This window comes from Micrasema longulum, unplaced genomic scaffold (genome assembly GCF_059751315.1).
Source record: "Micrasema longulum isolate JH-2025_06_02 unplaced genomic scaffold, ASM5975131v1 h1tg001408l, whole genome shotgun sequence".
In the NCBI taxonomy this organism is placed as follows: Eukaryota; Metazoa; Arthropoda; class Insecta; order Trichoptera; family Brachycentridae; genus Micrasema; species Micrasema longulum.
Window position 1 is genome coordinate 501,915 of NW_028278594.1, and position 243,164 is coordinate 745,078.

At 32.5% G+C, this 243,164-nt stretch overlaps 6 protein-coding genes and 1 long non-coding RNA gene across 21 annotated transcripts; 4 read left to right on the plus strand and 3 right to left on the minus strand.

The window, feature by feature from the left end:
- Positions 1-14,671: 14,671 nt before the first annotated feature.
- LOC148275520 (trypsin 3A1-like) lies at positions 14,672-43,277 on the minus strand. 2 transcript variants are annotated; one of them, XR_015824007.1, is made up of 8 exons: positions 42,551-43,277; positions 30,703-30,868; positions 28,510-28,715; positions 22,875-22,963; positions 18,764-18,880; positions 17,717-17,774; positions 17,351-17,571; positions 14,672-15,099 (listed from the first exon to the last, which is right to left on the minus strand). XR_015824007.1 is itself a non-coding variant. In XM_088235593.1 (7 exons), the coding sequence occupies exons 1-7, from the start codon at positions 42,933-42,935 to the stop codon at positions 17,456-17,458; spliced, it is 1,137 nt and encodes a 378-aa protein (XP_088091719.1). In that variant the 5' UTR covers positions 42,936-43,275; the 3' UTR covers positions 16,650-17,455. The 2 variants fall into 2 exon arrangements, 1 of the variants encoding a protein (XP_088091719.1); XM_088235593.1 differs by lacking the exon at positions 14,672-15,099 and having other exon boundaries at positions 16,650-17,571; positions 42,551-43,275.
- Positions 43,278-76,010: 32,733 nt separating this feature from the next.
- LOC148275521 (trypsin-1-like) lies at positions 76,011-95,704 on the plus strand. 4 transcript variants are annotated; one of them, XM_088235579.1, is made up of 7 exons: positions 76,011-76,230; positions 86,303-86,456; positions 89,247-89,409; positions 90,481-90,643; positions 92,230-92,361; positions 93,474-93,651; positions 95,227-95,704. In XM_088235579.1, exons 1-7 carry the CDS (start codon positions 76,033-76,035, stop codon positions 95,370-95,372), a joined length of 1,134 nt encoding a protein of 377 aa, XP_088091705.1. In that variant the 5' UTR covers positions 76,011-76,032; the 3' UTR covers positions 95,373-95,704. The 4 variants fall into 4 exon arrangements, with proteins under 4 accessions (XP_088091705.1, XP_088091704.1, XP_088091707.1 ...); XM_088235578.1 differs by having other exon boundaries at positions 76,014-76,239; XM_088235581.1 differs by lacking the exon at positions 76,011-76,230 and adding an exon at positions 84,098-84,220.
- Positions 95,705-99,132: 3,428 nt separating this feature from the next.
- Positions 99,133-116,399, plus strand: EloA (transcription elongation factor elongin A). Its single transcript, XM_088235594.1, has 10 exons — positions 99,133-99,301; positions 104,586-104,790; positions 106,025-106,293; positions 107,017-108,472; positions 108,905-109,089; positions 110,039-110,223; positions 112,153-112,244; positions 112,776-112,975; positions 113,945-114,091; positions 115,730-116,399. The coding sequence occupies exons 1-10, from the start codon at positions 99,230-99,232 to the stop codon at positions 115,943-115,945; spliced, it is 3,027 nt and encodes a 1,008-aa protein (XP_088091720.1). The 5' UTR covers positions 99,133-99,229; the 3' UTR covers positions 115,946-116,399.
- Positions 116,400-127,981: 11,582 nt separating this feature from the next.
- Positions 127,982-129,954, minus strand: LOC148275523 (uncharacterized). The gene is made up of 2 exons (XM_088235607.1): positions 129,625-129,954; positions 127,982-129,462 (listed from the first exon to the last, which is right to left on the minus strand). The coding sequence occupies exon 2, from the start codon at positions 129,417-129,419 to the stop codon at positions 128,418-128,420; it is 1,002 nt and encodes a 333-aa protein (XP_088091733.1). The 5' UTR covers positions 129,420-129,462; positions 129,625-129,954; the 3' UTR covers positions 127,982-128,417.
- A 358-nt stretch (positions 129,955-130,312) lies between these two features.
- Positions 130,313-181,071, plus strand: Gdh (glutamate dehydrogenase, mitochondrial). The gene is made up of 9 exons (XM_088235606.1): positions 130,313-130,850; positions 166,889-167,089; positions 171,028-171,167; positions 174,771-174,864; positions 177,961-178,118; positions 178,616-178,777; positions 179,266-179,470; positions 180,161-180,315; positions 180,434-181,071. The coding sequence occupies exons 1-9, from the start codon at positions 130,421-130,423 to the stop codon at positions 180,548-180,550; spliced, it is 1,662 nt and encodes a 553-aa protein (XP_088091732.1). The 5' UTR covers positions 130,313-130,420; the 3' UTR covers positions 180,551-181,071.
- Positions 181,072-184,652: 3,581 nt separating this feature from the next.
- LOC148275525 (dual specificity protein kinase CLK2-like) lies at positions 184,653-222,716 on the minus strand. Of its 11 annotated transcripts, none has more exons than XM_088235596.1 (11): positions 220,359-222,716; positions 198,593-198,671; positions 197,661-197,727; positions 195,548-195,661; positions 194,472-194,562; positions 193,493-193,663; positions 191,991-192,120; positions 190,157-190,301; positions 189,371-189,476; positions 188,342-188,489; positions 184,653-185,942 (listed from the first exon to the last, which is right to left on the minus strand). In XM_088235596.1, exons 1-11 carry the CDS (start codon positions 222,120-222,122, stop codon positions 185,890-185,892), a joined length of 2,868 nt encoding a protein of 955 aa, XP_088091722.1. In that variant the 5' UTR covers positions 222,123-222,716; the 3' UTR covers positions 184,653-185,889. The 11 variants fall into 11 exon arrangements, with proteins under 11 accessions (XP_088091722.1, XP_088091724.1, XP_088091721.1 ...); XM_088235598.1 differs by having other exon boundaries at positions 184,653-185,960; XM_088235595.1 differs by having other exon boundaries at positions 189,371-189,488.
- LOC148275526 (uncharacterized) lies at positions 205,574-207,559 on the plus strand. The gene is made up of 2 exons (XR_015824008.1): positions 205,574-205,885; positions 206,267-207,559. It is a non-coding gene; the product is annotated as an uncharacterized LOC148275526 (long non-coding RNA).
- Positions 222,717-243,164: the final 20,448 nt, after the last annotated feature.

Below are 243,164 nucleotides of genomic sequence, written 5' to 3' on the forward strand. Positions count from 1 at the left end.
AGAGGTTTAAACCAAAAAAGGCACAATTTTGTCTCGAATTAAAATACGACACAATCGGGAGATTGCGTCATTCTATGAAATATCAAATAATCATGTTGCTCTCGGCGCAAACCAGCATCTAATAAGTCAAATAAATTAGTACACATAATATATTGTAATGATTTAGAAAAAATATAAATCAAATAATTAATTAAACTTCTTGGTTTGGTGCCACTTTTATTTAATTTTGACCAACGAGCGCTTTCGCCTAAGAAGGCATCTTCAGGACTGGTCTGCCTCCTTAGGCGAAAGCGCTCGTTAGTCAAAATCAAATAAACGTGAAACTATATAAAGAAGTTTTATTGATAATTTTATCTTAAACATCAACTATGGAGTTTTATCAAGAAATATCCACAAAAAAATAAATATAATTAATATATTATATAAAAATTGCACCATAAGACTATTAAGACTTTGGTAAATAATTCCTAATATTCTTCTCAAGCACTAACTCTCAAAACTCAGAAGTTCGGTGTTTTGAACTTTAGTAAGGTGCCAAGATTCGCACCCATATAGAAGTACTGGCATTATACAAGAATTGAATAATCGGCATTTCGTGTTGACCGAGCACAGACTAGAGTTCCAGACAACACGTGTCACGTTAAAGGCGAATTGCGAGCTCTTTGTGTATGCTTCCATCCCCAGTTATGTGGACCCCAAGTACTTAAAGCTGTCAACTTTCGCAATCCTCTGTCCATTATTTTAGAGAGAATGATCAGGGTCAGGACTGGATTTGTTTCACATAGTAAGGTGGTTCGATTCTATAACTAACATTGAAGTCCGAGAACGGACGCAGCAACCTCCTATAATGAGCGTCTTGAGGATGCGGTGGTGGACCTGGCTTGGACACGTGCTGCGCATGCCTCAGGAAAACCTTTTTTTTTTTTTTTTTTTATTTGAAAATTTATTTATAAACCCTTACGGATTATTACATTCATATTACATAAAATAATATATACATTTTTAATTTATACTCTGTTGTTCAAGATAATATTTTTTACGTCTTTTGAAAAGTTTGTCTGAGTCTTTTGTTTAGTTTTGTCTGGTAGTTTATTATATAATTTCAGTCCCTGGTTCATTAGTCTTGATTGTCCTTGTCTTGTTTTAGAAAGTTGTATGTGGTATTTGTCTGATATTCTCGTATTATGTCCATGTTGACTACAATTTTTTACTAGTTTTAGTTCTTCGTCTACCCAAAAACCCAAGTTGTCTCTTCTTTAAACCTGCGGACTCGCACTGTCGCGCTTAATCACAAATAACTATCGACGTGCTTAAAAACATGCTAAACATTTAAGCGATCACAATGAACAATAATGAACATGCTTAAGTTATTGCAGTCATAAGTCAACGCGTGTGTAATCTCTAAGTCAACGGTCGTGTCGGTTTTTTTTTGTTTCCTCGAAAATAAATACAGTTCATTGGCAAAAAATCGGCGTTTACTAAAAAAAAAAAACATTATATTGCCAAAATAGTAAGAGTATCTAATACAAAAAAGAATTATAATTACTATGGCGACTGCTTTTCTTGACATTTAGCTAGCTAACCGCCGGCTAAATGCAATAAATAGCATGATAAATAATAAATAAATAAACGAAAATAGCAGTTTTGAAGTATTTTCCATATTTACACCGGTGAAATTCAAATATGTGATTGCGCAGCAGAATTATACGTCACGAAACGTAAATATGTTGACATTTAATATAAGGTGTTCATGGATGTTCCATTGTGATCGTGAATACGATAAACAACCATGTTGAGAAATTATTATCATCTCGCTTACTAGCACGTCGATAGTTGTTTGTGATTGAGCTACTGCAAGGCTATCGATGACGATCTATGGACTTTATTCGGTGGAAGTAAAGGGCGCCGGATTGACGTAGGAGGAGGCGAGAGTGCTGGCTGGCGATAGGGTCTTCTGGATACAACTGGTGATGTCCACTTGCTATACTTAGGAGCGGATGTGGAAAAAAGAAGAAGAAATCATTAATTTTGCGCGGTAATGTTACCACGAGGAATAGACGCAATATTCTGAAATTCAAACATTTAAAAAAAAAATAGAGACCATAAATTTAAGAATAGTCCAGAAACCGCATACGCACATTCAACAGAAGGCGACTAAACTACTCATAAATGAGTAGGTTTACGTTTTGACCCATTAGTTGCTTTGTAGACGTCGCTCGGTATGCAACTCCTGATTTGAATTCAACTATGCCGTCTTGTGTCCTTTCAAAGTGTTGAAATACTGCTAGGATCTTAAAGAAACAGGATGGTATCACATTTCATGTGTAATTAGCAAACGAATGTTTAAGAAACAATTTTTTTTTTTTTTTTTTATATGGGAGTTGCTTTATTATTTACCTTGCTTATAATATACAAGGTTTATATTTCAAAAAGTGGATTTTTCTGCTATTAAATATCTTAAAATTTGTCTAAACTATTGGGATCAGGAGGGATATATTAATGTGGGCTAATCAGGAAAAAGAAACAAATGCATTACTTAAAAATTGAATTATTTTTCCATCAGTCAGATTGTCCAAGAAAACAAAATGGACATTTCGTTTGTGTTGCCAGGGTAGTATATTTTTTTATCCTACTTTGCTCATCTAATGAGAGAAGTAATGAAATTTGGAACTCGGATTAAACAACACCGTGGTGAACATTTGACCGACATTATGTTTAAAACATTTAATATTATTTAACATGATATAAAAATATGTAATATAAAATTTGTTTTATATTGTTCAAGTTCAAAGTTCATTAATTCAATTAAATGACCCTTTACTTTTCTACTCTGTTGTGTCAATTAATGTTTCCGCGTGCACAATAACATTTTAGAGAAATTAACAGATTGCTTTTTTTTACCTTACATTTGTGTTATGATTATTTTTTCTCATCGTGCAACATTACGCGGCGACATCACGAATGCGCGCGGCGAAAATAGGGCATAGTGGGGGGATTATTGGACACATTCCGATGTATTCAAATATGATTCTACGCTCCTTCTGGACTATTCTTAATTCTATGATAGAGACACACTGTTTATCAATCAGATACCATTTCTAAAAAAATAAGGTTGTAATCATTTTCGTCTCAATTTATGTATGTATGTATAATTTACAAAACATGATTTAACATACAGCATACACAATGCAAATGAATATTAATGCAGGAAAGATATATTGTTGTTTATTACTAAATCTACCACATTTACATAAATGCAAATACTTACGTCATTCAATGCACTTGATCTAAAATAATACAAGTCATCATTTCAAGTTCAACTTAAACATTCTACGAATACCGATAAAAATATATTAAATGGATTTAGAATAATTAATTTAATTTTCAAAATCCACATGGATATTTTTTTTTTTTCAGGACTCAGAACTCCTAAAAAACATATACAATAATGCCACCTCTATTGTACAGCTCCATGAACCAAGCGAAAAGTTCCGCATAAGAAGAGGAGTAAGACAGGGTGATACAATATCCCCAAAATTATTTACACTAGCTCTGGAAGATGTCTTCAAAACTCTTGACTGGAACGACAAGGGTATTAACATCAACGGCGAACTTATTAGCAATCTCAGATTCGCAGGTGATATAGTCCTATTTGCTAAAGATGAGAAAGAACTCGAAAACATGATAAACGAAGTTAAAACAGCATCCCTGAAAATAGGCTTGAATATGAATGCTTCAAAAACTAAAGTAATGAGTGATGCAAACCAATCATGTAACATCTTAGTAAATGGAGAAATAATTGAAAATATTGATAGTTATATATACTTAGGACATGAAATAAAGCTCGGCAAAGATAATCGAGAGGTAGAAATAGAAAGAAGGCGAGGTTTATTAGCATGGGCCACCTTTGGTAAGCTCTCATATATCCTAAAATCTCCGAAGTATTCACATTACTTAAAGAAGAAACTTTTTGATGCTTGTGTTCTCCCTGTACTGACATATGGCTGTGAAACTTTTGTGTTCACGAAAAAAATTTACACAAATTATCAGTGACACAGAGAGCCATGGAAAGGAGAATGTTGGGTATTTTGTTGAGAGACAGAAAAACCAATACATGGATTAGAGCGAAAACAAAGGTCACCGATGTGGTCCATTGGGCTGCCAACCAGAAATGGAACTGGGCTGGTCATATAGCCAGAATCACAGACTCTAGATGGACCAAAAAAGTCCTGGAATGGCGACCCAGAACGGGTAGAAGAAGTGTCGGCAGGCCTCAGACAAGGTGGTCTGATGACATAAGACGAGTTGCAGGAAGTGGTTGGATGCGGTTGGCTCAGGATAGGGAAATATGGAGACTAAAGGGGGAGGCCTATGTTCAACATTGGACAAGAGACGGCTGATGATGATGATGATGATGATAAGGATATTGTGGATAAATGTTTTCATACATAAATTTTAAAAAGAACTTCAAAAAAATACGTCGCTAGAAAAACGCAACATGTTTGGCCTTGACAGCTGTGACGTTGAAATTCGTGACAATGTTCTAAACAAATTTGAATGGTAGGAACAAATAAATATGAATCGTGACTTATTAGGAGCGTGGCTAATGGAATGACCGTTTTTGCGGGAATTGAAAATTGTAAATTTAATTATTTTTTTACACCACTAATAATTAGCAAAAAAATGTTTTTTTATTATTCAGTATTTCATAAGACTATTATTAGTTAAAAATATTTTTTAAAAACCTGATATTTTCCTAATTTTGATGGAATTCTATTATATTTTAACACAAGTGGTAAATTAAAAATACGTAATACACATCCACTTATTTATTAGCGCATTTACCTTCTAACTTACCTACCCAAACCGTTTAGTTTGAGAAAATCAGTGGTATAGTCTTAGAGTATTATATGTATTTACTCTAAGGGTATATTGTTGGTACATTATAACATTTTCACTACATAGCAGCCTCCGTGGTGTACTGGTCAAAACGCTTAATTCACGCACGGAAGGTTCCGGGTTCGATTCCCGGTAAGAACACAAAGTTTTTTTTAAGTGATTTTTTTCAAGCCTGGGTGTTCGTTTTGTGATGTAATTCACCACTGTAATTGGGCATCCTAGCCTGTTGTGGTACAAAAATAAAATAAAATAAAATAAAATAAAATAAAATAAAATAAAATAAAATAAAATAAAATAAAATAAAATAAAATAAAATAAAATAAAATAAAATAAAATAAAACAAAATAAAATAAAATAAAATAAAATAAAATAAAATAAAATAAAATAAAATAAAATAAAATAAAATAAAATAAAATAAAATAAAATAAAATAAAATAAAATAAAATAAAATAAAATAAAATAAAATAAAATAAAATAAAGTAAAATAAAGTAAAATAAAATAAAATAAAATAAAATAAAATAAAATACAATAAAATAAAATAAAATAAAATAAAATAAAATAAAATAAAATAAAATAAAATAAAATAAAATAAAATAAAATAAAATAAAATAAAATAAAATAAAATAAAGTAAATTAAAGTAAAATAAAATAAAATAAAATAAAATAAAATAAAATAAAGTAAAATAAAATAAAATAAAATAAAATAAAATAAAAAAATATAAATATATATTAAAAAATACTATTAAATTAAATAATAATAAAAAAAATGAAAAAAAAATAATCATAATAAAATAAAATAAAATAAAATAATATGTAAAAAAATAAAAATAATAATAAAAATAAAAAATATAAAAAAATTAAATTAAATAAAATTAAACAAAATAAAAAAATATATAAAAAAATTTAAAAATTAAATTAAACTAAATTAAAATAAAAAATAAAAACAAAATATTGATTAACATGTATAATTTTTAGGAGATAGAAATTTTCGAAATATCTACTCTATTCTAAAAAAAGAGGAGGAGGTATAGAGGAAAAAAAAAAAAAAGAGGGGGAGAAAGGAAAAACTCAAATATTCAGGAATTGACATTTCATACGTGATTTGAATATCAATAAAAAAGGAGCGTTTCTGAAATTATTTTATTTTAGACACCAGACACCTGCATTATAGCTAAGTACATGAAATAATAAAATGGCTAATCAGTTTAAAAGGTCAGCACATATCGATAGAAGACCTTAACAACTTTCGAACTTTTTGACTTCATAATTGTGTATTACTGTCCCTCAGCTTACCAGTGTCGAATTATGGAGAAAGCATTAAACTGCGAGTCATCAAATAAAGGCTAATATTGAAAGAAATCGTAAAAAGATGGACCTTTTGAATACGTGTCACCATTGGTACAGCGACATGGCTTTTAATGACAAGAATAATTGATTGATGATGAGCATTTACAACGGCAATATTTTATGGTGTGATATTAAAAAAAGACAATATTATGTAGTAATAATTAGACAGAAAAAAGTTATAAAAATATAGACAAAACCATTGGATGGTTACAGTTGAATTTGATTCAGTAATCGCATGAAAGGAGACAATTTTTTTATTAGAGAAATCAAGACTTTTGAGTCAGAACAGAACTTTGGGACAGAACTCAGAAATATAACATTACAGTTGCATTAATGAAATTTTTAAAAAAGATGACTACAGTTCAATTTGAGTTAGTGATCGCGTGAAAGAAGACATCTATTATAAATGAAATGGGACATTGGTTGGCAAACTTAAAAATTCCAGGCAAGGCGGAGTGAAAACCATTATTTGTTTATTTATTTATTTATTATCATTATATTACATACACAAAATTATAATTCATGTAAAGTTGCTTTGACGGTCTAACTAGGGCTATTTACCCCGTTCTAAAACAGTCAAACAAATATAAAAAACAGTAATCAATTTATAGAACAGTTATAAAGATACAGGACAAAGTGAAAAACAAAGTAAAAAATGGAGTAAAAACATGGTAAAAAATGTAGTAAAAACATAGTAAAATTGTAGTAAAAACATAGTAAAATTGTAGTAAAAACATAGTAAAAATGTAGTAAAAACATAGTAAAAAATGTAGTAAAAAAAACGTAGCAAAAAAAATAAATTATTAAAACAAAGTAATAAATGCAGTGAAAACATAAAAACAGAATACATAGTAAGAAACATATTTAAAGTCATAATAAAAAAATGAATGTATGTTGTATAGCAAAAAGCATATTTAAAGAAAGAAAAAAAAAAATTCATTCTATAGTTTTCAGTGTGAAAAAGTAAATTTTGTCTTGGGTTTCTTATGGAGATATTTCATTTTATGAAGGTTTGTATTTCAGAATTATAAGGCGTGAAGTTGACAAATTCAATTATCAACTGATGGGTTTTCCATCTTACCATTTATATTTTTGTTACTATTATGTGTTCAGTATTCATATCGTTGTCGTTTATTGATTAAACTGTATAAATTATAAACGTTCAGGTAGATTAAATAGCAAATGAAGAATAACTAAATAATATTGCTTAAATAAGCATGTTATTGGCCATGAATTTTAGAGGAGAAAGTATTCGAACAAAATTCATAATTCTGGTATAAGGCTCGTATAACATGTGTCATAAATTGATTTGTCACATTGATTCCGTTAATCTAATTGGAAGACTTACATTTTCTGTTTCACACAGGCAACGCGTCAACGAACTATTTAAAACAATCCGCAATACCTAGAATATGCGAGCATTAGGTTTACCGAGGCTTATATTTCTCATGACAATAAATGTAAATGTAAGTCAAAAGTCGTACTGCGAGAAGCAGATATTTATTTCATTGATTTTATTATTATATTTACCCTTTTCAGTTATTATCTTAAGTGTATACATATTTTTTGGTGTATACATGGGTTTCCTAAGCTAACATACAAAGAAATTGACAATATATTATGTACACGCTGTTTGTTTACCCAATAATATATGTTAATAAAATAGTACACTATATTGTGCAAGGTTTGACTCAATGAATATTTTGTCATGTTTATAATGAGAAAAAAGAATTTTACTTTGTAGATAAAATCAAACATAAATGTTAACTTCCCATTGTAATATGCGCCCCGGGGTGCAATTATGAATCTTCTCTATCCCTTGAAGAGGTTGGGTTTACAACCTTCCAGTTCTCATGGCGAAAAAAGAGTTGGATACACTTATAGCTAATTAAATGCTAATTACGAATCAATAAATAACTCAAAAACGACGAAATGCGAATGGCAGTGGTTTAGGCTCTGCGTGGCAGTATTACCTTATAAAACTTTCTACATACCTGATGTAATATGTTTATGGTAATTATTTTGGTCTGATTTACCTTTCTACAAAGTATTACGTTTAATTATTAAGATTAAAGTATGGAGTAAATGAATAAAAAAATAAAAATGTTATTTTAATGAGTATATATATATATACAAAGTTATTTGTTATGGCTCAATATTTAATACTTAAAAACGTGCTATACTGCGCTATAATTGCGTTCGGAATACCAGCCCAGGGGTACAATTATGAATCTTCTCTATCCTTCTTCAATATCTTATATCTTCTTTGTATTTGGGGATATTCGTTTTTTCCATGTGCTAAATTTTTGTTTCAAATATGGCCACATTGATGATTCAACTTTAAAAAATATGAACACGTGAAATCAAACATAATGATTTTCATTTAAAACATTATTGCGACCTTAAACATTACCCAAAACACTAAATTAGGTTTAATTGTCCAAACAGTATTAGTTTTATTTCCGGTTTGAAGCAGTTTTATACACCAGTTGACGTTTAATCATCAATGTGGCCATTATATGAAGCAAAGAGTCATCGCACTAAAAAAATCTTCAAATTAATCAATCTCTGGGGGGGGGGAGATCCAGAATACCACCACTGGGGTGATATTCCAAACGCTCTTCCGGCCATTGAAAAATCTTTAACTCAAGTATTTTGTACTTAAATACGCGAGATAAAAGTGTTTTTAACAATACAATTTGAATGCGAAAACATGTTAAAATAAAAAGTATTAAGAGTAAAATGAAGCCATTCTTTCTTATCTTCCTTTCAGTTACATAAAATATGTCGATATCCAAATAGATACGGTTGAGTAAAAACATTGCTCTTCTTATTGACATTACCATTGGCAGGCTGGTTTTGCAAGCAGGAAGATAAAACAGCTTAAGCCGTCGATGTCTAAGGTATTCATTACGTAAATACAAAAAAACCTACTCTTCATTACACTTAAGTTGATTATGATACCGCGTATCAGTCGAAAAAAATACATTCGCAGTTATCTCTATCATTGCACCGAAAACAGCTATGTACTGCGCATAAATTTGCACAATTAGATTTGCACAATTTTCAATCTCAGAAACTACTCCGAGTAAAACACCGAATTATTATGAATCTAGAAAAAAATGTCATAAAGTCGATGCTTACATAAATAATAAACGACAACTGAAATTGAACATGTTAAATACCTAAGACTAACAATAGACAGACAATTGACATGGACAATTCATATCAACAATTTAATTAGCAAAGTGGCGACATTTTCGAGTTTTTTTTTTAAAAATCAAAAACTTTGTTCCAAAAACAGAAAAAAATCTAATGTATGAAGCCTGTGTAAAAACTAAAATATGTTATACGTAACTACTATGGGGAACAGCATATCAAAATGATATAAACAGACTACAAAGACAACAAAATAAAATATTAAAGTTAGTATTCATATACTAACTTACTACTATACTACTATATACGAAGGTCATCCTTCCCTATCTAACTGCAACTAGAGAACTTTTTAAACAAACTAAGCAATTAAATATAACTGAACTTTTTCAACTAGAATCATTAAAATTTATCCATAAATTAGCCACTTATGTAATTGTAGACGAAGATCTATAACTTGTAAAAAATTGTAGTCAACATGGACATAATACGAGAATATCAGACAAATTTCATACGCAACTTTTTAAAACAAGACAAGGACAATCGAGACTAATAAACCAGGGACTGAAATTTTACAATAAAGTAACATACAAAACTAAACAAAAGTCACAAAAGATGTAAAAAATATTATTTTGAACAACAGAGTATGAATAAAAAATGTTAATATTATTTTTTATAAAATTAATGTAATAATCCGTAAGGGTTAATAAATAAATTTTCAAATATTTTTTTAAAAATTGCACAGGAATAATTATAGCACAAGGAACTGCACAAGATTTTGGACTATTTACTGACCCATGTAATTCGAGCTTAATGCGTATTCCCCTGACCGCAAACTTAGATCCACATTTCAATATTTATGTTGTCGCCACAAAATATTTGACTCCGGTTTCAGTCTGTTTTGAAATAATTGTCGCGTTTTACTTTCACTTATATTTGTGTAGAATATAATTATTATTATTATGGATCATTTTCGGAGTAAGCAAAGGGCGTCTTACGGCGGAATATTTAGGGAACGAAGACATAAATTCATAGGTAATATAAAATATTACGTATAGTTATTTTCAGCAATAGAAGCCAAGCTGTTGTTCTTGGTGGTTTTCGATCTGAGTTTGCTGATATTTCCTCCGGAGTACCCCAGGGTTCACATTTGGGACCATTGTTTTACAATGCGTATCTCTATGATATTTATGTTGTATTTATGAACGCAAGATTTTTGATGTACGCAGATGATAAAAAAATATACTTCAAAGTTAAGAATCCCCTTGACTGTCTTAAACTTCAAGATGATCTAAACCGTTTGACAGAATACTATTTGAAAAATCGTATTAACGTCAATGTATCAAAGTGTTTGCTTATTTCTTTTTCGCGAGGTCGACATCCAATCCCATATCATTATATATTATCAAACCAACCTGTTCAGAGAGTTGATACCGTACGCGATCTGGGTGTTATTCTTGATAGCAAACTTACATTTGAGAATCACTTCGATGACATACTGACCCGTGCACATAGAAACCTTGGTTTTGTACTTCGTACATGTCAGGTATTTAATGATATCGCATGTATTAAAATGGTCTACTTTGCTCATGTTCGCAGTTTGCTCGAGTATGCCTCTTCTGTTTGGTCTCCACAATATGTCACACATAAAGAAAAGTTTGAGAAAATTCAATGGACATTTCTTAGACATCTTAACTGGAGATGCAGGTATACCGATCTCAATTATATGTCTTCCTGCAAAAAACACCACTTGCTTACTTTAGAAGATCGCCGTCTACTGTTGGACATGGGGGTGCTTCATGACATACTCAGTGGACGCTTTGATAGTCCGGCTCTTTTGTCAGAGTTATCATTAAATGTCCCCGGCTACCGCACCCGCCACACGTCGAGCTCTCTATTTCATGTGCCAGCAGTTCGTACGAACTATGCCCAGAACTCTCCACTTATACGTTTTGCTAGTGAATATAATTTGAACTTTCCCCTTATTGATCCATTTGATTGTAAAAAAATAACATTTAAAATGCGCGTCTTAAAACATTCTTTTTTGTCTTATGCTTAGTTTCAATAATAAAGTCTTATTTTATTTTATTAAATTTTATCTCTATTTCTTAATATTTTATATATATTTATATTTTCGATACCTGACACCCTCTTTCCAATATAACACCCACACACCCACCCTCTCACTCACTTACACTCACACAAACACACTAGTATGTATTGTACGTGTATTTAATGTATTTCTGTGGATATCTGTCATTGGTTTTATTCTCTGTATATGTTATTTGTTATATTTGTATTACATGTATTACTGTTGATATCCCCAATAAATAAAATAAAATAAAAATAAAATAAACATATTACAACAGAGATGAAGAACATTTAAGATAAGGTGATATAAAAGTCAAGGGCTTATGACCTGTCATTGGCTGGTTTAAGTGGCCACTTTACACACTGTAACATTTACCATTCTGCCCATATTTGAACATCTACATTCCTTCAACTCTTTCATCTGTTGATGTTTGTAAAGTTAAAGTGTATGTCTTCTTGCTAATACTGATCATCGTGGTTTCGGATGTGACAGGGTTTAAAGAACACCCTGTATATACATGTATTTACGTCAGCATACAAAAGATATAAAAAATATATAATTAATAAACACCAGATCGTTAGCATAAGTAGCCTTTGCAAATAATTCGTTAATCGTTAATCCGAACATCCTAAATTATTTATAAAGAAATGATTTGAATTCACAGAGACTCGAGTTAAAAATGTCGAAAAGAGAGGAACATTCGTTTCCTAGTCTGCGTATACGCGGTATTGGTGAGTGACAAAGATAGTTGGTTTGAGAAGAATGAGGAAGTTCAGCGGTTTTTAAAAAAATATATATTTGTTAATAGACTGTTAAACTAAGTCGATTTTTTTTTTTTAATTTTTATATATCGTATTATCGGCGCTACGATTTTTCAAAGTTTTGTATTTGTGAAATAACTCCGCGTGTAACGTCAGAGGTTCATTTCCGCTTATTCTCATTCAGTTCTTCCCATTGGTCCAGAAGCGACAAGCAGACCGGAAATCTTCCATAGCTCTCAGATCATAGGTTGATTCACATGAACCAGTGACGTCATTTAAAGTAGTGCGTTTTTATCAAAATATTTTTTATTATTTTTTCTGTACATTTTCAAAAAACTTGCAGTACAATTTAATGCTTTAATTTTTACCCCACGTAATAAAACATTTTTTGTCTCGAATTTCCCGTAGGGCTGAAGTTCCTCATTATGTAAGCCTTTTTTACAATTTATGTTTCAGTTATTTTTATTTTTTGTATGTACATTTTCTATTTATTATCCTTGAAAAAACGTTTGAAAACATAAGTTTTCAAACGTTTTTTAATTTCACTAGAAAAAAGTGAAAAACCTACATTTCGTTCTTCCATTTTGTTTTCAGCGCCATCTTTTGATCGTCATTAGAACTTTTATGAAATAATGCCAACGAACACAATAATTATTATGATTCGTCAAATCATCTTCATAATGATAAATTATTCTTGACCTGTATAAAAATTGATGAGATAGTAATATTTATTTTACATCCACGTTTTTTTTATTATTTTTGACAAAGGTAACTAAAAATCATAAGGCACCATTTATAACAATAATTAACCTTTAACATAAACATTTCGGTTACTGGGTTTGGATTTTTTAAAAATAAAACATCGTAAAATTTTCTTTACTAATATACATCTTTATTTTGCGTAAAGCTTTTCTAAGAACTAAAAAGTACCCTAATTAACTAGTTTAATAAAATTGACTAGTGGTTTGTATTTCAACAAAATCTACTGGCAAAATTTTGGCATAATATTATACTGTATATTACAAAATTAAAAATATAACAAATTTTTATATACGTTTTTTAAAACGATGTATACCGTGCCCCGCCTTAGCATTTTCTTGAATTTTAAACTATTGAACTTCACAAGGAAACAAAAAAAAAACAAATTAATTAATAAAACAGTACTCAATAAAAAACCAATCAGCATAATATTGTATCACAGACACTCATATTTTTATCAAATAAATAAATAATATAGGAATAAATTGATAAACGATTTAAACAAAAATAATTATTTATAACATTTGTGTTCACAGTTTTATAATGTTTAAGAATACAGTCAACCATATTTTGAGTGTTTCCAAATATTTGTAGACAAGGCTGAATTTCCCTCCCTAGATTGAAATTAATTGTAACAGTGAGGGAAAACATTTGGAGACTATGTAATTCTAAGCACTTAAATCTAATTGGGTAGTTTAAGTGACATTCACCATTCTGCCTATATTTAAATATACACATCTCTTCATTTCTTCCGTATATTGACTTTTATGAAGTGAAAGAGCTAAAACCTTTATTTTTGTAGTTGATTATATTATTATATATAACACAGCAAAAAAACTGTACATTGATAATTTGACTCTGGATGTAAATAAACGAAAATTAAATGTGATCTTGAATATATTTTACAGGTATACAAGATTAAATGTGTTATTTATAATATTTTATTTTCAATATCTACACATATTTACAAATAATTTACCTACGAATATTTTAGAAGACTTCTTTTAAAAAACATTTTATATACATAAGACAATATATTTTTATGAATGGATCTAGTTATGTATTATAACGATAAAATATACGTCTGTATAGGGCACCTTTAGAATATTCTCTGAGATTATGCCAGACTATGTCTGAGTGCAGGAGGAGTAGATCTTCACTGATGGCAGTCTCTTGACCGATAAAGAAGGTGCAGCATTTGTACCTTTCGATGTCGTGAGAGAGTTGCCGTCGAGAAAGTTGAAACTCGACAGTTTCTGCTCTGTGTTTCAGGCGGAACTCTTTGCGATCAGAGAAGGTCTGATCTACGTTTTGAAGAAACTACCGATCGAGTGGAAAAAAATAACGATCTTGACAGACTGCAATTCAGGCGTCCATGCAATAACCGACTGAAATTTGTCTAAACCAATTGTAATGGACATTAAAACAGATATCCAGAAGCTACGATGTAGACAACAAGGCGTGGAGGCTAAAGCTAAGAAGACTGCTCCCGATTCTGCCGATTTCCTGCTCAGTTTTGCCAAAAGGAAAATAAGAAGTAGGACCCTTTAATTCTGGAATGACCGTCATTTGTATGAAACCAACGGACAAATTACCAAAATGTTTTTCCCGAAGATTTACCATGCCTTTGATTTCAGGAGAATACAGAAAGTCGGCTTTTTTTTTCAAACACTCATGGGTCACAGTGGGTTCATTAGCTACCTGCTTCGCTTCAAGATCTCCAAGATCGACAGCTGTCCATGTGATGATGCAACACCTCAAGATGTCCCTCACCTGTTGATGCGTTGCATCTTATCTAGCTTTCAGAGACATCTGCTAGAGGCGCGATGCAGAAGTATGGGTGATGATACTTCATAAAGAACTCACACGAGAGGTAGTATCTTACTTGGTCAAGGGACATTGGTAAAATAAACCAAAAAAGGACACAAAATGCTAAACACTCTTCTAGTGGAACGGAAGGCCTGTTGATGGTTGTCAACAGGCCGGCGTCTTCAGAAGAGTTTTAGGTGGTTTTTTACTTACAACAGCAAATGCTGATAAGTTCTTGATTGACCCACTATGGAATATTTCTTCTGATGCTAATTCTGAAAGAGAAAATACAAGCTTCTTAAAAGCAGCAAAAATCAAATTTAAGAAATATAAACGTTGTACAAAGGTAAATTAAAAATGGAACGATATAATCTACTATCGGTGGTTCGAGTACTAAAAAAATGTAGCATATTAACAAAAACAATTGGTACCAAAGTATTATATAAAACGGGAATACGTATAAAAATATTAATAAAAAAAAAATTATTTTTTTTTAAAGAAAATAAATATTTGCGTTTTTATGATTTACCCAAATATTTAATTTTGAGGGCCATTTTCAACGAGTTGTAAATAACTCACTATTAGAAAATGGAATCAAATTCGGGTAGAGTGGGATTCGAACCACGGACCTTTGGTCTGTGAGTCCGAGACACAAGCCACGGGACCACAACCCGATATATATATTTTATTTATTTATTTATTCACACTCTTTATCAAAATACAATTCTATATTCCCTTTGCCCAGCTAACAAGGGTACATACCCCGTTCCAAGCTAGGCAATTACATTTTTATATATTATAACAGTTAACAAATTAATATAGAGCACAGACAAACAAAATATAAACTTATTCGGATACACATTTTGATTCATATACATACAGACATACACATATATACACACATGTATATATAAATATACACATATATACACATGTACATACACACACACGTACATACACCCATGCGCATACACATACATACATTCATAAAAACATAGACAATTTATTAAGGCGAAACTTCATGGTTGTATATATCAATCAGTATTTTAATTTTATCAAAATTCTAAATTTATTTATTGAATTTATTTTTATTTTATTAATCTTTGTTTATTTTGGGAATTAATTATTTAATCAAACACTGAATTGAGTTCCATTCAATTAAAAAATGAGGAACTTCAACCCTACGGGAAATTGGATTCAATAAATGTTTTCTTGCGCGAGGTAAAAATTGGAGCATTAAATTACGGCAAAATTTCCTGAAAATATACGATAAAAATAAAAATGGACTACTTTGAATGACGTCACTGGTTCATATGAATCTACCCATGAGAGCTTTGGAAGATTTCCGGTTTGCTTGCCATGGATGGACCATGGGAAGAACTGAATGAAAATAAGCGAAAAAGAACCTTTGACGTCACACGCGGAGTCATTTCAGAAATACAAAACTTTAAAAATAATACCATATATAAAACTGAAAAAAAAAGTTTTGCTTAGTTTAATAGTCTATTTACAAATAAAAAATTTAAAAATCACTGAACTTCGGACATGTACTAGAGCAAAAGAATTCGTTTAAAAATGTCGTATAAAGAAGATAATCATTAAGAAATGCATGCATCATAAAAAGAGAGATTTACTATTCAAAATGTACATGCTTGTTCCTATTTAGCAGATTGTAGTTCCCGAAAAATCTGGTATTGTATAGTATTTATTAAAAATTTTATATACATAAAAGGGCCGGCATATTACCTTAAGGCAGTTTCTTCCTACCTACCCAATCCGTCCAGTTCAAGAAAATAAGAAGGAAATGGACATGTTCTAGATGTTATTTTTTAATTTTTTTTTATTTAACTTTTTGTACATAATGTTATTTGTACATTGGCGGGCTTATTGCCAAATGGCAATTTCTTCCAACCAACCAATAAAATAAAAGTTTTATTTTTATAATTCAAGTTACAGAACATATTCAATAGAAAAAAAATATATTTAAAAGTTAAAAATATATAAAAATAGAAATAAACGTATTTGTTTATAAATTACCTTAAATCAAAACTATTACTCAATGGGAAAAAGGAAAAAAGAGGAAAGAGGAAAAAGGAAAGGAGGTATTAATACAAAATTTGAGAAAAAATAAATTCAAAATCTACACTTTACTATGAAGAGAGGATCCCTCCTCTCGGATGGGAAGGAAAGAATAAGGAGAAAGGAAAAACTTTTACATTTAGGAAGTTACATTTAAATATTGATTGATGTTGTGATAGAGGTTGAAAAGCTCTCTCAGATAAACAGGCGAAGTAGAATTATTAAAAATATTATGAAGAATGGACATAATGTAAATGTTTTTCTATGCCTGATACTAATATATTATTTTTAAAATAACACATTTTGTGATCGACGCGACGCGGCCCCTTTCACATGCAGTATGAGAGTGGTAAGAGTATAAAACAATATTCTCGCCAGTGCACATAATATCGTACAAAAAATCAAAAATGCAGTCTATCAATAAATATATATACCATTATTAATTACCCAAATTAACTATATATCACTGTTCATCTAGGTGTTATGATACACCCTTATTTTAGTACGGACGTTTATCACTTTATCGTTAGCTGAGCGGGGTGGAGTTGGTCTTCATAAGGTGCATGAACTTGCTATAATGTTGTGGATGAAGGGAAGATAACTTGCTACCCTTGTATAAATTCCAGGAAGGTTTGGTCTGGCACATCCTCTACCCCACGAAACGACCCCTAAAATATGAAATAAGTAAAGTAAATATAAATGTCACAAAACACAATTTTTTTATTTTTATATCCTAATAATTCACCAAAAAAACTGTTTTTTCTTTGCAATGACGTTACCCAGAAAACCTAATATTTTAAATTAAACAATTACCTATAATTTCCATTGTTCCATGAGCTCCTTCCAATACCAGAGGTCCTCCACTGTCACCCTAAAAATTAATTGACATATTTTTAAAAATCAAAATAAATTAATCGCATAATTTACACAGACCTCGTCACGTTAAATCGTTGTTTCTTTTGACGAAAATATTTATTTAAGAAAGAAAATAAATTTGATTTTTAAAAAGCTGTTTTTAAGACATATATGAACGTAGTTATGCAGAAAGCAGCACTTTTATGAAAATAGAGAATAATCAAATCTGCACAACATAATGTTTTTAACTTTGATAAATTTATTTATTTATTTATACGCCAAATAAGAATTTTAAGGGGCATATTTATTAAAAATTATTATAAATGCTACAATGCTATAATGGACTTGCAGGGAGTGGAAGGGGGAGAGAGGTGTTTATAATTGAAATTGATTCAGCGATCGTATAAAAGAAGACAACTTGTTATAAAAGTTATCAAGACTGGTATGTTTGTTGGCAGACCTGAGAATTCTGGGCATAGGGGAATGAAAACCATAGTTAGTTCTATGGTTATTGGTATGAAAGAGTAAGTTTTGTCTGAGGTTTCTAGTTGGGATATTTAATTTAACTGAGCTCAGTGGTTCAGACGCATCGAAGAGTGAGTTGAGAATTTAAAATAGGACTAGACAAATGATAAACAATAAAAATATTTTTTTTTTTAAATATTACAAACAAAAATCTAATTATGTATTTGACCAGTTTTAATGATTTTGAAAGTACCGTAAGATTTTTCTAGTGTTGTGGGTGTTTTCCGCAAATTAAGAAATGCCGGTTTTTGTGATTGACACTATTTTCAGAAGGAGATAATTACATTTTTTTGTACGAAAGCTGTCCGGCTGTTTTTAGCAAAACATACATAGCATTGACCTTACTGCACCCGATAACACCAAAATATCATTTTTTCAAAATTGTGGACTGGCTGCTTTCTGCATAACCACGTTCATATAATATTAGGTTCAGACACGGAATAAATTGATTTGATAATACTTTTTAGGGGTTTTTTTTACCTGACAAGCATCGACACCCCCTTTTGTTAATCCAGCACAGATTATTTCACCTGAAACTTTTTTAGCGGGATAACCAGAATTTTTGCACTTGGATTTAGACCAAATCTGCACCAGGGCCTGAAAAATACACAAATTAAAAAAAAGTATTCTTGAAATTAATGTTTCCTGAAGTTATTCCAAACTAAAGAATTAGGAATTATCACATACTACGAATACCGATTAAATATATGTAATATGTAGGAAAAATAGTGATGATGGAAAAATGTTTTTTTCATTATTTTTAAATAAAATTGCTAAAAAATACGCCTCCACAAAAACGCGATAAGATTGGCCTAGACAATCGAGACGTCAAGATTCGTGAATTATTCGATGGTCTATTTGAACGGTCACAAACGACGCTAAACGATTCACTGAATCGTGGCCTATTAGGCTCGTGGTCAATGCAATGAAGCGTTTTCTCGGGAATTTACACTTGTAAATTTAAAAAAAATCATTATGCTACTTTTATAAGTACATTATGTACATTTTTTAAAAATTTACTTGACAGTATTTCAAAGGTCTTTACTAATTAATGACTTCAAAAAAACGTAAAATTCACATATTGTTAATACAAAAGATAATTAATACAAGGGAGAAGGTATAAAGTTATGCTGTGTATTCGATGGTATTCTTACTATTGTTATCGTGTAATAAGTTACATTTCTTCTTATTTACTATTTTTTTCATTATAATTATTATGGCTTGATACGGATAAAGCCTAAAAAGCGATAAAAGGTTAGTGAAAATAAATATTATTATTATTGTTATGGATAACTTCAATAGCGCCATTTTCGTAATATAATACCTCAAAGGCGCTTTACAAAGTGATTAGATAAAGAAATAAATTTAATTCTAACTTTTTAATTTAAAACCTCGAAAACCTTAATTTTATTGCAAAAGACCAACATGGATTTCAAAAAAGAAAGGGTACCTCCACAGCAATGACATCAGTTTGCAACTTTATACAAACCAAAATTGATAAAGGAAATACAGTGACTGCGCTCATACTTGACTTCAAGAAGGCATTTGACACAGTCCACATAGATACCCTTCTAGATAAACTACAACATACAGGAGTTAAGGGACAAGCTCTCAAAATATTTAAAAACTATCTACAAGGTAGAAAACAGTTTACGAACATTGAAGAACACAAAGTGAAATAACAACAATGCAATTCGGAGTACCTCAGGGATCAATATTAGGACCATTGTTTTATATAATATACATTAACGACATAATACACAGTGACATAACGGGAAAAAAAACAATCTATGCGGACGACTTATGAATTTTATATGAAAACAAAAATGACATTGAAACGACTAAAACCATCAACAATGACGTGCGAAAACTATTAGAATGGCCAAAAAAAACTTCTTAACACTAAATGCCAAGAAATGCGATATAATACATTTCGAAACACAAAAGAAGAACCATAACATGAACATAAAAATAAACAATGAAACTCTTAAAGAACTAGAACATGTGACTTACCTAGGACTCACAATGGACGGACAATTAAAATGGACAAAACACATAGACGGACTCACTAAAGTAATGGTATCACTACATAGCCTCTTCTACAAAATTAAAGATTTTATACCAAGAAAGGAAAAAATTATGATGTACGAAGCCTATGTCAAAAGTAAATTGAGTTACATGATCGCCTTCTGGGGAACTGGCAACAAGACAGACATAACAAGAATACAAAGTCAACAAAATAAAACTCTTAAACTAACATACAACCTACCCTACCTGACCTCTACGACTGAACTGTACAAAAGAACACACCAGTTTGACATAAACTACTTGACTAAAATTGTGCACAAAATAACACTGGGAAACATACAAGACGACGAAATAATATTAGTCGAAAATGCTGACATATACAAATATAACACCAGACAACAACAACACTATCATATTGAAAAAGCAAAGACAAACACAGGTCGGTCAAAAATACTACATAATGGACTTAAACACTACAACGACCTACCTTACTACTTGAAAACTTTTACTGGAGACAAATTTAAAATCAATCTGAAAAAGCACATGATGACTGAACTAACTAGACTAGATGAGACATAAAATGACTAGACAATATTAAATTTCTAATGTAACCCTAACGGGTTTTTTAAAATTGTAAATAAATAAATATATAAAAAAAAGAGATATAATGTACTTTGTCACCGCCATATGCTAAGAATTTATGATTTAGAGAACAAGTGGCTTTTAAGTTTCTTCCGAAACATCACTTCACTCTCGCAGTTTCGAACCTATGCAGGGAGAGCATTCTATGCCGTAGGGCCTGCGACCGCAAATGCGCGTTCGCCGAATTTAGTGCGCTGTTTCCGTAGAGGTATAATAACTTTTCCTTTCAACGTAGATGTAGCTGATCTAAGCGTAAGACGTTTGTCTGCTAGTTCATCTGGAATGCAGAGTTCCCTTAGATATTCTGGAGCAGGGTTGTGCAGTGACTTATACATAAGCCAACAGAGTTTGTATTCCAAACTGTGGAAAACGTAGCCAGAGCAATTCCCAAAGTAGTGGAGTGGTATAACTAAACTTAGATATTCCAAAAAAAGCCTCGCTGCGGCATTCAATACAGACTGTAGGCGAGTCATTTTATTCATAGGTAGACCTGCGTAGATACCATTGCAATAATCGACTCTAGACCCTACAAACGCATTTATTAATTGACGGGTGGCATCAACTGGCAAATCTTTGCGTGTGCATTTAATATGTCTCAGCTGGTAAAATCATGAACTTATCGTTCTACTAATTTGAGCGTCAAGAGAAATAGGTATACTGTACAAAATGAAACAAAATTCAAAATGAATATAAAAAAAATAAAATAAAATAGAGTTATACTCGTAGATGTACATGACAGGTAAAGACTTCAAATCTGTTTGCTCAAATAATTTATTTATTTAAATATACAAAATTTAATACAATCAACAATTGTGATATTACGATATAAATAAACGTAATTGTATGTCAGAGGTTTGAATCGCATATGATACATTTCAAAATAAACAATTATCTTTGGGGTGCGTAATAGGGTGGTTAAAAATTAAACAGTTATTCTCCCGAAACAACTGAAATAGTTTCAAAAAAAAATTTAACCATTTAATTTATTTAAACCGGTTTAATTTATTGATGAGAAACTATTGCAGCCGCTGTTTGTGCCAGATTTTTCAACCAACGCTTCTTTTAACTGTTTTTTTTTTTAAGAAATCGTTTTACGAAACAGTTAATACCTTTCTCCTGCTGTCTCAAAAACATCCGCGCGTTACAGTGTTGTTGTAGTCATTACACATGCAAAAAATTAGAGATTTTGAATAACTCGTAATACTTATAGGCAATTGCTTCAAATATTTATAGTTGAAGTCAGAAGTGATAATATTTTTCATCTAATTGGTAAAAACAGGAAAAACTCCATAAGCTCGCAGCGCGGTCGAAAGAACTGCCTCCGACAGAAGCCAAAGAGCTACTAACTGGCATGTGGGAGAAACACTAGAAACTTTACTATTCGCGCGTGTGACGTCTGAAATTGTCTCTCTTGCTCTTTAACTTTAATATCTCCATAATTTATTATATTTATGTAGATATTAAAGTTATTTTAATTTTTGATTTGACAGACCTTTGCAGTGCATTTTAACGACGGTAAAAACAATTTCTTATAATAAATACAGGCACTAATAAAATAAAAAAATAAAATACAACTAAACAAAATTAAACCTAAGACGAAAAAAATAATACTATCTCAAGACAAGATCCGGTCTATCTTAGTGAATTTTTAAATCTATAAAGACTTACACCAAAAAAGTCCAGATCTTGTCTCGAGTTTACAATACGACACAATCGGGACATTGGTGCATGCAAGCCATAGTTTGTGCTGTGTTGATCTGTGTTGATGATGTTTATAACAATTATTAGACGCAATGTGTACTAGCTACACGTCACTTTTGTGAAACGGTAACTACAAACGCCCATCTAGGGATTAATGGAACCCATTTAAGTTGTTTTTGTTTGATAAACTACTTTGCCACTCGTGATAAAGAATACCTACCTGTCGTGGAACATCGGAGGGAGGATCCCTTTCTGCAGTTTTGCCCCATCCCGCAACTATGGCTGTTCTACCGGTATATTCAGCGTCCCCTAAAACATAAATGCGACTTAATAAAAACCCATATATTTACACGGGGTAAAAAATAAACTTATTTAGAATAAAATAAAATGTAAAATATTTTTTTCTGGTCGTAAATGGTTCATATCGATACGTATACCTTAAGAGGATGAGCGGTCTGCCTTTTATTCACTAGTTCCTCAACACAAAGACAACTTAAACAAATACAAACTAACACCATTTTCGGACAAAAGGATTTTAAGTATTATTCAATTAAAATCTATAACCTACTTCCACTATCTATTTATTTTGTTCATAAACGCCCAAAAGGCATTTACAAAAAATATAAATGAAATACATGCTACCATACTAAATAATAAACGCAGAATATACAGAAAAAATACGAGAAATTAGTTAAAAAGGATTTAATAAAAAGTTTTACAATGTAAAAAAAAAACAATAAAAACAAAGATATGCAGGAGAAAACAGTAAGCATATAAACAAAAAATGCAAAGATATAAGCTTATGAAATAAATTATGTAAAGCAAACAATAAATAAAGTGTTACGGTAAGCAAGAAAGATATTTTAAAGTTAAATTAATAAACAAGCAAGCATATATTATCACAAAAAAATAAGAAATAAAATTATGTATATATGAAATGCGTATTTGCCAATACTACAATGCAATTTGATATAATAGTAAAAAATAAAAAACAAGGATAAGGTAATAAAAATAAAGTAAAGTAAGTATTTTTTTAATTTATGGAATTGAATTGTCAATAATAGTTTATATATATTAAAACAATAGTAAAACAATATTATTACAATTTCAATATTTAAACAATTAGTAACGAGAAAATGTTCAAAAAGGCTATAAAAAATGGAAAGTGGAGCTAGGTAGAAGTAAAATGAATTGTCTCATACGCCCAAACCAATATTGAATCAACTGCTCCACAGATGTATAGCGCATGTTATGTTTTTGTTCTTTCGTTGTGCGTTTTTAAATATAAATAACATAGATGTACATAAAAGAATTATAAACATAAATACGCAGTGCTTAAAATTGCCTGAGCATTTTGTTAATTGTCTCTGTTCATTTAGTTATTCTTTTTTTTTTATTCTCAAATGTAAAAATATGTTTAAAAAGTTTATTGTAACGTGTCTTCGGCACGGGTAACTCCAGTGAGGTCACATAATTTTTATTTTTAATTATAGTTTATAAAATAAATAATATGAATAAATAAATACTAAAGTATTCCCGTATTTTCGGTACAGCGATGATTTTTGTAGAAACCATATAAACGAGTAAATATCCACCCTTATTGTGGCCTTACAGTTCGTTTTTTTTTTGTGATAAATCGTCTTTTGTGGGAGCCAAGATCATCCAAAAGCCCTTTAAAACACCTAGATTTATCCATCGTCTTGGACGTACGGAATACAAATATGATTGAAGATATATATGAATGTCAATTTGTATCGACGAATATCTTCAAATCGTATGTTTTCTAGTGTGTATCTTTGTTGAATTACCTTATTTGATAAAATAAAATAATATGATAGCTTAATTGAAGTAAATTCAATTCACTTTCAAATTTATTTATTTATTTATTTAACTTTTTGTACATAATGTTATTTGTACATTGGCGGGCTTATTGCCAAATGGCAATTTCTTCCAACCAACCAATAAAATAAAAGTTTTATTTTTATAATTCAAGTTACAGAACATATTCAATAGAAAAAAATAAAAAATATTAAAAAGTGAAAAATATATAAAAATAGAAATAAACGTATTTGTTTATAAATTACCTTAAATCAAAACTATTACTCAATGGGGAAAAAGCGGAAAGAGGAAAAAGGAAAGGAGGAGAGGTTAAGGAAGAGAAAGGAGATGTTTCTTCAGACGTGATTTAAACAGAGATAATGTAGTAACATCTTTGATGGTGGATGGGAGATGATTCCACAGTCGAGCCGCATGGACACTATATGAGTTAGAGAAGAAAGAGGAATTGTGTATGGGTATTAAGAGAGTGCCTTGAGAATGAGAACGAAGAGGTAAACCATGAACTGATAAGCGTTGAAATTTTTCACACAGGTATATAGGAGCGTTAGGACTATGAAGTACATTGAACAGAAGTGAGAGGGAGTGATAGTCTCTCCGCTGTCTAATTTTGAGCCATTTCAGTTGCCTACGATAATCAGAAATGTGGTCATATTTCCTAAGACCAAAAATGTATCTTATGCATGTATTCTGAAGTCGTTCAAGTTTATCAAATCCAGTTTTAGAAAATCTATCAATTGATATCAAAACAAAAAACACATCACTATAAGTGCGCGAAAGCTTTACACAGTGATATTGACTATATGAAAGCAAATAATTCCAAATAAAACAATTCTTCACTATTAACCAACATTAATTTTAAAAATTGACTAAAAAGTTAACTTTGAACATAAACAAAGAAATGATAACTGTTTTTGAAAAAAAAAAACAAAGCATGCCGACAGTAAAAACATAATCTTACTTCAATATGCTAAAGGCGGCCTCCGTGGTGTAGTGGTCAAGACGCTTGACTCACGCACGGGAGGTTCCGGGTTCGATTCCCGGTGAGAACACAAAAATTAAAATGTGATTTTTATCAAGCCTGGGTGCTCTGTGATGTAATTCATTACTGTAATTAGGCCTCCTGCCTGTTGTGGTGCAAAAAAAAATGTAAAATGTAAATCAATAAGTAGGTACCTAAATTTTGTAAAAGAGGTCTATGACTTGAACCATCCAGGCACTCTGTAGCTGCAGGACCTGAGCCCCGATTATATACGCTATTTTCATCGGCACATATCGAGACAGTTATATAAAGTGTAATAATGACAGTTATTTTTTTTTAAATTTTTTTTTTATATTTTATTCAGAAAACATACAGTCATACAAAATAAGTACTAAAAACAACATTTTTTTAACATAAAAAGAGCAATTAAGTTTTCATAAATTAAAAAGATATAAACATTAAATGTGACAAAAAATAAAAAATAAATAAGAGTTTTAAGTGAGAAAATAATAATTGTTGACATTTGCGTTTTCCATGGAGGTAATAAATTAAAATAAATAAAAATACCGAATGTGCACTCCGAGCCATCCACGCACACACATGAACGCACATATAATTACAAACATATACATTACATGCGGCACATATACATAGCATAAACCACTCAAGATGTACATTCAGCAACTATCCCAAATAATCGACCCCATGAAGAAATTGTCTGTACAAATGCAACGTGCAGTTAAAAATGTCTACATCAATACTGAGTCCGTTATAATTTCTACAGGTACGTCTAATGAATGAATTCGAGGTATAATTGTTTTTACAAGTTGGTACATAAAAAAGGGAATTTAATCTAGTATAGCGAAGAGGACAACGGAAGCCAATATTTTGTAAAAGATACGGCGAATCAACTATGTTATTGAGAATTTTGAAAAGAAAAATTAAATCATATCTAAGGCGCCTTTTTTGTAGTGATTCTATATTAAAATTGATCAAAGATGCGCCGTAATCATTTTCAATGTTACCAAACCATACCATAAACATTATAAAATAAAATCGACGTTTATATACGAAAATAATTACATCTTCATCAGTGAACTGTAACTGAACATATTTAGAAAAAAAAGTGTAAATATTACATTTTTTGTTCAGAAAGCTTACTTTGTCGATAAAATTGCTGAGAAATATAAACTTCCTATTTAAATACGGGTCCTGTTGTAATCTAGCCCCTATTTCAGTGGACGAATTTTGTTTTCTAAAAAGTATTTCCAAAATAGTCTGATTTCTTTTATCTAACTTCTATCTGTTATTTAAATCGATTATACTTGGATACGAGGAACTAGAATGTCTGTCCATGAGCTCTGTAGCTGCAAGGCGTGTTAGGAATCTTATTGTACAGCGCCCTTGAGATGATTTTGATTTTCACTAACATAGCACTATATAAATTATCTAACTATACGGGGTGTTCTTTAAACCCTGTCACATCCGAAACCACGATGATCAGTATGGGCAAGAAGACATATTGGCATACTTTAAAAAATATTTAGAATGAAGAAAATTTGTAAAAATAAAATATTAAAAAGAACAAATGGTCGCTTACTTCTGCAAAGGAGAAGTGAGGGGAGCGCGGCCGCGCAGTTAACGGTGTGTCAGACTCCCCCCTCCCCCCTCCTCGTTTCTCCCCGTAAGAAGTTAGCAACCATTTGTTTTTTTTTTAAATATTTTATTTTGAAAATTTTTATTCGTTCTAAAATTATAATTTATTTTAATGTGCCAATATGTCTTCTTGCTCATACTGATCATCGTGGTTTTGGATGTGATAGGGTTTAAAGAACACCCTGTATAATATCACAACCCCAGAAATACCCTGTCATAAGTCTAAATTTTGCTGTTTTCAGATGTGAATGCGGTCTAACTTAATCTTTATTAGGAGAACACTTACGTATCTCTACGATTTTTTGAGAGAGATATGCCACAAACTTCAGTATTTAAAAAAAATAATTGAGTGTTATATCAAGAAGAACACAGCAGTAATTATTATGCGACATAAATTTAACAGTCAAATGAGCAAATCCTACAAAAAATATTATAATATCAATAGCTATGCATTCAGTTAAGCTAGGCTTTCCTAGGACAGCGGTGCCCGTATTTTAACGGCCGTTAAGAACGGTGATGCGGTGGATAGCCGTCGTAACGTCGACTAGAGAGTGGTTTCCTAGGAAAATGGTGTTAAATGGTGTTGATAACACCGTTTTCCTAGGAAACCACACTCTAGTCACCGTTACGACGGTTATCCACCGCATCACCGTTCACTACGGCCGTTAAAATACGGGCACCGCTGTCCTAGGAAACCCTAGCTTAAGGAGCATTATTAAAATTTAAAAATAATGTAATAAGTATATAACCACTTACTGACTTTTTATGTCTACCGGTTTCAAGACGTACCCGTCTCTTTGTCAGGGCACTCACTACACCAACATGCAAATACTAAAATACACATTTACCTTTACCATCACCGTAGTATATAAAGTATTTATGAAAAAACACTTCAATTATATGCAGAGTTAAAGGGGAAGTAAAAACCACCGGGTTCGAACATCCACTAAAATAGGTTCATTTTATTTAGTGGTGAGTTGGAGAACGGGCAAGGTAGGGGGTTGGGAAGGGGAAGCGCTAAGAGGTTGAAAGTTACACGATTAGTAAATTTTTAAATCAAAAAGTTGGCTTTATTGAAACGACATTTGATTATTTATTAGGGGAATATTATTTTTCAAATATTTTTTAATGTGAAAGACCTCCATCTTATTAATGTAAGTCCCTTTTTATTATTGGAATGTGAAATTTTGACTCTTGTATCCTGAGATAAAATTTTTCAAAAATGTTGTAATAATATTTTCTAACATTAGTAAAAATGTTTGACCGCAAAATTAATGGTTTAAAAATAAATAAAATTAACAAGATTGTCAGGTTTCTTGCAAAATGGCCAATTTAAACATACAACGGTGAACTTTTAAGAGTGCAATATATATAAACAAACCTCTAGCTGGCAGACATATGGGCTTGACGAGGCTGGAAAACTGGACCCCATGCTGGAACTCCAGGACTGCGATATCATTATGGAAGCCATCGATCTGGAAGTTCGGGTGAGGGAAAGCGTTGGAGAATCTCAGACCCTTTCCTGTGGCATGGGCCTCAGACATGGCGTGGACTCCCAACCACCCTCTGAGCTCGACAATATTGACGCTGAAAAATATTGCATTTTTATTTATTTTATTTGTTTATTTATATATACGGCCCATGGGCAATTTTAAGGACATATTTATGTATGGAAAATTATTGTAAAAGAAAATAGAAAGACACAATGGTATATAGTAGACTTGGTGGGAGTGGAAGCGGGAGAGAGGTGTTTATACTTTTTTTTTTTTATTAAATTGAAAACATACTATACATAATTATAAACAATATTCCCAAGGAGTTTTTTTAAAAAAAACTCATTTAGGGACATACAGATAACAAATTTATTTAAAGACGTTTTTATATTTTAAACTATAATATTATTTACAAAAGCAGAAAAATTAAAATTATGATATACTATAAATTAAAAAGGGTATGAAAAATACTTGAAAATAACAAAATAAACGGAAAACTAGGCATGGAAATAAATTCAAAATAATGTTTACATTATGCAATCTGGGAAAGAAAAATGGAAAAAGTTTTAAAAATGTATGTATATATACATACTGAACTAGTACAAAATAAAATCTTTTTTTTTAATTAACAAAATATGCGCACACCCAATACAGGTTATTTTTTTTTATATCAAAAACGTATTGAAATTATGTATACAAGCTAAAAAAAGTATAAAAAAAACACAAATAACATTTAAATAGTATTAAAAATTACATATACAAGCAAAAACGGTTAAATATTAAAAGATATATGTTCAAGATGCGCATTTTCTGGATAAACTAACATTATTTATTCAAAGTACTTCTGGAAAAAATAATTCTTCAATTCGCACGTCCTGTTTCTATATTTTGAAATTGGTACTTTAAATTTTTGTGGCAATTTATTTAATTCCTTGAAACCTATGTATTGTAAAGATCTTGTAGTCGATTCAGTGATCGTATAATATCAATATTAATATATAAGAAATATATATTCAAATGTAGAAAGAATGCGTAAAGAAATTGGCTTGCTCACAGTCAAGCAACAAATTAAATATAATGTAGCAATTTTTATGCATACAATAATTAAGGGGATGAATAAAATAAAAACAATATTAAAATTTAACCAACAATGTCAAACATAAGAAACAAGCGGTAAAAAAAGATAGGATTACCAATGAGGAGAAAAACAGAATCTTAAAACTCATTGTACAAGGGATTGAAGCTGTTCAATGAGTTACCTGAAGAAATAAAGGAAATAGAAAAAATTCAAATATTTCAAATTAATTTGAAAAAATATGTTATAGAGAAATTTAGATAAAAAAATTGTAATAGTATTAAAAGTTTATATTAGTTCTTAGAACTTACTTAATAAAGCATAGATAAGTCAATAAAATAAACAAAAGAAGAAAGCTTGTTATCAAAGAAATCAAGACTTGTATGTTTGTTGGCAGACCTAAGAACTTTGGGCATAGGGGAATGAAAACCATGGTTAGTTCTATGGTTATCGGTATGAAAGAGTTAGTTTTGTCTGAGGTTTCTAGTTAGGATATTTAATTTCATTGAAAATTATCAAATAACCATTGCTCTTTTTTTTATTAAAAATAATTGTGTTTACCTAATACTTATAACGCTAAAAATAATATACAATGTACATCGGAACAACAAATCAATTGAAATATTTACCTTTTATAAAAATAAACAATTGAGTACTACCTATATCCAAATATTTTAATTGTAGGGACTTTTTAAATAACTATCTATTAAAAAATGGAAAACAAATTGTGGTAGAACAGGAATCTTATATTTTAATTACGGTTTACTTATAAATAACTTTTACTTGTACCTATATAAGTTAAATATACTCGTAAAAGGCTGTTTTTTATGTGGGTCTGTGTGATACAACGTCATATCTCTCCTTCAACCAAAGACGTAATAGATACTTTTTTTTAATAAAACAATTACTTATAATCATTTTATTTAACTATGACTGAAACATTGGAAAAACAAATTAATATTATGAAACAAGTTACGAATTACAATATATATTTTATTTGTCGTACCCTTCTACGCAATGTGCAGCTGAAAGAATGTGCCTCGGAGAGATTAGAGTTGAGCCACAGTGCGAACGTCCATTTTTTGTTATAGCCACAAGCCAAGGGGCAGAGCCTCGAGACAATTCCGAGCCACCGACCACTCGAGCCCGCTTCGAGCCCCCACCACTGCAACCTGAAAAATATAAACGGATTAATTTTCAATTTCAATAATATTTATTAATATAATATATGAGGGTACTACTTGCAAACCCGGCAAAATCCAAAATCTGAAAAAAGTGAGATATTAATTGAAACTTATTCTGAATACAATTTTTTACAATAATCATAACATTGTCTTACATGTAGAAAGAAATTTGTTCATAGTCGTACATGTAGAAAGGAAAAAAAGGTCGGTAAATTTAGGTTGATATAAAAATAACACGAAGGTAAACATAATATCATGAGAATAATATGTTAAAAAAGAAAGAGAATTTTTTAACGAAAAAATCCCCCAGAGACGTGAATAATGACAATATTCAAAATAATATTGTTGACAAGGGCGCTGTACAATTAATAAATATCCCAGTACGTCTTGCAGCTACAGAGCGCATGGACGGTTGGGATTCTAGTTCCTCGTTTTCAATTAAGATCAATCAAAAATTATAACAGATAGGACCTAGATTACAGGACGTCTTTCAGCTACAGAGCGCATAGACAGTTAGAAATTTAGCCCCCATTTACACATTTTAAAAATTGACAAATAAATTTAGTGTAATAAAAAAAAATATATATATAAATAATAAAAAGGAGTAAGATTACAACACGCCTTGCAGCTACTAAGCGCATAGACGATTGGAATTCTAGACCCCGTTTACAAAATTTAGGTATTTTAAAATTGATATATTAAAGCTAGATAACCAATCATCGTGCAGCTACAAAGCGCATGGACGAGAGGAATTCCAGCAAAGTTAAAACAATATCAATAAATTTATAAAAAATAGAGTATAGTAGTAAATTGGTCAAGTGTTCATGCCAAGAAGTAAGCAATAAAAAACTAAATAAATCAAACACTGTTTCAACTCCATGGTTAACAAAGGGAGATAGATGTCCGAAGAGAAGCGTTTGTAGACAGTAGGTAGATACCGTCGCCATGTGGCCCGCTGGCTGGTAGATAGTTTCTGAAAACGCACGTGTGTAGTACTATTATGCCTTTTGTTACAATGACTTGGTGTCCATTTTGGTCTGTATTATTTCGTTTTATGAGACGCAACATTCCTGTTCAAAGTTCAACATAGAGATAGCCTTTCCCACAGGTATAACCATTAGCAGGTTGATCATGTATATTGGAATGTGTTGATGCTGTCTAAGGTAACTATCCGGAACATGAAAGGTAATGCGCCCCATAATTTCAGGGGTGTCAATAATACCACGCAACAATCGAAAAAAAACGCATAGTTAAATACACATTCATTGGGAAAGCTTAAAAACTGGCTCAGAGTAAATTTGCTAAATTCATGAGGCTGTGAAAGTGAAGTGATGTTTTGGAAAAAACTTAAAACCCACTTGTTCTCTAAATCATTTGAATAAATCCGTGGCATGTGACAACAAAATAAATTGTTTTAATTAAATTACAAATTAAAAAGCTTCAATTAAATTAATTTAACAATAGAATCACTATGTAAAGCGCCCCTGAGGTATTTTATCACGAAAATGGCGCTCTATAAGTTATCCATAATAATAATAATATTTTATTTTATTTTTACATTTAACGTAAACTGTACTTTTTTTTTCTCTTTTGGGCTATAACTGTTTTTTTATTTCTTCAATATTATTTTTATTTATGGGAAACATATTCGAAAACCATATTTGCCGCAACAAATCGGTTTCTTAGAACAGGCATTTGCCCATATGGGAACCGATTGCAACATTAGGCATACTAATATTTCTAGCTGGCCAACCCTTCATATACTGAGCCTACTCCTAGTACAAGCAGAATTTACCTCCCATCGACGGGTGATACAAATGTCGATGGGAGGAGTGCTCTCCCGAAACTGTAGTAGTGGTCTTGTAAAATAATAAAAATTGTGTAACACTAATAACAAAGTTTTATTTTCATAATAATTTATAATAAAGTGCTATGAAGTGAATGCCGATTCAATTAGCATAAAAACGTAAATATTAACTAATTCAAATAGGTAAAACGAATCTAAGAAATTTCAATCCATTATAATTTTACCGTGCTTTTTAGATTAAGATGATATGTGTGGCTATTCTCCGTCGGATATCACGCGGTTAATTTGTTTTTTTGGAAATTCTTGTAACAGACGGTAGAAAATGGTTATCATCATATATCGGCGGCCTCCGTGGTGTAGTGGTCAAGACGCTTGACTCACGCACGGAAGGTTCCGGGTTCGATTCCCGGTGAGAACACAAAAATTGAAATGTGATTTTTCTCAAGCCTGGGTGCTCTGTGATGTAATTAGGCCTCCTGGCCTGTTGTGGTGCAAAAAAAAAAAAAAAGTAAAATGTTGTGTCAATCAATATTTCTGCGTGCACAATCATTTTATAGAAGAGTGAGATTCGAACCTCGGACCTATGTCCACAACACTAACACAAAACTGCGAAGATCCATGTTTGACAGGCGCTTCGGCGCAGTTGGTTAAATGGCGAACTGTAAAACTGGTGTCGAGGGTTCGATTCCCGTCATACTAATAATAAATTCCTATAATACATTTTTTTAACGGTCACTCTTTCGTATAGAGTTGACTTCCTAATAAATAAAATTAATTTTCCAATAGTTTCATAAATAATTCAAAATCATCAATCAACTTAAAATAAGTAATATTGAATATTCAAATTACAATGACATGGTTTCTTATCATTAAAATAATACTTAAAAAACTTTTAGACGATTTTCTTTGTTTTAATAGCTAACCATGCTATGACTCTGCTGTTCTATAAATTTATTTATTTTATAAATGAATTTCTATAAATACGAAACACTTTTTTTTATAATTATATGAACGCCTCTCTGCACACAACTCGTGCCGAGGCACTGTATTTACATTTTTTTTTCACGTGTCAAGTAATATTAATACCTAAATAATATGAATAAATATTAAATGATTAATAAATACATCTTTCGAAAGAAAAACAACCAAAAACATAGCGGGAAAGTAAATAATATGAGTACACTACGTAGGTTAGTATTGTGCGACATCGAGATATTGTTTAAATAAAAAATCAGACAAATCTCAATATCCATGACAAATCTAAATATCCATGACAAATCAAAATATCCATGAAATATCTAAATATCCATTACAAATCTAAATATATTTATGACAACTCTAAATATCAAGGGTGAAAAAAAGGTCGAAAAAAAGTTTTGAAAAACATGGTTTAAACTGACTGTCCTATAAAAGTCCTCTGATAAGGCTCTTTACGGCAAATTTACTTATTTTTTTACTTGCTAAGATTAGTTGTTTTTAGGTCATATTTCTAATGTCAACTCCGAAAGTTTAAGTTAGTTTATTATTTGTATTTAATGCATAAACTTTTTGGTATTTTTTAACAATGTTTGATTATGTCCAAATGTTGCAGACTGGCTGGATTTCCTCCCTAGGGAGTTGTTCATATTTAAATTTATTTCAACAGAGAGGGAAATTTTTTGAGAAGGGGATATGGAAGTCTAGGCATTTACAGGGCTTATGACCTGTCATTGGCTCGTTTAAGTGGCCACTTTACACACTGTGTAACATTCACCATTCTGCCCATGTTTGAACATCCACATTTCCTCAAATCTTCCATCTGTTGACTTTTGTGAAGTAAAAGAGCTGAAACCTTTATCACGTGGGTGAGATATTTTATATTTTTTTTAGTATTTTTTAGCCTAATGTTAGTAAATACTATTATTATTATAGATGACTTATAAAGCAACATTTTCGTTATGTACCTAATATACCTCAAAACGGCTTTACAAAGTGAGTCTAGAAATTAATTTATGGTATTTTAACTTTTACAATTTGTAATTTAAGACAAACAATTTAATATTGGTGTATGACCATTTTCCAGCTTTTAGTCGTCTAACGAAATCTGGTCAAAACTTTACATTAATAACGGATTAAAATAAAATAACGCGCGGTATTTTGATATTCATAAACCCTTAAAAAGCCGTTGTCAAATAATTAATGAAAAATAATTTAAATATCGCCCACTTTTTATCATTTAAATCAATCAATCAGGTGCTTTTTAACATTCTTACCTTTACAACCCCTCTCTGATTATTAAAAATCATACACACGACTGTTCCTGTCATAGCGTTTAAGAAAATCATTGCGTACTTTCTCAGAGACTGTTTTTTTACATTTACCAGTTTTCGACAAAATGGCGGATCTGAATAAAATTTTGACAATTTTCGACAAAATATCGGTTTTGTCACGGGAATACACGACGTACGCGAATACGTGCCGATTCTCACGAAGATAATCAATAAATACTATATTGTGTACATTTGTATCCTAGGCACTGTGTTATATTATATAACGCAGTGATGTTTAAGAATTCAGTCACTATCGTTATTTGTTCATAATGCCGGGGTACACTGTGACCCTCGCGTCATTTGAAGGTTAGGTTACCCGCATTCGCCTTCGAATACGAAGGCGATTGAATACAAGACAAGTGTTAAAACAATACAAATCTAGGCTAAGTTTTGTTCCGATAGGACTTAAATCACTTTACAATCGAGTTCAGAACCACACCAAGTGTTACAAGGTTAACGCATGCGCACAGATTTATGGAAAACGTACGCGCACTGAACGCACCTACAAAGAAAATCATATTATTTACTTTAATTACAGAGTCCTTAGGCCTAAAAGGCATTTTGTGTAATCAAAATTTTTTTTGAGTTTGTCAAAATGTGTGTAGACTAGGACTGTATTTAAATTATTAAGATTAATATATCAACGCTGGAAAGGAAAAAATTATAAAGCGATACGTAGCCATATTTTTTTATTTCTTTATTTAACGTGTTAGACATAACTTATTTTATTTTATTTTATTAACCCCTAAGCGTTCTGTAGTTAGGGGTTGCAGAACATGAATCCTAGAGACTGTATGTAAACGTTTATTTTTCTTATAAAAACATTTTTTGTAATTTTTTGTAAAATGTAAATTGATGCTATATATCTAATTGTACACGCGCTCTGTAGTTGCAAGATGTTTGGTAATCTAGCTCCTATAATTGGAAACAGAGAACTAAAATCCTACCCGCTAATGCGCTCTGTAGCTGCAAAACGTGTTGAGATGTTAATTGTACTGCGCTTTTGAGGTAATTTTCTCAAAAACAGTGCTTTAAAAATTATGCACAGTAAATCAATTTAATCATTTATTTTATTTGTTTATTTATACAACATACAGATAAAAAAAATAACGTATCCCAAACTCTGTGAGGCCATGAGCCCTCTGTTGAGTTGAGATACAACATAATGGAAAGTGAAAGCATGTACATTATTAAATAATAGCAATAATAAAAGTTAATAAAAAAATATATAATTCAATAAACATCTGGAAAACACGATTAATAGTATGCAATATCTCTCAGCAGTCGCCTGCATTAGTCTCTTCCCTTGAACAAAATACAAACTTGTACACTCTTTCTGAAAATGGCTTTCATTTGGGAGAACTTAATATGTACATCCGGGACATTAAACAGTCTTGAGAAATTCCTCAGAGCAAAAGTCGTACGTGTTTTGGTATTAAATAATTCAAATTACAGGTAAACCTCGTACGAGCATTCTGCTGGGATCTACTTTTGTAACCGAATGACCAGAAATATGACTAACACTCTTTTTTTTTTAAAGTCTCATGTCCAGTACCTTCACGAATTGGAACATTGTCTCAGATAAATAATTCATTTTAGCGTATTGCTAATACCGCTTATGAATATGTGAATTTAGTCAAACGATTTCAGGATGATAAAGCTACCTCATTGCAAATAAAAAATAATTATTAACACCTACGTGTCTTAAATAATGAAAACAATATCTACAATATAAACAACCGCTAAATAATACATTCAATATCTCGCATAAGAAAAAACGACAATGTATCGGGTTTATGTAAACGTAGCATTGAAATATATTTATTTAAATAATGTTAGCATTCAAAATGTCATTTGGTATGGCCATTTTGACAACATTGGCATTAAAAAATGAGATAAACCCAGAGAAATGCAAATAATTTATTTGCGATTGAAGCAAGTAATATTGACACACTTTATAATATGATGTAATGGACGAACTTGAACTCAGCCTTGCCATTTTTAATTTTAAAGGTCAGGATAATGATTCTACTGTAATTTTAAGAAACGACTGATATATCCATCTTTTTTTTTTAAATTTTAAACTTGTTTATTTTTCCATACATATATTATTTACATAAAAATATAACAACAAAAATACATCTTAAAATTAAGCATGAATTGGAAAAAAATGCCCACAAAGACTACAGCGTCTGAGCGTAGAGAAGAAAAGAAAAGAAAAGAAAAGAAAAGAAAAGAAAAGAAAAGAAAAGAAAAGAAAAGAAAAGAAAAGAAAAGAAAAGAAAAGAAAAGAAAAGAAAAGAAAAGAAAAGAAAAGAAAAGAAAAGAAAAGAAAAGAAAAGAAAAGAAAAGAAAAGAAAAGAAAAGAAAAATAAAAGAAAAACCAAATTAACACATGCTGAAATTACGAAAATATTATTTATTATGCATTTATTTTTTATTATTATTTTTTTTTTAAAGAATTCGTCTATCTCTATCATATCTTATTTACTAGTATATTTTAAAGATTTACAAAATTGGAACTTTGATTTGTTTATTACTTTTGAAATGTACAAATTGAAATATATTTTGTGTACTCTGTACCTCTCTAGCTCATATGCTTGGAGAGAGACTTACACTGTTGTATTCTAAGGGGAATAATAAATCAGCGCGTTTGCCTACCATGCAAGAGGTCTCGAGTTCGATTCCCGACATGGTTGGTTTGAAATATTTATTTAAAAGGGTGTTTTCACACTGGAATATTTCATAGTCCATGGACTGGTACCTGAAGCGTAAGACTGATCATCTTACCTTCATGTTACAAAAAAATAATCAAGATACGCTGCGATTGGTTTACCAATGCACCATTAGGTGCCTAAAGGGATTGATGATGATGACGAATATTTATCTAGAGAAACCCTTTAGCGATCCAAATCCAATTTTTATTTGGTTTTTAGTTTAACAATAAAGTGTAACGGACTGTTTCGGTTTGCACTTGCAATTCTCGACCCGAGTACCTACAGCCCGTTATATTGATGTAAACTGTAGCTAACTTCGTGGTGAAAAATTATATGGTTTTATGAATGGTTTATTAAATGGTTTTTCTCTATTAGTCATTATTCCATGTCCGCTCCCTAGTTGGAGCATATGGTGTCCACAAAGATTCTCCAAGCATCTCTGTCCAGTACCTGTGCATCCTCCCAAGTCAGGTCGTAGTTCTGACGACATGAACAGTCATTTTATTATTTTTGTAATGTTTTATTTTTTTTACGAATGGAATAATACGGAGTGGCTTTTTGAAGGTACGCTTTTTTTCTTATGTTTTAGCATTGTATTTAGTAAGAGTATTGAAAACTATAATTATTTGCCTATTTGTAAATATTGTATTTTTTGTAATAACAGCTGTTGTTTTCTTTTTAAAATAAAAAATACAAACAGAATCCTAGACGAGTGTTTTTGACTCGATGGCTACTCTAATGTAAAAATCCTATAAAAGGAAATCAACGGCATGTTATTGTTTATAACATTTTAAATTACTAACGTTATTATTAATTACAGAGCCCAGTTTTATCTGCCATCTTCGTACGTACGGTATACAAATACGATACGTCATTTTGAAAAACAGAAAATACAATAACAATTCAGTTTTGGGGTGTGGAAAACGGGAAGACGAAACCTCGATTTTAATTAGGCATTATGCATTTCCTCTTAAGGATTTAAAATAGTGAATAAATTTGATGTTTTTTTAGTATTGCTACAACTACTACTATTTCTACCATTGCACTATTTCCCCGTAGGGGTAGGCAGAGAGGATGGATAGCACACGCGTCTATTCTGGCATACATTCCTAGCTCCTTCCGTATTCATACATCTTGTCATACATGCCCCTCGATTCGGTCTGCTTTTAACATGACCAGACTTAAGATTTCGGTTTATCTGATCATGCCACGTATTTCTTTGTCGTCCTCGTCTCACGTTACCGTTCATTCTCGGTATATTTACCTGTTTTACCATTCTCTTGTCATCATTTAGTTGTACATGACCGAACCATCTCGGAGACCTTTTCTTATCAATTATACCTGACTCACATTTACACTCTCGCCTAATTTCATCATTAATAACCCTGTCATACATTGATATCCCTCATATTCATCTAAGAAATCGCATTTCAACCGCGTTCACTCTGTTTTTATCGTTATTCTGCCAGATTCATATCATCCTTACACACATCGTCGTCCATCTTTCAAAAAGGCTCGTTTTTTGTCGAGATTGAGTTATGAATATTTTGATAAAAATTAAGTTACATTTATGGAATATTTTTTTTAAATTATTTATTGAAAAAAACAACAGCCATTACAACAAAAAAATAATATTTACAAATAAACTAAAATTATAGCCCAATTATAGTTTTCTAAATACAATGTCAAAAAAGAAGAAAAAAAGCGTACATTGAAATAGCCACTCCGCATTATTCCACACGTAAAAAATAAATAAAATATTACAATAATAAAAAAAATTAAAGAAAAAGTTTTTTGTTTTAGCTGGAAGGAGCTATCAGTTCTCTCTTCTTTCTTCTTTCGAAAAAGAGAAAATAATAACACCATTAAAGTGAACAAAAAATAAAATGTTAGGTAGGTACAGTTAGATTAAATTATAATTATTATTTTTAATTAAGGTTCTAGCATTTTCTTTAAATTTGTTTAAAGTGAGAAGAAGTATTGTCAAAAAAATGTTTTTTCTATGTGCGGTCCCAACTGAGTTTCTAATAACTCCTGGGAGTATAATATGTAATTTTTGTATTATATGTTTTATTAATAATAAAAATAAAAATTCTTGAAATATATTTGGAATATTGAGGAGACCAGACAATGGAACAATATTCAAGGATATTGCGTACATGTGCAAAATATAGTGTTTTTAATGTCTGTGGATTGTTAAAAGGCTTACAGACTCTTATTATAAAGCCCAATGTTTTGTAAGCTTTGCTTACTGTCTTCTTTATATGGTCTTCATATGTCAATTTTTTATCCAAATATAGTCCAAAGTCACGAATACAGTATATTTCAGTAATTTTGCATGCATTTATAAGGTAAAAGGATGGTATTATTATCTTATGTCTGGTAAAGGTCACTTTGTAGCATTTGGAGACATTTAAATAAAGGAAATTATCATTGCAATATTTAACGACCCCATCTAGGTCTCTTTGAAGGTTATTAATATCTTCTAAGGATTTAATTTTAGTAAAAATTTTCATATTGTCGGGCATTTTCATAAATGGGCATCATACCGTCTTAAAATAATTTAAATAACCCAGAAAAATACACCAAAAATATTCCAAACAAATTCCTTAAAGATCGTCTCATAAAGAAACAAATTCGAGATATGCCTTTTTGAAAGATGGACGACGACATAAGTATTGGGACTAAAACTTGGTATTGCCTTATACTTTAATTTCTCGTGTAATACGGAATATTATACTTAATTATTTACGGTCCAAAGAACCTTTTACAAAAATAATCACAGCAGTGAGCAAATTACTATATAATATGAAATATTATATTTGACATAATCATTAAAACTTTACAGCCCCTCTGTTTAACACGTGTAGGTATCAAGGTACACAAAGGGACCAAGGGAAAAACTGATATCTTTGGAAACTTTTTTTGTATTTTTAAGGGGAGGATTTTGCAATTATTCTTGCCCCAGATTTTTGAAAATCAATATTTGGGTTAGTAGGATTAACCCGAACATTTTACTTTTAGGGACATTTTTGACAAGTTATAAATTATTCACTACAAGAATATGTGAATCAAGTTGGGTTAGCGAGGGGTTTGAACCTCAGATCTCTGACATGATATTCCGCGACATAAGCCATGGTACCGCAACCCTATTTATTATATTATATAATTTAAATGATCATTTAAGCCTCTCTTCTTCAAATAATTCATTTATAAACTGGGTCAAAAATATAAATGTCAACGTTTTCTTTTCCAGGTAAACTTTTTATTTGCATTCGTATTTATTCTTAATTAAATTATCTAACTATAATTTAATAATTTTTGGTCTGCATCTTTTTTTTAAATTTTTATATTTTATATTTTCCACTTAAATAAACAGAATATAATTTTAAATTTTTATTCTGTGTTTTTAATGTATTCATAAATGCACCTACGCCATAAATTTCATAATGGATTCTAGATTTAGTATACCTACGCACGGGCCATGCCCATGTGGGATTATTTCGTTTTTTTTATAAATAAAGCGATACTCGTATATTATCTAATAAAAAATGTAACAAATATAAACAGCAAAATATGTAAGTAAATAAAATAAAATAATTAATATTTAAAAAAGAGTTTCCCGCACTCACAACACCGACGCCGCCGCCGAATTAAAATTTAAGGATCTCCTCGAAAGGACAAAAATTAAACGGTGTTATTCTATGATTATTCAATAATCTCCCGTAAGCCATTATAGCATGGAGATCATTACATGAAAAAAAAAAGAACTGAAAAAATACAAATTTGGAACATATGGTAAATATAAATTATTAAATGTATACGTCTCAAACCTAAGGGGACAGGCGTCACAGCTATTGAAACGCCATTTCGCTCTATTGCATAGAACAAAAGGGTAGTAAATTTTTGGTTTTTCAACAAACGTGAAACAGATGATTTCGATTGGCACTTATGATTCTCAACCTGAGTCTTACGGCTCAATGTTTTGCTGTAAAACTATAGCTAACTTTGTGATTGATAATCCTAAAATGATTTTTGTCCGTATGGGCGACTCTACAGCTGTGGTACATTATTACTCTGAGTCTAAAACAAACTTGTTTAAAAAAATCTTTCCTACCACAAAAATTAATACAACTCATTAAAAGGGGAAATTAAGAGGTCAAATAAATAAGTAGAAATGTACCAAGTATTAATAATATATAACTAATATAATTATAATTGTCGAAAGAGTCAAAATTATCAGTTCACAACGGAGTCCTGGTCCGGACCCTGATGTATGGGAGTGAAGTACGGACTTGGAAAAACAGGGGTGAAAGTAGGCTGAATGCTATCGAAATGCTATCTCTCAGGCAAATGTGTGGTAAAACTATGTACGATAGATGCACAAATGTTGAGATCCGTACATTATGTAAGGCTGAGACAAGCATTATCGACAAAATCAAGAAAAGAGCTCTGCGGTGGTTTGGACATGTAGAATGAATGGACAGCGAAAGAACGACTAAGAATATTTACAATGCAAATGTTGATGGATGCAGAAATAGAGGAAGACCGAAAAAGACATGGCATGACCAAATCCAACAAATACTTGAAGATGGACATGTCAAAAGTCGGAATAATCGGCGCGCGTGCACGAGAAGATGTATGAATGCAGAGGAAGCGAGATCTGTATGCAAAGATAGAGTGATATGGCGTTCTATCCTCTCTGCCTGCCCTTACAAGGAAACGCCGTGATGGTTGTTGTTGTTATTGTTGTTGTAATTATAATATGTAACTTTAAATACAACTAATAAACCCTGTTCTGCGGAACTAGAGCTAAAAAATATCAATTATGACTTACCACATTTAAGAGGATCAAAAGATCTTCTAGAATCGTCGAAAAACGACGGTGCAGCAATAACACTTCCAAAACTCGATAGCAACCAAACACAAATAACCACAATCCTGGATATTCCGCACGATTTTCCAAGAAATTTATCCGAACACTTTCCGGGTGAAAATTTTATAATCTCCTCAGCATTGTTGGGTGAATCATTGTTAAAAATCTGTGGCACATCCAGCCGATGACATTCGCCTAGTAACCTTGACACTTGATTGTCAACGCATGGTTGTTTGTTGACATTCAGGCAACATGATTTTTGACAGCCCGCTGAAACGCGTGCGTCGTTTTTATCTCCGCAAAACAAATGACGGCTAGTATTTTCAAATCCTTTAATCACACCCATTGCGAAACAGTCACTGTTAATTTTAATTTTAAAAATCACTTTTAATTTGGTTAAAACAATTTATTCTTAATGTTTCACTATTCACAATATGATATTGAATTTTTAAATGCCTCGCTTGTTCCCTTTTGAGCGTTTCTAGCTCTTTTTTTCGTTTGTAATTAGAACTGCAAGACTTTTTTGAACGGTTTTTGTTTTTGGCGCTAGAAGGCACGTTTTCCTTTTGTTTTAACAGTAAGAAAATGGCGTGTTTTCAGCCTTATCGTTTCCCGCCACTTGTGATGGATTGCCAACAAGACCGTCGCGATACGCCACGACAGGACCGCCGACAATCGACAAGTGGTTGGTCGCGTAATAAAGAAAAGCTTTTTTATATGTGACAAGAGATAAAGCCGAGGACGAGCGGGGGAAACTGATGCAACGAGACCACATCTGCAGCGTGCATCCCTTTCACACGCCCCCGTGGTCCTACGCCTCGCGGGAAAGAGAAACTCGCACAATGCACGCAGCGATTTCGGTTATGTAAATAGTGCAATAATTATACTTGAAAAGTGATGGACGTTCGTCCCATTTTCGAATTCGCGAGTTCTTGTGTTGATGAAATTTACATAATTGCAATATATTCCTTGCACTGCACTTGTCATTCGGCTGATTAATTACTTGCCATATATTTAAAAGTACCTACTCGTCGTTATTGACTAATAGTCATGTAAATATTTCGACAATATTATGAATCCAAATTATGAAATTGGGACTATGTAACTAAAAATAACATTTATTCCAAAAATAAATTCCCAGCTAAAGAGTAGCTTCTCAGAATCGGAAGAAGTCAGCTGGATGAGGTTCTAAGAATAAGAATTTAATGCTGCCTTCAATCTTCAATATTCAATGTCTATTATGCATTCATTTGATTTATACATTATTTTTATATCTGTAATTTTCTTAACTTAGGTTTTTAGTTTTTTTTATAGTTATTTAGTTTTTGGAATTCGAACTGTTAGTTGCCAATTTTTAAAAAATATTTGTTAAATTTCATTTTATTTTATTTACTTTTTTGTCATATATTCTTTTATATCTTAAATAATTTTCTTTATTTTATAATTTTTTTAAATTTTTAAACTTGTTCATAAATGTTTTTTGTACTTTATTTTTGTTATTTCTTTAATTTTATTACAATGTAGTACTATAATTGTTATTATAATATATTATAGTATATATGTACATATATTATAAATATAACTTTAGAACAGGTATTTTTGTATCTAGTAAAGCTGCTATGATTATTTGCTTGCAATTTAGTTCGATTTTTTATTATTTTGTTTTATTTTGTATTGCATGTATTTACTTTTATTTTTTTGCAAATAAACGCCGTATTTCGGCACTGAACTTCAAAGTATATTTTCATGATTCAAATCGAAACTTATTAATAATTGTTTGATAAATCGTTACAGATTTTCAAATTGCAACTTATTTACTGAACATAATATTTATTTATTTCGTACACTATCTGTGTCCAGGTGGGTGAAGAATACAGCATGCTTATTCCGTCAGAATTTTGTTTCGTAAGTTCGTTTGTTCGTTTGTCATATATCCATCTCACTCTAACGCAATCAAAATCGCATTTCGCTCTCGCTCCCTTTCATACGATGTGAATGAATTTACGAAACGAATTAGTAACAGAATTAGGCCACAATAGGTAAATATCACATACTACGATTACCGTTGAAAATATATGAAATAAATTTAGAATAGTTATTCCCACGTATCTAATATATTTAGTGTAGGGTATTGTTCCTATAGAACAAACCTTTTGAACTTTTTCAAAGATGGTGAATGGTAATTATATTTATTCATGCATTTCATATACAATTTTTTTATCACTTTGCCTAGCTGTGTGAAACAGTACTTATGATTTTCTTGTTGTTTTACTGTAGAATGTTTTATTATTTAAACTTTCTACTGAATATGCTGTATAATTTTTAGGTTATTTTTTAAAATTCAAATCTTGTATAATTTTTGGTGTGATTTTTTTTTTTTTTTTTTTAAATCTTGTTTTAAATATTCATGTTTTAAAAAAAAAAAATTTAAGCCAAATATGTTAATATTATAAATATTTGTAAAAGGCAGATTTGCCGTTTATGTTAATAAAATAAAATAAATAAGTATTTTTTTTTTCAAAATCAATATGGAGAAATATTTTCATAAATAAATTTAAAAAAGAACTTTAAAAAACATACGTTGCTAGAAAAACGCAACATGTTTGGCCTTGACAGTTGTGACGTCGAGATTCGTGATAATGTTCTAAACAAATTTAAATGGCAGGAACAAATAAACATGAATCGCGACTTATTAGGGGCGTGGCTAATGGAATGACTGTTTTTGCGGGAATTCAAAGTTAAACATTTAAAATAGCAAAAAATAATTAGCAAAAAAAAAAGTTTTTTTCTGGACAGTATTTCACAGACCTTTATTACTTTAAAAATGTAATAAAAAAACCTAATGTTTCCCTATTCTGCGTTTGAAATAGAAACAGAATTCTGGACGAGTGCTTTGGACTCGATGGCTGCTCTTAAGTGAAAATCCCGAAAAAGGAAATTGCGCGAAGAAAAGTCCGCCTCGTAGTGTACTGGGTGGCCGGTTCGCCAACCGTGCTTGAGGTCTCGGGTTCGTTCCTGGAAAGGTTGGTGTGAAATGTTGGTTTTTGAAGGTGATTTTATACTAAAGTATTTCATGTTGGAATAAATATGTTGATGACTTTTATAAAGGGCGTCCGGTGGAGTTGGGTTATCCTTCAAAACAAGTCAAAGTAAAAGTTATACTAAAATTAAATAATAAAACCGTCTCTAGATAGTAAAGTCTTCATAAACAAATTATAATTTATTAGAGATAATGTTTTTGGGGAAACATTGATTTTTCATTTGTTCTTTTTGGTTTATATTTTTATTCTTATATTAAAATATTTATTGTGTACGTGCTGTAACGTAAAACTAATAAAATCATGTAAAACCTCGCATAGTCTATGCCTATCTTTAATTTTATTATGTTTTATGTTATGTAACGTAAGAAAAAATTAATATTTTTTAAATTCAAAAATTAAAAACAATAATCTAATAACGGCAAAAAATTTTCGTTACAAGATCATGTAAATGATAATTTAATTTTTGCTACTGTTTACCCATTATTTACCCATTTGAGATTCATCCGATTTTTTTCGGCCAAGATACTTCAAATACCTAACAATGCTTTCAAGTTGTACGAGTATGTAGGGGACCCCGTCCAAAATGATCCCCGTCCAAAATGATCCCCCTGAGGAAAAATCTATATATAATATATAAAAATGACAATTCCGGATTCGATTCCCGATAACAACACAAAAAATAATAATGTGATTTTTCTCAAGCCTGGGTGTTCTATGCCGTAATTCACCACAGTAATTGGGCCTCCTGGCCTGTTGTGGCGCAAAAAAAAGTTATCGGACTAGATTTGAAAAATGCAATTATTTTGTCACCTACCACAATTTATCAAATAGGGTCATTATTTAACATATTACTTTTAAAACTATTTGTGCAAAACCCTACAAAATGATCATTTTGCCCAATTTTGTGTATAAAATGATCCTCAAAAATAACAACGTGTTACTATAAGTTTGTGTATTACTTTCGACAAGAAAATATGACTAAACAATAAGCAAAGCCGAGCGAATGATGTAAAGGATCCCTCTGAACAAATTTTACTAAGGGCTAGATAATTTTTAGATTCTAATTGTTGTTTCGTTGGCTCAGCGGCTCTAAAGGTTACATCTGTGAAAGCACCTGGATTAAAGGAAACTATTCCATATTTTTTTATTTCACTTAAGGCATTTTTTATTTATTATACTTTTACATTGTTTGTTTTCTATTTTTTATACAGAATAATGATCCCTCACTGGGGTGTCCCGTGCCGAGGGTAACATTTTACAAAATGTGAAACATGCCTTAAATTAGTTATTTAACAAAGTTAACATAATAATAATAATAAAAATACGTAATTAATCTAATAAACCGAATTATCATTAACATAATAAACAATATAAACTAAAATAATAATAACAAACATAACCATTTATACAGACCAATAGGACAAATTTCATAAACAGTACACTCATTTTACCTATTTGGCTTGATCCACTCATCGATCCGTGTGCAACCCACCTACACTATCCATTTCTTAATAGCAATTCTATGTTGTGAGAACTTACTAATTGTCCTTATAGATAATGGAAGTAGATTGTACACTTTAACCAAATAGTAGACCAAGCCTCTTTGACCGAAGGTTGTATTTAATTTTTTTTTTCACCATCAGGGTGGAGTATCTAGTAACTCTTGTATTTGTAACGGAAGGTAGAGAATTATGTTTATGTGCATAGTAACAAAGCTTTTACATAAAGTTGTTGTAAAGATTTTATAGTAAGATTTTATAGTATACGATTTAATCATTTAATAATAGTGCAGCTTTCAGATATGCCTGCCCAAAAATTTTACTCAATTAAAAAAAACACGGACGCCATTTTACCATGATGATTATTCATTCATTTTTTAAAAGCTTGATTGTGGTAAATGCTCAATAGATACTCGACTCTTTTATCTAGAGACTGCAGTGCAAATAAAATAACATTAAAAATAAGAAGTGTTGGATCCTTAGTAGATGGTTTTACAAGAGAAAGAAAATGTTGAAACCATTTATCAAAAACTTCAACATTCAGGGAACCTGAGGTTATCAGGCGTTGTCTTACCAGGAGGTGCACCGTCCATCAATTATTATTTCATTTGATTTCCTCGAAAATTCAACACCTGATGAAGGAAATTTCTCGAAGCAGATATGCACAATACTACTGTTGTTGCATCACTTTGCTCAGCAGCTTTTTTTGGGCAAGTTCGACTCATAAATATTAGCAATATTTATATAGGTATACAAATATTTGGAAATTCGCAAAACGCTGTATTTAATTTTAGTTAAAATAGTACAGTTGAGTAAATATAAAATTAAATATTTTGTTTTAAGACTTTAGTTTATTTTGATAACACCTGTAGATGGAAGGATCTGTGCTTTCCTAAACTAGTGGTGCTTCAAAATGAACTCAAGTGATCTTAAAATAAAGTATTTTATTTGGTTTCATCGTGTTTTTTATTTATTTATTTTAAAGAAACAAACAGTCGACAATGATATAGTAACATTAAAAAAATACAGTTTAAAGACAGTTTAAGAATCATACATATTATTAAATTGTGTTACAACAGAGCGCTGTGTCTATGTTTATTTGTATGAGAGTAAGTGATGATGTGTGTTTATGTGTATTAGTGTAGGAGTAAGTGTTCAGGTATGTGTAAGTGTAAGCATCATTAAATAGTAAGTGGGATCGTATCGCAGCCAGAAATAATGAGTCTTCATTTATTTTTAAATAAATTAAGTGGCATGTAAAATTTATCAATAGATGAAAAAAAAGCATTATAGTTAGAGCAAGAACGATAGAGAAAAGAGTGTTGTGCATAGTTACTGCTACAGACTGGCAGATGGAACAAATACTTATTTCTTGTCTTAGGGACATTAAGATTAATTTTGGAGAGTAGGTTAAAAGAGTCTACTTTATTATTTAATAATTATGTAAAAAGCATAATTTAGATATAGTGCGTCTATTTTTAAGAGTAAAAAATCATTTTTGTTCGGCAGATTGGCTATAAGAACAAAGCGTTTTATAATCTAGGTATTTTAAAAATTTTCGTTGAACATTTTGAATCCTTTCTATGTTTGTTATGTATTGTGGGCTCCACACAACGGATGCAAACTCCAAATTACTGCGTACAAAAGTGTTGTATAAAGTTTTTAATGTATTTGGTTTATTCAAAGGTTTGGAAATTCTTAAATGTTATTCCCTATACTGCTGATTCAATTCAGTTGTGTAAAAACAATCCACATTTTTTTCGTTTGGAAAAATGGCAAAAAAAATTTTGAACCTCAAATAAAATACTAACGTACTTATTTTTACTAACCTAACCTAACCTTACCATTTTGAGGAATTTTGGCGGGTTTTTTTTCTAATGTTAATATAATTTTGTACCGTATTATAAGCGTTTTGATTTTCTAAAAGTTTTATTTGAAATAACTGCGCATATGACGTCTCAATTTATCTTTCTTTTATGCTCGGTGTGTTCTGCTGATTAGTCAATTGACTAACTGTAAATATCAAAACTTTCTTATCATTAGTTGATTTAAAGTTGTTGATCAAATTAATTTGTTTTAATTTTATTATTATTTTCATACATTTTCAAGAAACTTCGCCGTTCAATTTAATGCTCTAATTTATACTGACAGAAGAATACATTTTTACATCCAGTTTCCCGTAGGGCTGAACTTCTTCATAAAGTATTCACAACAACAAAAAACAATGTTCCTAAACATTTCAATCAAAATTGCGATATTTTTTGTTTCTCCTGAACATTTTTGTGAAAAACAAATTTTTATTTCTTTTCAAAAAAAATATTTTCGAAATAATCTCTTCTCGTCGAGATGAGATTTTCTTTCTCAAATATTTGAGAATTCTTTGTTTTTCTGTTTTTTTATCTACCACCGTTCACTAGTGCATAGGACACCGCATTGCAATTTCAACCGCATCGTATCTTGTCATTCGATACATGGAGGCAGGATAACTACTATGATAACTACTACGCAACACTCGGGCTCAAAGGGTAAAAGGATAATGAGAAAAAAATTAGCGATTAAGGACCGGTTTGAAGAAGAAATTCAAAGAGAAAGTAGATTGACAAGAGACGAAAATTAATGGCTGATCGAAACACATTCGTACCTTTAATTATATCAAAATGTAATTGTTTAGTTGCAAAATTGGAGCACCTACGCTCCATAATTTTATTTACGACTGTAAAAATAAGCCCTTTATTTTGTTAACGCCTACCTGTTGTAAATCAGGTAAATGGGTCATTTATTATATAACCATTATGACACTGAAAAATAATTTGTATTGCGCTACTGTATGACTGGGTAAATTGAAAAATAATTACCATACAACGATTAAATTTTATTGAAACTGTCAAACAAAAATAATAGAATTGGTAAAATAAAAGTCTAGGCGTAAACAGAGCTAGATCTTTCATTGGCTGGTTTAAGTGGCCACTTTACATACGGTGTAACAACACTTTTCCTCAAGTCTTCTATCGGTTGATTTTTGTCAAGTAAAATACTTGAAAACTTTATAAATGTAGGTGAGGTTCATCCAACTGAATTATGTTTATTCAAGTATAACAGATTGAGCAAAAAACGATAGATAATAATGTACAAACGCTTTAAAGACAGATTAAATAAAAAAATAGATAGGTACACATAACCAGTCATAAAATAAAATAAATAAATAATGTAAAAATTGCTGGTAAGATATATAAGTAGCTTGCAGACTTTTTTTACGTATAAATAAATTTTTAATAAAATTGTGATGCAATTAAATATCTCAGTATTTGGGTTTCATCCATTCAGTCCCTGATCGACCAAGTTAGAACTGAAATCTGAAATCCTCAGGATCGTTTTTGCTCTATTTTCCATTGTGAAACCCTCCGCTCTGAACACTTAAATGATTTTCCACTGAAAATTTATTTCCGTGATTAAAGTCTTCGTGGTGATTGATATTATCGTGATTGACAATGTGAGTCCCATGATTAAAATCATACATTTCAGGGAAGGGTTTGGCCACCCCATGTCAAAGTCCATGTCCAATTCCATGATCAGCATGTGATTCTATGTGAGAATGAGGTCCTGCATGGCCATGGTGTTTTACAAAAGTATGAGTAGTATGAGAAACACCATGATGACCAATATTCAAATCGCTTGTCTTTGTTATTGATTTCGTGATGGTGAGTAGAAAAAAGTTTATGGTGGTGCCTTAGTTTATCATCATTGGCATCTTCTTGAATTACATAACAAAATGAATACTTAAACAAAAAGAACAAAATTAGTAATATTCGAATTGCGCGGGCCATCTTTGAAAACACCAAATATTTAAACGTGCGTCGGTCGCCGTGTTCATTTTCTTTGAATAATCGCAGTACCAGAGCTAATGCAGAACTATAACAAGTTCACAATACTCCGAATGAGTCTCAATTAATTAATTATGTCACCTACCAGGCAAGGCTTTTAAAACGATATTATAATATTTACATCAATTTTGAGATATCGATACTGTTCTTTTTTTTCAAACGAAAGCATGGTAGCGCAGTATAATAGCTTCAAATTAATTAAATTAATATTTAAATCTCACAAAAAACAAAGTACCAGTATAAAATCAAGAAGAGCTCGAGTGGTAATCGGTATAAATATCAATTTCCACATGCAAACGCTTGAATATGATTGTATTATAAACATGCTAAAACAATTTAATCTCGGGAAAAACTGTAATTTGGTAACTGTTGACCTTGTTCTTGGATTTGATAAATGTCTGCAAGTAACTGAATCAAATGATAATCTTGTTACGTTGAAAAACAAAATCCCCCATTGTATAATATTTCGAAGAGAGTTATGATTCTACTACTAAATTTCGCAATTTAAGAAATCAAATTATATTGTTAAAAAATACGTAAGTATATTTAATTTTGTTTATTGTTGTATTCTGTAAAAGGCCGTAAGCTGTGTATCATAAAGAAAAAAGGCCTGAAAATACTTTTTTTTAATTAACCTTTAATTGTACCTATCTGAGTGACAAAACTGGGACTAGATACCATCATAAACGTCGAGGTCCTTAGTAGAATTGATGGAGAAAGGCGCCTGGTTTTAGACCATCTCCGAAAGACGTGCTAGATGGATTGGACACATATTGTGTCACGAGGGTCTCCTTCGTAGGGTAATTGAGAGGATGTCTGAGGGGACAAATTACAGGGTGCTGAAAGCGTTGATTTTTTTACTAATTAGAGATATATTTATTGGAGCGTTAGGACTAAGTGCAGTGAACAGAAGTGAGAGATTAAATAGTCTATCCGCTGTCTATATGAGCCATTCATGTAAACCACACAATTTGTACACGCAGCAACTATCCCGCTTTCCCAAATAATCGTCTTGATGAAGGATTTTTTGTAAGAGTTCAATGTGCATATAAAAATGTCTACATTACCACAGATTTTTTTTTTTGAAGGTACGTCTTAAAAATGAATTCAAGGTTTAAAATTGCTTTTACAATTTGATACATAAAAAAGGGAATATAATCTGATACGATAAAGAAGACAATTGAAACCAATATTTTGTAATAAGTACGGCGAATCAAGCATTCTGATGAAATTATAATAATTACGCATCCCAAGATAATTATCACTAATAAAATTTAATATGTTATCTAAAATTTATGTGTTTCTCATATTATAACGATAATTAAATAGAAATAATAATAGTATTTGGTAATAGTGATGACCTGATTTAATAAATATCAATAAACTGATTGATAAGTACTAATTAGTTGGCTTTGAAATATTGAACAATGTTCACGCCTTAAAATATTGGAACAAGGACTAATGATCACGATTGCACCCGACAGATATGGTAGGTTAAGGTCCTTTGTCATTTTGATACCAAATGCATTTTATGCAGGAAGACATTGCAAAGGTTTGTGGTTGAAAATCCTTCACAAATTATGTTAATTGCGTTTTAATTATATATATTATTTTAATAGTGAGCGGCGTATTACCATTTCGGTGTTTTGGCAATGTCGTGTTATGACAGACAGACGTCACTAATAGGAGTTTAAGACTTATTTCACACCGTTTGCAATCGTACAAATCTACACCACATTTATTTATTTATTATGTATTTTTTTATATTTTTTTTATTTATTTCTTAAGATAGCTTATATTAAAACTAATATAAACTATTATGTACATTTACATCATCTATATATATTTACATTTCCTTACAGTAACTTATACATTTATTTTTAAATTCTTTCAGACACTTTTCATTCTTCATACATTCAGGCATCTCATCATACATTTTTAAACCCTTATACATCAAACAATTTTGCGACTCAGCTCTTTTCAATAATGGTAGTCTTATTTTATCCTTTTGTCTAGTAGCATATTCATAACAATTTTTGTTTAAGACAACTTTATCCTTAAAATATTATATAAAATATTTACGGCCTAAGCCAATTCCAATTCTTGAATTATTAAACATATGTACAAAGAACTAAATAAATTGAACATAAGTACATGTAGTAAAGACAAACAAGGACGATATATTAGTTGAATAAAGTGTTTTTAACAATATTTTGAGTTTGTTCCAAATTTTTGTAGACAAGGACTGGATTCAACTCCCTGTGAATGAATGAATCTCACCCGCATAAATTAAAGGTTCAGCTCTTTAACTTCACAAACATCAACCGATGAAAGAATTTAAGAAATATAGATGTTCAAATATGGCAGAATGGTGAATGTTACACAGTGTGTAAAGTGGCCACTTAACCAGCCATTGACAGGTCATAAGCCCTGTAGATGCCTGGATTCTATATTACCTTCTCTTAAATGTTCTTCATCTATGTTGTAATATGTTAATATAAACAGCTCCCCAGGGAGTTGAATCCAGTCTTTGTCTTCAAAAATTTGGACGAACTCAAAATATTGTGAAACAAAAGTTTTTTTTATTTTTTATTTATTCGAAAAAATACAGGCATATCACAAAAAAATATAATAATAACGTATCCCAAACTCTATGAGGCCAAGGGCCCTGTGTTGAGTTGGGATACAACATAATGGAAAGTGGAAGCACGTACATGATTAAATAATAGCAAAAATAAAAATTAAGTACTATTACATAAACATACATATATTTTAATAAGCATCTAGACAACACGCTTAATAGTATATAAATCTATGCAATATTTCGCAACCGTCTCCTGCAATGGTCTCTTCCCTTAGACGAAATCCAGAATTGTACACTCTTTCTAAAAATGGCTTTCATTTTGGAGAACTTAATATGTTTATCCAGGGCATTGAGCACTCTTGGGGCCACAGTAGACAATACGGCGTCAATAGAATAAAATGTGGCTGGATTATAATATCTTTACTTTAAATATTGACAAAACAAAATATATAATATTTAGTAAAACCACAGTGGGACAGCCTAAACAAAATCTTCAATTAAAAATATGCTCTGAAATACTAGAATCAGTACACCATATGAAATATTTGGGAATAATTAATAAATGTTTTAAATGCGTAGAACAAATCGAATATATTACAAAAAAAAAGAAAACTTTCCTATATCTTCAAGTCGATACGTAACATCTTATCCCTAATTAAACTCAAACAACTATATTTAATTTTATGTAACTCAATTATAACTTATGGCATAATAGGATGGGGAGGCACTAATAAATCGATATTTAAACCTCTTGAATCAGAAATTCAAAAATCAATAGTTAAAATAATTTTAATAAAGCCCTTCAGGTACCCCAGCGTCAAGTTATTTGAGGAATTAGAGATCTTAGATATAAGGCAATTATATATTTTAAGAATAATAATGTTTGTGAAAGCAAATTATTCTATCAAATTCCAAAAAGAACACTCCCGCACTGCCAAAAGTCAAACTAGAGGATGGGTCATGGGGTCTACCACAAACTCTGAATTCGGGCAAAGAAATTTTAGGTTTCTGGGCCCCAAAATATTTAATTTGTTACCCAAACATTGCAAAACCATGACCCCAATTCAATTTAATAAATTGGTAAAAAAATGCGTTTAAGTCGAGAAAAATCGTAAAATTTACTCAAAAACATTCTTACATAATAAATGGTATAAATTAATATTGTACAACTGTAAAGTTAGTTAACAAGTAGGTAGAAATATTATTGTTTATTTTGTACAAAAATGTCTACCTTTAAACAGGTTGTACCTAGTTAGGCAGACTAGATATGATCCTGAGAAATATATTACAAAACTGTGTATGTAGTAGATAAAGTAATTGTTTTTTTTGTAAATAAACCATTATTACTATAATTATTTTTATTATTGGATGTTTAAAACACCCGTTATTTAAAAACGATTAATATCGTATTTTCATAGAAACTGATTAATTCATTTCGACTTTGAACGGGGTTTTCTTCAAAATTTGATTCTTGGTAATATATTTGGTACGGCTCAAATAAGTCTTATTATATTGGGAAAAAATACAATAGCTTTTAAAACAATTGGTTGGTAGACAAAATAAATAATTGACAGACGTTACGAATAAATTGTTTTTAAATAAATGAACCAATTAACGCCTGTTTGGCATAAACAAGCGTCATCAAAACGACTTGAATATTTTTCCGAGAATAAATTGATGTTCTAAAGCACCTTACAAAGTTTCAGATAGAATTGTGTGAATTGAAATTATAATTAATGCAAATATTAATTGGTCTTGTTGGAATATGCAAATAAAGATTTGTGAGTGATATCCGCTCAAGTACAAGTGATGTTTTCTTAGTAAAAAAACGTTTTTGTTTCGTTTTCATTAGAAAAAGCAACTACCTATGGTTAAAGTTTATCACTAATTTGTATTTAGTTTAGAATGAGGAAATAAAGTGAAAGAGAGGTAGATAGATGTTTACAATATACGCCAAATACGGAATTCATTGATGTTTATTTATTTTGAAAAAATAAAAGCTCTTAAATTCTGATTAAACTTGATACCATTAAAGCAAACTTGATACCATTAAATTAAACTTGATACCATTAAATTAAACTTGATACCATTAAATTAAACTTGATACCATTAAATTAAACTTGATACCATTAAATTAAACTTGATACCATTAAATTAAACTTGATACCATTAAACAAATTGCTTAAATGACGGTTATACTGTCAAATTAATTGAAACCTTTTTTTAAAAAACTAAAACAATAATCAATAAACAAATTCTTATATCTTCCTCTAAATATTGATAAAGATAAAGATAATACTAGTAAATGGAGGAGACTTTTATATGTAAATAATACCTTAACTAAAATTTCAAAATTCTTGCCAAAAAGTATAAAACCTGCATTTTATTCAATTCAATTCAATTTTATTTATTCATATTTATGTATATTACAAAATAGAATATCGTAATTCATACACATAAAAATAATTAAAATAATAGGGTAAAATTTGACATATACAAAAATAACACATAATATCCAGAGAATAATATGTTAAAAGAGTAAGAGAATCTTGTAACGAAAAACTCCGTCAGAGACGTAAAAAATGTCAACGTCCAAAGTAATATTGTTCAACATAGAGATAGCCCTTCCGTTGGCAGGTTGGTCCTATATATTGGAATGTGATACAGTCTATGCTGACGCTGTCTAAGGTCTATCCAGAACATAAAATCTAATGCTCCGCGTAATTTCAGGGTTGTCAATAATCCCGCAACAATCGAAAGAAGTGCGTAGTTAAATACACATTCCTTCTAGTAGTTAAACTGCTGTAACCAAGCGTGTACTCTGGAGGAACTCAGTGGGATAAAGCCATGGATAATATCCTATAATATTGGAAAATTACTAATAAATTGTCAAGATAAAAGTTTTATATTTGACAACTCGGAAGTTTATTAACTCCAATGCAGCTCTTGCCCATCGAGATACACTGCGAGAACGTCACGTAGCTTCAATATTCGCATTCAAGAACACACAAAATTTTTAAATAATAATTATTTAATGTTGTTTTCTTTGTTTCCTTTGTTTTCTTTGTTTTCTTTGTTTTCTTTGTTTTCTTTGTTTTCTTTGTTTTCTTTGTTTTCTTTGTTTTCTTTGTTTTCTTTGTTTTCTTTGTTTTCTTTGTTTTCTTTTTTTTGTGTTCTTTTTTTCTTTTTTTTTTTTTTTTTTTTTTATTTATTTACAATTTTAAAAAACCCGTTAGGGTTACATTAGAAATTTAATATTGTCTAGTCATTTTATGTCTCGTCTAGTCTAGTTAGTTCAGTCATCATGTGCTTTTTCAGATTGATTTTAAATTTGTCTCCATTAAAAGTTTTCAAGTAGTAAGGTAGGTCGTTGTAGTGTTTAAGTCCATTATGTAGTATTTTTGACTGTCCTGTGTTTGTCTTTGCTTTTTCAATATGATAGTGTTTTTGTTGTCTGGTGTTATATTTATGTATGTCAGCATTTTTGACTAATATTATGTCGTCGTCTTGTATGTTTCCCAGTGTTATTTTGTGCACAATTTTTAAGGTCTCAATTTTAGTCAAGTAGTTTATGTCAAACTGGTGTGTTTTTTTGTACAGTTCAGTCGTAGAGGTCAGGTAGGGTAGGTTGTATGTTAGTTTAAGAATTTTATTTTGTTGTCTTTGTATTCTTGTTATGTCTGTCTTGTTACCAGTTCCCCCTTACTACTATTTATGTATGTAAATCATGTAAATGAATGCCTCGACACGGGTTGTGCCCAGCAGTGAGGTATTCATATATATTTTTTAAAAGTGTAATGTAAAAAATCAAATAAATAACACTAAAAAATCATTTCCTTAAATTATTTCTCAATAACCCTTGACCTATGTAAGTAAATGTTAAATAATATATTATAATTTGTTTTTAAAAAGGTTTCCAATATTCGTCCATTTTTGTTTTAATTATGTTCAACTAAATGTATTTTTATCTAATAATCTTTAATTGTATCTATCCCAGAATGAGTTTGCTAACTCATGAGAATACAATTGTTTTGTTCATTTTTGTATTTTGAAAAAAAAATAATAATTTAAAAATTTTTTTTCAGAGTACGATAATCATCCTTTAACTTTAAATCACGATTTTAGGAGTAAAAAATATACATTCTAATAATAGGAAAGGACTTAAATGACCGAATATGGAGATTTTTCACGTTAAAAAAGCTTTAAAAAAATTATATTCCCTTAATAAATAATCAAATTTTTTCAGTACAACCCCATTTTTTTATTAAAAATTAACTAGAACCATCCAAAAACCCATAAAAACGTCCAGTTTTATCTGCGGCCTTCGGACGCACGGAATACGCATATGATTACTTTTTTGAAAAACACTAAACGAATCGATACAGAAACATAATTCTGATACTCTGTTTTCAAAAAATAACAAAATCGGTTCAGTTTTGAGGTGCCGAAAATGGGACAGAAAAACGATTATTTTTTTCTATTTTAGTTAGGTATACAGTTGTCCGAAATATAGTTGTCTTTTTCAGAGACAGGAGAACAACGTTCAAATACCTATTTATCAAAATTTTCTGTCACGCAATTTATGTAATCCGAAACAGGAAAATTACGCATGTACATATCTAATTTTAACTAAATATAATAATTGATATCAAATTTTCGATTGTGTTTATTTAATATATACACGAGTATGTACTCAAATCTAGCAATAGCAAAGCATTGCCGGGTTCAGCTCGTACTTCATATTTGTAAGATGACCCCTTCATTTATTCCCTAACACTCTTCAACATCTTAAAATTTAAATGAAATCCTTGATCAATATAACTAAAATTGGCTTTTTGGAACACAAAACGTAAATTTGATTTATAAATGCTTCGACAGTGCACAAAAAAGGTCGTTTGATAGTATGATGTATATTTATACGGGTGTAATCAAGCTTGGCCCATTTTTACTGCTTTGGCCGTGAACATGATCGTGAGGTGACAAATGAATCATTGGACCGTCCTCCATCTGTCAAAACTACAATTTTAATGTCTATTGTATTAAAATTTGTTGCATCCCGCATCAATAAAAATATTTGGCCAGTATTGTTGTATTATTTTATGTATTTCCGCAAAAATAATTGTATTTTTACGAGTTTTCATTCCTCTTTCTTCTCTAATCCATGTAGTGACCATGCTACTTGACAGTGAAATCATCACCGATTCACGATCTAATAATATATGTTTCTTCAGTAGCACTGTTTAAATTACACCTGAAGAAACGTCTCCTTTCTCTTCCTTAATCTGTCCTCATTTGCTCTCTTTATTCTCTTTTTCCCATTGAAGACTAAAATTGATGTTTATTTATTTACAACAATTGTTTGAGTTTATCCAAATTTTTGTATACAAGGACTGGATTCAGGTATCCGAGCGGGTGATGAACACAGTTCTGTGTGTAAAATAAAAACTGACAGAACCGTGGACGATTGTTTTCGACTCGATAAAAATATAATATTTCGGATAAAAATCCTGAATTCCGATCAAGGAAATCGAGTTGAGCTAAGTCCGAATAAGTAGTCAGCGCGTTTGCCTATCATGCTTGAGTCTTGAGATCCTGGCTCGGATTTCTGGTAAGGTCGACATGAAATATTGGTTAAAAGCTGGATTCCGATTCCTATTTCTCCGCCGGCAAATTCAACGTTTATTGTAATTAAGTATAGGCCAGCTATCTCACTACTCACCAAGATAACATGTTCTGAGATAGGAGCAATGAATCCACAGCTATTTTTTAAAAATACATTTCATTTAGAATATTATATCACAAATATGTATCCAGATATATTGCTTCACAAATGGGTGGGTCAGAATATTAATGGATCAAGTCCATCGATTTTGATTCTGAAATAATTAGACCTAAAGTTGAAAGATTTTTGTGAAATCCAGGGATGTTTTCGCTACAAACACTTAATTTATTTTGATCGTACATGAATCAATTTAAATACATAGACAAAAAATAAGTTACACAAAGGCTTTATTAATCAACAATATTTTGATTTTGTCCAAATTTTTGTAGACAAGGACTGGATTCAACTCCCTGGGGAGCTGTTTATATTGACATATTACAACAGAGATAAATAACATTTAAAATAAGGTAATATGGAAGTCTAGGCATCTACAGGGCTTACGACCTGTCAATGGCTGGTTTAAGTGGCCACTTTACACACTGTGTAACATTCACCATTCAGCTCATATTTGAACATCTATATTCCTTCAATTCTTTCATCTGTTGATGTTTGTGAAGTTAAAGAGCTGAAACCTTTATTTATGCGGGTGAGATTCAGCTAATTGAATTATTTCACCTACATACTAGGCAACGCCTGAAAATGTTATTTTTTCAATTTCTATACTTCTTCATGGACCAGGTGGATTTATCAACAATAGTTTAAGTTTGTTAAAAAAAATGTAGGCAAGGTCATAAGCCCTGTAGATTTTTAGACTTCTATAATACCTTCTCTTAAACGTTCTTCATCTCTGTTGTAATATGTTTATTTATTTGTAACACATATTGCTAGTTTTATTTTTATCCGTGTTTTGAAACCTAAATTATATAATGTACCCTTTTTATTTTATTAGTTGGTTGAAAGAAATTGCCATTTGGCGATTAGACCCCTCCCCCCAATTTACAAATATCAAGGAAGAACAGCATTATGGAAAATTGCTTTTTTTTAAGCGCGGAAAAATTATATAAAAACCATGAATACTGAAAAACAAACAAAAAAAACACTGAAAATTTCTTGAAAATGTATGAAAAAATTAAAAATATATATTTTAATAAAAACGAACTACTTTAAACGACGTCCCTAGTTCACATGAATCAACCAATGATAAGACAGTTGTGAAAGATTTTTGGTTTACAGTATGTCAACGGATCAAGAAGCGGAAGACAACTTGAGACGTCATACGCGGAGTAGTTTCAGAAATACAAAACTTTAAAAAATCATAGAGCTGATAAAACGATGCATAAAAAATATTTTTAATTATTTTTGGCTTAGTTTAATAGTCTTTTTACAAACCATGAACTTCCTTGTTGTCTTTTTTACTAAAATAACATTTTCTAGGAAGGACTGAGTGTTTAATTTTATATTTCTTTGTTCATATGTCACTAAAATATTGTCATTTCTTCTTTGTCAATATGCTTCAGCCTAATTTTGATTCTGTTATAAATTGTAGTTACTTTTTAAAACTAATTTTAAGAAAACTGGACGAGAAATTTATTTTGTGAATGATTTATGTTTGTCTACAAATACTGCATATCTTTAAATATTTGTAGGAACGAGAGATGTAGAACTTTAGGTTTAGTGGCATTAACAGTGAGCAAACTTAGATCAGACCATCAATTGTTTTGTTGGGGTTAGAAGAGTGTTTTGTTCCGGGTATTTCCATTTAAACACAGCAAAAGTATCATCTGCAAAACATATAGTCTTCCCGTCTATTTCCAATGTAAAAAGGTTATTAATGTATAGCAAAAACAGTACTGGTCCCAGAACCCTTCCTTGTGGTACGCCATATTTAATGTTTTAAACTGAGGAGATTATACTATCAATATAAACAGATTGAGATCATCCATCAAGGTTACTTTTGAACCAAAGTTATGAAGCTTTGTAAATACCTAGACATCCATATTAATACATTTTCAAGGAGGTTTCCCATCTCTATTGATTACACACGTCAAAAATATTTTTATCTTTTTACTATCCCTGATTTTTTTCTCAAATATCACTCTACTTAAATTACAACCAACATCTACCAAACGTTTTTCTTTAAAAAACTTTAAGGTTAGATTTATAAAAATAATATTTTTCAAACATGTTTCTTGAGTTTTTTGTTACATCCCAGTATATATATTTTATGTCTAAATTACTATGGCAATTTAAAAAAAAAAAATATTTCTTTGTTCACAAAAAACACTTCTTAAATTTATTGATATTATTTTCATTATTCGTATTTCCAGGCATCTCATCGTACATTTTCATTCCTTAAAACATTAAACACTTTTAGGATTCCCTGTTTTAATTCTGTTAAAAAAGCTTTTCTTAATTTTCCGTACCGCGTACTGTTAAAAGATAAATGCATATTAATTATATTAACTTTTTCAGAATTTCATTTTATCAAGAAATCTTTAATAACATGTCATATGAAAAAAATATCGTTCTTTAAATAACATTTTATTTCAGTTGAAATATGTTATAAACACATATTCTAGGAAGATTGGATTCACGGTACTTCTGCAATTAAAGAGTGAATTTTCAAATAGTTTTAAGTAAAAATTTATGAATCACAAAGTAAGAATGCCATCGTTAGTCAGTAGTCATTTTATATATTTTATTTGTTAGTAGACTATCAAACTAATTTAAAAATATATTTATATGTAGATTTTTATGTGTCATATTATCAGCGTAATGATTTTTTGAAGTTTTGTGATTTTGAAATTACTCCGCCTATGACGTCACAAATTCCCTACAGTGAGTTTTCCTGATTAGTAGGTTAGCTTCCCGATAACCGAAAACATATCAACACTCAGTCATTGGTTGATTTTGAAGGAATAGTGACGTCGTTCAAAGTAGTTATTTTTTGTAAAAATGATTATAATAATTTTTTTCATACATTGTTGAGAAACTTCGCCGTACGATTGATTGATTTATTTATTTATTCATTCAAAACTACACTCGTTTATATATCAATGAAATTATTAAGGCTTTTTATGATGTGCCCGTGTCAAACCATAATAATTAACAATAAAAAGTACATAGTAAAATTAAGTGATGCAATGATTGAATGATGAATTGGGTCATGGTCCCGAGGTAGTATTGTGGACTCATGGACCAAAGGTCCCAGGTTCAAATCCCACTCTACCATAACTCGATTTCCATTTTTCCAGCCCAAGTTATTTACGACTTTTAGGAAATGGTCTGAAAATTTACATTTTTGAGTAAATAATAAAAACTCTTATATTTTTCTTTATAAAAAAAAATAAATAAATAAAATAACAATCCAGAAAAACTAAATATACATAGGTTATAAATAATACAATTCCAAAGAAGACAATGAAAAAAATAATAATCAGATATGAAAATTAAAATACAAATTATACATATTTAGATTCATACGTAATCAAATATACAAAATAATAGTATCATTGAAATCAATAGAAAAAAATAAATACAAAAACATTCTATTAGACTTAGAGATTCTATTAGATTAGACTAGTCTATAGAAACTCACTCTATACCGTAGTAAGAAATGAGAGTAATAAATAATTTGACAAATAACAGTGAATACTAAATTAAATAATATATTAGTGAATAAATATAAAAATATCAAGATATACAAAAAGCAAATAAAAGTATGGAAAGAAAGCAGATTAGTCAATTTCCGCTAATCTCGAACTTTACATTAAATGCTTAGATTTTTACAGCGCGTAAGAAAGCATTTTTATGTCCAATTTTCCATTAGCACGAAAATTTGTTCACTGACTCACTAAATCCGACACTACGAGGCTTTAAAATTTCACAAATTTCATCAAAATGCCCTTATTTTTTTTAATGTAAATATAATTTTTATGATGGCATATTACCGAAGTGTATTATGTATTTAACAATGTTTTAAGTACGTCCAAATTCTCGTGGACAGGCTGGACCTCCTCACTAGGAAGTCATCTAAATCTAAACCTTTTGGAACAGAGGGACTTCCATATTTCCTTTTCAAGGGTGTTTTTCCTCTCTGTGGTAACAGGTTTAGATCCGTATTACAGTGATCTGGTTGCATGGCACGAGTCTTAAATCACTTTGACAAGTCATAAATAAAAACACTTGATCTAAAAATACGGACAAAACATAAATAACGGATTTTTCTGAAAACAATCTTTTCTGACGTGGGAAACTTTGAAAAATCACTGTTCAATCAGATCGTCATAAGTAATCATTTGTAAAATTAACATTTGAATTGTTAATTTGTGATTTTTCACCTTGAGTAATTTAAACAAGTAATCGATCGTGTAAAATCACTTAAACAGTAGTCGTTTACAAAAATAAAAATTATTAAGATATTATTCAATGCAATACCTTCTACCTACCCCTTAATAATCTAATCTGTAGTCTGGAGTGGTATCCTGAACACAAAAGCGCGCGTAGGAAACGCATTTTTAACGCGTATTTACGTACTAAATTTATGCTAACAGAGCGATCTCTTTGCGCGCAATTCCGTTCAGAATACCAGCCCCGAACGTGCAACACAAAACACGTGTTAGCGATATATTTTAGGTAGCTACTTGTTATTTGGTTTGTAAGTTTTAAATTCATATTTAAAATTAATCGGGAATGGCGCCATCTATTGTTTGCCGCCCAAAACTTTTTTAAAACTATGTCTCTGAAGTATTAACTTTTATGTGGCTGTAATGTCACAATAGTCTACATGCGATTCAAGACTTTATTTATTATCTTTTGCTTTTTTTTAAATGATGAAGTGGTTTTTTTCGTAATCTTCAAATGGACATTTTCACACCGGATTTGGAAAGTAAAATTTTTATACATGTACAGGATTTTAATACAAAAACATACTTATACTTGCTATGCGAATAACGAATGTGACGCCAAGAAGAGAGAGCGCGAAGATAAAACTCGTAACAAAGAAGACAGAGACGTTGTTCTGTGGCCGGTGTTTGTGTGAAAGAGATTCAGTTGGTTATTTGCAGTGAGCGGGGGTGCACGCCAGTAGAATGACCAGCGAATTTATGATTTTAAATTTATTTTGCTATAACATAGCTAAATTATATTTTTTTAAATTACGGAAAAGGAATTATTAAACAATTTTCCTCTACATTTTTATTTCAAATCTCTTCAGAATGTTCTGTCTTTTGTATGTGGCAACACGATGTTACATCACCGCAGGCAATATTTAAGAATTAATAACTTACATTACGTCATATGCGTTGGGTTTATGTGGTGGACATGCCTTTAAACGATTACTGATGAATATTTTTTTTTTTTTTAAACTTTACTGAGTACTTTTTTTTTTTTTTTTTTTTACATTTATTTTTTTGCACCACAACAGGCCAGGAGGCCTAATTACAGTGGTGAATTACATCACAGAGCACCCAGGCTTGAGAAAAATCACATTTTTAATTTTTGTGTTCTCACCGGGAATCGAACCCGGAACCTTCCGTGCGTGAATCAAGCGTCTTGACCACTACACCACGGAGGCCGCCATTTATAAATCCCTCTGCAAACGGTGCAGTTACCTCATGTTACCTGAAGCAAAATACGACATATTTTGAAACAGATATTTAAAAAGAAAAAAGTAAATACAGCTTGTCTCGATCGTCTGTTACAAGAAGGTACGCCTCAGGTATCTACCAGTCCAGGGACAGTGAAATATTACAATGTAAAAACTTCTTATAAACACATATTTCATGTCGACCCTCGAATCGAACCCAGGACCTCAAGCCTGGCAGGTGAACGGGACAACCGCTACTCTACAAAGCTGGTTTCAAAATAATAATGTGCTGTTCCTTGATCAACACAGCACAAACTACGGCTTGCATGCACGATTGTGTCGCATTGTAAACTAAAAACAAAATCTGCCCTCTTTAGGTGTAAGTCTTTCAAGATTTAAACAAACAATCACTAAGATAGACCTGATCTTGTCTTGAGGTAGTAGTTATTATTTTATTTTTTGTCCTAGCTTTAATTTTCTTTATTTGTATTTCATTTAAATTTTGCCTTTATGAATTATGAGGATATGTCAACAATATTTTGAGTTCGTCCAAATTTTTGTAGACAAGGACTGGATTGAACTCCCTGGGAAGCTGTTAATATTAACATATTACAACAGACAATATTTGAGTTTGTCCAATTGTTCATAGACAAAAGACTGGATTTCACCCCCTCGGGGGTCATTAAGATTAACAAATTACAACAGCGATGGAGAATACCTTAAATAAGGGAATATGGAAGTCAAGGCATTTACAGGGCTTATGACCTGTCATTGGCTGGTTTAAGTGGCCACTTACACACTGTGTAACATTCACCATTTTGCGTATGCCAAAAATTGTCAAAAAAATACAATTTTTAAAAATTGAAAAATTGTTTGTCTAGTATGTGAAATAATTCAGTCAGATGAATCTCTTCACAACAATAAAGGTTTCAGCTCTTTGACTTCACTAAAATCAACAGATGGAAGAATTGAAGAAATATGGATGTTCAAACATAGGCAAAATGGTGAATGTGACACAGTGTGTAAAGTGGCCACTTAAACCAGCCAATGACAGGTCATAAGCCCTGTAAATGCCTTGACTTCCATATTCCCTTATTTAAGGTACTCGTATTCTCCATCCCTGTTGTAATTTGTTAATATTACAACAGATATAAAGAACATCTTAGATAAGGTAATATTGAAGTTAAACATCAACAGATGAAAGAATTGAAGGAATACAGATGTTCAAATGGGCATAATGGCGAATGTTGCACATTGTGTAAAGTGGCCACTTAAACCAGCCAATGACAGGTCATAAGCCATGTAGATACCTAGACTTCTATATTACCTTCGGTAAGATGTTCTTCATCTCCGTTCTCATATGTTAATGAGGATATGTGTTTGCCATTTTTTGAATGGATTAAGTCCGTAAATAAATAAAAAAATAAAGCGGACTTTTTTCCACTCGATTTCTCTTTTCAGAATTTTTACCTGAGAGTACAAAACACTCGTCCAGGGTTCTTGTTCTATCATATTTGATAGACATATCAAATATTATGCACCTACTAGAACATTTCTGTACCTCAGAGGCAGACGGATGCAAATCCAAACTTCAAATGTTCAACCAAAGCCTAAAGAATCTACTTTGTCTAAGTTATTCTAATAATTTATAGCATTCATTTGTATTTTCAGTATCTTTATACATTGGTTATTTCATTATAAGACTTACGTTTCTTCAAAATCAATGGATATGATCACAAATTGGATTCGAAAACCGAAATTTCATTTCATCAAATTCTGGATTTGCATCCGTCTGCCTCTGTGGTACAGATTTTAAAATGACAATATACTCCAACGCCTGTTAAATTAAGAACATGCTATATTTTAACACCATTGTTATAAATATTGTGACTGGCAGGAGTCGACTGGCAGGAGTCATTTTTTTTTTATTTTATCATAATACATACATTTATTAATTAAGGAGAGCTTTTAATGTCAACCCGGAACGACCTATATTATATTCATAAACAAATTTGCATATTTACACATCATATTTTCAGATACATATTTTATTTCATTTAAATAAACGGCACTTAGTGCCTTTTACATATTAGTTAAAAAATACATAAATATATTAGGGTCCTCAATAAAATAAGGTTACAAAGGCTCCTGAAACCGCGGGAATTTTTCGTTCCATAGTTTGCGCACCTGACGTTTAGGGGGGATCCTAACGATCAGCTTATTTAGTCGCGCACATTTTTCGGCCGTTTTGTTGATTCGCAGAAATTTTTCGAATGGAGAACACAACGCGCTCTCCCGTCACCTCATGTGCGTCAAAATCGCGTGACCACCGCGCGTGTATTTTTGGATCGTTTTGCACAGGAAGGAGAATCTTTTCTGGACTATTTCGTGACGGGCGATGAAACGTGGGTGTATCACTACACCCCAGAATCCAAAAGACAATCACTCCAGTGATGTCATTCATCTTCTCCATCCACCAAGTACAAAACGACCCATTCAGCCGGACCATCAGGCGGTCCTTTTGGTTTCATTATAATATGCATAAAGGGACTACCATTTATGCAGAGGCTTACTGCAATACCATAAAAAAAAAACTCAAAAGAGCCATACAGAACTGCAGAAATGGAATGCTGACCAGGGCAGTAAGCCTCCTGCATGGCAACGCCAGGACCCACACCGCGCGAGTTACACAGGAGCTGTTGACATCGTTTGGATGGGATATTGTCACTCACTGCCATTATTCGCTCGACTTGGCGCCTTCGGACTATCCCAACCACAATTGGACTTGCCCCTGTCTCGAACTGTGCTTGCGGAGATGACCATCAAACGGCTGAACACACCCTGTGGCACTGTGTGCTATTGGATGATGCCAGAGATGAGATGTTGAATGGTCTGACAGAGGTCATGCGACCAGCGTGGAATGTGAATTAGATGGCCAAAATACGAATTTTGCACTCTTCCGTCAGTTTGTCTTGACTTTGGTATCGCGTTGGGAGCTCCTCAGATGCGCGGACGCCTGGTGGGTAAAATATGGTGGGGCAACTGTTCCTGTGGGATGCTCATTCAGTTGGGACTGTGCTTCCTTCCGAGCGGAACGCACACGTTCTTTTGTTTTGTCCTCCCCTTACTGGGATGGTATTCGGATCCCCTGCCTCTGACCACCCAGGGAGTTCTTCTTTATTCAAGGCCGTTCACTCATTGTAAATATCCATGTTTTTACTTATGTTTGTTGTGTAAGTCATGTTTATTATATATATACCTATATATACTTATATACTTATATAGCGCCATTTTCGTAATAAAATACCTCAAGGGCGCTTTACATGGTGATTCTATTGTTAAGTTAATTTAATTGAAGCTTTTAAATTTGTAATTTATTTTGTTGTCACGTGCTACGGATTTGTTGTGTTACTACAGTTTTAAGAAATCGTTTTAGTATATTTGGATACGTTTGTTTATGTAAATTGTTTGTGTTAATACATATTTTTGAATGAAAAAAAACAGAAGCATTAAGGGGATTTTGAGGGGTGGGGACGACGTGTTGGCCTTTGTCCATACATCCTCCTCCCCCTCCTTAATCTGCATATTTATTTATAATAACTTTCCTCTATGCGCAGCTGACAGAGAGTCCCCCAGGACTCTATAACAGTTGCGGGTGGATGGTGGGCTTAAGGATCTCCCTTCGATGTATCTGAACCACTACTTGACTAAGCGAACTCATAACACATTCGATTTTCTTTTACATGATTTTTACCTGAGACTAGCCATGCAGGCGAAAACGCCCGTCTAAGATTCTAATTCTGTTTCACACACAGACCTGTATCCTCATCCACTCGGACACAACATATCTGTCAATTTAGTATTTTGAGCATGCTATTTTCGTTTATTATATATTGCTGATGCTAATGCTACTGGTAATTATTTCACAGAATTGTTGGTCACGTTGACTATGACGTCATTTACTATCTGAGTATGAATAACTCGGTGACCAATACTAACGGTGAAAGTATTGCGTCCTTTATTTCACTTGTTCGTTGGAGAATTTCAATTTCTAAAGTCTACTTTGAAATATCGCCGCCAGAATGCAACGATGCCCTAGTAATTATATATTTCCCAGACAGACCATCTCAAGTGAGACGGAAAATCTTTTAAAAACGGAATTTGGAAGTTTTGTTCAGTAATTATGAAATCAGGCGAGAGTGTAAATCTGAGTCAAGTATAATTGATAAGATGAAGAAAGGGTCTCTGAGACGGTTTGGTCACGTAGAACGAATGGACGACGAAAGAATGGTAAAACAAGTATATATGGCGAAAATGAACGGCAACGTGAGGCGAGGACGACCAAGGAAGACGTGGCATGATCAGATAAACCAAAATCTTAAGTCTGGTCATGTCAAAAGCAGACAGAACCGAAGGGCATGTATGACAAGATGTATAAATGTGGAAGAAGCTAGGAATGTATGCCAGGATAGACGTGTGTGGCATTCCATACTCTCTGCCTACCCCTACGGGGAAATGGCGTGATGGTAGTAGTAGTTGTTCAGTATAGTGCGGTATAAAAAAATCAGTTAGTGTGAGTATGTGAATTCTAAAAAATAATTGTTGTAATGAGGAACTTAAGCCCTACGGGAAATAGGATACAGTAAATGTTTTCTTGCGCGCGGTAAAAATTGGAGCATTGGAAAATGTAAGAATTTTTTTTTTTAGTATCTTTAAATGCCGTCATTAGTTCATATGAATCAACCATGAGAGTTATAAAAGATTTCTTTCCGGTTTGCTTGCCGTGGATGGACCAATAGGAAATGCTGATCGAGAATAGCTGGAAAATAATCTCTGACGTCACACGCGGAGTTATTTCAGAAATAAAAAACTTTAAAAAATTGCCACCGTTGATAATACGATTTATAAAAAAATTTTAAAAAAGTTTTTCGGCCCGTATTTAATAGTCTACTAACATATATATAAATATATATATATGTTTTAAATCATTGAACTTCCTTATTGTAAAAAAAAAAATTATACTACAAAACTTTCGTGTCCGCCTCGTAAACGCTTTTGCCTACCGTGTAAAAGGTCTTGGATTCGATTCCCGAGATAGTTGACATTAAAAATTTATTAAAAGGGGTTTTTTTACATTAGAATATTTCAGTCCCTGGACTGGCACCTGAAAGACTGATCATCTTACTTTCGGACCAATTGAACTAACATGCAAAACCCACTATTCACCTTCACCATAGTTGTTGCACAAAAATATAAAACCAACATGCCATGCTTTTAGTAGGCAACCCATACATGCACTGATTAGGTTTTTTTAATTATTTTTTTTATTATTAGTAAAACATATAATACAAAAATTACATATTATACTCCCGGGAGTTATTAAAAACTCATTTGGGACCGTAAATAAGAAAAAACTTTTTTTTGACAATACATAATATCATACAAATTAATACATCCGAAATAAAAAGAAAACATTATTGTATAAGAAACATAAAACACCATCTTATATAAACTACATTAATAATTATCAATATCAAAAAGATTTAAGAAATATTTTTTAATTGCGACACTTCTGGATTTTTTATTGAGTTTTTCGTGTCTTCGCTCATCAGGCAGTTTATTATATACGGAATGGCCAATATTTTCCAAGGACCTACAGCCAAACTTTGTTGAGCTTTTGAGAAATTATTTCGGCTATAGTGGCACATCAGTCACTGCCTTATTTATGTTCTTAAATACAAATATAAATAAATACTGTCGAAATATGTTCTTAAATAAATAAATTGGCTTGTTTAACACAATACCTGCGAACCAAAAACAACGAATATTTTTTTACATATTACAACAGAGATGAAGAAACATTTTAGAGAAGGTAATACAGAATTCTAGGCATCTACAGGGCCTATGACCTGTCATTGGCTGGTTTAAGTGGCCACTTTACCCACTGTGTAACATTCACCATTCCGCCCATATTTCCACATAAACGGCTTTTTACAAAAATGTATAATACTAACATATTTGACTAAATATAAATATATATTTTTTAAAAAAAAAACATCAATTTCAAAACAAGATTTATATTAAAAAGATTAACCTAAAAATTATACAGCATATTCAGTAGAAAGTTTGAATAATTCAAGAATAAATGTAAAAAACAAAATTAAATAATAAAACATTCTACAGTAATACAACAAGAAAATCATAAGTACTGTTTCATAAAGCTGGGCAAAGTTAACAAAAACTGTATATATTATAAAATGCATGAATAAATAAATATTACTACCATTCACCATTTTTGAAAAAGTTCAAAAGGTTTGTTCTATAGGAACAATACCCTACACTAAATATATCAGATACGTGGGAATAACTATTGCCGAGTTCATGAAGTCTGTTTAATACGGCATTACAAGTATACACTGTCCGTGAATTGTTGCTACAAAACGGTTGCACCTGTTTAGTCACTCTTCCAGGCACCCTGAAGTTGAAGAGAGATAATAGTTCAGGGCATTCCCATATTGAATTTACAATTTTGAATAAATTTAAAAGGTCTATAATTTTAATTCGTTCATTTGTTGATGTTTGTGAAGTTAAAGAGCTGAAACCTTTATTTATGCGGGTGAGATTCATCGAATTGAATTATTTCACCTACATACTAGGCAACGCCTGAAAATCTTATTTTTTTTCAATTTCTATACTTCTTCTTGGACCAGGTGGATTTATCAACAATATTTTGAGTTCTTCCAATTTTTTGTAGACAAGGACTGGATTCAACTCCCCGGGGAGCTGATAATACTAGCATATTACAACATTGATGAATAACATTTTAGAGAAGGTAATATAGAAGTCTAAGCATCTACAGGGCTCATGACCTGTCATTGACTGGTTTAAGTGGCCACTTTCAACACTGTGTAACATTCACCATTCCGCCCATATTTCAACTTCTATTTTCTTTCAATTCGTTCATTTGTTGATGTTTGTGAAGTTGGAGAGTTGAAACCTTTATTTATTCGGGTGAGATTCATGGAATTGAATTATTTCTAACAGCTCCCCAGGGAGTTGAATCCAGTCCTTGTCTACAAAAATTTGTACGAACTCAAAATATCGATGAATATTTTATTCTTAGAAATAATTATACTTATAAATTATCGGTAAGTTATTTAAATTATATCTGAATCATCCGTTCGCTTTAGTTTCACATTAACCTACATTATTTTCGCGCTATTCCATCGGTCCTACATAATTAAATCTAAATAGTTTGTTAATCTTCATGACGCTACTAAAAAAAATTGTTTACAACGAGCGGGGTCGTTTAAACCCCATAATATTATGCATCGTATTAAAAAGTAGTTTTTGTACCCGGACAGCGGACAAAGAATATATTTATGGGTGTGACATAGAACCAGAAACCTGGACAAGTGCTCTGATCAAGACCAGATGGCTATACTCTGTTATACGAATATGTTCGCAACATTATTTACAATTTGCTTTTTAATTCAATTACTTTTCTTTTATCCATTTATATATTTTTTCTTTTTTACTATGTAAAGTTTCACTTTTTATTTTGCATAGCAGTATGCTTTTTATTGTTTCTACATGTATACAAAAAAGCGTTGTTTATCTTTTAAATTTTTACTTACTATGTTTGTACTTACCTGTATATTTTTTGTAAATGCCCCTTGGGCGTATTGTAAAATTAAATAAAGAAATAAATAAAATAAACATGCTGGAGGTCTTGAGTTCGATTTCTAGCAGGGTGGACATGAAATTTTGTGTACAATGTGGTTGGTCACTGCAATATTTCATTGTTTCTGAACTGAGGCGTATCACTTTTCAAAAAGTATTTTTATTTATTAAACCAATCAACTTGTCATTAAATAAACTCTTATGGATTGGTATGCAACATCAATTTAGGATATAAAAAGTATATTCAAAACAACATTGCTGGGTAAAAAAAAAATACGCGCATGAAGGTGGTGGATCAGATAATACCCAATGTTAAATGTCGCCTTTTTGTCATTTTTTGTGAGGTTTTCACTATCATGTTTTGAATGAATGGAAAGACATGTGGTAAAAGGATTTCGCTTAGCGGTCATAAAAATACTTTTCACATAATTGAGAACTTTTAATACTACTGGGTCTGATTGGACCCATCTCTTATGAGTATAATTTATGAAACATATTGTAAACTCTATAAAATAACAATAAAATATACAAAGAGACAATGTTATTATCTCAGAGAGACAAGACATTGGTCTGTAAGTTTAGTTTTTTGAAAACTGAGCTAATTATTTCCCTTCTATAAACCTATTTTTGTTGTAGCAATACATCTTTGCTGTCTTTCGACACTTCATTGTAAAGTCTAAGCATTCTTAGCATTTATGAAAAGAAGCCAGTAATTTCCCACAGAAAATCAAGTGTTGGTACGAGCGGCACGATTAGAAACGTTGATGTTAATTTGAGACATAATATCTTGAGTTTTTTTTTGCCTACATCACAAAAATACAATGTTCACAAGTTAACCAAAATTAGAGGTCAATTATTGCCTCCCAACTCCTGTCTTCAGCAGCCATTTCCTAAATTGCAACATGTAGAAGCTGTGCAGCATCCTTTTTTACTTCATCCTCCCACCTAAATCCAGGTCTTCTAATCCTTCTTTTACCCCCTGGATGTCCAGTCGTGACTCTCTTGGTTACTCGGGCATCAGCCATTCTTTGTACGCGTCCAGCTCATCCCAACCTGAGCAGTTTTATGTGTGTTGAGATACCAGGGGCTTCATATATGCTGTATAATTCAGCATTTTGCCTAATGCGCCACTTTCCACCTTTCACGGGACACAGATTCGACAAAGAACTCTTAATTCAAATATGTACAGCATCTCAGTGGACCTTACTGTCAGTATCAGCGCCTCGCATCCATACGCCAATACAGTCCTAATAATGGTCTTGTACAAGGTAGGTTTTCCTATGGACGTTTCTTGACTTACACACTGGCAGCAAGAAGAAATATGTTATGTTGCCCGCCGATATTTGATTTATTATTTATGTTGTCTCCTCATTGCATTCCGTGAGAAGAGACCTCAAAAGAGTAATTATATGTGAACTGCACGCTACTTCTTGCTATGTTGGATGGGTGTGGGCTGTGAGTGATACACGTTGTTTTATATTCATATTGAACAAATTAAAAAAGTATACAAACTTTGCATTAAAAATACCCACAATAGTCAATAGCGGTTAATTACTAAAAAATGTATCATTAAAACATTGGCGTGCACATGTATTTTTTAAAATTTAATGCTTTAACAATCTTTAAATTCTTAGAAAAGTGGTACCTGCATGTTAGTGGTTTAAACAACACTAGGTATAAAGGTTGTATCTTGTATGTCGTTGTTATGTATACTATAAAAAATAATACGTAAATAAATATATAAAAAAGTTCTTTTCCTCGCAAAATTATTCCAATATTTTTTTACTAAACTCTCGGTAACGAACCATTAAGTAGGGTTTTTATGAAATATTACTTCGACAAGAAACGTATTTCAAACCTCACCCAGATTAATGATGTAATAACTTATATTTACATATATGGCCACAGAAAAGATGGGTGGATGACATTGCTTCTATTACCGGTAAAACGTGGATGATGAAAGCGGGTGATAGGGACGAATGGAGACGTTTGGAAGAGGTCTTTATCCAGCAGTAGAGAGAATAAGGCTGAAAAAGAAGAAGACATATAAGTTACCAATTAAAAATACTTGTTACAGTTCCACTTATTTACTAGACCAATTAGCGCTTTCACCCTCTAATGGCCTTCTTTAATTTGATTAGCCCCTTATCAACCTTATTCTTCTTATTATACAACCTAATTATACCATCAACCTTATTAGCCCCCTTAGATTGACCATGTACATTGCAAGAAAATAATGAATATTTTCATAGAATAGAATCCTCTCTTACAGTACACCGCCAACAAATGTTTTCAATAATTTGTCTCACTCGGTTCCATTGAAATTTAATTTTAACTAGAACATACATAAAATAAATACAAGAGCATCAAATAATTTAACTTGAGAACAACCTAGGACCAACAGAAAAAAAAACTGTTTTTTGTATACAGCAATCAATTTTTACAATTCACTTTCTAATGATCTAAAAAATATACAAAACATGTACGTACTTAAAAAACACCTAAATAAAATAGTTTTTACAGCCCGTGTGACGAGTGATATGTGATGTTATTTTATTGAATTTTTATTTAAACTATTGTGTTATTATAATAATATCCCCTAATACCAGCAATTTTGCTGATCGGGAATATTTCGTACTAATAAAATGTAAAATGTAAAGTTTAAAAACCTTGAATTTTGTCATAAATAAATAAAAAATGGTGTCCATTACAAAAACGGCATTTCTCAATTTGCAGAAAACACCCACAGCACTACAAAAATTATAAAGAATTTTAAAAATTATTATAAGTGTTCAAATACATAATTAAATTCTTGTTTTTAATATTTAAAAAAACTAATATATTCATTGTTTATTATGTTAAAGTCAAAAATATTCCAACTGTTGTGTAGATTTGTTCATTCACTCTTTTCACTTTTATCTCAGTTTCACTTTTCTATGGCTGGCTGCTTTCTGCATAACTACATTCAATTAGTTCCATTAATTTTTATTTCCACATACCTACTTTTATCTCAATAAATATTGTTTCATTATGTTGTACGAGTACATAATGATTAATAAAGATTTTTATTATTATTGCCATTTTATTTGGCAGTTTTTGTCCAGCTTATTCGACTTTGGCGGAATGGACGATTTACTATGTGAGGAATCAGACTCATTCACCGCCATTGCAAAAATGTTTTCAACATTAAAAAAATGTGTTTGCGCATGAATATCATTTTAAGCACGTCCCTGCGTTGAACTAGATACACTTTTTTGCGAACAGTTGAGCATTCCTTTGATTGTAGAATGAAATGAAAAAATCCCAGCTGATAGATAATTAATTAACATTTTAAAAACATGCGGGCCCTTCGATCTCCCGAGCTTATAACGGGGTTCGTAATCAAATTAAACCCAAGCCTCTTCTGACTGCCGAACTATTAACTACTATACTTCAGACTCGGACGATTCTCGTTTCTTGGCTTGTCTGATTTTCGATCGTCAGTCGCGGACGAGCAAGCTAACACTATGCATCTTAGTACGAATCTCTTTGTGATTGTCGCCGTGTTTGCGCCGGTCATTGTTTGTCTTCCGGACACAGAAACAAACTTAGAAGTGCGAGAGTTATTTGATACAAATATGTTTAATGACGACGGGTTCGATGAAAGAGGCGTTGAAGACGATCAAGAAATAGACGAGGAATTTGAAAGCCTACTGAAAAAGCATGTAAGTCTGGTAAATAAACATATTTTTTGTGTGTAGAAATGTTAAAAGTGCAATTGATTTTTTATTATTATTTATTTATAAGTTTTATCCCATACTTACACGAAATTTTGCCCAGCTAACAGGGGTACATACCTCGTTCTAATCTTGGCAATTACATTTAATTTAGATGTTAATATATTTTAAAGAAACAACAGACAAATAAAATACAAACTTTTTAGTACACACAAATGCTTGCAAATATAAACACACATACATCAGGCGCGTTCCGCCCATACATACTGTGGATGCGGCGCATCCCTTAAATATTATTGTAATTATTGCCGAAAATGTTTACGCGCACGTGATTTACAAATTAAAATAATATTTTCAGTATACAAACTTACCTTTATGTATTTCGGTAGTCAGATGGCAGAAGGGACCATCTGTACTTTTTTCTGTTTTTTAGTTTTCAAAAGTTTTATTCAATATTTCAGTAAATACACATAGAAAAAAAAAACACCGTAATTTAGAATTGTAATTTATGTTTAAAAAGCGACACTGAAATATTTTAGTTTGGGGATTGAAGTCTTGAAATTGAGTCGTATTTCAGCTCTCCTGAACATTTTTGAAAATTACCGATGGTCCCTTCTGCCATCTGACTACCGATTTATGAAGGCTCATTTCCCATAGGTACCTTGGCTTTTATAGTATTCGTTATATACGCTGAAATCTGGATACTACTCTTCATTTTAAGTCCAGTCGTATTACACGTGTTCGAATTTCCGCGCACGCGTATTAAGGTTCATTACGTTGTGGTATTGTTCTACGAGACTCGTAGAGATAAGAGCATCCAACGCGTGTAATGCGAAGAAAAAAATACTCTAATAACGTATTGCATAAAGTTTCAAATAGGATTTTTTTGTATTATTGTAATTTGGTCTAAATTTAGGAACATCTCAAGTTTTAAGTACTGTCGTAGTGTTTACTGCTTCACCGCTAGACACGCCTGCTGCCGTGCTCCGTTAGTTTATAGAAGATCATCCATGAATTATTATCATAAAATGGAAAACTTATAAAGCACCATATTCGTAATATAATACCGCAAGCCCGCTTAACAAAGGTGATTATATGCAATATTGATTTCAATTAGATGTCTACCTATATCTACTATCATACCTACTAAAAGTAATAATATGATTATTTGTTGTCAGCATCCCTACTGATTATATTCACCGCACGCGCCTGACATACATATACTTATGCGCATAAACATACAAACATAAAACATACATAATTTTATTAATATGGGAGAAAAATTCAGAAATGCCATTTGTTTTTTTATTTTATTTTCACCATCCAGCAAGAATCTCTAATCTGCGTCAGCCTCTCTGACTCCCTACGGCCAATGTCATGAAAGAGCGAGATCAACACTTTGTTCAATTTGACAACACTCCCGCTTTTCCATAATTCTGCCAAAAAATTATAGATCTTCTTTCCAACGTAATATTACTGCCTTGATGCCAGAACAGTGTTGACCCCCACACTAAGTATCCTATAACTATTTGAGTATCTTTACATATATCTTGTATTAAAGTTGTGGTTGACGGTTGGGTATTATTCATTATTTATGTGTGTAACCACTATGTACAATATTTTGAGTTTGTCCAAATTTTTTTAGACAAGGACTGGATTCAACTCTTTGGGGAGCTGTTAATATTGGCATATTACATAACATATTTTATAAATAAAAGTTAAAGCTCTTAAACTTCACAAACACCAACAGATGAAAGAATTGAAGGAATATAAATGTTTAAATATGGGAAGAATGGTGAATGTTACCCAGTGTGTTAAGTGGCCACTAAAATCAACCAATGACAGGTCATAAGCCCTGTAGATGCCTAGACTTCTTTATTACCTTTCCATAGGCTTCATTTATTTATAAAAGACCAGGTTGTGGTCCCGTGGCCAGCATTGTGGACTCAGGGATCGGAGATCCGTGGTTGGAATCTTACTCTACCCCAACTTTATTCCCATTGTCTGATTGTGAGTTATTTACAACTCGTTGAAAATACCCACCTCAAAGAAAATATTTAAGTAAATTATAAAAACGCAAATATATTGTATTTGTCCTTAAATAATAAAAATAAAATAAATATATGATTCTAAACCAGTAGGTACATTATATTATTTAAAACAAATGTCCTAATTTTACATTTAATCTAATTATCAATACACTACCAACGTTACATATTATTACAATCAATAATTCACATGCTTTTATTTCAATGCAAGCATATTCATCAAACAATTTTTAGAGTTTGTCCAAATGTTTGTAAACAAAAGATTAATTTTCGACCCCCGGGAAGATTAACAAATAACAACAGAAATGGTGAACATTTTAGAAAAAAAATATTTCCATATGGAAGTCTACTCATTTACAGGGCTCATGATCTGTCATTAGCTAGTTTAAATGGCCACTTTACACACTGTGTATCATTCACCATTCTACCCTTGTTTAAACATTCGAATTTCCTCAACTCTTCCATCCATCACAGACGAGTTATTTAGATCTAAATTTGTTGCAACAGAGAGGGAAAACATTTTTGAAAAGGTAATCTAGAAGTCTAGGCGTATAATCTCTCATTCTCTTTCTTCTCTCTTTGAGTGGCCAAGCTCTTCCATCTTTCAATATTTTTTTTTTTTGATATTCAACAAGAATACGTAAAATACATACAATCTGTAAGTCAATCTTCATATTATATATCCTTAAGGAGAATTAAATTCTAGAACTACGCCATCTTTCATAAGTTATAAGTGTATATAATAAGTTTGGAACTTAATTGAATAAATTTGAGAAATAATAAATATTGAGTTAAAGATAAGACTTATTGTTTTTTAAAGAAAAGAAAACAGAAAATCATATTTTTTTGTAAAGTCAAAGAACTGAAACCTTTATTTATGCGGGTGAGATTCATCTAATTGAATTTTTTCACCTATCTACATGCTAGGCAACGCCCAAATTTTTTTTTCAATTTCTAAACTTCTTCATGGACCAGGTTGATTTATCAACAATATTTTAGTTTGGCCAAATTTTTGTAGACATGGACTAAATAAAGGAAGGATCAATAAAGGTTTCTGCTCTTTGACTTCACAAATACTAACAGATGAAAGAATTAAAGGAATATAGATGTTCGAATATGTTACACAGTGTGTAAAGTCTTTCACATTAGTGAAACTATGTTTAAGAGGCAAATGCTCTTGATATTAGAGAGTATTATACCTTAATAATGTCGAACCATTGCTCAAGGGTTCTTGGTTTGATATAAAGTTCCAATTTAACGTCTTAAATCCTTTGTTATTTGTTATGTTACTTTGTGAATAAATATTTTGAATTTGATGTGGCCACTTAAACCAGTCAATACCTGACAAGCCCTGTAGATGCCTAGACTGCTATATTACCTTATCTAAAATATACTTCATCTCTGTTGTAATATGTTAATATTAACAGCTCCCCGGGGAGTTGAATCCATTCTTGTATACAAAAAATTGTGCAAACTCAAAATACTGTTTATTATCTATTGATTGAAATATTTCAATTCATTTTTATCGTGTTATAAATTGTAACACGTGATTACGAACTGTCGGGCATGTGAGCATGTGAGCACGCGAGTGTTGTAGAGAACTGTCAAACTACATAAAGTCAATTTGTTGCGCAGAGGTGCGATCCTAACGGTAAACGATACCTCGCGCATTCCACCTTCATTCGTGTTTTTTCGGCGAATTATTACGTGGCCACGTTTTTCAAACCCCATTTTTTTTGTCACTAAATCACCAAAAGATATTCTCTTCCATTCAGGTGGAGAACCTCCTTGAGAAAGGAACGTGGAGAGCTTGGCTTGTGACCGGTCATTAGCTGTTTTTGCTGACCAGGCTGAAGTTCTTATTTTTGCCTTTCTTATTTTGCACAAGGTTTATATCTTCTGCAAAAGGTATGTTCCTTCGTACTGCCCTAACCATGGTGTGAGGATCTGGTGGGATAATCAGCTGTGTCAGCTGGCTTATTTATGAGTATGTTTATGTTGCCACTTGGTCACCTCTTTTTTGGTTTGATTCTCGATGATACCACAAAATTTAATGTAGTTTTTCTCATGCTTGTACAGTAAGTCGCCACTTTAATTGGGCCTCCTGGCCTGTTGTGGTGCAAAAAAAGAACCAATATTATTTTTTTTTACTTTTAAAGTTATTTAGATCTAAATTTGTTGCAACAAAGGGAAAACATTTTTGAGGAAAAAATATGTAAGTCTAGCCATTTACAGGGTCTATGACTTGTTATCGGTTGGTTTAAGTGGCCACTTTACACCTATGTAACATTCACTATTCTGCCTATGTTTAAACATCCCTTTTCTTAACTTTTCCATCCGTTGACTTTTGTGAAGTGAAACCTGTATTTGAGATTCATCCGGCTGAACCATTTCACCAACGAGACAACGCCTGAAAACATTTTTTTTTCCATTTTTATACTTCGTCTTATACCAGTTAGTTTAATCAACAATGCTTTGAGTAGGTCTCGATGTTTGTAGATGGGCTGTATTTTCTTCCCTTGGGAGTTATTTAGATCTAAATGTGTTGCAACAGAGGGAAAAAATCTAGATAGGAATATAGAAGTCTAGACATTGGCTGATTTAAGTGGCCACTTTACACACTGTGTCACATTCACTATGTAAATGCCTAGATTTCCATATTCCCTTCTCAAAAATGTTTTCCCACTGTTGCAACAAATTTAGGCCTACATTTTTTTTTTAATATTTAATTTTGATACAGTTTATGTTATTAAAATAAAAAAGTGAAATGCTTTAAGGTGATTTTTAACGAAAATATGAAACTACTCATTCATAGATGGCGCTTTTATCATTTTGTATTGAAAAATACAATTTTTACGTTTATTTTCAATGTAAATTTTACAAAACTTGGTTTGCGGGAACTTTACACTAAATTGATTGTAACAAATACCCTCCAATATAATTTAGATCCTTTTCACAAAATGGTGTTCAAAACAAAAAATAACTTGTGCCGTGTGGATTTTTACCATGCATGGGGTGAAATAGGTTATACAATAGGTTAATGGCTGTCCGTTAACCTATTGTACAACCTTAAAGTGCCTGTGCACTTTTGCTTTTTAAGAGAAAACGCTGTCATACTTTTCTTCATACAAACGTAGTCCCGTATTTTCTCCCTGGATCATTACATTAGAGGAATTTTTTTTTTATACGCTATAGATATTTATTTATTTAACTTTTTGTACATAAAGATATTTGTACATTGGCGGGCTTATTGCCAAATGGCAATTTCTTCCAACCAACTAATAAAATAATAGTTTCATTTTTATAATTCAATATATTTATCATTGGCGTGTTTCTATCATTGTGATTTTATGATAAATTAATTTTTATGGGAACTATATAACTTATCGTATTTTTTGTTTTGTACACCATTTTGTGAAAAGTATCTAAATTATATTGTTATGATATTTGTTACAATCAATATAGTGTAAAGTTCCCGCAAACCAAGTTTTGGAAAATTTCCATTGAAAATAAACGTAAAAATTACATTTTTCAATAAAAAATTATAAAAGCGCCATTTATGAATGATTCGTTTCATATTTTCGTTTAGAACACCTTAACCAAAATTGAAAACTTAATGCTAGTTAGTAGACAATATTAAAATCACATTATTTTCTAAACACGATTTGAAAAACTGTCAAAGTGAATAAATTATCCGTCTTATGAGACCGTTAAATCAATCTATCAAGCGGTGATTGGTCCACACTCAACACTACTATACAATGTGCGGCGACCACTATATGGTACGTATGTTTATGCGCTGTGACAGCTCCGTTTCGGGAAGTTTTTGAATATGAAATTAAGAATCTGTTCCTAGAATCGAAACAAGGTAACACACTAATTCAGAATGCCAGAATGAAACGTACTTACACTTAATGAAAAAAAATGCAATATTATCCGTTTTGAATCTAGAAAAAAATGTCGTAAAGTAGATGCTTACATAAATATGAACGACTTACTGAAATTGAACATGTTAAATGCTTAGGACTAACAATAGACAGACAATTGTGACATGGACAATTCATATCAACAATTTAATTAGCAAAGCGGCAACGTTATCGTCTTTTTTTAAAAATCAAAAACTTTGTTTCAAAAACGGAAAAAATTCTAATGTATGAAGCCTGTGTAAAAACTAAAATATGTTATACGCAACTACTATGGGGAACAGGATATCAAAATGACATAAACAGACTACAAAGACAACAAAATAAAATATTAAAGTTAGTATATGACCTTCCCTATCTAATTGCAACTAGAGAACTTTTTAAACAAACTAAGCAATTAAGTATAACTGAACTTTTTCAACTAGAATCATTAACCACTAATGTAATTGTAGACGAAGAACTAAAACTTGTAAATAATTGTAGTTAACATGGACATAATACGAGAATATCAGACATATACAACTTTCTAAAACAAGACAAGGACAATCAAGGCTAATGAACCAGGGACTGAAATTATACAATAAACTACCAGACAAAACTAAACAAAAGACTCAGACAAACTTTTCAAAAGATGTAAAAAATATGTAGAGTATGAATAAAAAATTATAAATTATTTTTGTTATACGAATGTAATAATCCGAAAGGGTTTATACATAAATTTTCAAATTAAAAAAAAAATAAAAAAATTCCCGCCACAAATCATTATAATATTAACAAAGTTTTCTTCTTCTTTTGCCGCTCCTACCGGAGGTTGGCGACCATCATTCTGAATTCATCACGATTCTAGGCCAGTCTAATCTGCGCCGCTGCGTCCGGCACACCGAACCACTGTCTGAGATTTCTGAGCCATGATGCTCTTTTCCATCCCATACCCCGCCTGCCCACCATCTTTCCTTCCATAATAAGTTGGAGAAGAACATACTTCTCATCGACCAAAGTATGAGGCTTTTCTTCTTTTGACAGTGGTCACTGTTTGAAACGATGTTTTGGTGTGTCCAACAGGCGCGTGCGGTGAATATTATCAGCAGGGATGCTGATAAAAAAATCCCGTTCTTACTTTTAGTAGATATGATAGTAGATATGATAGAAGATATGATAGTATATATGATAGTAGATATGATAGTAGATATGATAGTAGATATGATAGTAGATATGATAGTAGGTGTTTAGACCTTTTATGAGCAGATTTTTGAAAATATTTTATTTGTCTATTTGACCTACTAGAGTATTCTGATTATGTCTTATCTAACATGTTCATGTACTTGTATTTAAGTTTTGAAACTTTAAAGATGTAATTTTGCCTTATCATAATTTTTGGACTATTGTGTTATGAATAAGAAACAATGTTTATTGTGTTTGTAACATTATAAGAGTAGGTAAAACAGGGCGCTTTAAGAAAAATTTATTTGGGTATGACTTTATTTCTTTGAACAATGCAATTCGTATGTAAAGTTCTTAAATGTTTAGATTTGCTGCGTAATATTTCTTATGAAGGAAATAGAACTTTGTCATGTTTGGAGTAACGCAATTTTGTTTTAGACGAATTTATTATTTACTATGGCGTCTTCACGCAGGCCATTTGTCTATAATAAAAACTAATTGTTCCCCTTTATAAGAGGGGAACGCGGGCAGATTGAGGCAGACTGTAGTCAGAATTAAGAGAGTGTAAAACATTTTTAGTTTGTTCAGTGGAGTGTGTACTAACGCAGTTCCCCCGCGGGGGTAGGCGGAGAGGATAGAACGCCGTATTACTTTGTCTTTGTATACGGACCTCGCTTTTTCTATTTTTATACGCCTTTTCTTCGCAAGTTGACATCTACGCCCTGTTTTTAATAGTGTTGTACTTCTAAATAAGTGGAAAATAAAGAAAATTCAAATCAAAAGTGTTTTTCTACTCTTTGATTTACGAGATTGCCATGTTCTAGTACCATTAAGACGATTCAGTAGGTATGATAGTAGGTATAATAGTAGGTATGATAGTAGGTATGATAGTAGATACGATAGTAGATATGATAGTAGATATCATAGTAGATATGATAGTAGATATGATAGTAGATATTGGTGGATATCTACTTGTATCATAAAATTTATACTTTTAATCAGTTACGTATTTGTAAACGACTGTTATATATTTACGCTGTTATAAAATTTTCATTCGAATATATCCTGAGCATGCGATGACAAAATAATTTGTTTTTCTGAAAAATTTTACATAATCCCTTTTGTAAAGCGCGCTTGAGGTATTAAATCGCACACTGAGTACAAGACTGTTGTAACTCAAAATTACTAATTTTAATAGCCCCGCCACACTGTGCTCCTTGCGCAGCTCCTCGCGCTGCCGCCATCTCGCCCGATGTTGTCAAGCTCGTTAACTTCACAAACATCAACAGATAAAAGAATTGAAGGAATATAGATGTTCAAATATGGGCGGAATGGTAAATGCTACACAGTGTGTAAAGTGGCCACTTAAACCAGTCATAAGCCCTGTAGATGCCTGGACTTCTATATTACCTATTAAATGTTCTTCATCTGTTGTAATATGCTTTTTTAATTTTTATATCTCACCATCATCATAATTCCCTTTCCGCACCTAATAATGCATGGGGCACCGAATTGGTACACCAATCGAAGTGTCTTGATCATTTTTGTTCCATGAAAGTAAGATGATCATAATTACGCTTCAGGTACCAGTTGAGGGACTATGAAATATTCCAGTGTAAAAACACCCTTTTCAATAAATATTTCATCAACCATGTCAGGATTCTAACCCAAGTCCTCTTGGATGGTAGGCAAACGCGCTGACTATTACACCACGAAACCGACATTTTTATATTTACCGGCATTATTCTAACAACTTTATTATTTTGAACATAACACAGCTCGGGGATATTGCTTTTGATTTATTTTCCATTCGTGTATTTTTATATATTTTATTAATTTCATTAACAACATTGAATTTGATTCTTTGATCAATTGTCATAATATCTAGAAGTCAGGTCATCTTTTTAATTTGAGTTCGTGTACGTACCTCATATTTTATTTCAAATCGGGTTGTGGTCCCGTGGCTAGTGTCTCTAACCCACGGATCGAAGGTTCGTGGTTCGAATCCTACTCTACCCCAACTTAATTCCCGTTTTCTAGTTATTTACGACTCGTTGAAAATGGCGCAAATATTTATTTTATAATAACAAATAAAAAAACGAAAGACAGGATTGAGAAAAATCACATTTAATTTTTGTATTCAATCTAGAGCCTTCCGTGCGTGAGTCAAGCATCTTAATTACTACACCATGAAGGTCGCATACATAGAATTTTAATAGTCCAGAAACCGCGTACGCGCATTAAAACTGAACTCAAAAATGAGTAGTTTTACGTTTTGGCTATTAGTTACTCTGTATACGTCGCTTAGTACGCAACTGCCAATTTAAATTCAACTTTTCCGTGTTGTGTCGTTTGCAAGTGTCAAAATACTACTGGGATTAATAGGGAATAAGGAGGGATCACATTTTATGTGTAAATAGCGAATTCACAAATAATATTATTTAAAAATTCGATTATTTTATCGTCTGCCAGATATTTAAATAAAACAAGGTATACATTTTGTTAGTATTGCCAGAGTAGTCGATTTTTTTACCCGGCTTTCTATGAATAAACTTTAGTATAATATAAAAGGGTATTAATTTACTTAATTACTACGTGATTATTTAAGTTTTTTTTTACGTTTGCCTAAAAAAATGTTTTTTTTGTCCATTCAGTTACATAATATTACACAAAATTATCTTACTCGAGCTTTATTATTATTATTATTGTTCACAGTCTGGTGACATTACGCGGCCACTTCACGCATGCGCGCAGGCGGGATGTCAGACTGTTGGACGCATTGCGATGCATGCAAACATGATTCTACGCGCCTTCTAGTATATTATAATTATACGGTCGCATTTTATATATCGCATCGCCGCGATGTGTGCAGCGCGTAGTAAAAACTGCAAAAATAAAACTAAAACTTTTCATACTTTTTTTTTTTAGATGTCTAAGGGATTCGCTCGCCAATCGGAAGACGCGGCAGGCCATACTGATAACCGAAATGACTTCTTGGATTGGTTGTTAGGAATTATTGGTATTACAACGACTACGACACAAAAACCACCATCAGGTCCTCCGACGGAATGCAAACCTTGTTGTAAGTATACACAATTACATTTCTATTTTTTTTTTATTTGTTTTCAACGGACTGGTGACGAAAAACAAAGTTTGAAAAAAACTACAAAGAGACCTAGGTACAGTTTTTATTAAATATACACATCGATTTATAACAGTTGTTATTAACATGAAATATAGCGCTGGGCCTTACTCATAAACTTGGCATAAAGTTACACTTAAGTATAGTGGTAAAATTCGGATAGGAATTCAATCCTTATTATAGTGGTAGAATAAGGATAATATTCCCATCCGAAATATACCACTTTACTAAGGCGTAACTTTACGCGGAGTTTATGAGTGAGGCTAAGACACGTTTATGAACATACGAAAATTCTCACTGGCCAAGATTAAACCATTTTATCAAACTTTATTTTTAACCGTAACATGCCATGTGAAAAAAAAACCCTCGAGTCACTGTGTGGTAACCTGAGGTTACTTTATTTTAATTTATTATATTCTCCAGGCTATTGCAGATAATCTATAATTAAACAATCTAATAATTAAACAATCTAACAATTATAGTACCGAGATTAGAGCACGGCTATCGGCAGCAAACAGATGTTATTATGGCTTGTTTAAACATCTGGGATCCAAATTGCTCACGAGAAAAACTAAGACCATTATTTACAAAACTCTCCTCAGACCGGTCATTACATATGGTGCCGAATGCTGGGTTAAGACTAAAAGAGATGAAAATATGGTATTAGAATTCGAAAGAAAAATACTTAGGAAGATATTTGGTGCTGTCAACCAAAACGGAGTGTGGAGGAGACGGTTTAATCATGAATTAGAGGCACTGTATGGCGAGCCCAACATTGCACAATTCATCGAAATAAAAATATTACAATGGTTGGGCCATGTGCAAAGAATGAATGATAACCGCACCCCAAAAAAGATTATTTATACCACTCCGGAAGGCAGACGAAGCAGAGGCAGACCAAAATTAAGATGGCTGGATAATGTGGAAAGTGACATTAGAGCGATTGGCCTGACGAACTGGAGAAGAGCCGCGGGGTGCAGAGACGAATGGAGACAAATTCTGGAGGAGGCCAGGGCCCACAACGGGCTGTAGCGCCACTGATGATGAAGAAGATTGCAGATAATCGAACATAAAATATATTTCTAATTTCTCCTTGATGCTTGGTGATTTTTTTCTTTTAGACACCTTTATTATTACTGTTCCGTTAAATTAACGTGAATTATTATTATTTATTTATTTATTAACATTTTTTTTGTTTACAATAATTCTTTTTTTTTAACATAATTTACCACTTAATTTATAAAAACAAAAAAATCTCACATATGCATGGCGTGGGTTTACTAAATCTAGAATACATTATGAATCAATCTTATTAAAATCATATATTTTATGTTAGCTTAGTGATCTAATTAGATTACATCTCTTTCTCTCAAATAAATGTTTTTTAAATTTGTCTCCGGGTTCTGAAAAAGGGATGGCATTCCCACCCTTATTCTACCACAATAATAAGCACGATATTTCCACTATGCCTATGCGTAACTTTATACAGGGTTAATAAGCGAGGCCCTTAGAGTAATAATACTCCACCGGCTAATAGAGTCCCCAATACGGACAAATGTCATTCCATGATTATCAACTACGAAGTTAGCTACAGTTTATATCAATAAAATGGGTGTATGTACTCTGTTTGAGAATTGCACACGCAAACCGAAACCGTCCATTACACGTTTATTGTTAAACTAAAAATTAAACAAATAAAATCGAACGCTTTTGTTTTGTACTATAGAACTAAATAAAGGAGTACTTTTTAAGCGGGAGCGAATTATTACTCTTAGGAATAAAGTATAAACATATTTTTCAATTCCTCCATCTGTAACTCATGTAGTGTCCATTAAGGTGGGGCGTTTTTTATTTATTTCGCTATTCCTTATTTTATAAAAAAAAAAAGGTGTCAAATGGAGTCAAAACTACGTATAGCATAAAAAAAATACGTGCAGTACATTACGGTAAGCCGTTAAATTTTTTTCTACTTTCTTTTTTTCTCTTTAATTGCTGCAATAATCTTGGAAAAGCAATATTTGACCATGTAACTGAAAGCTAAATGGATCCGGCAGTTAAAAGAAACAGTTAATAAATCATTTTTGTATAGTATTATGAATAATATTTTTATGGGTGTCATTTTTTAAATCTTTTCGTTGTAATAAATAAATGTTACGTATAGAATTTCAAATGGTTTTGAAAACCCACATTTTTTATTTTTCTTAGCCTAACTATTACAACTCAACCAAAAAACCGTTTATTTCAAAGTCAATCCGGAGGCAAAAGATGATATCCGATTCTAACCAAATTTTATATGGCAGCTTATTTGGCACCTTTTCCCTGCTGTGCCGGATAGAAATCTGTCATTTTTTTTCTCTCCATACAACCGTGGCCCAGGTTATTGTACATGCGGCTTGACTGTGAAATTATTTACCATCCACTGTCAAAGATATTTCTAGCAGCTGTGTTTCCTCTGTCCTCCAATTATCGCTTTACAAGAAACGACTGTGTTAGTATCTAGCGAGGAAGCATCGTTGTTCAATTTTAAAATCAATTCAATTTTCCACTCAGTATTTTCCCAAGGGTGTAAGAGGTTTTTGGATATATTTTCTCGCATACATTTGAAACTAAAATTTTACAAATATTACTGGACGATTAGAAGTTATTTTCGTTTTGAAATAATTTTACCATTAATAACCGGATTACTTCTTTTGTTGTTGTGATATCCTTATAGTCTCTTTTCTGTTTCAGTATGTGGAAAAACCAACACGAAACATCGCATCGTCGGGGGCCACGAAACTGAAGTACTGCAATATCCGTGGATGGCTGCTCTTCTTCACAACAACCAATTCTTCTGCGGAGGTACCCTCATCAACAACGAATACATCCTCACGGCAGCTCATTGCGTCACACGGTAACACTGCGTCATCGCAATCGCGAAAAAAGAAACTATTTAGAAAATATAATTTTTTCGTGTTTCTTATTGAAAAACAACGATCTTCAATTAATTTGAGGGGCTAAAAAATTGCAATTGCAATTGATATTATTGCTTGTCCTAAAATATACATATTTATTTATTCATTCAAAATTACACTCGTTTACATATTCATGAACGTAAGACTGATCATCCTACCTTCATGTAACAACAATTGTCAAGATACCCTGCGATTGGTGTACCAATACAGTGCCCTATGCACCATTAGGTACGTAAAGGGAACGACGATGATGATGATATCGACGCTTTTTAGGCTGTGCATGTGTTAAGCCATAATGATTCTCAAGAATAAAAAATACATAGTAAAATAAGTTTAATTATAATAACATGTGATACAATAGAATAACAATCCAGAAAAATAAAGTTTAAATAATGAAGAATAAAAATAATAATATTAAACTATAAATTATTTCTAATGATTATTTATTGCAATTAATGGCGCGATTTTTAAGAAACTTTTTATCAATTATTTTTTCTTTTTTATAAGCAAACAGCTTAAAGCGGATATGTTTTAACTAAATCTATTAAATATTTTAACAGCAGTTAGTTAGTTGTTGACGTAATTTAACTATTTCAAAACAAAATCTAGTCCATTTTTTAATGTTATTGACTACACGTTAAGACCCGCTCTTGTGACGTTTATTCTAACGATCAACAACCCTTTTGCTCAGGAAATGTTCCGTGGGTTTAGGTTGAACCTTAGAGTATGTATATACTCTAAGGGTTGAACATGGTTTTCTCCAGCTTGAAACTATGGCTTCGATGTCGAACATTTTGTTTTTGTTTGAATATGAAATCAAAATTCGGACAGCTAATTATTATTATTATAATTAATTAATACATAAAAATAAGCCAATTGAATGACTATCAATTTATTAAACACGTTTTAATTATGCCTGCTAAAAAAAAGTTATAACGTAGATAAATTGAAAGGAAACATAATTAAAACTAAGTATGCAGTATAGACCTTTATTATTTTTACCTTTTCAGCCTGAAGCCTGAAAAACTGAAAATTCGCCTTTTGGAACACGACCGCAGTAAAGAGGACGAAACGACTACAATAACTGCAACTGTACGCAGAATAATTCAACACCCCCGCTACAACCCCAATACATACAACAACGACATTGCACTTATACAAATGTCTGAACCGGTAATTTTTATTTGATTTATTTGTTTATTTAATTACCGTGACTGGAGGATTTTTACAAGTAGGGTACATTGAATAAAAGATACCAAGTCTTTTTCTGTCTCCTGGCAGTATGTATGTATATTACTTGGGGTCAGTCGTCTTAGTTCTCAGTCTGTCAAACTAGGAAATTTGTAGTTTTTGTTTCTGTTTTACGGTTGGTTGCCACCTGATGGCAAGACAGCAACCGCTCTTGCTAACTGAGGTTTAGGATGCCACCGTTGACTATTGTTCCTTCGCTGCCATCCTCAACACGACGTCCTACTCGACGCCGCTTTCTTATACACGTTAAAGCTTATAGACATTTATTTCTATTTTAATAAAGTGCTTTACAACCACTGACGGACACGTGTATGACAAAGACGAAGCGCTACAAAGCCGAATATAGCCAACGATCTCTTACTAAATGCGTATAAAATTACGCCTAGTCGTGGTGGTAAAATAAAGATGAGAATACCATCCGTATTCTATCACTATTATAAGGATGGTATTCCCATTTTTATTCTACCACTATGCTTAGGGGTAACTTTGTACCAAGTTAGGCTCATAATATTATTTTCAATAAAATTATATACGTCTAGTGCCAACTAATGGTGGGAATAATCGAAATATTTGATTATTAAAAAGATCAAGACATTTCGAAATGCTTACAATTAATCGAGTTCACTCGTACTAATCGGAAAAATAATCATGAAAAAATAATCGAGATATCTCGAGTGAATTCATTTGAAAAGGTTTCTTGAGAGACGAATACGAAAAGTTTACTCGGACTTAGTTAATATTACAACATGCGAGTTAAATGATTTGAAGACGCTTTTTGGGAAATGCATTTGATGAGTTTTGTCTGACACGATATTTTGAAAGCAATGGTAATTAATTTTAATGATTTTTCGGAAGTGTAAAATATCGTTCGTGTTCAATAAAATTCAAGTATATAATCTTAAATAAATTGTTGCTCCATAGAACCCATTTTAATATTATTTAATAATATAAAGGGACTAACCTGAGCTGATTAAGATGTGGGTAAACATTTACAGCTTTTAAAAAAAAATTGTGTCGTATTATCGGGGCTATGATTTTAATTTTAATTTAATTTTGAAATTACTCTGCGTGTTACGTATTAAATTCACTCCTGTTAGTTTGTTTCCCGGAAATAGGATAACCATCACAACTTTATATTATTGGTTGATTTCGGTGAACTAGTGACGTCATTCAAATTAGTTCGTTTTTATTAAAATAGTGTTTATAATTTTTTTCATACATTTTCAAGAAATTTTCAATTTATTGCTTAAAACATGTTTTATACCCAATTTCCCATAAGGCTGAACTTCCTCATTATTATTTTGAAGTACTTTGTTATTACACATGTATATGTTTACCCCCCCCCCCCCCTCTCCAAAGCTTCAAATAAATGTCAGCAATGATGTTTGAATTCGATTATTTGCATGTTTCGAATGCTTGTATTTCGATTATCTAAATATTTCGATTATTCCTATCATTAGTGCCAACATTGAAAACTTGAAATATTTTATCATTGTTTTTATCTTCAGGTAGAAATCAAAGGAGACTTGAGGCCAGCGTGTATGCCAACGAGAGGGAGAAGCTTCACTGGATATAACGCCACAGCCCTGGGGTGGGGAACTACTGAAGAAGGAGGCTCAGCGTCGAACGTTCTTCAAGAAGTACGTAAGAACAGTACAACAAGACGTGGCATGATCAGATGAACCAAAATCTGCGGTCTGGTCATGTCAAAAGCAGACACGAAGGGCATGTATTACAAGATTTATGAATGTGAAATAAGCTAGAAATGTATGTCAGAATGGACGTTTGTGGCGATCTATCCTCTCTGCATAGCAGTAGTAGCGTGGCTAGTAATAGTCGGCCTCGTGATGTAATTAATGGTCAGCGCGTTTGCTAACCATGCAAGATGTCTCGGGATCGATTCCCGGCATGGTTGATATGAAATATTTATTCAAAAGGGTGTTTTCACACTAGAACATTTCATGGTCCCTGGACTGGCACCTGAAACGTAAAACTAATCATCTTACTTTCATGTAACAAAAATGATCAAGATAAAAAAAATTGTCTTTACAAAAACGCAACATATTGGGCCTCGACGATTGTGACGTCAGGATTCGTGACCATGTTTTATTAAAATTTGATCGATCACAAAGTTAAAAATTTAACCGAATTGTGATGTATTAGGGGCGTGGTCAATGCAACGAACCGTTTTCGCGGGAATTTAAAATTACAAATTTAAAAATATTTTTATGCTCCTAATAATCGTCGGCCTCGTGATGTAGTGGTCAGTGCGTTTGCCTCCCATGAGGGAGGTCTCGGGTTAAATTCCCGACATGGTTGACATGAAATATTTATTTAAAAAGCTGTTTTTACACTAGAATATTTCTTAGTCCCTGGACTGGCACCTGAATCGTAAGACTGATTCATCTTACCTTTATGTAACAAAAATTATCAAGCTGCGATTGGTATACCAATACAGTACCCTATGCACCATTAGGTGCTGAAAGGGAATGATGATGATGAATAAAGACAGTATTTCATAGGTTCTTATTAATTTAAGATTGTAAAAAAAATATTAAATTAAAAAACTAAAACTGTAACTTATTTGAAATAAATTAATCAAAAACTTGAAGACCCCTTTGTAAGATGTTATCTTCTTCCTCGTTTATTCCTCAACTGACCCCATTTACACAATATGAATATTTTAATGACCAGCTCTCGCTGCACGTATTTTTAATATTTTTAAAATGCAGTACAAGTTGTTATTTTTCAGGTAGTAGTGCCCATAATCTCTAATCCTGATTGCCGAAAAACTAAATATGGGGAAGACAAGATAACGGACAATATGCTCTGCGCCGGATATCCAGAGGGCCAGAAAGATGCTTGTCAGGGAGACAGTGGAGGAGGTCTGATCGTGTCAAACTCTACCACAGACCTGTACCAAGTTGTTGGTCAGCAGATTATTTATATATTTATTCAACTGCTTAAAATAATAATAATATCTAATAAAAAATATAAAAAATCCAGTAAAATGGCTGGTAAAGAAATACCACATACTACGAATAGCGATAAAAATAGGTGAAATGGATTTAGAAAAATTAATTGTGTCTTTAAAATCAATATGGATATTGTAGAAAAATCTTTTGATTCATAATTTAAAAAATAAAATTGTTGAAAAATACGTCTCCACGAAAAAATTGTGACATCCATATTTTTGACTATGTTCTATATAAATGGTCACAAACAAATATCAAAGTTTAACCGAATCGTGACGTATTAGAGACGTCGCCAATGCAATGAACCGGAATTTAAAATCATACATTTAAAAATATTTTTTTTTAAATAAGTACAAAAAAATTATTTTTTTTACTCGACAGTATTTCATAGCAATTGTTAAATAAACTGGTATTTCCCTATAGTGAAGAGCCAATTCTGACATATAACACCAAAAAAACGTGTTTAATTTTCATAGAACGTAAAACTAGCTTTAAATTTATATGTAAAAAGGAAATTCAAACAAAAAAAAAATCAATGGAAATAATGAACTTGTAAGTATAGAAGAAAAATTTGAATTAATTTTGACATAAATGAGGTAAATTAAAATTAATTCCGTTTTATTATGTCCTTATGGCGGGCTCAGCATTTGTAGCCGCCGCTCAAACAGTGGTGAGTGGATCCACCCTGCAATGGCGTGGAGAAGCGTGTTGTTGAAACTTTTCAGGCGTTCCAATAGGCTCCAGGCTCTTTGGCGAAGTAGGGCAGTCAAGGAGTTTACCCGTCCAGCTACAAACATTCCGGAGGCATTGCAGTACCTGCGCAGCCAAACAATTGCCAATAGGGAAATATTTCATTTTTTGAAAACATTTAAAAAGTAATAAAGGTATATGAAATACTGTCCAGTAGCATAAAATATTTTTTTTAATTTGTAATTTTGAATTCCCGCAAGAACGGTCATTCCATTGGCCACGCCCCTAATACGTCACGACATGTTTATTTGTTCTTGGCCATTGAAATTTGTATAGAACATTATCACAAATATTGACGTCACAACAACCAAGGCCAAACACGTCGCGTTTTTCTTGCAACGTATTTTTATTAAATTTATTTTTTACATTTATGTATGAAAACATTTCTCCACAATATCCATATTGATTTTGAAAATATAATGAATTATTTTTAATCCATTTCATATATTTTTATCGGTATCCGTAGTATGTGGTATTTCCCTATTTCAATTCTACGCTACTTGCGTATAATTATTCCATGGTTCCGCTGTATACATGGACATCAAATACGATGTAAAGAGGATTTTCTTCACTTCGTCGCTGCACTGAAAGAAGCGTCTTGCTGGCATAGAGGCCCTGACTTACAATCACGAAGAGCTGCCTATTGGTTTTTCATCATAAAATATATTTTACTATCCAGACAATCACTTTAAATATTATTTTTAAATGCCATATCATATCAATTGGGCCAATTTTCAAAACGACTTATGAAAGTATTAATAATCTTTGCTTTTATTACAGGAATCGTATCCTGGGGGCAAGGATGTGCTCAGCCCGACTACCCGGGAGTATATACAAGAGTAAACCGATACCTCACTTGGTTAAAGGATAATACTCCAGATGCCTGTTACTGCGAAAGTTCAGCTCAATATAACGTTTTAATATAAAAAAATAATAGCAACAATGCAAAAACAACTTTAAAAATCAACAAAATCTTCCGCGGGGCCTCAGGAACGACTAAAATTGACTGTGAACCCTTTTTTTATTATTCTCTCTCTACATAATGAAAATGACAAAGTGACAAAGAAAAGATTGGGAAGTTTTACGGTTTTATTCAAACTTACATGCATTTTCAAAAAAACATTTGAAAACATATTTATTATATTTTATGAGTGTCTCTACAAGTTAAATTATTTATTTATTTAAACTGTTTTCTAGACCAAAATAAATATTTATTGTGATTCGCAATGTACAGAGCGTACATTGTTTTCTGACTAAATTTGTATTAATTTTTTATCATATCTATTATAATTACCAACTTATGCATCATAACTTACACACGTTTTCAAAATAAGTAGTTAAGTGTTTTAATAATATTCAAATCACATGATTTTGTTGTATTCAGAATTTAATCAAAAACATCCATTCGTTTTTCGAATGGTTAAATGATAGTTTGCTTATGTATTACAAATGTATATAAAATACAGAACAAAAGCATGCATAGTGTTGTTATTACCAAGAGTTTTCACTAAAGCTAAAAACCTTTTGATTTTTTATTATCCTTTTGGTATATGTAGTAGATACCTACCAGCGCAGCGGCGTGCTTAGGGTTTACCAGTAAGGCAAGTCCTTTTTTTTTTTATTCACTTATCCGATTTCATGCTAGGCAATCCCAACTTTATTTAAAGGTTGCCTTGATATTTCTTTATTATTATATAAATTATAGCATAGATAATTATACTCGATCGATCAAACTAGGTACCTATTTTATTTATTCTGAAAACGCCTGTTAGTAGAATTTATCTAAACTTAATTAAAATAGTATTATAATCTCACAAAATACTGTCTGTCTCAAAAACTTAAATTGTGATTTTGAAATTGTGAAATATCTCTTTAATGATGTAATTTTATACTGTATTATAAAGTAACACTTGTGTTGTATTTAAATGGATTAATTTATTATTATTTATATTTTATTATACTCTTAAGAGTGGATAGCTATATAAGATGGAAATCAACAATATTTTTAATTTATAGAAAAGGACTAGATTATTTATTTATTTATTTAAACACTTTATATACATATACAGATTACATGCATATGCATAAGGGTGAGCATATTGTCTTGAGGCATTTTTTTCCTACCTACCCAAATCGTTCAATTCGAGAAAATCAGTGGTATATGAACATATTATTGGAATATCATAATATTTATGCTATACTTTTTATGATTACGCTATTAAAATTAACATGAAAACTCAACAAATGGAAGAGTTAAAGAAAAACAGATGTTCAAATGCAGGCATAATGGTGAATTTTGCAGTGTGGAAATCGCCCAATCAAACCAGCCAATGTCAGGTCAAGCCTTGCATTTACAAGCATTTGCCTGGACTTCCATATTACCTCCTCTGAAATGGTATCTGCCTTTTTTTTTCTTAGCCAATCAACAGGCTTAAGTAAGCCCTAACAGATTGGCATTAGTTGGTAATACTAAATCTAAACAGTCTTAAAATCTACTTACATTTACAAAATGTATAATTAACAAAAGGTATAAATATGGCATAATCTAGGCGGACATGGCAAGTGTGACATCGCGAGTCAGGAGTGACAACACCGCTTGCTTCTTGAATGCCTGCCCTTGCTGTAGGAACACATCGACAGTACTGTTTAGCGAGATTTCGTTCACTGTTTTGTGGATCCTTGGCAGAGGGGAGAATAATCCGATGATAGTTTTATAATTTCCCACAGCAAAGACAGGATTGGTACGCGAGTTTCGGCGAGATACGTTAAGGTTTATCTGAGCAAGGATATCAGGGGCATCTGCCTTTGTTGTAGTATGTCAATATTATCAATACTCTATAATTTGATGTTCGTTTTCACAGTGAGAAGATATTTCGAAATTAAAAATATTTTACCATAATATTTCAAGTGTTTTTAATGTGTTAGTTCTCATTTTCATTATGACCAATGATTTTGACCATGTGGCGCTTTTAATTTCTTCTACTCCTCTTTAGAATTTTTTGTTGCTTCCAGTTTCCAGTAGGAATCTATAGATAGATGAAATGAAGAAATGAAGCCAAAAAATAATTATAAGACCTTCTCCCAACCAATCAAAAGATTTAATTTTACAACATTAATTACTATCATCATACAATATTGCTGTTTAGAAACAAAACTAATCATTAGAGTTTTACATTTAGATAAATGATTTTTGTGTCATAAAAACATTTCTCCTCAAAATGCACTGATCAAATTATTCTTCGCTTTGTTGGTTTCCAAAACTCATCTCACCGTACTTTTTCTATTATTTTTTGCACTCCGTTTTCCTTCTTTTATCAGCAAGCAAGCTAGAATTTCACTAAATCAATTGAAATCAATGTTCTTATTAATAAAAAGGAGAGTAAAAAAATATACTACCTTGGCAGCACTAACAAAATATCCATTTTGTTTTTTTGACAATCTGACAGGTGGAAAAATAATAACAATTTTGAGTAATGCATTTGGTACTTACACATGCATTTGCTACTTACCCATGAAATGTGATCCCATCCTGTTTCTTGTTGATCCCAGCAGCATTTCTACACTTTAAAATGACACAACACGGCACAGGTAAATTCAAATCGGGAGTTGCGTACTGAGCGACGTCTACAAAGAAACTAATTGGTCAAGACGTAAAACTACTCGTTTAAGAGTAGTTTAGTCTCCTCCTGTTTGATGCGCGTATGTGGTTTCTGGACTCTTCTTGATTCTATGCTTAAAATCTATTATTTTTATAATGTATGTAAGCTTATTAAATAAATAAATAGAAATTGAAAAAAAAATGTACATTTGATTGGTATTTTTTAAAAACAAATTCTTATCCTCCGACATAAGTTTATTCTTTTAGCCAATATTACCTAAATTTTTACAATTTCCATCAAAAAACGCTGGATTATAAAAAGATGGCCCGGCCGAAATGTCACACGACAACGCGCGTCAACCCTTTAAAACGTAATGGACACTTTAAATTGAAACAATGCTTTATTTGTAATGCATAAAATGCGTTTTAAATATTTATATACAAATATTATATGGTCAGTCAAAAATGATAAACCAGAACTCAACTTTGTACTTATATGATACTAAAATAGGTTTTTTTTTATTACACATTTTATTAAAATCAAAAAAAAATCAAAATATATTATATTAAAATGTACAAAAACATAGCAATTTTTTTTGGCATAATTTAAAAAATATTACATCACATTATAGATACTTTACTAACATTTAAGAAAATAATATCTGAGTAGACACCACGTAGGGGGAACGGACGTAATTACAACTTCCACACGGAGACGTTCTAGAAAAATACACAATGTTCTTTTTTATATTTTGTCCCAGCTTTGTTTTTTTCATTATTTCATTATATTATTAAAGTAGGGAGCTATGGTGTAGTTTATTGTATTTAGTGTAAATCATTTTTCGATGGAGGAGGGTTTAAACCCCCAACTCCCCCCTCCCCCTTATATTAGTCATTTGTAGGGGGGTATCGAAATAATCCAACAATAAATATTGTTATTAAAAATCATTGCGATCATTTTAGTTATACCCCAAAATGAAATATCTTACACTAATTTATAAGTAAACTACTTGCCCCGATTTTTTGACAAAACTTACCGATACAGAATGTCAGAAAATGTCTAACTACCATAAACTAAAAAATGTGTTGATTGTTCCTGAAAAATCGTACCAGCTGTCTCGGTCTCGGGAAATATGTCTAATTTTAGAGTTTATGTTTGCGTTAAATGAATATAATTGATCAACCATGTTTTCGGTGCTTCGCGCGGTAAAACATTATCAAAAAGACATCGAAAGATGTATCGGCGACGATAAGAGGGTAACCAGTTTTTTGAAATGCAATATAGCTTTTTACGTTTTTATACATTTTGATGTGGCATTCGCTATTTATTTTGACCTCTGTCTTGAATAAAGATATTATGTTATCACTCAAATAATACACACGTGAAAAATTCTCAGGATTCTCCTTACATCTAGCAATTTTTGCTAAAATCATTCGTGTCTAAATCCTCCGAATTTCTTGTGAAAGTTGACATTAGCATGTATTGCGACGAACTTAGATTTTTTAAAAGATAATTTTTAACTAATATTGTTTTGCGTACATTTGATTAAGAATTATCACACATTTGAAAATTTTACCAGATCCATTGACGAATAATCGAGACTTAAACGGCAGTTAAATTCCTTTCAAGACGGGTATGATTCTTATTTCGACACCGAAATTATTTTTTTGAATATTCCTTAGTCCTTATTAATCGGCTTATGCAAATAATCAACAAACCCCACCTAGTAAAAAAAAAGTGAACTTATATTTCATTTTTCGCCGCAAACCCGCATCCTGTTGAGAGTGATAATTTAACAATTATTTTGAGGTTATTTTTTGCGTCTGTGAAATTCAAGGTTTATGAACTTATTATGTCGCGTGTTCGTAGAATATTGATTTTGAGACAAAATAATGTACAAATACTGTAAGTGATAATAATATGCCAACATTCCTTAAAAAAAAGTAAAATTAAAACATTTAAAATTTATTTTACCTGTTAACCCTTTATAGCATTGTTTTTCAACCTATGGGTCGCGAGAGGTCGAGAAAACTTCAGTTTTTTATACAACATATAATTTGTGATACTTAAATAAAAAGTCGATAAGAGTTTAAATTATTATATTTAACATAATTTCCCTATAATCAATCATACAAGTCAGAAAAATGCTAGTTCAAAACATGTTATTACAATGAAAATAAATATTAAAAATGTGTTTAAATAGAAAATGATTACATCTGTGCTTGCTTATCTTCGTTCATTTGATTGTGAAGGTTGCGCTTGAGTTTCTTCAATTAATTTCTCCCATCGTGGATCCGTTTTTGCCACATTAAGTATTAAATCGTTTTCCAAATTTAAGCGATTTCTTAGTTGACATTTTATTCGCGCCATTGATGAAAATGCTAACTCGCACAAGTACGAGGTAGAAAATGGAATCAAACACTTCAAAGCCTCGGTTGTGAATTCCGGGTATTCTGTTTTTCTTTTTAACCAAAACGTATCCAAATTTTCAGACTTGAATTCCAAGTGTAACATCCCATCGGCAGATAGTTCCAGCAGATTCTCTTTGAGCTTAGTTGCTAAATTTGCCTCGTTTATAGCTGCATTTAAAAACGGATTTAAGATCCATCTTTGCCCAGTGTTATCCGATATCTCTTGCAGTGAGAAGTAATGGCACAATTCTTTCTTCAAATTATGTAACACCATTTTCATACCAGATATACATGAGTTGATGTTGATCTCGCTTCCGACTTCTTCAATGAAAGACTGTGTGGACGAAAATAAATCAAAGTTGTTTTGATTTATAGATGATGACCACAATTCAATTTTTTTATAAAGCCATGGAGTTTGTCTTTTGCTGTAATGACATTTTCATCACGCCCTTAAAGACTTTTATTCAAGTTATTTAAATGTTCAAATAAGTCAGAAAGAAAAGCCAATTTTAAAAGGAATTCCGGGTCAGAAATGAATTCAGAGTAATGTGACTTGGCTTGCTGTAAATATACTGATAGTTCAGTGCGAAGTTCCATAACTCTGGTCAGTACTTTGCCTTTTGATAACCACCTAACTTCTGTATGGTAAAGCAAATTACGGTGTAGTGTCCCCATATCTTCACAAATGATTCGAAACAATCGAGTCTGCAACGCTTTTCCTTTAATAGAATTTACGATGTTAATAATAATATCAAGAACTTGACTGTATTCTTCGGTAAGGATTTGGCTGCAAGAGCTTGGCGATGGAGAAAGCAATGCATCCAACAAGCGTTTGGCATCTGTTCTTTCAGTCTAGCAATAAATCCACTCTTCGCACCAGTCATGGCTTTTGCTCCGTCACTACAAAAAGCAATGCATTTTTGTGCCCAATCGATATTCATATCTTGCGTAGCTTCAAGGAACATGTCATGCAAGCATTGACATGTAGTATTTTTGGGAAGTGCCTTGCAAAATAGTATTTCTTCCATTATTATTTCATTGGATTCAAAACGCACAAAAGCTACAAATTGCGCACAACTCGCAATATCCGTTGATTCATTAAATTGCAAGGATACAAAAGAACTTTTCATGATTTTTCTATGACTTGATCACGAACATCAGTCGCCATATTGCGTATCCTGCTTTGAATGGTATTGTCAGAAAGGGGTATACTTTTGAGCTTTTCGACCTCTTGCTTGCCAAACATAATCTCTGCTGGTAAAATCAAATTTTCGGCAATAGTGTGAGATTTCCCTGCTTTAGCCACACGAAAAGCTACTCGATAACTAGCGAGCAACGCTTTCTCATTCAGGTTGGACATTTGTCCTATAGCAGTTTTTTGACGTTCAAGAGCTTTTAATTTTCGCTCAAAAAATTCCACGGGTTTATTTTTTTCATTAGGATGTTTTGTGTTTAGGTGGCGTACCAACTTCGATGGCTTCATGCTTTCTCTTGACAAAATTTCAAAGCAAATTACGCACTGCGGTTTACTGTCAATCACAGTAAACCCAAATTTTAAATATGTAATAATGTTGTCATAAAGACGTTTTTTCTTTATTCCACTACTCCCGCTAGACGTTGATGGTTCTGATGATCTTTTCAGGAATTTATCCATTTTCAATTATAACAACTCAAATAAATGCGTACCGTAAAACAAGTGGTTCGCGCTCTTCAAACAATTAAACAGCAGACATTACCACGCGTGACTTACGCTCACAAATCAGTCTATAATCACTCCAACTCCAAGGCACCTTACAGTCCACATAACACCGAATTTACACTTCTGAATCGTTTCCACTTATCGGGATTGCTTCGCTGTCTTGCATCAAACTGCTATGGCCGCGGTCGACCGCCGTATTTATAGGCCAGCGCATTCTAGCGAGAATTATCTCAAAGCGTAAAGAAACGTCTCGAAACTTGTGGATCTTTCGGACTACCAGCGCCATCTGTTGCTAACATCCGGAACCTGCAAACTATATACTAACGATATATTTTATTTATTTATATACATCTAATATGTTTGTATTTGTTTGTTAGTTATCAATTGGCCACGTATTCTATTTAAAATTATATGTTTTACGTACTTAATAATTAATTATATGTTTATATCAGATTGCAAATAACGCAAACGCCTAAAATTTTTGTAAGTATTATATATTTTTAACATACATGGAAAAAAGGGTTGGGGGGTCGCGGAATATTTTTTGATACTAGGGGGGTCGTGTCATGAAAAAGGTTGAAAAACGCTGCTTTATAGGACACAGATTTTGTGTTGATTTTCACCTTGCAAACCTATTTTTTTATAAAATAACAAGCCTATTGCATTTGAAAAAGCTGAATGAAAGACTGATCTACCGGTGTACATTATTACAAGACTGTTGTGACAAGACAAGACAAAATATTAAAAAATAAATACCTCAATTCTGATGGTATATGTATGTACCACTTTGTTTTAGGTGTCCTATAAAGGGTTAAAACCGTATAGTACTTTTTTTATTTTAATTAACAATTATCGTAAAACGTTTATGCTACTGATCATTATTTTATGTACTTAATAATTGTATAAACTTAAATTTACATTAAACAACTAGTCATGCATGAATGTATCTGGTTTTACGTAAGTATTGAATTGCTTCTTCCAAGATATACAAATAAAAACAGGTCAAGTATAAAATTGACAAAATGTCGATTGTGTTTGTACTGAGACTGCGTCACAAAGTAAAAAAATTTAAACCATTTTAGTCCAAAAACTTTGCAGAATTCAAAAGTGTGTTTCGTTTCAATATCTCAACGTTTATCGTGGGTCTGGTTTGAGACATCATCGCTCTATCCCGCTCATTTTGGAAATCGACTGTTAAAAAAGTTTTTTTTTTAATCGATAGAAATGTGCGTTCTACAGATTTGACCAACTATTTCATTTTTTGTTGCAATTAGATATACGCAATCGGTCCGTAACACTTCTATTTGAAATTTTAAATAAAGAAATAACAATGTTTGATTATGTCCAAATGCTTGCAGACTGGCTGGATTTCCTCCCCAGGGAGTTGTTCACATTTAAATTTATTTCAACAGAGAGGGAAAAAGTTTTCGAGAAGAAATTTAATAGTAGGTGATTTGGTTCAGCCGGATGAATCTCACCCACGTGATAAAGGTTTCAGCTCTTTCACTTCACAAAAGTCAACAGATGGAAGAGTTGAGGAAATGTGGATGTTCAAACATGGGCAGAATGGTGAATGTTACACAGTGTGTAAAGTGGCCACTTAAACCAGCCAATGACAGGTCATAAGCCCTGTAAATGCCTAGACTTCCAAATTTCTTCTCGAAAACTTTTTCCCTCTCTGTTGAAATAAATTTAAAAGAAATAACACACTACGCCCCTTTTTCAGTGGCTTGTCATTACATGGGAAAATTGAACCACTGTTCGATTCTTCTGCAATCTTTTTAATTCAAAAGAAGACTCTTTTTAAACATTTTGGATTTCTTTGATTGCTTTTCTTATGTTCCCCTTTGTTAAACTTGTTTTCTAAGTTAGTAAAAATTAAAACTACCTTTTTGAAAATAATGCAATAACTTGCGTAATAGATCAAATTTCTTTACTGACATTCCTCGGTGGAATTGCGTGCCAATTATAATAAGTAAAATAGATTTTTTTTATTTTAGATGATACATAAAAATATTTTAATTTAATTTTTCAACCGGGTTGCGGTCCCGTGGTAGTATTGTGGACTCACGGGCCAAAGGTCCGAGGTTCAAATCCCACTCTACCACAACTCGATTTCCATTTTTCTAGCACAAGTTATTTACGACTTTTAGGAAAAGGTCTGAAAATGTAATTATTTGAGTAAATAATAAGAACTTAAGTATTTCTCTTTTAACTAAAATAAACCACTGAACTTCCTCTTTCTGACTGCGATGGGGTATATTGATTCATTAGCTTGTTAGTAAACTGAAGAAACTAGTTCAATCCAGAAAACCAAAGTTTTTGCCATCCTTCCACCAACCATTCTGTGACAGTTTGTCTGTATAAATTAACGTACCTTATCTTATTCTTCAAAGGCACAATTCTAACTATCTTTTGTCCTGTCTTTAGGTTCTCCACTGCATCAACCGTCTGGCCAATCTCCCGGTGACCGTTGAGCACCTTACAGAGACTGGAGTCGGACGCACGGTAAATGCTCTTCGGAAGGGCGACGGAGATGTGGCCACCGCTTCGAGGACGCTGGTGGCCAAGTGGAAGCTCATGGTGGCGGAAGAAGAAGGAGAAGATGAAACCGAAGACAGTCAGTCACAGAATGGTCTGTTGTAAATTCATAAAAATACACCATGCGAATGGACGACGAAAGAAAGGCTAAAAAGGTTTATTATGCAAATGTTGACCAAATGAAAAAAATACTTGAAGATGGTGATGTCAAAAGTCAGAATAATTTGCGTGTGTGCATAAGATGTATGAACCAGGTTCGTATGCATGACAAAATAAGGTGGCATTCTATCCTTTCTGCCTACCTCTACGGGAAACAGTGCGATGGTTTTTTTGTTGTAACTGTATTTTATCTGTATTTTAACATCAACTTAAATATATTTTATTATTACATTTGTGTTAATATTCTATTTAAAGTAAAAAATGCTGGTGCATCACTATTTTGTCATAACGAGCATTAGAAAGACATCGTAATGCACACCTGTTATAAAGAATTAAACATGAAAAATAGCAGAATTACAATTTGCAAACTCATTTGTTTAGCTGTGCAGATTTTTCGTGTGATTAGAAGGTCAAAATTATAAATTCATAATGATATACGCCGTATGATGTGTGGACGGTTTAGAAATGTCTTGAGATGGTCACCCCACCAAAGCTGTAAACTTGTTAATATATAACTTTTGTTGCTTTAACTTTGGATTTAAATGTGAATATGTAATGTTTTATATGTATTTTATATATATCCTGTGGTCTTCTCCCTTTCCCCTTCTCTATGATTACCGAATGGAGCTTCTCGCTACTATCCGTGGCCCTGTTATAGGTCCTGTCAGATATACAGATCTGGTGGCTTCTAAAAAGAATTTCAAGGCTTTTAAAAAGTTTTGTAATCATTTTGGCGAATTGATCATGTCCAATCAATTTAATCCCAGTCAGTGAAGAATTCACTTCCCTCTCTTCTCAATCCAATGAAGTACATACTATGTACTTCTGGATTACTTTCTTTCAGCACAAAGATGCTAAGGCTACCAGATTTCAGAGAGCTCCTTCGGGCAGCTTTTCTCGTTTGACAACGAGCAAATTTTCCGTGTATGTGGGCACCGCCAAGGAGACTTATGTCCTCAGGTGCGGTGTGCGGTGTGTGGTGGGTAAGCTGTATTTTATATATATTTTTGAGACACTATAAGTATAATATATTAAATCATGTAAATGAATGCCTCCACACGGGTTGTGCCCAGTGAGGTATTCATATTTTTTAAAAAAAGTTTTATGTAAAACGTGAAATAATAAATAAATAAATAAAATAAATAAATAAATTTATATTTCTTTTCTAGGAAATGTTGAATATGAACAAGAACCATCACCAGATTCACACCACGAAGAAATTGATGAAGATGATGTTCACAGCGTACCGATGTCTAACGATGTCCACAGTATAACTTCTTCTCCCGCCTATGAGAGTCCCAAAGAAAATGATCACCGCAGCACGACTGATGACAGAGACAGACATAAAGACTTCAAGTCCCGAAATGACTCCCACCTGGGACACAAGTCTGGGTCTGGCTCGAGCGATGATAATCATAGGAAAAGAAAGCATGATGAGGTTGGTTGGACTAAAATATAACAAAGCATGTTTTATTGATTGAGTACAAAATGCCCATCGATTTTTATCTGACTAATAACCGTCTGTATCTGTATAAGGAAATCGTGAGGAGATAAGTCCGCATCATAGTGTAGTGGTTGGGGCGTTCGCCTGCTTGAAGTCCCTAGTTCGATTCCTGGGTAGTTCTACACTGCAATATTTCAGGTTCCTGGACTGGCACTTGAAGGGTAAGCCTGATCACCTTACCTCCATGTAACAGATGATCGATATACGCTGCATTTAGTGTACCAATTCAGTCCCCTATGCAGACAGGTATGAAGATGAATTAATCTCTTCTTGGAAGTATGAACTTTTTCTTGGAAATTTTTTTTTTTACGTTTAAGCATTGTTTATCTATTATTTAGAAAATATACAGTCATAATGCAAATAATGAAACTTCTATGCTAATATTATGAATGCAAAAGTGTGTTAGTTCGATTGTTTGTGTCTTTCACGTCTCAACGGAGTGACCTATCGACTTGATTTTTTAATAATAATATTTAATAATAAATTAATAATATTATTTTAATGTTATTGATTTATTTAGCTAAAATCATGATGCAAAGTGTATTACAATCAATTTCAAATATATATAAGTATTTTGGGGTTCTTTGGGTTTATTTTGTAGTTAGTAAATATTTTGTTTTCATGTTTTTACTTCAGGCCCCTTGTATTTCTGTTTAGCGGCAAACTGAAAATCCCAAAAGACGCCGAGACGAATCAAGCGACGACGAACCCCAGGTCGTTAAAGGTTCTTCAGATGAGCAGTCAGAACAAGAGGAGGAGGTTCCGGTTGTCGAAAGTAGCGAAGAGAGCCAATCTCAGTCTGAATCTGAATCCGTTCCCGACAACTCCCGTGTCTCACCACAGAAAGCATCACCACCCCACACGAATTACCGTAGTTCATCAGAAGAAGGCACATCACAAAAAAGATCAAACGATAAAGAGAACAGAAAGTCTTCTCACAAACGGCATTCGTCAAGCGAAAATGCTTCTTCGAATGATGAAAGGTCTCCAGAGCGTGTAGACAATCACAGAAAAAGTTCCTCGAAAGAACATAATCACAAATCAGAAGATAAATTAAAAAATTCATCACACAGTAAATCAAAGCACTCTAGCAGTAAATCAGATCACTCTGAACGATCTGGCCATTCTAGTGATAAGTCTCGTTCTGACAAACACAAAAGTAGGAAAGAACTCCACAGCCACAAGGAAACACATTCTAGCGAGAAAGAACGACATTCAAGTAGCAAAGATAAAGTTCCTACCGAGAAAGATAACTCCTCAAGCAGTAAGGACAAGCACTCGTCAAGTAAGGATCGACATTCGAGCAAACACAAACATTCTGGTGATAAAGATCGCCATTCAACCAGTAAGGACAAACGCTCTTCTGAGAAAGATCGAAGCTCTGAAAGCAAAGACCGTACGGATAAAGACAAAGAACACTCTTCTAGTAAAAGCAAGTCATCTTCTGATAAAAGTAAACATTCTAGTGATAAAGTCAAACATTCAACCGAGAAAGAAAAGGTCCACGAATCAAATTCTGTTTCAACCAAAAAATCGAGTAACCATTCTAGTGATATAGAGAAGCATTCTAGTGATAAACTGAAGCATTCTAACGATAAAGGTAAACATTCTAGTGATAAAGAAAAACATTCTAGTGATAAGGGAAAGCATTCTAGTGATAAAGGAAAACATTCTAGTGATAAAGGAAAAAGTTCTAGTGATAAGGAGAAACACTCCGGTGATAAGGGAAATCACTCAAGTGACAGGGGAAAAGATTCTAGTGACAGGGGAAAACATTCTAGTGACAAGGCAAAACATTCTAGTGAAAAGGATGTTTCTAGCGAACGAGAGAGACATAGCAGTAAAGGAAAGCACTCTAAAGATAAGGATAGGCACTCTTCGGATAAACACAAGTCTTCTCAGGAGAAAGCTGTGAGTGAGAGCAAAGGAAAATCTCTCGAAGTCCGAAGTGAAACAGAAAAGGAACATAAGACTGAACCCAAAAAGAAAGACGATGGCAAACCCAAAGAAAGTTTAAGCAAATCTAAAAGAGTTGAAGTTGAGGAACTTATTTCGGAAAAAAAAAAGAAAAAATTACAAGAAGAGTATTCGGATGGCATTGACTGTGGTTCAGGTAAAGAAATTATATTTCTTAAATGTGAACCCTATTTTTCTTATAGTTTTATATACATTAGAAAACATACGATTTTAGAGATTTATTTATGTGCTCCTGTAGCAACTAAAATTTAAAACTGCCTGATTCATTTTTTAATTACTCGTATCCCTAAATTCTTTTTTTTGTTTTTAAAAAAACCTTACTGCACCCGATAACATCAAAATCTCATTTCTTCAAAATTGTGGACTGGCTGCTTTTTTCATAACTACGTTTAATTGTTCTGGGTGTTGTGGCATATTTTTCATAACTTCCTTCCATTTCCAATTTCCCCCTCTTGACAGGCCTCTTAAGAAGAGGCTTAGAGGGTTATTACTAAAAAAATAAAATATGTGTATTTAATTAATTAACTAGCCATCTTAAGTTAATTTTAGTTTTGATGATTCATTGTAGGCGCCAGTTTTGCCGAAGCCCTTGGTATGATCTCTCCCACAAAATCGAGTTTCACAGCAAAGAAGAAAGTTCCTCCTCCTGCAAAAGAAGTAACCAGTAAAGAATCCATTAATCGTGGAGCATCTTCGTCTACAGAGAAAACTTCGTATTTACCAAAACCTTCAAACACCAGCTCACTTATTGATGTAAGACATTTCTAATTGGATTAAGTTAAAATTTTACAGCACGGTAACACATTTGTCGAAATTTATGGGCTTAACTGAATGAGGAAGTTCAGTGTTACAGCAAATTGAGTAAAAAAAATGTTTTTATCAAAGCCATATGTATGTCGACGCCAAATAATTAAATCAGACACTCAATTGGGCGGCTAGCCTATTCATTAAATGCATTGACCATATACATAAAAAAAAAAAACATTGTAAAAACCATGATTTCAAATTAAACAAGGATTTCATTCATAAACTAAAAAAATGTTGCATGTAATGTGGTGCTGAGCCGGTACTTACTGAGTTCACAGAGCTTGGGTTTTTTGCATACAATTTCAACCATATGGTTAACGCATATGCCTAAAAAAAATTCAATGTTGTCGCCGAAAACACCAATTACATAGTGTCATAAACATCATCCGATCTGATGCCCAGCAGCAGCAAGTTAGCCGCCCTTTTGGATTTTATTACTCAAGTTCTTATTTAGAAACTTATGTTTTTAAACAATTAAAGAGATTTTGCTCAACGGTTGACAATGTTTTTTTTCAGTATGTCCGAGAAGTAGCTTATAAAAGTGGATGAATTTATGGAGAAAACCATAAACCACAATGTCGACAAATGTTTCTTCTTTACATCAGAGACCTCGCTATTTCCATGGTCATTATAACCAAGTTTTACTATGTTTATATAAGTTTTTGCACGACAACAGGCCAGGGGGCCCAATCGCAACAGTAAATTACAGCGCAGAACGCCCAGACTTGAGAAAAATCACATCTTATTTTATTCACAATCAAACCCGGAACCTTCCATGTGCGAGTCAAGCTTCTTAGCCATTACAACTCTGGGCTGCTATTTGACCAATGGAATGCCCTAATCATGTGTGAATAAGGATTCGTTGCCAATATTAAAATAATTATTTATTTTTTAGTCTACGCCGTCTCTCCTGCACCCGTCTGCCAAGCTTCAACCCCTCGCGCCGCTGCCCGTGTCTGCCTTACCGGACATCTCTCCACATTACACCCCGCGGCCCGCCCCTCGCCTGCTGGACACCCCTTTCCCCCACCTGTCACAAGAGGAGGCCCTCACCACTGTCATGAACACCAAGAACCAGAGGTGAAAAAAATATTCATAGTGAGGATTTTTGACCGCTCAAATGCCAGAATGTAGATATTAGCTCTTAATTTCGATTTCCATTGAGTGCCGGAGTTGAAATCTGCGCTTCAAAATCTTCAAGCAGAATTTGCCTTATTTTCCTTATCAGTCATCAAACGACGTCGTTGGCATTATAACACTGCCAAAAACCGCATTCAACGCGCGTTACGATTTTAAGTGTTTACGGAATAAATTTAAAGTGGGTTTTTTGTAAAAAGTATTTAACAGTTAATACTTGATATAATAGAACAAATTACCATTTTTACAAGCAAATTAGCACAGCAAACGGATTGATTTGAAAATGAACACCATAGACTAAAAAAGATACCCATTTATTCGGTATTTCGTCGACGAAGAAACAATACCGCCTGAGCTACATACATACCAAAAATCATTTTTTTGTGAATTTTGATAGAGAATCGAATTCTGTGTATGTCTGTTTACTAAGTTTGTAATATTCCTACTAAATGACGTGTGCAGAGGCAAATAAACAATACCAGCCAACTGATATCGGTTAAATTTTGAATGAAATACCGCCCATCTCCAGGCAATCTCAAAGAAAAACAAGACAAAAAAACTCTGCAAAGGAGGGAAACCTAACATTGGGGATCAAAATCTACATCTGTTAGCGCTACTGTAAATGTAGACCTTTGTGCATGTTTGTGTAGATCTGTAAAAACTCTGTTTACGTATTTTTCTTACATTTTTTAACTCATTACGATGCCTTCACTATGTGTGATGCTCTTCAAGAACAACAAGACATTGTTTTCCTAGCGATGTAAAAAGAAGACAGATATGACTCGTAAAAATACTTCGAGTTAAATTTAAACCGACACCTTATTCAAGAGTATTTAAAAATCACTTCATGAAGTCTGATTATGTGATGCCCTTGGTTTCTGTTAGTGAAAACCGTAAGATCGTTCACATACCGATCTGGTGCCTTCGCCAGCGATGCATTCACAGCTTCCTTCAATAATATCGCCTTCTTGTTTAATAGCCAACTTAACTAAATATGTCAAGTTCTTTGTCATTTCGCTATTATTGTTAATTAATTAAGCAGCATTCTTCATTATAAGACACGTCTAAAGCAACCAAAAAATATTCCTTCGCCATATTATATTATTTCCTGTGAACTGCCGTATACATCGTCATTCCTTCCCGCTCTTTGTAAACTTTAAGAAAATATCAGTTTACATGAACGATGTCAATTTGTGGCACTACAGTCGCCTCCTGTACGCCTCGAAATGATTCATCTGGAGGCCAAGCAATACCCGCTATTTCATTTTCATCTTCGGTGATGAAATTATCAATTTCCACAAAGTTATCATTGCGGTCATGGGCAGCCAATCTGGAAATATAACAATTATAAAAAATGGCTTTATTATAAACAAGCAACTTCAACTAAAGTACCTGTAATTATTACAAATACAACACAATTAATTACTTTTAAAATAGAAATATAAGAGTAAGGTTATGTTCCATCACTAAGCTTACCTTTCGATTAGAGCTTCCTTCTTGCCAGCTTATTTTGCTTTTTTATTCTTTAATTATTTTTTTAACTCATAAATAGTCCAGCTCCCCTTTTAATAAATGTATTTAAAAAAGCACACAACACAACCGTTAACGATATTTGACAAGTCTACATTTACACCAGTTCTCTGAGCGGGAAAAATTTAAATGTAGTGCAAAATGGAGTATCTTCATTGATAACCTGTAATTGAGCATGGTTTTAAAATAATTATTTAAATATTTCATTTTACATATTTTAATAAATGATTTTTAGCGACACTTAAAGATGACTCTGTTAACTTACCACTGTAATACAGGCTCAGGTTAAATTTTTGAAAACATATGCGTATGCTTAATAAAAATTATATTGCTGTGTTTCAGAACCAAGGTGTTTTCCGGAAACAAAGTTTTACACGGAGCAATACCTTCCTTGTATGACCTTTGTGTATTTGTTCTTCAAGAAAATATCGATGGTAAGATGCATATAATTAAATACTTATTAATGTGGATCATACTTTATTTAATATTTTTGCTATAAGAAATTGGATTTAAAAAAAAAATTATCTTTCTGATGGTGAAAATCAGAGCATTTAATTGTGTTGCAAAGTTTCTCAAAAATGTATGAAACAATTCTTAAAAATGTTTCATGAAAATGAACTATTTTGAAATTTCACAAGTTCATGTGAAAACATGTTTATAATGACCAATCAATTATAGCAATGTTATGTGGTTGTGATAGATTTCCGGCTTCTAGTTCAGCCATTTTATTTTTTTGACGTTTTACGTATTTTGACATTTAGCGGGTACACGGTTCTACATTTAAATGTTAGAAAAACTCAGCTACTTAAACTTGTATCGTCACGGGCGGTGTAATTTCAAACTTTTAGTGTGAATTTTTAAAATTACAAACTTCTAAAAATCATTCTGATTTTTTACACAACTCATCAGTGACAATTAATTATTGGTGATCTTAAACCCATTTCAATAAAGTCCATTCATTACAGCCTTGGAGTACACGGGAGGCGTTCCTTATGAGATCCTGAAGCCAGTTGTGGATAAAGCCAACCCCGATCAGCTGTTCATGCTGGAACATTTCAACCCCTACCTCATGGACGATACGGACCCTCTCTGGGAGCTCCATTGCAACAAGAAATTCCGCACCAAAAAGAGGCAGGAAATGGAAACTTGGAGGGAAATGTACATGGTAACAACATGGATTTTGACTATTTTTCAATAACCTTTAATGCCTTGTAAACCAACTGAATGGCGCTTTTCTTGGTGACAGTTATCACTATAGGTAGCTGATCTGTTGCCTTATTTCCAAATTCCTTACAATGTGAATATTCACACTCAATGATGCGAGGGGTGCTGTACTGGTACTCCTATTGCAGCTCGTCGGCGATCACTTGTAATATACATGAATCTCACTTTCATCAATCTTACGCTTTGGGCACCAATCCAGGGTCTCAATTATTTATTTACTTATTTTTATTTGGGAAAAAAACAACAGTTTTTACATATATTGTATACAGAAAATAAGAATATATATAAACGAAAATTGTGAAAACAGTCAATATAAATTTTCCACAGTGGTGTAAGCTATTAAGTTCATTATCGGTATTAAAATAAAAGCAATTTAACAATTAAGAAATGTTAGGCACTTCTATCATACATCGTTTTTCCTCATACAGCGTTTATCATACATCAGAAGTTGAAAATAAAATAAAAATACATATATTTATATACAGTAATAAAAATAATGTAAATAGAAACAAGATAAATTTAAAGATTAAAAAAAGAATAAAAATCATACAAAGATAATGTAAAAGGTACAAAATATAATAACGAACATACGAGTACATACATAATTACTGACATCGTATAATTAAGCAGGTGTACTGCCTATAAATTTTTTTCTATATTTCATATAGGACATTTACATATACTTTTGGCTACAGCCGTCATTTCCTAAATGGCAGACATGATTTTGAATTTTAACTGGATAATAGTCCTTGCGTCGATAATGCTCATCCACGTTTCTGGTTCTTTAAGAATAATTGGATTGTATTTTTCATAAGGCTTTTCTAATCTAAAGAGCAATTTTATTTCTTCGAGCGTACTAGTAAAAACTTGTACTTTTTTTAGTAACCTGAATATTTCATTTCGATTTCAGCGCTGTCTTGACGAACAAGAGGCAAAACTTAAGTCTTTAACTGCAAACATCAAACTCTCCCAGGATAAGTCTTTGCCAGTACGGCAAACTAAGATGGCCTATGTGGATAGCGTCGTCAAACCACCAAGGAATGTGGCGAGGAAGCAGGTAAATACATACATATAAATACGTATATTATATTATAGTAATTAATAATATATTTTCCTGTGACAGAGTAATAATTTTCGATTTTACCGCGATAGACATTTGACCCGAACTCTCCATACTTTCGTAACGATGTTTCTTCAGGCGTAGTTTTTAAAAGACTGATGAAGCTTTTAAAAATGTAATTACTTTAAATGTGTAGCCAATATATTCCTTAACAATAAACAAAAGTAATTGTTAAATAATAAAATCGTTTCTAAGAAATAGAGTCAGGTAAACTGGGAATTACGGATAGCGGGGTAAGTGCCAACTTTTTTTTGTCCATAGGTGTATTTATATACAAACTTAAGAGGTATTATAATCTATTTCCTATCAGTAAAAAAAAACATCATTTTCTATGACTCGCGCACAGGAGTGCAAATCATAGGGAAAATCTTTTTGATAATTATTACTAGCATAAAAAATACTTTTAAATATGGAATTTCAAATTCCCGCAAAAACAGTCGTTTCATTAGCCACGCCCCTAATACGTCACGAATATTGACGTCACAACAACCAAGGCCAAACACATCGCGTTTTTCGACGAACATATTTTTATTGAATTTCTTTTTTACATTTATGTATGAAAACATGTCTCCACAGTATCCATATGGGTTTTGAAAATACAATTAATTATTGTAAATCCATTTCATATATTTTTATCAGTATTTTTAGTATGTGATATTTCACTATTGTGCAGAGCTGTTGGACTCAACAAATTACAACAGAGATGGAGAACATTTTAGAAAAGGGAACAAAGAAGTCTACGCATTTACAGGGCTTATGACCTGTCATTGGCTGGTTTAAGTGGCCACTTTACACACTGTCACTTTAAGCCCCGTAAATGACTTACATATTTTTTTATTTTTTTTGGACCCATACATTTTATTATAATATGTTTTTTTTTTTTTTTAATAAATTTCATAGAAGGTACACGGTTTTAAAAAAATTCTATACATATCTACTTTAATAAAACAATTATAATGAAACAAAATACGAAACACCTGTACACAAGTGAAGAAAATATAGATACATAAAATAAAATCAGCAGAAATAAAAGAAATTTAAACAAGAAATTATTGCATGGGTGTGCAGCAAATTCACAATAAATAAAGAGTTTAAATATAAAAAAGTATTAAAGTAACAGAGGCGATGTATCATAGTTTAAACAGTAAAACAAGTATAACACTTAGTATGTTTTTATAATTTAGAAAAGAAGTGATTAAAAAGTAATTACTTTAATTTGTATAAAGATAAATGAAATACATCTAAGTTTCCATGTTTGTTTACTAACATGTGGAACCGTGGGATAGGTGAGTATTTGGCATAGTTTGAACTAGCAAATCAACAGAAAAAGTAGTATTTTGTCTCGTCCCACGCTGTCTCACATTAATGAACGTCCGGGCTGAAAGGGTTGACCTGTATTATGTTATATAAACATGCAGTTCTGAATATTATTTTTATCAAACCACAATAATATGATAAGATTAAGGTGGCAAATGAATAATTAGGCTGATAAATATACTCAAACATATTATAAATTTGTGTTTTTCATTCATTTAATCATTTGTTTTACTACTTTTCTATTTATTTTATTTGCAGGCCATTTATGGCACCGCAAGAAAGGCAGTCGCCAGTCCAGCTGCCAGAGTTGCTTCTTTATCCGGCAATAATGTAGTCAAGGCTACCGAGGTGAAGGGCGCTGGAGCCTCTTCTTCGTCAGCTCCGTCCCGATCTAGCGGTGGATTCATCAAACCAAAGAAAGCTCCTCTCATGCAGAAAGCCCTCCAACTCATCAAAGGAAGATTCAAAAGGTGATAGACGCGCTGAGAATGATTTTTTTTATCAAACATCTAAATTAATTAACTAGGGGTATGATCTATGAAAGTTAATTTATTAGCTCGCAAGTAAAATTGTTCCGTTCTTGTACAGCTATGTCTCAGCTGCTGTGAGTTTAGACAGCAAAAATATAAATTACAGTTTTAAATCATAAATAATTGCGCAACATTCGTTCAATATCGAATCACTTTTATAAGTATATTTTTATATGTAAAAAGCGGTGATGAATGTTTGTAGCCAATGACTTATTTTTTCTTTTATGGGAATCGTGTATATTTTTTTACTTGTAAAAAGTGTCAGTTTTCATTTTAGAAAACATTCTAATAGTGTTCTGTTTTTATAATTGTGGATTTTTACATGGTGGCAGGAATTGTTATAAATGAATATGTTCACCTTCTTCTGGAATTAAATACTATATAAAACATCTCAAAAATTATTTTTTGTATGGTTTGATTTTTCCCGCTGTGGCATATTGACTTGGTGCGAGTGATCTAAATGAATGATCTACACAGTATCGATATAATTTGGCAGTAAATAATCGAAATTTAGTGTCGACAATTGTTTGTTCGTTAATTAACGATAGCTAATTTCAAATGGTCTCGGCTGGTGCTCTATAAATGCACCAACTCCAATCAGTCATAAGGATTATGAATCTATCGAATAACCCTCAGAGTTACAGCTATAAAGATGCCATTTCGCTCTATTGGTTAAACGCGCTACAAATTTTTGGTTTCACAACAAACGTGCAATGGACAGTTTCGTCGCTTTGCTTGCGATTCCCTACCTGAGTACCCTTGGCCCATTGTTTCGCTGTAAACTATAGCTGACTTTGTGATTGATAATCCTGTATTGATTTTTGTCTTTATGGGCGGCTCTATAGCGGTAACGCCCTTTCAGCGCCCTTGAGGTGATTTTCACAAAAATGGCGCTATATAAATTATCCAACTATATATTTATAATGTGTTATTACTCTAAGGACGAATTCAATATGTATGTAAATAGAAATTGCAAACTAACCTAAAATTTCTGTACCTAGAGGAGAGCCTAATGGTTTTTTTTTTTATTTATTTGTTTTTGATCTTATTTCCAACCACCCATTAAAATATATACATTTAAATTATGTCACACAGAACCTGTATATATTCCTATTACGCCTTTCCTATTATGCTTTCATATATTAGATTATAACACTTTTAATGTATTAATTATACAGGGTGTTCTTTAAACCCTGTCACATCCAAAACCACGATGATCAGTATAGGCAAGAAGACATTAGCATATTCAAAAAAATATTTAGAATGAAGAAAATTTTTAAAAATAAAATATTTAAAAAAAACAAATGGTTGCTTGCTTCTGCAGGGGAGAAGCGAGGGGGGCGCGGCCGTGCGGTTCAGACTCCCCCCTCCCCCTTCTCGTTTCCTCCCGCAGAAGTAAGCAACCATTGGTTTTGTTTCTTTTTTTTATTTTTTAAGATTTTAGTCGTTCTAAAAAAATATTTTAATGTGCCAATATGTCTTCTTGCTCATACTGATCATCGTGGTTTCGGATGTGACAGGGTTTAAAGAACACCTGTATACCTATGATGCTATACTGGAGCTTCTCGCGGGGGTGAAGAATGAAATTTTGAGATTTTTATTTTTTGCATGCGACTTCTTTTTACTTCATATATGGCAACACTGATGATGAAACGTCAAATAAATATTGACACGTGAAACCAAAAATAATAATTTTCTAGTTTTAAATGTTCAAAGCATTAACTATGTAGTCAAACATTTTTATTAATGTTAATAAATTCGCCTTTATCATCACCGTAGTGTACAAAGTATTTATGAAAAATACATAAATTGCGTGCAGAGTTAAATGGGATGCAAACACCGCCATGTCCAAATATGCACTAAAATTAGATTAATAATTTTTAGCGGCATGTTGCAGAGTATGTAGTGGGGGGGGGGGGTTAGGAAGGGGAGGGGCTAGTAGGTTGAAATTGAAAAAAATATGTATATTATTTAAACATCTCATATGTTCTTTAATGAAAATATTAACATTACGCGACATTCTCTCAATATACTTTGATGGACTGCAAGTAATTTATGTATTTTTTCATAAATACTATGTATTCTACGGTGATGGTAAAGGTGAAGGTGTATTTTAGTATTTGCATTTTGGTGTAGTGAGTGTTCTGATGAAGAGACGGGCACGTCTCGAAACCGGTAGATATTAAAAGTCGGTAATGATTTTCATTTAGAACATTATTGCAACCTTGAGCATTACCTAAAACACTAAATTAGGTTGAATTAACCAAACCGTATTAGTTTTTTCCATTTTTTAAACTGTTTTGTAATGTCGAACTATGAAATGTAAATTGTAAACATGAAAAAAATTAATTCCACAAATTAACTACTTTCTATCACCGCACAAAGATTCATTATAGCACCCCTGAAGTTGAATGATTCATCAATTAAAATATTAATTCACAATTCAATATAATATTTTTCTATGATGTTTAGTTTAATTACAAAATATGTTATGTTAAATAAAACCGCAGAAGAAATGAATAAATGTGAGTAAAACTTCCTTTTAAACAGCTGTCTGATGACAGAGATGTGGTTATTTTATCATCACACTAAACTAATTTATTTTGTGTACATACTTATTTTTATAAGTAAGAAGCCGTTTTGCTTTACAGTTTTCCTGCCAAAACTTATTGGCTTGCCTGAAAATGTTAACCCATATTTTAGCTTCTCAAAAAATTGTATAAATGTGGATTTTAAAACATCACAATAATTAAAATGATTGATTACAAAAATGTTTGTATGTCTATGTAACCTTGTGATAGCAATTATAATACCTATAGCATTTATCAATGTGGCAAAATGTATATATCAGAAGTTCAGTCATGCTTTTTTTTCTTTTAACTATGTTCTTTATGCATTTCAATCACCCACTATACTTTTACTGTTTTGAGTTATGAATCTAAGCATATATCGTCAGCAGAATTTTAAAATGCTGTGAGAGAAGAAGTGTAAATAGTACAAGACAGAAAAGTGTTTTTTTCATTTGTTCTTGCTAATACAGTAAAATCCCTTTTTTACGTTTTTCATGGGAGCAACAAAAAAAGTGTTAAACTGAGGAAAACGAAAAACTGCAGAAAAATTGTTAATACGGTCACATAATTGGGGATTATTCATATAAATTATCAGTACCACAATGTGTTATTTTTTCAACAATGTTTGATTATGTCCAGATGCTTGCAGACTGGCTGGATTTCCTCCCTAGGTTGTTCATATTTTAATTTTAATTTAAATATGAACAACTCCCTAGGGAGGAAATCCAGCCAGTCTGCAAGCATTTGGACATAATCAAACATTGTTGGATTACTACCTGGTAAAAGAAGAAGTATAAAAATTGGAAAATTGTTTTCAGGCGTTGCCTAGTAGGTGATTTGGTTCAGCCGGATGAATCTCACCCACGTGATAAAGGTTTCAGCTCTTTTACTTCACAAAAGTCAACAGATGGAAGAGTTGAGGAAATTTGGATGTTCAAACATGGGCAGAATGGTGAATGTTGCACAGTGTGTAAAGTGGCCACTTAAACCAGCCAATGACAGGTCATAAGCCCTGTAAATGCCTAGACTTCCATATTCCCTTCTCAAAAATGTTTTTCCTCTCTGTTGAAATAAATTTAAGTGTTATTTTTTATTGAATTTAAAAAAAAAAATATGTAAGTACTTAACCTAAATTAAAATGCAAACAATATTTTTTTCCCGAATGAATGGGAAATTTTGTTAATATGGTATCACTTTTTTTAGTATGGCACCACAGAAATTCAACTGTCATTTACATCGCAGCAAAAATGTTTCACACTTTAATGATAACTGTTTAAACAATATTCTATACATATTATGTTTATAACTTCAAATAATATTTCTATTGCCAAATTTTTAAACTTTCTGCGCCGTAATGTATTGATGTAAATATGTTTTTCTTCCTAAACATCCATCAATCACATGTCACAATAAGTAAAATGTCAAAATTAGACACTTAAGGTGATTCTGAATGAAAATATGAAACTAACTATTCAGAGATGGCGCTTTTATTATTTTTATTGAAAAATGCCATTTCTACGTTTATTTTCAGTGGAAATTTTACAAAACTTGGTTTGCGGAAACTTTACACTATTTTGATTGTGACAAATACCATAACAATATAATTTAGGCCATCTATGAATAATAAGTTTCATATTTTCGTTTAGAATCACCTTAAACAAAATGGTCAATTACACTGAACCTACTTTGAATTTAGTGTGAGACAAAAATTTAGACATTTTTTTTATTAATCTTTATTTTATTCACCATTTTGGGCAAACGCGGCGGCGCACGGCTCGGCATCTTTTGACAGATAGAATGAGTTTTGAAAAATTTTCAACGTCAAACCGGGGTTATGAAAAGCGTAAAAAAACGTTAATTGGGGGAATATTTGAATGAGAATGTATGTAAAAAATAGGACCTAAACATTTCCACGCAAAAAGCGGGAAAACGTAGAATTGAAGAATGTTAAAATGAGGTTTTACTGTATACAAATACCAACTTTTGTTGTACAATGTCCATTCGGATACATTAACTAGAACAAGAAACACAATGTATTTATTATTTATTCTTCCTTTGTACAACTTACGCTTTTGTTTCCTTGATACACATGTTTGTTTTTTTGATGTGGAATCTGTTCATCCCATTTATATAACCCTATTTTGTAAGAAATTTAATTTTCATTCCCTATTCCTATCGTGTAAGACATTTAGTTATGTTAACTTGTAAAACTTACGGTTGTTCAGGGGAGAGTAAAACAGTTTTTGGAGTTTTTATTCGAGACATTTTTAAAAAAAATGGATCACTGTACAAATAAGTAGTTTTACACACATATAGATTATTTGAAGTCCTAACAAAATTCCAAAATATTTGACCAATTATGGGCTTGTGCGTTTTACAAGTTAGGATGAAAATGTGCATTCTTACTTCACGGATTAATTTAAGGCTTAACTAGTTTTCAAAACAAAATAAACAATTTTAAGCGCCATGTTTTTATAAATCAGTATAGGCATATTGTATTGGTGGTGATATAATGTTTTAAACATCCGTATGTACATATGTACGTACGTTATGACTATTAATTTAATTGTTTCTTACTTTTACCATAGGACGTTGTATTACACCATTTATTTATTGCCTGCATATTGTGAATATTAAAGTTAGTTTGTTTAATTTTATTCAATGTAGTTTTGTATATGTACACTTATTCAAAATAAAAAAACGAACAACTATAAGCACTTATTAATTGTTGTATTTAAAAAAATACATTAAAAACATGCAAAACACAAAACGCTTCAACATACAATTCTAAATATTATTTACAATTAAAATTCAATATAAATATAATAAAAACTAAAGTGCCATGTCCGTTTCACGCACGCACTGTCATCCAAATACTTGTTTAACTCATAATAGCACTTTTTTTATATGCAGCTTAAACTTGTGATGTGTTATTAAAAATTTTAATGTTAATTCCGAACATTTCGAGCTACCTTCCATCATTCATTTTGTTTTAAAATTACCTTGTAAATAATAATTTATTTTACGACTACCATTTTTAAAAAAAATTGTAAATTGTAACTTTTCTTCTCATAGAAACATAATTTCCTGTGTGTAAAATTGCATTGCAATATGTATAATAATGTATATTTATTTACTATTTAAAAAATAAAAAAACTTCATCAAGTATTTTCAAACTCAAGAATAAACTCTTTTTCAAATTGTTACTATAATTTTATAAAATTTGGTTTCAATTAGGTGAATCGATTTTAAGTTTATAAAATTAATAGGTCCTATGTGGACGTACATTGTTTGAGAATCACATTTATATTTTATGTGTGCGAACAAAGCATTTAAACCCCCAACCTGGTTGACAAAATGCGAGTTTTAAAAATAATCCTTCTCTAAAAACATATTTTGGATCACTAAAAACAATGAACAATATCGTTGGCTGGATGCAGAACTATTATAAATCACATTTTTAACAAAAATCAGTTTTTCATGTTTGTTAGTTAAAATTCTCGGTGGAAGTTAAAGTAAAACCCCCTTTTTATGTTGCTCTTCTGAAAATATGAGTAAAATGCAGTTATATCTTAACCACTTCAGTAATCATATTAAAAATATATGTATATTTTTATTTTTATGAATTTATTTTATTTACTAAACATAATACCCTTCATAAAAGCCATTTCGGGCCCAAAAAAGGACCGATAGTTCATATATTATGGTGCATGGTATGGGTCAAGAAATAAAAGAAATTATTTTTTAACATTAATTTTTATTCATTATGATTAATAATTATGCCTTATAAATGCAAAGAACTATATAAAAAACCTCATGACTCGTGGCATTATTTATTTTCACCCGGGTATATTCAATAGTGGTCTTTTTTGCTGCTAAAGTTTGCCCGAGTTAAATCGGATGTGGGAATTTTCGCACATAATAGTCGCCCGAGTATACTCAGGTGTAGTCCTTAAGCAGTTAAGCAGCAGCAAGACTGCTAAAAAATCTCTGCAAACGGGGTGCTATTACATTAAGCAAAAGACAAGATATTTTAAAATACAGGTATAAAAAAAATAATCATTCAACAGATTACAGATATTGAATCCCTATTTTGTTAAGGATATCAACTTGTTGGAAAGAGTCCAAAGACGAGCTACAAAGTTGTCGTCGACCCTAAAAAAACGGCTTCCATACGTGGAGAGACTGGAAACTCTCGGTCTCACAACTCTGCAGGAACGGCGAGAAAGGGGTGACCTGATAGAGACATACAAGATACTCAACAGTCACTATAGCTGCCCAAATTTGGATCCCATGTTCAAGCTTAACAAGATGCTCGTCTTCGAGCCCACAGTCTCAGGCTGGAGAAAACGAGATTCAATCTAAATCCCCGGAAGCATTTCCTGAGCAATAGGGTTGTTAATGGTTAGAATAAGCTGCCACAAGAGCTGATCTCAATGTGTAGTCTCAATGGGTTCAAAAATGAACAAGATTTGTTTCGGAAAAGGTAAAGTGCGCTAACAACTGACTTTTGTTTAAATAGATTTAATCATATCAGCTTCAAGCAGCTCGCTTAAAATGAATACTTATAATAATGAATAATAATAATTTAACTTCTATATACTGCTTAATAATCTATTTTCCATAATGTATAAAAATAATCATATAATTAAGGACTGTTATAGTTAAATATGACTTTATTATTTTTTTAAATAAGAGAGATGTATCAAGTCTTGTATGTATTCTATGTAGACTCATGTGACATCACAGGCCACCCAAGAGTTAAAATATTTCTGCGTCCAGGTAATGATATATGACTTTATCAATAGAAATTATCTGTACATATTTTTATACTTTAGGTAATGCTAGAATGCAGTAAGAAAATATTTACATGTGTACTTATTGTGAATTTAACACGATTATAATGTATTAAGAAGGATTTTTTTTCAATTTTCATAATATTCAGCTGCAACCTTAGGGTAATAATATTTTTTATGTCAAAATGTTTTTTTTCATGCATCTTATTTATTGCAATAAGTAGGTTTGTATATACATTTTTTTTTATAACAAAGTGAATTTCGGAAATAGATCTTTTTTAATTTTGCCGTTATAATATGGGAAGTATCCTAAATTAATCTGTATAAAGCAAACCATGAAAAAAAAAATTCACAGTTTCAATATTTAAATAAATACCAACTGTCCATTTGAAAATGTGGTTACATAAAATGTGTATATTAAAAACATATTTTATCGAACGATTTTCTCATAACTAATCACTTGTCCCAACTCAACACAGGACTTTTAGTCCCACGGAGTTGGGACTTATGTCTCAAAAAATGTGTAATAAACTGTGTTTAAGTAAAAAAAATAAATAAATAAAATAAATAAATAAAAAATGTTTTTACTACTTACATCAGTTTTTTTTAACGGCCACCATTCTTTCATTCTTGTTTATCCTTTTAACCCCGCTTTTTACTATAACTGTTTTGTTTTTTTTATCTATAAATTTTTCTTTTGTATATTTGTATTACATACATACCTACTTAAGTAAATGTTGTAAATAATTCATATTAGCATAAAAAACTATCCAAATTCATTTGTATATAAAAAAGTATAATATCTGTAGTTTAATTTGCTGTAAAAATGTTTTTATACAACTTTCTGTTTTTACTATACATGAATATTTTTGTATTTTATCGATTCGATATAGGTTATGTTAAACAAACATAAAATGAGTATGTATAAAATTTTAAATTTATACATAATATATGCTTTTGTTTGTACGTACCAACTATATGAACTTCACTATAATTTTCATCGCTATGCCTGCATCTCAAGTATTGTATTCATAACAAAATATTATAATACAAGGGTTAATTAATATGCTCTTTACCTGACAAATGTTTCTCGAGTTTTGGGAATAAACGGTAGTCACTGGGAGCTAGATCAGGTGAATATAGTAGGTGTTCATCCAATTCAGACCCAGCTTTGTGAATATCAGCCATTGACACTAATGCTTTGTATGCTGGAGCATGAGTGGTGGTGTATAGATGAGGGGTCGGACACGTTCTTCCAGGAAGCTATAGAAACGTTGGAGCATCGCTGTAAGAAGTGCATTTAAGTCCATGGGAACTACATCAAAATATAAGGTACAAGAACTTTTTCTCATCCACTTCGAAATAGGTCAGGGGTGGAGCATATAAATCAACCCTCGTACGTACTCCGTCATCTACTTCCAATGTCCACCAACTTGAAATAAACTCCCTTTACGGTGTTACTCATAATGTGTGTTTATTTTTTCTTTCCCTAATCCGTACAATTTCCAAGAACGCAATTACATATTTTTAAACTTTTCAATATTTTTAGTGAACTTGTAATTTGAATTATTGGAAATATACAAATCATGCTTTTAACCAATTATTTAAACATTGTCCAATCGATTTATAATCCCTATTATTTGTGTTGCTAAATTCTTTGCCTATTTATGACTTTTTTGCATTCTTTGTACATTTTTATCATACATTTAGAGTTGTAGTCAACGATTAAAAATTGTATCTATGACTCATTCTGAAAATAAAAAAAATACTGTCATAAAGAATGTACTTATGTATTTTTTTTATTTTTTATAAAAGTTGTCACTGGAATGAAGTAAATTGAGTTGCCATTCTAATTACTTATTTATCAACACAATTTCAATATCCATCACGAATCTCTATTGAAACATTGCCTTTAATTGTTATCAAAAAGTTTATACATACTATCATTAAATTTGTTGCAAGCCCTCTTCATTTAACACTGTACAAGAATTTTTGTGACTTCAGAAATGTAAAGGATCTTATGTGTCATTTACAAAAAAATATATACGCAGTAGTTTTAGATTTTTCCTGAATACATGACCTACATACATAACATAAACATATTCTACACACATGAACAAAAATATCTCAATACTAATTTCAGAAAATAGTGCAGCTTTAGGTGATTAATTATTTATGAAAATCTTTTAAGTAAAAAATACCCTCAGTATTTTTCATCTGTTTAAGAAATGATGCAACGGCATCTCGTAGCTAATGGATTCACATGGTTTTCAGTAATTTATTTTGCGTTAAAAACACAATTAAAAAATTATGGATACATAATAAACCCGATCAAAATTACATGAACATTTTTCAAACAAATCCTTGAACTTTTCTGCCTATCCACCGTGTATAATGATAATTTTATATTAAAAAATATATTTAAAGGTATTCTTACAAATAATAGATAGATAATTGTGTATTTTTACTACAGTGTAAAAAATATGTTGTGGAACATATATTATGTGAAATATTTGTACCTATATTACATCGCTGTAACGGATTGCATAGCATTCCAATAATTAAAATAAAATATGTTTTTAAACTAGTTTTAAATTTTTTTGTGAATTTTATCTCAACTGTATTTTGTTTTTAATGTGTTATTATAGGAATGTAAAAATAGTGTATTTAAATTAGAGGCAATTAAATAATATGCATAGAAACTGTGTTTTATTTGAACATATCATTTTTAGTTGAAGTCAGAACAATTGGCGTGCGTGCATGAAAAGATGTATGAATGTAGAGGAAACTAGGTTTGTATGTGGCTTGTATCCAGGTGCATAAGGAGAGCCTCCTATCGGACCGTATTACGGGAAGGTTAAGAACAGGATGCCTCGCTCTACAGAGAATTAAAACTACCACGGCCAAACATCATTATACTTATATAGGACGGAAGCTTTTCAATAATTTACCACAAAATCTGTCAAGAAATAAATTACGGAAAATTTAAGGATAAATGAAAGAAAAGCTTCTTGACATAATTAACATTAACTGTATTTGGAAAATAAAGATGTATGTTTGATACATATGTGGCTGTGTTTATAAATTTATCTGTTGTGTTTTTATTTAAATTTTCTTAGTGTTATATTTTCTCAATTTTTAAAATTGTTTAATTTTTTATTAATTTCATTATCTTGTTTTGCATTTTTTGTTTCTTTTTTGTTATTTGGAAACTTGCCAAACACAAGAGCCAGACTCTTTTTTGGCAAGTTCAACCTTAAGTGTTCCATTTTTTTACTGAATGTATTGTTTATTTATGCTAATAAAAGTTTTTATTTTTAAAAAATGTAATTGCGGAGTTATATGGCATTCTATCCTCTTACATAATAGTTGTTTAGTTGATTGTCACACGGATCAAATAAAAGATAACAGTAATTTTATATAAATAAACCTAGCTCTGCTTTAAAAATACTGTTTTAATCTACAACATTATTTTCCAGGCTTTAAAATCAATAAATACCAAAAAAAATATATTCCTTATGTAGTCTTGTGATTTTTTTACTACAATATTTTTTATTAAGTTTACTTTAAATGCAGTTTTGAACACATTATATAACTCATACCATCCAACATTATGGGAGGGCAAATCAATACTTTAATATAATTGTGCCTACAGTTTAGCCGCATTAGAACCCATTAAAATTGTATCATTTATACTTACATATTCAGGATACACATACCTCAGGAAGCTGAACTTTTGAAGCTTGGAGAAATCTATTTCCAGCAATGTCTAAAATATTTTTATATGTGCCAACATTTATTTCCTATTTTTTTTTATAGATCTAGTCAAAGATTAAATAGTGCTTTAACTTATTATTATTAACTTGAAATCCCTTACTGTAAATCCAGACTCGGGTAAAGACACTCATTATTCATAGCTCCGAAACTGTTCAATGCATTTCATAAGGACAATGTGATAAATATTAGTTATTAGAATTTTTTGATTTAAAATTTTGGTTGAAATTATGTATAAAATAACAAATTTAAATAACTTCTTTTTTAATGAATTACATATACTTCTGCTGTGGTTTTCTCATTTTTATTGACAAAAAAATGTGTTCTAATATTAGCACTTATTTTTTTATATCTATTGTATTCTTCCAGTAGCCTTAATTGAAATTTAAAATAAAATGTATACCCACACACAGACCATGCCTTTGTGGGATTTTTTGTGTTTATGTAATAATGTATTTGCAACTTATTGTAATATGCAAAGAAAATAGTATAATAAATAAAAATTTTAAAAAATTTAAATTGTAAAAAAAAATAATTCATTGCAACAAAGAGAAGAGTTGAAACTCAGACCTTTGATACTGATTTTGTGACTCAATCCGTTTTATATATCATTGTAAAACATATTGAGTCACTAAACTTTATTTGATTGTTTCCATTATAACAATTAATAATTATTTATTTACATAATACTATCAGTATTTGCCTATTGCACAAAACATTTAAATCACTAAATATTCATATTTCAAAATTTAAGTCTGTCAAGGCATCAAATTTTTTTTTGTAATTTGTATGGACTTACCTGTTTCGTTTTAGTTATAAATAAATATACACACTTATATATTTTGATCGTCAATGTATTCACTGTTGCATAAAATATCACAAATTTACAGCCAATGTTGATAAATTAACTGATTTTAAAAATGTAATTGAATTATGAAAGTGAATGATAATGAAGGTAATTATTAATTATAATTAAACATGATAATAATGAAATAATGGAAATGCAAAAATGTAAAAAAATAATACTAAAATACGAATTGAATAATGAAAATTAATAATACTAATTTAATAATGAAAATTAATCTAAAAAGCAAGTCAGAATATTCTCTCCTAAACACAAACAATTAAGACATATTTTTAAAACATAAAGAAATATTAAGAGTGATAAAATTGAATATTAAAAATGATTAATACAGAAAACTAATTTTACACATGCTTTGGTCATAGCATTAGAAAATAATTGAATTAAAGTGTATTGTCAAAATGTACTCTAGGCTCACTCGAAAACAACCTTGGCATTCTTAAACAAGGCCTCGACAATCGGATTCTGTATCTCCGCTTCCATACACGGGCATCTGTAGATTCCCACAGAAGTCAACTCGAGACAGTTCTTGGAAATAACCGTCAATAATTCCATAGTCATATTAGTTATTTTCGACAAACTTAGGACCTCCAACTGGTGCATGTTTCTGTTCTCGAACAATTCTATCAATGCGTCGTTTGTGAATTTAGTGTTGTTCCAAAGGATCAGTTGGGTCAAGTTGAGACACTGGAGAAAAGTTAGGCTTCTGTTGGTCAAAGTATCGCATCTGAGGATTCTTAATTTAGTAATATTACGGCAACCCGAAATATACCGGCATACTTCGTCAGTGTAACCCTTGCCGTAGATCCCCAGACTCTTCAGTTGATCTTTTCTAAGCTCCAGCAACTTGATAATATTATCTTGAGAAATACGCCTAATCTTCTCGATGAATATCTCTGTAAGCTTGGTGCAGGTCAGGAAGCCGTCGAAGTTGGTTTGGTGAAGACCAAAATCGGACAAAAGAACCATTTCTAAGTGTTGCAGCTCGAAAAAGTTGATGTCGTAAGGAACCATGTTGGATCTGTTTCCACAAACGTAGCAGTTTCGGATCTGGAGTGACTTCAATTCAGGATAGTTGAGAAGATCGAGGGCCAAGTTCTCATCAGCGGCGCACATTATCATCTCGAGCCTCGTTAGTTTAGGGAGACGTGCCAGGACCTGATGGATTTCCTCAAAGTCCACTCTACGAAAAACCACATTCCTGATCTTCTCGTGATATTCCTCCACTAGTGCTATAACCTCGGGTAACTTTGACCTTTTGCCATCGTAGGTGACAGGGCGATTCTTCCAAGAATAGAGGAAATCATTTGTATGCTTCCATTTTTTACACACTTCTAAAGCGATGAGAAGGGTTTGAAATGGAAGAAATGAGAATATCTTGACCAACATTTCGGGTGGTAAGTCGTTAATATGCATCCTGAATAAGGGATTTTAATTTTGTTCCCTAAAACTAACCCACCTGAAATAATAAAATGAATTTAGTAGATTTCTATTTTTAATTTACTAAAGACTGGAGCAAACATTTTAAATATGTTTATTTACAGGCTCAAAATACGAATTATTAACATTTTAAAAGGGTAATGTATTTCTAAAATAATTCCATATTAAGTACATAAAATACCTTGATTAAAATCAGCTGGCGACATCGGCACAACCTCGTCAATAATGATCGTAGTTTTTTTGGAAGTGGAACAATAATATTACTATGCCTACATAAAACCCCTACCCTCAGAAGAGTAGTGTTTCAATAATAATAATATTGCAATCTTCTTAATATTTATGAGTTTTCGGGCAATCACACTTTGTATAATGCTATACGTAAAATATATTTATTCCATTTCGATCTTTGACCTCGTAAGTGCCAAAAAATTTTCATTTTAAGAGAAATAATACTTGTTATGTGTATGTATACTATTATGTATTTTCGTATTTTGGTTTATTTTTAAGTTTTGACGTTTGCTTAATTATTGCCCGGCTATAAATAAAGCTTGCCAGTGTAAAAATACATATTTATGTCCCTACGCTTGGTGTTTGTTTTTTCTAATTTTTAAACGAATTATTATTTTAGGATTCAAAGTAAAATTGAAACCGTATATTGAGTTTATTTTTTGAAAACCTCTGCGTAAACCAAATTTTAAAAAAAATGAGAGTATTGTAACCACAATTTTTAGTATTGCCATAAAAATAATGCAGATATTTTTGCGGTGCTACGTATTTCACTACTGGCAATGTAATATTCGATGTTTGACGGAAGATCGAAAAATTTCGCACTTTTCGATAAAAATAGAAATAGGTCCTCCCGCACCTTCGTTTCGTTTAGATTCCGCGAGAAGTGGTCGCTTTTGCGGGCGCCTACGAAAATCCACTGCGACGTTCGATAGAATTAAATTTAGTTTTTAAAGTTTTTGCAGAACAAAATGTTCCATTTGAGAAACGTCGCGAAGACGGTCGTGCCCCTAAAGCACGCCTCCCAGAAGGATGTTTCGAGCTTTTTGAAAGCCGTACCTTCCGCAGTGAGTGTATTCAACTCCCGCAACTATGCTGACCACCAGATCCCCGATAGGCTCAAAGACATTCCGACCAGCGCCAACCCCAAGTTCTTCGACATGGTGGAGTACTTCTTTCACAGGGCTTGTCAGGTCGTGGAAGACCAACTGGTCCATGACATGAAGGGGAGGATGAACGTAGAAGATAAGAAGAAGAAAGTGAAGGGTATCCTCATGCTGATGCAGCCCTGCGACCACATTATCGAGATTCAATTCCCTCTGAGGCGTGATTCTGGAGACTACGAGATGATCCATGGATACAGGGCACAGCATTCCAGTCACAGGACACCCACGAAAGGAGGTTAGTCCTTAAACTTCTGACTTTAAGTCATAATTATGCCGAAATAATTCAAAGTTGAACCTGATCAATTAAAACAATAATTAATATTAATTTCGTCACAAGTTCGGGTATATCGATCGCTGCGAAGAAAATAGCGTATTTCTTTGTATTTCAGTCCTTCGTACACGAGCATTATCTTCAATTTTTATTGTGTAACACCTTTGAATGAGGCACTCTACTGGATTATGTATATATTTGTCCAGGTGTATGTGAAAAAATATGCCGCAAGTCTGATAACGAGTATTAAATTCATTTTAGTTTCTGATTGGATTCTGGTTGGGAATATTTATCGCGTTGTTTCTTAATTGTTAATCGTATAAAATATCTAACTAGTAAAACTCTCAGCGGCGAAATATGCCCCTATTATAATAGATAAAGGATATAAATATACCATGTATACCTTGAGTACGCAAATGAGGTGAAAAGCTTTTTCCTAAATATCCACGTATTTTTATTCATTTCTTTATCACTTTTTAACCTTTGACTTTTTTTATGAAAATTCTTTAAAAGGTAGTTTTGTTTGATCGTTAATTTAATTTTTCGTATTCGAGCGGATGATGAACACAGTTCTGTGTAAAATAGAAACTGGCAGAACCATAGACGATTGTTTTCGACTCGATGACTCTCGGATAAAAATCCTGAATTCTGATCAAGGAAATCGAGTTGAGAGAAGTCCGACTCAGTGATCAGCGCGTTTGCCTACCATGCTTGAGTCTTGAGATCCTGGGTCGGATTTCTGGTAAGGTCGACATGAAATATTGATTCAAAAGCTGGTCTCCGATTCCAATTTCTCCGCCGGCAAATTCAACGTTTATTTTTATTAAGTATGGCCTAGCTATACTCACCAAGTATAACATGTTCTGAGATAGGTAGCAATGATTCCTCAGCTATTTTTTAAAAATACATTTCATTTAGAATATTATATCAGAAATATGTATCCAGATATATTGCTTCACAAATGGGTGGGTCAGAATATTAATGGATCAAGTCCATCGATCCTGATTCTGAGATAATTAGACCTAAAGTTGAAAGATGTTTGTAAAATCCAGGGATGTTTTCGCTGCAAACACTTACTTTATTTTGATAGTTCATTAATCAATTTAAATAAATAGACAAAAAAGGAGTTACACAAAAGCTTTATTAATCAACAATATTTTGAGTTTGTCCAAATTTTTGTAGACAAGGACTGGATTCAACTCCCTGGGGAGCTGTTAAAATTAACATATTACAACAGAGATGAATATCATTTAAAAGAAAGTAATATAGAAGTCTAGGCATCTACAGGGCTTATGACCTATCATTGGCTGGTTTAAGTGGCCACTTTACACACTGTGTAACATTCACCATTCTGCCCATGTTCGAACACCTAAATTCCTTCAATTCTTTCATCTGTTGATGAAGTATAGAAATTGAAAAAATAACATTTTCAGGCATTGCCTATTACGTAGGTGAAATAATTCAATTAGATGAATCTCACCCGCATAAATAAAGGTTTCAGCTCTTTAACTTCTGTAAGTATTCTGAATTACTGGACAAAGTAAAGTCTTAATCTGAACTCATTTTTAGCAATCAACAGTCAAAATAATATTACCTCTGATGGTGAACGAGCTGTCAAAATGGACATGATTCACATGATTCAATATTCTGAAAAGTTTCAAACTTTGATCTCTAATCAATAGCAGTATTGTCGTCTATGAAGAATATTGAAAAGCTACTCTTCTGTTATTAACACTCCAATCAGGGCCGGTATAAAACAGGAATTAAACATTCATCTTACATTTTATATTCAAACCAAAATTATGTTTTCTCTATGAAAAATTAAGATAAATTTGTGATCTACTCTGTTGTGTCAATCAATATTTCCGCGTGCACAATAAAATTTTAGAGAAATTAACAAATTGCTTTTTTTTTAACCTTATATTTGTGCTATGATTATTTTTTTTCCCATCGTGAAACATTACGCGGCGACATCACGAATGCACGCGGCGAAAGTGGGGCATAGTAGGCGGATTATTGGACACAGTCCGATGTATTCAAATATGATTCTACGCTCCTTCTGGACTATTCTTAATTATATGCAGGAAACTAGTTTTTAGTCTGTAGATAACTTCCCATTGGAATACGGCCCCAGGGCAACTCACCGAAGAGAACTAGTGACGTCACGCTCGGAGTAATTAAAAAAAAAAACTATACTTTAAAAAATCGTAGCGATGATAATACGATACATAAAAACAAAAATATTTAATTTTGGCTTAGATTGATATAAAAAATATACAAAATAACTAACGAACTTCTCATTATTCGATGTAACATATTATTATGAGCATTTATATTTTAACATTTTCCGTAATCAAATAAATCACAATTGATTAAATTATTTTTGATATTCAGCATTTAATACTATACAATACTTCCAAAATAAAACTATTAAAATGATAAATTTTATGATATCATCATCATCATAATCATAATTCCCTTTCCGCATCTAATGGTGCATAGGGCACTGTATTAATACACCAATCGCAGCATATCTTGATCATTTTTTGTTACAAAAGTAAGATGATCGGATCAACGCTTCTGGTACCAGTCCAGGGACTATAAAATATTCTGGTGTGAAAATACCCTTTCAAATAAATATTTCATATCAACCTTGTCGGGAATCGAACCCGAGACCTCTCGCATGGTAGGCAAACGCACTGACCATTACACCACGAGGCCGACAATTTTTCGACGGTCGACACGACCGACGTTTTCGGCCGACACGACGCCGAAAACATGACGAAATTTTATGACACAGTGGTGTAATGGTCTGACTGATGGATTGACTTCAGCCTCTTGCACGTGGATTCCATGTTCGATCCCCGGTGATATCACAATAATAATTATAATAGGCAAGCGGTTCTGATATCCTGTTATTATATATTTTTTATTATGGGGCTTTAAAAAAATATGCTAATGGTTTTATGTTTTAGAAACAATACCTCGATTATGAACGCTATCTTCATCTGTATATATCGAGACGGTATACTCAACTTCTGTACTATCTGTATCTTACCTCGGTATGTTCTACCTACTTGTCATATCGACATCATATGATCGAAACAAGCCAATGGAATGACCGCAAACAATTAGTCCGCGTTCCTTACGTCATTGACATTTAAAATAGTTCTCATTTATATTTTAAATAAGCTTCTGTAATAAAAAGTGCTCACTTCAAAGCGATTATAAACTCCAATAAATATCAATCAAAGCAAAATATGCTCGCTTGAACATGAATTTCGTATGACTTTTGGAAATTACCTAGACGGTACGCTTAACGATCATCTGTATGTATCTACCGATCGACTACAAAGCCGGCTCCTTTAACGTCTCGATACATACACTCGGAAAGATAGTAAAACAGATGGAAAAAATATAATAAATAAATAATATTTTAAAAGTGGTAACTTTCTAACGCCTAGATATTCTTATTTGTTAATAGGACAGAATCTAGCGACATTATTTTCACATATAGGCGTTCGTTTTATTAAAGTGACAGTTATGTCGGAATTTAATTCGACTTCAAAATTGTATTATTTTTCTTTTATTTTTAATAGGCTTTTAAGAAAAATGTGCCAACCTCGAAACGATTAAAATTTTGGATAAATCATAATTAAAGCAAAAATTGCTCGGCGGAACAAAATTTTTGACACTTTAAATGCGTAAATGAACGTATCGAGGGGTTCTAGACCCGTCGCTATAAACCGATGTACTTACATCAAAACTTAATTTTTTTTTTAAAATTTTCATAGAGTCTTTATTCAATAAAATATACATATTATTACAATATTAATACATTATAAAGAAAACAAAGTATTAAGATATATTTTGTCCTGATAAACTATTCAATAATGGTTTGTCATCGGGTGCTCAGACATTAGTTTTAATTAGTAATCAAATAAGAATAGTACAGACATAATACCGTATACGTATAAAATAACAAACATAAAAAATAGTTCAAAGACTTTTTATTTTTTTTAAAGTAAGAAAATAGAGTAAAATAATACAATTAAAATTGGTATCGGTAGTGTACCTTTAAAGTCGGTCGGGAGACTTTTATCTTCAACTATGACGTCATTCTAAAGCTATGTCATTTTAGAGCGTAGATATGTATACCGTGACGTACGCTTTCCCTTGTTTCATATCGATGTACCTACCCAAAACTTGAAGGTGGGGGGGTCGGTAGTAAATATTCATAATCGCTCGAGGGAATTTATCTTTAACTATACCGTCAAGGTGAAGGTATGACGTTTTTATCTTCCCATCATAATCGAGACCCAGGATCGTAAAAACCCTATTAGTTCTACTATCAACAGCTTGGCTTGATTTAGATTATCATTTTCACGAATTCACTTAGTAAATACTGTACTAATTACTGATTATGCTAATAATGGTGTACTGAATCTTTTACCCGTAGTTATAAGTTTACTAACAGTAGGTTTTTATCATAAAAATGTCAGTATTATCATGTTTTAGAATCGTTATCCAAACAGTATTACTTGGTGGTGTATAAATCCGTATTACGTAAATATGTAGTACTTGGTGGTTAACCCTTTCAGACTAAATTAATTTCTGTGGATATATATATTTATTCATTTTATTTATTTTATATTTTTATATTATACGGCACAAATGCCTTTTACAATATAAAATATACAAAATATTGAGTTAGTTAGATTAATAAAATTAAAACAATATTAAAACATGGGTATAAAAAGAAAAATAACAAGAAATATATATTTATACGTGTATGTATGTCAGCATACAAAGATGTCTTCTCTTTCGGAAAGGCACCATGTCTTACAACCGTACATCAATATGCTCCATACATATGTCTTGGCAAGTTGCTTGCGGAGTTTTAGATTGATATTATTCTGCCTGCCCATAACGAAGAATAATAATTACCTCGTTTAATTTTAGTGAGAAAATATATTAAAGGTTTATGTCAGCTGGAAATCCATCAGTGGTGATTTTTCAGGCTTTTTCGGCTGAACTTAGTGACGCGGTGTTGACGCGCTGAAAGGCGAGAGTGCTGGCCGGGTCTCCTTGAGGCGTCTGGTGATGTCCACATGCTCCACTTAGGAACAGATGTTGGAGAAAAATGTATTTAAATCTTGTCTTAAACATCATTATTTGGAAGGACGACTGAAAATAAACAAACCAGCCAGAATCTTATTTTTTTATATTGTAGTTGCATTATTTTTTACCTTGCTTATAATGTACAAGGTTTATGTTTATTTCAAAGGGATAGATATTTATTTATTTACCAGCAAACAGCTAGCAGTTAAAAAATAATTTGTCGCTTTTTAATTTTGGTACGCTAGAAAGTAAATCTTAAATTTTGTGTATATTTGAATAAACAGGCTGAAAGGGTTACGTCAAAAGTAGGGTGGCTTCTGTTAGGTCATTGTACTGATTATGATAGGAAATAGGAATCGCGTAATTTAATTCAATTATTGACTTTGGAAATAATATAAATGTAAGTGTTATATTAGCTAATACGCTCTCGAATTTCCAGTATTTAACTGTATCAGACCATCAGACGTAATGAGGAAGTTCAGTGGTTTTTTTCAAATTTTTTATTTGTTAATAGACTGTTAAACTAAGTCAATTTTTTTTTCACATTTTATCTATGTACCTAGTATCTATGGAAAGTAATACTTGACATTCACAAAAATAGGAGCACTCAGGTGATTGTGAGTCATGCGCACTCAACCAGGAGTACATTAAGAAACGATTTGGTGATTCCAATAGCACGGACAGCGGTATTCCAAAAATCATTTCTATATAACGGACCGAAACCATACAACCTGATACCGTCATTTTGGAAATCTGATAAACCATCAGTATTGAAAAAAAGAATAACAATTTGGTTTACAGACATTGGAAGTAAGGACTTTGAGGATTTATTGGGGATAGTAATATAAATATTATGCTATCCCATTGAATCATTTATAAATTTATTGTATTTTTATATGCATATATATTATGTATGTATGTATTTTTTTTAATTTTATTTATTTAGGAAACATACAGTACAGTTACAAAGTTTAATATTTTACACAATTAGACTTAATTCTAATGGACCAGTGAAGTTTCCATATTATAAAGCAATTATATGTAAGGTTAATTATGAAAGTATAAAAAAGAGAAGGAAAAAGAGAAACATAAATGAAAGTTGTTTAAAAATTAAAATGTAGGTGAAAAAAAGATATTTTAAAGTTTGTAGTTTGTAGTTTGTAGTGAGTATTTACAAATGGAAATAATATTAAAAATGAAGAAAATTTGTATGTATATGTATATATATAAGTGTATATATGTATGTATGTGTATATGTATGTATGTAGTATGTATGCGTGTATGTGTATATACTTATATATTTTATTTTTTCATTTAACGTAAACTGTACTTTTTATTTTCTTTTCTTCTCTTTTGGGCTATAACTGTATTTTTATTTATAGGAAACATATTTTAAAACCATATTTGCCGCAACAAATCGGTTTCTTAGAACTGGCATTTGCCCATATAGGAACCGATTGCAACATTAGGCATCCTAATATTTCTGGCTTGCCGACCCTTCATATACTAGGCCTACTCCTAGTACAAGCAGAATTTGCCAGAGTGTTTTTGTGCCATTTTTGTAACAATGTATGTATAAACTAATAAATAAATAGTACCAAGTGACTGCTTCCCTAATCGAAAACCTCACCGCACGCCCCTGATAAGCATGTATGTAAGTATGCGTTAGTCGGGGTTAGGTAATAAATAAATTGCGTGCATACACCGAATACTAATGCATGCTTGGAATTTTGCCATAATATGAATGAGTATTCTATAGGTATACTTGTGTCTTGTGTCTTCTTCTTGCTTAGGGTCGCCGCGCCGCCGCCGCTAAAATTGCATTTGCCACACTTTCCTCATCAACTCATACTCTTATCAGTTTTACTCGTAAAATTAACCCAATAATTTTTAACATATTACAACAGAGATGAAGAACATTTAAGATAAGGTAATATGGAAGTCTAGGCATCTACAGGGCTTATGACCTGTCAATGGCTGGTTTAAGTGGCCAAGCTATGATCCTTCTTCAAACTCCCTTCATTTTCACTTTTAATTATCTGAAATATTTTCTATTGCTGAATATTGTATACGCTTATTTATCCTTCTGTTTTATACACGAGGGAGTTCGGTGGTTTTTTTTATTTGTTAAAAGACTATTAAATAAGTCAAACAAATTATATAAATTGTATTTTCAGCGCTATGATTTTTTTTAACGTTTTGTGTTTCTGAAATAACTCCGCGTGTGACGTCAGAGGTTCTCTTCCGCTTATTCTCGATCAGTTCTGCCATCGGTTCATTGATGGCAAAAAAACGGAAATCTGCCATAACTCTCTCGTCGTTGGTTGATTCATATGAGCCAGTGATATCGTTCAAAGAAGTTCGTTTTTATTTAAAAGAAGAAAAAAAACACGCATTTTCAGGAAATTTTGCCGTACTATTTAATGCTCCAATTTTTACCGCGCGCAATAAAACATTTATCGTATCCAATTTACCGTAGGGTAAAAGTTCCTCATTGACCTAACGGCACTCGATAACACCAATACTCATTTTTTCAAAATTGTGGACAGGTTTCCTTTGCATTCTGCTTAACTACGTAGGTACAATTAATGGTCCAGAGTTAATTTTATAATCTCATAGGAAAACGTATTTTCATTAACATTAATGAAAACAAACTTTCTTTAATTCGATTCCCTTGGTTTATTTTGAACGAATAAAATAAAATATACCAATAAAAGTTTGAGGATCGTTTTGTTAAAAATACGATGCTTGCCCCACATGGCGATTTGGGTTTTTTATAAATATTTAAAGCCAGTTTTAAGACGCATCCATTACCTGAAAAAAACTCACCAAAACACGCCAAAAACCGACTTAAAAAAATATCTAAGTCTTGCGTTTTTTCAATACTCGACATTTTATCGTGTTTATTGTATAATATAATATAAATTTAAAGAAAATGCTAGAACCCTAATTTAAAATAATAATCATAATTTAATCTAACTGTACCTACCTAATATATATTTTTTTGTACACTTTAATATTGTAATTATTTTCTCGTACACTTTAATATTGTAATTATTTTCTCTTGTTTGAAAGAAGAAAGAAAGGAGGACTGATAGCTCCGTATTACTCCGTATGGATCCGCCGGCGAAAGGATTTTAAGTCCGCCTAAACAAAAAACTTTTTCTTTTACTTTTTTTATTATTACATTATTATTGTAATATTTTATTTATTTTTTACGTGTGGAATCATGCGGAGTGGCTATTTCAATGGCCTCTAATTTTGGTTTAAATGTTTAAAAAAATTGTTGTTGTAATGGCTGTTGTTTTCTTTTAATAAATAAAATAAATATCCCTAAGTAATGGATTTAGTACTTCCACAGGCACATGTTGCATTTTATCAGCTGGTTTTAGATAATAACGTACCACTCAGGATGTAAAATAGGTACCAAGATCCCAGATGCATAATGCATTTACCCATCGGCTAAAAATAATGTGCCTCCCTAGGGGGTGACACTTGTCTAAGATTATCCGTAATACCAAAAAAGTGTATTTTAAATTCTGTTATCTACAGCTGCTATTCAAAATAGCTATTGGTAGAATCCATTAGTAAAGTATTACATGCTTCGCAAAACGGGGGCATTTAGACAGAAGTAATCATGAAGACGCAAATAGTTATTTTTGTCTTTACTTATCCCTTCCACGAGGACTCAAAATTGTATTTTACACGGTTTTTCAGGGCCAGACCGCGAAATTTCAGAGGAACATTCCTCATAGTAAGCTTTAAAAAAATCCTTATAATTTTTTTCCTAAAAGTCATTAAAAAAATAAATTATGATTTCAAATGGAGTAAATCTTTCATTTCTCGAACTAACATACCTTGCACAAACCCCTACCCCTCCCCGACAAAAAAAAATTGCGATATAAACGTAATTGACCAACGAAGCGATACGCACCAGACGCGGACAAGGGAAGCGGCTGGGTAGGAGAAGGGTAGAGGTTTGTGGAGGGACTGCTAGTCCGAGAAATTGAAGAATTTTTTCCATTTTGAGATAATATGTATATATATATATATTTTTTATGACTTTTTGGAAGAATTTTATAAAGATTTTTTTTAAGCCTTCAATGAGGAGCGTTCCTCTGAAGTTTCGCGGTCTGGCCCTGAAAACCCGCGTATAAGTCCATACGCAGTCCTTTGGAGGCAATTAGAAATGTAACCTCACGTTGTTACTAAGTCAGTAGCTTTCATCGGCACACAACATCTAATTTCAATAATTTATATTGGATGCTTTTAAAAATTTTAAACTAACACTTCTACTTTTCATCCGCTGTTGTATTCGGCTTATTTACGAGTTTTCATAAATTATCGATGATGCAAAACAAAGCTTTATTTACCTCATAACTTTGATAAAAAATATTTTTAGGATCATAAATATATCCAACTTTTATCTGTTTTTCGTACGGTTATCTGCGTAACCTTGGCTAAATAATTAAATTGTTGACGATTTTCGAGTAGCAACAGGCATATATTCAATTTTTGATATTATTGAAAAGAGTTGCAAGTCCGAATTAAATAACTTATCACCACCCCCCCGCCACGCCGTAATTCAATGAAATTGTACGATAGCAGATATCATACAGTTGTTAATCTTTTCCAATTTATATCATCATATCCGAATATTGATAAAAATAGACTATTGTATCGTGCCGCCAAATAAATTATTTAAAAAAAAAGACAGATTTAAGAAAGATGTTTGAATGTTCAAAAGTTGGTAATTTTCTTTTTTTTCTTTCTTTTTTTAAAAGAAATAACCCGCTAGCCCTCTATTTTAGAGGCTAGTCAGCAGGTAGGTAAGAATTTATATGAAAGAAAGTTATAAAAATACACCACAAAACCCAGATCGATTGAGAAAAAACTCTTTCTTGGATTTCTGTCTTGCAATTAACGGGAATCTAACCCGCGACGCCAGTTTCACAGTTAGCCGTTTAATCTACGCGATACGAATATTTTTTTGGTTTATTATTTATTTACTTTTTTTCAATACAAAAATAATTCCGTCATCATCACCAAAGTACTTTCGAAACGACCCAAATTTTTACCGGACACGGAGCTATGAGAAGTTATCTATATGGGTTTAAATTAAGGAATGATGACTATTGTCCATGCGATGATATTTCTTCACAGAGTATAGAACATCTGTTATTTCAGTGCCCATTTTTCAGTTTGCAACGCCATAATCTTGAAGCAGAATGCAGGAAAGATGGAATATCCTTAACAGATATCCACACTGTAGTAAAAAGTAGTTATCACGCGCCATTGTTCTTGAACTTTGCAACAATGGTGATTGGACTCATAAAGGTAATAAACCAAAATCAGTGATCGAACATCCCATTTCCAAGACAAACAAAAACTTTTTTTTTCCGAGTACCTTAGCCTTGTACATGACACGTAAGGCTACTAAATACAGGGGTCCAAATATATTTAAAATATATATATATATATATATATATATATAATGGTCCATTCCTTTTTATTCGTCAATAACCGCGTTAAAATTTTATTACATTTAGTTTTTATTTATGTTTATGCTTATTTTTTAACGCTCGTAGGTTTTTCACATAAAATACAGATCACACACGTTTTAAGACAAAAAAAAAAAAATCAGTGTAAAGATGGTACAAAGAAATACCAAAAAGAACACCTGCATCAAAAAGCATACAGGAAAAAAATACAGTTAATTTAGGTTTATAAATTTTAAGTGGTAAATGCTCAGAGTAATAATTCTCTAGAATTTGGTTTGGTTTTCAGTTTAACAACAAAGTGCAATGGACGGTTTCGATTCGCGCTTGCAATTCTCGACCCAAATACCTACGGCCCGTTCTGTTGCTGGAATATGTAGCTAACCTTGTCTTCAATAATCATAGAACGGTTTTTTCTCCATATAAGCGACTCTATTAGGTTATTACTCTAAGGGTAAATGGTAGTTTTGAAAGTAACATATTTTTTATTTATATTTTTTATTATATACGAAACTCAAAAAATACAGACATCGACTCTAGTACTTTTTTTAAAACAGTAACATAGATGCCGATGCCGATGACTAGATGGCTCTAATTTATAATAGAGAAATATATATTTTTCGTGTACTTATTAGTAGCATAAAAAATATTTTTTAATTTTAATATAGTAACAGTCCATTGCATTGGCCGCGCCCCTAATACGTCACGATTCGGTTAAATTTTGAAATTTGTTTGTGACCGTTTAAATTTATATACAGCATCATCACGAATCTTGACGTCACAATTGTCAACGCCAAACATGTCGCGTTTTTGTAAAAACATTTTTTACCAATTTTATTTTTGTTAATATGTATGAAAACGTTTCTCCGCAATATCCATATTGATTTTGAAAATACAATTATTTTTTTCTAAATCCAATTAAATGTTTTTTTCGGTATTCGTATTATGTGATATTTCCCTATTACCGATGTATTTCAAATGAACTAAATAACTAAAGCTAATAAGATACTTATGCTAAGTGATAATGACTTTTAATACCTTTGTCATTTTACCATCTTGTTGGAAATGGTTTTAGTAAAGGACTGACAAGAGCTTTCATGTTATTTAGTATGTTGAAATGTTAACGTTATAGTCAGTTTATTCTCAAATGAATGGTTAATGTTTATGAGGAAGTTAAGTGTTTTTTTATTTATTATTTGTTAATAGACTATCAAAATAAGCCAATTAAATATATATATCGTATTATCAGCGCTATGATTTTTTTTAGTTTTGGAATTTTGGAATCACTCCGCCAGTGACGTCACAAGTTCTAGTCGATGAATTCTTCTGATTGGTGAGTTGGAAACTCGTTCCCGGAAACCGGAAATCTATCAACACTATCATTGATTGATTCAGAAGAACTTGTGACGTTATTCGAAGTAGTTGATTTTTACTAATTTTTTCATGCTTTTTCGGAGTACTTCACCTTACAATTAAATGCTCTTATTTATACTGCGTGTAAGAAAACATTTTTTACACCAATTTCCCGTAGCACTGAACTGCATAGTTCAGAAAAAGGTTAAACATATTTTGTTCAGTTTTTAAAAAATTCTATACATATCTACTTTTACACATCTAGTAAACGTTATCACTGTAACTCTCCAAAAAAAGAGACTAACTCTTGTGCTTGGAGAGTGACTTATTCTGTTGTAGTTGTTTATTTATAAGAGTTTATATAATTTTAAATACAATTACACGAGGAGAAAAAATATGATATATAAAGAAAAAACATAAAACAATAATACATTCATACTATTTAAAATTTAATGTAGATTTTACACGTGTTCAAAAAATTTCTTTAGATTTACTTTAAATTTATTTATTGATATATTATTTTTAATAGGTTTTAGTTCATTGGGAAGATTATTATATTTTGTTTACACCTTTGAAGACAAAGCTATTTTGACCATGACTTGTGTGGAATTTAGCAATTATATTATGTTGGTATCTGAGTGACTTATTCATCTCAAATTCCTTTAATTTTTTATTTTTTTATCAATTTGTATAAAAGAATTTATTTTATAAAGAGTATCTACTGTATGAACCTTAAATATTTTAAATATACTTTCCGTATTAAATGTTGAGGGTTTCTCTCGATTTGTGGTAAAAAATAAACGCACCATCGATACTATTGTAATATTAATGTATGTAAAATAATCATAACTTCAATAAAGACACTGGATTAAAAATACTTCATGTTGAAAATAAAATATTAAAATTAGACAACTTAAAAATCATAGAAATTAAAAAAGCGATTCATAATAAGAAAACAATAATTAATAACCAAATAAACAATATTTCTTTTAGTCCTCTCCTGGTTTACTTCGAAAATAATGATATCAGATTACCACGCGTGTAAGAAAAAAAACACTTGATTTAATGGGTACACGTGTAGTATTTAGTGAACATGATAGAAATAAAATAAAAAGGAATCAATTCATTAGTTACGTAAACCTTGACAAAGAAGCTTGTTTGCTTTGAAACCGGTCGGTGAAAAATAAAAATTAGTGGTTAAAAACAAAGTTGTTTTATTTATTTTATTTTATTTTTTATATATTTTATTCATTCACAGCTGAAACTAGTACAGAGTACAGGTTGCGTTTTATGCTCCAGCGGTGCTATTTTAAACCGCCGAAGAAAACACTTTATCACGTGTATTTTGTATATAAATACACGAGATAAATTATTATGGAGCATCTAACACGTGTTAAAATTATAAAATCATTTGATTGAAACAAGCATTTAACTGTGCATACTTGAAGGAAATTGCGTGAATTTGTGTTAATCATGTGCCAAGCAAGTAAATTTTTTAGCTTGTGATGAATATTTTTTCATTCACTGATAGATAAAGCGAACTCGGGCTACAACTACCAGGTGTTTGTGAACGTCCTGGCACCTCTCTTCGATGTCGTGCATATTAAAGATGCTAGAGGCAATGCCCTTACAGTTTCTGGTGATCGCTATCCTGACATGTTGGAAAACTTTCTTGGGTCCGAATTGGATCGATTGGGTCTTCAGCACATGTGGTTCAAGCGGGGTTGGTGCCACGCACACAGCTCATGCCACGATGCAAATTTTACCAGGAACTTTTCCCATCCGAATATAAACAAGTGGTTATATCGACTAACCCCCCACGATCCCCTGATTTGACCGCCCTCGTTGTTTTCCTGTAGGGGTTCTTGAAGGAAAAGGTGTAAACCAATCACAATACTGATGTTTAAGCAGGGAATCTAAAAATAAATTGCTGAAATAACACTCGAAGTCTACAAAAATCTCACGAAAAATGTGTTTATACGAGAGAGCATTTGCTTCACGGCAAAAGGCGGCCACTTGACTGTCATAGTTCAAACATATTGTTGAAAAAAGGCGTAGTAAAATGTAAATTATGAAATTGTGGTTCATTTAAGTTATTTAATAAAACATCGGCCTAGAACATAAAACACATCCCTTATATTCACGCAAAAGGATTGACAGATTATTGATTTCAAAATACACGAATTACGAAAAAATATTTTCATACTTCATTTATAAATGGTGTCTATTCGACGTACTTTACAATTACATATTATAAAATACATTACTTTTTTTTGGTGAAATTTTTGTATTTATTATTTTTCTGTAATTAAATGTTACTAGTTTACTCTACGGCGAACATAGCCCGAAGAAACATTAAAATTCTCAATCCTCGCCAAGGCAAGCTAGAGATTTGGAAAGGAATTTATTGGAGTTATAATATTGTGGTTACAAGTTACCTACCCAAAATTAACATTTTTATGCTGCCATTTTTTGCCTGCTATTGGGTATGTAGTGTCTACAAAGAAAGGACACGACTGTAAAGAAGTTTTGATTGTTGATTTGGATTCCAAATATTTCGTACTTCGTGCCGCCACACTTTTATTACAATATAATAATTACATTTTACTGTAAAGGAGATCATTCACGCTTCGTACAAAAAAATACCCAAGGAAAAAAAATGTCGGCCAGTAAAATAAAAGTTTTTCTCTTGTAGATAATGGCATTTTTAACAATTTTTAATGTGGCAACAAAGAGCTATGACTAATCATCTTAAGTGTTATTTGATAATGAAATAATAACAATTGATAGCGACTGGACAATGTTTTCTTAATTACTACAGAAAAAATATAAAAATAAGTACAGGGATGTCCTTCTTGACATTTATATATATACATACAGAGTGTTCATTAAACCCTGTCACATCCGAAACCACGATGATCAGTATGAGCCAGAAGACATATTGGCACATGAAAATAAATTTTTAGAACGAATAAAATTTAAAATATAAAAATATTATAACAGAAAAAGCAAATGGTTTCTGACTTCTGCAAGGGAGAAACAAGGAGGTGGGGAGGGGAAGTCTGATACGCCAAAAACGCGCGGCCGCGCTCCCCTCGCTTCTCCTCTGCAGAAGTAAGCAACCATTTGTTTTGTTTAATTTTCTTTTTTTAAAATATTTTTGTAAATATGGTAACATGTCTACATACATACTGATCATCGTGGTTTCGGATGTGACAGGGTTTTAAGAACACCCTGTATATATAAACCTATATATATTTAGTATTACATTCCACTAACCCTACTAATATTACTACTAATGCAACGGCCCTTTTGTATGAACGTGAACAGACAGGTAGTAACATATTTATTTGGGAGATATTTTATGGTTGTTTTTTAAGATTTCATGATTTAAACGAATTTTTAACGTAAAATTAGTTTTGATTAGTTAGTCGTAGACTTTTGCCGTCTTAGTAAAAAATGTCCGAGACATTTTTTGCCTCAAAATAAATTACTTTTTTTTTTACTTGCCGGCACATTAATTTTTGGGTACGTGTTGAATGTTACGTCGTTCGATGTTCACTGCCTTTGTCACGGCTATATTTACATATCACCCGTTGTTTACTTGTATACATCTCTCAACAAAATAACAAAACCACTCCACGTCGACCTTGGCTTTGTGCTGTAGACACTTCCGAATCACGCCATTACGTAACATCAGTCCAAACAGGCTGTGAATTCGTAGGAGAAAAAACAGCCTAGTGATCGAAGGTCGAATCTGCAACTAACTATCAATTTATTTTGTATCCAAATTTCCTATGTAATTTGTATGAGAAAAAGAACTCTAAAATATGTGGTTACAGTTATGTTCAATTTGTTACCAAACAATCTTAGAAATGGAACTACCAAAGGTGACAAGGGCAAAATAATAGACTGGCTATTCGATCAGGGGTTTATATATGAATAAAATTTGGTATTTGTAAATATATATATATAAAATAGAATTTATAACTATGTAATATTCTCATTTATGTTTATGTGTGTATATGTATGTTCATATGTATGTATGTGTATATATGTGTATATATGTATGTATGGATATGTATGTGTGCATGTACGGGTATATATATGTATGGATATGGATGAGGATGTGATATAGATATAGACTTAGATATAGATATAGATATGGATATGTTAATAAATAATGTTTTTAATAAAATGCTTTGTGCCTATAAAATATGTACACACTTCTGTTTTAAATTTTGGTACTCCGGTTCTGTATTTATTTATTTTTTATCTTTTAATTGCGTTACCATTTGCTTTTTTTTACATTTTTCAAAATATTTTTTTGAAAGCATAAATTATATGTACTTTTTTTCGCTCCTTATATTTAAGTTAGTAGTAATTATTATTATACAACTATGTAGGACTATCATATGATTGAATGCAAAGGATCTTTACCGACAAGCCATATTAATTGGCTTGGTGAGTCCTGTAAAAAAAATAAAAAAATAAAAAATGTTTTAAAAATAACTAAAATGTAATATTGTAGGTAAATAAATAATAAATAAATGATTTCCTGTCTTAGTTTCATGAAGGGATTAATTTTACTAGAACACTGGCGTCATAAGAAGAAAGGCCGTAAAACTACACCGAAGTCAATTCTGAGTAAATTATCGTTTTGTCGAAAGTGAAGATTTGAGCTTGTCGTAGCTTTATGAACAAAGATATTAATTTATTTTGCAACACTAACGTGTTTTATTACAAGAATATATGTTTTATTTCTTATACTAATGTTTTTGGGAAATAATTTTGATTTTTCTTTATATTTTTGGAAAAATAATGTAGAATCGGTGTAATTGCGGAATTCACATTCAGTGAAATTGCGCCTCTTTATATAAATATGTTTTTATGAAATAAACTATTTGAACTTTGTCACATATACGCGGTGTTTCGGGGCCCGACCGCGAAACTTTAGAGGAACATTTCTCATGGTAAACTGTTCTAAAAAAACCTTTTTTTTCTGTACCTCATTTTTTGTATAAATCCAAAAAAAATATTTGAAAAAAAAAACTAGCCCTTTTCCTAGTCCGCATCCAGTGCGTATCGCTTCATTTGTAAACTACGTTCTTCATCGTAATTTAAAAAAATAATTATTGCGATTTTCCAAAAAAATCATTAAGATGTTCCCAAAAAATTAATTAGGATGTTTTTAGAAGTACTTACATCATAAAAAATGTTCCTCTGAAGTTTCACGGTATAGCCCTTAAAAACCGCGTATGCAAATGTTAATCTTTTCTCGCGGATTCCAGATATATAATATTATGCTTAACTCATTTTTGACAATAATGGTAATTACGGTCTTTCTCCGTATGACGGCAGATTACTCCATAAAATAAACAGGTTATGTCAAGTTCTCAGTTTTTGATTTTTATTCATAAAAATTCTAGTTTTGGAGTTAATTTTACTAAGGGCGGATTGCCGGGTGTGTTAGTAATCATATGATTGCTAGTGTAGAAGCGTATCATCATTTGTAATCCAAATGTCACGTTGTTGACAACATACAATGATCATAAGAATGGAATTCCTGGCATTATCTCTACATATATGATATGTTGGAAGGAAGACTGACATGTATATTATTCTTTGCCCTCGATATTTGATAATGTCCCTGAGCAAGGGGTATGTTGAGACCCTTTCCAAATTACAAATCAATGCATTAAGCTGTGGAATATAGTAATATATAGTTATCTGGGCTTTATTATACGCACCACTCAACCATTCAAAACAACCGCATCCCTCAAAATCTTATATAATGCATACGTTCGCAGCCATCTTGAGTTTGCATCTGTTGTTTGGAATCCTCGATATACAATTTATATATCACAACTAGATAGAATACAGAATAGATTCCTTAAACTTCTGGATCGTAAATCTCTTACATATTTTGACTCGTATGAAAACTCTTCTTCTTTTCATAGTTTAACTTCCCTTACTAAACGTAGAAGCATTTCTGATCTGTCTTTCCTCTTTAAAATTTTTAACAATTTTATCGATAGTGCGTATTTCAATCAATTGTCCCGTAAAGTCAACACGACAAGTAAATTTTTTAAAAATTCATTGCCTAAAAACATTTATGTTCAAAACTCGTTTATCTATCGTAGCTACTCCAAATTTAATTTATTTTGTCCCCATTTAGATATTTTTAATACACAATTTTGTGACTTCAAAAAAATACTTTTTGAAACACTGTAAAATGAAACATTTGTCAGTGTAATAAGCTTATGTTCCTTTAAATATGTTTATTTTATTATTTCAAAATGTTGAATTGGTTAACTATATTATGAAAATCCATCTCCTCCGCTCATCCACTCTATTTCCTCATCTCTTAACCTTCTTACGAGCTCTTTTTTTTCTCATGTCTTATATAATATATTATTTTTATCTTTACTGTGTAACATGTTCTCTCATTATATTTGTGAAAAACTTTAACTGGATGTACATATGTACTATTTTTTTTATTTTGTATTTTTATATGACAACTGTTGTTTTTCTTTAATAAATAATAATAAAATAATATTACGATGCTAAAATATAACTTCCTGTCTTAACTGCCTTTTAATGAATCTATGCAGTGTCATCCGGAATTTATTTAAACTAAATTAGATTATGCATTTTAATCCTGTGCTCACTGCTCACCCAACCTGACTGAGATTTACCTGTATTTAATGAAAGCATCATTTCCATTAAGCCTGTTGCAAAGTGTCTGGAGTCAGTAATTACGGAACTTGATTAGTTTGCCCTGCTGAGTAGACAGAAAACATCGGCCTGTTGGCAGTATGATTTCTTGCGGTTGAAACACAAATTGAATTATTTTCAATTTAAGATTCAATTCGCGGTGCTAAAATATGTATTACGTTGGAAGAAGTAAACGACGGAAATTATAACGAATTGGCAGTAAGGTCCGTTGACCATTATGTAGAATAGAATTTGTTTATAACTTTTTTGTTGACAACTGAGGTGTAATGGCTAAGAAGCTCGACTCACGCACGGAAGGCTCCAGGAGCCCTATGCTGGACTTGTTCGTCTTTAGAATCGTATGCGACTTTCGTAATTCGACGAGTGACAGCATTCTTGAACCATTCATACGAATGCAATCGATTGACACCCAAACCAGCCAACGACAGGTCATAAGCGATGTAAAGGCCTAGACTTTCATATTCCCTTCTCAAAAAATGTTTTCCCTCTCTGTTGCGACAAATTTAGATCTGAATAACTCCCTAGGGAGGAAATGTAGCCTGTCTGCAAACATTTGAACATATTTGAAACGTTATATTAATTATGGCTGTGTAATAATAACTTAGTTGTGTTAGTGCAATAATGATATTATATGGCACAGCCACTGAACGTCTGCGCGAGCTATTCTCAGTATGCTCTGCCTAGAGTGCCTAGTCGTGAGTGATGTTCTTTTTACGTATTTGAGTTTTATGTAACGTTTGGAAATATACAATGTACGCTTCTGCCAAGATCACATTGCCAGATCCATCATCTCCTCGTAAGACTACGAATCTGCCAATTCCTCCGCCCTAAACCATGAACATCTTCATTGGTAACATGCTACCGATAGGATTTCTTACAAAAAGTAGGGATATCAACAACACATGTTGACCCTAAATTCAGAGAAACTTTGCATTTCCGTAAAATTAACGAAACTGAGTTTCCCGCAACTCTGAGTACCGGCCGAATACACATAGAATTTACCATGTGCCCAGACCATTTTTGTGAAATTTCATTCTTTGTGAAGGGGTTCTTAAAAGTGTCATTATTATGAAAAAACTAGCTTAAATCATTTGAAACTCATCAGATTTATTTGAAATAATAAAATAAGTCATTTTTGTATGATAGTTTTGCCAACATTGGCCTTTATGGAGAGCCACATTGCGCATTGCAATGTTCGCACATATACAGGGCCTCACCCCTTTTTTTGTGCTTTGTATCCCGGATCCGTGTAAATACGTGATTATAATAACCACGTGTTGTGTCCCGGTCCCGTGTTTTCACGTGGTTTACCAGCAGCAAAAAAGTACTAATAAAAGTCACTGGATGTCAAAAAAATGTACTTTTTTAGACGGCTGGTAAAACACGGGATCGGGACACTACGCATGGTTATATAATCACGTGTTTACACGGCTCCGGGATACAAAGTGTTAAATACTGAATTGGGATTAGGAATATAGATTTAATATGGTTTTATGACTCGATTTTCAATTAGAAAATGAGGAACTTTAGCCCTACGGGAAATTGGATACAAAAAATGTTTTCTTCCGCGCGGTAAAAATTAGAGCATTAAATTATACCTCAAAGTTTCCAGAAAATGTACAAAAAAATTTCAATAAAAAGGAACTACTTTGCACGACGTCACTAGTTCATTGACCAATTATAAGAGAGTTGTGGAAGATTTCCGGTTTACTTACTGTCAGCAGACCAATCGGCAGAACTAACCGAGAAGAGAACTTGAGGCGTCCCTCGCCGATTAATTTCAGAAATGCAATACTTTAAAATATCATAGCGCTGATAATACGATATATAGAAATTCAAAAACAAGTTTTTTGGTTTATTTATAGAATATTACTATACACCTGATTTTTCGTGCAGTGGAACATTTATAGTATTTTTAAAATAACCCAAGCAATATGAGCATTTTATTCTGTAGAAAATAAAATATTAAAGTAAGTTTATGGCCTCCCTTATTTAACAGCAACTAAATATTTTTTTAAGCAAACTAAACAATTAAATATAACTAAACTCTGTCGGCCTCGTGGTGTAATGGTCTGCGCGTTAGCCTGCCATGCAAGAGGTCTCGGGTTCGATTCTCGACATGGTTGATGTGAAATATTTATTGATGAATCGGGTTATGGTCCTGTGGCTAGTGTCTCGGACTCACGGACCAAAGGTCTGTGGTTCGAATCCCACTCTACCCCAACTTGATTCCCATTTTCTAATAGTGAGTTATTTACAACTTGTTGAAAATGGCCCTCAAAATTACAAATTTGGGTAAATCATACGAACGCAAGTATTTCTTTTTTCAAAAAAAATAAAAATAAATTTTAATGGGTATTTTTACACTAGAGTATTTCATAGTCGCTGGGACTAGTACCTGAAGCGTAAGACTGATCATCTTACCTTCATGTAACAAAAATGATCAAGATACACTGCGATTGGAGTACCAATGCAGTGCCCTATGCACCATTAGGTGCGGAAAGGGAACGATGATGATCTCTTTCAACTAGAATCTTCCAAAGTTTTCCATAAGTTAGCCACTGATGTAATTGTAGGCGAGGAACTAAAACTTGAAAGAAAATGTAGTAAACATGGACACAATACGAAAATATCTTATACAGCATTCTAAAACGAGACGAGGACAATCGAGACTAATAAACCAACCAGGGACTAAAATTATACAATAAACTACCAGACAAAACTAAATAATAGACTTAAGACAACCTTTACAAAAAATGTTTAAAATATTATGTATATTTTAGTAATGACTTGTCTATTGTACTTGAAAAGTAAATAAATAGATAAATAAAAGCATGGCTATGACACTCTAACACGCGGAATATTGTATGTTTTTATTAGGTGAATTAATGGTGAACTCCATGACTCTCGACACGCCCGCCCCCGCGGAAAATCGACCTGCGAATTAGTGATATTTTCACGATTTCCCGAATAATTGATCATCTGTCACGTGTCAGCTGTTCTCCGTCCGCCATTAGTGCTATCTCGGGGGGTGGGGCGGAGGTGTGTCCTGACGTCACGACGCACGCACACCAGCGAAGTGATACCCATAGTAAAGTTCGGCATGCCAACAAGCATTACATATCACATGGCTATTTGCAATATTTATTAGGCAACCGAAAACATTATTTTTCCTCTTGTTTACCCAGCAGGACAGCAGTACAGTACCACTCACACAAGGTTAAACATATCTGACTAAACTTGAATAATAATATCCGACAGTGACATCTGACCATTTGTTGCCTAGGTATATCGATTAAGTCACATTTTACGACGAAAATACCTTGATCGCGATGTAATCAATATTATCATCTGATTAAAATTCATTTGATATTTTTTGTTGATTGGCGTATTCTTTAAAAAATAATTTTATTTTCAGTTCAGTAACGCATGATCACCTTTATTTATAAAACAAATTTGACAAAATCATTATTATGTATAAATTCCACTAACCACTAACATGATTATCAGTGGATTTCTGTACTTGTATCTGCGATCATAGTAATCAATTTATTTATTTATTTTTGCAAAACAACAGGCCAAGATGTTTAATTACTAAGAGTGGTAAATTACAACACATAACTCCCGGGCTTGAGTCAAATCACAATTATTTTTTTATAGCGTCAGAAATTGAACCCTAAACCTTCGTGCTATGCTTATTGACAATATTTTCAATAACATGTTCTCTACATAAAAAAAAATAATGCATTAATTTTCCTAAGTCCTAATATAATTTTTATTTTGGCTGCGTAACTCAAATTTTACCACATTTGAAGAGAGAAATTTATTTATTTATTTTTACATTAGGTCAATTTACTTTGATTCTCCTAAATGTTTCAAATAAACATAATTTACTGAACACACATAAAAAATACTTTTAATCTCTCTCCTCTAATGTAGTCAAATTTGAGTTACGCGGTAATGGATTATCTTTGACTACATATTTAATATTTTATATGAAGATAAGAAATATTCCTCAAATCACAACTTATGACACCAAAGCAATTATTCGCTAAAACAATACTCACTTACAGATTCAAAAACTATTCTTACTCAAATGAAAGACATAACCCCTACAATGCATCACATACAAATAATATTATCACTAGATCCTTAACACAAAGACAACTTAAACAAATACAAACTAATACCACTTTCGGACAAAGGGATTTTGAGTATTATTCAATTAAAACCTCTAATCTTATTCCAATATTAAAACAATTAGTAACGGAAAAATGTTCAAAAGGACTACAAAAAAATGAATAGTGGAGCTGGGTAGAAGTAAAATAGATTGTCTCATTCGCCCAAACCAATATTGAATCAACTGCTTACAAATGTATAGCTTATGTTATGTTTTTATTCTTTCATTGTGCGTTTTGTAATTTAAAAAATATAGATGTACATAAACTAATTATAAACATAAATACGTAGTGTTTAAAACTGTCTGAACATTTTGTTAATTATATCTGTTTATTAAGTTAGTCTTCTTTGTTTATTCTCAAATGTAGAAATATTTTTTAAAAGTATATTGTTAAGTGTCCTCGGCTCGGGTAAGCCCAGTGAGGTCACATTATTTTTATTATTAATAATTGTAGTTTATAATCGGAAAAATATGAATAAATAAATAAAATCTCTATTATCGGTTTATTTTCTTCTATTATCATCCAAGGACGTACATGTTCCGAATTCCGCAGAATCCAATAATGATGAACACGGCGCGTAGTGGTGCTGAGAATTTTTATATGAGCTGTAAATCTATAAAAAAAAACCCGCGCTATTTTGCCGTTCTAAGCAAGAAGACAGTAACCAACATTTAAAAAGTTTTGAGGAAGTTGAGTTTGCTTTTACATGTATGTACATATTGGTAGGTCCATGAAATTAGTATTTATGATTTCAATACAAAATACATGTTATAATAATACAAAAAGTATGAAAAATTCTACACCTTTGTCACATCGATAAAGTTTTATTTTATTATCTTTTTTGCTTTAATAGATTTTTTCTAATTGATCATAAATTTGTTATTATTCGTAATACATACCTACGAGTGAATATTACAAAATAGAATATCTTAATTGTGATAACATTTACTAGATGTGTAAAAGTAGATGTATAGAATTTTTAAAAAACATTTACCTTTTATGCAATTTATTAATATATATTTTTTAATGTAGTGCAATGAGGAACTGCAGCCCTACGGGAAATTAGATACAATAAATGTTTTTTTGCGCGCGGTAAAAATTGGAGCATTAAATTGTACGGCAAACTTTCCCGAAAATGTACGATTTTTTTTTATTTCTTTTAAATAAAAACAAACTACTTTGAACGATGTCACTGGTTCATATGAATCAACCAACGACGAGAGAGTTATGGAAGATTTCCGTTTTTTTTGCCGTCAATGAACCGATGGCAGAACTGATCGAGAATAAGCGGAAGAGAACCTCTGACGTCACACGTTGAGTTATTTCAGAAATACAAAACTTTAAAAAATCATAGCGCTCATAAAACGATATTAAACAATTAAAAAAAACAACCGAACTTCCTCATTATTGCATTTAAGGCATGCGTAGGTATTGGCTGTTGGTTAAAAAAACTTTTTTTCTATTGCTAAGCGCTTTTTGTGTGTTTACCTACACCGTATTATATTCAATCCCTCTCGCGTGTTCGTACGAGGCAATTTTATTTCGGCACCTTTCAGATGCCGAAGTTTGAAAACCTCGGTTCTGCTCTATTTCACACTTTATGTTTTAAATTACATAGGTATTTTAAATATTAGAAATTTACTCCGAGTGTCCCGTAGTTAAGAAATTTGTGTTACATTATAATTGGAAAATATTTTAGAGACGGAAATATGAAGGAATGTGAAGTATGACAAAAATTTGAAGATTTTTTAAAATTGAAAAAAAAATCAACAAATGGAAGAATTTTAAAAATATGGATAAAGTGACCACTTAACCACCTAACGACAGGTCATAAGCCCTGTAAATGCCTAGACCTCCATATTTTCTTCTCTAAAATATTCTACATCTCTGATGTAATAATTCAGGCTGACTTCTTCGTTGCGACGGTCGGCAATGAGGAACTTCAGCCCTACGGGAAAATGGATACAATTTTTTTTTTCTTACGTGGGGTAAAAATAAGAGCATTAAATTGTACGGCAAAGTTTCTTGAAAATGTACAGAAAAAATAATAAAAAATATTTTAATAAACGCACTACTTTAAATGACGTCACTGGTTCATGTAAATCGACCTATGATCTGAGAGCTATGGAAGATTTCCGGTATGCTTGTCGCTTCTGGACCAATGGGAAGAACTGAATGAGAATAAGCGGAAATGAACCTCTGACGTTACACGCGGAGTTATTTCAGAAATACAAAACTTAAGCGCTTAGCGCCGATAATACGATATATAAAAATAAAAAAAATAAAAATTTACTTAGTTTAACAGTCTATTAACAAATATTTTTTTTTTAAACCACTGAACTTCCTCAATGAGGAAGTTCGGTGGTTTTTTTTATGGCGAGCCGGGCCGTATGAATATGTAAATGATTTTTGGAGTACTCGCGATTATCGGCAAACACAACTCAACAAATAAATTATACTGTAGCATTTTTGTACATGTAATAATTAAGGGAGTAAATAAAATTTAAAAAATAATCAAGCATCATGCATGTGAAACTAGGGATCAAAAAATATAAGATGAGAAGAAAAACAGTCTCAAAACTCATTGTGCGGGGATTGAAGCTGTGCAATGAGTTACCCCAAGAAATAGAAATAATTGAAATATTTGTATTTATTATTGTTATCAAAAACATTTTTCACTTTGTGGTATGACATTTTACTCGTATATGTTTATAAATTTGTATAAACCAAAGTGGTTTATACAAATTTATAAACATATACGTGTATTTGTAATTCATTTGAAAAATTATGCTCTTGAGAAATTTTTGATACAAACTCGTACGAATGTGCCTAATATTTATTTATTTATTTATACTTTTACAATGTTTGTATTCTTTTTTTTTTATACGGAATAATGTTCCCTCACTGGGGTGTCCCGTGCCGAGGGAAACATTTTACAAAAAGTGAAACATGCCTTAAATTAGTTATTTAACAAAGTTAACATAATAACAATAATAAAAAAAACGTAATTAATCTAATTTACCTAATTATCATTAACATAATGAACAATATAAACTAAAATAATTATAAAAAACACAAATTTTACCTATTTGGCTTGATCCACTCATCGATCCGTGCGTAAACCCACCTAGCAATTTTATATTGTGAGTATTGACTAATTGTCCTTATGGATAATGGAAGTAGATTGTACACTTTAACCGAGTAGTAGGCCATTCGACCGAAGGATGTTTTAATTTTAAATTGTTTTTGCATCATCAGGGTGGAGCATATTCTATTTGTGAAAGAAGTTATGGAAGGTAGAGAATAATGTTTGTGTGCGTATAGTAACATAGCTTTTATGCAATAAAATAATTGCTATAATAAAATAATACAATCTAAAACAAAAGTTTAATACAAAACATAACGACTACTATACTCGTTGCCCTAAAAATAAAGTGAAATCCTTGATTGACCCGGCTGCGTGTACTATTGTGGTTCGTTCAGGAACCGAACAGTAGCTCAATCACAAATAACAGTCGGCGTGCTTAAAAACATGCTGAGCATTTGAGCGATCACAATGAACAATAATGAGCTTAAGTTATTTATTTATTTGACGGACTTACGCTGTCCATTCTAACAATGGTAAATACAATTTCTTATAATAAATACAGGCACTAATAAAATACAATTAAATTAAAGCTAGAACAAAAAAAATAAAAATGTCTACCTCAAGACAAGATCCGGTCTATCTTAGTGAATTTTTAATTCTATAAAGACTTACACCAAAAAAGTCCAGATCTTGTCTCGAGTTTACAATACGACACAATCGGGACATTGGTGCATGCAAGCCATAGTTTGTGCTGTGTTAATCGAGGAACAGCACATTATTACTTCGCAACCGGCGGATCGGAACATTGAATGCCACTTGTTCCAGTAACGATGGTACTTCGCAGTCATAAGTCAACGCGCGTGAAATCTCTAAAGCTAGGGTTTCCTAGGACAGCGGTGCCCGTATTTTAACGGCCGTAGTGAACGGTGATGCAGTGGACAGCCGTCGTAAAGGTGATTAGAGAGTGGTTTCCTAGGAAAACTGTGTTAAATGGTGTTGATAACACCGTTTTCCTAGAAAACCACACTCTAGTCACCTTTACGACGGCTGTCCACTGCATCACCGTTCACTACGGCCGTTAAAATACGGGCACCGCTGTCCTAGGAAACCCTAGCTTAAGTCAACGCTCGTGTCGGTTTGTTTTTTGTTTTCCTCGTAAATAAATACAGTTCATTGGCGAAAAATCGGCGTTAGCTATAAAAAATAATACAATATATTGCATTTGCAAAAAAGTGAGTAGTGTCTAATTTATTTATTTATTTAACAAATTTACGGACTATGTCCAATTTAAACAAATGATATAAGGAAAAACTCTTCGACATTCCTAACTCTATGAAAAATAGCACTCTTCGAAGAATACAGATTACCTATAATGACAGTTTTAGTGACATCGACATATTACACTGTAAATACCATATTTTTATCAGATCTGTTAAACACATTTTAAATTTATCTCCTGCTTAGCTTTTAATTTTAACTTTTAATTTCAACTCTTAATTTTTACTTATTCATATGTACATCTACTACCTGCATCTAATTCATTATTGTTGGTTGTGATTTTTACTCAGAAATATAAATGTGCATGGAAGTTGAGAGAGAGGGGAGGAAAGTAGGGTTGGAGCTATACAATGTCTTCTCCCTTTTATGTACTTTTTATCTAATATTCATGTTTTTACTTTTTTAGAATATAATTATTTTTCCCCTCTCCTCCTGCACCTGTATTCATAATAAATAAATGTGAAATCAGTAATTGGTCTTACTTTTTTTAAATTGTTATTTTGTACCTTGCATTTACATGAAGACTGTAGAATTTCCTTAATAAATAAATAAAAAACAATAATAATGCAGTAACAAATAAAAGAACAAATACAACAAAGAAAAGCAAAGACAAGTTAGTACATGAGACAGGCATTATGGAATCCAGGTTAATTCTACAAATATAGAGTCAATTCATTGGGAATATTTCTTCAGCCTATTTGTAAAAAAACTCAATTTACAATCAAAATAATTTAGATCTTGATTTTCATTTACAAATCTAATCATTCCGGGTAGAGGCGCATAGAAACCATAATAAGTCTTATGATGACCGAGGAACAGAATTTCATTATTTCTGAGTCTGTCTAATACAAAAAAGGGGAAAATTAAATTACAATTACTATGGCGACTGCTTTTCTTGACATTTGGCTTGCCAACCGCCAGTTAAATGCAATAAGTAGCATGATAAATAAATGAAAATAGCAGTTTTGAAATGTGTTTAATTAAAATTGTTTTCATTCATTTTCATTCAAATATGTGATTGCGCAGCAGGATTATACGTCGCGAAACGTAAATATTTTGACGTTTAGCATTAGGTGTTTACGGATGTTCCATTGCGATCGCGAAAACGATAAACAACCATGGTGAGAAATTGTTATCACGTCGATAGTTATTTGTGATTGAGCTTCAGGAACCCGCAGGGGCAGAAGGGAGCACGTCGCGGGCCGCATCCGGCCCGCCGGCCGCCAATTGCCGATCGCTGCCCTAGGGGTGAAATCCTGTCTTTGTCTACAATCATTTGAACAGACTTAAAACATTGTCGAGGAAATTGTCTTATGAAACTTCAGACCTTATTTAAATGTCTGTTTTATTATTTGTTGCGTGTTGCTATATAAAAACATATGTTATTATTTTATATCGAACTAATGAGCTTCAAATATCATTTTGCCATCATTGTTTGCTTTACATCAACAGTTAGTATGAAACAATAGATTACTTTATCGCATTTTGCGTCAATCTTTTTTATATTATTTTATACGCACATATCAAATACTTTATACCTACCTACGCACGTACTTCTGAATATCATTTATAGATTAGGCGTTTATGGTATTATTTTTTCCTTTATTTTTTCTTATCTCATTTGGTGTTTGCACAATCTGACACTGATAAAAATACAATTAAATGTGTGCACATTACGTCATACCGTAATGGTTAATTAATCACGGTTATTTTTATTTAAAATAAATATGCGACGTTTTTTTCATACTCGTATCTCGAGATGCTAGAAATAAAATCTTATGTCGGGACCGACTTATCCAGGGACTATAAAACACGGAAGAGAAAAGTCATATTTTATTGAAATATTTCACGTCAGTTCTGCCAGGAATCGAAGCCGGGATCATAGGCATGGCAGTCAAACAGGGGCGAATCGTCTAAATAAGCGATTGTGCACAGCTTACCATTATATTTGACTTACCATAAAAATGTTTTACTGTAATTTTATTTACAGAAAATCAAATAAATATTGAATATTTATTATAAATCATCTCCACCGTTTGTATCTTTATCCCAATATAAATATTAATATTAATAAAGCGCGCCCAGCGCCTGCGGTCAGCCAAGAAACTAGCCGATTATTCCAGCTTATTTTTTTATACAAATAAGTATACTACATATATTGTGAATGCCTTGACCCAGTGCGGGTTTTTTCTCCTAGATTAAACTTGCAGATTACACAAATTATTTGAAGATCCTTGATTTGGAAAACAGTATTTCAAACATTGTTTCTTAAGGGCTATTTTTCTTTGAGGTGGTACTTTTGACATAAGACCATAATTACTTTCAAGCGTCATATTGCAGGACATATGCGCTCGAAGCGGCCGTTTTAAGAACTATTAATTTGTAGAACAATTCGGCCAGTTGACATTTCAATTTAATATTTAATATCGACTGAATTTGTAGTGCTATTTTTTTGTTTATTTTTTAATGAGTTATGTATTAAAGTAATGGATAATATATATAAATAATGTATCCCGAAGTTACGTCGTTTGAGTTGATTTCATGGATGAGAGTTGTGTCACACAGAACGACAGAAAAATATCAATTTATAGTATATATTACTTACATTATATTATGTACCTTCTATGTAGGTACAAATATATGGTATTTTTTTATAGCTTACCTGTAAATAAAATCACCATTCGCCGCTGCCATGTTGATGGGAAAATAAATAAAATATTTCTTATTTATAATAGATCACCACCACCGTTTATATCTTATCTTACAAAAAAAATATTTCTAAAGTGCGCCCAGTGCCCAGCCCGTTCTCAGTGAACGATGAAACTTGCCGATTACCTTTGCTTATTTCTCCATACTTACGTCTTACCCCTAGTCGCGTTTTTTTAGTACTAAAACAAGCTTGCAGATTACAAATATTATTGGAAGATTCTCTATTTGGAAACTAGTATTTCGAACATTCTTTCCGAAGGACTATTTTTCTTTGATAGGATACCGTTGACGTATATTATGTATCACATAGGACATGTGGCGTTTGCAGTGGCCGTTTTTGGTATTATTTATTTTAAAAGGAATCGGCCAGTGCTCAGTTTTGACATTTAAATCATAATGGAAATATCTGCTAATTGTCATTGTGGTATTTTTTAATAAACTTTTGCGCAAGTATTATATCAAAATAGTGTCGAATAATGCTACGTATATCGCGTGGTTAGTTATAAGCCTAGATGTTTTTTTTAATTATTACAAAATTATTCGGTTACATTTGTTATTTTTGATAATTTAATATATTTAATCGAGGGTTTTTTATGAGTTGACATATTTATTTCTCGTAAAAAATACATATTTATGGCATGTGCCCTTCTCGTTATTTTTTTCCTATAATTTAATCATATTAGCACTAAGTGCACTTAAGTCCACAATTCATAGATGCATTTTTCATAACCATTTTATGCCCGCTACCTTGTTAGGGCGTATGGTGTCCACAAAGATTCTGACTAGGGTCAACACAGAAAAATGAAAATAAGGTTTTAAGAACACGTTATGGCCAAGCTATGACACTGCTAGCGCAAGTCGACTTGTGCCCCCTTTCCACGTTAAAAATTTGATAAAAAAATAATCGTAAGAAGGAACAACTAAAATTGGTCTCCTTCCTTCGACACTTTTTTACAAATATCAACTAAGATTACTGTAAGTTTTCTCACTGTCCTTAACCTCTAATTTGGTGTGGAGTTACAATAAATAGTAAATAAATTGTCTTTATTATTTATTTATTTATTTTACAGAAACAAACAGTCAACAATGATTAAATAACATTATAAAGATAAGGTTTAAAGACAGACCACCGAAGTTTCTAAATAATATAAAATTGTGGTACAATAAAAGGGTGTTTGTGTGTATTTGTATGAGAGTAAGTGTAGAGTTGTGAGGGTGTATATTTGTGTGGGAGTAAGTGTTTAGGTGTGTGTAAGCGTGAGCATCGTTAAATAGCAAGTGGGAGCGTATAGCAGTCGGAAAGAATGAGTCTAAATTTATTTTGAAATAAATTAAGGGGCATGTTAAATATATCAATAGATGAAAAAAATAATTATATTTTGAGCAAGAACGATAGAGGAAAGAGTGTTGTGTATAGTTAGTGCTGCAGACGGCAGATGGAATAAATACTTATTTCTTGTCACGCGAAAGGGGATATCAAAATAAATAAATAATTAAATAAATTAGGAGTTAATGCTATATACCATGTGATTTCAACAGTTATTCACATTATTTAAATCGGGTTGTGGTTATGTGGCTAGTGTCTCGGACTCACGGACCAAAGGTCCGTGGTTCGAATCCCACTCTACCCCAACTCGATTCCCAATTCTAATAGTGAGTTATTTACAACTCGTTGAAAATGGCCCTCAAAATGAAATATTTGGGTGAATCATAAGAACGCAAATATTTCTTTTTCTCTTAAAAAAAAATTGTAATTACATATTTGGATTTACACCTTTCGCATACAGATATAATTCCTAATAATAATTCCATCAAACATAACTAATAACTTTACAAAAAATTACGCGTTTTCTCGATCGAACCGGTATTTCAGAAATTATATAGGAATTAAATTATGAATAAATAAATAAAATTATTTTATTGCACATATTTCCGGTAATATAATAAATATACCTCATTTTTTTATCCCGAAAATTGTATGCAGTAAATTAGGCAGGATCACTCCATCACTCGCGCGCGCTCTTTATCCGCCAGTCGCCATATTTTTATCACTCTTTTGTTTCGTAACTCACTTATTTTTAAACGCTGTTTGACCTAGAAATTATCACTAGCGCGCACATTGCGCCGTTTATACTTCTACCTAATTACCACCGATTTTTCTTTACTTAACAATTTGATGCGACAACCAACGGAGGCAAAGTCACCACCTTGCTATCAGTATCATTAGGTACACAGGTAAAATATTACTTTAATACCAACGGTCTAACCGAATAAAGCGGTTATATTACGAATAACACAGTAATATTAAGGACGGTACCTATTTGTGCAATATAGGATATATATTTAATTCTTACATACACCGCAAGACAAATAAATTTACGAGTTCTCAAAAAAAACTAAAATTGACATATAATGAATTATTCTTGATATTTAATTAGTTTTTTTTTATATTGTTTGACATATGTGATGACTACTCGTTATTTCAAGGTTAAAATAAAAAATAGAAATTGCCATTATATATCAGGTATTAGATTACCCGAACCTTAGAGACCCATAACGGTTCATTTATGGTCGAGTGTTTGTGATGGAATAATAAAAGACATGTTATTTTTTAATTCATATTTAAGAAGTAGGTTCTTATCGCTTTATTTTAAATTAAAGTATTTTACATTTAAACATATTTATAACATTTAAAAATATTTAGTACTTAGTGAATTCACCTTTATTTTTTATAACATGTAAAATTCTATTATTTAGAGAAGCGTAAAGCGAATCTAAAATTTCTGATGTTATTTCTTCTTCCCAAACTTGAATTAAGTTTTTTTTTAATTCCTCAATGTTTTTTGATTTTTTTTTCCCGACTTTTTTTTTCATAATCGCCCATAAATTTTCTATCGGGTTCAAATCAGGGCTATTCCCGGGCCACGTCAACGATTTTAAGCCAATTTTCTCCTTGAATTCATTGATCTATAAAAAAACAATAAATTATTTATCATGTGGTCACAAAATGCATTAAAAAATATATATATTTGTACTCACAGTGCGGGCTCTATGGCACGGCGCAGAATCGTCCTGAAAAATTGGGTCCGCGGTATACTGCGTAATGTCCTCGATTGTTGGAATAATATGTTTTTTTAACACTTTTTTGTACTGAATGGCATTCATCGTACCCTGTACAAAATTTAGAGGTCCTAAACCGTATGCTGTCATGCACCCCCAAATCATCACGTAGGGTGAATGTTTAACGGTTCGAGTGACGCACGACGGATGATATCTTTCCACACGTTTTCGTCGAACTATCTTTCTGCCGTCTGGACCAAAAAGGTTGAATTTTGATTCATCAGAGAAAACAACATTTTGCCAATCCTCCAAGGTCCAATTCTGGTGCTCTTTCGCCCAATCCAGTCTAGCCTTCTTCATTTTGTCCGTGAGTAATGGTTTCTTTGCGGGACTCCGTGCTTGGAAACCATGCTCCAACAGCCGCCTGGACACTGTTTTTACTGAAAATGTTGATGTGCTGGTAGACTGCACCTCTGCGTGTATTTCAGGTGCCGTTAAAAATCGATCGCGCATAACAATTTTTTTTATTAAGCGATCATCTCGGGCAGATGTCACGCGCCCCCGTCCGCTTCCTTTTTTCCGTTCTATGGATCCAGTTTCTTGGATTTTTTTTAATAAAAACCTCACTGCACCTTCTGAATACCCAACTCGACGAGATATTTCACAATTAGATATGTTTTCTTGCGACAATGTGATTATTTTGGATTTTATCGCAATCGACATTTGCTTTGCACTTTCCATGATTGTTGTGTTATGTTCACTCAAACGCGGGTAAAACAAGACTGTTGAGACATTTTAAAATGTAAATATTGTAGAAAGGTGACACATAGTGTCCTTAATTTATTAAACAAAAGAAAGAGGTATCGATAAAGGATTTCTTAGAAAAAGGGTTCAGTAAAGTCAACGGGCGCGGTAGCAGGTAAACTCGTAATTTTTTTTGTCTTGCGGTGTAACTTACTCTATCTACATAATGGCCCCCCCTACGATTAATGTCGTAACCCACAAATTTTTAGTTCCAATGAGCAAAAAATGCAGTTATTTTTTTTAGTACGCATATTGTCGTATCTCATATTAAAAAAAAGTAAACTATTGTATGAACCCTTGCGATTATGTTCGCGGGACGAAAGAGATGACAAAAAGCGGCGTAAGTATCAGTTACGATTGTTTTTTTCCGGACTAGACGGACGTCCGCCACGTACATTGTTGCTTTATTTTTAAAAAGCATTTTTTCGTGTATTTTTTTCCAAAATGAATCTAGCTTATGCCAAAAATAAAAGAATTATTTTTTTTTTAACATTAAGAACTTTGAATCCAGTGTCTTTATTATAATGATGATTATCAGATGGTTTGCGAATTTAGAAAAAAATGACATTATTTAGGCACCTTAAGTGTTCTTTTACGCTAATATTAATGTTTATTTTAATTTTTCCAATGTAGATTGAATCGCAATCATTACAATTTGATTGGTATATGCCCGATTTATTATTTGGAACTTTATTTTTGTGATTTTTTGACAGTTTTCCTATATTATTCAGTTTCAGTGCTGCAGGGCAGCGTGTATTTGATAATTTAAAATACATATATCAATTTGTTACCCACTAAGTCTAAAGACTTTTAAGTAGGATACATTTTTTTTTTTAATGACAGGTTTTTTTTACATTATTATATTTATATTACATTAATTTATTTATTAACAGGCATTATAAAGCATTTAGAAGATATTTCTTTAGTTCTTTTTGTTATTTTTTTTTTCATTTAATGTTCGCTCTCTGAAGTGATTTGTAATTCGGGAAACAATCATGGAGCCCTTAGTTTTTAATCTAGTTGTGAGTGTGAGAAACTCTTTTTTTATATTCCGGATCAACAAAGTGATCTACAATCAATTAGTAGTCACAAAGTTGTTTTACCGGCAGGACATTACTGAATTTAAAAATATACACTTTCGCCCATATGTTTCGCCTCACGGATTATGCTATCTGGTACAATCCCCTTTAACAGTCTCACCTGAATATCATAAATTTTACCCAGGTGAGACTGGAAGGTGAAACCCCAGACACGCTTAATTTTATTAGTTGTGTACAATGCAGGTTTAATGTAGCTCCGTATGTATCAATGTAATATTTAGTAATCACTGTAAAAATAAAATGGGATCGAATTGACTAGTTAAGTATACCTTGATAAAGAAGCTTGTTTAGCTTTGAAATCGGTCGGTAGAAAAAATATTTAAAGAATGGCTAAAAACAAAGTTGTTTTGTATATATTTTTTTAAAATTCATATTTCATTGTACTAGTATCAAAAACAAGAAATACCGTGTATGTTAAACTTTACATTGTGTCCCTTACAGTATTTAATATTTCCACCGACGCAACGATGTGTTCGTTTATATGACATTGCTTATTTGTTTCCAAACACATAATGCCTGCTTTTGAAAAAAAAAACTTGATTTTGATCGTCGTTTTATAGCTGATTTGACCTTCGCACACTTGAAATGTGCATAAATTTGATCTATTCCTTCCTTGTAATATTCTTATTATTGTGTATACATAATACGTAGTATTATATCCACTAATATCTTCTCATATGTAAGTATCTACGTCCTAGGTCATTAAAAAAAATAAAAACAATTTTTATGCCTGGAAAAATTCACTAAAAAAAAAACGGATGGAAGAGTGGAGGAACTGTGGATGTTCAAACATAGGCAGAATGGTGAATGTTACGCAGTGTGTAAAGTGGCCACTTTAACCAGCCAATGACAGGTCATAAGTCCTGCAAATGCCTAGACTTCCACATTCCCTTCTAAAAAATGTTTTCCCTCTCTGTTGCAGCAAATTGAAAATTGCCTTTTTTAAAACTTTTGGTGCTCATTTTTAAATTTGAAAAAAAAAACGGACACAACACCTAAAAATAGCCAGTCTACAGAGGTGGTTTTAAAAAAAAGAAATATCATTTTTTGTAACATTGTTTTCTTCCTTCAGGTATCCGCTACTCCCTAGACGTGTGCCGTGACGAGGTGAAGGCCCTCTCCGCCCTGATGACCTTCAAGTGCGCCTGTGTAGATGTGCCCTTCGGAGGAGCCAAGGCCGGCATCCGCATCAACCCCAAGGAGTACTCTGAACACGAGCTGGAGAAGATCACACGTCGCTTCACCCTTGAGCTGGCCAAGAAAGGATTCATTGGTAAATTTATCTTATACTTAAATGACGTGGATCAAGTCTTTTTTGGGAAAACCTTCTGCTTGACAGATTTGGGGATGGACATCGTCATCCCCCGTTCAGGGTTTGAATATACGTATATAATAAGAGCAATAAATAATATTATAAAGGGCTTTACTCATAAACCTACTACCGATGATGCCAAGATCTTTGCCAATGTCAACGATATATCTCTTTTTGTAAATATTCAAGAAGATCTTGACCGTCTATTTGATTACTATAATAAAAATCAATTGTACATTAATACCTCAAAATGTTATTCAATGACATATACTAAAAGTACAAAAAAAAAATTACACAAAGTTATACGATCAAAGATAATTCCATATCATGGTGTAGCGAGATTAGAGTTTTAGGAGTTATTCTTGATAATAGATTGTTGTTTGGGTCTCACATAAATTCTATTGTTGAAAAAGCTTACCAAATGCTGGGCTACATTTTAAAAATTTCCAAATTTTTTAAAAAACCAAATACATTAAAAACTTTATACAACACTTTTGTACGCAGTAATTTGGATTTTGCATCCGTTGTGTGGAGCCCACAATACATAACAAACATAGAAAGGATTGAAAATGTTCCATGAAAATGTTTAAAATACCTAGGTTATAAAAACAATAAAACGCTTTGTACTTACAGCCAATCTGCCAAACAAAATGGATTTTTTACCCTTAAAAATAGACACACTGTATCTGAATTATGCTATTTACATAAATTATTAAATAATGAAGTAGACTCTTTTAACCTACTCTCCAAAATTAATCTTAATGTCCCCTTTCGCGTGACAAGAAATAAGTATTTATTCCATCTGCCAGTCTAACAGTAGCACTAACTATGCACAACACTCTTTCCTGTATTGTTCTTGCTCTAACTATAATGCTTTTTTTTCATGTATTGATATATTGTACATGCCCCTTAATGTATTTAAAAATAAATTAAGACTGATTCTTTCTGGCTGCGCTACAATCCCACTTGCTATTTAATGATGCTCAGACTTACACACACCTGAACACTTACTCCCACACTAATAAATATAAACACACATCTACACTTACTCTAATACAAATACACATAAACACGCCCTTTTGCTGTAACACAATTTAGTAATACGTATGATTCTTATTTAGAAACATCGCTGGTCTGTCTTTAAATCATATTTTTTTAAATGTTATTATATCATTGTTGACTGTTTGTTTCTTTATAATTATTTCTTTAAAATAAATAAATAAACTTGATATAAAGTTACACGTAGAAATACTGGTAGAACACGGATGGGAATACCATCCTTATTATAGTGATAGAATAAGGATGGTATTCCATCTATGCCTAGGCGTAACTTTATTCCAGGTTTGTAAGTAAGGCCCAAAGCATTTGATTCAAAGGTGCAAGGATTATTTCTCTGTTCAATTGTTTAATATGCTTCCCTGTAAAACATTGTAAATGAAATTTCGATTCCACAGTCCACCTTAGAACAGGTTTCCGTAGAGAAGAGAACTCTTAAATTAATTTTATATATTTTTTTCAAATAAAATTGACATCATCAATTTCTTAGGAGATCTGAAAATTATCCTTTGTTAATAAATTTAAGGACCTTTAAAATGTAGGCTTATACTTAATTCCTGTTATTCAGCCCTGTTTTTTTTATTTCTTAAATATACGGCCTAAGCCGACAACAGTTACATGAAGAAACATGAATACAAGAAACTGAACAAAAAGAACATAAAACTATGTAGCAAAGACAAACAAGGGCAATACAATAATGGTATTCAATATATACATAAAAACAACAGACATAAGATTTCGAGCTAAACTATGCCAATCCAACCTCATCCCACACTGTTTAAGTCGCAAATAGATCTACGAAAAGCCGGAAGTTCTATCCCAAAGAATTCCAAGTCGTGTGATGAATTAACTAATCTACACATTCTGGACATTGGGGCATAAAAACAAAAGTTGCTCTTAGAAGATTTAATAAATAGCAGATTTTGACTTCTGGTGACATGGTTGGGAACATGAAAAGAAATTGATTGCAACACAGATGCGACATCGCTTATAGCATTAAGTATTTTGAAAATGCATATAGTTAACTATTATACATAAATTTATGCGATATTATCTGCTTTCTTAAAATTCCGAAATTCAGTAGTAAAATCATGACTTTCACTAAATCATTTGAAGCTATTGTACTATCCTACCATGTTTTTGTTTAAAATATATGATCATTATTGATATTTTAAATTTTATGTAAATATTATTATAAAAGCATTTTAGTTTTTTTGTTCGGTATAACTTTAGGAGTTCCTATGATATATTTGATACTCACGTCTTCTCCCTGATTTTTATCAAACACCTCACTTCACAATTGCTTCAAAATATTTTGTTGCCTAACTTTAAGATCATTAGCTACTTTGAGGTTTTCTGGGCCGCGATTACAAACACTGTCTTCATCGGTAGATATCGAGACGGTATAAAGTAATATTGATACTCATGTATGAAAATGTGTATATTTGTATAAAAATTCTAAGTATCTTCGTCAGTAACCTGTAATTGAACATGTTTAGAAAAAAAAAGATAAATATATTCTATGTTTCATGCAGAAAACTTTATTTTATTTTATAGATAAAATTGATAACTTTTAACTTCCCATTTTTAAAAAAAAAAATATTCTGTCAATTGATAATTAATAAATAATTATTTTGTTGGGAATGTTGATGGTTTTTTAAAAATCTCTTTAATTATTAATCTTTGTACTATTTTTACTGAGTTTATAATACTTGTGTAGGAACCTCCCTAACCAATAATACCATATTGTAGTAAAGATTGTACAATGGAATAATACACGTATTGGACGAGTATTGGACTAATCATAATATAGATACTTTTGGTCATGTAATTGAGTGTTATTTACATAATCGAGTATTTTTATTTCAGAAATAAAATAAATTTATTGATTAATTTTAATTATAATTTGAGTTAAAATGATACATAGGTGTAGATATTAGATACTTAAATGTTGTACAAATTAAGGAAATATTTGAGTATGAAACATGTGAATGTTTGTAAAATGATAATTACATGAAACTGTCTGGCTTGTTAAGCTTGCTAATTAGGCCACGAGTAAATAGTGACTCATCTTTACAATGCCACTTGTATAGAAATGGCATTTTCAATTATTTATTATGATGATTAAAGTGCTGATCTTGACAATGTAATTTAGCATAGCTAAAACATTTTTTTAAAATTGCGCAATTATTTTCTTACTTGTTGATTATTTTTTTAAAGTAAACCTGATTTTTTATTTTTGTTTCATTATTATCATCTTTATTTTTTACAAAAAACGGAGATACCTATATAATTTTTTTTAAATATGTATGTAGGTTCAGTATTAGTTACAAATTCACATTAACATTGACTCTATATTTATTTTTAATTTACTAAATGGCTTCATTGATGTACCATCGTTACTGAAACAAGTGGCATTCAATGTTTCGATCCGCCGATTGAGACATATTAATATGCTATTCCTTCATCAGCACAGCACAAACTATGGCTTGCATGCACCAAAGTCCCGATTGTGTCGCATTGTAAACTCGAGACAAGATCTGGACTTTTGTGGTGTAAGTCTTTCTAGATTTAAACGATCATTAAGATAGACCAGATCTTGTCTTGTGGTAGTAATTATCATTAAATGTTTTGTCCTAGCTTAAATTTTCATTATTTGTATTTTATTTCAATTGTGCCTATGAAATATATTTCATAGTTTTCTGAATTGAATCTGCGTAAATCTGATCATCCATCCTATCATTAGGTGTACTAATGCAGTCTTTTGAGATGATGATGTGAGAATGAAAAACTGATTGAATTTTTATTCTTGAGCTTATCGTTTCTTCGTTTTTAATTTTCAGGACCCGCAATAGATGTGCCAGCTCCTGATATGGGAACCGGAGAGCGAGAGATGTCTTGGATTGCCGATACGTATGCCAAGACTCACGGGTACAATGATATTAATGCTCACGCTTGCGTCACTGGCAAACCAATCAACCAGGTATTCATCACTATTTCTTTTGCTTTAAAAACCACCGAAATTATATGAATAAATAAGTCTGAAAAGTAATATGTATGTATATGCATCCAATTCATGTTTTTCACAAACGTAAATATTAGGTGTTAACTTATGTTGAGTTAATAAATCACAGCATCTTCACCGTACACTGCGCAGGCTGCTTTATGCCCTCGATTGAACGCAAACAAAAGGAGGTGTCGAAAATGCTCGCTTTTGTCTACTTGACATTCCATTTGAAGGCTTGTAATCAAATAAAATAATGTATGTAATGTAATGTAAAAGCAAACACAATATCTTGAAGAGAAGAAAATTTTCTTTTAATTGACGTATAAGCTTTTCTATTTTGTTTTATTTTTGGTGCTCATTTTTAAATTTGGAAGTAAACAGACACGACTTATGCTACCACCTAATATATACATCAGTTAATGTTTTGCACAAATATAAATATAATAATCGAAGATTTTAGACATTAAGGAGAAAATATATAACATTATTCAAGAAACGAAATGAAGAGTTACATTTGTTTATTTGCTATTTATCGGAAATGAAATTTAAAAAAATATGTCTTGATTTGTTAATCTGTCTGTGTCCAGGCGGATAAGGAATACAGTTCTGTGTGTGACATAGAACCAGAACCCTGGACGAGTGTTATCCACACGATGATTACTCTCAGGTGAAAAATCCTTAAATCGAGTGGGGATAAGTCGACCTCGTAGTGTAATGGTTGGCATGCCGCCTATCATGCTTGAGATCCTGGGCTCGATTCCTGGCAGAGTCGATGTAAATTATTTGTTTCAACGGTAGTTTAACACTTCGATATTTCACTATTCCTGGTACTGGTACCTGAAGTGTAGGACTTTTCAGCTTACCTTTACGTAACAGATGATCGAGATATGCTGCATTTAATGTTACACTGTAGTGCCTTATGCACCATCAATCTTTGACGCCGGAAAATAATGTTCACTGGATTGAATAGGTGGGGTATTTTCACGAGTCGGGAATAACGTTTGAAATATCATATGTATTTAGCGGGGATTTTAATTATTCTAATGATATAATTATCCATCTATTCAAAACAATTTTTCGTTTATAATATTTTGATTTAAAAATGAGCACATGCAAAATGGCTAACAGTTGGCGTCACATTATTTTGACGGCACACGTCATGCCCGCCAACTGCGCTTCTAATAAACATGGCCTACAAGTATCTCACGAAAACGTCATTTGTGCCGTTTGTCCCATAAAGTGTGAAATGTCTCATTTTCGGGTAATTAAACTTATGCATATTTTTAACTTTTTTAGAAAATTTATTCGACATCGCATGAAAAAAATATTGATGGCCGCTACCATCATAATTTTTTGCTTACCAAAAAAAAAAATAATTATGACACTAAAAAGACCCTATTACAATTTAAACCATCAAATCCACATACATAGAGAATCGGTTAAAGCATCAAATCCACATAAAAAAAAAAGTTTAAACCTTTTAAAATTGATTTTCTACAGGCTGTAAAAAATTAAAACATTTATTAATGCTAACTAATAACAAATTAGATTGTCAATCTCTACATTATGGAATAGTTTCTAATCTTGAGTTCTTTTAAATGAATTACAACATATTAATGCCATTGGAATTGTGACAGCGTAAACATTTTTATATTCCTTATCCAACATTTTTATTACATATTTATCATTCTTAATTTTTTATGAGTTGTATGTAACACAGACATCCTATTTTATCTTATCCTCAAATCTAATCTATGCCTAAGAGAATATTACTTTTTTTTTTTTATTCACCTTTTGTTTAGCTTTATTGATTAGTAAATAAACAAAAAAAATGTAGGTTTAACCATTGACGTTTGATTAAATAGACACATTACAAGCGTGCATAAAACTGTGTCTCAGTTCATTGGTAATTTTTTAAATTTTGTTTAGAAAAATAAATATTTGCGTTCTTTTGATTTACCCAAATATTCAATTTTGAGGGCCATTTTCAGCGAGTTGTAAATAACTCACTATTAGAAAATGGAATCGAGTTGGGGTAGAGTGGGATTCGAACCACGGACCTTTGGTCCGTGAGTCCGAGACACTAGCCACAGGACCACAATCCGATTTGTCTTCTGTGCTTTCATTCTCTAACGGACTCTCATCATGATCAGACGTGATGCTACGCAGAAACATGCCACTCAGAAAAACAAAACAGATATATCATTTCAATCTTAAATATAATGCAATTTATGGTATAATCGTAAAATTTGCTTCTATGAACTAAGAGATTGCTATTATTTCAATTATATAATAAACTGTTTGATGTTATTGAATTTTTTTTCAAAAACAAGAATTTTGAGTTAAATTCTTACATAAATGTTAACTGTCCAATCGATGTTTTAGTTGAGCCCCATAAATATATTTAGTACTCTGAAACACACCTGGTACCTTTCCCGATTTTGCCATCTGTTTAGGCGAATATTGACCTGATTATAAAAATCTTGGCAAGACATACATATAATGTGATCGTAGACCGTGGCCTTATTTAGTGAGTAAAAATAGATGTTCAAGATGCTTGTTTTAATTCTTGCATTGCCGTTCGATGAGACACATTGTGATGCTGTCGTCTTATGCGAAGATCACTCAACCCACTATGTTATTTTATGCTTGAATATTTTACTCTCGTCTCACTCTGGCGAGGCTCAATATCTAAAACAATTTGATAACAGACAGGTAATGAGGAAGTTCAGTGCTACATGAAATTAAATATAAAAAGTGTACACGGTAAAAATTATAGCATTTAATTGTACGGCGGAATTTCTCAAAAATGTATAAAAAAAAATATTACTACAAACTATTTCTCAAGTTCAACTGAATAAACCAACGATAGAGTGTAGTGATAGATTTCCTGTTTCCAGGAAGCCAATTCACCAACCAGCAGAACTCTCCGACGAGAACTAGTAATTTCAAGATTACAAAACTTTAAAAAATCATGGCGCAGATAATATGATACATTTTTTTTATTTTTGGCTTAGTTTGATAGTCTTTTAACAAATAAAAATTAAAAAACCAATGAACTTCCTCATTGCAGAACCTCGATCTTATTAAAAATATGAGTATTTCATAAATTCAATTTTTGACCAAAATGTTAATAATATATTGGTCTTTGCTGTCATTTTTTGGTGAAGCTGCATTTTACTTATTAAAATGATCGATTTATATTTATTTTTTGTTTTATTTAATGGTGTTTCTACCAAAATTTTTAACTCGTCAATTTTAATTTTAACTATCCAATTACTCCTGCACTGAACTGTTATTTAAATTCAGTTCTTTGGGTGACATTAATTAATAGAGCTACTATTTATTAGTATAGTACTTAGCTTCATAATAATATGTATTATGTAGATTCTGTTTACTTATTCATGCAATTTACATTGCTGCTGACATTATGGTACATACTTTAGTAACCTGACATTTAACATTTTCTAAAGTCGTTTTATTATTAACGGTTTAGGGGAATGTATTCCAAAAAAGATAAATAACTACTTTTTAACAATCATTTTTATTTTAAGGGAATTTCTAATTTTTCGCTTCCAGGGTGGAATCCATGGACGAGTTTCGGCTACCGGACGCGGAGTATTCCACGGGCTCGAGAACTTTATCAATGAAGCCAACTACATGAGCATGATCGGTGAGGACATATTATACATAATTAAATTTTATTGTTACCTTAAACGGTTCACTGCCGCTGAAAGGTGGAGAGTGAGGAATCGCTTAAATGATATCAGTTAACACTTTTAGCAAAATATTTTACTATAGCAACAGATATAACAACGTTCAAGCATTGAATAAACAACTTTCCACGACAGTTGCTGGTAGAATATTGACGAATAGCAATAGCATACTGTTATAATGCACAAACACACGATTGGCAGTCAACGTGTTAATATTGCTTTATTTAGTTTGATAAGTACGATAAAAACTGCTCGCTAACACTATCAAAATTTTAATTTCTTAGGTTTTCAATCTTTCTGATGCCCAATGAGGTTTTCCGGGTTATCGCCCCCTGTTTCTTTCGCGGTCTTTTCCGACGTTTCGGTTTGTATTACACATCAACCCTGATGATAGACACTCGATTCGAAAAAGAGCATGAAAAACGTACGGCACGCTAGCCCCATTTATCGTCAACACGTGACGATCATTAAATCTATCTTAAAATTGTTAATTTTATCACATCTGATAGCTTCGTGTCGGCAACAAAGGATGATCTGGTAAAATAAACCAAAGTAGGGAAGAAATTGCCGAACACTCCTCTAGTGGAACGGAAGGCCTTTTGACTGCTGCCAACAGGCCGGCTTCTCCTGAAGAGTTTTGAGTGGTTTCCTCTCCACATGAGCAAATGCTGAGAAATTCCTGATTGGCCCACATTAGTATATCCCTCCTGATCCCAACAGTTTAGATAAATTTAAAGAAATTTAATTGCAGAAAAATCCACTTTTGAAATATAAACCTTGTATATTATAAACAAGGTAAATAATAAAGCAACTCCTATATAAAAAAGAAAAAACAAATGATGATCGTGAAATGTCCAGTATGTAGGCGCCTAAAATAAATAAATTCCTAAAATTCTTTATTGTAATCTGTGATTTATATATCAAATAAATACATTCAACATGGGTGGAATTACTTTCGTGAAGTGTTAGTTTGAAAATCTAATTTAGATTGCGTAAATGTTGTCTCTTTTGCTCAACGGTTTCAATATTTTTTGTCCTTATTATATTCAAGGTAAGAATATTATTTACTTAGTGATAAAACTTCCTAAATAATGTGTTTTACAAATAGCGCTAGAAGGTAGACTTGAAAGGTGCAAATTGAAAATGTTTATATAGTGGTTAGGTCCTCATGCGATACTCGTTAGTGCTATTATTTGGAGTATGGTACATATTTACTTCCAACCTGTTTTTTTAACATCTCGGACAAAAATAAGTGACATGCCACAGCTTCAATATTTCTTTCAAAGATGTATAAACACCATGTAATGTTTTATTCATAATATAAAAACACTATTAAATATATATGTCCATAGTTAGAATTAATTTATTTTATTGGCATCGTAAGCTTTGTCATAATTATTTGACATCGTACAATGATTAATAGTTAGTTTTTTTTAACTAAAAGACTTTAAAAAGAAAAACTAGTGAATAGCATGATGCTGCCTATAGCACAAATCGACGTCCATCTTTCAAAAAGGCATATCTCGTTTTTTGTCGAAATTAAGTTATGAGTATTTGAATAAAAATTAAGTTATATTTATGGAATAAATGGGCATCATACTGTATTAAAATAATTTTTAAAAAACCCCAGCAAAATACAGTAAGATTATTTTGAAAGACGAAAATTTTCCAAACAAATTCTTAAAAAGTCATCTCAAAAATTAACAAATTCGTAATAAATATAAAGCTCTAGAAATTATGTTGTAGTTTCACCTTCTTCATATGCGCAAATGCGTTCAAATGTTGGGCCTGTCGGTGAACCAAATGAACATACAAATTTAGTTTGTGTTAATACTATAACATACGCACACTAGAATATTTTATTTGAATTTTTTTTCGATGCACACATAAACAAAGGTCAATAAATACTTTAATGGTTTTGAGTGGAATATTTAAAATTTGGATTAAAAAATATTTTACTAATAATGTGAAGTACATTTTTGTCTAAACAGAAGGTTATGAAGGCTATGCGCAATGAGTTTTTATGGGTTGTTATGCCGTGAGTCATTTCTTCGACGTTTCGGATCGCATCACAACGTCCATCATCAGGGTTGATGTTATTTATCTAGATATATCTGTGGCTTGGATCTATAAGGGCCAGTGTCGCAAATCGTATTATCACAGGAGAGAAATTATTCAGCCATTTTTGGCGTTATAATTAACTGTTTCACCTCTGATAACAAATATTAATAAAAAAACATTTTTTATTACACATGTGTATAAAAGTAGGTGAATATATGAGTTTTTTTAAAATTGATTTTATCGACCCTCTACAAAATGTTGGCGAGAAAAATATGAAATCTGACATTGGCCCTCCTAGATCCTAGCCACATATGAATGTAGCTCCAAGTTGCAGATCGTCGTTGCGCCAGCAATATCTATTATGTGATTTATTTTTTTTATTTCTCATTAAGATTACAAAATTTGGTTTCAACAAAATATATGTACGTTTCCTTTTTGTTATCATTAAAAAAATATGTAAAAAAAAAACTGCCACGAAAAGGTGCATTGTTTTATTCATTTTTACAATACTACTTAACAGTTATTGCCGGCGCTACGACGAGATGTAACTAGTATAGGTTTTTCAACATTTTGTCTGACTCAATTTATTCTCTATCAGGAGAGCCGCTTTGGCCCGTACAAATACTCTTTCGGCCTTGGAAGAGTGAATATGTCAGTGTATTTTGATGCGTGAAGGTTTAATAGACTGTCCTCTGCACTTTTGCAAGAATGCTAAACTAGTTAGCAAATGAGCTTTCTTCTTTCACAGATTCTCTAGTTGCCGTGTGGCGATACCTTTCCATCTGATTACTAGTCAATTGTCTTGGGTTGAGTTGAGACATTCACAATCAATTATAAAATAGGTCATTTAACCTCCCCTTTCATCATTGCATAAAATTTTATTTAAAAAAAACTATGTAGATAAGAAGCTTTATAATAATTGATAACAAGTATGTATCGATGATTGAAAATTGGAATGGAGTTTATTTTCTTAAGTAACAAATGATTTCCAGGAACAACTCCCGGCTGGGGCGGTAAGACCTTCATAGTCCAGGGATTCGGTAATGTGGGCCTCCACACATGTCGCTACCTTCACCGTGCTGGAGCCAAGTGCATTGGAATTATTGAACACGACGGTTCTATTTTCAATGCTGAAGGAATTGATCCCAAGGTAATTCTCGGTTTTTATTATTCTCATACGTATTAATAATATCTGAAAATGTTCAATAAAAATATCCTTTTAAAAATTTGATTATATTTCTGTTTATTTTAGATATTCTTGTAGACTCTTCCTATAAATTTCATATTTTTTACATATTTCATACCCGTAGGGTATATAATGAAACAAAATGTATGAAAAAGTCTGGTTCTTACATATTTATTACAGGATTTCAAAAAAATATATTTCTCAAGTATGAATTCTTATTTAACTTAACAGATCTAAATAAATTATTTTAAAAATAAAAAATACATGTTAACATGCATTGATGTGGTGATGTAGGGTCACAAAAAACAAATCACTTATTTTAGTTCGCATGTTTTTTCACATAACAAGCTACTTTTTAAATTGTATTTTTATGTTCATCCACATCTTAATTTATTCAGAAATTCTATGCATTCTTTTTTCTTACGGAATATTTTCACCAACGTGCGTTTTAATGATTCTAGGCTCTTGAAGACTTCCGCAACGAAAACGGAACCATTGTCGGCTTCCCGGGAGCTCAGAAGTATTCTGGAGAGAATCTGATGTACGAGAAGTGCGATATCTTCATTCCCGCAGCTGTAGAACAAGTCATCCACAAGGAGAATGCCCACCTTATCCAAGCCAAGGTTAATTATTACACATTTTTCCTAATGCAATGCGCAGTTCTAAATAAGCAATATGCTATACACAAAGTGGATATCAAAGTTTTGTAATTAGCAATAGGTAACAGAAAAACTTTGGGAAAAACAAATTCCAAAACACTGAGAAAAATATCTACCCACATTCATTCCAAATGACAAAAAAATATAATCCACAGAAAAAATATCAAGAATTTATATAAAATATCAGTCTAAACTTTTTGGCTTAATTTAACTATTTTATTTACTGACCAAAAAGCGCTTGTTAGACTAGCCTATGTTAGGCATCTTTAAGACTGGGGAAGTCTACTAAGGCTCATTGTGAGGTAGGATTCTGTAATTTTAGTTTGTTTGTTGTGTGATTCTTAGAATTTTAGTAAATCAAAAATATATATATTTAAAACATTTTTAGATAATGTGTGTTCATAAGAAATTTATATATTATATAATTTTATAAATGTTGAAATTGAATTTAGATCATCGCGGAGGCTGCCAACGGTCCCACAACTCCGGCTGCTGATGCCATCCTCATTGAGCGCAATATTCTGGTCATCCCCGACCTCTACATCAACGCTGGTGGTGTAACCGTATCCTTCTTCGAGTGGCTCAAGAACCTCAATCACGTCTCATACGGCAGACTCACATTCAAATATGAAAGGGAATCCAATTACCACCTTCTCGGTAAGACTGACATTCGTACTAAACTTCCTAGATTTTCTCAGCCTTTTAGATATGCCATGTCAACCAAGAAATTTGAGCATTATTGACATAAATATGCAAGGTTTATTTCGCAAGTGGATTTTGTTTCCTGGCTACTGCGCCGGATGTAACGGGATCTAGCGCCCCGCTACTGAAAAGGGACAGGAATACGCGTTTGTAAATTTGATATGAGCATATTATTCTCCACTCCCTTGTAAGCGAGTGCCTGGTTCTTTGTGCCAACTGAACCTAAGGTCCGGCTTTGTCTTTATCTGAGTAATGTCGGGAAAAGGAGGGAATTTTGACTGTGGCCCTTTATAAGAACTTCTTCGCATTTACTTAATGAAGATCACAGAAAACTCATTTGAAAGAATCCAGACTATTGGTAAACACTGACAGAAATAAGTTTTACATGAGATTGTGGTGTTTTGTGTCCTGTTATCATTTGGGCCTGTATTATTCACTATCATTTGGACGAAATACAGTTCAAAGTGTTGATAAAATACACAACATAACTATTAGATTTAGACAAAATGTTTTTTTTCAATGTTACAATGTTTACTTTGTACCAGTAATATATATCACTAATACTGCGCTTATCAGACACTTTTTTCAAAAAGCCCTTATTGATAAAATGAAGAAAATAGTAATTTATAAAATATTTTCATCTAGAATCCGTACAAGAATCCCTGGAAAGGCGTTTTGGCCGTGTAGGAGGACGTATTCCTGTTACTCCCTCAGAATCCTTCCAAAAGAGGATCTCCGGTGCCTCAGAAAAGGATATCGTACACTCCGGCCTTGACTACACAATGGAACGATCTGCGAGGGTAAGATTTCACACCTTTTGAATTTGACAACATACTTCTGTAACATGATTCATAAAATGGAATTGGAAATTACTTATTTCAAAACGTTTGGTGAAAATAACAAATCCTTTCATTGCAGGCCATCATGAAGACTGCTGTGAAACACAATCTGGGACTAGACTTGAGGACAGCTGCCTATGTTAACTCCATTCAAAAGATCTTCGACACATACTCCGAAGCTGGACTCGCCTTCTAAGCTACTACTTCATCTTCTAGATTATTCTTTGATCTTATCGGTAGTTTTTCTTAACATTAAGATACACTATTTGCTTTCAAAACTGACGTGAACTTAATGAGAAATATATTATTTGATTCTTATCTTTCGCTATAGTTCAACAAATTGTAAATGATCTTTCCGCATCCTGCTTTTAAAATACTCAATTTTGATGTGAAAGCACTCATTATATATGAAATATTCACGAGCACTTACATACTGTAGTTTATGCAATATCAACAAATGGTCTCGAAAGATGGTTGAGAAATACTTAGGATTGTAGGAATATATTCCAAGCAGGAAGTTTGTTGATGGAGTACACGGTACTATTATTTTATTATTTTGATGAATTTTTAAACAATATTGACTTTATTTATAATTTTAACAATGAATTACATACATACAACATGAAAAGAATGATGCTTTCAGAAGGATGAAACAGTATTTGTAGGTTCTCACAAATTATTATTGAATTAATTGTTACAATAAAACTATAAACCGAATGCTTGTTTTATTTCAAATTCACGTTTCATCATATATGTGTATGTTATACGTATGATACCATATTGGTGTATTAGTAATAATATGCTCGGAGTAATAATTCGCTAGAGATGCCCTGCCCTGTAGCTCTATTGCATAGAACAAAAGCGTTCCAAATTTTTGGTTTGGTTTTTAGTTTAACAGCAAACGTGTAAACAGACGGTTTCAGTTTTCGCTTGTAATTCTCGACCTGACTACATACGGCCTGTTGTATTGCTATAAACTGTAGCTAACTTCATGGTTGATAATCATATAATGGTTTTTCTCCGTATGGGCGACTCTATTAGCCAGTGGCGTATTATTACTCTAAGCTAATATGCATGTACAGTGAGACCTCTATTTATCGTTTTTAAAGGGACTTATTGAAATAAACTATGAATGCGGGATAAGAGGTCAATACACAAGGTGATAAGATCGGGTAAAGATACCGCCCTGGCAATCTGCATTACTATTGGCAGGTTAAAATTCTAAAAGTTTCAGATGTAAATAAATGTATTAAAATAAAATTAGAAAGCAGAACAAAAACAAAAAAAATATTGAAGTTTATTGCATGGGAAATAATCTTTCATCGGCGTTTATTTTTTACTGTTTTATTCCCGTAAGTCAACATTATATTTTCGGCTTTGCAAATAATATTTTTTTCAGCATCAGTTATTGAATGTTAGTAGAATGTTTTTAATCTTTTAAAGAAATGCTTCATGCATGCTTCTGAAAATGAAAGTACAGGCGGCGGCTCCTCTTCATCAATATCAACCTCTTCAGCTGTCTCCTTCAACCTTGCGTCACACAAGCTTTCGATAGTTTCTATACCACACGGGATATTGTCGTCAAATGTGACAAAATTGTTGAAATTCTTCTGTGTATCAAGTCTTAGACAATCATCTTCAGAAACCTTAACTTGTTCTAATTGTCATTATATCTCTCTTTCTCTTTTGAACGTTCTGCGCATTAGAACATACACAAAATATTAAAATATGTCAAATACGCATCGTAATTCAAACGATAAATGCGGTAAAATGGTGGATAGAGAAACAATCGATGCGATCAATTTTTGTATGTTTTATATGAAATTATTTCGGAGTTGGAAGAAATAAACGACACATCCGGGAAAATGATTATTCGAGGAACGATAGATAGAGGTTTCACTGTATATAGAATGTATTGAGTTTGACAAAATAAACTAACACAAAATAAATTGAACAATCATAATATATGTAGACTTTTTATATTTTTTGTATAACCAATACTTTTACTACTCCCATGAAAATATGAATACACATACAGTCACTTTTTACAATTTTATTCAATACAGAGAGCCTGTAAACTCAAGGTTGTGGGATATGAAGGATATCATTGATATAATAATTGAAATATTTGTAAACAGATTCATTTTTGGTTCATTGGTTATTGTTGCAATGTCAGTAGTACCTATTTCCTATGTACAACTAAATGAGTATGTTGAACCAATACAGATAGTAAGTATGATTGCAAATAATGTTTCAGGGGTTCTAAAAACGTTTTATTGAAATTATAAATTTTAAGTCAATATTCATAGAATCACTTTAAACACCCTTTGGTGTATTTTATATGAAAATGTGCGCTATGAGTTATCCATAATAATAAAGTTAATATTAACCTCTTTTGAGAGGTTAATATTGCTGCTAGAGCTCTCAATCAATCAATCTCTCAATCTCTCTCAGCTCTCAATTTCGGTACCCATTGAGTGCCGGAGCCGAGATCTGCGCTTCAAAATCTTTAAGCGGAATTTGCCCTGTTTTGTTTCCCGAGGGATTTTTCGTAGTACTTTTTGAACAAACTAATTAATCAAACAACGTCGTAGGCATCATAACAGTGCCTTAACGGATCGCAATTTTAAGGTATTTGTTCATTATTGATTGTATTTAGGGATAGATTCAAGTAATAAAATCACCACCATTATCAGTATTTTTATTATTTATTAAATAAAGAGACAGTTCGTGGAATAAAGTCAACATGAGCTTTTGTTAAATTAGCACAGCGAGCGGTATATTGGTTTGAAAATGAACACCTATTATCCAGTATTTGTATAAATGTATATCCTACATTGATTCTTATTGAAAAAAATGCACAGTTTTGTGATAGTCATTATTTTATTCATTTTTTTTAAGACAAAGTACAAAATTTTAGTTATCACGCTAAGAATGTCGTGTTATAATCTTATATAGCAGAGTTAAAAGCATGTAAATATACTATTTATATAGAGGCCAACCAAGAATTGCAACCCATCATCGATTATGTTCTGTTTTCACACAAAAATTACAAATAAAAAAGATGCTAAAAAATCAGTGCACACAGGCAAAACGCAGTTGGGTAACATTTTGCGACCCGCTAGTTTGGCATTTGAGCTGTTAATAACTTATAGATTACCACAAACTTGGTGGCAGAAAGTGTTAGTTTTTTTGTATGACTTAATCTAAATTGTTTTTTTGATCGCTATAAAAATAAACCATGAAATTGAGTTAGTGCTGTCTAGGACCTATGGCAAGCTGATGATATATTTAAACACCAGATCAATGTATGAATAATGCAATACCGTTGACGTAAGTTAGACTGTTTCAATTATCTAGAACAGCGTTTTCCACGGTGGGGCATACCGCCTCAGAGGTGGGGTACCACGCTTCAGAGATGAGACATGTCGGCATCCCACATATAAAGGGGAATACTCATCAGTCATACAAAAAAAATGCCCGAGATGTACAAAATTGAAATATACGCCAAATTGTACTTGTGAAGTGACCGATAATGCTAAACTTGTTATTTTCGACCATCTGCAAACTTTATTTAGTGATTTTAAAGAACGGTTTGCTGATTTAAAGGAAATTAATTTTCCAGCTCGGTTGACACAACTTATGCTGGTAGATATTTCAAATGAACAACTGTATGAAGAGGAACTTTCAGAAATGCAAAATGATGATTCGATTACAAATTTATTGAATATAAAAGGAATAATGGCATGAATTTGCTTGCGAAAAAACTAACACAAAATATCTAACTGTTAAAAAGACTATGATGGGGCATGGCATAAAGAAGGCTGGGAAACACTGATCTAGAATCTACTTTGTGCATCTTGGAAAGAGATTTTACTAAAAAAAGGCATCCCATCTTAACAAAGATGATTTGTGCTATATGGTGTGCTTTATACATTAAAAAAAAAAAAAAAAAAATGCAAATATATTTCAGTTTAAAAATTTATATCATTCAAAACAATAAATTTGGATAAGTTCAAAACTACTTCCGGGGATAATACTGACAAGACATGAGATAAAATTAAGGGAAGGGGAAGGATTTAGATTGGTTTACAAAGGATATGCATCCTGAATGGGGCATCCAAACAACGCGTGGTCTATTGGAAGCAGTTTACTGCAGACGGAACAATATTTTATCCGTTTTTTAGTTGTGTATTAAAATATTTAGAAAAAAATCAATTGAAGTTACATTTCTAATCTACCAGATGCTTAAATCTAAAAAGGGAACACGAAGGGTATTTAAAAGAAAAAGAAACAGATTATGCTCAACTTTTTTATTTCACTTAAGATATTATACATTTTTGGCTAATTGAAAGTTTTCTGTACAAATATCATCTCCTCGGTTTACTTCTGTATCAATTCTCTATTGAGGACCAACTTACATTTGGCTACAGAATAATTGTTTAAGCTACACATTTTGTTAAACTTGTGTCCCATTCATACTTCATCATTCACACTAGTCATTTTACTTAATACCTAAAACTCATAATAAATTGCTTCCAAAACATGGTTCTTAATACGTTAATTACTAATGTGACTCGATAGAAAAGAAATTATTTCAGGATAAAAAATTATAAAACTTTATGTTCAGTGGTAAAAATTTAACATAACCTTTTTATTTCATGTCGCATGATAATAAACATAGTATTTACAATGAAGATTTGACAAATAATCAGTATTGAACCATCTTCATTTCATAATAATACATACAAGATCAATATTCTACATAGATCGATGGTTGAATTCTCTCAAATAACAACATTACTGGCTCTGAGAAAAACAAACTACACTTACGATGAACTTAGCGACATTAATAATTATTGTGTAACAGATATTAAAATACATCCCACCCCGGGCATAAAAATCTGCCAGATATTTGTTGTATATTTGGTCATATACTCGTACTTAATGTCAATAAATAGCATAAGAAACGCATGTAATTATGACAAGTTCATAAATGACTTTTATTAATTTATGGCTATTAATAAAAACTGTTAAAATTTTGACAAAGACAAAAATTATGCTTTTGATATTAGGTCATTTTAAAAAGTGATTGAACAGTTGTAGTTATTTACTGAAACTACACTTGTCCATTTGTCAAACAGATGACTCGCAATTTTTGGTTTAGCTAACATCCTAATAATCATCACAGATTACATTCAGTATTCTTCACATTTCAGTCACTCGCTCAACATGCACAATCGCTATTAGGTGTCCGAATGGTTGCAAAAAACGAAAGTAATAGTGTACTTTCCTAAGATGTATAATTATCTGCGTATTTGTAATTCCATAATGTCGTGACTACTTATTCTATAAAGGCAAATGTACACAAGTTAACTCCCCGTCGAATACACAAAATACGTGGCGGTATTTTACATTTGACAAATGACATAAATAATTACACGTTCGGATAACGGAGTCCCTCGGAGCTGCGGACACCCATCACCGGGCGTAGTGGCAGTTGGGATAGGAGCGCTCCCAGCGCTCTGCCTGCCCTCACCTGGACAGGCTGTGAGATCTCTCCCGCTCTCCCTCCCCGGACTCTCCACCTGGTGAACATTACAAGTCTGATTTGGAGTTCACAATCATGTAATACACTCAATTGGAACAACCGCACTAATAACTTTCACCTGGGGGAACTTTTACTCTTATTCGGGATTGGGATAGTTCTACATACATACAACCATGTAATCCAAAATGATCACAAGATTTTTATAATTGATAAATAACACTGGAAGCATTAATGTAACACTAGTAACAAAATTAATCTGAATGAAGTAATAAAAAAATAATAAAATAAGATTTACTAACTAATCAATCCCATCTAACAAATGAAAATGGTGATTAATGAAGTCAGGAACAATAAAATACATTACATGATAATATTTTAGTTATGGTACATGAATATTATTTATGTGTGTTTTTGCAATGTGTTCAGTTGGAAATGGGAAATATGAATAATGAAGTCCTAACTAGCAACATGAGATTTCAAAATAATAAATAACAATTAATATGTATCCTGATTGACAAATATTTTTCACGGAGAAGCTCTGATAATGAGAGGGAATGCAACTAAATGAGGCAACTTATCGGGCACTACGGAGAAATAAAAACACCCGGGTTGATACACAGAAAAATAAAACCATTCACTCATACCACAATGGGACAAATTTGGAGAAAATGCGTTAGGTTTATTTCGCTTCTTTCAACCAACTTCTTCCAAACCGACCAAAAAATGTTAAGGACCATTTAAAGGTCACTGGAATGGCAGCAACGCTCTTTGAGTTCGTGTAGTGAGGAAGATACTGGTGGGAACATAAAACAATCAATATACTAGATTTACGAATGGAAGTTTACATAGGAGAAGACAGAAATACTTAATCTGGTTTCTTTATTTAAAAAAAAAAAAAATTGGTATGGTAATTTTATTGAATGATTAGTTTGTGGAATGAATTCTTATTAATTGAGTAAATAATGCTCAGAGTTTTATGTCAGGAAATTATATTTTTAAGTCTTTTCTCGTAGATAAATTTAACTACTTCCATATATCTGACCTCAGCCAATATAGTAAAAATTAAATTGGATGGCAAATTTTCTTGAAAATGCATGAACAAATATTTTAATAAAAACGCACTACTTTGATCGATGTCACTGGTTCATATGAACCAACCGATGATATGAGAGCTGTGAAGGATATCTGGTTGGCTTACCGTAAAAAAAACAATCGAAAAAACTAACAGAGAACAACCTCTGACGCCACACGCTGAGTTATTTCAGAAATACAAAACATTAAAAAATCATAGCGCTAATAATATGATAAAGAAAAATAAAATATTTTGGTTTAGTCTATAAACAAATAAAAAAATATAAAAAGAGACTGAGCTTCCTTATTTTAGTGATGCATAGTTAATTCGAACTACAGTAAAACCTTGTTTTTAAATTTTTCTGCTTTTAATACCGAAATGTTCAGGTCCAATATTCCCCCCAAATAATGTTTTTTTCTTTTTTCACACTCTGGTTTCAAGAAAAATCATATGTATTTTATGCATATTCAAAATACTATTTTCGTTTTAAATTTGAGTATTTGCATATAAAATTATTTAAATATACAAAACCTTTTTTTTTTTTAATGAAATCATTGAAAATAGATAAATATATTCAACATTCCCAATAATGGCAGATTTACAACTACATTTTTTCTGGTGGTATATTTATGCTAGAACATTTATTTGGTCTTGAACATTAATTTTATTTTTATGCAATTATTCCATTTTTTCCATACATCATTCATTTCCTCACTTTAGCAGATTTCCTCAGTTTTACATATTTTTTTGTTGCTGTCTTGAAAAACATAAAAAGGCGATTTTACTGTACCTACATAATATTACACATTTTAAGTTAACATTCAACGAATATTCATAAAATTACTTTGTAAAGGGCCCTTATATTACAGTGGCACTATATAAGTTATCCATAATAATCATAAAATATTATATTTTTACATTCTTTCTGCCACAAGCTATTTTATATAAAAAAATAAAAATGTCTTAAACTAATTGTTCCAATCAATCTAAAAGTGCCTATCGTTATAGTGTGATGATGAACTTAGCTACCGGCTCCCAGAACCAACCTGCCCGGTCATGCCGATAGGAAGAGCAGTCAGGCAGCTGAACACGATCACTTTGGAGATTGAAATCTTTCACATCGGTGAAACTATGTTTGAGAGGCAAATACTCTCGCCATTAAAGAGAATTTATGCCTTCATAATATCGGGCCATCGCTCGAGGGTCCCCGGTCTGATATGCTGTCCCAATTTAACAATATAAATATTTCATTTTATTTTTTATGTTACTTTGGTCCAATAAAAATTAAAGTGAATAAGGATACGGAAATGGGGGGGTGGGGGGGGTTAGGTCGGTCGGTGTAGTCAGGTGAGGTGTTTGTTTACCTAGCCTCTGGTGGTGCGGGATGCGCTGGAAGAAGGGGTGCTTGAGTGCCTCCCGTAAGGTGATTCTCTCCGACGGTTTGTACTCCAGCATGCGCCCCACAAGCTCCAGGAGTTGGCGATGGTCTTCATCCTCGCTCTCCAAGTACCTCTGCAAACAGCGAACAATTAGACAACACAGCCCATAACAGTACCCGTTGCAATTAGGAATTAAACTATGCCTTATGGATGTGGAGAAAATGTGCTAATTTACTTGTATTTTAACAAATATGCATGTACATACAGACTTTTTATATAATGCTGAAGTTAAAGGTACATTGAATTATTTATTCATTAGTGATAATTATGAACATAATAATACTATTTGTTCGTTTATTTATTGAGCGCTCAGAGATGAAATGAACATAAATTATATATGGATGGTGTTATGCAATAATCATTTTAGAACTGAAATACAGTTTTGTGTAAATCGCATATGAAGATCAAATTTGTTTAATTAAGTCTAGATTATTGACAGAAACTGTGTTTCTAAAATTATCTATCTAGTTTTTATTTGTATCTTCCATTGTCTATCGACCTGTTCAGGTAAAAGGCAGTAACACAAGAGTAAAATTTTACAGTATTTCTCTCATAGTTAAAACCAGAATTTAATGGGTATAAAATAGAAAGTTTCATCTCTACATAACACTGTTCTATCATATGAAAATTACATTAAATAACCGTAAGAGAAGTAAAGAAATTTAAAAAAAAAACACATTAAAAAGAGTTTGAGAATTGAGATAAAAAATGTTCATAATGTATTACTATTATTACTCACTGGGAAATCTTGTGCAGTCTAATATTTAGTTTTTTTGACAAAAACAGTATTGTACTAAGTAATTTTATTTCTCAGAAAAGCACCCGAATCCCAGTGATACATTGATTTCCAGATTGAATCACTACAATATTAAGTTGAATTTGAAATGTGGTTGTCATTAGTTAAATGTAATGATTTATTGACAACATGTTTAGGATAAAATGAAAAGATTTTACCATGAGAGGTTTGCAGTTATCTCGAACATATCGCCCAGCAGAACTCTTCTCATCCCAGTAAAGTTTCCCGTGGTAGAAGAACCTCGTTCTTGTCTTCCGAGCCATCCTGCAATGCACACTTCAACATATTTATATACTGTAGATACACAACCAAATTATACAATACAATTCCCTGCACAATAACACCTATCACACTCGTAATCAATCATTCGTATGCGACATTAAATTCAAAATGCAACTCTTAATATTCATTTCATATCTAGTCTGATATGTGCTAATACTTTGTCAAGTGGACAATACACATGACTTGTCACTTGTCTTGTCCCAGCTTGTTTCAGCAATACGAAAATTTAGTAATCGCTGTGAAAATGAATACACGACAGTGTTTATTACTATTGAGTTCACGAAAAATACTGTTTGTACTGATATGTATCGGAATTGTTAAAAAACAAACTAAACAATAAAAATGATTTTTTCTGCCTTTATTTTCAGTAGAAAAAATACACGAGAGTAACGCGCGGGAGTAAGTCAAACAAATCGCTATTGTCATAAGGTCCTGTCCGTGCTGTTTCACAAGAGGACAATGTGGCCGCACGTTGTCGATAACTTTTAAAAACAAATTAAATAAAAATATTGCAAAAAAAATAACAAAACATAATAATGAACCTGCAAAAAGGTATTAAAATAACTTTTGATTTTAATATGAATAGAGAATTTATGGGAAAAAAGCATAAATTTAAGAAATAATAAAATATTAAACGTATGTGAGAATAACGAAGGATTTACCTGTAAGGAATGGTGCCCAGAATTCTCTCCATCATAGCGAGATGCTCCCGGTTGTCATGTGTCTGGAACAACGTAGTTCCGTGGTAAAGCTCGAACATTATACACCCGATGGACCAAACATCACACGCCTGAGCCCAACCCAATTCTGAAAATCACACATACATCCAATTAGCTCAATTTAATTCATTTTCCCATCAGAAAAAAACACACTGTAGGATTATATCAAATTGATCATTTTACAGAATAAAATCAATATCATTTCAGTGACACTAATGTATTGAAATTTTTATTTATCAGCCATAGTTTTGAATAAATAAAATTGGTGCAATCAATAACATTGTTTCGTTTGATGCACACATGGTGAAGTTCCGTGCTGTTTCTAAAAAACAAAATATTAAAATACTAGGAAACAATTTCACTTTTCACGTTCTGTGATGTTACCAAGACACAGCACGCATGTGATTTATGATTTACTTACGTGTATTTAAAATATAGAAATTATTAAGTAAAAATCTTCATATTTTATTTGGTTTATTAAAAATAAAACAATTAACTTACGTATTTTAATTCTAGAATTTTTTATATCGTTTTACTCAATTTTCTATTCGTTTGCCTATCTGCGAGATCTCGCAACTCACAATTACAGAGGATACAGTGGAACCTCTATATATGATCGGGTTGCGGTCCCGTGGCTAGTGCCTCGGACTCACGGCTCAAAGGTCCGTGGTTCGGATCCCACTCTACCCCAGTGGAAGGTTAATGTTAAGAATAAAAGTTGCTATCAATTAAAACAAAACAGCCAACAGTGATTCCAATTCTGATCATGGGGTCGCATCGCCATTTCCGGTAGTGGGAGTGACCATTATCAAATATTACGAATATAGGGGATTGGCAAATATAGAGATTTCCCGAGTATATTTATATTTTTGTCATCATAATTTGCAGGTGTGTGTGAAATATTATGAGTCTGAGCAAAGCGTGTTTTGTTAAAAATGAAATATTTTAAATTGTCATAAAACAATCAGTTTCTTGCATGCAAAATGCATTAATTGAGGGTTATGACATTTTGCAGTTAGGCGACTGTATATTGTCAAGATAGCAGAACAACAACGGATGTGCGAAAAATGTGACATTGACTTAATTTTGTATTTGATTATGAAAGGATTATGTAAAGGCTTTATATGCCAAGTTTGAAAAAAAAAAATATTTATAACTAACCCAAGTATCAAAGTGATATACTTTTATAATAGGGGAATATCACATTTTTTTTGCAATTTTAAATGAATAAGGGTCTATGAAATACTGTTGAGTAAAAAAGCTTTTTTAGTACTTATTAGTGGTATTAAAAAATATTTTTAAATTTATAATTTTAAATTCCGGCAAAAACGGTCTATTGCATTGGCCACTTTGTATGTGGTCATTTTAATTTAAATAGAACATCGTTTCGAATCTCGATGTCACAAGTATTGTCAAGGTCGAACATGTCAGGTTAATGTGGATATACTTTTTTTTTTTTTTTTTTTAAATAATAAGAAATATCAGCACTCTTATAATTTGCCCAAATATTTCAATTTTGGTGGCCATTTTCAACGAGTTGTAAATAACTCACTATTAGAAAATGGAAATCAAGTTGGGGTAGAGTGGGGCTCGAACCTCGGACCTCTGATCCGTGAAGTCCGCAACGATAGCCACGGGATCACAACCCGACAACTTTGAAAGTTATGTGTGAAAAAAATAGTTGAAGAAAATCACATGTGTCGTTGTTTTACGACTGGACGATACGTTACCCTGGATCGGAAATTGACTAAATTCATAAATGATCAGTTGAACTCACCAAGTATAACTTCGGGTGCTCTGTAATGCCTCGTAGATACTATTGTACTATGGTGTTCCATGTCAAATGTGGCACTACCAAAATCTATCAGTCTTACATCAGTCCTCTTCACTCTTCTAAAGTCACGTTTCTGAAATAAAGTTGCAGGTAAACTGTTAAAACACTACTCAATTACAATAATACTGAACTATCGAATAATATAAAAATATTGTCTATTAGGCTACATAGTAAATAAATTGATGGCCCAGGTACAGGTATGTTTTCTATTTAATCAATTAATATTTGATACAGCTTGGATATGGATAATTTGGTAAGTAAATTTACAAATGCAACAAAAAACATGACATCCGAGTCCTCGAAGAAATTAATATCAATATCTAGTAGGCTCACTTGACTTGTAATTTCCATAAATTGAAGTGGTCAGGTACCATTAATGTCCTCCGCGAAGAACAAAGTATTTTCAATAATATTTTCAGCTAGTCCAAATGTTTGTAGACAGAGACTGGATTCTACCCCCTAGAGAGTTATAAAGATCATATTGTCGATATAAAGTCAAAAAAATCAAAATAGGTTTTTTGGCATTTTCAATTGAATAGAACAAGTCACATCAATTGGTATATTTGAATTTTGAAATTGATCAATAGACTGCTTGAATTTGATAGCATTTAGTGCTGCAAATGAATCCTCCCTACTAAAGAAGCGAAGCAACATGTACTGCGTATATCCCTAAATCCAATACAGCGGACGCGATGTATTTTTAAGTTGTACTGCCACAATTAACTTCATCTACATGCATACGATAGTAAAAATAGATTTCCTAATATAAATGGGCCATCCGCAGTATTGAACTTACATAGACGATATGTTGAATTATGGAGGTGAAATCCAGTCTTTATCTATAAACATTTAGATTGACTCAAAATATTGCTGATTAACCCGACAGGTCCAAGAAGTATAAGATTAGAAAAATGTTTTCAGGTGTTGCCTAGTAGGTGAAATAATTCAGACAAGTGAATTTCACAAACATCTAATATTAAAAATATGGATGTTAGAACATAGATAAAATGGTGAATGTTACACAGCGTGTAAAGTGGCCACTTAAACCAGGCAATGACTGGTCACAAACCCAGGACGACAGCCACCTACTGACATGTCCGCTGACGGGAGATGGCTATACTCCTGGCAACCTTATTAGGGCAAATGACAGGGCGATATCCATCACCTTGTCGAATGGCAGGGTTTGATCCAGCCGGGAACGTTAAGTAAGTGGTAAGTACAGGTCATAAGTCCTGTAAATGCTTAGACTTCCATATTTTCTTCTCTAAAATATTATCCGCCTCTGTTGTTATATGTTTTTTTACTATATATTTTAAAGTTAGATAGTGCATCTTTTCTATAACTGCCTACTCTAACTGACAATCCTGTGCATGCCACTGCCTGAAGAAAGCTGATCGCCTTACCTTTGTGTACAGCACCATAGTAAGTATTGAGGGTGGGCTCACCTTTTCAGTGTTGTAGTAGATGTCATAGTCCGAGTTGACGAAGAGGATGTTCTCGGGCTTGAGGTCCGTGTGCGTGAGTTGGTGCTCGTGAAGGAAGAGGACGGCGTACATGAGCTGATAGGAGATATGCCTCACGTGCTCTATGGGGTAACCCTGGTAGTTATTGTCTTTCTGCAATACAAGAAATACAATAATTATATAATATAAAGAAATATTATAATAAATAAACGTATTTATGATGCCATTTAATTTTAATTAAATGGATTCCTGGTTTAATGGTTAAAATAAATTTAGATGTAAAAATATAAGTAATGTATAAAAACAGTCCACTTTTTCTTGTTAGTTGAAAAGAATTCTTTATTATTATTTTTATTGTTTGAAGACTATAGAATTTATCGCACTTTGTAAGTGATGTTGACTTTTTTTTTTTTTACATTAATCATACATTCAATTGAAAATTTTAAAGCAGTTAAATATTACATAAATCAAACAGGTAATAAAAGAAAACCAACAAAGCATTCTTATGTATGGATAGTTAAATTAAGTGACTTTTATTTTTTTAACCTCTAAATGAGTATGGCCGTACCTTGTGCATTTCAAATAATGTACATTACATTTACATTTTACATTTTTTTTTGCACCACAACAGGCCAGGAGGCCTAATTACAGTGGTGAATTACATCACAGAGCACCCAGGCTTGAGAAAAATCACATTTTTAATTTTTGTGTTCTCACCGGGAATCGAACCCGGAACCTTCCGTGCGTGAGTCAAGCGTCTTGACCACTACACCACGGAGGCCGCCAATGTATGCATAAAGGAGTAATGGACGTACTGTGTCGCTTGTCAAAAATCTTCCATTGAATTTTTTCATGAAAAGGACATGACAATTCTATCTGTGGATGATTGGTGAAAATATTTTGAAAATAAATTTAACAAAATAAAGTGATGTAGGTATTATATATAAAGAAAAACACTCACCAGAAAATCAAATACACTGTGGCCTAACATTTCAAAAGCTATACACATGTGACCGTGGTACTCGAACCAATCCAGCATTTTCACACAGAGGCTGAAAAAAAAACAATAGTTAGTTTTACCAGATCAAAAATGCACCTCGCAAGAAATGCGTGAATTTCTGTTACATAAATAAATTTAAGAAAAATTATATGGAAGTTGCGTTATTATTTACTTTTCTTGTAATGTACAAGGTTTATATTTACTTCAAAGGGAGACGTTTACTCGTTCAATTCTAAAACAACGTTAATGTGAGGATCGAGTGGGATGTTTCGGCCATGAGAAACTTCTCTGCATTTGCTCTAATGACAAGGAAATCACAGAAACGTTGCCAGGAGAAGGCGGACGGTTGTCGTTCGTCAACAGACCTACCGATCCACTTGAAGAGTGTTTGGCATTTGGTGTCCTGCTATCATCGTATTACCTTAACTATATCTATCACAGATCAAATAATATGGTGAATCATTCCAACATAATATTTATCCAGACTTAAAAAGCAAATAAACAAACGAAAAAAAAGGAATAGGGAAGAGTAGTTGAAAAGTAGTCTTTTTGGCACTTTGTCAAAATTAAACAAAAACAAGTACCGAAATGTTTAAATTAAAATATTTGTATTATTCTGTGTACAAAAAATTGATTTAATCAAAAATTGGCAAAATATTTTAAGTGACATTTTCACAAAAAATTAAGGCAATCCAAATTTACAATAAATAATTATTATTTATCTCTGAATTTAAGCAGGTTGTGGTCCCGTGTAATGTTATTAAGTTACGGATCAAAGGTTCAAATCCCAGTCAACCACAAATTCCATTTTTCCAGCACAAAATGTTTACGATTAAACTTCAGGAAATGGTCTGAAAATTTAAATATTTGGGTAAAAATAATAAGTACGCAAATATTTATTTTATAAAACAAAATTGCATTAATTTCTTTTTTGTTGATCATATATTTTTCATGACATTCCTTCAAGAATAATGATGATCCTTCGCCCTAAATGTTTGTATGCAAATCTAGATAATTAGTGAAGTGAAAGAACTTACTGTTTACTCTCTGGGTCTAATTCTGCTAATTTCTCTAGGACAATAATTTCTAGTTTAGCTGCATCATAATACTTCTCAACATTCTTGATTATCTTCAGAGCCATAGTGTGATTCCTGCACAAGGAAAAATATAAACATATAAATATTAAAATAGTTTTAGTAAAAAAATTGAGATAATGTGTATTTAGGATACTATGATAGGTCTCACATTTAAAAAAAAAAACATTATTTACAAAGTTCCATGGAGATGAAACACAGTAATTTTCCAAATAAAGATGATAGTGTAAATGTTCTTCATGTTATCTTTTTCCAATATTCAGTTATAATTTTAAATAATAAACTCCAGAAAAGACGCAGAAGTAATTATAATATGATTATTTTATCAACAATAAATATATATATAGCAAGGACAAGGTGTCTATGAACCTGCCTTGTATTGCTATTAAAAATTTAATCAAAGCATTTCAATTTTATTTTTTAATCTCAAGATAATATTTATTAAAATCCATTTAATTAATTAAATACTAGGTAAAAAATATCTGCCTTGAAACAAATTACAGTTGAGTGTGTCTTTCTTAGTGATAATAATTTATAGTAAGTAGTAGATTACAGAAACTGTTTTATGGAAACAAAGTATCTATTATTATCATATTGTGTATCTAATAGTATCCTAGTTGTACTATAAAAATAAACCCAATTAAAAAATATAAAAAATATTTACTGGGATGGGCACTACTCTGTAAATCTATACAGTATTTCATTGCCAACATAAATATTTCCAACAACAATAAATGTCAAGAATTACCAATGTAACGAATTAAGAGCTTAAGTCTCTTTGTGACAGTAAAAATAATAGTACACATTAGGCAATTTAAGTTAAGATAACTGGATCACATTTTTTAAAAAAGGAATAACCCGCTAAGCCTTTATTTTAGAGGCTCGTCAGCAGGTAGGTAAGAGAGCATATGGATAACATTTTGTATAAATTTATTTATAAAAATAAAAATGAATGTCAGTTGACACACCCTGTTTTGAGCCAACCTGCAAAACTTCGAATGAATAATCTAGGAAAAAATCCTTGTCGTTTTTGTATAAATTATTATAGAAATAAAAGAAGAGTGATCCTTAAGTCCACAAATTTGGAATAACCAGTAAACGGGTTCCTGGCTTTCGTGATATCTTCGAGAAGTATCACTCGTCGTATATTTGCTATAATAGTTAACAATACACATCCACAGAGAATTTTCCCTAACAACTTGAATGGATTTGTGTGGTTAGTTTTTTACAATATAAATAAAATCAAAAATAAATTGTATATTATTTATATAATCCTGTTATTTCAAAAACAACAGAACAATAAACAGTGTAGACATAGATATCTTTAATATTTGAACTCATCATCATTCCCTTTCCGCACCTGATGGTGCATAGGGCACTGCATTGGTGCACCAATCGCAGCGTATCTTCATAATTTTTGTTACGTGGAGGTAAGATGATCAGTCTTACGCTTGGACTGTGAAATGTCCTAGTGTGAAAACACCATTTTGAATAAATATTTTCATGTCAACCATGTCGGGAAAAGAACCCAAGACCTCTTGCATGGTAGGCAAATGCGCTGACCACCACACCACGATGCCAACAATCTAAAATTTGAACTACTCTATTTTAATTTATATATTTTTAAATGCGAAAGTTGATGGATGCAGAAAAGGAGGAAGACTGAAAAAGACATGGCACGATCAAGTCCATCAAATACTTAAAGATGCACATGTCAAAAGTAGGAATAATCGGCGTGCGTGCATGAGAAAATGTATGAATGTAGAGAAAGCGAGGTCTGTATGCCAAGATTAGAGTGATATGGCGTTCTATCCTCTCTGCCTACCCCTACGGAAAAACAGCGTGATGGTTTGTTTGTTTTGTTTTTTTGTTTATTTTTTTTATTAATTTAATAAAAAAAACTGTCAATCTGATTATTATTTCAAATTATCGTAGAAAACATCCCATAAGGTGATTTCGTCTAAAAGGGCGCCATATAAATCACCATAAATAATAATAATAAAGGTATTGAGTTTTACAGTCTGACCATTTTAAAAATAATAAAAAGGCCACTTACGTCTCCAAATCATTCACTTCGACGACTTTTCCAAAAGTTCCCTCTCCCAGAGTAGTCAAGATTTTATCTGTAAGAGAACATTCCACATACATTATTTACTTGGCAAGTGGCAGATAACTTCATCCCAGAGGCACAGAGGGTTCTCGGTACAATAACTTGGTGACAGAACTGTCGAAAATATGACGAGAAATCGAACATCAAAGTTGTTGTTCTAAAACACACTGAAAGTGATTAATGGCAGTCTTTCTGGGTCGAATCTATTCTTGAGTAGAGAAGCAGAAATATCGAGTGTCGCATTAGTTATATCACCAAATTATTAATCAGATTATCATGGAATAATATCATTACCTCTGGTGTGAAGTATGCATAAGAGACAACATAGAACAAAGCGTGGAATGCTAATCACAAAAATATTCTGACATGATTGAATTATTTAACTTAGAGGGGGGGGCATCATTCTGACATTGACTAATTTATAAAAAATTAAACAATCAATATAATAATTAAAGAAATTAAAACTATCATACTTAAATTTAAACAAGTTTTTGAACAAACGAAATAATAATGTTAATCTCGAACAAGAAAAACAAAAATTATTTAAGTGGAACAAGATCATATTTGTTGGCGAGTTTTAAAATTGTTTCCCTATTACTTATCAACTGATTTACCCGCTTTATTAAGTTTATGTTTATAGTTTGAAAGAAACCATCAACACGACAATCTGTCAAATAAACAGCTGCAAAACAGGAAACAAAATGGCACTAGACAGAACAAATCACGGTACTGGTCTCTTACGATGCAATGGCCAATGGTTATACGTCCTTTTCAATATGGCATTTATGATTATGTTTCGAGACATTTGTTTAATTTTTGTGTGTTATTGATTATTTGTATTTTATAAATATTTATCTCAATTTGGTGAAGTCACGAACATCTGTCTCCCATTACGTATCCCGGCCAGTAGACGAGGTGGCCGTCCGTGTCATCCATGACCACTCTTCCTCGGGAGCTCTGTGGGCGGCGGGGCGGAGGCGGCGGGTCGGGAAGGGGGGCGGCAGGCGCGCGCAGGTCACGCGCAGGTCACGCGCAGGCACGCACAGGTCACGCGCAGGTCACGCACATCACATCACCAGCGCACAATACGAGGTCGAGCGAGAGTACCCAACAATCAAACAAGGGAACGGTTGCCCGTCAGACATGGCTAACACAATGTTTCATTCTTTCTAGTGGTGTCAAATGTGGAGTTAGAAAGAGTGAACTGCTACCAACGTAGCAAGTGTGAATCATTGTGGTGTGTGAATACACAATGATCAATGATCTAGGATATATGGATGACATTTAACAACAAAAATAGTAATTAAATGTAAAAACATTCTCCTTTGGTGTGAAAGTTGTAATCATTGTCTATGAGTGGTTTAGTATATTATGTATGTGTACAAAATAATATATTGAGTTGATAGGATGGTATTAGTAAAATGTGTCATAGATCTCATAATTTAAAGATAAATCATTCACATATTATTTTTATCAAAATATTGAATTCAATAAGTAACTAGGATGTAATCATCATTATGATGATAAAATAACAATTAATAGTAAATGAATTTGTCAAAAGTAATATCAAAAGCTTTTTTCCTACAGTCAGTAAAAATAAAGTTTTTGACATTTACATACTTCATGCAATCATCAATAATAATAAAAATAAACATTTGATGTACTGAATATAATTTTGATTTCATAATTTAACCTTTTACTTTCACACACATGCCTTCTTAGTTTATGTTTGGCAAAAAAATTTGATTGATAAAAGTTTACAAAAAAAATCATAACTTTTCCCACGTTAAGAAAAATACTATTTTGGATTTCATTTGAGTTAAATTTACGATCAACAGCATAATAATTTATACTAATAATCATTAAACACTAAGGCCCGGTTGCTTTATCATTAGTAATAGTTAAAAAATCATCGACATATTAATACATTAAAATAGAAAGTAATAGTAACAATTCTAAAATAAGATCTTTTTGTATGAAAAAATAAATACTTTTTCAAAACTTTAACCATTACATATGATTTTTAACTATAACTACAGATCAAACAACCTGGCCTTAAATCTGTCAAACTAACAATCATTCAAAGCATTCATAAAAAAGTATCAATCCTAAATATCCTACCAAAAGAGTGTACTTCCAAAATGGTCATTTTGAAGAATTGCATTAAGTAATGAATAAAAAATAAAAAAATAAACTAATCACTGACTTCTCACACGCGAAAACGCGAAAACGAAAGTAACTATCAAACAACACTCCACGGCCGATGTTCTCAGGTGACATCTCTGTTTATATTTGTGCGGCTACTGGAATTCGCGAAAATGGGTCAAGGCTGTACAGAACTATCCAAATAGTTCGCGGGAACTTAGGAACGGCGTAAATTACCTTAAAGAAATACCGCAACAGATTCATAAGGCAAAAGTTTTGAAAAAACATTTTGAAACGTCAACTCGGAACCTCGGGACAAACGAAAACACTAATCCCGAGTCACGATCGAAATAATATCGACCGCCGCTAGTCGAGCGGTCTGTCAAAACAAAGGTAACAATAACAATTCACCGTGCATTTTATCGTTGCAATTTTTCGCTCAGATTTGGTACGCATTGCGAGAGATAAAATTTCTAAATCACAGTATAAAATCGAATATCATATATAAAAAAAACATTTTCGCGTTTGGTAAAAATCCACTTACGGGCGGCGTATCCGCATTTAGATGTTTAGGACGTAAAGGGCGCGTGGCGGGCGGCGGCGGTGGGGGCGCTGAGGGCGCCGAGGGCGCGAGAGCAGGAGGCGGAGGCTCCGCTCTCCCGTACACCTCGTCCAGCGCCGAGTACTTCATGATGAGGCTCTGGATCTCCTTGCGCTTGGTCTCCCGCTCCAGCAGCGCGGGGTCGGCCGTGGGAGTGGCCTCGTCGTCCTCGCGGTACGCCACCTGCTGCTGCTGGCGCCGCGGCGGAGCCTCTCCCAGGTCCACGTCGCAGAGCCGCATCTGGCGCAGCCGCTCGGAAGTGGAGCTCTCCCCGGCTCGGGCGCTGCGCCCCGCGCGGACCCTATACACGCTGTCGCGGTCCTTGCCCCGCGGCTGGTCCTCCCTCTCGGAGCGGCGCTGCTTGCGGCACTGGAAGGGGGTTTTGTCTCTCGTTTTCTCGCGCGGGGCGGCCGGACTCACGTACGGGTACATCTTCTCCCCGAAGACGGCCGTAGTCAAGCTCCTCACGAGTCCCCTGGGCGCGGACGGCTCCAGAGTCCGGTCGCGATCGTCCTTTTCCTTTTCTTTCTGCTCTTTCTTCCTGTGAGCGACCTCGTCCAGCACCGCCGAGTACTTGTCCTCCAGGCGACTCCGCGTAGAGCCCAGCGCCGGGGAGCTCGGCCTGGCCCTCTCGGGCTCCCGCTCCCGGGCCGCGAGGCGGGCGGCGCCGGCCGCGGGCGGCGACGGCCTGACGCGAGCCGGGGTGGAGGCGAAAGAAGACAGCGCGGGTCGAACATCTTCCGTTCGGGACCTTATCTTGAGAGCCGCGCTGCTCGAAGCCGGCTCTCGACTTCTTTTGGAGGAGCTGGAATGAGGCAAGAGTGTCGACTTCTCGTCAATCCGAAGTCTGTCATTAACGGAAGAGTAGAAATTCGGTCTATCTTCGTACTTCCTCTCGTTCTCGTATCTCTTAACGCTGTTTAAAACTGAGTCTTTTTTCTCTTTGAGTAATTTGAGATCTTCGTAAGTCGACTTGGAGACGGGAGAGAAAAAGGATAGGTTCGCGTTACGATCGGGCTTCTCCGAGGGGACGCGCCGCGTGAGGCGGTGCAGGAGACTGGAGCAGCTGTCGGACAGGAGCTGCGTGACGGAGGCCGTGGAGGCGCGCGCGTAGCGGTGCCTGCGCGCGGAGCTCGCCGGCGGGGCGAGGCGCCCGCCCTCCGGAGCGCGGGAACTCATGCCCGGAGCGAGCTTCTCACTATCGCGGAAAAATCCCGAGTGGAAAACCATCTGGCGCGGGAAGTCTCTCGCTGTGCGGCTGGCGCGTGCCGGCGGGGCCTCCCTAGCGCCTGCAGGCCAGGAGGCCAGGGATGGAACTAAAGATACCGGCCGGGCCGCCAGGTGCGGCGGGGAGGGGGGCCGCGGGGGAGCGGGCGCTGCCAAATATCGCGCCACTATAAATACCAGCAGCGCGCGGAGGAGCGGAGGAGGAACGCCTCTGGCTCTGGCTGCCGATACCGGTAGATCCATTCATCGTCGATGAAAACGTACCGTTAAACGTTCCCGCTCTCAAATTTATTTACAAATCTCAATCGATTACATTTTTTTTATAAAAAAAAAAAACAACCGTAAACGGGAAAACATTTCCATGAAGAAAATTTGACAAGCTTGCCCACACAGCAAAAAGGAAAAATAAAATATTAATGTCCTTATTTGTTGAAACAATTCATTTGGGTCGATATTGTAAATCTATGCCGGTTATTCATTTTCTTCGACTGCCGCTTCGCCAGCTATTCCTGGCGTCCGCGAAGTATTTTAAAGTGGCCTTTCGCGGAGAGTAATCCCCACGGATTGGCGAGAGCGCGTCGGATAATCGAGAGTTCAGCAGTTACCTGTATAGGCATAGTGCAGTACACTGTACAGTCGCCGCTGTATACACCGTGCACCAGATTGCGCAATACAATCGTGTGACATAATGTCTAGCGAACCGATACATAGCGCGTCGATGTCCCTTGCCTAGTACTAGTACTCGTACTCGTGAAACCGAGATCGGGCCCTCCGGAAGTTATTGTGTACTATCTATACTATTGCTTAAGGGCTTATTTATGCCATTTGAAAGACTACAGAGCAACAAAATGATACATTCAGTGTTATCTTAAATAAATGATTTATTTTACACCACAACAGCCCAGTGCCTCGATTATGAACGCTATCTTCATCTGTATATATCGAGACGGTATACTTAACTTCTGTACTATCGGTATCTTACCTCGATATGTTCAACCTACTTGTCATATCGACATCATATGCTCGAAACAAGCCAATGTAATGACCGCAATCAATTAGTCCGCGTTCCTTACGTCATTAACATTTAAAATAGTTCTCATTTATATTTTAAATAGGCTTCTGTGATAAAAAGTGCTCACTTCAAAGCGATTATAATTTTTAATAAATCCCTATTTAAGCAAAACTGCTCGCTTGAACATGAATTTTGCATGACTTTTGGAAATCACATGGACGGTACGCTGAACGATTGTCTGTATGTATCTACCGATGGACTACAAAGCCGGCTCCTATAACGTCTCGATACATACACTCGGAAAGATAGTAAAACAAATGGAAAAAATAAAATAACCAATTATTTTTTTAGAGTTCTTTCTGACGCATAAAATCTGTGTCTGACGCCTAGATACTCTTATTTGTTAATAGGAGAGAACCTAGCGACATTATTTTCACATCAAGGCGTTCGTTTTATTTAAGTGACAGTTATGTCGGAATTTCATTCGACTTCAAAACTTACTTATTTCTCTCTCATATTTTTAACAGGCTTTAAAGGAAATAGATTTTAACATTTGTAACACTTTAACAATAGCTGTACATTTTAGTGAACAAATTGATTCGGATACGATTGATCGTCAACACTATATTAGCGTTATCTTGGCTTGGGGTATCCTCTCAACCTTATCATGACATGCGGTAGCTTTATTTCTGAACTGTTCCTGGTGAAGAATGATTGACATCGCACCCGGTAGGCTAATGTGCCCGAATATTGCATGAGCTCGGCTAGTCATAACTAACGCGGAAAGAAAATTAAAGCATTTGTCTTATTTTACTTAGAAAACTGAACAGGGTAAAAGTCCTTAAATATAAAAGTACCTTGAAGTATAAAATAAGGTCAATAATTGTACCTACACTTAAGATAATATTTAGTTTTATATAAATTATCCTTACACTGAATAATATTCACAAGTCTGAAGATGCCCTTTAGAGAGTGAAAGCGCTAATTGGTCAAATAAATAAGTGGAAGTGGAAGTGTAACAAGTATTTTAAAATTAATAACTTATATGTAAATATAAGTAATAACATCATTACAATGGAATTCCATCAAGAATTGTCAATAAATATTTTTTTTTTTAAATAATTGTAAATATGATTCTGCTATTAAATTAAATTATTTTTATAAAGCGGTCAACATTTATTGATTAGTTTATTTGTTTATTTAATTTATTATGGTATAATAATCACAATTTGTTATGTTTAGATATTGTTCATAAATTATTAAAGACAACATGAATAAGAAACTTCAGCCCTACGGGAAATCGGTTAGAAAAAATGGTTTCTTGAGCGCGGTAAAAATAAGAGCATTAAATCGTACGGCAGTTTCTTAAAAATGTACGAAAAAAATAATAAAAACGAACTACTTTGAACGGCGTCACTGGTTCATATTAATCAACCAATGATAAGAGAGCTGTGAAAGATTGACCGTCAACGGACCAATAGGCAGAACTGGCCGAGAAGACAGAAGAGAACTTGAGACGTCACATGCTGAGTAATTTCAGAAATACAAAACTTTAAAAATCATAACGCTGATAATACGATAAATAAAAAAAGAATGAAAAAAATTAGCTTAGTTAACTTAATTATCTATAAACAAATAGATAAAATAAAAAAAAAAACACTCAACCATTAAAACAACACAACATTACGAGGAATATGAAGGAAAATGAAGCATTGATTTAAGAGGGGGATTCATTTCTCGACCATTAAATAATACATAATAAAGCCTAAATACAGTCTTTACCGCAGGAGGCAAAAGTAGCAGTTCGCAATGAAGTTCTGGCGCCGACTCTAATGTATGGGAGCGGAGTAAGGAATTGGAAAAATAATTATAAAAGTAGGCTGAATGCTGTCGAAATGCGATCTCTCAGGCAAATGGGTATTAAAAATATGTATGATAGGTGCACAAATGTCGAGATTCGTGCACCATGTAATGCTGAGACTTGCATTATCGACAAAATCAAGAAAGGGGCGCTGCGTTGGTTTGGCCATGTAGAGCGAATGGGCAGCGAAAGAACGGATAAAAGGATCTACGATGCGAATGTTGATGAATGCAGAAAACGAGGGAGACCGAGAAAGACATGGCACGATCAAATCCAACAAACACTCGAAGATGGACATGTCAAGAGTAGGAATAATCGGCGTGAGCGCATGAGAAGACGTATGAATGCAGAGGAAGCGAAGTCTCCTACCCCTACGGGGAAACAGCGTGATGGTTTGTTGTTGTTCTAAATACAGTATTTTTCTATTATAAAAATAAAACTTTGTTATCAGTGTTACACAATTTTATTATTTTACAAGAACACAACTATAGTTTCGGGAGAGCACTCCTCCCATCGACGGGTGATATAAAACTAATATAATAAACACAGAATATTGTTCACAATGTCATAGAATCTAAACAAAAAATAAACAAATTAATCAGTGAAACTTAAGAGCCGGGAGGTTTTTTTCCGTAACACTGATAACAAAGTTTAATTTTTATAATACTTTATAATGAAGTGTTACTAAGTGAATCCGATTCAATTAAAAACAGTATTTTTCAATTATTTGTTGATAAATTCGTATAAACCATTTTTAGCTATGCGTCGATCGGTATTAAGGTAGCTATCTAAACATCGGGACTTATACTAACTTAGAATCACTCGCGATAGTATTTATACTACAAAATATTGTAAGAAAAGAACAATATTTTTCTCCTACAAAGTATAAAATGAAAAATATATATAAAGTTTTCTTTAAGTGCCTTAAGTAGGCCTCTTAGTTGAAATTAGTGAATACAGTGAAAATTACAATGATGATAATAAAATATTCAATATGCGGAAAGGCAGACATGTTTTTTTTTCCTTTTGATGAGTCTGTTCTTTGTATGGTTGGAAGATATTGCCCGTCACGTGCGCATATATATTTTTTTGTATTTGAGGTTTAAAAGTTTAAGGGGGGGGGGGGGTTAGCAAACAGGAAAAAGATAACGGAAAACAGATAGTATAAATATTTCCATTGTTATTTATTGAAATTTTGTGGGCATTTTCTATTTGTCGTAAATGACTGTTAGAAAATGGAAACAAGTTGTGACATGATTATTGGACCACATTTGTCTATTTAGATATTTATGGAGATGGAGATGCAAATAATAATGTTACACAGTGTGTAAAGTGGCCACTTAAACCAGCCATTGACAGGTTATAAGCCCTGTCAATGCCTAGACTTCCATATTCCCTTCATTGAGGTATTCTCCATCCATGATGTAATTTGTTAATCTTAACGACTCCCGAGGGGGTGAAATCCAGTCTCTTGTCTACAAACATTTGGACAAACTCAAATATTGTTATAAAACCAACTGGTCCACGAAAAAGTTTAAACATTGGAAAATTGTTTTTAGGCGTTGCCTAGTATGTGAAATAATTCAGTCAAATGAATCTTTACACAACAATAAAGGTTTTAGCTCTTTAACTTCACTTAAATCAACAAATTGAAGAATTGAAGAAATATGGATGTTCAAACACAGGCAAAATGTTGAATGTTACAGTGTGTAAAGTGGCCACTTAAACCAGCTATTGACATTGATTGCTCAATGTATTATTATTGCGTTTTTTAAAATTATTTTTATTAGTAACTTTTTTAAATCATTCTTATGTTGTTGAAATTCCATTTGTCGATGCGTTTTGAAGCTGCAAGACTTTTTGTGATGATAGCTACGAGTATCATATTTTTTTAAATCATATTATGTAAATGTTATCAACTATCAAATATCTAAATTTAGTAAATGGGGTCTAGAATTTCAACCGTCCATGCGCTCAGTAGCTGCAAGACTTATTGCTATTTAACTTCTAATTTTATAAATCTGCTTTTTATTTCGTTTTAAAATATCACTTAAACTCTAAACTTCATTGTCAAATAAAAAATTTAAAATGTAAATTGGGGCTAGATTTCTTATTGTCCATGCGCTCTGTAGCTGCAAGACGTTCTGTTATCTAGCTCATATATATCATAATTGGAGACGAGGAACTAGAATCCCAACCGTCCATGCGCTCTGTAGATGCAAGCCGTGTTGAGATATTTATTTATTGTACAGCGCCCTTGAGGTGATTTTCACAAAAATGGCGCTATATAAATTATCCAAACATTATTATTATTATTGACGGGTCATAAGCTCTGTAAATAGCTAGACTTCGATATTCCCTTCATTAAGGTATACTCCATCCCTGTTGTAATTTGTCAATATTAATGGGTATTAGGAGAAAGGATAAATTCAGAATATTGGTCGCTTTTAGATTGTATAGTGTCACCACTCGATACAAGGTGCGTCCGCCCCCGTAATATTACGCTCCACAATACGCAGGGACTACATTGGGAACTTACGCCTACTGAGTTACTGTGGCCATTCTGGCACCACAACCATATGGGCGATCTGATTAGAGAAGAACTGGAATTATATGAGCTTCGTAGTGGGGACATCCCATTGTAGCTGGTGGAACATTGATTTGATTCCAGAATATTGACCAACTTTGAGTTGTAACTGTGCCATCTAGATTTTTTTTTTAAAACAAGATAAATTTTATTTGACTGCTTTCAAGAAAAGGCCAAAGAGTGACTACGTTCCGTGTGATTATTATAAGAAGGAATGTGGATTGGTGGGACATTGGAAAATTCCACTCTCCTAGCATTGTGCATTTGAAGACGAATTGAAATAAATTTATAAAATAAAGACATTTAACTATATTTCATCATTAAATTAAAGGTGATAAATGGAAATTCATGTCATTTTCCTACTTTAAATGGAATGTTCGTGGCAGAATAAAAATAAGAATTTTATTATAATAAAAGCAACTTTGTTTTTAACCACCGACCGGTTTCAAAGATAAACAAGCTTCTTTCCCAAGGTTTACTCAATCAATGAATTCATTCTTATTTTATTTTATATTATCAGTATGCTGCCAATGAAACAAATAAACAAAGTCTTTTTTCTTGAAATTATGGTAATGCGAGCTGCATGCGTTCGAATCTAGGCAGGAGTGGACTAAAAGAAATATAGTTTAAAATAAATAAAACAACTTTATTTGTTTGGTTATTTATTTATTTTTTCTTATGATTCGCTTTTTTAAATTCTAAGATATCCAAGTTCTCACATTACCATCCTTTCGAGAAAAAAAGACTTGATTTATTTGTTTCATGGGTAGCATACTGATAACATAAAATAAAATAGAAAATAATTCATTAGTTGAGTAAACCTTGAGAAAGAAGCTTGTTTAGCTTAGAAGCCAGTCGATGGAAAAAAAATTGTGGTTAAAAACAAAGTTGTTTTATTTATTTTATTATAATGAATAACCACAAAGTTAGTGCTTCATATATAAATTTTATTAAAAAAAAACAACTTTGTTTTAAAACTTTTTTTTTCTACCGACCGGTTTCAAAGCTATACAAGCTTCTTTATAAAGGTATACTTAACTAATACTAAAAAAAAATTAGTTAAAATAAAAGTTGTTTTAATTTATTTTATTTTATGATCGTGTTTAATTTGCGAAGGAATCGTAAACAGGCTTTATATACCAAACGTCAACTTGACATCGGGCGAAGTTTACACGGAAAACGAAAAAGACGCAAATACGAAGTTGTCACCGCTGAATATATATTTTATGAGGCAATGAATAATCGTGTTCCCTTCGCTATTTGAAAGTTCTGCGCAACAAACTCTTGGCAAGGGAGCCATCTAGTGACTAAAGCTCTCCTCAGCTGTAGGAGAGGACAACATGACCGCGACTATTGTTTATGCACTGCAAAAAGCTATAAGCGCTCACGTAAATAATACGTCACAGGTATATTTTGCGAGATGGCTGATGGTGGTAGGCAAAAAAAAGAAGTGATTATATAAATTTGTATACCGTACATTAAGGGTTAGCAGCTAAAACTAGGCGCTTTTAGGGGTTTTTGGATGGTTCTAACTCTAATAAAAAATATTTTAAAAAGCGAACGATAGAGATACGCCAATGGTAGATATCTACGCCACAGTGCCACAATCCAGGGAGAAAATACTGGAATACGTTTGTATGAAGAAAAGTCAGACCGCGCATCCTCTTAATGTGCTAGTGCCTGTCGGTGAACCAAGTATACATACAAATTTCGTTTGTATTTGCACGCACACTAGTTTTTATTAGAAACTTTCTGTCACCTACGCATAAACAAAGGCTATTAAAGATTCTAAAGCACTGAATGTAACATTGTTCATATTATACCAACCAGCTTACACAGAGACACTAAAGGAATTTATAAACAAGCAATCTTTCAAAATGACCATGATGATTAGTGAAATTCTGAAGCGAGTTAAGAGCAATTGTTTTTTTCAATCTGTAAACCTATAAATTTAATTTATGACCAATATGAACGTCTTGTCTAGTTTAAAGGGTTCGTGAAATACTTAATAAATAATACCAGGAAACAAATGACAGACAGACAAACAGACAAAATCAGTGTCAGAGGTTATCTCTCGGACATAATAAAAAAGAACTTTTATTAAACATTTCCAACTCACGCGACAAGCAACTGATTCATTCGTGACATTGAATGTTATTCAGACCTGTGGAATCGGCAAATCCGATGATTTGTGAAGATCCTCTTCTTCGGGATTAAATACTGCATCAGCCATGGAACTGAGTGCCTTCAACAAGTACTCCCACTTGTAACCCTTATCATCGAGGACTTTCAAGAACCGTCGTAATGCCGGTAGAGCTGAACCGATGAGGCTCGCATATCCCAAACCAATTGTGCTTAAGTGAGCCATAACTGAACTGTCAACTTGCTGTTCGGGTTGCGTGTCTCGATCATCGCGATAATCTTCCTGGATATTCCCGAGCCTCAATATGTTTGCATTTTCATCGAAGACGTCCGAGCGCGTCTGGGAATGATCCCGTGATGTTGATTCATGTTTCTGAATTTTTCTTTTCTCAGTAATTTCGTTAGTGTCTGATGGCGTCCCGCTGGCGCATATATTGCAAGAGGCGGAGGAACACATGCTGATGGATGCTTTCTGTGAAATACAGTCACTTTCCCAAAATGCACTCGGTCTAGACCACAGGTACAACATACGATGCACACACCAGAAAGGAAATAACATGATGCAATGACTGGCTGGGGAAATTAACTCTTAATTCACGTTAACGTGAATACTGATACACACGACATGAACAGATTTTTATTAATCAACACTTTATCACAATTAAACTAACATCTGAGAAGTGGCCAACGAAAAGTGCATTGGCACCAGTCCATTAGAGCGGGTATCGTGTTTACAAATTCAGCAGTTTTTTGCGTCGCCTTTGCACTTCAGGACACATTGTTTGCGGTTATAAAGGTTACAATAAAAATTGAAAAAAATATAGATGCTAACAGGGCGAATAATGATCGACGAATGTCGAGTGAAGACACTTAACTGAACCGTAACTGATAAGGCAACTCTCGTGAAACTCGCGTGTTACTCAACACAATGATCCACTGACACTGGTGACCGGTCACCGGCCACCGGCCACCGGTCACGGAACTGACGAGCCACCGAGGTAATCGGCTTTGGCCGAGCACTCACTCATTTGCGGTGAAGCCGACGCAATGCAAGACCGTATATGAAAGATAAAGAGTTTTAGTGCATAGCGTAGAATGCGTAATAAGGGTCTCGAGTGTCGACTATCCCTTCGGGAAGAAAGAAGTTGACCGAGGAGTCCAGGAAGTTACTCGAGGTTAAAACAAAAAATCAAAGTGCGCGACCGAATGACAAATAAGCGGTGCATCTCAAAAGTTAACAAGATATTTAAAATTAGCGGCTGCATCGCAGTCTAAGCGCTTGGTAAAGTAAATTTACTCTAGTCTACGGAACAAAGCATAAATTGATTAAGGTGTTCACTAAACTTTCCACTGAAGTAAATATTTACATTGGTCGTGGTTTGTTTCTTAAGTACAAAGTAACACTACGTTTGTTCCGAGATGTTTTCATATAAGATAAATAAACTACAGATAGTTATAATGATAAACACGAACACACTAACGATGCTGCAAACTCGCATCTTCCGAGTTGATATTCATATCACAGCTATGTGTAGATTGTGTAGGTGAAAAGTTACTCGCGATAAGCGAACCATACATCATTGATGAGTCTATCGCCGATGAGATTATATTATTTCGTAATCACAAACGATAAATTAATGAACTCGGTTACATCATATCTACAACTCATTCAGTTTTCCCTGAAACTTCAGGCAAGCTGCAAGATGCTGCTGCCTTATTAGAATCCATTTATGGTGAAGTACCTTCGCGCCAGATAGGCAGAAAACGTGATCAGAGCTAACTAAAATATCATATACGAAGCTAAGGTTTGAGGACCAGTTAGAAATATGGAGCTCATAAAATTACTAACGAGAAACTGAAAATAGTACAGGTTTTAGTTTGTATTTGACTACAGCATCATCATCATTCCCTTTCCGCACCTAATGGTGCACAGGGCACTGCATTGGAACACCGATCGCAGCGTATCTTGATAATTTTTTTGTTACATGAAAATAAGATGATCTGTCGTACGCTTCAGGTACCAGTCCACGGACTATGAAATATTCTGGTGTGAATACACCCTTTTAAATAAATATTTCATATCAACCGTGTCGGGAATCGAACCAGAGACCTCTTGTTTGGTAGGCAAAAGCGCTGACCATTACACCACGAGGCCGACATTTGCCCTTTTTTTATATTTTATTATTCATTATTATTTTCATTAAAATTATTTTATTACTGACATGAAAACATATTTACAAGTCTGGCACGGTATATGAAACTTTTATAATGAACTTTTAAAAAATATTCAGGCCTCCTAGTAAGAAATAACGACATTATTTGTTTAATAAATCAACTATTACGATTCTAGCATAACAAATAAGAACTGACACCAAGTTTGTATCAGATTCCATCACATTACGGAAGTAAACTTTATATTTATAAATATTTTTTACTTCCTACAATAATACCATTACCTGACCCTCGATCATGAATAGATAAAATAAAATGACATGTCAAGAGATCTGATTATAATCGACTTAAATTTTGGTTATGTAATTTCTGAAAATAAATTATTTTACATTATAACTTTATGGTGTGTTTATTGAATTATTTTAATAAAGCTATAAAATAACACAGCTTCCACATTTTTTTGTTCGCACCACAACAGGCCTCGAGGCACAATTACAGTGGTGAACTACAACACAGTGGACCCAGGCTTGTGAAAAATCACATTTAATTTTTGTGTTTTCATCGGGAATCGAAGCCAGAAACTTTCGTGTGTGAGTCAAGTATCTTAACCACTTCACCACGGAGGCCACCTATAAACTTATATAACAATACACAATATTGTTTATATAAAAACTACTAAAGCATCGATTTCGATAACCCTACAGTGCGTTTGCATTCACATAAATTTAATATCATATTACTTGTTAACTTATCGATAATATTATCTGACCAAGTAAATATGATGTGATGCAACACGTTAACGAAACGTGAGACGGACGTACATCATACACCGTTACAGCCGATAAAATCCCACGTAAATCTGATTTACCTAGCAAAGACACGAAACTTAATACTTTTACCCTAATTATGCAAGATAATCTAATAGATTATTATTTCTGTCGTTTGCTAAAGGGATAACGGAACATAGATTATTAGTTAATTACTAATTAAATCAATATTGTCAACATCGATCAAGGCAAATAAGTTTTCAAAACGAAATGTTGGTTTGGATTCGCATCTTAATTTTGGATCCGAATAACAAACAAACCTTGCCAAAGGAACAATAATCAACTTTATGCTTTTATTTTGGTAAATGTCTTTTCAATGAATTACGCGGTTAAAGATCATAATATGTAATTATTTGGTTATATGACGTTATTTTTACATCGTAATATACGAGCCAATTATTTCTTGATAAATTGGCGAAGTCAACGGTGATTTAAAATAAAAACTAATGGTCAAATGCTCGAAAATAAACAAGGAAAATGGGGAAATCTAGCCAAATCAATGAATCACCGGTATTTGCGGCGGTATAGAAATTCTGATACTCGAAGGAATATAAAATTCAACAAAACCTTCGGATGATTTAACAAAGGTTAAATTATTTTCACACGGAATAGTATCAGAATGCTCTAATGATGTATTGAAGTTAAGAAATATTAACATTTTTGGAAATTCTATTAATTTTGTTCGTGAAAATACAACTAAGCGCACAAAATAAGTTTATAGCGAACGTATTTTACAACATTTTTCACGTGATTATTAGACGAGAAATAAAATCGCCGAATGACGTCAAAATAAAATAAAAATCTCCGAAAGAAAATTGAAGCTAGCTCAACACTAAAAAAATCATTTAAAATTGACGCACTGGTATTGTCAGCCTTATTTTGATTTAAATGAAATTTTAAAGATATGGTTATATAAACGAAGTACATAGAGCGCTGTTGCGAACGTAGATCTTCATGTAAAGTAATAAATTGACTCCAATTGACTCAGTCAATCGAAATGATTGTAACAGACCAATCAAGTCATATTACAACGGCTTTATAGTCTAGTACAAACTAGTGGATAACTAAAGTGAATTATTCTAAGTGTACCTATTGCTTAGGACAAAAACTCGGGACTTTGAATAACCGTTAGGAAAATTCTTGGTCAGCCAAGAATACTTAGTTATGTTTACAAACATCATTCTCTAAATATAACAAGCTCATTTTTTTTCCTTCAATCTTGATAAACAGAAACAGCTGAAGCATTTTCTACAACTAATAAAAGAATCGACTGTTGGCAAACTGCGAGTATACAGCGGTCAAGAAAACAAAAGAAAATATTTCAAATCACGCTTGTTATAAGAAACTTACATGGAAGAAGGTTCGCTGACACGATAAATTACTTAAGGCAAATTAAAAAGAAGACGTAAAAGTACTTAATTGATTAGTCAACAAAACATTTCCGATAGGTAACGCATATTCTAGGATAAGTAAAAAGGAAAAAAAAATGACTAAGGAGACGTTAAATCTCGTGTGGCTATGAAGTCACGTAAGTCTACATATAATATAAGACTTGATTTATTTTTTTTAAATAATGCAGTCTTTTTTTTCTATAACGGGTCTAAAAATTATATTGATATTTTTACAAATTATGGAAAACAGATTTTTTAGAAGTAGGTACAGGGTATATGTAATTTCTTTATTTTTAAATACATTTATTTCAATATATCTCGTCTTATGTGTAGCAAAGTTTTTTAAGAGTTAAAAGAAGCCCGTGACCTGCCCGTGTCCTGACTCCTGACAGGCATGAAGATAAACGATGAAGCATAAAATATAAGTTATGAAAAATTCTCAAAGAGTTTTCGTAAAAATTTTCACAGAAAACATATTTAAGAAATAAAAATCAGATGCACTCAGAATCACAGATGAAATCAGAATTTCTGCGTTCAATTCAGCGGCGGGTATCCAAAAATATCTTATAATGTTTGTAAATAACCGATGAATTCGGATAGGATTAAACTAAGGCGAATATCGGTATGGTTGAGAAACGTCACTTAAAAAAATAGATGGGAGCTTTTTCTTGGTGTGTTCACTTGCGTAAAATAACACAACACATTCGCAAGAGCCCGAGATCCATACGTCATCACACCTCGTCGTGGTCATTTCATCTGGCAAGTGGCCGAGATATTCCCACCATCTCGCCAACATTAGAATGCGCGGGGTATTAAGTTGTTATTAAGCCACCGTCCGCACTGTTATTTCTGCTCCATCATTTGCCCTGTACTGGTACCGGTCTTCATTTTATGTTCGACATTCAATAAAACTACATAAATCGTCTTCTGAGTACAATAATAGTGACGAAACTCTGAAAGTTAGAATTGGGTTGAGAACGCCAAAGGGTTTTCAAAAAAAAAAACAAAAAGCTAATTCAATCCGTTTTCGCTCTCTTTTTCATTGGAACGTACAGTAAAAAAAATCGAAAAAAAAACTAAACTTTGTAGTTTAGTCAGTATTGTTATCAGCAGATGATATTATTATTAATTTGTAAAGTACATTTTTTATTTTTCGCATGTGTCGATAAGAATAAAAAACTTTTTTCAATGACTACTTAGAATCTATAAACATATTCTTTTGAACAGACCAAAGGACTTGACATTTTCCAAATGTTTTTGTTGACGCGATATTGAAGGATTGGACTATTTTTGTATGCGTCGATAAATAAAATAATTCATTTGAAAAAAAAATGCATTTTTGGTTCAAAAAAAGAGAACCTAATTTGAAGAAACGTTGATTCTTATGTTTGTTTTTAAACACATAGCCGAGAACTTTTGCATACGAAAGAAATGTGGACAAAGAGAATTAATTTTATAAAACTGGTGCATATTGGAGAGCTGAACGAAAACTAAAAATACCGATGACAGCATTGAGATGAAGCGAAAAAAATTACCACTGGATGGGAAATAGGTCTGAGTAAGTCGTTCGGAAAACCAAAGCGAACCGATCTTCAGAAAGGCGGCAAAAAAAATATAGTCAAGAGGTATTTTTAGACGAATAAAAACTCAGAAATGTCGCAAACGCCTTCGCACTGAAGATACTTTCATGTAATCCCATAATTTTACAGCTTGTTAACATTGATTTATTCAAAGACGTCAACTTTATTATGTACATAGATACGTATCGATTGATTGGAATTTGGGATAACATGATGAAAGTTTATGTTTATTTTAGGGGTTTATTAGAAAAACGGCAATCGTATAGAAATAATACTAAGTCAAAATACTTTTAAATCAAAAAGCGTATGTTTCCAGAGTGTTTAATCATTAAAGTGTCTTTAAATCAGCGGGACTGCGGTGCAAAGTTGGCAACACGCGCATAAAGAATTAGTATTGATACTTCCAGGCACTCAAAGAAAGGAGAATTACGTATGGGTAATAAGTCCAAATATGAATAAATTTTGTACAAATTATAGTAAATGCAAGTGATTATATAAAAATATTTATACTTTAGTGTGAGAGTTCACATAACAAATGTAAGTTAAAATGGCCGTAGGTAGACGGTTTATTGTTTCATAGATTTTAATAAAAATATATATGTGATAAAATACAATAAGAATCTTTAATAATTTTATTTTAAGCAAGTTTTAAGAGAAATAACAGAATATTAATAAATATTAATTAATAATAAGCGTTGGTAGAGAAGTCAAGATGGACTGATACAAATAACTGAATTCAACCTCAAATAACAAATAAACTGATCCATTTACAAAATTTAGAATTTCTCTCATCCATTTCTTGAATTTTTTTACTTGGAGGAAAAAACAACAGTTTTTACACGTAATTCATATAGAAGATAAAGATAAATTGAAACTTAAATTGCAATAATGAATAAATTTAGAGATATAATGTATCACAAAATCGAGTTGTAATTTTAATGTTAATAAAAACTAATGTCAACGTTAGTATCGTTGTGGTGCCGAGCGCCATCTCTCGGCGAAAGCGAGCAATGTCGCGACGTCAGGTGACCGGGAAAACCGACGCCGCATTCTTGGCGTCGATTCGTAATGCAGAGGCGGAATCCAACGGATAAATTATACATCTGTGTAGGATTGTTTACCTTTTCTTTTGTAAATACAAAATACCCACATCGAGTAAGTTATTTCAAATTGTTTTTATTTTTTCCAAGCTGGGCAAGCCTAAGTCAATTTTACCATATATTAAAACCAAAATATATCAACATTGATGTTTTCACGGCGGTCAACCACCTCGTAGTGGCTTAGAAAATCGTATTTGGAGCTTTAAAAATAATAACTATTTCGCATTTTTAAGATATGCACATATGCACACATATACCGAATTCAATATTATTGAATAACAAATAAAGAAAAATTAAAAAAGCGCTTTTTTTCTCGTGTTTATAATAAAAATAATGTTAAATAAAAAACATCACAATTATTACTGACGTTTTCGAATTCGATATTGGGATTCTCAAATAGTATTCATATTTACGAGGAAAAAAAATTGCCGGTCAGAAATGGTTAGAAAAACATTTCTGTTGCCAATAAACCTTGTTTTGAAGCCATATTTATAGTAATTATTTTTTGGTGATGATTTTCTTATGATATACGATTAATGTGATGACCCTGCGGCAGATGATCGAAATATACGCAACAGGAATAGAGATCTTAAAATACAATCAATACAGCCTTTTCACCATTTAATTGGTAGATGTTTTAATGGCAAATTATGTTTTATTGTTAATATTGAAAATAAAAATGATGACGTAATTAAAAAAAATGTTAACATTGGTATACATTGCATACTTTTAACATTTCAATGAATTTCTTTTTACAAATAATTAAAATCTCAGCAAGCCACTTTCTGTGGATTGTTGGAGATTTATACAAGCCAGAGAAAGTGGCTTGCTGAGATTTATATTAATACGAACTTATTTAATATTGCCCAAATTTATAAAAACAACGAATTTACAGGTCATCTTAGGAATATTATCAAACTAGATTTAGTATCGTGTTTTTACTTTTATGTGTATTCTGTCTAATATACACAATATTTTATTCCTTTCAATTGATTGACTAATAAAATATATGTCTCGCTCTGCAAAAAACAAAACAACGACATTTAAGTTTATAAGTCAATCTCTTTATAACAATCTGTATTCTTTATTTCCTTCGGCCGTGTAAAAATCTGACGTCAAGTCGCCATCTTGGTTTTATCTGTTTTACCAACTGTGAAGCACTGTTTTATCGACAACGCGGAACGCGGTGAAATTCAAAATTTAAGGGAATACATTTCCTTTAAATATATTTTAAGGTAACGTGTGCAGCATATTTTTTTAAATTTAAATATCCGAAACCGAGTGTCATATAGCAATAAAATATATTATTATAAATCTGTATAAACATATGATTTATTTTTCAACAAATTAAAGAGATCTTTCGATGGTTGGTTAACCTTGTGAAAATAATTACGTAATTTAAAAAAATGCATTTTCAATCAAATTGTGACATTGAAATAATAATGTAACTATGCAGCGATTAATTCGTTCGTGCAATGCAAAACGTGATCTTCTTATAATAGAAGACAAGTTAGCTTACAGACAGATATTGAATAAATTACGATAATGCATTTTTATTGTTAGATTATATTACCGAAGATATAAAAAAAATATTTTCAAAAAGCATTCTGAATAGGCGTGACTGATGGTCATGTAGTGAATTGACAGTGCATAAATATATCACTAAAAAGCAACGATGGATGATTTGTATCGTGCAAAGAAGTTTGCCTCCGTTGCGCAGTGATCGACGACTTATATAGTACTGTAGGAGATTCCGGGTTTGATTTCTTCGGACCGGTAAAATAGTATCAAAATATTGCTACATCAATGCAGCAATAAGACGCCCTGTAAATTGCATAGATAGAGAAACACATTAAAAGGTGGAGAATTGAGTGGATGGCCATTCGATGGATAGGATAGCTAATTTGATAGCAGCAGGAGTGGTGAGGAGCAAGTCCAACAGCTCAGCATAACTATTAGCTGTTCTGTGGATGCTCACTGGGGGAGAGGAGAATGGTGGGTGAAGTTTGTCCTATTGTACTCACACTGGAACATGTGTTGGAGTCTGGTGGTCCGCGTGGGTACACGAAAGTTTATCATGGTCAAAAATTTTGGGCAATCTATTATGGTGCATATGACTTTGTGCATTAGAGTAAGGTCAGCAATTGTTCTTCTGGTGGAGAGCAATGGTAACCTCAACTCGGACATTAAAGTTTGGTAGCAAATTTCATTTATGATTTATATTTTTAATAACTTGAATAGCGATGCATTTTAATCGTATTTAATATTGAATTTATATAATTTAATATAAAACAGTTATAATCCCAGAATTGCAATTTCCAAGATGTTCCTAAAGTTTTATTGATATGGTTATTCACTTGCATCAATCTAATTCAGAAGAATACACGTGTCATCATTTGAGATGCATGTTTATTTCTTCAACAAAAACATTAAACAGCTCTAACAATGTTGAAGAAAGGAAAAACATGAGACGAAAAATAATAAACATTCGAGCACGCGGCTCACTTGTGCTAAACAGAGGATGAATACAGACGGAAATAGCGCGAAATGAATGCCAGCAGAAGAATATTCTGATCAAGGTTCCCTTCGCTAGCACGGGGACCCGTGTCTGGTCAAATGTTTGGGTGGATGACGCACAATCAGTACAACTGAAATGCGGAGAATTCCGCATATACTCGAGAAATATTCGCGAAAAGCTCTAACGAAAATAACTATGTATTTTTTGTAAAATGAAGAAAAAAAATTACGAGGAATATGCGGTATTATTTGTGTTCAATGATTATGAATTCCCACATAATCCGTGCATAATCGAGTGAGATCATCTCCATGGATCTTCATTCCTTTAAAACTGATAGGGACCAACAGTTTGAAACTTAGAAGGGATAAGTTCACACTGACCCATTTTTTCAGGCTGATAAGAGGTTATAACGAGAACTCGGTCATTTTGGAGAGTATCCGTTTTAATGTTCCTGGTGGATATCTCCGGCAGCGTCAGGACAGACCGTTTTATCTCCCGGCTTCCAGAACAAACCTGCATCTGGTTATGCCACTTGGTAGGGCAGTCGGGCAGTCGGGCAGCTGAACATGATCACGCGGAGATCGACATCCTTCCACGTGAGTGAAACCATGTTAAGGAGGCTAACTCTTAAATAACTAATTAACTTACAACTTTTGCCTATTGTAGAGTATTATGCCTTCATAGTATCGAGCCATTCGCTCGTTTGGATATGTGCGGAAAGATTAGTTGATCAAACGCGGGAGAGGTAATGTATCTGTGTTAGTCAGACCAATAGGGTAATGTATTTACACGAATGAGCGCAGAGATGCGGGTGCACATTCCATCGGTCGAACTGCGTATAGGGGAGACCCGCCCGCGCTCGTTCGGCCGGCCAAGCCCCGAAGGGCAGAAGTCGGGAAAATTATTGGCACATACATGGAAACCTTCCAAATAAGCGATGGTCTCTTTCCCAACTCTTGCATTCGATATCGACTGCCGAGAATAAGTATTTACATGTGCAGATGGTATCGCGGAGCACCGCAAGCGACGTCAATTAGCGAGATGCACGCAAAACGGACGAAACAAATAGTCGAGATTATTCAACCGTAGTAATCAACTGTGGCGCATGTTTGATTGTTACTTTCGTCACTGTTCGTAAAGGAAAATCACGATACGATGTATTAAAGTCTTATCTAGTGGTCGTAGAAATAAATAAAAGTAGTTATTGTGTTACCAGCGAAGGCTAAAACCTACTATTGAGATCATTAAAATATACAGATTCTATTTTAAATACACCAGAAATACCAATGTGGCGGTTTTTGTACTAGAAATGATCATTTTTAGGAGAAATTGTAATAAAAAGTACAATTTTATATTATTATCAAATTTACATTAAAATATCCATAACAGTGTACAAATTTCAGCGAAGGTGTATTTAGCAAAGAACCGTAATAAAATCAGAAAAAACCGTTAAGTTTCATGAACAAATAAAAATTTCAGACCTCTTCCACCTGTGGTTCATCATCCTCCTCAGCGTCGGGTCCTACGGGGGTGCATTCGTCGGGTCCTACGGGGGTGCATTCGTCGACTCCTACAGTGTTACCCTCGGGATCCGATACCCTGATCTGGTGCGCCGCGCCCTCCGAGCTACGCCCCCCGCCCCCGGGACAGCGCAACCAGTTCCACTTCTTCCCTTGATCCACTTCTTCTACCGTGGCCCGAAATTCTTCCTTCGCTTCTCGGGCCGTTTCGATGTTCCCGGGAATGCCGTAATCTTCCAGATTAACGGGCATGGCGAATTCCGAAGGCTTTATTGGCTCCAGAGAGCCTCTGCCCAAGTCTTCGTTGATGCTAAAGGTCGGAACGTGCAAGGACGACTGATCGCAATCTACGGAATAGCTCGAAGGTGCTTCCGGGCTTACTTCTCTGCGTGAGCATGAACTTTCCATACTGGTGCCATCCTTCGTGAAGTCGATTAGTTCTTGTAAATCTTTAGTAGGAGACGAGGTGTCAGATTCGTCGGAATTCTGAGGTGTAACGTAACTGGCGTCATCGATAATGCTACCCGTTAATTGTGACTTTTCATCTTCTAAGTAAGGGGACAAACTGTTTGAACACTGTTCCAGTTCTGTAACTGTATCATAGTAATCCAACGCGAAGGGAGAACTATTCTTATTAACATTTACATATGGAATATCTTCGACGTCGGCTGCGTAATCCATGTATAAGCCATCGTTCATATTTTCGAGAGGAACGTAAGGGATACTCTGAAGATCGGTAAATGCTTTCTCAGGGTCAGCGACAGCATTTATTCCAGTCTCCGAGTGGCATACAGTTTGAACTATCGGCGTCCACGGATCAGATTCAACCAAAGTGGCACTCCCATAGTAATATCGCATCGGACTTGTATTTTCCACTACGCCACCGAAAGAGTCTTCTTGTAACGAGTTGTACGGAGGAACGAAATTATTTTTTATTGAAGAACAATCTTCTGGAAACACGATTTGCTCAACACTTGGATCTAAAGTTGTCATTGAACCGTCGTAAAACGGATTATTTAAAACTAGTGGCAACAATGGCCATGACGAATGTTTCCCATCAGAGGTATAGGAAAAATCAGAGTCCATTTTCGTAAAGTCTGGCTCAGAATGCTGATTTCTGTGCATATTTAAACTTTGGTCGGTACTAATATTATTCGCCGAAAGAGTCTGATCACCATTTTTCATATTCACTTTCGCTGTAAAATATTGATTTAAAGGATCCGTACAATGCATAACCGTCGAATTATCCACTAACGACGGATATAGTTCAACTCCACAAGCCGAGAAGACCGAAGGTGTCTGCACCTGAGAGTTCAAATTATCACGAGGAAAGCTATCGTCACTCTTGTTTAAATTGTAGGCGGGGCTAAACGGTTTAGCGTCATGACGAAGCGAAAAATTTCCGCCGGTAGCAGGCTTTCCGGGCACATTTGGCAGATTCGAAGAAACTCCAGATTGAATAAACTCATTGTAGACACTAGGGTATATATTCAGAGCACCGTTCATTTTGTCGGTGTTATTGTTTGTGTCATGTTCGACAGCGGGCTGAGACACCCGCAAAGGGGAAGAGGACAGTGAGAGGGATTGAATTTGAGGAATGATAACAAGGTTTAGCTGCGGTGGCGGACACGTAAACAGCAGATTCCTCGGAGGTTCGCGACGAGGAACAACGGGAACATCTTCTCTTAGCGAGGACGTATTATCGAAGTAGCACTCGGTCGCCATTTCGCTGGCCGAAAACACTTCACCGGTAGAATCTCACAAAACAGCGCTCGTTAGATTGAACACGGGAAATCTATAGAGCCGAATTACGGCAAATCAAGTCATTTTGAAAGCGGAGAAGGATGATCAGTGGACAGTGTACGACAGGTGAAATATCATTTTTGACGTTCGCTATGGTCTCGGGGCGGCGGTCCCGCCAGGCCGCGGGCACGGAGACACTGTACGGAGTACGGGCGGCGGCGGCCGCCCCGACGGGCAGGGTATTTCTGTCTACCGATACTTCACCGACGGAAATAGCCCAGCGCGTGTTCCCACCGCCACCACGATGTGCGAAAAGGCGCACACTTCTTGCGAAGCTGATTACAGCATCTGCTAGGCGACCAACTCGGATCAGGTGGCAGCACTGTACTGGTAACGAACTTCACTGAAGATATTCAATAACTAAAAAGGGGCTTTCTTTTCATTAAATCAGAAAAAACGTAATTGTTTCACATCGTTGTCAGTAAATTGAAGAGCTTGGCAAGATATATGAGAAATGAATTACGGAATGCTCAATTTAATTTGATCGTAAACGCGGCTAGCACATGTATAAAAAAAAAAAAATAACGAGGATTTTTGTTCAGATGCCACTAAATTTTCAACGGTGTACGACAGATTCAACTAGTTCACAGTTCACACTGAAGAACGGAAAACAGATCGGATAGTAGCACCAGAGAATGCCTTCATAGAACCAGTGCTAAACAACCATAGACCCGAAGGTGCCGGAATATCTTTAGTACTACTTTTTCATGTTGCAGCTAAGTGCTCCCAAAATGTATAACTAAACTGAGCCAAATTAATAGTCAGCCCATCACAAATCATTGAGACGTAATAAGATTTGTGCCAAATAACTTAAATCGCTAGATGTTTGGTAAAATCATAGCTGCAAAATACCTTAGATAAATAGTAAGCACATACGTATAAACAAAAACGCTGACTACAAAATTGAAAAAAGGTTTAGATTATGATATTAAAACTACTAGAAGAGTATTTGATTTCTAAAACTCACTTGGAAAAGTATATATTCTACATTGATTACGGATATTTTTAACTACATACAAAATAAAATGTACTAGGGCTTTAGGTTGTCTACCACAGAAGGAACTTCATTATAACAATAGAGAAGTGGTTCGGAAAACCGGGTGAAATTTAATATTAAGATGTTATCCTTCATGAAAATCCTAACAATGATAAAATACGGTATTCACAATTCACGCTCTCTCACACATCGCGCTAATACAAAAAGTAAACACTTAACCAATTGATGTAATAATGTAATCAATTTGAATTTATGAGATCGATGACACATTATGAACAAGGGAGGGTGTGATTGTGTTTATGCGCCAACTTTAAAACTTAAAACAAGCGTTTCTCTCCAGAACTAAACCCTTCAAAATATTTCATGATATATTCATAACCATATTTATTTTGGAGTACGAAAAGATGTAATTAATGTATGTGTTAAAATATTTCAAAACATTAACGGACTCCGAAAAAAATACTCGCTAAATAAATATGACATATAAAAGAGGTCGTTTTCAGCAGGCGCATAAATAAACAAGAGACTATGTTAATTGAAATTATTAGTATTATTTGATACAACCTATTAGTTATTGGTTTCAAGTTCAAAACAAATATACAGTGTGTTGTGTTTTTTGTATATGGTAATTGGTGTAAAGTCATCCGAAATAAAAAAAATATCACATGAAAGGAATCATAATAGAGTATTTTGGGCCATCTCAACCAGTACCCGAGGTGGATCATTTTATTATCAAAGTCCTCTACTAACATCGCCACCTAACAAGAACTACGATAGGCGACCGAATAGAAAGCGCACATCCCACAATACCAAGAGCCATGAGGATTGACTTTTTCAAAGATGCGACGTTTTATACTTACATATTCTTCATTTTTTGCACCACAACGGACCAGAAGATCCAATTACAGCGGTGAATTACAGCACATGACACCCAGGTTTGAGATAAATCACTCTCAATTTCCGTGTTCTCACTGGGAATCGAACCCGGAACCTCCCGTGCGTGAGTCTAGTGGCTGAGTCATGACACTACGGAGGCCGCCTGAGGTTTTGTTTTAGTCACAAGGCCTGCCAGCTTTTTACTGTGATTTAGCATGGGTGCAATTTGAAACTGGGATAATCAGAAGAATATTTGCAATTTGTTATCAACAAATTTTGCTAGAAATTCCGGATTAGTTATTTTTAACAAAATTTAACTAACGACCTGAGCATACATTTTTTTAAACCGAGACTATTTTTCGAATCGTGATGTATTCCAAACTCGTATTAAGGCTTTTCTTTACTCCGGCAAGGTTAGTTGCAGGCGATAAATAGCTAAACTTTGGCATCTGTATTGTGAGAAGCGTGCAGTCACAAGACGCGCAAGTAATATTGCGTCTAGCGCTAATCGAGATCACTAATTATATTTGGAACGCGTGTTATGGGCGCCGATACTAGTAGAAGAGACGCGTACGGTGATTGCGTTGAGATAGCCCTCTTTGTCTACTCGGAGGTCGGGTTGTGGGGAGACTGACCGTGGCTGGAGGCTGGCCATCTTGCGCGGGCCGCTCCTCGTGGCGGCGCTCCCGCGAGCTGGAGCGGTGGCGGTTGCGGCGCCGCCGGTTGGACGTCGGCGAGCGCCGGTGGGACCTCTTGGAGCGGTCGCGGCGTCGCCTCCACTCATGCTCGGAGCTGCTGAAATCAAGGCAAACAGAGATGATTTGACGATTCGGATTTGGTACAATCCATACAAAAAATATCCATTTAAAAACAATGTATAGTTTTCAATTCAATAAATAAATAACAATTTTTTTAAATATTTGTTGAAAGTTGGCAAAACATGATATATATATATATATGCGAGTATGTATGCCTGTTTGTATTAATTAATCATTTTTCTATTTTACATTTTTTATTTATTATGCATTTTTGTTTCTATTTTATAATATTTTGTACACTTGTCAAACCCAAGAGCCCTATTATTTTTTGGCAAGTTCAACCTGAATTATTCTTTTTTTTTATTTCTTTGCGTATGTTTTGATGTTAAATAAAGGTTTATTAATAACAAAAATATTTTAAAAAACATAAAAAATTATATCATGAATTTTTTTTTAAATTTTGAAGAGCTTCGATGGACTCTGAAAAATCAGAATTTTAGTTTACAAACTAGTTTTTGTAAACTGTAGTTGTATTGAACATTTGTTTATGCAAAGTTTTTTTGCACGATAGCGTGTTTACAAAAATGACGAAAAATACGATGATACTGAACTGAATATGCCTAAAAAATTACATATCATATAAAGCCATCTTTCAACAGATATTTCCTTTATAAAATTAAATTTAGGGTTAAGCACAAATTAAGTAACAAAGCACAATATTGGTGACATGATTATTCACGGCTTCATGCTTACCGTAATAAGCTTGATTTTCAAACTATTGCTGGAAAATCAAACTTATCTAAAACAATGCAATGCTTCGAAAACCGCAGTTACTTTTTTCAAGCAAATACATTGTTGAGAGAAGTGGTCAGGCAAAAATATAATTTTATAAACATACATACATTGTTTGTTACATTTAAAAGATAACACAAAAATACAATTATGATAATATACAAAATATAATATATTAATTATAAATAATACAACAATATTAATTACATAAATAAAACGCGTATTTTAAACTTTGACCGATTCCGTATCTTGATATTAAAATTCGCGTTTTATTTATACAATTCAAATACGACATCAACAAAAAAAAGTTTCAGTATAATACAACCGAGACAATAATTATACTTAACATGTTTTAGAAAAAACCTAAATATGAATACAATCATTTTGATAATTTAGAGAGCAGCATATTGGTCGTCAATACAATAATAAGAAACAAATTATGTATTTAAAACATATGTATTTGATAAGTAAATGTAGAGCAGTAGCGAACGGTGATTTTATAAAAAGTAAGCTATAAAAAAAATCCTACATTTTTATCTACATAGTACATAATATATAATATACCTAATAAAAATAATATAAAATACAAACTTCTATTTTTTCTGTGGTTTTGTGTAATACAACAAAAACTTTTATGTATGAAATCAACTCAAACGAAGATTATTATTAAATTCGTATTAGTGCTAAATTTTCTCAAATTTTACAATTGTTTAATTTTTTATTTATTGTATTATTTTGTTTTGCAATTTTTGTTTCTTTTTTATAATATTTTGTCAACTTGCCAAACACATGGCCTGACTCTTTTAAGTGTTTCATTTTTTTAATGTACGTATTGTTTTTTTTTATGCAAATAAAGATTTTTATAAAAAAAAAAAATTAAGCGATAATATCCATTACTTTAATACATAATGTAATAATGCATTTTTTGTTTCTTTTTTATGTTATTTTGTAAACTTGCCAAACACAGGAGCCAGACTCTTTTTTGGCAAGTTTAACCTTAAGTGTTCCATTTTTTTTACTGAATGTATTGTTTATTTATGCTAAGAAAGGTTTTTATCGAAAAAAATACTTGTATAAAAGTTTATAAATAAACGCACAATGAATTCAGTAGGTATTAGGTATTCCCATTACGATTGAAATGTCACCTGGCTGATTTGTTCTAGAAATTAATAATGCCTGAAACAGCCGCGCCGAGTGCCACATGTCCTGCGATATGACTGCATGAAAGTAATGGTGGTCATATTATGTCAACTGTATCATCTCAAAGAAAAATAGTACTTAAGAAATAATGTTCGAAATGCTGTTTTCCAAATCGAGAATCTTCAAATAATTTGCGTAATCTGCAAGCTTACTCTAGGAAAAAAAAACACGAATGGATTTATGATGTTCAAAGCATAGTATACTTATTTGTATGAAGAAATAAGCTGGAATAATCGGCTAGTTTTTTGGCTCACTGCGGGGTGCGTTTTATTAATATTAGGAGAAAAATATATACGGTGCTAATGATTTATAAGAAATATGTTAGCAAGCTGTGCATCATCGCTTTTATAGACGCCCCTGTCATTAAGTAACATTAAAACCGATATTACCCGACATTGTTAACTTAAATTTCGCCAGCAAATATAAAATTTCGTTTAACAAGTTATATGACACAATATAAAGATAAAGAGAAATATATGACACAATATAAAGATATGTTCCGCAATTTACAGTCGGGTGCTGAGTATGCACATGCGTCATTATACCTATCAAATTAAGTCCAACGAATGCGATAGCCGTTGTAAAGAATAGGTTTACCGAGTCGTGGTATTCGTTGATAACAATGTAAATATTAAATATACCAGATACAAAGCAAATACGAAGGTATCAAATACAATATAACACGTTTCACACGTGTTTAGAGAAGCGTTTCATAATACATTTCATAAAATAATAGTAACATTTATGTTTAACATTATTTGTGTTCGATCTTAAATAAACGTTTTAATCCTTTCACAAAAAGCATTTTTGTAGCGAACATAGGTGTATTGTCCCGATTAAAGTATACTTTTGAATAAATTATAGTTATTTATTGAAACGTAACTAAAAGGTAGTCCCCCACGGTCGTAGTAATGAGACTCGGAAGAATCAGATTTTTGTTGATACGCACACTACCAGTTATACCTTATTTACTATTTTTTATAACAAATACTCCATATTTATCTAAATATTTGGATTCATCCATAGAACCGCGAATAGTTTATTATAATTTCTATTTTCTCGTCAATTATAATCACAACGAATGAATTTTAAGCGTTTATTGTGTTTACTCAATAATACCGAAAAACGGTGATAGTGGGACTGACCTAGTTCAGTAAACTAATATGACGAGCAACATTCGAATAATGAAAAAACATCATCGTGAGGTTGTTGTTTCGTGGTTTCACCTGTGCATTAATTGCAATGGCGGCTACTTACGACCCGCGATAGTATTCTTGCTCGGCGGCCGTCAGCGTCCTTTCGAGCCCCATGGAGGCGAGCATGCAAGTCTGCTCCGGCTGGTCCGGCGCCGGGACGCCGCAACAGGCCAGCGCGGCCCTGCCCACGGCCCTCCCGGCGCGGGCGAGCAGCGCGCCCCCGCCGCACGAGCGCGGCCGCTTGCGGGCGAAGCGCTTCGCCAGGAGGTGCATTGAAAGTGAATCGACCGTCATACGGGAATATTCTAAGGCTGCGCGGCTCCTCGAGGGCCGACGGAGAAATACGCGATAAAATTAAACCGCTCGCCCGTATACGTCGAGGCAACGCGCATTGCTTTCGGGGTTGAAAATAAGAATATCCACAATTATTAAAAAAAACTTTATTCGCTACTGCGAATCCACGATGCCACTAAAGTTATCCAAAAAATCAAGAAACAGAACTGTCACTTCGTTTTGTAATAATATTGTCATGGTAACAAAAACAGTCGCGGTATTAAAACATGTCTAAATTCAAACGAAACACAATCTCGGAACAACAAATATATTATCTGTACTAGTACTAGTACCGTTTACCGTTATTATTATGTTTAATTAATTATCACAGTATATTATCACAGTCGGTTTAAACAGTATTTAAATATTTTTTTGTTAGTTGAGCTTTTGTTGTCCGACGAAGCGCGGAATACCGGGAACAAAATATTCTCGGAATAGTTGCGCAAGCGGTCCACCGCGGTCAAGATCAGAAACACACTGACCGACAAAAAGTCTGCCACAACAAAATGATTAAAGTGACACGGGCCATGCGAAAATATTACAAACGGCTTGTTAATGTGTTCAATACACTGTTAACTATTATTCTCTATACACTTGTGTTGACACGGTCCAATCATTGGAAATTAACACAATGTACAGCAATTTTTATTGATTCGCTAACGAGACTACTGAGTTTGTTTATGTAAGTACGTTATCACAAGCGTGTACTCCGCTCTCGACTGACTGCGACCAATCTAAATACAATACCGAGAAATTAGATTATATCGCGAGTTATTTATTATAAGTCAAAAATTATTTTACGAATAAACAATGAGCGAATATTTTTTTTTTTAAAAAAACATCATTCATTTATTTTTGCACCACAAAATGCCAGGAGGCCCAATTATAGTGGTGAATTACATCACAGAACACCCAGGCTTGAGAAAAATCAAATTGTAATTTTCGTGTTCTCACCGGGAATCGAGCTTGGAACCTTCCGTGTGTGAGTCAAGCGTCTTGACCACTGCACCACGGAGGCCGCCATTTTTTAAACGAAATACATTTTTTTTATTTTAATTTAATGTCCATGAAATAATTATTCAATAACGGTATTCATGAGTCTGTGAGGCAAATCCCTGATAGGAAACGCTAGGCAGTCAGAGCCTTGAAACTGTCGTACCGAGTACCGAGTAAGATCAATACTTTCCCACGCCGTTCATTCTAAAGATTGAAACACAATACAAAAACAGAAGCTTTAAAACGTATTCACTTTCTCGTTAATAAGTGTCAAAAACACAACTAAAATACACCAAAAAATGAAATCCAACTAAATTCTGCGATTTATTAAAAAAAAAAATTTTTTTTTTCAAAGAGTAAAGTATTATGAGTAGATAAAAAAAAACTTTAGGAATATTGGAACGTCGGTCACATTCTCAAATTGACAGGTGGTATTTTTCAGCACGGAGAGCGTCGCGATGCGTCGCCACGGAACACCGCGCGCTAACTGAAGACTGATTGGACAATCTACGCCGAGGATGGAGGGAACTCTGCTTCTCTGGGAAGCATGTGGCCTCTAACCAGTAACCAGAAGCCTGTAACCAGTGGGCCTGGTGACACTACAAACGATCGTAATGCAATTATCGCGTATTAGCGACCGTGTGTGATAAATGACTAAACGATAGAAATGGTCGGTGGATCAGCTGCATATATCGTTCAAACGAATATGAACAAAAATCTGCAGAAGTAAAATGAAATATCATAAAATATTTCACTTTCGATACTGCTTATTTATAGGCTATTGGATTTAAGTAAATCGTACGAAGCAGGGGCGTGCGGTGAGGTTTTTCGATTAGGAAAACAGTAACTTGGTACTAAGTACACAAATAAATACAATTGTATTGCTACTACTAACACATAAATTCGAATCGAGTGCATTAAAATGAACTAAAAAGCAATTTTATGCCATAATTTCAGCAAAAAAATATATTTCATAATTTAATATTATAATACCATCTTGTCAGCCGATTTAAGTGCTTAATTTACTATAAAACCGTCACAATATGTGGAAAATAAACTTTGATTGGTATGTTAGAATTGGCTCCAAAGATACTAAAGATCTCAATTTGCGCATGCGCGGACTTGTGAAATGCATTACTGGAAAACCGCCTGAAAGGAACTAAAACACTTACGCAGTTCCATATTCCAGAATTGAGACTGAGCGCAGTGTATTTTACTCGTGTCCGCGCGTAACTTCTCAGTCGAAAGATGGCGTGTTTTTGGAAATTATTAATGAATGAACCTCAAACCCATCTAAGATTGCTACGGTTAAAACAACAAACAAATTAAAAAATAAATAGGCGCGAAGATTTTCACGGTCACTTTTATCCGTGTATGATTTGTTCCGACGTTTCGGCTACCGTTGCAGGAGCCATCTTTTTATAAAAGTTTACCCTGAAGATGGCTCCTGCAATGGTAGCCGAAACGTCGGAACAAATCCAACACACGCGGTATCACCCAAAAAAGAAACATATCAATTAAAAATTATTTGCTATAGTTACTTAAAAGATAAGATAACGTATATCTGATGTTATTACATATATTAAAAAATTGATGCTGATTGTTTAAAGGTCAAATTTTAAGGGAAGCATTGGTTACATCCAATCTATGAACCGCGTCTGGTGCCTTATATATAATATCTATAAATTAATTAAATTAGGGCAACTAAAAACAAAAATTGCACGAAATTAATATAAAATGAAGTTAAGTATGTATGTATATATATGTATGTATATATATGTGTGTATATATGTATGTATGTGTATATGTATGTACGAAGTATGTATGCTTTATATTTATATATTTAATTGTATTTTTACATTTAATGTAAACGTAATTTTTTTTTCTTCTCTTTTGTTTTTTTTTTTTTTTTTCTTCAATATTGTTTTTTATTTATAGGAAAAATATTCGTAAACCATATTTGCCGCAACAAATCGGTTTCTTAGAACAGGCATTTGCCCATATAGGAACCGATTGCAACATTAGGCGTATTAATATTTCTGGCTTGCCGACCCTTCATATACTGAGCCTACTCCTAGTACTAGCAGAATTTGCCAGAGTGTTTTTTGTGCCATTTTATAACATTGTATGTATAAACTAATAAATAAATAAATAAATAAATAAATAAATAAAAGTAATACAATTCTGGAATCTATAGCTACCCACTTTTAATTAACATTTTTTGGGACGAATCGAGGCGAATATTTTGCCAACAAACGCATAAAGCGAACAAAAAATTAATGTAAGCAGTAACATCATTATGTATTTATACAGCCGTATTCCATAAAAAAATAAATTCCGCAACAGTAGAGTCCGATATATCCTTGGGTCCAACGTAATAAATTTGACAATGTACAATGTTACTGCATAAAATAAAATATTTTATGATATACGATTCTAGATTCGCAATTCAATATTATTAATATTTTAAGCATAACTTTGAGGTCAAACATTTTATTACATTAGTAAATAATTGTTTGTCGGCCTCGTGGTGTAATGGTCAGTGAGTTTTCATACCATGCAAGAGGTCACAGGTTCGATTCCCGACATGGTTGATTTGAAGAATGTTTTCACACTGGAATATTTCATAGTCTCTGCACTGGTATCTGAAGCGTAAGACTGATCATCTTACCTTCATGTAACAAAAAAGAAATCAAGATACGCTGCAATTGGTGTACCAATGCAGTGCCCTATACACCATTAGGTGTGGAGAAGGCAATGATGATGAAATAATTGTTTAAAACCTCCTACCCACTTTTCTATATCTACTTAATATTCTGCGTTTTATATTTTTGTGTTATGTTAGTGTCATTAGTGCCCTGACAAAAAGACACACGTCTCGAAATTATTTACTAACATACGATTAAAAATCTTAATTTAAGACTGGCCTATTATGAAAAGAGAGATTACATAAAATAATATAACGCGACTTGAGTAAGAAAAAAAATATGCTCGGAACAAACATATTTTATAACGAGACTAATTCGGTAGTCAGATGGCAGAAGGGACCATTTGTAATTTTCAAAAATGTTCAGGAGAGCTGAAATACAACTCAATTTCAAGACTTTAATCCCCAAACTAAAATATTTTAGTGTTGCTTTTCAATAATGAATTACAATTTTAAATTATGGTGCTTTTTTATTTTTATTCTATGTGTATTTACTGAAATATTAATTAAAACTTTTGAAAACTAAAAAACAGAAAAAAATACAGATGGTCCCTTCTGCCATCTGACTACCGAATTATTTGTCAAAGTAATATAATAGATATTACTTTACTTAAATCGATCGCAGATTCGATTTCCGATATGGATGAAATAAAAAAATATTTTAAAAAGTGCTTTTACACTAAAATATTTCATAGTGCCTGGACTGGCATCTGAACATAAGACTGATTATCTTACATTCATGTATCAAGAAAATAATCAAGATACGCTGCGATTGGTGTGCCAATTCAGTGCCATATGCATCATTAGGTGCAGCAAGGGAAAGGTGATGATAAATATAATAAAACATAAACTTTTGCATCGGCAGTTCTTGATTCTGTTATTCACAATTTAATACCATACTCATTTCTGTGATATTTCATATATTTTTCAATGGGTTACTTTTTATTATTACATAGATTTTTAAAAGATTACTAAAAAGAAAACATAAAATCTCCACTGTTTCAGTCATTTGAAATACAAGTTAAATTTTAAAGATGTATCGTATAGGGAAAACCACAATGATAATGATTCTAGGGAACACAATTTATTCCCAGAAATAAGGTCTACTTTTATCGGTTTATTGATATGCTAATAATACTCATCTTTTTATTGATCTATTTCTCTACCGTATCGTTTACATATCAATGAACACACTTTATCATTTTTTTTTTTAAACTTTGGTTTTTTATGTACCACTTTTTTTTAAAAATAATTTAATAACCAACTAGTTTCGGCTTTCGGCAAGTTTGGTTATTAAATTAAAAAGTGGTACATAAAAAAAACAAAGTTATTTTATTTTAATATACTTATTTATTTAATTAAAAGCCTTGTAGGCTTTTACATGTTGTACATATATAAATAAAAAGACAGACATGTATTTTCCACAAAAGAAGGAAAAAAATTAAATAAAGGAAGAAGAAAAAATTAAAAAATATTTAAAAAAAATTACATATCAAAATATAGAACATAGATAGATATAAAATATAGAGAAAACAGAAGTGAATTTTTCCCATCAGTTATATTAAAAAAATCTTAAAATCAGAAGTCAGAAAAATAATTATTAAGAATACAGACATAATTGATTAAAAGGTATACAATTTAAATCAACAAAGTATTCTTTAGGTATTTCAATTTTAAGATAATAAATTGATACACTGCCTTTAAAATTCAAACGTGTTATATTAAAAATATCTATATCATTTACGTATTCATTTGCAAACGCATGAATTTATATTAAAAATATCTATGATATATCATTTACGTATTCACTTGCAAACGCATGAATTCTCCTTATTGGCGAGTGTGCACCGTAGTTTGTTGTAAATACATTTACATAGAAGAGTTTATTCAATCGGGTCACCCGGCCAGACACCCGCAAGTTAATTTGTTGTAACAATTTGGAATATATTGAATAGTAATGTTCCACAAAGTTGTCGCTTCAAACATTAAAAATATTTTAATAACTTTATTTATATTTAAACTTTTAACTTTTTTGAAATTCCGTATCAAAATAACCCATTGTTCCCTTTGGACGTGTGAATTATAATATAAAATTGCTATATACGTTTTGTTGTTGTTGTAGATGATAATGAAAGTTGTCACTTCTCTTTGTTTCCTTATTATGAAATATTTTGAAAAAGGCAATCATTGCAGATGATATTAATAAAAAATAAAAATATTATGTTGCGATAAAACCGATAATAAAGCGATAAAACCAGACTCAAGCTGTTTATTTATTATTATTATTTCAATGAGGAAGTTCAGTGTCTTTTTTAATTTTTTTTTTATTAATAGAATATTAAATCAAGCCATTTTTTAAATTTTATATATCGTATTATCAGCGCTTTAATTTTTTAAAGTTTTGTATTTCTAAAATAACTCCGCGTGTGTGACGTCAGAGGTTGTTCGATGACAGTTCTTCCGATTGGTTCGTTTACGGTGACCAATCCGGATATCCTTCAAATCTCTCGTATCATTGGATGGTTCATATGAACCAGTGACATCATTCAAAGTAGTGCGTTTTTATTCAAATGTTCTTTTTTTTTTTCGTACATTTTTAAGAAATTTTACCGTACAATTTAATGCTCTAATTTTTACCGCGCGCAAGAAAACATTTTTTGTATCCAATTTCCCGTAGGGCTGAAGTTCCTCATTGCACCACAGGCCTTGAGGCCCAATTACAGCACACTACACCCGGGCTCGAGAAACCCTTCCTCGACCACTAAAACCGCCAAATAAAAAAACACCAGTCATTTATTTTTAAAATAGTACCTACGGTGAATTTCCCACATAAACAATAAGGAAATTATGGGGACGATGATAACAAATACGCACATTGATTGAATTATTATCCGGAAAAGGTAGCGTGTAGGTAAATCAGGAGAACAGGTGTTATCTTTAGTCAGGCCTTGATCTAATACATATTAGTTGTAGATATCAAAAATACTCATTTATTTTTGATATCTACGTAATTATATGTACTTTAACGGATTAATAAAATTTTAACTTTAAAACAACCGGTGGTATCTGTAACCAAATTTAACTGAACTTAGGAAAAACAATATTTAATTTTTTTTATTTTGAATCTTGAAGACACACATAAGCATATTCCTATGTGTGCTCTTTATGCAACAACAAACCATCACGCCGTTTCCCCGTAGGGGTAGGCAGAGGATAGAACGTCATATCACTATGTCTTTGCATACAGACCTCGCTTCTTCAGCATTCATAAATCTTATCATGCACGCACGCCGAGTATTCCTACTCTTGACATGTTCATCTTCAAGTATTTGTTGGATTTGATCGTGCCATATCTTTCTCGGTCTCCCACATTTTCTGCATCCATCAACATTCGCATCGTAGATCCTTTTAGCCGTTTTTTCGCTGTCCTTTCTCTCCACACGACCAAACCAGCAAGGCATTCTTTTCTTGATTTTGTCGATAATGCTCTTCTCAGCCTTACATGGTGCACGGATCTCGACATTTGTGCACCTATCATACACCGTCTTACCGAACATTCGTCTGAGAGATCGTATTTCGACAGCATCAAACCTTTTTTATTTACAATATTTGTGATTAACCAAATTTAACTGAACTTGGAAAAAACAATATTTATGAGTATTTATGTTTAAGAGTATTTCACTATAAATCGTCTATCCGCACCCGATAGGGCAATGTACACCAAAAAAATATGTGTAAAAGAAGTTACAGGGGAAGGAGCTAGTCCAAGGACAATGAAATATCGCAGTGTATTGCCAGGAATCTAAGCCAGGACCCCAAGCATGGTAGGCGAACCCACCAACTACTAGTGGCAGACAGAATTTTCGGTTTCGACTAATAAAACGGGTTTCGGCCGCGGTTTTGGCTGAAAATTGGCCAAAACTTTGGTTTAGCCGAAAGCTGCGGTCGGGATGTGTCGGATTACGTTTGGCTGTACTCGGGTGGAAAATTAACACAATTAGAGATATTGGATTGTTGTCTATTCAAATAATTAGTTATTGCATTGCCATTGTCTAACATAAAAACTAGGCTGATTTTGTGATTCGCTGACTATAATAGTCAGCAGTTCTAAGAACGTTCAAATGTATATTTTTGTAATTCCTTAATAGTTTATTAGTTAAATTTCCTATAGCGTACATTGTCATTTATTTTTTGTCCTAGCTATAATTTTCTTTGGTTGTATTTTATTTCAAGAGTACCTGTATGTATTATAAGGAAATGTGTTTGCAATTGTTGAATGGACTGAATAAATCTGTAAATAAATAAATAAGAAATTGAAGAACTATTACATATAAGTTATATGTATAACATAATAACGAACCAAAAAGCTTTAAAATTAAACAAATTTACTCATTGAACTAATGCCTTTTATTTCATTACGTATTTTATTTAACACTTATTTTAATGAACTCGTAAGGCTAAACAATAAAAACGTCTAATTTTGAGCGTTTTCAACTGACTTTTGGTTTCGCTCGAAACTACAACAGACGCCAAAATTCGGTTTCAGCTGAAAATATTGTTTCAGCCGGTCACTACCAACTACACTTACAAAGCGGACTTATCCCCACTCGATTTTCATTTTCAGGATTTTTGCCTGAGAGCAGCCATCGAGTGCAAGACAATGTATTCTTTATTCACCGAGATACGGATAGAAATGGGTTTAGAAGCGGCTAATGTTCCCCTAAATACCTAATTAATTTCATTGCTTTTTTAATTGGTTACTGACGCCCTACAATCAGGCTGTAATGGACTCTATTTGTCTAACTAAACACGTTTCTGTTTGCGTATGGGTAAAATACTTAATCCTTTCAGAACTAAACTATTTTTGTAACCCTTGAAGCTGGCCAAAAAAACGGGCGTGGTGACGGTGGGTCAGATTAGACCCAGTTTTAAAAGTCGCCTTTGAAGATCTCATCATCAAGTACACAAGTTTTTGTTTTTCTCAAACAAAGCGAGTTATTTATAAAACATTATTTGATAAACAAGAATTAACAAAAGCAGTTTGTTTTCAGAAAAAAATGCACCTTATTGAAATTGATTAATTATTTTATAAATACGTATTCAAAGAATATACGTTATTTAGATATTCTTATTAGTTTATAATTTTCAGATATCTTATAGTACAATTTTTAATATGAAGATAATAAAAAACTAATTTAAGGTTTTTTTCCAAAATTGACTATTTTCAAATTGGAACTTTTTCAGGAATCTATATTTTTAGTTATAGACTTGTTTGAAAAAAAAAAATGAATAGTTACGAGGGTATATAGGCAAGTATTTTTATTTCATGAAAAAATTAGACCGGTCCACTAACTTCACTTATGTATGAAAAAAAATATTTAGAATTTTTTCCAAAACTGATAAGTTCCTGGAAATAGTTTTTTTTTTTAAATTGTTTCAACAACACACTTAAAATTAGTACGTTTTGGCGAAAACCATCAACATATTTTGTGTACCCAATCTATATATTATATCTGGAAAAAAGTCCAAATCGGAAAAAAATCCTATAATTACGACTCTCAATTATTTCAACTGATTGCTAATAATAACAAACACAATTCAGTCGAATGTAATAATTAAGTTTTTAATAACGTTTAACTGAAAACTTTTAATAAATATCTTTATTAATTATTTGATCAGTACTAAAACATAAGTTTTAATTTTCGTTCAAAGGATATATAGGAAATGATCATAATAGCTTATCCAGTTATGCAGTTGGATTATGCATATGCAGATCTTGCGCATTCTCGGGTAATTTACGTTACACCAGTCGACTTTAGATTACACATAAAATAAAGGAAATGTATTAAATCATAACCTATAATACAGAATATATAGGAAATGATCATAATAGCTTATCCAGTTATGCAGTTGGATTATGCATATGCAGATCTTGCGCATTCTCGGGTAATTTACGTTACACCAGTCGACTTTAGATTACACATAAAATAAAGGAAATGTATTAAATCATAACCTATAATACAGAATATATAGGAAATGATCATAATAGCTTATCCAGTTATGCAGTTGGATTATGCATATGCAGATCTTGCGCATTCTCGGGTAATTTACGTTACACCAGTCGACTTTAGATTACACATAAAATAAAGGAAATGTATTAAATCATAACCTATAATACAGAATATATAGGAAATGATCATAATAGCTTATCCAGTTATGCAGTTGGATTATGCATATGCAGATCTTGCGCATTCTCGGGTAATTTACGTTACACCAGTCGACTTTAGATTACACATAAAATAAAGGAAATGTATTAAATCATAACCTATAATACAGAATATATAGGAAATGATCATAATAGCTTATCCAGTTATGCAGTTGGATTATGCATATGCAGATCTTGCGCATTCTCGGGTAATTTACGTTACACCAGTCGACTTTAGATTACACATAAAATAAAGGAAATGTATTAAATCATAACCTATAATACAGAATATATAGGAAATGATCATAATAGCTTATCCAGTTATGCAGTTGGATTATGCATATGCAGATCTTGCGCATTCTCGGGTAATTTACGTTACACCAGTCGACTTTAGATTACACATAAAATAAAGGAAATGTATTAAATCATAACCTATAATACAGAATATATAGGAAATGATCATAATAGCTTATCCAGTTATGCAGTTGGATTATGCATATGCAGATCTTGCGCATTCTCGGGTAATTTACGTTACACCAGTCGACTTTAGATTACACATAAAATAAAGGAAATGTATTAAATCATAACCTATAATACAGAATATATAGGAAATGATCATAATAGCTTATCCAGTTATGCAGTTGGATTATGCATATGCAGATCTTGCGCATTCTCGGGTAATTTACGTTACACCAGTCGACTTTAGATTACACATAAAATAAAGGAAATGTATTAAATCATAACCTATAATACAGAATATATAGGAAATGATCATAATAGCTTATCCAGTTATGCAGTTGGATTATGCATATGCAGATCTTGCGCATTCTCGGGTAATTTACGTTACACCAGTCGACTTTAGATTACACATAAAATAAAGGAAATGTATTAAATCATAACCTATAATACAGAATATATAGGAAATGATCATAATAGCTTATCCAGTTATGCAGTTGGATTATGCATATGCAGATCTTGCGCATTCTCGGGTAATTTACGTTACACCAGTCGACTTTAGATTACACATAAAATAAAGGAAATGTATTAAATCATAACCTATAATACAGAATATATAGGAAATGATCATAATAGCTTATCCAGTTATGCAGTTGGATTATGCATATGCAGATCTTGCGCATTCTCGGGTAATTTACGTTACACCAGTCGACTTTAGATTACACATAAAATAAAGGAAATGTATTAAATCATAACCTATAATACAGAATATATAGGAAATGATCATAATAGCTTATCCAGTTATGCAGTTGGATTATGCATATGCAGATCTTGCGCATTCTCGGGTAATTTACGTTACACCAGTCGACTTTAGATTACACATAAAATAAAGGAAATGTATTAAATCATAACCTATAATACAGAATATATAGGAAATGATCATAATAGCTTATCCAGTTATGCAGTTGGATTATGCATATGCAGATCTTGCGCATTCTCGGGTAATTTACGTTACACCAGTCGACTTTAGATTACACATAAAATAAAGGAAATGTATTAAATCATAACCTATAATACAGAATATATAGGAAATGATCATAATAGCTTATCCAGTTATGCAGTTGGATTATGCATATGCAGATCTTGCGCATTCTCGGGTAATTTACGTTACACCAGTCGACTTTAGATTACACATAAAATAAAGGAAATGTATTAAATCATAACCTATAATACAGAATATATAGGAAATGATCATAATAGCTTATCCAGTTATGCAGTTGGATTATGCATATGCAGATCTTGCGCATTCTCGGGTAATTTACGTTACACCAGTCGACTTTAGATTACACATAAAATAAAGGAAATGTATTAAATCATAACCTATAATACAGAATATATAGGAAATGATCATAATAGCTTATCCAGTTATGCAGTTGGATTATGCATATGCAGATCTTGCGCATTCTCGGGTAATTTACGTTACACCAGTCGACTTTAGATTACACATAAAATAAAGGAAATGTATTAAATCATAACCTATAATACAGAATATATAGGAAATGATCATAATAGCTTATCCAGTTATGCAGTTGGATTATGCATATGCAGATCTTGCGCATTCTCGGGTAATTTACGTTACACCAGTCGACTTTAGATTACACATAAAATAAAGGAAATGTATTAAATCATAACCTATAATACAGAATATATAGGAAATGATCATAATAGCTTATCCAGTTATGCAGTTGGATTATGCATATGCAGATCTTGCGCATTCTCGGGTAATTTACGTTACACCAGTCGACTTTAGATTACACATAAAATAAAGGAAATGTATTAAATCATAACCTATAATACAGAATATATAGGAAATGATCATAATAGCTTATCCAGTTATGCAGTTGGATTATGCATATGCAGATCTTGCGCATTCTCGGGTAATTTACGTTACACCAGTCGACTTTAGATTACACATAAAATAAAGGAAATGTATTAAATCATAACCTATAATACAGAATATATAGGAAATGATCATAATAGCTTATCCAGTTATGCAGTTGGATTATGCATATGCAGATCTTGCGCATTCTCGGGTAATTTACGTTACACCAGTCGACTTTAGATTACACATAAAATAAAGGAAATGTATTAAATCATAACCTATAATACAGAATATATAGGAAATGATCATAATAGCTTATCCAGTTATGCAGTTGGATTATGCATATGCAGATCTTGCGCATTCTCGGGTAATTTACGTTACACCAGTCGACTTTAGATTACACATAAAATAAAGGAAATGTATTAAATCATAACCTATAATACAGAATATATAGGAAATGATCATAATAGCTTATCCAGTTATGCAGTTGGATTATGCATATGCAGATCTTGCGCATTCTCGGGTAATTTACGTTACACCAGTCGACTTTAGATTACACATAAAATAAAGGAAATGTATTAAATCATAACCTATAATACAGAATATATAGGAAATGATCATAATAGCTTATCCAGTTATGCAGTTGGATTATGCATATGCAGATCTTGCGCATTCTCGGGTAATTTACGTTACACCAGTCGACTTTAGATTACACATAAAATAAAGGAAATGTATTAAATCATAACCTATAATACAGAATATATAGGAAATGATCATAATAGCTTATCCAGTTATGCAGTTGGATTATGCATATGCAGATCTTGCGCATTCTCGGGTAATTTACGTTACACCAGTCGACTTTAGATTACACATAAAATAAAGGAAATGTATTAAATCATAACCTATAATACAGAATATATAGGAAATGATCATAATAGCTTATCCAGTTATGCAGTTGGATTATGCATATGCAGATCTTGCGCATTCTCGGGTAATTTACGTTACACCAGTCGACTTTAGATTACACATAAAATAAAGGAAATGTATTAAATCATAACCTATAATACAGAATATATAGGAAATGATCATAATAGCTTATCCAGTTATGCAGTTGGATTATGCATATGCAGATCTTGCGCATTCTCGGGTAATTTACGTTACACCAGTCGACTTTAGATTACACATAAAATAAAGGAAATGTATTAAATCATAACCTATAATACAGAATATATAGGAAATGATCATAATAGCTTATCCAGTTATGCAGTTGGATTATGCATATGCAGATCTTGCGCATTCTCGGGTAATTTACGTTACACCAGTCGACTTTAGATTACACATAAAATAAAGGAAATGTATTAAATCATAACCTATAATACAGAATATATAGGAAATGATCATAATAGCTTATCCAGTTATGCAGTTGGATTATGCATATGCAGATCTTGCGCATTCTCGGGTAATTTACGTTACACCAGTCGACTTTAGATTACACATAAAATAAAGGAAATGTATTAAATCATAACCTATAATACAGAATATATAGGAAATGATCATAATAGCTTATCCAGTTATGCAGTTGGATTATGCATATGCAGATCTTGCGCATTCTCGGGTAATTTACGTTACACCAGTCGACTTTAGATTACACATAAAATAAAGGAAATGTATTAAATCATAACCTATAATACAGAATATATAGGAAATGATCATAATAGCTTATCCAGTTATGCAGTTGGATTATGCATATGCAGATCTTGCGCATTCTCGGGTAATTTACGTTACACCAGTCGACTTTAGATTACACATAAAATAAAGGAAATGTATTAAATCATAACCTATAATACAGAATATATAGGAAATGATCATAATAGCTTATCCAGTTATGCAGTTGGATTATGCATATGCAGATCTTGCGCATTCTCGGGTAATTTACGTTACACCAGTCGACTTTAGATTACACATAAAATAAAGGAAATGTATTAAATCATAACCTATAATACAGAATATATAGGAAATGATCATAATAGCTTATCCAGTTATGCAGTTGGATTATGCATATGCAGATCTTGCGCATTCTCGGGTAATTTACGTTACACCAGTCGACTTTAGATTACACATAAAATAAAGGAAATGTATTAAATCATAACCTATAATACAGAATATATAGGAAATGATCATAATAGCTTATCCAGTTATGCAGTTGGATTATGCATATGCAGATCTTGCGCATTCTCGGGTAATTTACGTTACACCAGTCGACTTTAGATTACACATAAAATAAAGGAAATGTATTAAATCATAACCTATAATACAGAATATATAGGAAATGATCATAATAGCTTATCCAGTTATGCAGTTGGATTATGCATATGCAGATCTTGCGCATTCTCGGGTAATTTACGTTACACCAGTCGACTTTAGATTACACATAAAATAAAGGAAATGTATTAAATCATAACCTATAATACAGAATATATAGGAAATGATCATAATAGCTTATCCAGTTATGCAGTTGGATTATGCATATGCAGATCTTGCGCATTCTCGGGTAATTTACGTTACA

Bases quoted from the DNA above. Each gene is read 5' to 3' on its own strand.
- LOC148275521 (XM_088235578.1), top strand. From the start codon at position 76,033: ATGCATCTTAGTACGAATCTCTTTGTGATTGTCGCCGTGTTTGCGCCG. The intron at 76,240-86,302 runs GTAAATAAACAT...TTTTTTTTTTAG, and splicing joins TGAAAAAGCATGTAAGTCTG to ATGTCTAAGGGATTCGCTCG. The intron at 90,644-92,229 runs GTAATTTTTATT...TTTTATCTTCAG, and splicing joins TTATACAAATGTCTGAACCG to GTAGAAATCAAAGGAGACTT.
- EloA (XM_088235594.1), top strand. From the start codon at position 99,230: ATGTTTTCGGTGCTTCGCGCGGTAAAACATTATCAAAAAGACATCGAA. The intron at 104,791-106,024 runs GTCTGTTGTAAA...TTTCTTTTCTAG, and splicing joins AGACAGTCAGTCACAGAATG to GAAATGTTGAATATGAACAA. The intron at 110,224-112,152 runs GTGAAAAAAATA...GCTGTGTTTCAG, and splicing joins ATGAACACCAAGAACCAGAG to AACCAAGGTGTTTTCCGGAA.
- LOC148275520 (XM_088235593.1), bottom strand. From the start codon at position 42,935: ATGGGTGTGATTAAAGGATTTGAAAATACTAGCCGTCATTTGTTTTGC. The intron at 28,716-30,702 runs GTACGACAAATA...AATATTTTTCAG, and splicing joins GCTGCACATTGCGTAGAAGG to CGTCAATATTGTCGAGCTCA. The intron at 17,572-17,716 runs GTAATTGTTTAA...TTCATATTTTAG, and splicing joins TGGAACAATGGAAATTATAG to GGGTCGTTTCGTGGGGTAGA.
- Gdh (XM_088235606.1), top strand. From the start codon at position 130,421: ATGTTCCATTTGAGAAACGTCGCGAAGACGGTCGTGCCCCTAAAGCAC. The intron at 130,851-166,888 runs GTTAGTCCTTAA...TTCTTCCTTCAG, and splicing joins CAGGACACCCACGAAAGGAG to GTATCCGCTACTCCCTAGAC. The intron at 171,168-174,770 runs GTATTCATCACT...TTTCGCTTCCAG, and splicing joins CTGGCAAACCAATCAACCAG to GGTGGAATCCATGGACGAGT.
- LOC148275523 (XM_088235607.1), bottom strand. From the start codon at position 129,419: ATGCATATTAACGACTTACCACCCGAAATGTTGGTCAAGATATTCTCA.
- LOC148275525 (XM_088235595.1), bottom strand. From the start codon at position 222,122: ATGGCGACCGAGTGCTACTTCGATAATACGTCCTCGCTAAGAGAAGAT. The intron at 193,664-194,471 runs GTGAGTGTTTTT...CTTGTATTGCAG, and splicing joins ACAGTGTATTTGATTTTCTG to AAAGACAATAACTACCAGGG. The intron at 188,490-189,370 runs GTAAAATCTTTT...CGCTGTTTGCAG, and splicing joins ATAACTGCAAACCTCTCATG to AGGTACTTGGAGAGCGAGGA.